Source organism: Pseudorasbora parva, chromosome 1 (genome assembly GCF_024679245.1).
Source record: "Pseudorasbora parva isolate DD20220531a chromosome 1, ASM2467924v1, whole genome shotgun sequence".
NCBI classification, from domain to species: domain Eukaryota; kingdom Metazoa; phylum Chordata; class Actinopteri; order Cypriniformes; family Gobionidae; genus Pseudorasbora; species Pseudorasbora parva.
In genome coordinates this window covers 53,191,325-53,469,309 of record NC_090172.1, presented here as the reverse complement: position 1 = coordinate 53,469,309, position 277,985 = coordinate 53,191,325, and the positions used below count along the sequence as shown (strand labels likewise).

At 37.4% G+C, this 277,985-nt stretch overlaps 9 protein-coding genes and 2 long non-coding RNA genes across 21 annotated transcripts in view; 3 read left to right on the top strand and 8 right to left on the bottom strand.

Annotated features, from left to right (window-relative positions):
* mef2ab (myocyte enhancer factor 2ab) overlaps positions 1 to 31,540 on the bottom strand; it is a 41,423-nt gene extending 9,883 nt beyond the window's left edge. For 2 of the 4 annotated variants that reach the window (XM_067445193.1, XM_067445196.1), the window contains exons 1-6: positions 31,411 to 31,540; positions 19,676 to 19,863; positions 12,029 to 12,232; positions 4,400 to 4,534; positions 948 to 1,125; positions 658 to 717 (exon numbers count right to left, since the gene is read on the bottom strand). In XM_067445193.1, the coding sequence (XP_067301294.1) occupies positions 658 to 717; positions 948 to 1,125; positions 4,400 to 4,534; positions 12,029 to 12,232; positions 19,676 to 19,729 (631 nt within the window). In that variant the 5' untranslated portion in view covers positions 19,730 to 19,863; positions 31,411 to 31,540. Of the gene's footprint in view, positions 1 to 657; positions 718 to 947; positions 1,126 to 4,399; positions 4,535 to 12,028; positions 12,233 to 19,675; positions 19,864 to 20,307; positions 20,513 to 31,410 lie in introns of those variants that run through there. The other 2 variants (XM_067445195.1, XM_067445194.1) reach the window with 2 other exon arrangements.
* A 2,914-nt stretch (positions 31,541 to 34,454) lies between these two features.
* On the bottom strand, positions 34,455 to 46,907 carry lrrc28 (leucine rich repeat containing 28). Of its 2 annotated transcripts, XM_067445197.1 has the most exons (10): positions 46,794 to 46,907; positions 46,100 to 46,330; positions 45,949 to 45,989; positions 45,359 to 45,396; positions 45,136 to 45,273; positions 43,291 to 43,497; positions 42,743 to 42,845; positions 40,841 to 41,010; positions 40,130 to 40,289; positions 34,455 to 35,154 (listed from the first exon to the last, which is right to left on the bottom strand). In XM_067445197.1, the coding sequence occupies exons 2-10, from the start codon at positions 46,265 to 46,267 to the stop codon at positions 35,085 to 35,087; spliced, it is 1,095 nt and encodes a 364-aa protein (XP_067301298.1). In that variant the 5' UTR covers positions 46,268 to 46,330; positions 46,794 to 46,907; the 3' UTR covers positions 34,455 to 35,084. The 2 variants fall into 2 exon arrangements, with proteins under 2 accessions (XP_067301298.1, XP_067301299.1); XM_067445198.1 differs by lacking the exons at positions 34,455 to 35,154; positions 40,130 to 40,289 and adding an exon at positions 40,296 to 40,545.
* Positions 46,908 to 48,095: 1,188 nt separating this feature from the next.
* Positions 48,096 to 157,057, bottom strand: igf1rb (insulin-like growth factor 1b receptor). Of its 3 annotated transcripts, none has more exons than XM_067445190.1 (22): positions 156,215 to 157,057; positions 156,030 to 156,113; positions 149,916 to 150,479; positions 83,380 to 83,683; positions 82,039 to 82,175; positions 81,803 to 81,947; positions 77,396 to 77,604; positions 77,165 to 77,291; positions 76,785 to 77,044; positions 75,883 to 76,050; positions 75,283 to 75,487; positions 68,859 to 69,139; positions 68,633 to 68,766; positions 67,501 to 67,666; positions 67,295 to 67,394; positions 67,044 to 67,114; positions 66,713 to 66,942; positions 66,502 to 66,609; positions 65,125 to 65,284; positions 64,157 to 64,286; positions 58,675 to 58,809; positions 48,096 to 52,028 (listed from the first exon to the last, which is right to left on the bottom strand). In XM_067445190.1, the coding sequence occupies exons 2-22, from the start codon at positions 156,109 to 156,111 to the stop codon at positions 51,560 to 51,562; spliced, it is 4,185 nt and encodes a 1,394-aa protein (XP_067301291.1). In that variant the 5' UTR covers positions 156,112 to 156,113; positions 156,215 to 157,057; the 3' UTR covers positions 48,096 to 51,559. The 3 variants fall into 3 exon arrangements, with proteins under 3 accessions (XP_067301291.1, XP_067301293.1, XP_067301292.1); XM_067445192.1 differs by having other exon boundaries at positions 67,044 to 67,108; XM_067445191.1 differs by having other exon boundaries at positions 156,030 to 157,057.
* Positions 157,058 to 175,830: 18,773 nt separating this feature from the next.
* anpepa (alanyl (membrane) aminopeptidase a) lies at positions 175,831 to 209,104 on the top strand. 2 transcript variants are annotated; one of them, XM_067451962.1, is made up of 22 exons: positions 175,846 to 175,914; positions 180,052 to 180,122; positions 189,843 to 190,566; positions 191,889 to 192,031; positions 194,662 to 194,801; positions 194,890 to 195,016; positions 195,095 to 195,249; positions 195,327 to 195,440; positions 196,607 to 196,750; positions 198,308 to 198,373; positions 198,484 to 198,549; positions 198,647 to 198,822; positions 198,902 to 198,978; positions 199,912 to 200,045; positions 200,128 to 200,183; positions 203,903 to 204,050; positions 204,125 to 204,216; positions 204,298 to 204,408; positions 205,134 to 205,301; positions 208,382 to 208,522; positions 208,609 to 208,690; positions 208,795 to 209,104. In XM_067451962.1, exons 3-22 carry the CDS (start codon positions 189,977 to 189,979, stop codon positions 208,945 to 208,947), a joined length of 2,883 nt encoding a protein of 960 aa, XP_067308063.1. In that variant the 5' UTR covers positions 175,846 to 175,914; positions 180,052 to 180,122; positions 189,843 to 189,976; the 3' UTR covers positions 208,948 to 209,104. The 2 variants fall into 2 exon arrangements, with proteins under 2 accessions (XP_067308061.1, XP_067308063.1); XM_067451960.1 differs by lacking the exon at positions 180,052 to 180,122 and having other exon boundaries at positions 175,831 to 175,914.
* LOC137085707 (uncharacterized) lies at positions 183,328 to 186,948 on the bottom strand. Its single transcript, XR_010907271.1, has 4 exons — positions 186,849 to 186,948; positions 186,040 to 186,361; positions 185,808 to 185,884; positions 183,328 to 185,512 (listed from the first exon to the last, which is right to left on the bottom strand). It is a non-coding gene; the product is annotated as an uncharacterized lncRNA (long non-coding RNA).
* A 4,285-nt stretch (positions 209,105 to 213,389) lies between the features above and the next one.
* Positions 213,390 to 233,191, top strand: anpepla (alanyl (membrane) aminopeptidase-like a). The gene is made up of 19 exons (XM_067445188.1): positions 213,390 to 214,113; positions 215,903 to 216,045; positions 217,671 to 217,810; positions 217,949 to 218,075; positions 218,193 to 218,347; positions 218,429 to 218,542; positions 222,173 to 222,316; positions 222,420 to 222,485; positions 222,580 to 222,645; positions 222,738 to 222,919; positions 223,013 to 223,220; positions 223,295 to 223,350; positions 223,446 to 223,593; positions 223,739 to 223,830; positions 228,511 to 228,621; positions 229,044 to 229,211; positions 230,410 to 230,550; positions 231,129 to 231,207; positions 232,134 to 233,191. Exons 1-19 carry the CDS (start codon positions 213,512 to 213,514, stop codon positions 232,284 to 232,286), a joined length of 2,895 nt encoding a protein of 964 aa, XP_067301289.1. The 5' UTR covers positions 213,390 to 213,511; the 3' UTR covers positions 232,287 to 233,191.
* Positions 213,842 to 240,886, bottom strand: LOC137076764 (uncharacterized). Of its 2 annotated transcripts, none has more exons than XR_010905266.1 (3): positions 240,822 to 240,886; positions 238,158 to 238,250; positions 213,842 to 213,961 (listed from the first exon to the last, which is right to left on the bottom strand). It is a non-coding gene; the product is annotated as an uncharacterized lncRNA (long non-coding RNA). The 2 variants fall into 2 exon arrangements; XR_010905267.1 differs by having other exon boundaries at positions 213,895 to 213,957.
* Positions 235,145 to 237,247, bottom strand: mespaa (mesoderm posterior aa). The gene is made up of 2 exons (XM_067451959.1): positions 236,420 to 237,247; positions 235,145 to 235,375 (listed from the first exon to the last, which is right to left on the bottom strand). Exons 1-2 carry the CDS (start codon positions 237,029 to 237,031, stop codon positions 235,283 to 235,285), a joined length of 705 nt encoding a protein of 234 aa, XP_067308060.1. The 5' UTR covers positions 237,032 to 237,247; the 3' UTR covers positions 235,145 to 235,282.
* A 3,177-nt stretch (positions 240,887 to 244,063) lies between the features above and the next one.
* Positions 244,064 to 245,929, bottom strand: mespba (mesoderm posterior ba). Its single transcript, XM_067432456.1, has 2 exons — positions 245,252 to 245,929; positions 244,064 to 244,117 (listed from the first exon to the last, which is right to left on the bottom strand). Exons 1-2 carry the CDS (start codon positions 245,927 to 245,929, stop codon positions 244,064 to 244,066), a joined length of 732 nt encoding a protein of 243 aa, XP_067288557.1.
* A 7,872-nt stretch (positions 245,930 to 253,801) lies between these two features.
* On the bottom strand, positions 253,802 to 274,520 carry sv2ba (synaptic vesicle glycoprotein 2Ba). Of its 3 annotated transcripts, XM_067451957.1 has the most exons (15): positions 274,297 to 274,384; positions 273,468 to 273,551; positions 272,241 to 272,472; positions 267,492 to 268,160; positions 264,376 to 264,556; positions 262,854 to 263,005; positions 261,179 to 261,312; positions 260,686 to 260,775; positions 259,798 to 259,911; positions 259,286 to 259,374; positions 258,262 to 258,426; positions 257,541 to 257,674; positions 257,246 to 257,449; positions 256,264 to 256,423; positions 253,802 to 254,232 (listed from the first exon to the last, which is right to left on the bottom strand). In XM_067451957.1, the coding sequence occupies exons 4-15, from the start codon at positions 267,952 to 267,954 to the stop codon at positions 254,049 to 254,051; spliced, it is 2,070 nt and encodes a 689-aa protein (XP_067308058.1). In that variant the 5' UTR covers positions 267,955 to 268,160; positions 272,241 to 272,472; positions 273,468 to 273,551; positions 274,297 to 274,384; the 3' UTR covers positions 253,802 to 254,048. The 3 variants fall into 3 exon arrangements, with proteins under 3 accessions (XP_067308058.1, XP_067308059.1, XP_067308057.1); XM_067451958.1 differs by lacking the exons at positions 273,468 to 273,551; positions 274,297 to 274,384 and adding an exon at positions 274,422 to 274,520; XM_067451956.1 differs by lacking the exon at positions 273,468 to 273,551 and having other exon boundaries at positions 274,297 to 274,425.
* A 2,821-nt stretch (positions 274,521 to 277,341) lies between these two features.
* Positions 277,342 to 277,985, top strand: part of si:dkey-172h23.2 (uncharacterized protein LOC393772 homolog) — a 43,334-nt gene continuing 42,690 nt past the window's right edge. The window contains exon 1 of the mRNA XM_067445186.1: positions 277,342 to 277,614. The gene's annotated coding sequence lies outside the window, so the exon portion shown is untranslated. The remainder of the gene's footprint in view (positions 277,615 to 277,985) is intronic.

The following is a 277,985-nucleotide window of genomic DNA, read 5'->3' as shown; positions in this document are numbered from 1 at the left end:
TATTATGCTCACCAAGCCAGCATTTATTTGAGCATAAATACAGTAAACAATGTAACATGTATGTGAAAGGGATTACATAATACATATTATATTTTAATATATTTTAAAATGTAATCTATTCCTGTGATGCAAAGCTGAATTTTCCGCATCATTCCTCCAGTCTTCAGTGTCACATGATCCTTCAGAAATTATTCTAATATGATGATTTACTGCTTCATTTGATTACAAGAAAATTTAAAAGAACAGCATTTATTTGAAATACAAATCTTTTGTAACATTATAAAGATCTTTACTTTGATGCATCATTGCTTCCATGAGGTCGTGACCTCACATCCTGCCCACACCAGTCAACATCAGGTAATAACACACAGCTGATTCAAAAAAACATAAAAACATTCGGGTACTTTCATAGAATGCTATGAGCATGTACAGTACAGTATACAGTAGTGAAAATACAGTAAATCTGTCTAAAGATACAAATCCTGCTCTTTAAGAAACATTCATCTGATTTGTGGATGGGTAGAATAAATATAATTTTACAGCAAGCATAGAAACAAATCAACATTTTAATGCATGTTCCTTAAACAGAATGTTACTTAGTGGAACTTTATCATCACGGTCAGACACATTGTATAAACTAACCAAAAAAACACCTACCCACATGACTGGGGTGCACACCATTTGGAAGTGTGACGTCTGAGGAACCTGGCATACCATCTGAACATATGAAAACATATGACATATGAACATTTGACAGGATTAGACATAAATTAATGTTTCATTTCCAAATGTATGAGACCGATTCCTTTCAGCATAGTTTGAAAAGACATAAACATGATCAATGGCATTCCAAATGACCTCAAAACATCACTGGAATTAGCATTGAACACCAAAGCATTAAGATGGTGTTGCATGCAAAAATGTATGGTAGTGATGTAGATCCTAACCCATGACAGCAGTGCTGTTGGTGCTCGGGAGGCCGTTGGAGGACAGAGACAGTATGTTCGCCCCGCTGAGGGACACTGGGGTGTCTAGTGAGCTGTCTGTACTGTAGGAAAGGATGGCAGGGTTGGTGACGGGCAAAGTCGATGGCATTGAGAAACTCTGGTGACCCAAAGCAGCCGGCTGATGGAGACAGATAAGAGAGATGTTAAGAGAGATGTCCAGGGATGAAGTTAGATTAAAGGCACAGTTAACAGTATGTACGTTTCAACACTAGAGGTCGCTTATTCAAAACAATAACAAAGGCGTAGTTCGTTGACGCTGTGAATGAGGAATGTCTAACGCCGCCTTCACATGCTATCGAAATATTGTAAATACTAGTTTCAGAGTTAAAAAATGAGACATGAACACCCTCTTAAGTCAACGTTTGAATAGAATGAGCTGGTAATCACGACTTCCGAAGTGGAAAGTAGGACATTTCTGATAGCACGTGAATGCAGCATTATTCACCCCCACAGCCGATGGAAACATCTGACGGGACTCGGATCAGGCAGAAATCATGTTCATGATGGGTGAGCTAATGTATTCAAGTTATTAATGTTACGGAAGCAGGGTGGAGTCGAGACTCTAGGGCATTTAACCTTGCTGTTTTTATTATGCTTATATGACAGTCTATTTTATGTCTATTGTCTATTTTATGATTAAAGTTACGTTTAATGTCCGTCACCTACCCTAAACGTGAACTTTGTTAGTTATGTATGATCACTTAAATTATTTACTTTGTTTTTTTACACTTAGAGCTACACTATGTAACTTTTCCTTTAACTAGAGGGTGACTATTCAAAACAAAAGCGTCGTTTGATGAAGCCAAGTTTGAGCGCAGAATCTTGGAACATGTAGTTTTCACCTCAAAGCCGATGGAAAAGAATTGAGATATGACTCAGGCAGAAATCATGTTGATGGATGCGGGTATTAACGCTACTGTAGTATGAAGCAGAGCAGGACCGAGTGTTGTGGAGCTGAGCAAGGCTGCTGGAGCGATTGTTATGCAAACACACACCTTGCGAGCAGCAGGACTTTTATTATGACACAGTCGCAGACGGCATTTCCGCTTTTCTGGTCATGAGTATGAGGTAGTAGTGGGAAGTTTGGATCATTTTACTGACTCGGATCTTTGAGTCTCGTTCAAAAAATGAACGAATCTTTTTTCGAGTCATTTCGAGTCATTTCGAGTCATTTCGTTCATTTCACCAAAATGACATGTTAAATAGCCCAACACATCTAGTGCTTATGAAAATGTTGATTACATTTTAAAACTACATACAAATAAACTATAGGGTACAGCAACCAAAGCCAAATTATAAGAAACTGAAATGTTTAATTAATTGATTAGTTGTTGGGTCAGGCTTGCAGTTTCTCTGTTAGTTCACCTCACCTCCTGATCCAAAACTTCTTTCTCTTGCAACTTCATATTTATCACGTTTGTTTTCCGCCTCTCGTGTCTTCGAGCTCCTCGAGACGTTAGCTGTCGACTCGTCTGTATCTGACTCTGATCAGATCTGGGGGCTGGGCCGCCCGGACCGTGCGTGACACAGGTCCGCAAACAAAAATGATTAGTTCTTACGACTCTTTCGGGTTTGAGTCTTTCGTTCTTCCTGTTAGTCCCATAGAGTCCATGCTGTCAATAACGGAAACAGAAAAGATTAGTTCTTTTGATCGAGTCTCGGGTTTGAGTCGTTCGTTCTTTTGTCACGTGACTTGTCACCGTATAGAACACAAGTTTACAACCTTTTTAGTAAAAAGCACGTAGTTATTTATTTTATTTTTTATATTATTCTCAGTTAATATCAGACATATACAAATATGGGAAATATATTGACTATTCAAGTCTAACATCACAAATTCAATTAGACTAATTTTGAATCAACTGTGTGTGTGTGTGTATATATATATATATATATATATATATATATATACATACATATATATATATATATATATATATATATATATATACATATATATATATATATATATATATAAAAATATATATACACATATATATATATATATACACATATATATATATATATATATATATACACATATATATATATATATATATATATATATATATATATATATATATACACATATATATATATATATATATATATATATATATATATATATATATACACACACACACACACACACACACACACACACACACACACACAGCATGTGACTGACAGCAAGAACGAAAGACTCAAACTCGAGACTCAAAAGAACTAATCTTTTCTGTTTCCGTTACTGACAGCATAGACTCTATGGGACTAACAGGAAGAACGAAAGACTCAAACCCGAGACTCAAAAGAACTAATCATTCGGAGATTCAGAGCTGATTCAGAGGCCATATGTTGCGTAATGCGCATGCGCGGTCAACACAAAATGAACGAATCACTATCCGAGACAACTCGGTAGTCCCGAGTCATAATAAAGATTCGTTTAAAATGAACGAATCGTTCATGAACGACACATCACTAGTATGAGGAAACGCAGCTCTGTTTATCATATTAGATACATTTAAGTGTGTTTAAAATTATGTTATGATGTTACTCTGTGTGTTCGCTCAGCGGCTGCTGTGACACTTGTTGCTCACTGCTAAGAGTGTCTCTGCAGAAAAAAAACAGAAACCGAGAGTAACGCAGATATGACGCAATTGACAGGCGACTTCCTCAGACGTCCCGGTTCATTGGTTAAAATAGCAATTTTTTCACAATTTACAAATAGTTGGAGACATTTGGGATATTATACGAACTCAACTGAACATAATATATAACACTGGCCTAGTGTTTTTTTTTATATTTTACTGCAAAAATCCTACATAGTGCACCTTTAATGAAACAAGATTCAAACAAGTGTCCAAACAGTTGCTTACCTCACTAATAAACTGCATAATATATTAAATTGTTTAATATATATATAAAAAAAAAGTTAAATTGTTTTAATTGTCTCTATGGAAGTAAAACCGGAAATCAGTGATGCCATTGACAGGCGACGCAATGAAATGGGACGTTACGATGGTTAAAATAGCTGGTTTCTCTAAATTGAAACATTGTTGGAAACATTTGGAATAATATAAGTACACAAGTCAACAAAATATATAACATTGTTTGATTTTTGGAAATGTTAATCCAAAAATTCTACATATTGTGCCTTTAAACAATAAAACATTTCAAATGATTCCTAAATTAGAAACATGATAATAATAATAATAAAAACATTTAATGAAGTTGATATGGCTTTCTGGATGCAGGGGTCATGATTTTGAAGGGGGACAGATTTTTAGTGTGTAGACTTCAATAAAAGTTGAAATAACATTTTTACTACCCAGGCCCAAACTTAGACAAAAAGGTAGTGTACATAACAGATGTCATGATCACACTTTGCTTACAAGTTTGTGATTTCTCATCATATTGTCAAACTCTTCGTTAATCTTCTGATATTTCTCCTCGGCGTGAGGCGTGAGGACATATGAAGATTCTGGATCTGGGCTGTCACAACCTCTGTGTTCCTTCTTGTTCAGCACCTGTAGGGAGCAGCAAAGAACAACAGTACTATGGCATTAAAAATCTACATCAAATTGGAAATGAAGGTGAGAAACTGAGTGCAGGTATTCAGGATAATTTTATACCTGTTACAGAATATCAGAGTGCTTAAGCAAAAGTGTAACTGCAGGACAGTAGATCGAGGACCCTCTTGCAGCAGTTTAAGAGCCCTTCTGAGAGTGAATGGAAATCAGAAGCTTATCTCATCCTCAGGCGTCTGTAATACTGTAACTCTGTGCTTTAATGTTATAACTGGGCCTTATATTACACTTATGACTCAGACAGAGGTTGAGGACTGCAACTAAGAGGTTTTGACTCTATATTAATCTGGAAAACAAATGTATGCTTTAATAAAATAAATAAATCAAAAGCACAAAATATATATATATATATATATATATATATATATATATATATATATATATAGTGGAAATTTTAACTGATTTGACAGGATCTGCTAGCCTAGAAATCTAGACGCAACTCTGAAAGTCTTTGACCGCGACTCTGGAAGACTTGGAGTTAAGCTTTTCTCTGAGAAAAGAACAAAGAACGGCACTGAAGTCATTCTTAAAAAGGGAAGATGTGTTCAGAGTTTTGCCGACCGGATATGGCGAATGTTCCTTCTATCAACAAGCTCTGTTTCACCTTCGTTGCTCTGGTTGGTGTAGCGCTATCCTATCGCGTGCAGAGGGAGATTGAAAGACAACCGTTTATCCCGCCCCTCGGCTTGAGCCCTGTCAATGGTGAGTTTCCAGACCAAATATCTTGATGTGGGTCTGGCTTGTCAGGCTAAGGATCTGCCCCAATCAAATCATCATCACCAACTCCAGGCCGTTCAGGTTTGATGGCAATAGGATGTTGGAGAAGTAAATGGATTTTATGACCACTTTCATAGGCATAGCCATTGAGTAATTGTAATGGAGGCCAGCTAGTAGAAGTTGCTGTGTGAGTAAACCTCACTCCTCTGACCTCAAGAGACGCTCTAGCGACTGAAGCTAGGGGTTGCAGCCTTTAGCCTCCTTAGAGCGTCCGACTCTCATGCCGGCGGACCTGGGTTCGAGTCCTGGTCTGAACAGAAGGGGTTACATAATCAATGTCAAAGAGTCTTCCAATGGTAGACCTCCAATAAAAGTTGATAAATATAAAAATTGCACAATAATCACTGACTAATCCCAATGAAAAATCTTCTGATATACCATAGAGGAAAAACATATGAGAAGCAGGAGACAAAAGCAAGATTCTCCATTTGTATCTTGCATTTTTAATTTTTCAGATTAATTACTTTTCTGTCTGAACAGCTTCAAGATGCGCCTTCTTGACAATCTTTATAGGAATTCCTATTTGGAGACATATTATAATATCAAGTTGAAGTGGCAATTGAGCTACAGTGTATATTGCTGAAAAACAGGATTAGGGTATGCTAATGTGAGACCATGCAGCACACATAACTTTGATTCAGAAATGCCTTACTGGTACACGTAAGTGATTTGTGATTAATAGAGGCTAATGAGCGCAGAGCACGCCAAAAGTGCCACGTCCTTGACTGATAGTATCTCAGGTTTCCTTGGTATGAATGTTGGATAAGACTGGATCTTTATTTTTAGCTACAACCAATTAGCACCACTTGCAGAAAGTCTGTTCAACATGACTTCAGCACCAGCATTTAGCTACAGATTGCTAGACTCTGAACATTCACCATTTACTTTAAACCTTGTCTCCTAACAGAAACTAGTCTCAAAATAACAACAAATATTGCATATACAAAAAATGTAGTTGATCTGGCAAACAAAAAATTACACACTACCAGTCCAAAGATTGGAATAATTATATTTTTTGTTTAAAGATATCTCTTATAAAAAGACAAAAGTGACATTAAAGACATTTATAATGTCTTTATATTTCAAATAAATTCTGTTCATTCAGTTTTTAAATCATTAAAGAATCCTGAAAAATTGTATCACATTGACCAAAAAACATTGCACAACAACATTTTTAACATTGATAATAAGGGCATTATTTTAAAGGGTTCATCCAAAAATGAACATTTGATGTTTATCTGCTTACCCCCAGGGCATCCAAGATGTAGGTGTGTTTGTTTCTTCAGTAGAACACGAATGAAGATTTTAACTCAAATCATTGCTCATTTAATGCATGTCATGAGAATAAAAAACACATTGACATACAAATCCATATTAAACCCTGCGGCTTGTGACGATACATTGATGTCTTAAGACACAAAACGTTCAGTTTGTGTGAGAAATGTTTTCCTCAAATACAACACTATGTACAAATGCCGTGTATGCGCCATCACTTCCTGCAAGTAAGGTCAAATGTAAAAGAGAAGGCGTATCTCAATGGGATACAAGCAGCGGAAGTGGTCGGAAGTGTTCATTCGTCCTTCGGATGAGACGATAAACCGAGGTCCCGACTCTCTGTGGTCGTTAAAAATCCCAGGATGTCCTTCGATAAAAAGTATGGGTGTAACCCTGGCATCCTGGCAAAATTTGCCCATTGGCCTCTGTCCATCATGGCCTCCTAATAATCCCCATATAATGATTGGCTTCATCACTCGGTCTCCTCTCCACCAATCAGCTGGTGTGTGGTGGGCGTTCTGGTACAATATGGCTGCCGTCGCATCATACGGGTGGGTGCTGCACATTGGTGGTGGTTGAGGAGATTCCCACTTCTATGTATAGCGCTTTGAGTTTCTAGAAAAGCGCTATATAAATGTAACAAATTATTATTATTATTATTAACTCTTGTGCGTATTTCTACACCATATCGTGCAATTTGACCTCACTTACAGGCAGTGATAGCGCGCGGGGGCAGCTAATGCACATGGTGTTGTATTTGAGGTAAAAAAAATTATAAATACTGTTTGGTTTCTCACACAAACTAATCATTTCATGTCTTAAGACATCAGTGTGTTGTCACGAGCCGCAGGGTTTAATATGGATTTGAATGTCTGTGTGTTTTTTATTCTCATAGTGACCCTCGTAGAAAAACACCCCATTGACATGCATTGTACGAGCAATGGTTGGAGTAAAAAATCTTAATTTGTGTTCTACTGAAGAAACAAACACACCTACATCATGGATCTCCTGGGGGTAAGCAGGTAAACATCAAATTTTCATTTTTGGGTGAACTATCACTTTAACGATCTAAGCGCATGGCCTAAAGATCATGGGGCGCAAGTGGACTTAGGGCGTGTCCGGATCTGCCTTGTGTAAGCAAAAGTGTATGTACGTTGCTAATAAACCCTTTAAATAACAAAAAAATAAGTAAAATACTTCGCTATTGACTTTAGTCCGGATTTTTGTTGGTTAATGGCAGTCGATTTCAGTTGCCTCAAAACAGCAGCACACCAACAACAATGAATCTGAACACGCTTGTTTTCAGACCAGCACGCTTGAAAATGTAAAAATGCAGAATGTTTCCTGTGATGGGTAGGTTTAGGGGCAGGGTCACTCTGTGTGTGTGTGTGTGTGTGTGTGTGTGTGTGTGTGTGTGTGTGTGTGTGTGTGTGTGTGTGTCCATGGCAAACAGATGGGTGCAAGGGCATTTGCTATTTAAACAACATGGAGCTGGACGTGAAAATGATAACTGCGTCGGGCTGAAGCGAGCATTTACATTTACATTTATGCATTTTGCAGACGCTTTTATCCAAAGCGACTTACATTGCATTCAAGGTACACATTTTACATTTTTGTCAGTTCTTGCTTTCCCTGGGAATCGAACCCATGACCTTGGCGTTGCTAGCGCCGGGCTCAAAATGTAAAAATCTTTGGAAGATATCACTTAACATTTATTTTACCATAGCAAAAGTAAACTTCTTTTGGGGCTGAAATTTGCGTCGGGTTGAAATTTTTCTAGCACCATGCTCTACAGTTTGAGCTACAGGAAAGCATAAAAAAATGAAGTGAAGCACTCAGCCCCGACCCGGAAGGCCCGTGGGCGGCCCGGAGTGTTGACTGAGTGCTCACGAGAGAGGCAGTGTGTGGGTGAGAAGGCCCGGGGGCGTCCTCGAGGCCCACACAACTGCCCCCTGGCGACGGGAGGGTAGGAAAGGAGTGACATGGCCCGTGGGCGTCGCACACTGCCAACCTGACCCTCTTGGGGCCCAGAGAGAGAGGAAATTGCTCTTTTGGTGAAAATGTGGGTACCGCTGGACTCCGGAGAGCCAGCGGCAGAGATGCAATGACCAGTGATGCCCCCCCGGTCCTCCTCCGGACATCATCTCCCTCAGAGCAGCTCCTCTTCTCCCTGGGCTGCCCGTCTCAGGGCCGCTTCCCCTTGCGCTTGCCGGCCGGCTTCGCGGGACCCTGGACGGGTTGGGCGGCCCCCTTGCGTCCGGCACCCTGCTTTGCGGGTGGAGGCTGCTGCTTGGGCTTGGCAGGGGCGGAGGCGGACGCCGGGGGACGCCCTCGGCGACGAGCAGACTGGGGGGCTGCCCCGGGCGGCTGGGTGGAGGCAGCAGCGGGCCGCCGGGGCAGGATGTTCTTGATGGCCTCCGTCTGCTTCTTGGCCACCGAGAACTGCTGGGCAAAGTCCTCGATGGCGTCGCCGAAGAGGCCGGCCTGACAGACAGGGGCGTTCAAAAACCGAACCTTGTCCGAATCCCGCATGTCTGTCAGGTTCAGCCACAGGTGGCATTCCTGGACCACCAGAGTGGACATCGCCCGATCCAGGGAGCGTGCCGTGACTTTCGTCGCCCGTAGGGCGAGGTCCGTCGCGGCACGCAGTTCCTGCATAACTGCCTGGTCGGAACTACCCTCGTGCAGTTCCATGAGCGCTTTGGCCTGGTGGACCTGCAGGAGCGCCATGGCATGCAAAGCTGATGCAGCTTCTCCGCAGGCTGAGTAAGCCTTGCCCGTCAAGCCGGACGAGAACTTACACGCCCGGGAGGGGAGACGCGGGGCGTGCCTCCAGTCCGCAGCGGTCTTAGGACACAGGTGCATCGCAACCGACCACTCGACTGGGGGGATCCCCTCGTAGCCCTTAGCCGCACCACCATCGAGAGTAGTGAGGATGGAGGAGTCAGTCGATCGTTGGCGAGCGCTATACGGCGCCACCCACGACTTCGTGAGCTCCTGATGCACTTCCGGAAAGAAAGGCACCGGCTCCGTCCCGAGAAACCAATCGTCCAGCCGCGAAGGTTTGGGACGTGGTGGAGGGTTCCACTCAAGCCCGACACTTGCGGCGGCCCGGGCAAGCATAGCCGTAAGTTCCGGGTCAGACTCGGGCAACGCTGTCACACCCGAGGGGGGCAACGCAGCCGAGTCTTCATCCTCGGAACCCATTAGCTCATCCCCCGATGCAGCGACCGACATCTGATCCTCCGCCGGAGCCCCAAAAGAGACGACTGGCGCTCCACGTGGGAGGTCAGCGCGCCCTTCCGGAAGCTCCACCGGCACAGTGGAGGGGGGAGGGGCCCGAGGAGCCATGAGACCCGTCGGGTTTGCCCTGACCGTCACTCTCAGGTCCCCACCAAGGTCATCAGCCAAAGTAGCAACCCTCTGCTTTGCAGCTGGAGGACCGCTAGATCGGGGAATGCACGATGGCGCTCCACCTCTTCTGAGGTACTGGAGACGGGACCGCAACACTGCGATGGACATATTCCCGCAATGGGAACATGACTCATCCACGAACGCAGCCTCAGCGTGCTGTGCGCCCAGACACGAGAGACAACGAACGTGCCCGTCAAGCGGAGACAGAAATCGACCGCACCCAGAAACACACGGTTTGAATGACATCTTGAAAAAGACGCAGGGTCAAACCGTGTTGCTCTTTTGTGAATGGAAAGCTGCTCTTTTAGTGTGCTGAAGCACTCAGGGAGATGACCGCGGCTCCACACAGTTCGTTCTGCAAGCCTGTGTGAGCTCTCAGTGATGTTTGTGTATGTGTGTATGTGTATACGCCCAGCGAACCAACTCTTTCTCAAGGAAACGCTCAGCGAACCAACAAAGCTCTTTTATCACTGATAGACGGCCTCTCACTGACGCGCCGTATCACCCGCACTGGCAGACTCTCGTTCACAGGAATTGACTCGTAGTCAGAAAGCTCTTCGTAGAAACAGCAAATGAAACTGTTCGGCTCCGAAGTAGAAAGCGCTGATCTATCATTCCACTTCCTGTTTTATACCCGCGCTGCGGGGCGGAGCGTGGAATGCGTGATCGCATGCCAAATTTCATTGGCTCGTTGTTAGATGTTCGAAGTAGGATTGGTCTCTAAAGTAAGATCCCATTCGTCGGTTCAGTTCTGACGTACGTCGAACGTGACCGACTGAAAGGGAACTCATCTCTTCCATGAGCACTTAATCTTACATTAAAAAAAAACTCCTCTATTTCTCTTTTCTTCTTGCCTTTTCTGTTTTTTTGCTATTCCGAGCAGTATACAAATCGGTATTTGGGGCACTTTTTGTGTTTCTTCGTCTCTTCTTGACGGATCGCTTCCTGTACTCCTGAGTTGTAAGTCACTTTGGTTAAAAGCGTCTGCTAAATGCATAAATGTAAATGTAAAAAGAAAAGCACAGAACAGCCTTGGCTAGCTTCTTGCTACATGTTAATTGTAAATGAAGCAAATGCATGTGACAATGAAGATGTAATTTGAGCACATGCTTCACAGAAGACAGTGATCTATAATTACTTCAGCCTGCATGCCCGAAATGCAGCCCAACTGTTTGTTAACTGCATTACAACAACGGTAAATGCAGCAGCCCGCATCTCCAGATGCTACTGCTACAAGGTGCATATGTGTTCTCTGTTTGAGGCCGTTCTGTGAGAGCTATATTCAATCAGATATGGGTCATAAGATTATGAAAAATACACTACAAAAGGAGTGACAGGTTTTTTAAAGCTCTTTTCTTCCATTATTGTGATACACGTGAGTGTAATGGATTATGAAAAAAGAAATTGGATTTTAAAATGTGGGTGTTACACTAAAAAAAGCAGACAGATGAACTTGAGCACGGTTTAAGAGGGGTAAATGATTAAACAAAAAGGACAATGGACAAATACAAGTCACCCAACATGTTTCTTGTTTGAGAACCTTTTTTACTCGGATATATGTCACAATTGGAAAGAAAAGATTGCAACTTCCATTTCATGCGGACTTTAAAATCTTTAATCTTTTATAATCAATTTTAAACTGGCAAATAAATCATAAAATCATTTCATTTGGGGCGGCAGTGGCTCAGTGGTTCATGTAGATTGTCTACAAACCAGAAGGTTGGTGGTTCGATCCCCGGTTCCATCTGACCAAGTGTCGAGGTGTCCTTGAGCAAGACACCTAACCCCAGCTGCTCCCGACGAGCTGGATGGTGCCTTACATGGCAGACACCACCGTCGGTGTATGAATGGGTGAATGTGAGGCGATATGTAAAAGCGCTTTGGATGGCCATAGGGTCTGTTGAAAGCGCTATATAAAATGCAAACCATTTCATCATTTATTCTGCGTGTTAATGTGTAGAAACTTACTTCCACAATGTCAGAGTTGGTTCTGCTCTCGTGTGGTTCATTGTATTCCGTGTATTTCAGCAAGACTTTGTCCATATCCGTGCTGGCGTACTGGAAGAGCTTATTGGAGCTGTTGAAGATAATCAGGGCTATTTCACAGTCACAAAGAACACTGAGCTCATATGCCTTCTTCATCAGACCAAACTTTCTCTTCGTGAACGTCACCTATGAAAATGATAGGAGAAATAACAGAAATCAGAGCAACATACTTAAAGGTGTGTATTATAGGTGTCATCGATATCAAATAAAGAGTAACTTGAAGTGATTGGTTCACTGTTGCACAAATATACTGTCAGGATGCTCTGTTCAGTGTGTTTTAGTTCGGTTTACCTATGACCTAGTTTCCCAGTCTGTTTTAGTTTTATTCTGTTGACCTGGTGTTTGTTAATTATCTCAGTTCCCTTGTTTAGTCTGATATATAGGGGAGCACGGGGCACAACACGGGGTTAGTTGTAACACGCATGGTTTAACACTTTCCACACATGCCAGGATGAAGAAACTGTGTATTTACTAGTTTCCAACACTATATAGAGAAAAAATAGCGGCAAAATTTAAACATCTTTGGAAGATATCACTGAACGTTTATTTTACCATAGCAAAAGTAAATTTCTTACTTAAGTGTATTTTTCATCTCAGTTTATTGTGTTTATTTAAAATAAGACAAAAATAATAATATTTGAATCTTATATCTGTTATTTAACAGTTGAGATCGGTCTTTAATGCTGATCTAACAGCAGAAGACACGAGCCACAATTTAAATCCCAGTCGTGCAGATGGAGCATGTTGTAACACTGCGTTACAATGAGTCCATATTAGAACTATATTATAATCTATACTTTAATTAATTCTTTTGAGAAACCATGAGAAAAGGGTAAATAAGGACTGAGAGTCAATGTTCAGAAATGATTCATTATTATTCTGTTTTAAAGTATGCTGTATAGCTGTATCAGCGATTTGTTTGTCAAATAAAAAAAATTGTTTATTTTTACTAATAAAAATGCCATTATTTTATTTCAAAAAGTGAGTAATATAATTGTATTTTATTGACAAAATATTTTAGTTTGTTTTGGATTTTTGTAAATTATATCAGATAACATTATAAGCTGTCATTTACTCATTTTACAATAACCTATGGGGCATGTTGTCACATTTCACTTCCATTCTTTCAGGGTAAATCAAGAAAAAAGTATACACTCTATTAAAGCTACACTATTTCATTTGTTTGTCAATTAGAGGATGACTATTTAAAACAAAGGCGTAGTTTGATGAAGCCAAGTTTGAGCTCAGAATCTTGGGACATGTGGTCTTCACCTCACAGCCGGTGGAAAATTGGCGTGGGCCGAAATCATGTTGATGGATGCGGTTATTAACGTTACTGTAGTATGAAGCAGAGCAGGACTGAATGTTGTGGAGCTAAGCCAGCCTGGATCAATTGTTATACAAACACATTTCTGCTTTTCCTGTCATGAGTATGAGGTAACGCAGCTCTGTTTATCATATTAGATACATTTAAGTGTGTTTAAAATGATATTATGACGTTCCTCTATGCGTTAGCTCGGCACAGCTGTGACACTTGTTCACACTGCTAAGAGTAAAGCGTTTCTGAAAAATAAAACCGGTAACGCAGATATGATGCAGTAGACAGGCGACTCCCTCAGATGCTATGCTCAGACGTCCCAGCTCCTTGGTTAAAATAGAAATTTTCTCACAATTTACAAAAAGTTGGAAACATTTGGGATATTGTAAACTCAACTGAACAAACTATATAACACTGGCCTAGTGTTTTATGGATATTTTACTGCAAAAATACTACATAGTGCACCTTTAATGAAACAAAACGACATAATTGAACTAGAATAGTGTGATATTATTGTGGGAAAAAATAAATACTCTAAACCCCAAGTGGATTTACACAAGCTGAGACAGTCAAAAAGCGTTCGGTTGTGCCCCGCTCTCCCCTACCTGTTTTGTTCAGTTCTTTGTCCTGTCTCATCAGGATTTACGTGTCTGTTATTCTGTTTCCTGAGCTTCCCTTGCTTGTTGGATTTATTGGATTAAAGACTGTTTTTGCTGATCTCCTTTGTCTTTGTGCACTTTGTACAGCCACTGTGACAGAAGACAGAACCAATACAGTGTTTATGGCACCTTCTTTTCTTTTCTTTTCTTTTCTTTTCTTTTCCTATAGACCTTACTGCTGTTTAGCTATTGTGCATGGAGCAGAATAACCGCTCCCTGGAGTCACAAACCAGGGACATATCGGAGTTCAGGGTCCACCTGAGGATTTTGCCACATATATAGTGGGTACTGGTGAATAACAACTCTGCATTCACCATCGGCCTGGAGGATGACACCAGTCCCACTCCAGACCTAGAACCTAGTCAGCCTTCACCCCACCCGATGGAGCAGAACTCCACCACAAACACAGAGCCAGCACCTGCTGCAGAGAATGTGCCATGCCAGATACCACCCTGGCGTCTGTGTCCATCGACACGTCTGACCAGGTGTGCGAGACTGCAACAATGCCCGTCCCCAAGGGAGTACCTCCCTGTTGTTGTGAAAGTTTGGACTTGGATTTATTTGAGTAATACCCTTGAGTCTCCCGTTACTGCTGGTCCTACCCAGTTCTGAGTTTCTCATGTCTCCAGAGTTTCCTGTGTTTCCAGAGTGTGCGTTCAGCCTCCCTCTTCCATCTCCTCTAACCTTAGCCTGTTCATCATCCCTTCCACCACTGGTCCTTGTTAGTCCCTCAACTTATCCGCATTTGGCACCCTGCAGCGTGGCAGAATCCCCTCGAGGCTTCCAGTTCCCAGCTCAGCCTTAGCATGAGGATCCCCGTCTGTGCCTCCAGCCAGTGAGCTGCTCTTTCAGCTCCACTGTGGCCTGTTATCCCACCACTTTGTCAGACGTCACCCTGGCTCCACCGCAGGATTCCTGGCTTCCGGATGCACCTCTGCCCTCCATCCGTTTGGCTCCACCAGGTTCTGCCTTCCTACCGGCTTCACAATTGTTCTCGGTCGCACTGGATCAACTGCAGTCTTCCAGCTCCCCGCCTAAAACATAATATCCGCGGTCCCATGAGCCGTCTTGACCCTCCGAACCTGCAGGAGAGATCACACCCCTGGTTCACCACAATGGCTCCGCTGGGTCATTATCTGGCCCCTTCTGCTCCTGGCTCCTCCCTCCCTCCAATCCCCCATGGACTGTTGTGTTTTCCCCTGAGTGTTTGTTTTTGCGCTCCTCCACGACCTCCTCCAGAGCCCCTGCCCTCTCTCTCACAAGGACACGGCTTTCCAATTTATTTATTTTTTACATGTGTTATGTCAGGAGTTATGTTTTCCTCTTATGTCTATGTCAATTTCATTCTGTTCACCTAGTGTTTGGTAATTATCTCCATGTCCCTCATTTAGTCACTTTGTACAGCCACCTGTGACAGATATATCTGAACAAAAGCTACATCTAAAAACACTCGGCAGAACAAAACATACATTCCTGAGCAGCAAATCAGCATATTAGAATGATTTCTGAAGGATCATGTGACCCTGAAGTGATAATTTCAGTGCATATGTTCATTAATAGTATCAGAAGTCATTCTTCACGACTGTCTGATGGGACCCAGATGTCAGGGTTGCCAGATCTTCTCATGTTTCCTGCCAATTATCACCCTCCCTGAGGAATTTCAAGCTTGCTACCACTTCACAGCTGAGGGCCAAATTCTTACAACAGCACATGAAACACTGAGAACAAACTCCTTCAATGTTTGTTGTCAATGTCAAAGTGTATAATCACATCTGAAAAGCTTAAAGATAGTTCCAGAGACTCTCACAGAGGAGAATGAGGAATGATTAGTGCTTTTGGAAGATAAAAGAATACCAATGCATTCAACAAGTCAAGTTATTTACAATGTGGAGAATGAAAACACTGAAAACTAAAGTAACAACACTAAAAATTCAGCTTTGCCATCACAGGAATAAATTACATTTTAAAACATTTCAAAATAGAAAACAGTTATTTTAACTATAAAGATATTTAACAATACTGTTCTTACTATACTTTTGATCAAATAAATGCTGCCTTACTGAGCAAAAGGGAATTTCAAAAACATTATAAACCTCTTACCGACCCCAAACCTTTTCAGTGCTTGTTGACAGTGCCTGTACACAACCTTCCTATAATGATAAAAATCCATCCAGTGTTTTTTTTATCTCCTTATATGTTTTCCCCTGTCTCAAATCAAGCCGTTCGACTGTGGGACGTCACCCGGTCGGACACCCCTCCCACGATTGTTGATTGACAGCAGCGTTTCAACACAGACTCGCCCTGAGCGAGCTCAACATAGTCCTCCATTGTTGATACACTGGAGCAGAATGGCGTCTAAGCGTGGTGTTCTGTTCTTGGGTGTAATAAGTTTTGTTTTTGTAGGGAATATTACCAAGATCAACTTAATGCTTTGATGTTTGCACAAAACATTTCTCACCAGACTGCTTTATAAATGATGGTCAGTATAAGCAGGCTTTGCTAAGAAACTGCTCTTAAAAAAATATCAGTACCAACTATTCGTGTTCCTACTGCATCTCCAGAAGAAGTGAGTGTAGTTTGAAACGCTTGCACACTTAATGATGAATGCGGCTAAAGTTTACAGAGTAAGTTACATTACGGCATGCTTTCTATGTATGATTGTCACGTTCATAATATAATTCATAATCCCCCGTTTATAATGAACAAAGCGTTATGGTTATTGTGTTATTACAAACTGTGTACGACGGTGATAAAGTTAACATGGCAACACTACACTAAGCTTACTTTTGTTACTGTCAAAAAAAGAAAAAAATGTGTTGTAACAGTTATTACACTGCATAGATAACGTTAAGCATCACTGACAAGCCTACATTTACACCTACAACATTTTTTTGTGTTGTAACTGTTATTACACTGCATAGATAACATTAAGCATCCCTGACAAGCCTACATTTACCGTAAAACAATTTTTTTTATTGGAATTAGCTGTAACATCAATCTTTCAATGAACTAACACATCAGTAAACACATAGCATTCGTATCTTACTACGCTGACGTTACACTGCCAGTACACAAAGATAGATCAAAGTGGCATTTCGTTAACAGACCATTCAGAAACGTCCTGTTCGAGCCTTAATTGTCGAATTTCATTGGGGCTGTCTTCTTGTTCCGGGTCCGACTCCGGTTCAAATTGATACGGTTGCACAGATGTGTCCTCAGAGACTCCCGTTGACGTTTGTTCTCCAAAAAATATACCCTCAACTGTTGTCAAGGCAACACTCCACATGTATGTCAAACCAACCCACAGAGCAAAGCTCATTATCATTTAAAGTCGCATGGCTTGCTGAAAACAACTGTTTTCTTACAATACTAATGAGAATTTTTTAATTAAAGTATATTACAAAGTTTTAATTTAGACACTAAAGAATCATATTAACTTGAACAAAAATAGCATTATATGACCCTTTTAAGACTTCATACATCAGACTAAAATAAACAAAGCATTAAATAAACTTGCTGATTATGACTTTCTAATAAAACTGTATAAAACGAACGCCAAAATCACAGCATATAGTACAGAGGAATTATTCATTTACACAGCAATATATTTCTACCTATGTACTGTATGTCACTGTCTAAAAACCTTAAATGTAAACCAGTGATAAAAAAAGCACTGTGTGTAGCAGAAATAATCTATGAAACAAGAGTGCCCAGACAAGATAGGGTTTGTGATGCTGGTTAGTATTTTTAATGTAGATACCAGTGCAGACTGGGTAAATTTAGTCCTGTCTCTGTGGTTTTGCTGTGAGTGATGGCCATCAGGGCTAGAGAGAGTGAGAGAGAGAGAGAGACTGTACAAGCCCTCAGACTGACCAGTCTTCTAATGAGAGATGTGGATCCCTGAACTGCTCTAATTACTGCGACCACACCACAGGGGCTGCAGTCCACTGAGGAACCCAGACAAGAGCTCCTGTGTGCAGAAGCATGGAGGTGGATCAACCTAGTCCCACCGCTACAGACCCAGAGTCGGACCTGTACATTCATTAAACACGCCATTGAGACATGGGGCACTCCTGAGCAATCATTTAAACTGCAATAAATCATGTATGTTAGGACTGAAGGTGTGGGACATTCCTGGTGCTCCAACCGTCTACAAAGATGAAGAGGTTTTTAAGAAATCTTAAAAAATAAAATAAACAGATTGGGCTGATGATGATACATTTGGCTGCATCTGATGCTGTTCATTAAAGATGAGATTTGTTAGGATTTTAATTTCTTAATGATTCCATTAATTCTTTTAGCTCAACTAATTGTGGTTTAGTGAAGAAACGTTCTGATTCAGTGTCACGGAATTGCTTCAAACTGATAAGTATAAGTTTGTGTCTGTTTTTTTTTTTTTGTTGGACCATTCCTTTAAAAAAGTTGTTCTTATACTGTAGTTATCTGCTCAGTTTTGTGGTATATTTGATTTTGTGTGCAACCAACAAGGAAATAAAAAAATAAAAATGATCTGGCTATTGATTCCAAGTCTTACAGTTGATATCTAGCAACAACAATAATATTGTTACAATTAAAAAAAAACTGTTTTTTTTTTTCTTCATTTTAATTTATTAAAAAAAACTCAAGACGGCTTTTATTATCCCCCCTGGAATCGCATGGATTACTTTTTATAATAAATGGATGCGCCTTTTTTTGGACTTCAAAATCAGGAATGCCATCCACTGCCATTATAAAGCTTGGAAGAGCAAAGATATTTATTTAATGTAACTCTAATTGTATTCGTCTGAAAGAAGAATGACAAATACACTAGGATGGTTCGAGGGTGAGGAAATCATGGGATCATTTTCATTTTTGGGTGAATTAAGGTGTATGTCCAAAAAACTGGAAATGTCACATTTTTTCTAGTAAAAGTATTGTGTACTTAGCATAATAATCTGTTTGGTTATAAACTGTAGTTACACCTGTCAAACCGTTAACAGACAGCATACGCAGATGTTCATCTAATAAAGCTTTTCATCGCTGGCAAAACAATAGGATGCATTGGCAGATTTGCTTTGAATTGACTGTAGGTCCACGGCTACTTCATCCATCCTCAAGATGTGTTTTAAATGTCCTTTTATGACTCTGAGTGAGAAAACCGCTTCAGTGCGTACATGAAACTGAACAAATAATTCAAACAGATTCGCAAACCAATATAGACAGTTTTGCCAACTTGTTTGATCAAGTCTTTGAACAGAATTGACTCAAATGAGTGATTCAGTTGTGAAAAAACAGACAGTGTGCTTGGAATAGACTTTGCATTTCTTAACATGCATTGCATTAACAATAAAGTAAAGAGAGGAATGTCGCCCAGCGTAACAAAGTAAAAGCAAGGTTTGTTTCATTCGAAATATACTCGAGTTAAAGTAAAAGTAACCACATTCAAATTTTCAAAAAATTAAGCAAATGTAGTTTTTGCTACCCACCTCTGATTATAGCAACTCAAAGCTTTCTTATATCTACTTACAGATATAGATATGCTTGGAAAACACCGGAGAGATTTTTGAGTACAGATTTCAGTTTGGATTTGTGAAGCAGACGTTCTCATCTCACCTGTCGGTTTCTCTCATCCATTATGCGGGTGATCTGGATCTTCTTTCGCCCCATTGTGACTTCCCTTAGTTCCTTTTTCAAAATCAAAATCTTCTTTCCCCTCCAGTGATTATGGTAGATTATGTTTTGGTTTTACTGCATTGTAAGGAAACGCCTCCTCTCTGCATTCTTCACCACAGCAGAACCTGCTAGAGATGCAAGGAGATATTAGGCAAGACATACAGCTTATATGGAAATTTACAGAATTTACATGAAGCACGAATGAACAAATAAGAGACACTGTTGACATAAAATAATTTTTTGGAGATCTCTCATGTAATCTGATTTGCTGGTTGGTGTAAACAACAACAGTATCCTAAACACATTGGATTATGGGAGCAGGAGAAGTTAACAGCTGTATCATTAACACGAAATTCAAGCCATCTTATTTCCCATTAAAAACACATCACACAGCTACTAGTGCACATAATCTAGCACAATCCCTCATAAATATAAAATGACACCATGTAATCTGGCGAATCCCGAAAGAAAACCATCCATCATCGCTTTAATTTACAAAGCATTTCCCTCCAAAGCTGTACAATATACATCTAAGCCCAAGAGAGAAATAAAAAAATCCATAAAGGTCTTACTTTTGCTTGTATTTATTCCTCACTCCGAATGCTTCCCAAGAAACATAAGAAAAGATCAAAAATTTGTGTCACTCCAACTATTTATGGAGCTCATAAGATCTAAAAAGTGGCCACAAGGACTTCTTAAAGCAGATCCTCAGAAGCCTGTTTTTAGACAACTCCCGCCTTATGTTCCCAGTGAAGGAGCAGGTCTTGAGATCTGATGGAAGACAAAGGAACAACACCCGTATTCCTGCACTTTCACACCTTCCCGCTCAGCTCTGCCGTTACCAGGGCAACCAACGAGATGCCTTACATATGATCTATCAACTCTAAGTGAAAAGAGAAGCCTGTTTAAAAAAGGGAGCCAACGCAATACAATAACGCTGTATATTTTAGCAATGTTTAAAAGGACTGTACGTTTGGATTTAATGTTAATAAAAATATGGTGATAAACTAATTACCATATCTTACTTCCCAAGACAAAACTTACAGCATGTGGGAATGATATGCTATTCAAATGCTAAGAGATACATCATGCAAATCCATGAATATGAGATGAGTAAATTTCACAGTAACGGTGAGATACACATTGTTACTCTTCTGCCGTCCAGGTTTTGCATTAATGTAGTTCGCATAATGCAGTTTTAATGTAGTTGCATTATTATTGCAGTATAAATGTAGTTGCATTAATGTAGTTTGCATGAACTGACTCTTCCTCCACTACCTTTTCTTTTTCCTTCCCTTCTGTTTTTTGCTACTCTGAGTAGTATACAAATCTTTGTATTTAGGGCACTTTTTGCATTTCTTAGCCTCTAGGGTTGTGCCGATGACCGACATCCCAATGAAGAAACACCATCGTGATGCCATGCCCCCGCCCCGCTGCAAGTCTTGCGAGTCGTGGGAAATAAAATAAATAAATAAAGTAAGATAACGACTAATTACTATATAATAACGAATAATAACGAACAATATCATCGTCCATCACCGTTTTACTGTACACATCGTCAGCTGACTATTTAGGTGACATCGCCCAACCCTATTTGCCTCTTCTTGACGGATCGCTTCCTGTACTCCTGAGTTGTAATTCGCTTTGGATAAAAGCGTCTGCTAAATGCATGAATGTAAATGTAAATGCATAGTGGTACTTTCACTTTTTTAAGACGGTTTGCATCTGTGGTTAATGAAACATTCACTATTCCTGAAATGCTAACAACCAGCATCTTCAGCTCCTTCTCTTTCTATATACTATAATAATAATAATAATAATAATTTGTTACATTTATATAGTTTCTGGGTCCTCAAAGCATTGTCTGGGTCCTTTACATATAGAAGGGGTAAAGTTCCTCAATCACCACCAATGTGCAGCATCCACCTGAATGATGCGACGGCAGCCATTGTGCCAGAACGCCCACCACACACCAGCTTATGGTGGAGAGGAGAATGAGTGATAAAGCCAATCAGGGTATGGGGATGATTAGGAGGCCATGATGGACACATTTTGCCAGGATGCCAGGGTTATACCCCTACTCTTTATTGAAGGACATGCTGGGATTTTTAATGACCATAGAGAGTCGGGACCTCGGTTTAACGTCTCATCTTAATGACGGTGCTTGTTACAGTATAGTGTCCCCATCACTACACTGGGGTGTTAAGACCAAGCGGCAACCTCCCACGATCTCTCTTGAAGCCAATACGGAAGTAACGCAAACTGCAATTCCTCAACTGGCCACATATGCTCCAGAAGGGAGCAGAATCTCATTAAGCCCCATGTTAAAATTCCCAACTTTACAGCAGAAAAAAACATGTTTACAGCCTGGTACAAATTGTGGTTTTGGCCTTTATGGCTAATTTTGCCCTTCATGACATCTGTGAGGGGGGTGAATTTTTTTATAACTAATTCGTTTACATTATATAGCCTTAAATTCTGCATAATTAAGGGCGTAGTTACTTTTGAGTGACAGGTGGATAGCCATTTATCTGCTGTCTATAGACACTGCGTCACCTAAGCTCAGCCTCTTTGCACATTTTCTGTTATCCGGGCGTGACTCGCAAAATGGCGATGCCCAGCTGATCTCTATTTTATGCTTCAGAATGGCTTATCGAAATTCTATGGGTGACGTCACGGACACTACATCCATATTTTTTTTTTTACAGTCTATGGTTAGGACCCACACAGACCTCGGGGTGAGCGCCCCCTGCTGGCCTCACTAACACCTCTTGCAGCTACCTGGTATTCCCAAATGGTCTCCCATCCAGGTACTGACCAGGCTCAGCCCTACTTAGTTTCAGTGGGAAACCAGTCTTGGGCTACAGGGTGATATGGCTGCTGGCTATTTCTATACATTAAAAATTAATAATAAATATTAAGATTGATAATAAACTTATCCTATTATTATAATTTCTGAAGGATGTGATAATGAAGACTAGAGTGTGCTGAAAATTCAGCTGTGCATCACAAATATACTTTAATAAAGTATATTAAAATAGAAAACCATTTTTAAGTTGTTATAATAATATCACAATATCACTGTACATAATTACCCCCATTGTGAACCAATTTGACTGAGTCACTAGAAATAACCGACTCAAATGAGGCAAATCAGACGTTACTACTTTGAGACCCATTCTCATCAAGTCTGTTTGATCCGTCTACATTCTCATAAAAGAAACTGAAAGATTCAATGCTCCACTTATAGATAAAAAAAACATCATTTACAATGAGTGACTCAGATGGATGAATGTTTCCAGCAGACCAATACGATCCAGTCAGAAACACCGCCGGCATTGTCACACAGCACACAGACATGACATAATCTTACTTATAGCCACGTTCTGGAGCTGAGTACATGTCTGGCCTCCTTACGTAAATCCTTTTTACTATAATTCATTACACAAAACATGAACATAGCATTATACCCCGTGGTCTTATATGAGGACGACTGCATCTAACCTACGAGGCCTTGTCTGGTAATTAAGGGTTTCCATAATAAACGCAGGCTGACGTTCTGCAAAACATCTGGCTTCAGGGGTCTCGTGTCTTATTTCTTTATTGCTGAACATTTTATTACTGTATATCCATGTTTTTTCTATTCAAAGAGATCTGCATATGTAATTATTTCTATTATAATGTAATTTAACTAGATTGTTTTATTGCTTGAATGTTTGTTGAAGTATTCAGACGGACAACCTTACAAAACAATATACTGAGTTCTTGGGTTTTTGGAAATGTAATTAAGGTTTAATTGTACACATTCTGGACAAGGTTTTTTTTAACCCACAATGGCCTAAAGAACTTTTGTAACTGCATAGTCAAAAACAATGACATTTTATTGCAAATTTCAATTAGCTCATTAGTATTCATAGATACACAAGGATTCAAACATTTGGGGTCGGTTTTTGAGCATAAGTCTCTTATGCACACAAATGCTGCATTTATTTGATTAAAAAATTTAGTAATAAAATACAGTAAAAAGTGTATTTTTGTGAAAACCGTGATACTTTTTTTTAGGATACTTTGATGAATAGAAAAAAACAAACAAACAAACAAACAAAAAAAACATTATTTGCTCTTGAAATATTTTGTAACATTATAAATGTCTCCTTTGATTGATTGACTTTTGTAGTGCACCCTTGCTGAATAAAGTATTCTTTTAATATTATTTGGGGGAAAAAACTTTTCTGAAAGTCTAGTGTTACATCATAATTGTAAAATATGAATTACCTTTGAGAGATGTAAAATCACAATTATGTCGAACAATTAGTTGCAGAGAAATAACATTTTAATAAATAGCATTAATTGTGAGATAAAAAGTTTCCATCACAGAATAAAAAAAGCTAACTATGACTTTTTTTCTCTGAGTTGCGTTATACAAAGACGCAATTTGCGAGTTATAGTGTCACAATTCATCAGTGTGAGTGCCCATGATCACCACCAGAGGGCACTCCACCACGGACTGTCACTCCATCACAAACTACATTACCCATAATCCTTTCCCCGGACTCATTAGCACTTACTGTTTACACCTGTGTCTCATCACCTCATTACCTCTGCCTATATATGCCTGGTTATCTCTGTCATTCATTGCGAAGTCTTGTTTAGTGTCACAACTGCATTTCTGAGCGTTTCCCTGTTTTCATGCATCTTGGTCTTTGATTTCTTGCGTTCTCTGTGGATTACCCTTTTGCCTGTTCCTTCTGTTTTGTTTGCCTTTTCGGACTGCTTGCCTGTGTATGACATTTGCGTGTTTTATGGACTACGACTTTGGATTACCCTTCAATAAATACTGCGTTTGGATCTCCAACCTTCTGTCTCAGAGGAGTTCGTAACATATAGTCAGAATTGTGTGATATTAATTTCACAAAATTTTGACTTTATATCTCACAAATTCGGACTTTATAATACACTTCTGAATTTATAACGCAATTCTTACTTTATATCTCACAATTCTGTAGCCTGGCTCTGCCCTCATATGTTCTTCCACTCAGTTTTCTTTCAGTACTCGGTCTGGGATTGTGGTATATTCTCTGTTTTTCTCCGATCAAATTTTAACCGGTCCAATCATCGAACAGAGGGAGAAGCTGAGAACGATGACGTTAATGTTGTGCGGTAGTTTAAAGGTCCCGTTCTTCGCGATTCCATCTTTCAAACTTTAGTTAGTGTGTAATGTTGCTGTTAGAGCATAAATAATACCTGTAAAATTATAAAGCTCAAAGTTCAATGCCAAGCGAGATATTTTATTTAACAGAAGTTCCCTTTCAAAGCCTACAGCGAACGGCCGGTTTGGACTACAGCAGGAAGTGCAGGGATGTAATGACGTCACTAGAACCGTTTGTTGACTAACCCTCCGCCCACAAGAACACGCAAAAAAGGGGGCGTGGTCTTGTTGCTCTCCCACGTGGAGAAGAGCGTGCATTCAGCGCTTGCATCTCCCCGTTATGGTAAGAGGCGGGACCTTTCCGGGCAAAGTGTGCTAAGCTGCTGTCCAATCACAACACGGGAAGCGCTGGCCCAATCAGAGCTTGTTACGTGTTTCTGAAGGAGGGACTTCATAGAACAAGGAAATTATCAGGCCGTTTTTAGGACAGAGGAAACAGCGGTATACAGATAAGTAAATTGTGTGAAAAATACTGTGTTTTTTTACACGCGAAACATGAACGCATGTTATATTGCACACTGTAAACATAATCAAAGCTTCGAAAACACGCGAAGAATGGGACCTTTAAGATGACATATGTCTCAAACAAACGTCAGCGATTGGTTATGGCAGATCCAGAGCTTCTCTGGGCAGATCCAATAGTTTTAAACGTCAACCGAGTTCCCACCTTCAAGGAAGTTAACGCTTGTCAATGAAGAGTGGCCAGACTCTCAAATTAAATGTACGAGAGTCTGGTAGAACCAGGCTAACAATTCTGACTTTATATCTCGCAATTCTGAGGGGAAAAAAAAGTCCGAATTGAGAGATGAAAACTCACAAATGTGAGATAAAAAGTCACAATTATCTTTTAATATGTTTTATTCTGTGGCAGAAACAAGCTTACATACAATAATGAGTCAAAACATAGTCATAATTTGGAGATATGAAGTTGCAATTGTGTGACAAATTTACAATTGTGAGATGTGCACTCCTTTTTTATGTACAAATACCAATGAAAATGAAAGAGATCATCCAGCAGAAAAAACCCCCAATTCATTTAGTCATCAAAAAAAGCCCAATCAACTTCATCTTGCACACAGAGGAGCTCAATCGCTAACATTGACTGGTCTGTTCAAAACATTTAATAAGATCTGCCAAATATCCTCAAAAGCCTTTTCCTTACAAGAATATAGGCTACTCCTCAGATTTGTTTTACTCTTTCATTAATATTCTGCCCTTTTAGCAAATAGAACGCTTCCTATTTATGTTACAACTTAAGCGCACACACAACCAAAGAATCCCTGCTGAGTCCCAGACGTAAGAGCTACTGACAGACTCTATCCTGCTGTGCTTGTTCATGATATTATAAAGCTCACACTGAGAACTAATGTACGTTAATCTTGTGTTGTTTCTGAATTAGGGATGGCTCGACCTGAAACCATTTCTTTATTTAGGCTTATCTGCTCAAAAAGAGCATATGCATGGATGCATGCAATGTGAACAGGGGCATAATTGACCAGATTCCATCTCTTTCCACACTGACAGTGGCTCTCTTGAGGTGTTGAGGAAAAAAATCAAGTTTTAGTCTTTGCAATATACTGATGTAGATATACCAAATATTGATTAGATTGCTTGAAAAACAGGCCTGCCATCTTTGGAGTTCATCTTGAAATGAGGATTTGAATGAATTAATTTGGATTTGGCTATATGGTAGATGTTAATTTTTCTCACGAATAAATCGTTCTTAACTAGTGTTGTAAAGTACTGTATATGGGGAACCCTGTGAGTTTATTAAATGTTAAAATTAACTGATTTGTATACAATTGCATATGAGGACTTTTTTATATTTTAACAAAAAAAAATTAAACTTTTAAATGGCATTAGAGTAAAAATATAATGAATATGTAAAATAGTGCAGTTTTTTTGTTTTTGGAAGCACTGTAAAAAATACTTTCAGGAAATCTTTGGTCAAATCAGCTTATGTTCACAAATGTTGTTCAAATAATGTAATATTTTGAGTTTCAGTTGAATAAACTAATCTCTTTCTTTGTTTCAACTGAACTCAAAAATTAAAGGGTATACCAGATTAGGCTACTTTAAGTTAAACCAACAAATATTTTTTTTTACAGTGTGATTGTGTTACATATAAATACTGCACACCGGTGGGTAACGGCTACTTCAGCCACTGCATATTGCAACAAACCTTCAACCCCCTGAAGAAGCAGCTACTACGAGAGCAATTCATTCTATAAAATATAAAAATCCTGGCACAAAATCCAATTTATTTTACAGAGACAACCTAATCTCCATTAACCTGCAGAAATCTACTTTCAGGCCCATAATATGTGAACCGCTGTGCAATTCTACCATTACAGAGTCAAAGGTGACACCAAAGATCCTTAACAGATCCAGAGAGGATTGCTTTGCGTGGAATCGGATTAAAAGAATACGTAGTCAACTCCAATTAGATCAGGAAACCTCATGTCATCCTCTGTACTGACAAGGTCAAAAGAATGAACAGAAAGTAAAAAGACACAACATGTTAAGACAGGTGAAAGTATGAATGGAACTGCACTTAAGTCAATCAGATTTTAATCAGGTTCAAAATCTGATTTGAACCAGATCTGATTGTAAATCTCAGTCAGTTGGTCATTATCACCTTTAATGACCAGCTGACAGACTTATCTTGCTTATTAGATGGTTATTTATCAAATAACTATGTAAGCAAAATACTGTTTTGAATGTCTTCCAAACATATGCACACAAATTATTTTAATGGGTGTGATTATGATAGTGGTGATGATAGAATGATAGTGCTGTAACTATAATAATATATCATATAAGATATCCTGTATCATTCTGCTTATTTTTAAGCATATCTTTTGAGAACGTCATTTGTGTTAATCCCTCTTAAATCAATGAGTTGGAGTTGGATAAAAATATAGAATATACAGAATGTCCTGTATATATAGAACATATAGAATATATATATAATGTCCTGTATAGAGAATATAGGATATACAGAATGTCCTGAAGAGAACATATAGAATATACAGAATGTCCTGTATATAGGACATATAGAATATACAGAAGGTCTTGTATGGAGAACATATATAATATACAGAATGTCCTGTATATAGAACATATTTAATATAAAGACTGTCCAGTATATATAACATATAGAATATACAGAATGTCCTTTATATAGGACATATAGAATATACAGAATGTCCTTTATATAGAACATATTTAATACAAAGACTGTCCTGTATATATAACATATATAATATACAGAATGTCCTGTAGAGAACATATAGTATATACAGAATGTCCTGTAGAGAACATATAGAATATACAGAATGTCCTGTAGAGAACATATAGAATATACAGAATGTCCTGTAGAGAACATATAGAATATACAGAATGTCCTTTATATAGGACATATAGAATATACAGAATGTCCTTTATATAGAACATATTTAATATAAAGACTGATCTGTATATATAACATATAGAATATACAGAATGTCCTGTAGAGAGCATATAGAATATACAGAATGTCCTGTAGAGAACATAGAGAATATACAGAATGTCCTTTATATAGAACATATATAATATACAGAATGTCCTTTATATAGAACATATTTAATATAAAGACTGTCCTGTATAAATAACATATAGAATATACAGAATGTCCTGTAGAGAACATATAGAATATACATAATGTCCTGTAGAGAACATACAGAATATACAGAATGTCCTGTAGAGAACATATAGAATATACAGAATGTCCTGTAGAGAACATATAGAATATACAGAATGTCCTTTATATAGGACATATATAATATACAGAATGTCCTTTATATAGAACATATTTAATATAAAGACTGTCCTGTATAAATAACATATAGAATATACAGAATGTCCTGTAGAGAACATATAGAATATACAGAATATCCTGTATAAATAACATATAGAATATACAGAATGTCCTGTAGAGAACATATAGAATATACAGAATGTCCTGTAGAGAACATATAGAATATACAGAATGTCCTGTAGAGAACATATAGAATATACAGAATGTCCTGTAGAGAACATATAGAATATACAGAATGTCCTGTAGAGAACATATAGAATATACAGAATGTCCTGTAGAGAACATATAGAATATACAGAATGTCCTGTAGAGAACATATAGAATATACAGAATGTCCTTTATATAGAACATATATAATATACAGAATGTCCTTTATATAGGACATATATAATATACAGAATGTCCTTTATATAGAACATATTTAATATAAAGACTGTCCTGTATAAATAACATATAGAATATACAGAATGTCCTGTAGAGAACATATAGAATATACAGAATGTCCTGTAGAGAACATATAGAATATACAGAATGTCCTGTAGAGAACATATAGAATATGCCGAATTTCCTGGACATTTTGTATATTGGATAAGGATTCAGTATTTAATGACCGGATCTTATGTACAACTTTTCTTTTCTTTTCTTTTCTTTTCTTTTCTTTTCTTTTCTTTTCTTTTCTTTTCTTTTCTTTTCTTTTCTTTTCTTTTCTTTTCTTTTCCTTACTTTTCTTTTCTTTTCTTGTTGCTAGTGTTTTTGCATTTCTTTCTTTCTTTCTTTCTTTCTTTCTTTCTTTCTTTCTTTCTTTCTTTCTTTCTTTCTTTCCAGTATAAAAAAAAAAAAAAAAAAAAACATCTAAAATGAATAGGCTTTATGCAGAAATAAGTTAACTCTTATAAAGGACTTAACTCTTTAAAAAAATCCCAAGAATAACATTTTATTCTTTAAAAATCCTCCTAAAAACTTGTCATCCTATTCTCAGAAACTAACCTTGGGGAATTGTTTCTTACACCATTTTATTGGAAGATACAACAGAACTGTATTCTATATTATACAGTATCTTACGCATTGGCAGACTGTTTATGTGTAATAAAGCCTGTAATAGTTGGCAGTCCAATCCCAGAAGCACAGCGCCAACCCTCAAGCCCTCAGGTTTGGCCGCGATCACTAAATCTTAACAGTCTGTCTAATAAAGCGCGCTCATGCTCCTTCCTCAAATCTAATGTACAGTTTGAATTGGCAAAGCGCAGACGTTTCTATTTACACTTCACAAAAGAAAGCTTCATGGGTCTGCAGGAAGCCAGACTGGGGAGCTAATATTTAGAGACAATTATATTTGATTTCTGTATTTATCGAGTATAATTTCTAAAGGATGGTAAATCTCTTTAGTTTCAAACATGTGGAGCAGCGGTCAGGCAGAAGGCAGCCAGAGGTCTATGGCTCTGTAGTTGGAACAGACCCCACATGAGAATGTGGTGAATTTTTCAGAAGTACAGACAGCTAAAAAAACACATATAGTCCATATGAAATGAATATTATATATTAAAAATATGCATATGTTAGGTTAGATATGTTGTTAACAAAATTTAATAAATTAAATATAAAAAATTACACATAGAAAAACTACTAAAATTAGTTTGAAAGGGAAACATAAGTGTAAATATCGAAGTAGCCTAATGCTTTGGCTCGAGGTGCATTACTGAAGTGGTCAAATGCATGATGAACTAGAAAGAGAATTATTGCCATGACATTGGTACTTGTCTCTTAAAACAAATGACTTGATGCATTGACATAACATTAGAACACAGCATTGTAGTCACAGCAAAGTAATATTTGAAGCTAATTCTCCTGTGATACAATGCCAATAAACAGTGAAACTCATGAAGTTAAGTAGAGCTTTCCTTTTGAACCATTTTGCAATTAATTAAGCATTATTGCATCGACTGATGCCAATTTGGTTTTGTTCACATTATTGCCATTAACTATAGACATGTTCTATTAATATTTAATATTTAGAAAGCATCACACTACATTTTGACCAGTAATAATAGTCTAAATAAATAAATGTCACTTGATATTTTCATACTGTGGCATTATGGCTCTTTAATTATTTTTAGTGGCTAATACCAAAAAGGCATCATATGATGTAAAGTGACATTAAAACACACAAACACTCTGTATTGACATTTTCTTTGTGATTGTACAGCTGAATTTTGGATTAGTTAACTTGTAGCCTATCAAGGCGTTTACTCTGAAAAGAAAATTAAAAAATACTCTTAAAAAAAGCTATTTCCAAGAATTTATCACAAATAGACTACGACAACAATGCAATTTAATGAACTCAATTTACAATTGAAAGTGGCAGCAACTAGTAGGCTACTTTCTATCTTCACTTCCATCAAGCCCAACATCACTGACAGACTCGTTCAACAACAAAAACACGACGATTGTTGACGTCACACAGTTGCGCGTAACTTAAGTACGGCTATCAATGAGAATAAATTATCGAGTTAAATCAATGTGAAATCACCTTAGCCTACTTAATGTGACTTATTCACCAGCAGGCGTTTAAATCCACATCGCTACATCAGAGGGCAGTTAAGTTCTTACCTTCATTCGGGCGCGTTCGAGTTGGAGAAAGACAAAAGGAGCGTAAACCGAGCGAATGGATTCAAACATCAGGACTCATGTACACTGTATTATCCCGAGTCATTCTTGGACTCGTGCACGCGCTGCTGGAAGATCCAGAGCTCGCAGCTCCTCCCTCTTACACCAGTGTCCTTCAGAGACCTTCCAGCCCACCTCACACACACACACACTGATTGATTCGGGCTCCTGTGTCACCAGATAACATGGCACATTACACAAGACGGCTGCAGTACAGTGTATTAGCAATTATAATATTCAAATCACAAAAGTTGTTCTTGTTTATGTATCTCAAAAAAATGCTTGCTTGTTTCAATGTAATCTATAAGCAGAAAACACGTATGTGCATTAAAAATTGTGCGAGTAGTCATGCGAAATAAATAACATTTGTGCATAAATTATATATATATATATATATATATATATATATATATATATATATATATATATATATATATATATATATATATATATATATATATATATATATAATGGTGAGAAGATGAACAGCAGGCAGGAGAGACATCTGTTGGCCTGTCACAGGGAATATATGTTGTCAGAGACAGGAAAATATATTACAATACACGGTTCACTCACAGTGATTTATGAGCTGTCTTAGTACAGAGGCCTGAATGTTAACAATCTCTGTGAAGTCTGTGCTAATGGAGAATGGGAGCTTTTTCAGGCTGAAGGAAAATAGAATTAAATAAATAAAATCACCAAATCATACATTTTACAATTACTTAGTAAAATAACAGACTCTTAAGTATTTGCATATTATGTAAAATATATATGTAATATTTTGTTAGTTTGCTTCCAGTCTGCATGGCCAATTTGCACAGAGTAAGATCTCCTGAAATCTATCCATGCTTTGTTATAAAATAATAATTTTCTGCTATCAGCTGATTGTTTTTTTTTAATTTTCATTTGCACAAGCATGATTATATTTGCATACATTTATATATCATTAGAGTGACTATTGACGACTCCCAAGTAAAACGCATATAGACCCAAACTGTTAATCATCAAGCAGGCATAACATTATGACAGGTGAAGTAAATAACACTGATTATCTCTTCATCACGGCACATGTTAGTAGGTGGGATATATTAGGCAGCAAGTGAACATCTTGTCCTCAAAGTTGATGTGTTAAAAGCAGGAAAAATGGGCAAGCGTAAGGATTTGAGCGAGTTTGACAAGGGCCAAATTGAGATGACTAGACGACAGAGCATCTCCAAAACTGCAGCTCTTGTGGGCCTGCCTTGGGGCCTGCCATTCATGAGGATGCTTTGAGGTACCACCTACCTAAGAATTGTTGTTTTCAGCAGGATAATCCACCATGGCACAAAGCAAAAATGGTTCAGGAATGGTTTGAAGAGCACAACGAGTTTATGGTGTTGACATGGCCTCTAAATTCTCCAGATCTCAATCCAATTGAGTATCTGTGGGATGTACTGAACAAACAAGTCTGATTCATGGAGTACCCACCTGGCAACTTAAAGGACTTAAAAGATCTGCTGTTAACATATTGGTGCCAGAAACCACAGCCCACCTTCAGGGGTCTAGTGAAGTCCATGCTTTGATAGGTCAGGGCTGTTTTGCCAGCAAAAGGGGGGCAAACACAATATTAGGACATAATGTTAGGCCTGCTCAAGATATATAGCACATATACAAGCAAGGACTCATTTAAAAAAAAACACAAAAAAAACAGTACTGTGGGATGTTGGTTGGCAGTGGCTCAGTGGTTCATGTAGATTGTCTACAAACCGTAAAGTTGGTTGCAGCTTTTACCCAGCTGCTCCCAGCGAGTACATGGCTGACATCGCCATCGGTGTATGAATAAGAGATAAATGGAATGTGAATGCGATGCAACATGTAAAGCGCTTTGGATGGCCATGGGTCTGTTAAAAACGCTATATAAATGCAGTCCATTTACTGGAAGCAAATGTCTGAGCAGTTGTGATCCTGGAAGATATTGTAAAGATATTGATATTGTAAATAATACCCTTAAAGATCACATTTCAATTCTCAGATCCACAGAGCATTTTATTCACACATTTCATTCAACTCTCTGTTTTCTGAGCATTTCCAGATGATTGAAATAACACAAGCAAAATTGCTTCTAAGTGTATAAAAGCAGAGTTCAAGTGCCTCTAAATTCTGTTTAAAGATGCAGTGCCATGCAGTAAAAGCCATACTACAATATGCAAGCCCTGACCCGTCTCACCCAGTTTCAGAAGTGGCTCTGATGCTGCTTAAGTCAGTACTCAGGAAGAATCAACATTAAAACACAAAACAATGTCATGTCTCAGTGTATTTATTGCTGTACACTGTAAATACACACTCCAGATGCAGCTTCAGAGCTGCCATAATGTAGAAACGTTTACATTCACAGTCAAAATGGTGCTCAATATGAATGAAAATCAATTTAAACACACATTTGACATTAGAAAACAAAATGTTGCCAAACAACAGCAAAATTATCCAGTTATAAGTGCCAAATTCAACAGCAACACCACTGTAAAAAAATAAGATGAACAAACTCTTAAGAGAAAAAAGACAACAGGTCCAGTCGGTTTTATTTGGGAAAACTGTAACAGTAACATCTACACACTGGCTTAGTAAGAAAGTAATGCTCGTGTCTAATTAAAGGTAGAGAGAAATCTGAAAGCTGAACAGTGTTGATGTTTTGCTGCAGTATATGGCAATGGCACACTGACTGACAGCTGTAGTGTACTATTAGCAAATCTCACAATTCGTGTCTCAGTCTTTTGAAAATATTCTCTTACACAAAAATAGTCCTATTCGAGAACAATCCCTTGAAGCTGCCTTCAATGAGAACAGTCAATTCATGTTTTCATTAAAGTCAATTGGCACTTTATAAGAGTCTACATTCAAAGCTTCACAAAAGACTCGTAACATAAATCAACACACGTGATTATCTTTTAAAAGAGCAAACGAATCCTGGTCACTTTCAGCGCTTGCGCACGCACGCACGCACGCACGCACGCACGCACGCACACACACACACACACACACACACACACACACACACACACACTGGACTATGAGCCTCAGATTGAAATGAAACACTCAAATGTATAAATGCCAAAACTGGGTCATCATGGTTTAAAACAATAGTGAGATATGATTTTGTAACTCGTAAACAGTCATGAATGATTTTCCTTTCAAATGAAAACAAAACTATCCATATCGCACTTAAAACTCCTCAGTTTTAAATGTATAAATGTTGGTAATCTTTAAAACAGAATACGTTACATTTTTCAAGAAACCTTCTTCTGATTACAGCCTTTTTACAGTAAACCGTACTAATCCCAACACAAACACCACTTTATTGATTGATTGCTCCAGTTCTTCTCATTCTACATTCATTTGTGAAATGTAATCAGGTTTAACCAACTGCTGGTTTTATTAAAAGATGCTACACTCGGGAGGACATACTTTACCGTCTGTCTCACGAAGATCTTCGGGATGTTGGGCTGTCAAATGTTTCTGAAGTGGGGCTTGAAGCTCAGAAAGGTATCAGTTCTACAGAAAGTCTCTTGCGATATCCTTCAAGTCCTTCGTGAAGATGAAAGCACCGTGAGCAGTGATGTGAGGTTATCGTGTGAAAGACATCAACCCTGCAGGTCAAACGTCCTCAGACACTGGCTAGAGCAGCAGTACGCTACAAAACTCACTGTGGTTCTGTGTAAGAAAACAGAAAATATTTGCACATAATTTAAACCCCCGTTTTAACAGACAAGGCTTAAGCCTAGTCCAAAAATAAAGAGCCGTTTTAGCTGAAAGTAACCTGCACGGATGCATCTTAAAATATGTCATTGCCATTGTTTTGTCTCAAGATGAACACATTTTCTTTTTTATAAGGCATGTTCATAAAAGCTACTTTACTTTCCTAATTAAATGAATGCTGGATTAATCCTGGCTTAACTTTTCTAATTTTGAGCTTGTCCTTAATAAAAGCTAAATGAAAATGCTCAGTATGCACATAAACTTTCACATTTTTGCATAAAAGAGAATGCAATAATTTGATATATATATATATATATATATATATATATTATTTTAAGCTTTAGGTACGTCAGAATAAAAGGTGATGTAAATGATATAGTTGTTTTTTTTTTATAGGCCAATGACGATATCTTACACACTCACTGGCCACTTAATTAGGTACACCTTGCTAGTACTGGGTTGGACCCCCTTTTTCCTTCAGAAGTGCCAGAATTCTTCATGGTATAGATTTAACAATGTGCTGGAAACATTCCTCAGAGATTTAGGTCCATATTGACATAATAGCATGACGCAGTTGCTGCAAATTTGTCGACTGCACATCCATGATGTGAATCTCCCGTTCCACCATATCCCAAAGGTGCTTTATTGGATTGAGATCTGGTGACTTTGGAGGATTTTTTTGAGTTTAGTGAACTCATTGTCATGTTCAAGAAACCAGTTTGAGATGATTTGAGCTTTGTGACATGGCATGTTATCCTGTTGGAAGTAGCCATCAGAAGATACTGTGCTCATAAAGTGACAGACATGGGCAGCAACAATACTCAGGTAGACTCAGTGTTGTTCGAACAATGCTCAATTGGTACTATGGGGCCCACAGTGTGACAATAAAATATCCTCCACACCATTACACCAGCACCAGCAGCCTGAACCATTGATTCAAAGACAGATGGATCTATGCTTTCATGTTGTTTACGCCAAATTCTGACCCTACCATCTGACCCTACCAGCAGCAGAAATTGAGACTCATCAGACCAGGCAACATTTTTTCCATCTTCTATTGTCTGGTTTTGGTGAGCCCGTGAAAATTGTAGCCTGTTTCCTGTTCTTAGCTGACAGAAGCTGTCTTCTACTGCTGTAGTCTATCTGCTTCAAGGTTTGATGTGTTGTGTGCTCAGAGATGCTTTTCAGCAGACCACGGATTGTAACAAGAGGTTATTTGAGTTACTGTTGCCTTTCTATCAGCTCACACAAGTCTGGCCATTCTCCTCTGACCTTTGGCATCAACAAGGCATTTTCGCCCATGGAACTGCCGCTCACTGGATATTTTCTTTTCCGGACCATTCTCTGTAAACCCTAGAGAAGGTTGTGCGTGATAATCCCAGTAGATCAGCAGTTTCTGAAATACTCAGACAAGCCCATCCAGCACCAACATCCATGCCACGTTCAAAGTCACTTAAATCAGCTTTCTTCCTCATTCTGATGTTCAATTTGAACTTCAGCAGAACATCTTGACGATGTCTACATGCATCGAGTTGCTGCCATGTGACTGACTGATTAGATATTTGCGTAAATTAGAAGCTGAACAGGTGTACCTAATATAGTGGGCGGTGTTGGGGGATGTTTGTGTGTGTAACTTGACAGGAAATACATCTGAAATAAACAGATTTAGATAGCAACTTTTTGATTCTATACTCATTGATATTCTAGTATTTTTCACAAATAAAGAAATTGTTACAAACATGAATAAAAAGGAAATAAAAGATAATTGCAGATAATTTAAAAAAAAAAGTTATTTTATTATCTGCCAGGTGAAAATCGTAAGCCTGATCACTTCCAAAAGTATCAAAAACACAAAAGCAACATTTTGTACATTTTGGTGGTATGGTTCTATGGTATCTCACAGGGAAAGAGATGATGTTTTGAAATAATTTTTATGAGCTTTTATTTCTGAACTCTCAAAATATGCAGACTAATGTGTGCACTGCAAATATAAGGGAGGTTTTTACTCCCACAACATGCTTTCATAAGCATGTCGATGAAGTGACATTGAAACAGCTCACTGGTATATCTTCACAAAATGCACACACTACACACTAACCTGATGACCTGCGATTGAAAACAGAGAGTATAAAAGGTGAAGCTGAAGCAAATGGAAAAGAATTGCCTTAAACAAATAGCTTTCCTCTCTTCCTCTCAGTCGCACATGTGCACGACCACTGCTCGTCTGCAAAAGACAGCCGAACACTCAGGGTAAGAGGTAATTGGCGAGTGGATTAGATCTCTTAATGCACGTGAAGTAGCTGAGAGCAGCATTTGAGCAGGCTGATTGGGTTACGCTACTGGATGTTGATACCTAAACCACAGCGTTGCATTACAGATGAAACATGATGGGTTGCGGAGCAAGCACAGATCATTTCAACCAATCAAAAAAGCAGGAAGATGAGGAGATAGAGGAAGGGACAGGGGTCAGAGAGTGAGAGAGAGAGAATGAGAAGAGAGTTTTCTGAATGCAAGAAATCTGAGATGTATTAAAACGAGTATGTTTTTGGTAAATTAATATGCACATTCTGGGCTTGACCTCCAAGATCAAGGGATTACTCTCAACAAATGCATAAAAACATGATGAAAACCACAGCAAAAACTATAACATTGTGAAATATTATTACAATTTAATAGATCTATTGTTATAATATAATAACAATATTAAGTTATAGAATAATCTTCTATTGTTTTTTTGTTTTTTCATTTAATGTATGTTATAAACCAAACTTTTGTGATATTGCAGATCTTACTTAAATACTTTAGCCGCAAATTTTCTCAGAGCAAAGAGGAGCAGTGTTTCTGATATAGTGAGTGAGGAGTGGAGCAGGGAGAACACCTGGTGGTCTGGAAACACCATTGACAGCTCAATCCGAGGGGCGGGATAAACGGTTGTCTTTCAAACTCCGTCTGCACGGCATGCACGCAATTGGATAGCGCTACAACCAACCAGAGCAATGAAGGTGAAGCAGAGCTTGTTGATAGATTAAACATTCGCCGTATCCGGTCGGCTAAACTCCGAACACATCTTCCCTTCTTAAGAATGACTTCAGTGCCATTCTTTGTTCTTTTCTCAGAGAAAAGCTTAACTACAAGTCTTCCAGAGTCACGGTCAAAGCTGATTCGAAAGACCGCCGTTCACTCGCAAGCGCCACTATGCCGCTGTAATTATGTTAAGCCCTGCCAACCGACTCTATACACAATGGCCCTCATTTATCAATCTTGCGTAGAAACGGGTGTATATGTTGGCGTAAGATTATGCTTACACTCCTCTCACCGCCTGATTTATGAAACTGTGCGCACCTCTGCAATTCAGGTGTACGCAATACTTGCCCTTGATAAATCCCGCGGCTGAAAACGATCGTCATTAGAATAACACGCCCCTATATATTCAAGTCTCCGCCTCCCGCACGCCCTCATTTTATGCCATGGACACACGGAAGACAGCAAAGAAGCGAAACTTCTCCGACGTGGAGATCGGGCGCGCTCAATTATCTCTTTAGTCCACTTAGTCAGGGCACTGATTAGGACATAAGTCAACGGGCTGACTCCCTGATCAGTGCTCTGACTACTGAACTATTGAGATGATTGAGATGCGCCCATCGAGACCATCACCAGGGAAGTGGAAAAAACCCGAAATTGTTTTATTTGGGAGTTTAAAGAGTGGGATTAAAGGCGCTCACAAAAACAAAATATGGACCCAAATTACGAGTAGCTACTGTTAGTGTGGGGGTTGAGAAGCGCACTCCAGCAGTTTAAATAGCTGTTTGAATGATACATTACCATCACAATGCATTATTTTACAGCACGTTTTGAAACAATTAGCATTTAATTTCGTGTCACGGCACATGTATTGGGGTGTACAATAGTGATGATGATGTGATGTGGAGTAAGATTCATTCGCATTAATAAACATGACAATTTGTAAGATTCTTCTTCTTATTATTATGATTATTATTCTTAATGACGCTTGTTATTTAGAAGAAAATGCCATTTTTATTGATTTTATTATTATTTAAAAGAAGGAGGCCATTTTTATTATTTTGTCAGTCTGAATTATTTTAGTCCCAGTCCGTGCTGGGCCAGGCGCGGGCCTGAAACGTCAGATAAAGCGCACAGGCTCGCGACTGGAGGAATACATATGCCTACAGATCAAACACTTTGGTAAAGTCACAAAAATTAAACATTGACGTTCATGTTACACAAAAATAAACACTGAATGTTGTTGTTGTGGTTTTTAACAGTGGGTCATATAGCATATCTTGTCAGTGCGTTTTGTGGTGTTAGGAATTGTTTTTCTGCGCATTTTCACACACACTAACGTGCGTACACCACCTCCTGAGCTGGCGTAGGATTTGAGCGTGCCGTACGCCAACGTCCATATTGATAAATCTCAAAGTCACCGTGGGTTTGGGTGTACGCAAGGTGTACGCTGGAAATTTGGTGTACGCACTTTTGATAAATGAGGGCCAATGTGATTGGCCTGACCAGAGTTTGGCGTTTACAGCTCAGAAGTGTATTGAGAGTTGCTAGACGACACTCGCGGTAGATTCGATTTGCTGCCGCTAGGGTGCGTCTAGATTTCTAGGGTAGAGCTGGAGCGGAGTGATTATTGAATGCTAAGAGCACGGAGGGGAAATTTCTGCCGCTCCACTGTTCACATACTCTGGTACTGTTACACCCCTAGTACTTATCAATTTCTTTACGAATGCACACACACTCTTCAAATTGGCTGTGCTTTTGATTGTTTCTGTTGCATCTCGTCGTCGTGCCTTGTCTAGTACAAATTGCTCGTCACTGGAATCGTATCGGATTGCGTCTGCCTGCTGAAGGCACAGTGTAAAGTGGAATTCCAAAACACACACTTGTGATAGGATGTTTGCATGAGTACCTCTTGTGCACTCCTGCGAGTGCAGTCTCTCTGAGCGGGAACAGTTTGGTGTAGACGATGGTGAACATGGGCTGACTGCAGCAGTGACAGTGACCCAGAGGCCACTGGACTACATCCAGCAGACTCTTGGGCAACAGGAATGGAGTCAAGAACTTCACATCTGCACACAAGACGGGAGAACACAAGAACAAAAAAAACTTTGTTTACACTTTCAGTCCAAATCTGAATATTTGTGAATCCGATTGGAATCTGATCTAAATTATGTACTGTCCATTCTGTGTATCGCAACTGTTCAGATCTGATTTGTTGGTCCCGTGGCACTCTTTCCTTTTTGGCAGTGAAGCTGTGTTGGTATGCCTACTTCAAAAGACAACAGCAGCAGCAACATGGAGGTGTCGGAGGTTTCAGCATGTTTCCTACAACAAGGTCTGATATGTTTGTTTTGTGTGGCATAAGAAAAGCCACGTAAAGAGGACAAACTGAAACGGATGAAAAGTGATTGAAATTTTGAATGTAGATTTTTTGCTGTTCACACTTGCTAAATATGAGCAGATGCCAATTGGATATGCACAAAAATCATATGTGGACTGACAGTCTGAACAAAGCTTGAGAAGTCAGACAAAACATGTTTTAGTGGTCAAAAAATTGGTTGGTAAATGTGAAGAAACCCAATGCAATTGTCATAGTTTTGTTTGTGACTCTTACACTTACCGGTCCAGTCGTGGGCCGCATGTAGGACTCTGCATGCCAGCTCTTCCAGAGGCAACACATTGTCAGTCTCTGAGCCCACTGCCTTCACTTCAGAGGGCAGGGGAACAGTACCATCTCCCAGCATCAAGCAGACCTGCTTCACATCTGAGATCTGTGCAGCTAGACCACATCTGTGCGGGCATACAGATAAATGACCTTGTATAAACATTGACATATTAGACCAGGTGAGCATCTGAAACAGCCAGGGATCAATCAACCCAAATATCATGAGGAGCAATATATAGCCATATCAGCAACAGTGATACATTCCATAATTTACTTAAAATATCAGGAAACTCTTGCATTTTGCCACCCAGACATTATTTTATTATTGTGCCAGAGTCGGTGCTCGGCTGGAACATCTGAGAATCTCTCTCGGGAAAATGTGCAGTGAGAGAAGAAGAGTGTGTTAAAAGTGTTAAAAGACAGATTCAAGTTTATAGTTTATAGAAGAACTTTTTGTGAGATTTATTACACCAAAGTGAATCTTGAGTTTTGATGTTTGTGTGAGGCAAGTAAACTCTTACATGTGTGAAAAAAATCAATGTTGTTTACTTTTAGATGGATGGAAAATCTGACCAAAGACTCTACACACACTTTCCACTAGTTTCTGCTGCACCGTTTGTCCAGTAGTGCCACAATCTCAATGAGCTCCACTTTGTTGAATGTCGATCTATAATTATGTCAAACCATCTAGTTCACATTTAACCAGCCGTAAATGTCAGATAAATACATTTAAAACTTTATTTTTGGGAGAGCTTATGTCTTTTAGCTATTAAATCTATTTGTATTTTCCCATTTTTAAATTATCTTAACTGTAGCACTTTGAGATTTGTTCCAAATGTAAAGTGCAATACAAATAAAATTTATTATTATAATTATTATTAAAAACGAAAACAAAAAAAACATTTGCTGAATCTAATTGTTTCTTTATGTCTTTATAGTTGGTAGTCTGGTAAAATTTGGAAATTTGAAAAACTTTAACTCTCATATAGTTTTGAGTGTAAAACATCACCAGATATACAATATAAATGCACAACTAAACCTGACATTTATTATAATGGATTTTTGCAAAAGGTTAACTTAATTTAATGTTTCTATATACAAATTGTTTATATATTTTCTATATGCTTATATTCAGCTATGGACAAAATTAAGAAACCACTAACAATAATTTCTCAATGTTTTCCGAAGCTGTATAAATATGACAGAATATATATATATATATATATATATATATATATATATATATATATATATATATATATATATATATATATATATATATATATATATATGATGGATGCAATAATCATGATTAATCGATTTGACAGCACTAATATATTGAAGTTATTATGATCACAACGTGCATGATCTTTAATAAGCTTGTTTCTGACTAAATGAATACATGATGTTGTCTAACTGCATGACTTTTATTATATATAAGAACTGTACATCCTGTCATATGTACATTATTTGGTCAAAGTCACCTCTAAATTGTAGATAATCCTCTAGATTATTCTAAATTGTACTGTAGAAACATTTATTTCCCGTAAAGCTGCTTTGAAACTATATGAATTGTGAAAAGCGCAATACAAATAAATGTGAACTGAACTGAATGTTCCGTAATTTTTAAATGATCAATTAAAACAGATGATTATTTGATAATTCCTTCATATTGTTTCCTCATTCATTTGTAGATTCAATGTAAAAATATATCTATGATTATAGATTTCAAATGTAAGGTGTGATTAATCATGAATAAATACAGAAATTGTCAATCGACAGCCCTACTTTATAGACATTTTTGAAACATAAAGTTGGGATTTTGATAGCATATTACAATGACAGAAAATAACTCACCCACTGCATCCGATGACTTTGTTATAAAGATAGGATGGGAGAGCCTTCAGATGAGTGTTGTTGTCCACAAAGACAAACTGCAGCTCCATGGATCGCCCCAGATCTGACAAAAATATAAAGCATCAGTATATCGGTATATAACAACTTAAAAAAATTCAACTGGTTCTCGTGAAATATAAAGTCCTCTGAAGTCATAAAATAGCAGTGTATGAATAACAGAAAACTTTCTACTTAACTGTTGCTCTCAAATATGCTAAAATATTATTTTAAAATAGATAGCTCCAGGCCTTTATAATGATTGGTTGAGCCATGTTCAAAGCCATTATAAATTACTCTACAAACACCGCAAAAAGGTTTTCAATTAATATATTTTCACTTTTTCGATTCATTTCTAAATAAATGTACAAACTGACCCCAAAGTGAAAGAAAGAGCAGACCCCAAAGAGCAGAAAACTTGAAAGGATAAAATCTTTGGCCATAAATGCATAAACGTAAATGTGTTGTAAATGTTGCTGTCCTGAAGTGGCGACATTATCATATCTGCTTACCCAGGGGCAGTGATGTCAGGCAGTTGGCGGCCATGGAGAGCTCGTTGAGGTCAGGCAGCAGACAGATCTGGCGAGGAAGGTAGTGCAGCAGGTTGCGGTCTGCTGTCAAACACTGCAGAGACACACACTGATGCAGACGCTCTGGTAGAGTCCTCAAGAGGTTCATGGACACGTCCAGAGTCTCCAGCTCTCTGAGATCTCCCAGCTCTGATAATACAGATGAATATACATTTCTGTAAAAATTGGCATGGCACTGAAGTTGCGATCGCACGGGACTTGTTTTTGTCCATGGGTAATTGATTGGATTGTTGGATGGTTGTGGTTTACTATTGGTCGATCTCATGTGAGTGTCCCGCCATCGCGCCAGTAAACACGTCATCAGAGATGCAGTTGCAAGAGGAATGGGAAGATTACAAAGAAACATGAATAAAAAAAAAAAGTATGATGTGCATCATGCACGGATAAATCATATAATAAATCAATATTCCATAAAAAAAATCAGGGACCAACTTTATAGTAGGTGGCCTTAACTACTATGTACTAACATTTAAATTAATAATTTGATACAATGCACTTATTGTGCACATACAGGTTTTTAAATTGTACTTACATTTTAAAAGTGACCTGCATGTATTTACATCTGTAATTAATTTCTGTAGTTATTACATTTATAATTACACAGTTGAACGCAGATTAAAAACAAACCCGGAAGAGAAGACAATGCCGAATAAAGTTTTTCGGACCAAAATGTATTTTAGATGCTTCAAGAGATACTAACTAACCGACTGAAGTCACATATGGACTAATTTGATGATGTTTTTATTAACTTTCTGGAAAAGGACAGTATACCTTACATATATTTTTTTTAATGGAGGGACAGAAAACTCTCGGACTAAATATAAATATCTTAAACTGTGTTCTGAAGATGAACGGAGGTCTTGTGGGTGTGAAACGACATTAGGGTAAGTCATTAATGACATCAATTTCATTTTTGGGTGAACTAACCCTTTAATCAAAGCCCTGTTTTTGAAATTATAACAATATAAAAATATATTAAAAACTTTGATATTAGGTGCGATTCATCGTGATTAATTACAGATATCTATGCATTTTTTAATCAACTGACAGCAATAATTATAATGCTTTTATGCCTTCTGCTTAAAAATAAATAAAAATGTGTTAAATAATATCAATATGTGATATTGAAAAGGAATCACAATTGTGTTAGTGCATATTGCACTTCTTTCCAACATGTGTGCAATGCATGCCACTATATAAAATATGCTAGAAACTGTTGTAACAATGCACTGTAAAACACTTCATTTAGAGCAATTCACATATGATAAATTAAAGCCATGAGCAGTCTCGGCTTCAGATGAAACATTACCTAATTAAAATGGAGAAGAGCAATAAAAAGACTGATATAAAACAACTGCGTGTTTTGAAGCAAAGCGTTTAAAGAGAGCGTCAAAGAGCTTAGTCATTTCCCCACAATCTCTTCATGAAGTTTTACTCCTCAGAACCATTTAAGTGTCATGTTGAATAAACATCTCTTCATTAAATGAAGTTTAATAACTGCAATATGTATGTTTCTGGTGATTCAGTTTCTTCATACTCAGCTGGTGAGCGAAGAAATTATTTGATTCAGTCAAAGCTGCGAAATTACACAAGAAAAATATTGTTAATTAGGAAGTTGCAGCACAGCTGACATCTCTCTTTTACATTCTTTAGAATTATTCTAGATCTTTCTATGCATAGAAGAATTGGTCATCACGATAATCAGAAGCAGCAGCTCAATCATTCTCTGTTTTTTTAGACAAATGCTGATAAATGAGCATCACTCGCCTTGTGGGAGAAATTTCAGTTGATTGTTGGCCAATCGCAGATGTCGTAATGAGCGCAGTTGACCAATCTCTGGGCAGATGATTTGAAGAGCATTGTCACTCAGGTCCAGTGACTGCAGCTTCACAAGGTCACCAATTGCTGGAACAACAACATAATGTATCATGCAATGCATAATGCATCTGCTATCAATATATTGATATATATAAATATAAAATTAAACTACCTTGAGGAATTATTGCAATATTGTTTGAGTGCAAGTATCTTGAGAGAGAGAGAGAGAGAGAGAGAGAGAGAGAGAGAGAGAGAGAGAGAGAGAGAGAGAGAGAGAGAGAGAGAGAGAGAGAGAGAGAGAGAGAGAGAGAGAGAGAGAGAAGGTTGTAGGATTACATTTCATAATCTTATTTGGTTGCACTTTGTTTTACAGTACGTGCACTTACAGTGTAGTTTGCCTAAGAATGTACTAAACTTACTAGGGTTTGTACTTAGTTTTTACCCAGTTATTGTAAAAACTATAATAAGCAGCCTACAAATTGTGTACATGGGGAACAGGACTGTAAAATAAAATGCTTATTTTTTTTCTTATTTTTTATTAGATGTAGTAAAAATGTAACTCAAATATTAGAATTTGACCAGTCTCCGACTTTGTCCATCCAGTCATCTAGTTATTATTTATGTGTGTAAGAAAGCATCACAATGACTCAGGGACCTCTACTGGACAACAGTAATATTACAATCGTACAACACTAACTTTCCATTGTTATAATTACAAAATAAACAAAAAATCTGAAGATTATAGCAAAGATAAATACTCACAATTCAATCAGGTTGGGAAGCTTCTGAGCCAGATTCTCTGGCTGACAGGAGGAAAACAGTATTAGATAATATAGGCAAAATATATTTACAATATTTCAATACAGGGCTGAATCAAAAGTGAAGACTAACAGCACCGAGACTGAGAACATACAAGTGTTGTGAGAGAGTTTCTCTTCATGAAGAGACGCTCCAGGAACTGCATCCCTTCATCTTTGAGGAGCTCGACAGGGAAGTTGTTGAGGTTTCTGTAGTTCAGGAAAAGATTCTTGTGTCGCTCTTGTTTGGCCATAAAAATTGCAGCATGTAGTTCAGAGGCCATGGCTGTGAGAACCGTCTTTGCTTGAGAGAGTTGGACGTCTCTTTCAATTTATACTTCTACATTCTGAAACAAAAAAAAACAAAAAAAAAACAACAACCTTTTTTTAATAAGCAAGTAAATAAATCAACAAAAACATGGCTGGGTCATTTTCAGCCCAAAATCAAATGACAGATATAATGACTTATTATATAAAATTATAAGAAATGGTGATCACTATAAGAAAATACTGGATCACTCACTATTCTTTATACTGATTTTAATGGACCAAATTATTTGCAAAAGAGAGAAAAAAAATGCTTGTAGAAAAAACCTCACAGGCAGTATCGTAAGAAGTTACTCATGAAGTGATCTTTATACTGGTAGTATAAAATCATTATGTAATGTTAAATACCAAATATCACTAACAGTATGAACCAAGACGAGCTCTGATAATGATGTTGTGCTGTCAGTCATACACACGAGCGTAAGACTGCGTGAAAAATAAAACGGACAGAGCATTGATTATAATTAATGAATTGCAACTTACATCACATCCCTGTTGTTTATGACATGAAATGGTCCCTTTTTAAAACCCCTGTAGTTGTTGTTTGTGTACAGCGCTTGCCTTCCGTCTGAGAGCAAACGCGTCACTGGATACTGGCAGAGAGCATCATGGGTGTTGTAGTTTTTGTTTAAAATGTAGGTCTGACGTTAGTTCTCTTCTATTTGCCCCAAGAAATGTTAATTATAAATTATCTCTAAACGATGTTATATGTTCTTTCACACACACAGAGATACAAAATGATTAAATAGCCTATGTGATGATAAACGTCTTTTGCATGGCGCTATTAGCCAACCCCATAAACAAACAATTTCCTAAATCCATCCAAGTCCTTGAAAAAGTCTTAAAGTTAATTAGTCACAAAAATGTATTTTGATAAACTTTATGGACAGATTTTAATAATGTAATGCCCCCACTGTGCTAACACAAATTCAGTGAATCTTGAATGCGTCCATAGGAAAAAAGGAAGAAATTTTCGCTATTTATTTATTTATTCTTTACAACTGAAATTGTTTACGGCTATGTGATATATATCCTTTGAAGCATTCTTTATTACTGTATGCTGAAACCATATGACTCATTTGGTTCATTAATAATAATGTTAATATAGTTTTACTTTTCTTAAGAGAAATGTCAAAACGGCTAGGCCTATTTAAATGCAATTTGTTTTAATTATTCACCTAAATTCATATCAGCAAAACCAGAAATTATTAAGCTACTTAATAATAATACCATACAATACTACTACTAGGCCTACTACTACTACTAGCCTACTAATAATAATATATTGTAAAGTATGGTTTAAATATCTTATGACAACTGTGACGCTTTTTTGAATGAACTATTACAACAAAAAATAGCTCATCATTGACAACACATTATGAATAGGCTCAATACAATTGAGCAATCTAATATCAATCTAATCTAAAGGCAGCAATCTAATGACAATCTAATATCAATACAATAATTTATAATAAGGCTTGATTTTATTATTCATCCTGACATGCAATTGATAGCAAATGCAAGTGAAAACATTATTTCAAATATTTATTAATATGCTGTATGTCGTACGCATTATGACAAAATTGAGTTTACAGTTCTTGTAGGCATAATCATTCATTCAATCCTTAAAATGCAAAAACACATCACAAATCGATTCATCTGGATTTATTATATATTTTTGAGCAATGCGCCACCATAAATACAATATGTTAATCTTCTCCACTTATATTCCTCTATCCATATTTTCTATTTTCTTCAAATGTATACAAATGAAACCAACACAAATAAAGTTAATAAGTGCCTTTTTTAATCAGAACAGCCAGGTTTGAACAGACTTGGACCACAAAACTTTTTCCATTCTCCCCTCCCCCATTCTGGATCTGTAACCCCTTTATATAACCAACACGTACATATCGAACACATCTCAACATTTCACTGAACAACCAAACATTTTGCCCCACCAGCATCAAGCAGTGAAATTAAATAACATGCAGCACAACGCAACCCTTCTTCACGTTCTAGATGGCGCCATCAGATCACGAACACCTCCAATGCTCTCCTCTCAACCCTCACGGATCAAACACCGCACATCTGGACTTCAGTGAGATGATGGAGAGCAGCAGTTTTCAGCAGCAGGGTAGAGCGAGCGCAAAGAGCAGGTCACTTCCTGTCCTTTTGACGCCCACTCAGAACCTTCAGCCCTGAGAATATCTAGCCCATAGTCAACAGATCTGTACTGAGAAACGAACCATTGGTTGGGTGTTACAAGTCCGAGATGGACAGAGAAGAGCATTAGGATGGTGATCTTGGACAATCTTTGATCAACAAATCTGAATTATGAAAAATGCTGAAACAAAAAATATGTCGGGAGGAGGGCGTGATGTGGTTATTGCTATATGATTGATGGATTTTGAAGGTTTTTTTTAATTAAATCTGGCGAATTTCGCCAATTTAAACATTTCCCTTATATAAAAATGCTTAGTGAAAATTTACAAGAATATCTTGAATCTGGATTTACAAAATTCGGATTTAATCAGCCGAATATCTGCATGAGTAATATTTCGCTATGAAATACGACATGGGGAAAAAGCGATTGGCTCATGAACCAGTAATGTCAGCTAACACTTCTCCAACCATTTACCTTTATATTGCATCTGCTCAATTTGTTTTTAAATTACGCTAAAATGTTCTCGTGTTGATCTTCCGTCTGGGCTTTTAAACCATTTGTTTTCCAAAGCCAGCACAAAACTCGTGTACATTTGATGCACCTGACAAACAGCAAAAACGTACAGAACATTTGGTTTCTGACACAAGTACGGTATTCCAATGACTGTATAATGAAAAACATAAAATGCCAACAGTGGGATTCAGAGACATGACAGGGAGGGGAGATCAGAACCTTTATATCCTCAAAAATAAATCCATTCGAATTATTCCATCTATTGACTTTTGCCCTTAAGCTAAAAGATGGATAAATGAAACATCAACAACATTCCAGCACATTTGGAGTCAACCGTCAGACCTGTTCTTGTTTTAATAAATAATAAACAAATTTAAGCGAGATCCGATAGGAAAGAAAGCAGCTAGTCATACAAAATGTCCATAACTCGGTAATTTCTCCACTCCGAGATTGTGGTTTGTAGCGTTTATGAGGTTTTACCCAGATACAGAGAGCAGTAATATTGTCCTTTTCATGAAAAAGGTCAGATGTACTTTATATACATGTACATAAAAAAAGAGTGAGGTAGATAAATGTCTGAAGGAAAAAAAAAAAGTCCCAATGTCATGAAAAAAACCATATAAAAATATCTAAAACGTTACACTTAATCAAGGGGGGTTTACAGTGATTATAAACGCATCACAAAAACAAGAGAGAGAGGGGGAAAAGAAACTAAATAAATAAAAAGGTCAGGATGTGAGGGAAATCAAAAAAACGTGAGTTTTTCCTTTGAAAATTCCTTCCAAATCAAAAAGTCCCAAAAACTGGCGCTCGTAGTCAAACCTGTATCTTAAATGTATATAAGTGATCTATGTTACAAACACAGCTTCTGCATAGAGATATGCTGAATCATATCTGTATATGTATCGTTGTTTATCAGGCTCTGCTTGGAAGAAAGGAAATGCAGAGTTTATAACTTTTACAAAGGGCGGCAGGATCAGTCACAAATAAGGCTGAGCAATTAATCGAAAGTATCTTCAAGCGATGAAATGAATTCAAACGTTGCCAATTTTTTTTGTCATATCTTGTCAGTAACAGAGGAATGAATATTGAGATGACAAAACATTGGAGTCGGAGACCGAAACTTGGAGGAGTTTGACCTGAGAGTATTTGTTGCGCATTAATGTGACAGAGACACAGTGTTCAGCTGTTATAGAGTCATGTCGAACGAGGTGCCGCCATTAATGGCATGAAGACAAGAACTGTGTTCGAGTCGGAAGTGTGAACAATTCCCGGGTTTGCTTTTAAAAGAGACAGAGTCCATTAAAAAAGAAGGCATTAAACAACTTTACACTGGAAAACTCAACTGTTAGATTGAACCTAGTTTTTTTTTTCTTTCTCATTTTGCTGAACTATAAGCATCATAAAATGGACTGTAGTGGAAAGGCAAAGGATTACACCTGAAGAATCTCTTTACAATTTTACAACCACAAAAGAAAAACAAGAATAAAATAGCAGCTTTTTTCAGCACAGACATATAAATGATCAATCTGAACTGTAAAAAAGGTACAAAAGTGACCGACAAACGATGCACACGCTCTGTGGTCCGAAGTACGTCTGAACGACCAAGCGAGAGAATTGTTGTGAAAATTTCAAATGCCGCAATTTTAAATCTTTTGAGCTTTTTTTAAATTATCCAATTCCCTTTTAAAACGTTTCTTCGCAATGTAATATCTGCATTTGTACTGCAACTTTTGCATTATTTCATCCGAAATGCAACTAACCCAAAGCAAGAACACAGAAAAGTGAGAATCAGGGAAATGCCGCTCTATTGATTGTGTTTTAAAGTAAAAGATGCTTTGGATGACCGGTGTAAAAAACACACGTGGACATTTTTAGCATATTTTGGGGAACATTAACGCGCAGGGAATTAGACAACAGTATACAATTTGGCAACATCATAAAGAGATTTGGCAGATTCGTGAATTTCATCACTATGTTGCACAGCCGGATGATTCGGAGAGAGTGGAAGCCAAAGATCTCCGTATCTAGGTTGGAGTTGGGTCTTACTTCAGAGATGGGCGGAAGAGAAACTCTCACACCTTTCTGTAATCTAGACGCACGTCTTTGGAAACAAAGACAAGAGAAAGTGCTTAGATGTTTAATTCGCTTCGAGATATGCAGAGCGTTTCGTAATAATGCCACAGTACCACTACTGGCTCTGATAGACCTTCAAACCAGTTTTGGAAGTTTAGAAAAGTAACAAAACGTAACAAAAACAGTCGGCCTATCGAGTGCGAGTGTGAAGGTCATGGTTTTTCAGTCAGTGATCCAGTCTGCGGAAATAACAAATGAGTTCATGTCAATCAATTCAACGATTCAATCGAAATACACAAAAAACAAAGGAATTCAAACTTTGTCCGTTGAGGTATGATTGAAAAAATTGATTGCCTGGACTCTCAGTTTATACAATTTTTTTTCTTTCCTTGTCTCTTTATTTTAACATTTCTTCTCAGGAGACCACACAGTGGCTTGACAGACAGAGACATGTCCATGTGTCCGGAAACATCAGGCTGTGTCAGGCCGTTGATCAGCAAGCCGACGACTGGGGCAGAGGCAAGGCACGCTCGTTCTTACGGCCCCCGTTCATGTGAGCATAAGGCTGGGACTCGTCAAACGGGCTCCGGAGAACCATGGAAGGCCCGTTTGCCGCCGACGCAGGGAGCGGGTGCATGTCCGTGGAGCTGGGGGAGGAAGGCGGAGAGGATGGGCCGGCCGGAGCGGCGGAACCCTGGGGCGCAGGGGCGCACTGTTGGGGGGAGGCCAAAGAGGGCGCGAGGGGCTGCAGGCTGGAGGACGGCTCCAGAGGAACGTTCTCCATGGTTCCCACGTTCTCCATGTCCAGCTCTTCCGTGTCGGGAGGTTTGTTGTCCTCGCTGTAGAAGAAGCTCATCTCCTTGAAGCCCTCCTCTAGGTCGTCCTTGATGCTGCTGATTATCTCCAGGAAGGACGGCCGCATTTTAGGGTTGTACTGCCAGCACATGCGCATCAGCTCAAACCTGGAAGATCAAACACAGAGAAGATGAGCAACATGATCTTCAAGAAAACATCTGAAATAGTTGTGTTCAGCCCAAATAACCTACTGATATTTGGCCATTTTGTGATTATCAGCTTCATGTGACAGCAGTGTGTATTGTACGTGTCTAATAAATAGAAGAGTTGAAGTCAGGAAAAAAAGAAAATACATAATTAATAATAATAATAATAATAATATATGCATTTTTAGGAATTTATAATTCTCTCTCTCTCTCTCTCTCTCTCTCTCTCTCTCTCTCTATATATATATATATATATATATATAAAAAGTCTGTCTATATGTTTTATTTATATAGATGCCCCCTTTAAAAATAAACTTGTGTAAATATTACAGTAAATGTACTGTATAATTATTATTAATAGGAGTTTGCAATATTTTATTATACATTTTTACGTGATAAAAAAAAAGTGTCATATCGCGATAATATAAATACGAAGAGCAGCATTTCAACCTCCGATGACGATTTAGCACCTAAAAAGGGAGCTACTTGGTTACAAGAGGTCAGCCCTCTTAACAAATGACATAATATTGAAAACTTAAAGCTGCTATTGATGTTTGCAGCGCAATATTTGACCGGAAGGGTAACATTGAAGGTTATTTTCATCAGTTACGGCTCGTTAGATCCAGCATTCTGCCTCCTTTGAATTAGACACAGAGATAAAGTAGCATATAAAGTAATATGTTTATTTGAATGAATGGATTATAGCATTTATTTGAATTAATTATATATATAGAGAGAGACAGACAGACAGAGAGAGATTGATTAACAATGAAGATGTGCATTTATTACTTAAAATAGCGATATAACCCCATCATTGCTGAGAAATATAATGTAGTGATCCAGTGGTGAAGCTATTTTATTGCTAAAAGTCGCAGGGTGGTGTTAATAATACGTTTCTGTGCTCCTGAACGATGATTCATCTGACTTGGAACTACCTGTGCATTAAACGATTTTATTGCACACCTTCCAGCCAATAGGAATCGAACATTCAGACAGACCATGGCATAAATTACTTTTGTTACTGTTAAACTAAAATGTTATGTTATATTTTAATTAAGATTACCAGTTAAAACACTAATAACTTGTACCAAGGCTACTTTGCTTTCATTTGACTCTGTGCTGTGTGTAACTATAAAGCTGCTTCTGCCACCTTATGACAATAGATTTATTAATTAAATATTCTGTCATCAATGACAGTAGCTCATTGGAAAAGGATGGACAATGCCCTTCATTTTGTTTGCAATAATAAATGCTGCTGCCTACCAGATGCAATAACCAATAAAACTTTGTTCCATATATTTTTTTTATATCGTCATAAATATCATTATTGCAAATATTCTTGAAATATTGTGATATAATTTTGAGGCTTAATTGCCACCCCTAATTATTTATGTAACAAAAAATATAATTATATACGTGTGTTATATGCATGTGTGTACATACACAAATACACAATTGCAATAAAAAACATTAATTAACCTTTAATTAAACTATTAATAAATAACTATTAATTATTCACTTGTATTCATTTTTAAAATGATAATCAAATACACCACACACAGAAAATGTTGGCCGTTTGTCATTTGGACAGACCGCACTGAGGGTGATCTCATGTAATTTTAGATTATGACTTTTTACGACCCTAGCTGTCTGTCAAAATGATGGACAATGTGAAATTGCATGGATACAATGCAACTATATATGCTATATACATATGTATATACAAATAGCATCACTGAATATTGTAATATTTAACATGATTGTCATAAAATCACTCATAAGATCTTGTTTCTACTGCCCACACCTACTTGGCAAAGCTCTGAACAACAGGTGGCAGTGTGACAAATCAGTAATATAAACATGCATGCTATCAGCGGTTACGTCCTAAACACAGCTGCAGTGAGCTCATGGTGAATGCTGTGACCTCTTTACTACACAGCAAACACAGAACTGTGATGAAATCACACTGCAAAGCTGGAGAGAGCTGTAAAGGAGGCCCGAGAGCACATCGGCGAAGGGGAACTGCTACAGTTATGGAGAGAAAAAATAAATAAATAAATAAGACTACGATCTCGCTGACACTCGAGCATTCCAGTTCACCATTTTAATTATACACAAACAGGCTAAGAATACCAGAGGAGTCTGCTGAAATAAATACTCGGATCCCTGTGCCAGCTCACACACTAGTGGAGTAACACACACCATTAGTCTTACAAACACCAGCGTCGGCTACACACCCACACACAGCTAGCGCAAACATCAGCTGACAGTTACAAATACCCGTGCACCACATACACAAACATTCACACCAGCAAATCCAAGTGCGGTATTTTCACCGTCTCTCTCTCTCTCTCTCTCTCTCTCTCTCATATACACACACACACACACGCACACACGCGTGCACACAAACACACACACTTTTGGCTCTCCAGCTGTGAGACAGAGGGATTGGACTCACTGCCCTCAGTCTCCAGCTTGTTTTCCTGCATTGCACTAAATGAAGTTTCCATTGATGGGGACGTTCAGTCTGATTTTAGCACCTCCAGTGTTAAAACTGCTTTAGGAACTAGACTGAAGCTTGCAGTAATCTTAGAAAGTCTGAATGTTTAAGGGCCAACAACAGAAAAATGATTTTTCAGACATATGAAGAAAAATCAAGGATAAAATGCAAATGAGAATATCTTAAAATTGCACTGGATGCATTCCTGTTGGTTTCACAAATTTTGGAAATATATACAATAATATATAATCATTAAAATATTCCATCTATCTGTGTGTGTGCGTGTGTGTGGGCATGTGTATGTAAATTGTTAAACTGTACGTTGTTAAAATGCAAAGTTGAGTATCCATAAAGCAAAAAGTAGTACTACTTTATCTTTATTTTCAAAATGTTTTAAGGAATATAATATGAATTTTTGAATCATGAAAACAATTTTAAGCTACACTGTGTGATATTTTCCCCCATCTAGCGGGGTAAAGGTATATGAAAATCCAGTGAATATTAGTTTCTGTTCCTCTCAATTCCGCTTTCGTTTTAACTCCTATGGTGGCCGAATTAGTCCAAGATTAACATGACATCCCCCTCTTCACATTCAACACGGTGCCATCGAGTGTTAAAACATGAAAAGCGAAGCTTGAATTTACGGGTATGTCCCTCTTTGGCTAATGTACTTTAAAGATGGAGGGGCAACATGGCGACTGGCTGTCACAAATCAGGCATCTGGGGCTCCCTCTGATCGCCACCTCAATATTTATCCCATTTATCCCTTCCGCTCCATGGGCCTGGCCCCTCATCCCACCCCCAGGCCTGCCCCTGCTCCACTGCCCACATTGACAATTATAGGAGTGTCTGGAAGCCACTCCTTAGGAGGGGGGCTCTGTCACAAATCAGGCCTCTGGGGCTCCCTCTGATCGCCACAAGAGGGCTCCCTCACCTCAATATTTATCCCTACTCTGGACTTCGTTACCCATAATCCTTTGCCCTGACTCATCAGCCATCATTGTTTACACCTGTGTGCCATTAGCCTCATCACTTCAGTCTATAGCTGTGTTTCATTTCAGAAGGCTGCGTCCTCCGGAGGTCGCATTTGAAGGGTGCATACGTCATAAGGCCATCTCATTTCAAAAAAGTGAGTAGGACACTTCAAATACGACCTTTGAATGCGTCCTTCTTTCACAGGATTTCGGAGTGTGCATGAGGTGTAGCCTTCGCGACTGGAGATAACCCATAATTCTTTGCGTGGTCCTTTAACAACCGTCATAAATATTTTTTCTATATTATATGAAAAAACGGCACCACTGCCAGATATACAAGCGAGCGTAGGTGTGGTGTTTAAAATGTAAGTTCAAGCTTGTTTTTATTTTTAAGCTCTATTACCTCAAACAGATAGTTGTGGTTAACAGGATTACAACACTTTAGTGCTTTTTAAACGTTTAGAACAGTACATTGCTGTCAAGACAAGAAACATTTCATAGTAATTTTCAAGTTATAAATAATTTTCATTCATATAAACTGGCGTGAGAGCGCAACGAGGCTGAATGTGTTGGCATAGCAACGTGATACTTCCTGCCTGTGTGTCCTACAAAGGACGTCTCGTTTAATTCTGATTGAGGACACTCCGTATACTGCATCCTACACAGGACGTGTCCTCCGGAGGACGCAGCCTTCGAAATTTAACGAAATGAGACACAGCTTATACTGTATAAACCTTGTTCACTCTTCCATTCACTGTGAAGTCTTGTAAAGTGTAACCACTACAATTCTGAGCGTTCTATCATGTATTCATGTCTCTTGGTTTTGGATCACCTGCCTGTTTCTGGACTGCTCTCTTGCCTACGTTCCCTGCCTTGTTGTGTTTGATTGTTTGGACTGCCTACATGCATTTTGACCTTGCCTGTACTCCAGACTTCGATTGTGGACTGTTGTCTTAATAAAATTGCATTTGGATCCCACTCTGTTGACTCATCGTTACACCGGCATTCGAACCCCTCACCCGTATGTATTTTCAATGGCATATTATAAACTTACGAGAATACTTTATTACTTGAAAAAAGTAAATATACATTAATGAGCACATATATTTTTGAAAGAACTAAGTGTTTTTAGCTAAGAATAAACTAAAAAAGTTACACAGTGTAGCTTTAATTTTTTTAAGGTTATGTGATTTGACCTGACTCACCTCAGCTTTTAATATTTATATATACCGGTATTTTAATTGCTAACCTTGATACTGCAGTGGTCCTTATAATTTATTATATAATTAATAATATTTTATTTTATATAATTATACTTAAAATATCCAGAAAGCTGCATTCCATCTTTTACTTTTCTCAGACCCCCAATTTTTTAAAAATGAATTCAACTTATTTAATTCAACAAAAAATTTAAAATTAGGAATAGGAATTTAAAGGTGCACTTTGTACATTTTTTCAGTAAAATATCCAAAACCCAGGCCAGTGTTATATATTTTGTTCAGTTGAGTTCTTACAATATCTCAAATGTTTCCAACTATTTGTATATTTGGAGGAAATTGCTATTTTAACCAAAGAACCGGGACGTGTCAGCATAGTGTCTGAGGAAGTCGCCTGTCATTAGCGTCATATCTTTGTTACTCTCGGTTTCCGGATTTATTCTGCGGAAGTGCTTTACTCTTAGCAGTGTGAACAAGTGTCATAGCAATCGCTGAGCGAACACACAGATTAACGTCATCACATCATTTTAAACACACTTAAATGTATCTAATATGATAAACAGACGAATGGAAAAGTTACATAGTGCACATTTGTAATAGCATTACTATTAGAAAACATCACTCAAGTGATCCTACTCTAGTTTATTTTTTTTAAATTGCTTTACAATCATTAGATGTTTACTTTGTTTGGCCGTTTTCACTGCTAGTAGCATGTACCAGCCTGAAACTCTCCCACATGCCCTCCTCCACTCCTGTTCTGGCAGCTTTAAAGACCACTTCATCCTTCCCGACACTTCTCTGAAAAAGTGTTAAAAGGTGCCAAATGTCGGCCAACCACAACAAAGACCCTAAACCAGAGTGCCTTGAGATGAAAATGAGGCACAGGCCAATGCAAACTATTGTGCACTTCCCATCAATGGACAGTGGACTGAGAAAATGCTGTTGCTCTTGAAACAAAACATCGTTGTTCATTTGTTTCACCAATAAGCATGGCTTTTATATATATATATATATATATATATGCACACACACACACCTTTTTAAAATTAATTAATATGTAGAAATGTATCACCCTAATTTAACAGATTAATTTGTAATTTATAAGATAAGAAACTCAAGCTGTGGCTGACAAAAAAATTATGTTGTTAAATGGCCAAATGGGATTGTAAATCACCACTGACCTCCAAAATTAGCTTTTCATTCTTTGTAACACTTTCTTCCCAAGACACACACACCTATCTACAAACCCTCATGCAAATGTTATATTATTAAAAATGTGGCATCCCTGTCGTGCTCTGAGTGCTCGTATTTCACTGCCAGCTAAACAACTTATACTTAAATTTAGCGCACAGCACACACAGGAAGAGCCTTAGACTCGGTAGTTTTAAAATCAAAAACAAATAATAGCCAAAGTCAAAAACTGTTTGTTAAATACCATTAATTCTCAAGCTAATCTTAATGTTTATGTCAATTCTTGTTTTCAGCTTTGTGACATTACCACCTGAATCATACAGTAGATGGCAGGCTTTCTACTTTTAAAATGATAATTCAACCAAAAATGAAAATGCATCATTATTTATTCACCATCCTTCCAAATCTATATGAATACTTATAATCAAGCAATTTCAAAATTGCCACATCAAAATCTTACACCAGGTTTGACATCTAAGATAGAAAGACAAAGTGATATTGAATTTTGGTTTGTTTCTCTCATAAAACTATCATATAGAGTCAAAAGACTTATATACAGTGCACAAATTACATGGATCACTTTAATGTTTTTTTTGCATGTCCCTTTTTGAGCTTGGCATCCTGCAAGCTTTTCAAAATATTGTGTTCCATTGACACAAGTCAAATAAATGCATAAAGTGAGTGAAAGATGTCAGCGATCGACCGAGGTGAATGAAGTGACTTACAGCATATCGGGGCAGTTGTCTGGTTTGTCTAGCAGTCCTCCCTCCATGACAAACCGCAGTACCTGCTCATTGGACATGCCCTGATAGGGTTGCTCAGCCAGGGTGGCTATTTCCCACAACACCACCCCGAAGGACCTGCAAGAAGAAAACAGAAGAGAACAGTTGATTTCTCAATGTTAAGTGGTCTCTAAATTTTTGATAAAGACCCGTTCATTTCCACACCAAATGGAGCATCTAAATCTCCTTCCCTGTGTGCTTCAAGCTTCAGCTCACACAATGTCTCCGTCAAGTAAGATACTATACTCCTAATATATGTTTGCTTACTCTTTTCTTGGTCTATATAACCCTTATCCGGTCATAATTGTAATATGTCGTTCGCTGGACTGTCGTGCTTGTGTACTATCAAGTGTTTCATGAGAACAGTTTGTGTTTTGTGATCGCTATAACTATAATCTTGTCATAATTGTAATATGTCGTTAGCTGGACTGTCGGGTTGTGTACTATCAAGTTGTTCATGAGAACGGTTTGTGTTTTTGTGATTACTGTAACTCTAATCTTGCATTAATTGTAATGTCGTTAGCTGGACTGTCGGGTTGTGTACTATCGAGTTGCTCATGAGAACGGTTTGTGTGTGTTTTTGTGATCGCTGTAACTCTAATCTGGTCATAATTGTAATATGTCGTTCGCTGGACTGTCGTGCTTGTGTACTATCAAGTGTTTCATGAGAACAGTTTGTGTTTTGTGATCGCTATAACTATAATCTTGTCATAATTGTAATATGTCGTTAGCTGGACTGTCGGGTTGTGTACTATCAAGTTGTTCATGAGAACGGTTTGTGTTTTTGTGATTACTGTAACTCTAATCTTGCATTAATTGTAATGTCGTTAGCTGGACTGTCGGGTTGTGTACTATCGAGTTGCTCATGAGAACGGTTTGTGTGTGTTTTTGTGATCGCTGTAACTCTAATCTGGTCATAATTGTAATATGTCGTTAGCTGGACTGTCGGGTTGTGTACTATCGTGTTGTTCATGAGAACGGTTTGCGTTTTTATGATGATTTTATGACTTTTTCACTGAATATTCGACCTGGATTAGATACGCACAGATTCTGCCGTAGTCGTTGCCTGGGTTACGTATGTGTGGGGCGGAGCTATCACAATAGGGCTGAGACCCTTTTTGGGGGTAGGGGCGTGTTTGTTTTGGTGATTTGAAATATCAACAACGGTTACCAGATAGCACTTACCCCACCTTTAAACTCTTAAATCTGAATCACGTTACTTAACAACCAATTGCTTAAAGCTGCTGTCCGTTACTTTTTTTAAATTAGCAAAATTTGCAAAAATTATATATTGAGAATGTACAACATGAATCCATTTTGCAAACTGTGTTTTTGTCTTACCCTGAATCATTATGGTACACTTATAATAAGTGTTGAAATTGGGACTATTTCAGAACGGTCTGGTAGGAACTCGCCATAGACATAAACAGAGAGAAGAAGCTCCGGCTGCAATGTTTTTCCACAAGACGCATGCAGATCTGTTTATTAACCGCTAGAGTGCAAAAAGTTACGGACTGCAGCTTTAACCAACACAAAATAGGTGCCATTTTAAAGCTAAGAAGCTTGGCTTTATAGTGAATATGACCATCATTTAACAAGTGCTTTTAAATTTGCTGACAAAATAGAAGTGCTCTATATCCATAGCGTGAAAAAAATAACTGCTTTACTTGTGATCTGTAATAACATTGTACATTAACAGATAGACTTGTATCATATTATTGACTAGCAGAACATAACAAGCATGTGTTTCACGTAGGCCCTGTTTTACTTAATCTGGTATTAAGATGTGTTTTGTGTGCTTGTATTGTGCTGTTTACACATGTAAAGTAGTTATAACTGAAGACTTGAAAGAAGAATGAAAGCTGTATCATACAATCTATTAGGAAACATATGAGCAATATCAATATATGGAAATGGCTCTATATCTATAGAGGGGCTGCAGTGGTAATTTTGCGTGAGAAAATTGTATGCGTTTTATCCCAAAAAATTATTTAAACAAAATTACGGCTGTTTTCAAGGTTTTTCCAGGACTTAAATGACAAAAAGGCAATTTAAAGTACTTCAAGCACCTTGAACAAACCTTGTAATTTGTCTGCAGCACGTTTTGCGCATTGGACACAAATGCCACATGCGTTGGTTAGTCACCCATTGATAAGTTTTATCGATTCAATTATCAACCAGTAATCGATCGTCGATTAATCGCTATCATGCCTAATAGCGACCAAAGTGTCACTTTAAGAGCCTTCAAGTTACTGATTTTCTGTTTCATTTCGGAGTAAGTTGAGTTGAAAGCTGTTCCCTGAAGATGTTTCTTCAAGAAATATCAATATTTTGAGAGTGGTATAGAGTGATGTGTGCTCTAATTACTGAAAACTTTCAAATGGGAGCAAGTTGTCATTATAATGAGTCAGCCACTCTGACAAATGATATAATGTGGTCTTTTGATAATAAAGCTATTAAGCACATAACAAAAATCATTCTTTCAGTCATGATTCACTCAAATCCTTTTTCTTTTGGTTCTCATTCTTATTTTTCTCCAGATAAGTGTAGTACATCTAAATTAGATACAAAAGTGCTTCAAAGCTGGCAAAAAATATTCATAGGCTCTGTTATAAAAAACTAATGGACTGCTTTTGTGGCCTCCAACTGTCAAATATACGAAATGTTTTACATTAGGCAACTCATAAAAAAGTATATATTTTAACTGCACTGAACTATTTGCATTAATACTTCACAGCACAGAATAAAATGCTCTCATGTAATCGACATTTCTCTTGCGCTGTTCACCATATTAGATTCACATTTTCGCCAAGCTCATGTATGCATTCTGGTGTTGCCTTTTACACAAAGCACAGATGTGACATGCTACATGCTAATAGCATTTTTCACCAGACTTGATTAAGGTTGACAGCTGATTGCGATATAGCTGACATAAAAAAATACAAAGCACATTTAAATATTGAGCGAGATTACATAGAAATATTTGTTTTATTTCACACTTAAGTAGTGTCTCATGCTGAAGCAGGGAAACGAACACAGCAAAAAAATAAATAAAACCATGGGCTAAATGCATAAATGTAAAAAAGAAAAAGCTAAAAAAATATTGTGCTAAATAAAAAAAAATATATATATATATATATATATAATACAATTTGTATTGTGCTCATTGAGTCCACGACACTGGATCACAATTCGGCACAAAAAAAAAAAAAGAGTATATTGGAAGAATCAGAACAGAGTCTGAATACTACAGCTTTTTGTAGAGGGTATGCACGTGACGTCATGGCCAGCCGGAGTGACTGCGGTTCACCCACTGAGTGCCAAAAAGACTGAAAGGCAGCACTGGTTTTCAACGTAAATGCCAAAAACAACACAACAAACATCTAAAACGGGAAGGAGCTTTGAGATCAACTACAAGATTTGATAAGAAATCTGAGGTATATTTTTACAGACTGCCGAAAGCTCAAGAAAAGAGCAGCAAATGGATCGCTGCAATTCACAGAAACAACTGGAAACAACAAGCAGAACAAGCAAAAAATCATTGTGTGTCAATATGTTGAAAATTGGGGTAAAGTCATACCCTATATGTTGTATTGTTATATACTGTCTTGACGACTCATCAATTAAATATTTATCATCTTATATTCTGCATAATTGGTAGTTTATTAACAACGGCTAGAGGGTAAGGCGATATACTGTATATAACATTGATATAAGTGATCACCCATATTCAGACCTACCTATATTCTATTTATATAAAGCATTTACACGCAAATATGCTTTATGTATTTCCCTGGCGTCAAAATCTGGCACATATAAATGTAAAAAAATCTGGCACATATAAATGTCAGGAAACACGATTCTTGGCTACATTTCAATATCCATGGATCACTGGATCTTTGGTAAGTTGTAAGAAAACTTATATTGAGTCCAACCTTTAGTTTTAACTGAATATAGTTTATTTTACTCATGCTTTTGCAGTTTCCCCTATTAACTCCAGCCATGCAGCAGCTCTTCTGCCAAGCAGAAGAGTCTGGCTGAGGGGGCGTTCCGGCGGGAAAGTGACGTCAATGCATAGCCTTTATTCCAACCTAATGCACCGAGGAAACTATAAGTATGTGATTTTTAGGTTAAATGCTCACCGACTGGCACTGTGTGACAGAAGAATGTCCAGGAAATCTGTCTGAAATAATTCATTATTTAAAAATGAGTCATTATTTTGCACTTCCATTTGGTGGCGCAAAAACTGGTGCTTTTCACATTTCTGGGTTTTTCTGAAGTGGAAGTCATCATAGTTGGGTAGCGGTGAATGGGAGACGTCAACAAGTATAATTTTTGTTAAAAGAATCTGCAATAGCGTTTCCACGACCAAAAGAGGGAAAAAATATTACAATTTATTCTACAGCAGTCAGAAGAAAATGAAGCCAAATTTGCCATCCCTCCCTAAGCTATAGTATTAGAAACACCCTCGTAGCAGTGTTAAATAGTTTGTCATTCACTGTCAAGGTAATATAACACAAAGTATAGCATAAATGAAGATATTTAAAACTTTACTAAATTTGTAATATTTATAGTGTGGAAAAAGGTTCATTGGCACATACAACATTTAAAATACAGTCATTATCTTCTAATTCTGATATTAACCACTGTCGCAGATTTTTTTTTTCACACTGTACATTTTTAATTACTGGCGAAACACTACTCCTCTATGTCTGATCCTTGTGTAAAGTTTACCAGACAGACATTCATTATTATCAAGGCCTGACGGTGACCCTGGACAGACATGAAAGGTGAACTGTTAGGGCAGACTCTCCAAACACCTGGAAGGAAACTTGAGAACATTGTAATTAAGTTTAATCCTCTTCCTAAACAGGGAGTGCTTGATTCTGATCCTTAACAAAAGATTTGTGTGAACCTCCCAGCGAGTCCAAAGAGCTACTCATCACGACACGGGAGGACGAATTGACTAAAGATTCCTTGAGGCTCTGGAATGCCGCTCATATCAGCCGCAGCTGTTGCAGTTTCCGGAAAAGCGCGGTCTAGACTCCCCGAGGTTTTCTTTGAAAGTTTGTCAAATGAGACTAGCATATGAGGGAAATGTTTCTAGCTCATATGAGGGCTGATGAGGCTTGATTTCCAGCTTCATTTGAAATATATGGAAAGATGTTTCTCCTCATTGCCTACCGCATTAACGTATGCACTATGTAATGGAAAACGTGGTTTTCATTTCTCGTTTAGCTAGCAGAGGAACTGTAATGGTCACTGGGAAGGTCTTTTTTTTTTCAAATAAAGATGTCGTTCTACAAACTGGACTGATGCACCCTGCTATACTGTGCACTATAGGTCTCAGTTGACTTCTCAATGTATTTTTAATATCATATAAAATGAACACACTGACTCTCTGTAGAATCCATGAAAAGCTCACCAGACATCAGACATTGTGGTAAATACTCCATCTTTGAGGGACTCGGGAGACATCCAGCGCACAGGCAGTAGTCCCTTGCCTCCTTTTCTGTAGTAATCCGTCTCATAAATGTCCCGCGTCATGCCAAAATCTACAGATTGAGGATAAATGAAGTGAAATTACTACGGTTATATAGTTTTAGTTGAGATTTAGCCAATTTCAAGCCATTTCATGCATTTTCAGCAACTCATTATTTATTCATTATGGAATTTAAAAAATCTTGAGATTTACAGATGCTACAACTAGAAGCTAAAATAACTATTTTGCAAGGTACAAGTGAAAATATAGGCTTAATAAATGCAATATAACCATGTAACTAATTAAACTGAAATGTTTGCCATTATTTATTATTAATAGCTTTTTAATTTAGTGTTGCAGTACATGATAGTTAGGTAACACAAATCTTATAGTCGCTATGTATTGGAAGTAGCAACAGATGGGGTGGAGTTAAAGCTGACGAAATTAGAGAAGTCTATTATTTCAGCAGAAGATTGATAAAAAAAAGGTTAAAACTGGAACATGCATGGATGAATCATTTACAGTCAGATCAATAACTTGCATTTACAGTAGAAACGACTAAACAATTAAATATCTATTATTAAATATCTGTATGATTTTGTATTTAATTTAGTTATGAAACAATGAGCAATAGTGCAAAATGTCAAAAGGTGTTAATTTGTCAATGCAATATTTTTTCAGTTTAAAAAGATAAATTAAAGCTTAAGATAAACTAAATATGATAAAACCCTCTCAGAGAAGCAGCGTCTTATAATTAATTCTCCTGCTAAAACATTATAAAGCTAAGGGGAAAAAAATAGATAAAATAAAAGTTGGCCGACTAGTCCCCTATTTAAAGCGTCTTTAATAGTAATTCATATTGCGCATAGTTGAGAAAAGCAAATACATTTTCCCCTCATTTCATCACATACCACCAATTTTGACGGCAAAATCCTCGGCCACCATGCAATTCCTTGCTGCCAAGTCTCTGTGAACAAACTTATTGGCGTTGAGGTAAGCCATGCCATCCGCTATTTCTCCTGCCATCTGAATCATCTTCTTCAATGGCGGCAAAGGCAAGTTGGAGGTGTTCTGAGGAAGGGCGAGGAAGAGGAGTCATGCATTTCATCCTGAAACTTTGCATCATGTAAATTAGCCTCAGCCTCAGATATCACACCCATGAACCATTGGCTGAACATCCCATAAACAACCCAAAATGGGAAACACTTCGGGAGTTTTGAAGTCGTCATCTGATTGGTTGAATTCTACAGGATGTCGGCGAGATGCGAGTGTTGCGTACTTTAACGCTCCGCCTGGAAACAAATGCCGTGACGCCAAATTCCCTTGTGAAAAAAGAACACCATCGTGATTACAACTGTGACAATGAGCCCTATTCGGACGATAATTGTTTCTCGTGGGGTCGTAAGGTATTTCCATAATTTACAGGGGCTAGTCTGGGATTTTATTGCCATCCGAATCCAGAATGTCAACGTTTTTCTCCCAGCATCTGCGTAAAAATCCCCGGCCGAATTACCTACCGTTTTCAGACAAACACCAAGGTCGTGTGGTGATTTAATTACCGTCCTAATCCACATCTCTAAGTTTTCAAGAAGAGATCACTTCAAAATTAACTGTTCATATCTTTTTTACCGTACCGTTGCGCTTCGCTATAATTCCGATGCATTTTAAAGATCTATAGCCTACACTTTTATTACTGAAAAGCAGAAAATATTTACAAGAATAACCATTCATCACCGCTCAAAAGAGAAAGAGAAGAAAAACATGTAAACATTTTAAATGAGCTGTTATTACGGCAGTCCTTGGCTACATGAGAACACATGCAAACGGTAAACATGGTTGAAACAAATTTTGAGTTGAGATTTCCCGCAGAATTGCTGCCTGCTAAGAACACATTTATAATCAGTCACTCTCAAGGTTGCATTTTTAACTTAGGATGCAGCCTAAGAAAGTAGCAGCCTATGTAGTTAATACACATCAAGGCAGCTCACTAGGTTTTGGAACAGAGTTCAAGCAACTGAATTGAAGGAGCTTATAGACCAGGAGCTGCGTCCCAGGAGCACCCTGCAGTGAGCGGCCCATTTAGGCAAAGAAATTAGCAGTGAATGGATGTGCAGAAGATTAATTCTGATTAATGGAAATTGCTAAATTATGCATCATGATTCCACTACACTTCCAGGTGGTGGTTTTTAACTTGCTGGAATTTAGAATAATGGTTCATAAAAAAAATCTGTTTGATTAGCCAAATATTTGATGAACGTTGTGAAGACGTCTCGTGTGCCTATATTCACCTCAGCGGATCGAAGCGAGCGTAGGTAACTCTTCAGATCTCCTCGCGTCATCAGCTCCATGATCACCAGGGTGGGCTGACCCTGCGAGACCACACCCAGCAGACGCACCTAAACCAATCAAAGAGACCCACCAGTTAAAAGTCAACCTTATTAAGCAGTTTTAAGGCAAAATACTTGGAGCATAAGATATGTCGTGAGTTCTTTGACTAACCACATGGTGACAATTGAACTCCTTCATCACAGAGGCTTCATTAAGGAACTCAATGCGTTCGTGCAAGCTAGCCGATTCGTTGACTGTTTTGATGGCCACCCTGGTTTCTGGCTCATCTTTGACAACACCTTTGGCGATGCCCTCATACACCATACCAAAAGATCCTTGTCCAAGCTCTCGGCACATAGTGATTTTCTCTCGCTCTACTTCCCATTCATCCGGCACATACACTGCAAGTACAAATTACAATACAAGTTAGTCATAAATATACTACATATTTACAAAAACAATGCTTAAGTGGAGTCGATCCTGCCCTTGACTGAACACTCACTCTCTGCTGCGCTGAAGTACTCTGGGTTAACGGATGCGTAAAGAACTCCATTTCCAAGCCTGTCACTGTTTCTGGCGATTACAGAAAGCACTTATTTAGCAAAAACAGCATTACAACACATTCAATATAATTACTTTTTTATATATATTACAGCATCTGGAATTCTCATTGTTACATTTTATCCAGAGGGGCCTATGCTGTTAAAAGGAATTATGTGAATATGGCGAGTACAGAGGTGTTAAAACTGGTACCGTTTCTTGTTCACCAAGATGAAAACCACTACAGCAAAGGCGACGAGAATCAGGATGATCGGGATGATCATGAAGTACAGGAAGTGCTCATAACCTGGTTCTTCCGTGTGCAAAAAAAAACAATTCAAAACTCAGTAGTGTGTCAACAAATTTAGAAATTCTCATACTTTTGGAATCGTAAGTAATAGAAATCGTGGTAAACCTACGTTCAACCTGAAGCACATAGAAAGCTATGGGTTCAGTCCACGACCCGTTTCCGGCGAGAGATGTGGCCCGCACACGGGCAGAATAGTTTCCAGGTCCCAAATTGGAGAGTTTCATCCCTTTGTGCTCCTTGTAGTGTTGACGGGATACACACTCATGTTTCTCAGGCTGTAAAAGGAGAAAATAACAAAATGAAAAAATTAATAAATCAATATTTGATAAACTAGTTATTTATTATTGCAAAAATGCAAGGGAAAAAAAAAACCTAGTTGGGTCAGTGCTATGGTTTTTATTTTCTGTATCCAGGTCTAATAATTTATTTAAAATATATTTAATTTAATATAAATATACATTGTTATACATAGTATTTTATTAAACATTATTAAATGACACAATCATCTCTTTTTGCTTCTCTTGATGAGCACAAATGTTTGATCAGTAAGCGTGCCTGTCTTAATAATGAAGACAAGCAGGTGTAAGTGCGAATCTAAATACTAGTGATACTGATGTTGATCAATCTTTGCATAAAAATATGGATACTCATTTCATCCCCAGAATTTCCACACACAAAAAGCCACTTAAATGAAGACACCAGAAGCAGCATTGGTGATTCTCGTCTTCATGACATTATTTAAAAAGAATGCCAAGTATGTACATGATTTTGAGACAAAAAATGATTACAATATCAAAATACATTATACATTTTAATATTAGGTGTGATTAATCGTGATTATTTAAAAAAAAAAGTCAGATTAGTTAATTATTTTGTAATTGATTTGACATATTTGTATGTATATGTATTATTTGTATTTTATTTTTGGGGCATTAAATAAGTAATTTCAACAATTTGGTATAACATAACTCATTATAAAGCTGAATAAAAAAATATTAAATATACATTTTAAATAGAATAATAATTATAATGCGCCAAACTACTTTGTGTACATTTTTAATCAAGTAATTTTCATTCTTAAAAAAAAAAGTACTAACAGTTTGTTTCAAAATATTTATCAACGTTTTTGAAAGTCTTGCCAGAGCACTTGCCATTTTTGGGTCAATCAAAATTGAGTTTTATTTTATAAAACCTTGCATAAACATTTGACCCAGATTGGGTGATTAAAATGCAACAATCACCTCTGTCCCAAGGCGAAACTGAATCTCATACAGCAGGATCAAGCCGTTGGGTTTATGCGGTTCAGGCCACTTCAGGAACACAGAATCCTCCAGACCGTCCCAGGTCACTGGGCCAGGAATGTCATCGGCTCTTTCTACAAGAAAATGAAGAAACCAAAAGGCCTGCCATTGATATTTTTGAATATTGTGCTTCACTGCCGATTCCACATTCATGTCCTCATCTTACCTGCCGGTTTGGTGCGGGAAAAGACAAAGGCGGCCGCACTGCAGTGCCGAACCTCTTCGTTGCAGGCGTGCACGTCGATGCGGTAAACGGTAAAGGGCTGCAGGCCACTGATGTCAGCAGTTCGCTCCTTCACCTTCCTCTCCAGAAAGGAAAATTCCCGTCTAGGCGGCTCATCATCTGAGAAGTTTCCCTCCGACAGGTTCAAGTTTCCCAGCAGCAGAGTGTGGAAGGAAGTTGCATTGGCCACGCCAAACAGATCTCGCCGCCGCCTGTCGGGAGGCCTGGAACGAGAAAGATGAGATTATGGGAGGAAACATTGAACAACTTCAAGTGCAACTTCTGGTGGTGCAGAAACTGAAACCGATTTATTCACAACTTTCACAGGAATGTTCATTTACTTAAAAAGTATCTGGACAAGTAACCCCCTGCTATTTACAAAATTTTAGCAATTAAGTTGTTCAAAATCATAGTTTAGGCAGAAGAACTTCTAGTAACATACCCACACATTAAAAGCTTTGTGGTTATACTTGATGACTTTCACAATAAACTTCCATTGTAAGCGCATTTACTGTATATGTATCTATATGTATATGTTTGTTATTTGTTTTGAAAATGGACAAAGTCGTATAAACCTAAAATTGTAACACAAATATACTATACAGAGCAGAGGAAGAAAAACACCCACAATAAAAAGCACTTGGTGTAAAATCCATTTCCATTTATACATAATAACCAATCAGAATACATTTTCAGGATCTCTCCTTACATTATAAATTCCTTTAGTCAACATATGATTTTAACTAAATTGGGAAACGGTTAATGAACCTACAATAAAACAATGGGTGAATTAGTTGATTGGTAGATTACTAGTAGTACATTTAGTAAGTTTACATTTTCTTAGCTTCTCGACACTTTAAACTAAGCTTTTTGTTCTCAATATTGTGGAGACCATTTTTAAGCCCATTTGTGAACGTGTGGGGTAACAACCACATGGCTGTTCTACCATTAGAACAAGTTAATCTTGTCCATGCCAAAGCAATCACGTTTTCTGTCCTCAGATGATCTGGCAACGACTCCATCCCCCCTGAATCCTCACACACACACATACACACACACACAACACCACAGCTGGTCTCCATTCCTCGGCCTGCTAACACTCACACACTGGAGCAGTTTGTCACTCAACTCCCGACAAGTTGCAAGTCCTTCCTCTGCCTGCTAGAAACACACATCCTACCACCACAGATGGGCTGAATTTGACAGAGCATGTGGCCAGAGAGAGACGCATGGCCGCATGGCCGCATGAAGCTATACATCTCTGTCTGTATCTGATGCGCACAGGATATTCTGGCTCAAGCAGTCTTGACTAAACACTGGCTATGTTCAGGACGAATTACAAACCTATTGCATAATGCAATGTCAGTAAGGTCTTTTTGAAAGAAATTAAAGGGGTAGTAAAACACAATTTCACTTTTCTTACTTTAGTTAGTGTGTAATGTTGCTGTTTGAGCACAAACAAAATATGCAAAGTTACAACGTTCAAATTTTAAAGCAAAGGGAGATATTTGTTTTTTTAAGAAATCAAATTCTAAGGACTACAGCAAACGGCCAGTAGGGACTACAGACATTCCTCCAGGGTTGTTGACATCAGCCGAACCCAATATTTACAGAAACCCCTCCTCCGAAAATATTACATGAGGGGGAGAGGCCATTCTATATTGCTATGGAGAAGAGGTGTTGTGGTATAGTTATTTGGCTGGAGTGTTGTTGTCGCAATGTCAACGAAACGCTGTTATTTTCATCCAGATTTCAGGTCCAGCCTTCCTAGGGACGGGGAGTTAGGGATCAACGGTTAAAATGTATTTTTAACTCGTCCCTCATAATTATTACCCAAATTATTATTATTCTCTCAGTGCTGCACATTTTACGGAGGAAAGCTTCCACAATCGTCACAAGTTCAATGCAGGATTCGCACAAGGGCTTGTCCTGAAAGATGAAGCAGTTCCAACTTTAAAAACAGAAGCGCTTTATGGGCCACAACCTGTAAGTATGATTTATTTTTCATTGTGTTTTCCTGTAATAGTGCGTATTGTTAATTGTACTTTGTAGCAAGGAAGCAAACAAATGATAACGCTGTTTGGCTCTGCAAACCAGTTTGTTAAATGCTCATTCATACTTAATGTTATCCGACAAACAGCTAATGTTACAAACTTTTTTTAAATCTCAACCGCGAATTTGGAATTAGTTTAAATTATACTTTGATTATAGTAGATGTATTGTTTATCTACAGGCAGGCTAAACATGGTTCTGTGTTTGATTTGGCTACTATAGTAAAGCCAATGTTTAGTGTTCGTTTTGGGTTAATAGTTCTTGCGACAGATATCTGGCTATAATCCCTCTATGAATACAAATGGTGCCATTCAGTAGCGATCACTAAAGATCCACAGTCTTTACACACTACCAGTAAAGGTAAGGGGTTTCCAAGAATTGTGGACTAGGGCGGTTATCGAATCCCAACACACTGGGCCAGCTAACCAATCTGAGCCCATTGCGTATTTTTGAGGGAGCGGCTTCATAGAACCCGGAAACCATCAGACTGTTTTTACAAGGAGATACAGAGCAGTGTAGAATAAAGGTAAAATATATGAAAAATAATTATTTAAAAAAACAAACAAAGCTTGTTACAGTCCACCCCACAAACACAATCAAGCCTTCAAAATAATGTGTTTTACCACCCCTTTAATACTTCTATTCAGCATGGACACATTCCATTGATCATTAATGACACTAAATACATTTATAATATCACAAAAGATTTGTTCTTTTAAACTTTCTACTCATCAAAGAATCCTGAAAAAAATATATCACAAAAATATTAAACCGCTTTTTTCAACATTGGTAATAAGAAATCATCAAACATCATATTATGATTTCTGAAGGATCATGTGACCCTGAAGACTGGAGTAATGATGCTGAAAATTCAGCTTTGACATCACAAGCAGAATTATATATTTTTTAAATATATTCAAATAAAAACGGTTACTTTAAATTGTAATATTTCACAATGTTACACAATGCTTCTACTGTATTTTTACGTATCTTCTGTTATGTGAGCATAACAGATTTCTCTTAAAAACATTTTTAATGACCAATCCTGACCTTTTGAACAGTTCTGTACATACGTGTATTAGCATATAAGTTGCATACACTGTATGCTATTTTTAAACTGCATTTTTCCCCGAGGTTCACTTATAAGGTTAGTCAAGGTTTCTGCATCAAAAGCAACAATAATTTAGTTTTTACAAAGTCAACATTCTCTTTCCTAAAGCATGCATTATATTGTACAGTACATTCTCCTAGTCCATCTATGCTGAAATGTGCTACTTAAAATGTTTTTGGTTACAGTATGTGATCATGCATATAAAAATAGTCTGTAAAAACACTAAAGTAGTCTAAATAAAGGTTTCATAGAATTCTAATTAATTCCATTGTTTAATTAACAACACATTTCAATTATATATATATATATATATATATATATATATATATATATATATATATATATATATATATATATATATATATATATAAATAATGTTTTTGACAGAAGTCTCTTATGCTCACCAAGGCTGGATTTATCTGATCAAATAAACAATAAAACAGTAATATTGTGAAATATTACTACAATTTAAAGTAACTGTTTTCTACTTGAATACATTTTAAAATATAATATATTCCTGTGGTGCAAAGCTGAATTTTCAGCATCATTACTCCAGTCTTTATTCACGTGATATTTCAGAAATCATTCTAATATGCTGATTTGTGCAAGAAAATTCAAAAGCATTTAGATTTTTATAATTTTACAAAAAAATATTTTTTACTTCTCATCAATTGAATGCATCCTTGATGAATACAATTATGGATTTCTTTTTTTTCTTTTTTTTATAAATGTAAACAGTAATTACTTTAATGATGAAATGGATATTATGAAAAAAGTGGTTAAGAATCTGCCAAAAAAATAAAATAAATTATCAACACTTTTTTTTTTCATCTCAGCTAAAAAACAAAACAAAAAGCATAAGCAAATCCCAAAAAATTCAAAATCCACATGATTTTAGGTATCATAAATAAAACCCCTATCCCTTAATATGAATACACACCTCTACCACTGAAAACGGTACAAGTATTATATTAGTTATGCCGTTCTGAACGTTCCCCATCCCTAAACCAGTGACTTTCCCAGTTAATCTCTGTCTCTTCTGTTCCCACGTGCCCCTGAAACAGCTTTTTGATTCTCTCTCAATCTTCTTTCTGTAGCTCCCTCCATGCAGAGCGGCATTCATTGATCTGTGTGCTCTCCGGCTGGAGGGGAACTTCCCTTTATTTCATTGGTATTCCAGATGGAATTACTGTGCATTTCCTGGCAGCAGAGCCGTTTGAGGGGGGAATGGCAAGTGAATGGATATGATTTCCTCTCCTTCTCGTTCCCCCTTCCTCTCGCTCTCTCCAAATCCTGAACTTCGAGGGAACTCGAGGCACTTCCCTCAATATCTCGGTTTTCAATAAAAACAGGTTGTGCTGGCCCGGGTACAGACATACTTCTCAGCTGCCTGACATAGTTCTGGCACCGTTGCTTTTGTCGACAGCCAAGCAATGACAAACACGCGGAGGAAAAAAGCGGCTCAGACAGAGCAGGATAATCCAGCCCCAAATCACGCAGGCCAGGGTGGAGAATCAATGGCATTTTAATGTCCTGCATCGCCTGAAAACTTAAATACATTGATTTCAATATGAGTCTGCTCAGGTATACAGCGATTTTGGCCCGCTCGGACACATGCGCCGCCCTGCCCGATGATGGATGATAATAGGATACAGATGTCGGTCCTCATTTTAGCACAGAACACTTAATGTGTTACACCTTTGAGATCAGAGAGAAAAACGAGGCTTACGTAGCCATTTACATTTGCTTCGCATGGTCTCCCGTGTTATTTGGATCCAGACCCAAGAGCCCAAACCACACAATTACCAACACCAGGGCCGGAGGGAAACAATTACTGAGGGAACGCTGAAAATGTTCCAAAACAACGTCTCAGACGAGAAACAAAGAGCCATTACAAATGCTAACATCCAGAGACATCAACGGTCCCTTTCAATCTTCATCTTTGAGATCACAAAAGGTTAACATGGATATATTTACTAATTTGAAGTTTAATGGATGTTTTGTACTGCCTGATGCATCAAAACTTGAATGAGGATGAGGTCACATGTTCTTTGAGGCTTAAACTTTGACATTAACTTTAAAGTTCTTGCCAATTTATGTATTAGTAAATGCTTATGTCATTACAAATTAGTAGCATGAGAAACACAAAAAGGAAACACTTTTTAGTCCTTTTCTGTTCAAATACAGTTTATTGCTAAATAAAAGCACCATAAAAGTGGTTATAAAAAAGATTTTTTTGAATTAATGCTTTTATCCTGCAAGGCCTCGTTAAATTGACCAAAAGCGACATTTACAATTGAGGTAAACTACACACACACAAAATATATTTTTGTAATCCATACAATGAAAGTCAAAGTTGGAAAATCTGGTAACAAGAAAACTCAAATGAAAAGTATTACAAAAGGAATAATAACAATTAAAAAATATTAAAATATATTATATAAATCTCTCTTTTTTGTACACCAATTGTATGTTTAATAATAATATAAAAAATGTGTAATGTTGTAATCCCCTGATAACAGTTGGTAAAATCTGATAGCACAATATCATCCGGTTAACTGAAGTCAGCGATATACGTTTGCTAGGAGCAGTTTTTCTTCAGGGAAGTTTTGCATTGGGTGAGCTGATAAAATCTTAAAACTCAAATCAATATATTGTGTACAATTATTTGATTCTGTCATCTGGGTATCACAGACTCCATCTCTTGTTTCACACAAACGGAGCTCCTGCCATTTTGAAACGATTGTTTTGTACACTAATGAATTATAAGATAACAAACGGGTACGATTTCATCAGGATCAATATCTCTTATCCCCATAATTATTTATATGGCGAAATGCTGTGTAATCTAATAGGTGGTATAACTGTACCGCATCCCTTAAATGTCCCCTTTAAGGGATCCTCCCTCTCTTTGCAGAATATTTGCATTTAAAGAGCTAATAAGAGCTACAAGTCAGTATTTGGTTTCTAATTATTTACTTTTGTGGCAAGTAGCCGATGCAAGTCCTGAACAACCGGTGAATTTACATTATCCCTGACAGTTTTTACTGTATTTTGGATCACATAAATGCAGCCTTGGTGAGCATAAGAGACTTCTTCCAAAACATTTGTAGTGCTTTTTTTTTTTTTTTAGAGAGAAAGTCATAATAATAATCATCGTACAATCACACAACAATCATATTTGTGATCAATCATTGTTTTTACCTGGGGGTGAATATGGCATTATGAAGGAAATTCTCAAAGGCCTTGCGGTAGTAGATATCGTCCTCGATTTGCTTTAGATCCTTCTCTGTTTTAGGGCATTGACAACAGGGGGCTTTGTCCCGCCCCCCTGTTTCAGGATTCGTGGGTTTGATGTCTTCAGTTTCTGTCAAACCCGTGGCGGAAATCCTGATGGGGATCTTCATATCTGTCAGAAAACAACATAAACATGGTCACATTTGTCCTGTAGTGATCTGGTATTATTTCAATGTGCTCAAAATTTTAAATACCGAAAGCGCCACAGAAAAGGAAGAAAGAAAACAAATTAAATTAGAGTATGAGTAATAGTAGGCCTAGAGAGCAGCACTAATAATATACAGGCAGAGCTGAATGGTTTGAATATGCTGCGCATTATTTTATTATGGCAAAGCTTCATGCATTTTGAAGAGTTTTCAAATAGAATTTGATCTAGTTCCCCTAGATGCGCCGACACTGGACGCTTCAGATGTTCTCAATAATGGGTTTATCTGTTTCATGGTAAAAAAAAATCAGTTGATGTTAGGAAAAATGGTGCTCAGTTTGAGGGTGTAATTTAGACCAGACCTTTGGCGCAGTAGTTGTGCTGGTAGAGCTCATGGTCCTCGCCCTGCTGCTTCCAGCGGAGCAGGTAGTAGGTGTTGTTTCCATTGGGGGCCACAGGTGGAGACCACCGCACCACCAGCTTTGATGAAGAATTAGAGTACGCACGAATGTCTACAGGCATTGAGGGTGCTGGAAAAGAAAAACAAAAAATTATTTTGCAAACAAATGTTACCTTCAGAGTAAATCCCCTTAATGTAACCTATGGAAAGTCATGAATAATTGAGCCTACAACCATTGAGGTTAGTCTAGTATGGAAGATTTTGGGTAGCAATTTGCAATGCAATATGCAAAATGGCAATGCATTTCAGTATTTAAATGTACTTTTTACATACCATGTGTGCAACATTTGGAGCAAAATGATAATTCAAATTGAATAATATAATGTACATTTGCTATTTCCTACATTAGTGTTAACATACAATTTAAACATATATTTTAACGCTTTATAAGTAGCAAAATTTAAAATGTATTCCAGAAATGATTAGATGTGTTTAACATGTTCAACCTAATATCTTAGCAAAATGACCATTTAAATATTATTTTTCCTAATTGCATTTACTTTCGCTTTTATTCTTGTCCACTGACTTATTCAGTAAACTGAGCAGCCAATCAGAGCGAGCGCTCTCAATGACGGTAATTCAACATACTGAAACTGCCAAAAATATGAGCCCGACAAGAGCTGACGTGTCACTGTCACAGCCATAAAAGTAATTGGTCGTGCAAAATCATCTTATGGATTCTTTAAATCTCTTATGCAACATAAAAGATGCTTTGACATTCGAACAGAAAACAGGATACGGGTACTGACTTCTGTGGAAAAAATGACTTTAATTATATTCACGAGTGACCTGAATCTTCATTACCTGATGGTTTAGTCCAAACATACACCACTTCACTCTTCGCCCCAAGATGCTGTCGGTCCTTGTCCCGGTCCCTGTCCCTGTCCTCCACAATTAATGTTACAGCTTTAACAAAGATGGCGTACTGAGTCCATGGCTTCAGCATGGACAGTTTAACACCCGGATTTTGGGTTTGGTCCTCCGGTAAGTCCACATCAACCATGTTCCAGCTGTCTGTTCCGCAACCGTCCTGACCATCAAACTCTGTAAGGTTCTGGAAAGGCCTAAGAGAAAACATAACCGCTATTTACAATGCTGCATATAATAATGCATGCAATAGTATTTCAATAGTATTTTGCTCACAATATCGGAATAAATGATCCACAATAAAAAGCAACACGTACGCTTCTTTGTAGTATACAATAAAACTGACGAGGCCTCTGGAATCAGATGGTCGATAAAGTTCCCATGTCAACTCGATTCTATTACTCCTCGTGCTATTGGATAAGAACTTGAGGATTTTACTCCCACCTAAGAAAACAAAAACAAATTTACACAATTTTTTTTTGATGTAATACGAATATAGAATTTAAATGCATTTGAAATTCTATCAATTGAGAACAAAAAATATTTACAGCTTGCACGGTCTCCATTGTTACGGAAATCTCCTTCCAAATACGTCTCATTAATTCCTGTTTTCTCCCACATTTTGTGGATCTCAGACATGCAGAGTTTGGGGTTCTGGCGGAAGTACAATTTTCCAGTAGTTATTGTGAGATTGTGCTGGGACCAGTCCCACAGAATTTGGAGATGCTGGTTATCCAAAGCAGCAAAGGCATACGTGCTGAAGACAACATAACAATAGCAATGAAAAACTGAAGAAAAAAAAACATCAAAACATTCAAATATGCTTCATCTGGAGACTATGGAATATATACAGTAGGCTACCTACACACTGCAGCATTTTGGGAGTGTGGGACATTTAAAGGAAAATGATAGTTTTGTCATCATTTCCTCACCCTCAAGTTTTGGGAACCAGAAAGTTGACGATAGCCATTTATTTTCATGATATTCTTTTCCTACTACCGTATGTAAGTCAATGGATACATCAACGGTTTGATTACTAACATTATTTAATCTATATTTTTTGTGTGTTTAACCGAAGAAAGAAACTCATTCAGGTTTGGAACAACTTGAGGGTGAGTAAGTGAACAATCCCTTTAAATCTAGGACTAATGTATATGTTCAAAACTCATTTAATATAGTGACAATCATAACTACATTTTTTTTCACATCATGCACTAATAAGAAAAATGGCGGCAGTCTAACTAATTTGATTTTAGATATTTTTCAACTAAACATTAGTGATTGGAGGTGTATTATCATCTGACAACAGAGATGCTAAATTAAGACGGCTCTTTCAGGATTACCACATCTTTTTTTTTACTAATGCATTTCTATGAATTTCCAAGACATTCGAAATGATCGCACAGTTCTAAAATGTTTCATAGGGTAGAAATTTCTATATTTCTATATATATACACACACAAAAATTCTCATTGGGATAGTTCATTTAACTCAAGTTTCAGATAGATTTATATTATGGGGTAAACTATCCCTTTAAGAATAAAAATAAATAAAAATAAGATTGTACTTGCACAAAACAATTTCCAGCCTATTAAATATTTTAGAGCTGCGCATTAGAAATGGATTAAATTGTATAGAACTAGATTTTTTTTTCTTATTTTTTAATTTTTTATTTATCGGGCTATTTCTAAATTTGTTTTAGTTTTTTTTAAAATTCCTTGATATTTCCAGTTTTCCATTATCATTAGAAATTAAAAACATGTGCACAAAATTATTTTGACTGTGTACTTACACAAAGCTATTTCTAGCATATACAATATTTTAGAGCTGATTACTAGAAAAAGATCAAAATCAGAAAATGTGTATTTTTCTAAGTTTTTTAGATAATTTAATGGCTTTTCCAGGTCTAGAAATCACAATTTCCAAATTCCCTGATATGTCCAGCTTTTTCATTATTGTGGAAACACTGTCATTTTGTGTTCTCTAAACAGTTTACCCATTGACCACAAGGCTGGTGCAAGAAACTACAATGATGAGACAAAATGGTGTCAAAATGGTGAATTATTAGCCAATACACATACCTCCATCTTTTCATTAACAACTACTCTGGTTTAGCACACCCTATGTAGATTTAAAGAAAATCTTCTTTCATCAGCTGAAACTTTGAGGAGTGAATTCAGATGTACAGAGCGATTGTCCCATAAATACCCAAACTCTGTGTGTATGGAGCTGCAGGACATTTTGGCCATTACTTCACAGGACATGTAAGCTGATGATTCACCAGAATTGACGTAAATGCTCATAAAAGATAAACAGCTTCACTAAAAGCTGCGTTTGGAATGTAAGCACTTCATGTGCATTAAAAGCAAGTGTTTCTTTTGACCCTACAGCACACTTGAAAGCTTTAGTCTGACGCATGTCTTGCCACTTTTAATAGTTTAAAGACACTGTCAAGTCGATATAATACAAATGCTCTATTTGCTGCATTTATCAAAAGGGTAACAGTTCTGATGTTCGTTTGACGATGCACGTTTAAGGGAATTATAACGAAACAGGTTTATAAATGTTAGATATGTGGATGGAGGGCTTGTTTGTTTATGCGTCTCGTTAAAAGCGTTCCCAGAGCTCAATTTAGTCTTTCATAACATGGCACAGAGAGGGATGTTTTGATCTGTCTTGAAAATGGGATAATAACAGTAAACAAACAGGGATTGAATTAAATTACACATTTCTTCTATGACGCACGGGACCCATTCAGTTTAATTCCGTATGGTATTTTGTAGATTCATAAACCCTTATAACCAACAACAACTGCTTTCATTGTTAAATGTCAAATGTTTAATAACATAAACTGTAAAATATAGTACAAAAATTAAACTATAAACAGCTTTATTATTTTAAAAATGATGTGGTGTTGCATTGAGTAGCCCCACCCACCTTAAAATCTCATTGGTTCACTATCATACATTCCTAAATGGGGTTTTAATAAAACTTGGTTGCCTATGCAATAAGAAGGTGAAACGAAAATTTTAATCGGTGCTACCTGACTAGAGAAAACAGAGAAAAAAGGCTGTTGTCTTTCCTTTTGCCAAATAGGTAGGAAAACTTCAACACCCACAATGTATTGGGCACTCATATCAGTCCGCTATTGATACGCGGAGTCAAACACTGCCTTCCTTTAGTAGCAAATACTTAGCAAACTTCTAGTCATGATGTCGACTTGTTTCGTTCCTGGGTGCAAGAATTCAAAAGGGATTTTCACATTTGAAATAGTTAGCCCTAGGTCATTCTAAACCCCGGGTAAACAGAATCCTGGGTTATCTTGCTTCATGTTTCACACTGCATAATGTACCTGGAGCTAACAATTAATCCTGGGTATTCATAAGATGACGTTTCACACTGTACATTCTTAAACCCGGGGTTAAAATCCTTATTTTCATATTAAATGGTAAATGGACTGCATTTATTTAGCGCTTTCAACAGACCCTATGGCCATCCAAAGCACTTTACATATTGCCTCGCATTCACCTATTCATACACCGACGGCGGTGTCTGCCATGCAAGGCGCCATCCAACTCGTCGGGAGCAGCTGGGGTTAGGTGTCTTGCTCATGGTCAGGTGGAAGCGAGGATTGAACCACCAACCTTCCGGTTTGTAGACAACCTACATGAACCACTGAACCACTGCCGCCCAGCATATTAGCTGTGCTAGTGTCACTGACTGGACCAACTCATCACGTGACCTGTTTACATAAGGCTCTAGCATTGCACATCCTCACATTACATTGCTGACTGTAATATCAAGTTTTTTCTAAACTCTGGTCGGGCCAATCACATTGTGTATAGAGTCGGTGGGCGGGGTTTAACATAATGACGACCGAGTTGCGCTTGCCTTGCATGCTTCTAGTAAACACAGAAGCTGGCGACAGCGGTCTTTCGAATCAGCTTTGACTGTGACTCTGGAAGACTTGGAGTTGAGCTTTTCTCTGAGAAAAGAACGGCACTGAAGTCATTCTTAAGAAGGGAAGATGTGTTCTGAGCTTTGCCGACCGGATACGGCGAAAGTTTAATCTTTCAACGAGCTCTGCTTCACCTTCGTTGCTCTGGTTGGTTGTAGCGCTATCCAATTGCGTGCACGCCGTGCAGAGGGAGATTGAAAGACAACCGTTTATCCCGCCCCTCGGATTGAGCCCTGTCTATGGTGAGTTTCCAGACCAAACATCTTGATGTGGGTCTGGCTTGTCAGGCTATTACAAACCCTGCCCCGGGGTTAAAAGCGGAGTGGGTGTTTATAACGATGGAACGACGGTGGGAGTGAGTTGCTTTCAGTTTCCAGTGAAGGATCCAGTGTGTAGTAGGCAGTGGCTAAAGGCAGCAAAGAATCGTAAATACGGAGGGAACGCCCCAAAAGAAAATCTGAAAAACCTCTGTGTTTGTAGTCAACACTGTGTTTGACCACGAACACAGTGCTTTAGGCCAAACGGAGGGGAAAACTAAAAGAAACTGCTGTTCTGTCAGTTCTGCCCAACCCCTTGAAGCAAAACGCTGGTACAGGTAAGAAAGCTGTTGCTCCATTTCTAACCATAATGATGTTTAAAGAGTAAACATAGTAAGAAAGTCAATTTTCAGTTATAAACCTACCCTTACAATAACGGTTAATAACCCTCTGTCGATCCAACTGTCCATAGGCAGGGATACAAAACCGCAGAAGTATAATCTGTAGTTTTCACAAAGGCCCTGCAAGCTGTCAGAAGTCTGCTAGAAGATGCAAAACGTGGACATTTGCCGACAAACGTGAATTTCTCGGCTCGAGTAACACGGAGAATGAGTAAATTTTGTTCATTTACATGTACTACCAACATACAGCGAGGGTTGAAAATCAGCGAAGTTACACTTTAAGTGTGGCGAGACAAACCCTCTAAAGACATGGTGCAAAGTGTCAAATTCGCATCTTACTCGTCCCAGAGTTCCTCTCCATTGATGTATCTCAGGCTCTTGAGGAAGGAGAGGGAGCTCAAGGTGTGTGATGAGCGTATCTTAATGTATCCCGTCACTGTCTTGATGAGTCCCAGGAAGTTCTCCAACTCCGAGGCTATGTTAGCTAGAGAAATGGAAAAGAGTGTCAGCGAGCAGTGTGGTGGAAACCAATCGCTTCAGCGTCTAACAGGAGCTGCTGTGCCGCAGATACTCACTGCCACGGCGGATGTTGATATGCAGGTTGCCTTTGATAATGGTGCAGCCCTTGAGGGACTGAGCCGCGTCCACTGAGTCAATGACCTTTTCATCACAGATCTTGTCACATAGGCCGTCACAGGCAATGCAGAACATGCTGCCAGACACACAGAGAAAAAATGATGATCAAAATGTGTCTCCGCAAAAACCAACATGGATAACCAAATATCTCACTTCCACGTTATCATGTGACCTTCGGTTTAGCTAATGTTTGAGACCTTTTTCCACTCTTTCTGACAAAAGAGTTAATCAAAACTGTGATTTATGAGTTTAACTAGGAAACATTTTCAGCTTGGCTTTGTCGGATTTGTATGTGTACAGGATCTGCACACTTGTCAAGATTTTCTGCACCAATTGTGGGGGAAAATCTGCTGAATTCTGTATAATGGATTTAACACTACAGTCTTACTTGTAGATGAAAGTATTATTAAATTAGTTAGGGCCATTATAGGTCAATTAATCTAGTTCACTGAAATAAAGTAGATTTATTTTGTCAAGTATTCAGAGAGCTGAATAATAGGTTCATGAAATATTTAAACTCAAAAGGCAGAGGACGTGTAGAACTTTGTGAATGGCGGACATTAAAATTCTAAGGAAATCTATTTTTTTTCCTCAAAAAAAAAAAAAAAAAAGAAGTGGTGTGTACATAAAACAAAGCATACTTAAGCCACAAAACTTATATGGTCTAAAAACAATAAAAAATAAAAATTATAATTCAATATTTCAAACATAACTAAATAAAACAATACAAATAATATAAATATTACTGGGGAAAAGAAACCTTTGCTAACAAAGATCACAGATTGTTCATTTATTTAATCCACTCATTTTCTACCAAATTATTACATTCATAATGTAAACAAACATATACATAAAAATGTAATATTTTCTCAAAATAAATAAAATACATTCTGCTGAGTTCTACAATCACATTCAAACAAAGTCTTTTATGCTCACCAAGGCTGATACATTTTTTTCAGGATTCTCTAATGACTAGAAAGCTTGAAAGAAAAGCATTTATTTGAAAAATAAATATTTGGTAACATCCTAAACCTAAATGTTTTACAGTCACTTTGGATAAATTTAATACATTCTTGCTGAATAAAAGTATTGATTATATTATATTATATTTAGATTATATTTTATAGAATTATATAATAAAATTAAAATAATAAAAACTGATCAAATAATGACAACAATTGTTAACAAAAATTCACACAACCACAGATTGATTATTCATGCTTTGATTTACAAATTTTATAAAATGCACACTTTCAACATAAAAAAGAAAGTCTTCATACCTCTGGTTCTCATGACGCGTGAAGCCGGGTGGGCAGTCAGACATACACTCTCCTCCGTGGATCACAAAGCGGTCGTAATCAGGCAGGTGGACCTTTGAGCAGAAGTCCATTGTGATGCAACGCCAGCCCTCAAACTTGAACGTGCCCCGCGGGCAGTCCTCCACGCAGCGGCCCTCATAATAGTAGTGCTGGCAGGCGGCACAGGCCCTGTCGTTGTCGGGCGCGGTGCAGCTGCCCAGACACTGGGGATGGCAGCACGTGCCCAAATCTGTACACGCCCGCTGTCCACACGACTTCGGACAATCTGGGTAGAAATACAGGAAGGAAAAAATTGCTTTAAATATTTTCTGGGTTTGCATCAAAAGAGCTACATATTCAACTAAAAACTTAATGTAAATACAGTGGGTACGGAAAGTATTCAGATCCCCTTTCATTTTCACTCTTTGTTATATTGCAACCATTTGCTAAAATCATTTAAGTTCATTTGTTTTGTTCTCATTAATTTACACACAGCACCCCATATTGACAGAAAAACACAGAATTGTTGACATTTTAACAGATTTATTAAAAAAGAAAAACTTTCTTGGGGAGAAAACCAGGCACTGCTCATCACCTGTCCAATACAGTCCCAACAGTGAAGCATGGTGGTGGCAGCATCATGCTGTGGGGGTGTTTTTCTGCTGTAGGAACAGGACGACTAGTTGTAATCAAGGGAAAGATGAATGTGTCCAAGTACAGGGATATCCTGGACAAAAACCTTCTCCAGAGTGCTCAAGACCTCAGACTGGGCTAAAGGTTCACTTCCAACAAGACATTGAACCTAAGCACACAGCTAAAATAATAAAGGAGTGGCTTCACAACAACTCTGTGACTGTTCTTGAATGGCCCAGCCAGAGCCCTGACTTAAACCCAATTGAGCATCTCTGGAGAAACCTGAAAATGGCTGTCCACCATCGTTTACCATCCAAACTGACAGAACAAGAGAGGCTCTGCAAGGAATGGAAGAGGATCCCTAAATCCAGGTGTAAAAAACTTGCTGCATCCTTCTCAAAAAGACTCATGGCTGTATTAGATCAAAAGGGTGCTTGCTTGAAAAGGGTCTGAATACTTAGGACCATGTGATATTTCAGTTTTTCTTTTTTCAATAAATCTTTCAGTACCCACTAGAGACAAAACTGTTTCATAGTCTCTTCCATAGTAATATCAGAAGGTGTCTCGTTTACTTTTGTTAGATATTATTGCTTATGACTCATTCTCACAAATAAATGACATTTTGACCAGAAAATATGTAATTGTTTAAATGATCTCATTCTCATAGAGAAGTTATTTTATTCTCATATAAATATTCTCATTTGAGTAATGACTTTAAAATTAAAGAATGTAAATTAATCATACAGAACAATAAATACTACTATGATGTAAAAATAATTATATAATATATAACTTTACATAGGATTACCTAGACTTTAAATGGAAAATTATTTGTATAAATAGTTTTACTTTGCACTGAAGCTACACGTTTGTTTTTTTTCAGAGATTTTTTAAATAAAAAATAAGAACAGAGATACATAGAGAATAACGGGTAAAATTAGATCTATCTTCTTTGCATAATGCTTTCAGATCCTCACCTTATTTGACTTAGTTTACAACATTCAGGAAATCGAGTCATGCAAGGTCAATTTCATAACCCGGCTGAGAGGTTAAAAGCCTGGCTTAAGCCCAAGCGGTTTGCTGCTCTGGGTGAGGGTCATGTGATCGCACGTCCTCTCTCCGTTACTGTCTATTTCCTCGCGACCTCCGTAGTGTCTTTCAAGCTTGACTGATAAAGGTTACTGCAAACAGCCTCAAGGATACAAAGCTGTACAGTTCACAAACAAGTACAGGCACATACTTCATCACAGTCAAAGTATTCCTTTATGTATACATTCCCTTTGCCAAAAAACTACTTGAACTATCAAAACAAATTACCTACATCACCATTAAACGGATTGGCATGTTGAGAAAGACATTATTATCCAAAGTTAACTTGAGGCAAAACTACCAAAGCAACTACCAGTTACATTAAATTAAAAAAAAGTAGTACTGGGCAAACGATTATTCCCATTAATACATTTCATCCAAAATAAAAGTGTGTGTTACATAATTATATGTATAGGTGTATATGTGTGTACATTTTATATTATATTATATTATATTATATATATATATATATATATATATATATATATATATATATATATATATATATATATATATATATATATATATATACACACATATATATATATAAACATATACACACACACACACACACACACACACACACACACACGCCTACATACATACACACACACACACACACACATAAACAATACTTCTACAGCATTAATTAATCTTAATTTTAATTTTAACATGTGCTAAAACATGATTAAACTCAAATGTTGTATTACTATTTAGTTAATGCACTGAACTAGCATGAACAAAACATCAACAACTATATTTTTATTAACTAACATTAATGAAGATGATTAATAAAAACAAATGTATTACTCATTGTTAGGTCATTTCAGTTATTGCATTAAACAATGTTAACAAATGAGATCTTACTATAAATTGTCACCACTAAATCAAAAAAAATTTAATAAATGCCCCAGAAATTATTATTTTAGGATGGAAAATTGCCACTTAATGAAAAAAAAAGTAAATTTGTGATCTTGCAAAATATAGTCATACATAAACAGTTGGTTATCTCTCTTTCCCCCTATTCTCATATGGCATATGCAGGCCATACTTTAGCTGTCAGTTCCAGGGCCACTTTACAAACAAATCCAGTCCGCATATTCCATCCGACCGAGACTATGTATAATTCGACCAGAGTCCTCTGCTATCATTCTAAATAAGAGCGCATTGTAACAGGGGAGAGGAAAAACTGATTCAGGTCAGAGCACTAGCAAGGAAAACACCAGTTTTAGTACAAGAATGGCCTACATTTAGAACATAGAAACTCAGCCTCCCCGATCTTTCCTTTCAAGCTCATACTATAGCCTGGAAGGCAGGAAACTCGCTTTCCAAATGACTATGGGTAGGCATCTCACATATCTCAGAAAAGACACAGAAAGACTATTTAGTTTCATTTTTAAGTGTTGGCATCTACAACAGCAAAGGTTGGTTTTTAGGGAGGGTCTCTCTCTGTGAGTTTATGATTTCAGATAACCTTAGAGAGAGAATGGGGGGAGAAGAACAGGGATACAAGCTGGATGCAAAAACATATTCAAGCTGCAGTTTACATGCAACAGTTGGAGGATACTAGTAAATAAGAGTTGAATGATAACACATGTAATACACACTAGAGTGAGGTTTAATGTGTATCTGATATAATATGTATCTGTTATTCATCATCACGAGCAGTGTTCAAAGAGCAAATTCATGACAAGTGAGTCAGCCATTCAGTTTAGGACACTTAAATTCGACTGAGGACTAAATATATCTGTTTCGCTTACAGTTACTGCAAAGCACCATTTCAGCTATCATCAGGTCAGAATGAAGACAACCCAGCTAATTTTGGCTGACTGAGATATCCCGTCTTCAGTTAAGGACACTTACGGTGAAGTATTCACAAGGCCACCATGCTGGAATCTCAGTTAGTCTAAACACGGAAAAAACAAACCAGAACCAGACACCCTTGACTGAGCGCCTTTGTCAGGGAGTCTAGAGAGGACGTTTCTACGAGTTTAGGCTCAGAAATCATATTTAGATAGAATAGTTAACACTATTTTGATGAACATTATTATAGATAATCTACACTTTATTTAAAATAGAAAATGTTTTTTTTTCTCATGGGTACAGTGTGATAATTCATGGATTGGCTCTGTATTTTTTTTAAGGCTCAAACCTACAGCTAGACTAACAAGCCAGACACACATCAAGATGTTTGGTCTGGAAACTCACCATAGACAGGGCTCAATCCGAGGGGCGGGATAAACGGTTGTCTTTCAAACTCCCTCTGCACGGCGTGCATGCAATTGGATAGCGCTACAACCAACCAGAGCAACGAAGGTGAAGCAGAGCTCGTTGAAAGATTAAATATTCGCAGTATCCGGTCGGCAAAACTCAGAACACATCTTCCCTTTTTAAGAATGACTTCAGTGCCGTTCTTTGTTCTTTTCTCAGAGAAAAGCTTAACTTCAAGTCTTCCAGGGTTGCGGTCAAAGCTGATTTGAAAGACCGCCGTTCGCCAGCTTCTGTGTGTAAGAAGCACGCAAGCGCAACTCGGCCGTCATTATGTTAAGCCCCGCCCACTGACTCTAGACACGATGTGATTGGCCCGACCAGAGTTTGGCTTTTACAGCGCAGAAGGGTATTGAGAGTTGCTAGACGACACTCGCGGCAGATTAGATTTGGCTGCCGCTAGGGTGCGTCTGGATTTCTAGGCTAACCTACAGCCTTCGGTGCTAAGTTAGTTCTTTACTAGTAAACCACACCATTGTACATAAAAACAGTGTGAAATGACATTACTTCCTATTGTAATAGAAAGATAGCATAATATAAAAACTAAAGGCTTGGCCTTTTTTTTACTTAAATATACAACATTCAAATGTTTTTGTTCATGTTTTTGAAAGAAATCTCGGTCACTTTCAAATCTCACTATTAACTATGATTTTTGCCTCAAAGAATTTCTAAATTACTCCTTATTAATAGTTATTATTACAATTAAAAACTTCGAAGTCTTCAGTGTCAATTGACGCTTCAGAAATCTTTCTAATAAGCTGATCTGCTGCTCAGGAAACATTTCTTATTATCATTATCAATGTTGAAAACAGTTGTGCTGCTAAATATTTTACAGATTTTTTTTTTCTGGATTCTTTGATGCATAGAAAGTTACAAAGAACAGCATTTTTTTTTAAAATAACTGTTTGTATAAACATCTTTACTGTCTAATCAATTTAATGCATTCATGATGGAAAAAAAAGTATTAATTATTTTTTTATTTTTTTAAATTTTACTGAGCCAAAACGTCTGAAAAGTAATGTAGAGTCAATAGCCCATTTTAAAACAACATTATAGAGGAAAGCAGTGAAGACTCTGGAATAGAATACATTTTTTTTCCATGTCACTTTCTTGCAACCAATTTAGTCTAATGCATTTGTGACCATCAAAACTCTTAGAGCATGCATTTTCTGCATACCCCCTCGTGTGCTACAGGTGAATGATAATGAACACCTGGATAAGGAAATCTTGCATGTTCTTTCTCTTTCTGGGAGCTGATGAACTACCAGATTACGTTATGTTTTAATACACGTTAACAGATCCAATATGAACACCTGGGCCCGCAGGAAACAAGCTGTAAGACTGAAAAAACTAGTATATGCCGAAATGTCTGAATGAGGAACAAGGACTCTCTGAGAAAATAAAGGAAATAAACATCTGAACTGTCCCTCACACACCACTGGAGACGCAAGTCTCACCTCAGTATCAGCTAATCTACATCTTTCCCTATATACCCCCTCTCCACCAATTCCTTCCCTGTCTCATGCTGAGATCACCTGAAAATACACACAAAATCTCTATATTACAATGTCAATCCACACGATACAGTATTATATGTGTTTGATATCATTTGAAATGTCTCAGTGCGACTGGTACAAATATCTCAACTCCACAGAAGTTAACTAGAACATCATACATGTTTTAAGAGTTTAAAGATATCTTTCCTTGGTGTATCGTGGGTGTGGCTTTCAGCCATTTGGCCTTTACATCAATACAAGTCTTGATCAATGCAAATTCCCATTGTGAACTGTTTACATTTGAAAGAGTTTGTACATTTGTTTCTGGGTATTTAAGGAAATGTTACAAAGAGCTCAGGGCTTGGCACTTTAAACCGGTCAGCCCGTAATGTTGGATGTCTCAAGATAGCCAGCATTATGTAGTTTTCAGAAGTCAGGTATACATTTCATTCTTTACTTCAGAGTATTTGATGTTTTATATGGATTACCTTTGAATTGACTATGTAATAGGCTTTATACATTTACCTGACTGTTAAATAAATTGTTACACTTTGATTGATTCTGACTTGCTCTGGAATTATTCAGGTTGGGTATAATTTCAACAAAGGGTTAAACGGAATAATTAAATGTGTAGCCTACTTAAACTATTAAAAATGAATGACCAAATAACCAATTGGCATTCTAACCCAAATTCTAAATTATCATTAAATGGAGTCAGATAACGAGGAATTGAAATAAAATCCTTTATGCCCCGCTGAAAAGACCGAACGCGCAGCGAACTTCACCCGCCGATCGTTAGCCTTCATTGGGACGATTTGGGCGGCCTTACAAAGCTATACTCTAACAAATGCTGGGTTGTTTTAACCCAATGTTGGGTCAAATATGGACCCAGCAATTGGGTTGTTTTAACCCAGCAAATGGGTTGTTTTAACCCTGCGGTTGGGTTAAATAGTTGCTTAAGACAACCCAATCGCTGGGTTAAAACAACCCAATTGCTGGGTTAGTTCATATTTGACCCAACAATGGGTTTTTTTTTACCCAGAATTTTTTAGAGTGTAGAATCATATTGTTTCTCTCTCTTTTCATGATTATTAATAGCTGGAGGAATGTTAATTGAAGTAATGAGAAGTATTTATTTATACATTTATAATGTCGTTTTTAGACCACAAAATCAACAATGTCACTAACGAAGTGTGTTTTGGTTTTAACTTGTGAGGGAAAGATAACCTTGTAACGCTTCCCAAATGACCCAGTGTTAAGGAAACAGTGGATGCAGTTTTTTTTCTTTCTTTTTTTCGGAGCAACCACGGAGTTCTGAAAGTTTGTGCATGTGTAGTGAATCAAAAGTTATCCAGAAGTAATGACAATATGTGTGTGTGTGTGTGTGTGTGTGTGTGTGTGTGTGTGTGTGTGCGCGCGCGCACACGTTTTTGTGACATATGAGGACACAAATGTGTATAATGACATGGGTATAACATAGGTTTTGCAAGGAGAGGGTGAAATATGAGGACATTGGCCATGTCCCTACTTTTTAAAATGCTTATAAATCATAGGATGAGGTTTTTTTAGAAACTAAAAATGCAGAATGTTTCCTGTGATGGGTAGGTTTAGGGGCAGGGGCAATGTAAGGGGATAGAAAATACTGTGTGTACAGTAAAACCATTATGCCTATGGAATGTCCCCATATGTTACAAAACAAAAATCTGTGTGTGTTTGTATGTGTGTGTGTGTGTGTGTGTGCACGCGCACATGCTCGTGATTCTTTAGAAAAAAACAACTTTCATAATACGTGTTTAATTTAGGTCTGAATTTGGCTCAGTCTGAATCTGTTCATTTGCATTGCTAGTTTCTTTGCATCCAGCTGCAGTTATGTTTAGCAAGCAGAAGTGTTTCCTACCATACTAGTCAACAAAGTTGATTTGCAGTTGTGGGACCAGCCAGCTGTGCAGTTTTCCATGTCAACAACACATGGCTTTTTGTATATATTCACAGGAAAATTGGAATATATGACTAAACAGATCCCAAATGTTTTTGGAGCATTTCAAAACAAATCAGAGTGTAAAAGAGCCAAGTGTAAAAAAAATTAAATGATAATAATAAAAACTACACCCACACAGTCCTAAATGCTTGCGCTTTGTATTGAAATTGTAATGTAATTTCCACAAGAACAAATAGTAATGCTGACATTACAACCGTTCAAAGATTCACAGTTTTTTATTGCAACAACAGTATTGTAATTAAAACTTTTTTGGGCTATCCCTGCTAAAGCCATCCACACTGCGTTCACCACAGAAGCGCAGACATCCGTCTAACCCGGTCCAGCCAAACCATAATCTACATTGTTTAGCTACATTATGCAGAAGATGAACAAGCTGTATTTTTTTCACAAATCTTTTGTTTCATAAAGCATAACATTTGTTTTACTTGCTCATTCCTATTAGTACTCTAGTGACATTATATAGAGAGAAACAAATGAAAATGTTGTAAATTTACTCCAAATATAACTAAACAATAATTCCAATAATTCTGATACATACAGGGCTCAAAACAAAAAATAAATAAATAACAAAAATGTTGGTTGCAGTTCTGTTCTGATTTGTATAGTAAAAACCTGCTTGCATCGAATCAAACTTATATGAATTTCCTTAATCAGTGGCACACAAACAACATTTAGCAGACACTAAAAATCACCATTAAAGTTGTACATACAACTTTTGCACTTTATTCTGAGTCTGAAGCCTGAGATAGCTTTGTTTAATGAAAACAAAATCTGAGTTTTAGAGGTTTTTTTGGGTTATTTACTGATTTTAAGCAACTCATTTAATTGCAGGGTAGGTGATTTGTTCCAGAATTTGTTATGCTGGTTAAAAGTCTCTTCACATCCTGATCGCAATCCAATTAAGCGGTCTAAATGTATTTCTATGTATATATATTGCCTACGGAAGGAGAAGGAACAAACTGTTCGTCCAATCATTGAATTCGGTGTGAATGCAATGATAGCATGTCTTAGCCTCGATGCCAGCCAAACTTAGCCCCATTGTGGACCAACTATGCTTAAACCAGAGCTATTTAAACCAATCAAAATGTCTGGGCGGGCTTTAGACGATGATGGACAGGAACGGTTTGTGACTTGAATTTTTGCGTTTCAATGGTAATACTATCAACGCCAAAATGAATCTGCAGCAGTCAGGTGGTACCGCTCTACCTTTAACCTAATATTTGAATGCGTCTCACCCAAAAGAAGTATTTGTAACGAAAATAGGTATTGACAACTTTGGCTGAACTATTTCTTATTATGAATTACTCCATATTAGCCAGCTCTCACAGAAGACCTCTCAGTGAGTCGGTCTTCCTGGCCCTTCCCTGCATTCACCATCATGACGCTGACAGTCAATGCCATAAAGAATGCCTCAGGCTTTTTTATTTTTAGTCAACATCATCACCTCAGCCCCTCTTCCTTATTAATTCAGGAAACTCTCCAAGTTCATCTGAGGTCTTTTCATCACTGCTGATCTTGGCTGCCACAAACCCGCATGTCTGAGAAAAACAGGTTGCATGCGCTGGCACAGCGTGTTCCCTCTCGTTCTCCATCACAGTGAGCGTGTGCGAGAGGACACCAACAGAAAACGTGCAAAGAACAAGGTGTAACATCCACCCTGAAATATTCTTTTTGTCCCCCAGTGGGGCAGAGAACACTAGAAATGTATGGCTCCCAGTTCAATAATATTTCTCAATTATTAATTCTCAAAGACATCTAATCTAATACCTCATGGTCACATCCAGTCTTATGTGCGGTAGTGATGAAAATTTGTGGAGGATGAAATGATGTTCCTTACTCGAGAACATCACGGACGTGTGTATGTGCAGTTATACTGCATAAGACTGAATTTAATTTGTGGGATTGGGCATAAACCCAAATTTTAATCAAACAAAACTATCGAGATACATCTCCGAGGCATGTGACAGGCATGTGAATGCAAAGCACAGCCAGTGCTTTGTGTGCACCCTTCGTTGAACTTGTGCGTTCGCGTTTCACTGTGGCAGTAACCAACCGTGGTCCTCGAGGAGGCGACAGAGTTCCCTTAAAACAAGTACCATTAAACCATGTTTACATTTGAAATCACATGCATATCGTAGATGAAACAGAATACACACTCATAAAACAGAAGGTAAAAAATACCTGGATGATCTACTACTTCTGGCGAGATTCTGAAGAGTGCATACGACGGACACTTTACTATCTCGTGAGGCAACAGAAGAAGATTTGTGAAAAGAGGTGAAGCAATGCAGCTGATGCTGGTATGTCACATGATTCGGATTAAAAACGGCCAAAAAATGCTATAAAATGCTAAACAAAGTGGTGTGACATGACACAACCTGACATCTGTGCTTGTAATTGAGTCTGCAGACATAAGGGTGGGACCTTGATACCGTGACTTCACCCAAAATCCCTTTACGGCAAGGCATTTCACACGGCGGCCATCTTTGAAACGCCTCTCGGGCAGCTCTTATTTCTTTCTTCTTTCTCAAATAAAGATTCAAACGGTTATGAAACAGCGGATTGATTCATGATTTGGATCGCGTGTCAAACTGCTGAAATCACGTGACATTGGCGATCATAATCATGAATCATCAAATTTCGATGCTTCAAGAGATTCTAACTAACTAACTGATGTCACATATGGACTACTGTGATGATGTTTTTATTCCCTTTCTGGACATGGACAGTATAGTGTGCACTTAGATACGCTGTCGGACTAAATATAAAATATCTTAAACTGTGTTCCGAAGATGAACGGAGGTCTTAAGGGCGTGGATCGACATTAGGGTAAGTCATTAATGACATTAATTTCATTTTTGGGTGAACAAACCCTTTAACATTTGTTTTGTTGTGAATAGTGTTCGATTTAGATGATTTGTTGTTGACTGGGACAAAGAAAATACATGTTTATAGTGTTTGTGTATAATTTATGTGCATATATATGAATAAATATTCATAATTCTGGTTAGAAAAACTCATTCAATACAAAAACAAACAACAACACACATTGCAGAAAATGATACCACAACATCATCTGTTATGTTTATCACGAAGGATGAATGTGGTTACCGATTTGTTAAGCAAGAAATTGTGACACTTCTCATGTTTCTCCAATAGTAGAAACAAATCCAGATCATAATGTTCATCAACCACTATATGCAGAGCTGTAAAACGGCTCCAGCTGGACAGTGCATCACTGCTCACAAGCTGTGACACCTGCTACAGAGTGACACCTTATAGAGTTTCACTATCATATAAGATGGCAAACATTACTTGCAATACTTACAATACGCTTGGGCATGATAAAAACAAGATTCAGTCCGTTTCCTCAGTCAGTATCGCACTGTAGAATCAGCACACATTCACCAAGGTCAGTTTCACTGTGTTGCTCTAAAATGCTATGAAAAGTGAAACTTGTACACTGTAAGTGAAAAGTCTCCAAATAAATCAATAGCTGTATTCAGCAAGGCTGAATTAAATGTACTAAAAGTATGTTAATTATGTTATATAGATTCATATTTAAAGTAAATGCTGTTATTTTGTACTTTCTTTTCATCAAAGAATCCAGAAAAAAGTAGCACAACCATATTCAACAATGATAATAATAAGAAATTGAGTAGCAAACCATCATATTAAAATGATTTCTAAAGGATCATTTGACACTGAAGACTGGATTAATGATGCTGAAAATTCATCATAGGAATAAAACGCATTTTAAAATATAATCAGAAAACAATAAATATTTCACAATATCTCTGTTTTTACTGTATTTTTGAACAAATGAATGCAGCCTTGGTGAGCATTAGTGACTTCCTTCAAAAATACTTTTTTATAAATCTTGTCGACCTCAAGAGAAAAATAATTAATTCACCCCCAAAAATTATTTTACTCATGTCATGTCTGTGCAACACAAAAGCAGAAAAAAATATACAACATTCCACACAATGAAACTCAGTGGGGTTCAGTGTTGTTTGGACCAAAATGACTTTAAAAAATATTTTGTGTTCTGCAGAAGAAAAGGGGGTTACACTTTATTTTGATGGTCCACTTTAGGCATTCTACTAACTAGATGTAACTTTGCAACGACATCTCTCTCAACTACCACCCATTAGTGTTTTAGTAGGCTGTAGTGTAGTAAACTGTTAGGTTAGGGTTCGAGTTAGTAGAATATGTTGACATGTACTCGCAAAGTTACTTAAAGTCAGTAGGATGTCTGAGGGGGAACATCAAAATAAAGTGTTTGCAGATATTAAGCAGTCTACTAATCATCTTATGAAAGTTAGTTGACATGTAGTTCTACATCGAAATAAAGTGTTAAAAAAGTCATAGAGGCTTGGAACATGAAGGTAAGTAAATTAACTATCCCTTTACTCAAAAACTACAAGATCAACAGTCATGAACGGTTTTTACTAAAAGTGACATGACGTCATGTTCCACCCTTGTGGAAGAACAACGGCATCATGTTTTTAACTGTGACAATGAACGCTTACCAGGATCAACTGAACGCTGGATTTTCAAAAGTATGTAAAGTTCGCAGCTCTATGGTTCTAGTAAATTTGCACATTGTTCTTAAATGAATCATTTATAGATGCATGCTGGTCTGTTATAGCAGGACATCAACTTTACATTTTCACATCTCTAAACGTTATGCGGAAACAAATCAAACTGTGATTGGTTGCGTTACATGTCAGTCAAATATACTCATGGGCGGTCCTCAACCAATAAAATATGCGAAAGAGTCCAGACTTCTGCCGTCGGTCTGAAGGTTTGGCTACGTGAGACTAATCAGTGACTGAGTTGTGGACTCTCGCCAAAACTCCCGTTATAATTAATGAAGCTGTCTATATTCTTATTTACATTATGTTTGAACTGTTAGATATGATGAAAACAATCATGAAAGAGCAGAAATCACAATGCAATGATGAGATCACTGCATTCTTGTGCTCAACGTGTGCTCATTGCTGCAACATTTTTATTCCATGGGACTGGGAGTAGATCTTAATATGCTATAATCAACACTTTTCCCAATTAGTTAATCTCAACAGCTTTAATACTAAGAACATAGTACAAGCTTTTGAGAGAGTTTCACATGTAAAGCCGTGTTTCCATCGAGGGAACTTTCCCCAGGAACTAGGGACTTTGGGGTGGTACTTGGTGCGTTTCGACCACAGGAACCAGGGTCAAAATAAAGTTCCAGGTAACGATTTCCCCCTCAAAATAGCCCTGCTCGTGAGGTAGTACTTTTTCAAAGTTCGGGAACTTTCGGGGGTGGAACTTAGGCAATGAACATGCTGATTAGTCAAGTCAACTTTATTTATATAGTGTTTTTACAATGACTTGTTTCAAAGCTGCTTTGGAAAAAAAAATCAAAAAATTGGTTACGCTCACCCAGCATTGTATCTCAACCTAAAAGTTTCGGTGCATGCACTAAGTGGCTACACACTGGCTGCATTGCGTTCTATGATATATATATATATATATATATATATATATATATATACACACACACACACACATAAATGATACAGCAAAGACATCATCTGCAGTATTGAGAGCAAAATATGGTACAGAATATTTCGTTTTGTACTGACAGGTGCAATATTTCAAAATCGCTAATTATTTATTGAATCATTTATTTATATGTATTTTTGTCAAAATGACAAACATATTTTCCAATATTATATTTTGCCTGGAAACACTTCCAACACACTTGCGTGTCGCGTGAAAAATAGGCGTTGGTTCATGTGTTTTCAGCGCGGCTTGAGCAGGCAGTGTGCAATCTCTAACCTGTTAAGGAGCCGAAATAAAAATGGACACGCCACGCAGCCAGTTTGTAGCCAGCCAAAGAGTCGTTCGGTATTCAAATCAACAATAGAGTTTAAAAAATACAACTGATGGACCGACGACGAGGTTCAGGTTTTATTAAGTTTATTTGCGGAGGACAAAATCCAGTTGGAACTGTAAAGTCGACGTGCGCAGTCGTACCTCACCGGACTAATCTTCACAGTACTCGAGAATGCGGTTGGAAATGGAGAAATGCATGGCATAATACTTCTTATTTTATTATTTCACATGCAAGACGTTAGCCAATCATAGCAGTGGGCGTTTACATTAAAGTCGCACAGCGGACATGTCCCTTCTAACAGAACGTTCAAATCAGAGGGCTAAAATCAGAGTAGAAAATTAACTTTTATTTCTAAATTATGATTTTATTTTATTTAAAAATTATACAAAAATTATAAGTACACGTCAGAAAAAATGCAGTTCTTGACCCTTACTCATTCACGTTATTAGAAGTGAGTAGAGAACACATAAACACGGAGCAGGGGTTAGCCATTTTCAGTGGCACCCAGGGAGCGATTGGGGGTAAGGTGCCTTGTTCAAGGGCACCTCAGTAGTAGGTATTGAGGGTGCAAGAGAATGGTGTTCAACCACTCCCCAATCTACATTTCCCTGCCAGTATTGAGAATTGAAACCTGCAACCTTTTGGGTTACAAAAAACATCAATATGACGGGAACGCAGTGAGCAGATGACATTATAACAGAACAACAATAAAGAGGGACGGCTGAAGCTGCCAATGACTAGACTATGTCTTCGCTGGATAAACAAATAAACACACAAATGAGTTCGAACAAAAATCCATTAGACTTTAATAGAAAACACCGTCCAATGTTCTCGCCTGTCGGTGACTAACACTGACATTTTCTCTAAGGTCCTTATTAGTCTCCCACTCAAATCTGTTGAAACTAGTAAAAGCCATTTTACCTGACAATATGAAAGGGCCTCATACCTGTCTGGTCTCACATAATAGGACCTGCGCCCCGTAAAACCGCTTTAATAAGCCCAAAATCTTTACATATACTCAATCCTAGCTTGCAGATGGAGGGCTGAACAGTTATTACACATCAGACAGTTGGCTAGGTAACAGTCTACCATAACATTGCCTAACAATTTCCAGATTTTTAGACCTAAATACACGAAGTGTTCAGGGGCCATTTTCCCCATGTGCCTTGCAAAAGAGTGGCTGTTTTTGACTTGCTCTGAGGGCCTTTTCATGAATAGTATTTAGCCTGTTCTCTTCACTAAGATTGACTCACAAAGAGCGACTAGCGCTAATAAGAGTCCTCACTCAGACAGCCTGAGGGACTAATGCCGATGGTTCAACGCCTGTGATCCAACACAAAAAAGAGGTACATGGGGGGAAAAACAACGTAAACATTGTGAACTTTTAGAATCCTTTAAAGAAAGTGCTACACGCGTAATAAAACAGCCCTCAAAGCGGAGCCGCAGCCCAACGGCAATGTAGACATAAATTAATGACAGCATCTGAATGACAGGAATAAGTAACTCTTTTGAAAGCGTATTCCCGTCACAGGTCTGCGGTTAGAATCTGGAAAGGCTGGTGGGTGTCTTTTTGCCTCGTTATACAGGGCTCACTGCAACCGTGGGCGTTTGAGGTCTTGCGATGTTTCGGATGGCATGGTGCAGGATATGCCCGGCTAGCTGGCACAAGAGACCCAGCTTGGCTTGTACGGTCACCTCTGCTTTGCTTCCTCCTGTCTTCATGCTCTACTGAGGCCAAAGGTGCTGGCACTACAGGCTATTCTGCAGTGGCAGGTTTTTTTTTTTACTTACAAAGCCTAAGATTCAAGCACTGTTATTTGGTAAAGTGTCTTTGCTGCCTCTTCTAGTTACAATCTGCATTTTAAATAGAAAACATTAAATATCTGTTATACATAAGCCATTCATACAACAAAATGATTGTCTTATGCAAGATACTTTTTATATAATATTTATAAATAATATAATTAATATAGAGCAAATATAGAAAAAGGCCTAAGACTGCTCTGCCATAAGGCTCGTTTTCTCAATAAAAAAGTCAGTTGTTGGTGGGCCCTTCGGAAGGGGAACAACACCAAAACATGAAATCTCATCTTGTGGTGTCGTCAGTGAAAGGTGAGAGAGCAGGCCACTGCTCCAGATGGTGGGGGACGGGTGAGTGTCAAGCCCCTGGAGCAGGGCTCCAGACTAACATTTGAGAGTGGGCAGTTCTACAGATGATAGCGCACACATCTGATTTGGCAGCGCTGGAGGGATTTTTTAATCAAAAGATTAATTAAAATCTATTGTTTTGCAGTTAGTTACTAACATGTAATATTAAATGTTTGTTTATAAGAAATTTGACAGTAAAGCACTGAGCTTGATTTGAGATGCTGATGCTGAACTTTTAATAACAATAATGTGCAAAAAGTCAAACCTGATTTTTAAAAGGAAAATTTAAATTTTCTGAACTATGGAAGTCTGTTTCCGCCATGGAATAAAACAATTTAAAAGATAATTGCGACTTATCTCAGTTTTATAAAGTCAGAAATGCAAGATATAAACTCACAATTCTGACAATATGTTTTTACTTTTTTTCGGCAATTTCATATCCCTCAATTCTGTGGCATGGATACCAGCCGACCTTAGCCCCGCCCTCAAAATGTTTAGGTCGGGCAGCTCGGTCTGGCCTTGCTCCATAGAGGAGTAATTATCCCCGAACAGAAACTGTTCGGACAAATGAAATCTTCAGGGCGGGCTTTAGACGATGACGGACAGATGATAAACAGTAACGTAATCATCACGTCATCAAAGGGGCTTGGATTATAATTCTTCAAATCCTAAACGGACAGCTTGTTCGTATCTGCATTCACCTTCACAATTCCTCTCAGAAATGATGATCATGTTGGGTAAGTACTCTGTGTATCATTAAATTATTTTATTTTTTTACAACACCGGCAAAGATCGTGTATTCCAGCCTGATTTCAGCGCGCGTGCAGACAGGGTTGCCAAGTTTTTACAACAAAACCCGCCAACTACAAGCCCTAAACAATAGCTTCTCGGGGGGGAAAATGGCGTCACGTCATTCATGCTTTGAATGTCACTAAATCTGGCAGAGATGTTATTAATAATGTGGCGATTTTAAATGCTTTCTCACTGGATCTCCCAGCACTGTGTTAAGTTTTTACATGATCAAGATCAGCTCGTGAGTAAATCTGTTCTGAGCTTGAGCTGCGCAGACTATAGCATGGTTTGTTTCACTTCCGTTTGCCGTTTGATGTTTGTTTCTCATTTGGAACATAAAACACAGCTCTTATCAGTCGCACCGGCAGGAAAAAAGTTCACAAAATGGGACCATTTGGCAGAGGTGGACAGAAACTAAGTACATTTACTTGAGTACTGTACTTAAGTACACTTTTTGAGTATCTGTACTTTACTGGAGTATTATTTTTTCTGGAAACTTATGACTTTTACTTCACTACATTTGAAAGACAAATATCGTACTTTTTACTCCACTACATTTCTATCTAGGTCAAAAGTCGTTTCTGTTGCAGCTCTGAAAGTCGGTGGACGATTTTTTACTTCTTTAAAAGGTTTTTTGTTGTTGTTGTTGCAGACAGTCTATCATGAATCACTCTTATAGTCATAAACATTTCCACAACTTTTTTTGAACACTGATCATAGCAAAATGGAAGAAGACGGTTCTTAGGCACAGTGTGTGCACCCATACCCATACTTTGAAAGTATGTTTCAGTTTTTTTTTTTTAAATCAAGATAAGTTTAGTTGGCATACACTTGGTGCATGTCTTATAAAATATTACAAATATAAACGTCTGGGAGAAAGAATGGTAAAGTTGGGAGAATATCAGATGTGTATCCGTGTATTGGATCCGTGCATTCGGCCTTAAAGTGACAGCAGCTTTGTAAAGAGCTTTGTAACTTATATACAAGTATTTAAATTAGTTTAAGTTAGTTGTATGGTAGTATGTCAGATGGAGCATCACTGAATGGCTTAAACCATGATGACAGTGTGCATTTATACAACAATAATAAAATAATGCATTGGCATAAAAAAGGACATTTACTTTGATACTTAAGTACTTTTGAAAACAAATACTTCTGTCCTTTTACTTGAGTAAAAATCTGTTTTTACAACTTTCACTTGTAACGGAGTAATATTTGACCAGTAGTACTTTTCCTTTTACTCAAGTAATAGAGTTGTGTACTTTGTCCACCGCTGCCATTTGGTCACAGTCTGGAGCCCCGTCCTTCAGGAACAAACCAAAAGAGAACTATGCCCTAATATCAGGGACACTCCCCTAAAAGTTCATACTGTAACTGCATTGAGAGGTATATCAATCAATTTCTGCTTCACATAGAATATAACTAATTTAAACAATTAAACTAGGCTTATTTAAGCTTATGGAGTTTAACCTCCTTGTGCTAATATTTCTCTAGCAACTATTTTAAGTAATGCCAAATAAAAACCGTGAACGTGTTTGACAGAAAGGTTGGATCGGATGATGTGGAAAAGACTCAGAGGCACTCCAATCCACAGGGATTACTCTCTAAATAAACTTCAACTATATCCATCTTATATTGAGCTGGTCATTCCCTGAAACACTAACAGATGTGGATGTAACTTTCAGTAACTGACACCATTTCAGGCAAGTGCATTCTTATTATAGCCTAAACCATGGGCACATTTCACCATGACAGCCTACCAATAAGACACTGATGGTGTAGCATTTGTAAATGGAGATTGTCAAACTAATTGGTTCAGTGCCGTTTTGTTTTGATCCATTTACACACATTTTGTCTAAATTAAAATACATTAACCAATTCATAAATTTAAAAAAGTACAAATGTTTATGTTTTTTAAATAAAAAACATAACAAAACACGCTTAATTTAAAAAACTTGCTGATTAAAGTGAAAAATATACTAAGTAGATATAATAAAGTATTTTTAATAATAATTAATAACAACAACAAATAATAATAAAACAACTTGTTTACCCAAGAAACATCACATTTTGTAGACGAGCATTATTTTTAGAAACTTCTAAATGTAGATCTTACATTTCTATATACACTTTTTAAAGCTTTCAGCTTGATTGCAGTATAAAACCATACATAATAATATAATAATGTATATTATAATATTAATTGTATTTTAATAAATACAATTGTTTTTAAATAATAATTATAAACTAATAAAGGGAAAATGAACACATAAGCAATCTAAAACATTACTTTAAAAAATACAAATAAAAAATTAAGCATTTATTGTTTTGCCTAAATTATGTTTTATTAACGCAGTTTGGGAGGAACATGTCAAATAAGCTACTCAAGTGTCACAAGCTGTCTATAATCAGTAATCAACAAATACTCTAGTATCACCAGCTGTCTACAATCATTAATCAACATATCTACCCAATCAGCACGAAGGGAAGCCATATATAAATTACAGTCAAACTCACCGAAGGATTCTCTAGTCTTCAGAATCACTCCACCACCCCGTCTCCTCTCACTCACCAGGTTACTTCCTATTGCTGGGGGGAGATACACTGCGTTCGGGCCAATTACCAAACTCAGAGCCCTCTCCCCGGACAGCACGGCAAACAATTTTACCAATTGAAATTATCCGAATTATTTGTAAGTGTGAATTTGCGAAATAGTATGTAAAGGTGTCATGAACTGGCTGAAAAAAATTATACTGTTGCCTGAGGTCAACTTATGATGTTTGTGTGGTTTTTACATTCAAAAACATCATAACTTATAATTAATAGGCTATTTTCTACACTGGTTTTGAGGCTCTCTCCAAAACACTGGGTTCTGATGAGCGTGCAGAACTGTAAAGTAAACTTTGAACACTTTGAAGAAGTAAACGCCCACGGCTAGGATTGGATAAGATTTGTCAGTATTTGATTGGATTAAATTTCCCCTGTCAGTTCAGTGACATGAGGGAGATGAGAGAATGAGGGAGAACCGACAACCAGAATGATTATCTCGATCACAGGGCTCGTAAACTTCGTCTTTCGTCTTTATCAAACAAACACAATGTTTTATTTCTCATCAACACACGATTGATGGGACTATTATTTTTATATTACACATAGCCCGCAAGATCGGACGATATAAGCACGAGCCGTGCGCACACACACATACACGTTTGCCGCACACGCGTGCCACCCTTCAGATGTCAACTTGAGAGAGAGAGAGAGAGAGAATAGCAGAACAAGAACAGAATATAATAAGATTCATCGGCCTGCCGGGCTTTGCGAGCCGTGGCCCATATGTGTCTGAGTTCAGCGCGCTAAAGGTATGTTCTGTTAGACACGTACACATGCAAAACGATCTAAAACAATGCAGTACTGTTACATATAAAAACACGTTTTACTCACATAAGTGTGTTGCACCATTCCTGTCGGATCCAAATCCAGCATCGACCGGAGATTTGTTTACAAACGATCCCGCAGTGAACTGAAGTGAACACACGTATAATGTCTTCTCAACGTGAGCTCCAACTTCATTAAAAATAAAGTTCAACCACTCATTCCTAATATTAGGATCAGAAGGAAGCTTATGCAGTGACTGTGTTCTTCCACAACCAGGAATATCTTAATCTTCCTCGGCACAACATTGTTGTTGACCAGCTAGCACGTGCCCTCCATGAGTCGGTGGGCGAGGCTGCTGAACTACACCTGCTCATTATTCTGCAGAGGCGGTGTTTCGTCGCGCACTGACGTCAGTATAAAGCACAGGACCGTTTGCTGAGGCTAGTGTCTATAAAAGCTTTTCTTTGACTAACGAGGAAGTTTTCAGCTCTGAAACTTACAGAATAATCTTATATTACCATGACCTTTTATATCAAAAGCTCAAGGGAAAGTTGATTGCTCAATTCATCACCCCTTTAATATTAGCATTCTGTCATAGACCATAAAACATGAAAATATTTAACAGCTTATCAGCATCAGCAAGATTTGCATACTACTTGGTACATCTGTGCATACCTACTTGGTTCATTTCAATTTGTAAGCACTGATGGATTTTGAACCCATTCATGTAAAAAAAAAAAAAAAAGCATAATTCATAATACAGGTCTAGCCGGTGCCGAACAGAAGGGCTGCCCCTGAGGCTCAAAGGGGAGTGAGGTATCTGGTATAAATAGTCCACTGCAATGATAAATCTGGATACTGATTCATGACCTAATGACCAACCTAATGAACAACACCAGTAGGCTAAACCTATCAAACTAAATCCTAGTCTTTCCACTTGGTCAGATGAAGCACCGTTGGAATCAGATGTACTAGATAAGAGTCTTATTCTGTATTTCCACCTGATCAGAATCAGGTAGTGACCCACTTCACTAGCTTGCTTGCTCAGCACCAGCTATGGGAGTTTAGTAGGTGCCACACGTGCCACGGCCGTGTGGAGAACGGGAATAACAATGAGGGATGTAGAGGCAGCCGGTAAACAGTGGCAGGCTTAGGCAGGTCTGAATCATAAGGATTGATCCATGTACCAGACAGGTGTCCTGTTCCTGCCCTCACAGGGTGTACGCTCACTGAGTCAGGCAGTCTGCTCCGGGCCAGGAGGATTAGCTTGGCCGGGTAGATTATGAGGGAGTGAAATGCTGTCCGCGGTGGGAGGGGTGGTCGACAGGGGTCGACTGCGGTAGACAAGACAATGCTTTACTCTATTCCACCAAGTTTTGAGAGCAACGGTGTGACACTAGGCCTACATTAAGCGATAGCCAACGGACAAAGGCGTGCAGAACAGGGGCTTACTGTACTCAGCCAGACAGCAAGACACGGGATAGAACGCATTCAAGCAGAAAACAGCACGCTCATGAGTGTGTAATGCTGTAAGCAAACGAGAAGAATGAAATCGTCCCAGCTTTACAGCAAAAACTGGTCTAAATGGATCAGTAGTAACTGTTGAATGTTCTTCAACAGTTCAAAACATAGGGAAAGACATAAACAATTCAAAGATATGGGCCATCAAAATTCTAAATAAAATCTAAATTATTCGCATAAACTACTCGATGATATGGACCACAAATAATCAACAGTATATAGAGAAAGATTTAAATAAATTAATGTCATAATACAAAATAAACACAATAATATTGGTTTTAAAGCTGTGTACCTTAAAATACTGTTAAGAAAACGTCTTTTAATTGGCCTTGCTCGCAATACATGTATACAGTACAGCAAGGAAGTTTAATTCATGAACAAATTTCTCTTTTAAACTGATTCACAAACAACAAATGATTATTTATAGTGGGCCTGCACCCTAATAGTAGACTTAACGTTAGGCGACCAGAAGAAGTTTAGTCTACTTAAATTGTATTCGTTGGTTAGTCGCAAAAAAAAAAAAAAAAAAAAAAAAAAAAATCCACAGGAAGTGAAGTCGCAAAGTCTGTGAGGGACAGATCATTAACATCAGATACTTGTGGTAATTACATTATGTCGGGCAGGAACTCCAAACCTTCGCCTATTATCCATTGACCAATATGGCCTATCATTTGAAATAGCTGCAACTTTTATCTGGCCACTTGCTCTAACATTAACCTACATAAAAGTGCAGTGCTATTACATTGTAAAAAATAATAATTAAAAAATAAGTTACCTGGTTGCCGTAAAATTTTGAGTTCATTGAAAAAGTGTGTATAGAGTCGGTGGGCGGGCTTAACATAATGACGGCAGAGCTGTGACGGTTCAGCATGCTACTTGTAAATATCTTTCGAATCGGCTTTGGGCGCAACTCTGGATCACTTGGAGTTAAGCTTTTCTCTGAGAAAAGAACAAAGAACGGCACTGAAGTCATTCTTAAAAAGGGAAGATGTGTTCGGAGCTATAGCTCCGCTTCACGTTGCTCTGGTTGGTTGTAGCGCTATCCTATCGCGTGCAGATGGAGTTTGAAAGACAACCGTTTATCCCGTCCCTCAGATTGAATGCTGTCAATGGTGAGTTTACAAACCAAACATCTTGATGTGGGTCTGGCTTGTCAGGCTAGAAGTATGCAAGATCACTTGCATTTTTCCTAATAACTTAAAATACATTCTGCACATTCACAATAACAACAAAATATTGTGCTTTTTGTAAAAGAAAGAAGAAAACAGTATGCGCTTTCTGCCGTCTCCATCTCCCTGAACAGCAGCACATCACATAAATGAATCATAACTCAGTGTATACTTGCCTCACAGAGATGAGAAATATATCTATAGAGATCATATTGAAATGTCTACTTTTATATGAACCAATTCATATCGGAAAAAAATATTTAAATGTACCTTGTGACTAATGTTTGGGCCCATCCATTTACTGGTGTTTGTGCCATTATTTGGCCGCCCAAAAAAAGCATGTTTTAAACCAGAGACTAACTGGTCGATTGAGTTGGTCATTATGGAAAGGATACGGCTGAATTTGTGTTCTAAATTTGCGTGTCGCAATTTTTTTATCGAGTTGTTTATAAAATCCATTGTTAAATGTTATTAGCTGAGAGACATTTATTCTATATATAAGAAAAACGCCCACTATACTTGAAATAGTATTTATTTAGAAATGTTATTTATATAACAATAACTGCCCAAACACAATAGATTTGAACAAAACCAAAAGCTTGTAAATGAGAGTCCAACTCTATTTTTTAAATGTTTTATTCTGCATCGATACTCAACCTATAGACAACTCTTAGAAGTACCTCCTTAACACTTGACTAGGCAGCAGTGCACACTCTCAAGATGTGTCAGGGAGAAATACCCTGATGTCTGAGGTTTGATACTTAACACACTCAGCAGGTGTGAACATGGCGCTTTAATTTCCCAGAGGATTGATTTGTTTTCATCCTCAGCATGTCTCCGGCCGTTCATGGGGGATTGGTTGTTTGCGAGGCTTCTGCGGCCTCGCCAAAGCAGGCTCATGCTGACGTTCCACAACTGGAATCTATACCTCTCTCTGTTCAAAGTTTCTGCTCTCACCCTTATGTTAAAACACATGCTGGCAAAGCAAAATTTGACAGCGTGCACATTTCCTAGAACAGCCATCCCCACCTACAGTCAGTCGCAGACAAAGAAAAGCGCATACTAGCGTCAGCATTCCTAATGACAGCAAAGCTTATCTAATCAACAAATAAGCTCTTCACGTTGACTTCCAAGAAAGGAAATAACCAAAAAATCAGCGACTACTTATTGAGACACGACTATAAAGGATCGACGGACTTCTGGGACCACAAATCCGCCGTCGTTTCATTCATGTTTCGGAGTGAATAAATCCAGGAGCTCCTAAGGGCCCACCGGCAACACATTCAAATGCATACCTAGCCTTTATAACATCATGCCTTTGTTGATTCTGTTGAAAGACATGCTTGAGGGAAAACAGAACACCTTACACTGCCAGAAAAAAAAGAGAAGGCGTTCCGCTCTTAGATTGACTAACCTTTCCGAGACAAAAGGGGAATAGAAGGAGTTCTCTATCAGTTTTGGACGTTCTCCCGGAGGTGAACAGTATAATATAAAGAACAGAAGAAATCTAAGGTGTCCGACTATATTTCACCTACCCACATTACAGACACCATCCTTGACTATCTGATACCTTCATCTCTCTTAACTGTGGGAACTCACCTGTGCAAGCACTTTCTACTTGCTGCATTATACTAATGGTCCTGATTTCCGACAGGCTCTGCACGCTCCTGCGGCAAAACGTGCACTAATAAATGTGTTCGGGGATCAGTTTGGTCAATAATAACCTTAGTCTTGGGAACATTTTAAAGGAATTACCGGTTTCAATACAGACCATATCTTTCGACTCCTCTCTCTCATTTTCGTTATAATGTACAAAGGCAAAATATGGGTTACTGTGAGGCACTCACAATGTGAATTTGTAAACATCAATATAGTAGTTTGAATAGAAGCCACAAGATAAACAATATCTTTTAGTTGCAAGGACAACATAACAGCCATAAAAAAGAACAATTTTGCAGCTTAAATTATTTCACACACTTTAACAGGTTTTAACAGACTTTAACATTTTTAAATCCTCCAAAAATGACCATACAAGTAATGAGAATAATTGTATAGCTCAAATAATACAAGTTAACAGAAGAGTCCATGTAAGCGCTTTTATAAAAATGAAAATATTCACATTTCTTCAAAGAAATGGCTGCAAAAAATAATGAGAAAGCTCAAATAAAACACCCTTTAAAAAAGAGTCACATTTACCACATCCTTGTTTGTTTTTAGGCAATCAATAAAGCATCAAAAATCCTATCGAATGAACAAACTTGTATTGAACCTAGAATATTCCTTTAATGATTAATACACATTACCTGAGCTAAACATGCATGGCTGGAAAACAAAACACTCAGAGTTAAGCTATCACAAAGCAAACGGGTGCGAGAAAAGCTCACGCTCATCTAGGTGCAGGAAAGGGTCAATTCTCTACATTTTCACAGAGCTGTGTTTATGTTTAAACTCACATAATAGGATAATCAGGTTAAGGAGGAAAACAGCAGTCTTTTACTTTCAAAGTTTCTGAAAGTCTGGCAGCGAACACAATGTTTCAGTGACATCTGTGTCTATCTCCTGTGTCTGCAACGATCCCAGCAAATAAAAAGATTGCCAGACATGACAGCAGGTGGCTCCACTAGGGCATTGCTGCAGAAATAATAAAGCAGGACTTTCTTTCACACGACTCGATTTCTTTATCTCTAAAGGGAATTGGCAGAATAGACATGACACAGTAATGTGAGAGTGAGTAGATAAGAACTTGAGTAAGAACTGAAGGTCAGCGCAATACTTCAGTGACCACAACTTCTCACAAGTGCTTAGTCAAAACCCACATTGAACTACTGCTTAGGACAACAAACGGCACAATGATTCTTCATATATCCCTGTTAGGGTTGTCCTTTCAAAGTCAGACAAATTTGACTAATGCAAGTTGCAAGACAAATTAACAGCCAGGGGGTATCAGTAATATGGGTTGTACCCATAAAATAGTTAACTGAAATAAAAAAAAAATAATAATCTAAAATATTTTTAGTTTGATGCAAAGTATTCATAATGCAGTATTATAAGAAATTAACCATGGAAATGGCACTAAATATAGCAATAACATTACAACCGATTGAATAAATAAAATACTTTTGAACTTTCTATTAATCAAAAAACTGTACAACTGTTTTAAACATTGATAATAATGTCTCTTGAGTAGCAAATCATCATATAATAATTATTTCTGAAGGATCATATTACACTGAAGACTCAAAAATTCAGCTTTGCCTCACATGAATAAATTACATTACAAAATATATTTAAATAGAAAACTTATTTTAAAATGTAATAATATTTTACAATATCCCTGTTTACTGTATTTTGGATTAAATAAATAAAGCCTTGTGAGCATAATAGACTTCTTTTAAAAACATTTAAAAAACCACTGTGGTGGGAAATCCAGCCCATTACCAGGGCAAAAACTGAATTACATATTGTAGAATTATCATTTAAACATAAAAATATATTTGGAACTTATTCTTTAATTTAAGACATTTAAGACAAAAAAGGAGTTATTTCCTCTGATACGTGTATACGTTCAACATGTAGCTATGCAGTTTGAACATTCTCTGAAAAGTCACTTCGCATTAGCTTTAGCAGCATTCAAATTAACAGTTGATTGCTGGCCTCAATCAGAGACGTAATGGACCACGAGTACAGCAACAACAGCTGGAAAATTAAAAAAATGACTGAGTTATAAACTAAAAAGAAAATATTTTCATCATGAATAACATGGAAATTGTGAGCAATAACCGGCCTATCTGGGAACGCTCGAGAGCTCTGAAACTACAGTAGAAGCACATGCTGTCACTGCAGGGACAGATGCAACAGGGTGAGCAGACGGAGCACTTCCTGTTACACTAAATGATACGCTAATGCCAGCCAAATATGGGGCCAATACAGATCATTTCATTTAATCTGAGTTTAATTTAAGTTTACTCTCTGAATACATTTGCTAAAATGTGGAGTTATATAAAAATATACATAAACTAGGGGAGAGCGATATACCGGTAGACACGATAAACAGGTGGAAAATTGTGGACTAACTTTTAGGGCGATTAATTGTAATTGATTTCCGGTTCAGATTTTGGCTTCGAATGATTATGAAAACAAGATAATTGAGGTAGAATGATTTTGCCGCTGCCACATTGCGGTGCACTTTTATTTAGGGATGCACCGAATGTTCGGCAACCGAATAAGTAAAAAGGCCGAATAATTTTTGCCGAACAATGACGTTTTTAATGATCAAATGGTAACCCACGTAGAGTGAGAGGCGGGCGCTTTATGCAGCAAACATGTCAGCAGTGTGGAAGCACTGTTTAGTGCTGCATCTCATGTCATCGATGAGAAGAGGAGCCGACTTTCATGTGAGAAAGCAGAGAAGCTACTTTTCATAAAGAAGAACCTGACACTTTTCCTGAAGAAGTAGGCTAAGTAGGCTTATGTCTAGGACAGTTATTTATTTGTTGTGGGTTCATCCACCTTTTTTGCACTATTCAATGCACATTTGATGTTGTAGACATACAGAGTGTATTTTTGTTATGTGATTTATTTCTCTGAAAAGCAACACAAAATAGTAAAAAGCAAATTTTTACTATTTAATTATTGTAATGGTAAAAAAATGGCCAAATAAATGGAAAAAATGCGAAACACCGCGTTCGGTATTCGGCCTTCGGCCAAGCATTTCATTATTATTCGGTTTCGGCTTCGGCCAAGAATTTCATTTCGGTGCATCCCTACTTTTATTCCTCCCTAAGCCAAACATTACATCCAAATCAGCCAAAAAGACTAAGTACGTTTAAAATACAGTCTTCTCTTGTTAAACTGCCTGATATTTAACAGTTATTAAAAGTCGCGAAAGAGACACTGTTCAACAGGCGGCTTTCTGTGCACGTGCTCTGAAACGGGACGGAAGGCGCATTGAAAAAAAAAGTTTAGTGTGGGCTTCAGATTCGCGCCAAAGTGGTCAAATACGTGCCCACTTGTTGGTGCTTTTCGGCAGTGGACAGGGGTCAGCATGGGCACCCTGACTGGTCTGCGGCTATGCAGCCCCATACGCAACAAACTGTGATGCACTGTGTATTCTGACACCTTTCTATCAGAACCAGCATTAACTTTTTAATAACTTTTTACAGCAGCTCGTCTGTTTGATCGGACCACACCGGCCAGCATTCACTCCCCACGTGCATCAATGAGCCTTGGCCGCCCATGACCCTGTCGCCGGTTCACCACTGTTCCTTTCTTGGGCCGCAATCCAACCGTCTCAATGGAGAAGGCTGGATTGTTTCCCCTCGGTGTGGGCGTGACCTATGTCTCTATTGCTGATTGTTTACTTGTCTTCTGTAACTGTTTTGAAGCCACTGCTCAGGTCGTACGAGTACTGAAGTGAGTACTGAATTCTTTTTGTAGCTTTATTGAGCATGAATGGTCAAATAATGTTTTATCAATCTTTTATTGTCCAGGTTTAGTGAGCCCATGTTAATTGTAGCCTCAGTTCAAGGTTTTAAGTGTGTTCAGAGATGCTAGGGAGGTATATCGATTTTGTACAATATATTGATATTTTTTTAGAAACGATATGGAATGGGGCAATACTGTTTATATGGACATACAGTAGATTGATACGAACGCATCTGAAAAATAGCGGAGTATGCAGAATGAGCTGATGCAGGTAAAGTGCATGATATAATTTGTCCTAAACATGACAACTGCTTTATACTAAGGACATATTTTTTTGAAATGTAGTGCTTTCCTCAGTCCATAACGTACATTTCACAGGAATATTCTCCATCTGTAAATGTTAGAAAGTCATGCAAATATGTCCATTTTGCTGTCAGGAGAGGATGAGCCTTCTATAAGTGAATCTCCACTAAAATTCATGCTTTCGTGAATGAGCGCCGCCACGTGTATTCGCGCCAAACAGACGGAGCACAATAGAATAGGAAAGTAATAATTCTGACTAAAATATGCACATTTCTAAAAAAATTGTTTTTGGACAATAAATATGCCACATGTTGAATTTTAAACCTTAAGTAAGTATATTTTTATGAAAATGATCATTATAATGGGGTAATCAAAAATATTCTTTTGTTTTTATTTCCATTTTTAGTTCAATGAATTTAACAAAATTATTATTCACTGTATTTATTTATAGCCTTCAAAATCAACAATGTTTTGGGACATCATTGGGCAGGATGTGAAATAATATACAGATTTTTTTTTTTTTTATCCAAATAGAAAAGAAAAAAAATACCAGTATATATACAGTGTATTGCCAAAAAAAAAACAGATATATCATTTTTTTTTTACCATTTGCCCAGTCCTAACAAGAGGTTATTTGAGTTACTGTTGCCTTTCTATCAGAGGAACCAGTCTGGCCATTCTCCTTTGACCTCTGCCATCATCAAGGCATTTTTGCCGACAGAACTGCCGCTCACTGGATATTTTCTCTTTTCCGTAGCATTCTCTGTCAACAACAGTCTAGACCACATCCACTAGCCTCTGCGGCATAGATCTGACACACTGCATTGTTTGTTTGTATGCCACAGTCTCTAACACACATTTAACACCACAGACTATTGACTTCTGTGGCTTTTATTAACATCATTGATCAAAATCGGAAGCATTTCTCTTCCGCTTGGCAGGAGCTCAAATTTCCCAGTCAGAAAAAAAAACCCTGATATCTTCATCAGGAAGCAAAACACTTTGGATAATGTAAACATGTTTTGAGTTCATTTCCACCAAAAAACGTTGATGAATAGACACTGAACAAGTATGTGTTTGCCCTCAACTGGCGCCATGATATGATAAAGGGTGTAAAGTCATAACAGGCTGACTGTGTGTGCTGGAGAACGGCAACACGGATATAAGCTACACACTAAATGCAGACTAAACGGCCATAGCGAAAACAAATACAAAAGGTCACCAATCTAGACTCAGCCCCTATGCAGAGAAATCACATGCAGTGACGAGCTGTAACTTTACATCTTCAGTGGCCCAGGTTTAAATACGTAAAAGGATTTTCACTGTAAATTCATCATTTTATACATGCATTCATCCTTTTCAATTCCTAATTTAAATATACAAATGTATGCGTGAAAAACATATGACAAAATAACAATTAAAACAGTTTTTTAAAATAAATAAACATTTATATAAAAATAGTATTTATATTTCACACTAGGGGTATAATGGTTCAAATTGCTCAGTTCATTTTGTATCATGGTTTTAGGTTCACTGTTTCGGTTTTGTATGTGCTATGTTCAGGGAAAAAAGGACCGCTGTCAAATAAAAATAAAGGAAAGAATGAACAAATAATCAAACTGCACACATAAATAAAACAGAGCAAAGATACTAATAAAATAAACTGCTTTTCAGGTTTTTTACAGGTAGGTCAAACAGTAGCTTTCAGGTACAGAAAGGAACAATGTAAAACAAATGTAAAATAACATTGCATATTTGACTGTATAAACTAAAGATGAATCCTTATTAAAGTTACAAAAGCTATTCAAATCAAGATCAGTGAGTGATTCCTTGCCTTTTGTCTGAATTACATTAAAAACACAGACAGCAGTAATATTATGCTGCTGTCATTTTAAGATATAATGCACAGATCCAGTAGCCTGACGTGGTCATACTCAATTCTAGTCAGAATATGAGTCTGAAACTGCTCCATTGGGCTGTGATTATGGGGCGTGTTTCAACCGAACCAGGAAAGACCTCAACTGGATAGACCCACAACCAATCAGAGCAACGAAGCGACGCATAACATTAGTTGTCAAATGTCAACAGAACTCAACTGCACTGTGTTGTCAAATCTGCCAAACCTCAATTTGTGTGATATATAGACCCAGGAATGCGAATTTTAAAAGGCAACCTTGCCAAAATAACACACATTTAACCGTTGTTGTAAAAAAAAAAACAAGAATTTATCATTTCTGAGAGAAACAGTAAAGAGGAATGCATATACAAAGAAGATCTCCGTTTAGGGTTAGAAAAAAATTCAACCCAAGCGCCTTTTAATGACGTTGCGTTACTGTTTATCATCTTTCCATCATTGTCTAAAGGCCGCCCTGAAAATTTCAATTGGTCCGAACTGTTTCTGTTAGGGCATTATTACTCCTCTATGGATCGAGTCCAGACCAAACCGCCCGAGCTGAAATGTTGTGGGCGGGGCTGAGATCAGCTGGCATCCAGGCTACAGTACACAGATACAAATGCGTTGTCTTTCTAGACTGTATAAATTCACTTAAGGCATTACCCGAAAGTCTTACGGGTTTGGAACGACATGAGGGTGAGTAATTAATGACAGAACTTTCATTTTTGGGTGAACTAACCCTTTAATACAATAGCCGAACAGTGTCAATGATGCAACATTTGTTAATTATGTAAGTCAATTGAGCAAAAGCAGCTCTAGAGAAGCAAGTGTCATTCCCCTCCTTTTCATACATCTTCCCCTCATTCATAAAATGGCTGTTATGCTACAGTTATGGACAAAGTAGAGGGGGAGCCAACGCAGCATGTTTCCGCAGTTGTTCAGGGCATGTTCTTTTCTGGGAACACGGAGTTATAAAACCCTAGAGTGCCTAAATCTCATATCCTTTTAAAACTCTTTTCAGGCCTCTTCACCTTATTCAGCAATGATGCTTTGATAACAGCATGGGCCTTATGTTACACCTCTCATTTCAGGGAAGACAAAACGTGTAAAAAGGTACCAAAGAGGCCAGTTTGACATTTTATAAGGCCTAAAGGAACAGATGTGCCAGTGGGATATGAAAACAAGAAAGCCTATTTAGATCTAGGAGAGAAAATAACATAACTAGGAAAGTAGACAACTGGATGCACATCATTTTTGCACCAATAGGGGGTAGTTGATAGGATGTTGCCATGCAGTTGCTTAGGTGTTATGACTTCAGTAGTATGAGAGGAAAATTACTATGGAAGTCAATGGCTACCGTAAACTGTCTGGTTACCAATAATCTTCAGAATATACTCTTTTGTGTTTAACAGAAGAAAGAAATTCATACAGGTTTAGAGCAACTTGAGGGTAAGATTTTCATTTTTGTGTTCATTTTCAGTTCATTTTTGAACTATCCCTTTACACAAATTAGTTTTTTTATATTTAAATATTACATTTAATTTTAAATATTAAATGTATTTTTTAATTTTACATTTTAATTTCCAAATTCTAATTTTAAACATATAATTTAAATATGCATGATATGCAAATGTGTGTAAACATGTTTATTAATACGAAATATATAAAATCATATTTAAAATATATAAAAAAAATAAAAAAAAATAATTTATTAAAACATTAACTTTCATAAATAATTTATTTTTCTCACATTTTTTGTATTCAATGTTTTTTACATGTATATTTAATTATACATTTAAAAAAGGAGAAATGTAATACAATAAATTGTAAATAACACCTTTTTTCCCCATTCTGGTCCAAAACAAAAGAGAGCATCCCTAAATCTCCAATGTAAGTGAACCAGATTCTTTTTTTTTTTTTTTTTTTTAAAGATTTTAAAATCATAGTTTTATATTTACATTCATAATTTCCAATTTCTGATTTTATAATTTTTAATGTGATTATATATGTGTGTGTGTGTGTGTGTGTGTGTGTGTGTGTGTGTGTGTGTGTGTGTGTGTGTGTGTGTGTGTGTGTGTGTGTGTGTGTGTGTGTGTGTGTGTGTGTGTGTAAAAATAAATATAACAATTTATAACAAATATTTTTTATGAGAAATTTGATACAATATCTCTAAGAAGAATATTTGCAATACTAGCTAGGAATTACAGTAATTATAATTAAAAAAACTCCCAAGAAAGTTGTAAATTCATAAAGACGCTTTATAGAGAAATTATGGTATACATGACAAGACATAACTGCTTGATTTGCAATGGTACTACTACTATCATCAAGAAAGCTCAAGTGAATTCTACAAGTTCATTACCTAAGGTTAGGGTTTACAAAAATGTCACTGTAATTTCCATGTCCTGCCCGTGTCTTTTAGTTGTGTTTGAGCCTGCTCGAGGTGTTATGAGTGTTTCGCTATGTGCACAGAGCATACTCACAAATTCACACACATGGAAGCTTTCATGCAGCAGTATAAATATTTTAGCTGCTAATTATGGTGAGGGGGCACAGACATCGGGCAACATAGAGCTTGTACGTGTGTGTGTGTGTGTGTGTGTGTGTGTGTGTGTGTGTGTGTGTGTGTGTGTGTGTGTGTGTGTGTGTGTGTGTGTGTGTCTTGATGGCGAAGCAAGGCTACTGAGAAGACCGGCAGAACAGGACCGACACAAAAAGCTTTTCAAAAGGCCGGAAAATGAGTCGAGTTCCAGGGTCTTTGTGGGAACTCCATGCTGAAACTGGACAGGTCGGCCTGTGTGCTGAGAAACTAGGCCACAGTGTTTGTCACTGCAGCAAGGTGAGGGGCTTATGGGTAGAGGAATGGAAGGGAGACAGCAAAGCACCCAAATAACCTCTTCTCTCCCTCCACCCACTATCTGGCAAAGCCACAGCTACACACTCCTAGCAAATTCCACAGACTGACTACAAACAGCTCATACCTGTATGAGGCCACTGAGTGAATGCAGACACACCGTAAAAGAAAGACTGTATTAGAAGCATCCAAAAAACAGAGTGGGAGAGGAAGGTCGTAAGGCGTCAGGAATGTGATTTGGGGATCTTCATAAGGACAAAAAGGCCATGCCAAGACAATGCAGATTCCTCTGTCTGTCCTTTTTTTGGTTGGCTTTTTTTCACATTCAAATAAAGAAATTGATGAGGGTGAGATGTACTGACATTGCAATTTAAACCATGTATCACGTTGCAAGAAAGTTTGTTTTATTTACTTGCGAAGGCTAGACTGGGTAAACCCAGCCTGATCTGCCGGCGATTTGATTTCGCCCTCCAACTCAGTCTAGAAAATGTACATTAATTTCTATACTATAAAAAATTATATGATCAATAAGATATGAGAACATATGTTTTTACATTGTTTTAACTCAACAAAATAAGTTATACAAGTTATATTTTTTTAGTTACACAAGATGTAACTCATTTTTTAAAGTCAGTTTAACATAATTTAAGTTGAAATAACAAACATCCAAGTCGATTGTACTGCAAAAGTTCACAATTTTCCTTTTTTTTTTTTTTTTACAGTGTACTGCTTCTGTTACACTTTTGCAGCAACCAATCAGAGACTGGCTTATCTACCTGGCGCGCTATTGGCGGGTTTAACATGAGGTGTTATGTTGGTGTTATGAACAATGGGTCGTTGCCCGTTGATCACGCCTCTTGTGGTCTGATTGGTTGAAGGACTATCCAATTGCATACAGACTCATTCAAATAATGCCTGTTGATCACACCCAGTGTTGCCAGATTGGGCAACTTGGGCCATTTTATTGTGCGGGTAAAAATGGGTTTGGGCGGGTGGACAAAATTTGGGCTGGTTTGGGGTCAGTTTGGTGGTTTTCAAACATCTAAATTTTATAGTCTAATGGGTTAATAACAAACTCAAATGTGCATGTACTCCATAAAATCAGTCATCATGAGACACACATGGCCAGCTGGCAGAGTCAGCTGGCAGGTGTTGACGTCGCCAGAGCACGTCATTTCAGCCAATCAGCAATCAGCAGGGAGACGCGCTCATTCATGAAAGGTTTTTAGCGCGAAATTGTAGCTGGATATTCAAGTGATCGCTATGCAAAAGTGACATAAATATACAGTAATGAGTGGGAGTGTGAACCAACTCTCAAAACATGGATTACACCTGTGATTTGGAGATTCTTTAACCAACTCTAAGAGCACAGATGAATGACTCAAATATACTGTATCCTGTCCATCATGTGCACAATGGCCTGAAATGCACCTTTTAAACCTGACTGCGTTCTACTCATCACGACAGCTGCTGAAAGAGGTTTGAATCAACGATTAATCAATTTGTTCTGCGTTATGTTTATAAATATGTACTTCACGAAATACGTTACTGTAGTTCTGTCTGTAGAAGCACAACACAAAGATAAACACGTTCTTGTTCATTTTTGGTTGTAGGATTATCATACAGTATGTATCAGTGAATGACAAATTTTGGCTGTGGTGTGTGTGCATTAATGTGCGTGTAATGCCTGCTAATTACGTTGTTTATTTCAATCACTTTTATTGAGCACTTTTTGCACTTAAAGGCCCACTGAAGTGCCTTGAAACGCGCCGCATTATTCAATGTGTTGACGTAATTTCCCCTGAAACAGCTCCAGCTGATAGCAGCTCCTCCCCTTTTTTGAAACAGCCAATAGCGTTTCGTTAATATACAGTTTGACTAGAGCGCAAGAGCGGACTTTCTCTCTCTGTTTGGTAAAGCCAGTTTCCTTTAACACTGTTTACCATCATAATCTCCTCCATATCGCTTTAAAATGCAGCATTCTGTGCAGAATTCAAATGGGTCGATATGTTTGTTGTCTGCGCCGACTCGCGCATATGATCCGCGCTGTGCTCTCGTGCCTGTAGTCTAAATTTAGACCAGAGCCGTTGGGGTGTGTGGTCTGCTACGATAGGTGAAACCTACGTGAAAACACTTTATTCGCCTCAAATGAAAACATATTTACACTGAATAGTTTCCTATCACATATATAGTGTGCTATGTGCCTTTCACCATGTAGAAATTAGTAAATGTGTGTTAACAACTGACCGAGTTTAGCTGCAGCTTCAGCAGTGTAGGGGGCGGGCTTTAGATTCTAGAGAGCATTTTGATTGGACAGAAGATTTGACGAGAAAGTGAAGTCTGCGATGATGTCACCAAAATCTGAGATTCGTTTTAACAGAAGTTGGAGACTGTAAATTTTGAATGATTACATCTCCTAAATGCAAATTTTGTCATAGTTTTGGAACATACCAGCTTATTCATAACTTTAAGGCTAACACAGTTATACTAAAAGCTAAAAAACTTAAATTTTGATTTCAGTGGACCTTTAAATTAGTTTACTTACTGTTGACATTTGGAAATGATAGCCTACATATGTCATCATTGGTTAATTTCAAGATATTTACAGTTTCCAATTTTAGTCATACATGTATTTGTCCTGTTTTGATCCGTTTTCCTGGGAAATTGTTAATTTATTTATTTTTGTCATCATTATTTTGTTTTAAGGAAATAAAATGGTGCTAATCAATCTTGACTGACATGGCAATGCAATTATTTTACATTATTTTATTAGTTAAAAGTTTGGGCGGTTTTTTCTTGGATTGGGCGGGTTTTAGTGAACTTTTGGGCTGGAAATCATCAACCCAATCTGGCAACACTGATCACACCTCTTGTGCAGTAAAAAATACAGAGCAGACTCCCCAGACCAATGTTCAATTTTAAATTGAGCTTGGTCTGGTGATAGCCAGACATTGCCATGGCTAATTTCTACTCCTATTTGGAGCTTGACGAGGTGTCCTTTTGGAAGCTTTTATATGCTTCTGTGGTTGCATCTTTATCAATTATCATTTACAGCAGCCAGCCATTGCAATAAAATCTTATTAGGGCCTGTGCCCCGATGGTGTGAGGATCCTATTGGAATTGCTCTGTTTTATTATTTTAATTATCATTTTTAATTATCGTTTTTAATTATTATAATTATTTAATGAAGGACTGAATCATATTTAATTAAATTTAATTAATTTAATTTAAAAAATATTAAAACACAATAACAGTAAAATAAATAGTAAGCAAATGATTAGACATGTTAAAATATCAATAAATATTCTTTCAATTAGAAATAAGTAGTTATATTGAAAGGGATTTATGGATAGTGAATACTGGCAATATTTTCCAATAAATAAACAATTTAATAAAAATTAGGAATGTCCCAATCAGGTTTTTTAGTGCCCCCAATCCAGGTCATTAAATATTGAGTATCTGCCAATACGGAGTCCTGATCCGATACTTTTTTCTTAGTGTTTGATACACAAGGAGATCGTTTTGAACAGCGTTAAAATAACTAAATATAAAAAAAAAAAAAAAAAAAAAAAAAAAAATTTAATAATAGATGTAAGATTAAATTGATATGGGCTAAATGTTTAAGATTCAACACCAACACACTGCACTTTGATGTGTTGATTGTATAAAAGCCTGAGGACTCACAGTATGAACCCAGATGATAGCAGTAAGTCACAGGTGTAAGTAGAAAGCAGAAAATAAGTCCAGTTCTCCTAAAGTACTTCAAAGGGATCTTCACTTAAACCTAAGTGTTTCCCTGAGGCTTCCTGAGCCTGAGACAGGGGTTTTAATAAAGAGCATGAGAGCTTCATGATGGTAATTACAGAATGGGCAAGAGCTATAAATCCCACTTAAAGGGCTGTGCAAGGTATTATCCAGGAGGAGAACAGGAAGAAACTATCAGTGCAGGATATGAGGCAAGAAGGGTTCATCTTAACTACCTTCAAAATTGGAACAAACATACATCATTGGATCCAAGAGTAGGTGCTCTTCACTTCTGAACAGCTTAACAAAAGTGATCAAAACATGCAAGATGGCTGGACAGGAAAGAAATACGAGGCTCTAAAAATTGAGAGAATGTAGCGCTTTTTAATGGCCATTATTCTCATGGGAAAGCAGCCCAGAGCAGGGTACAGTGGTCAGGTACTTCCTGTGGGAGTTAGGTATAGCATCCACTAAAGGGAAAACATGAGGCACAGTATGAGATTCTGGGATTATAACAGAAGGCTAAAAGGCTCATATAGCCATGACAACACTGTAAAAAATGACTATCTTTGCAACATCGCTGAAAACAAGAGATAGTGAAAAAGGTGACATTTTTTCATCTTTTTACATCTAAATGAAGAATTATGGTTTACTCTGACAAGAAGAGGGTATATACCAATCGGGTATAACATTATGACCACTTCACATTGCTCTGGTTGGTTGTAGCGCTATCCAATTGCGTTCAGAGGAAGTTTGAAAGACAACCGTTTATCCCGCCCCTCGGATTGAGCCCTGTCAATGATGAGTTTCCAGACCAAACATCTTGATGTGGGTCTGGCTTGTCAGGCTAACCTTCTTCCATTGCTCCATGGTCCAGTTCTGATGCTCACGTGCCCACTTTTGGCACTTTTCGGCAGTGGACAGGGGTCAGCATGGGCTCCCTGACTGGTCTTCAGATATGCAGCCCCAACAAACTGCGATGCACTGTGTATTCTGACACCTTTCTATCAGAACCAGCATTAACTCTGAGCAATTTGAGCTACGGTAGCTTGTAGTCTGTTTGATTGGACCACACAGACCAGCCTTTGCTCCCCACGTGCATCAATCATCGTCTTGGCCGCCCATGTCGCCGGTTCACCACTGTTTCTTCCTTGGACCACTTTTGAAAGATACTGACCACTGCAGACCGGGAACACCCCACAAGAGCTGCAGTTTTGGAGATGCTTTGACACTACAATGTCATCTAGCCATTACAATAATATACACTAATATATATATATATATATATATATATATATATATATATATATATATATATATATATATATATATATATATATATATATATATATATATATATATATATTTTTTTTTTTACATTTATTTATTTATTTATTTATTAAGTACAAAGTTTATAATGGCTCTGATCTAAAAATTATAAATCATATTATTGTTCAATAAATGATAATTAGTTTAAAAGCATTACACTGTTGGCAGCAAACTTACTTCAGAATTGTAGTAGCATAATAAAAGTCCGCCCCCCTCCCTTTACAGGACATACAACATGGGTCTGTCACACACCTGATGGATCCAATTACTCAAACACACGCAAATTCTAGAAATTCTTCAACTGAGGTCCCAGTGGGGAACACTGCGTTCAGAACGCACACAAAACAGACATTTGTATTGTCATAAACAAAACAAATGTAGTTTACACAGAATTTGGACTTTTGTTGAGAATCTATGTTTTGAGATATGACACACAGGAATATTATTCATAATAAACTTGATCCAAAACCTCTCCTAAGACTGAGGGCATGGCTGCTCCTTAGTAAAAGTATGTTGATGGAAACGCTGTAAACTTAAACTTTTACATCTGAAACTACCCACTGTGTTATACAGTGACTCAAAATATGTTAATAAATACCACAAAAAAAAAACAAATATTTTTTAAAAAGTAAAATATTATAGTTACATAATATCTATAACATATATTAAAAAGTACTGCAAAAATACATAATTTATGTGTGTATAGTACATACATGAAAGTGTGTAACTAAAATATTTAAATAAATTGTATGAGTCATGCCCCACTGTTCTCATTAAAAACAATAAGGATAACCATATTATTTATTATATTACCTTTTTTTTTTTTTAGATCCAATGATGCACGTCCTCTCAAAAGGGAGGATATGGGAAAAACTAAAGACATCAACTATGCATGCTGGATTCCTGAAGTCCTGAGATCATTCTGACCTCTTACATTCACTGTAAATGATAGATGTGAGAGCCCAGCACTCCCTAAACCAGTTCACTCGAACACGTGAAAGCAAAGCCAGATATGAAAGCAAGAATAAGGAGATATGGGTGACCAAGGAGAAGGCATATAGGCCATACAATGAGCATTCCTCTGTTAATGGCCAATCAGAAAATTCAATATGGCGAAAGCTTTCAGAATCCACAGCAATTTCCACACAAAAACAGATTAAACAGCCCTTTATATGAAGTCTGACACGGTAAAGTGGAGAGCCAAAGATCAAAGTCCTACACCTGTCACACATTACACATAAACTAGTGGGTCATTTTGAATGTGCTAGGCATGATAACATCAGTAATTGCTTTTATTAAAGAGAAATGAAAAGCAGGGAGGCCAAAAACAAATCAGATGGTCACATAGAAGCACTAAATTGCCATTGATAATCAAAATCCATCCATCCATCCAACATGCTCCATCCATCAACTCCATTCATTATCCATCCATCCATCCAACATCCAATCATCCATAATTCATCCTTCCATCCATCCATCCTTCTTTGCATTTGCAATTTATTTTTCTTGTTTGCTACCTCGATTCAAATAAAACAATTAAGATTTAAAAAATGTATGTTTTTGACATTCATTTTTTGTCTAATTAAAAATGAGATCTCAATTAAATTCTGAAGGACACATTCCAGGTGCTAACGCTGCTCAACATGAACTCCGCTGCTTATAAAACAAGCCCATATGAAGTGATCTTTTAAAGACAAAGTCAGGGGTCTGATGCGTAATAAAGTTTCAGATATTCTGAAATTGTGAAATTACTTGGATGTACTAAAAACCCACTGATACCACACCAGAATCTCTGGCGATTCCCAGGAATGTGTTCATAAAACAGAACCTCCACTTTCCCCAGTGCTTTAGCCATTGGAAAGAATTTTACCATCTTTAATGGCTTTTCTTCATGCAAGATCATGACAATGGCAGCCATCTCCATCTCTCTGCTCTCGCTCTGTGTTGTTTGCAATACTCATAACTTGTTTTTTTCCCTTCAGCCACAGCTGCAAACTCAAATAAGTTTACTGGAAGAGGACATCTACATGTGAATTTCACCGGTCATCTGTCCAGAGTGGGCACAGCGTTACAACCCCCTTAAAGTTCCAGAGTTTGTTTACTTTTGCGGTGAGCAGCCCAGTAAAACATTGTGTTCGGTTTCGTCACTCAACGGCCAAGTGCTAATCATGCCGTCCTGGCTGTTTCGCATACCACCTCCTCACCATCTGAAAGAGGAGACTTCCAGCTCCCCAAACAGATTTAACCCTCAGATTTACAATCTACCACTTAAGATGTTCCCAAACATTTCACTTATATAATATCATGTTTTTCCCAAGTGATATTTAACAGGACATTTATCAAGAAAAAAGGCAACGGGCTAAAAAATAAGAGGTTTGGTGATGTCTACTAAAATGAAAATCAGTTTAGAGGCAGAATAAGTTGTTACATTTTGATCAAAACAATGCAACAAGAAAAGGAAGACGTAATCAGAATCAGGGTCTCTTTGTATATTCACAAACTTACCAATCCATGCACCTAGTGGCCGTCTCAAGTGTCTATAAAAGAACACCAGGTGCCAAGCAATAAACAACAGGCATTAGATTGTTTGGCCAGACATGAATAATCAGACGTCGGTTGCGGTGTTCAATAAGCAAATGTAAATGCAAACGCCTTACGCAAACAAATCCAGTCTCTCGCAAGGTCAAGACAATGGACAACAGGAACAATGGCAAGCCCTGATTTATTGCAGCACACAGTATGCGCCTATGCGGTGCTGTGCCGAGCCTCCGTGATATCTTGCCATGTCAGAGCGAACAGAAATTCTCCATTCCAGAGCGGCCTGGGAACTTTAGCACCTGCATCACCTGCTCAGAAACAGCTGTGAGAGCTGGAGAGGAAGAAGACAGAGGAGGAGAGAGCACAGAGGGCCGTATGGGCTGTGTATACTCAGCTACAGCTGCACGTGGCCCGTGAACAAGCATTTAACCATTTAAAATGAACAACAATTTATGTTCAGTGTAAACAGTGGCCTATATGGATGAATATACTGTTCTAATATCACAACAAAAGGCAAAGCATTTTATTGTGAGCTAGTAAAAGCTAAAGATAGTGGTCTGCATGTTCACTCCCTGCAAGAAGCGAGACTTGATTGCGCTCTTGAGGAAAGCACTCTAGGTTAGTCTGGGACTATTTTGTACGGAGTCCCTAAAGGGACATAGTGGTGGGGGGGGAGAAAGAATAGAAGAAAAAAATGAGAGGACATATTATTTGTCAATGCTTCTGCGTTCTCTCGCAAAAGTTTTGAGTTCCCACAGGTCACTGTGCATTTTTAGCAACTCATAATGTAATAACTGCACATAAATGTAAAAACCACACATAATGTAAGAAGTATTGCACCATTATTGTAATAAAATGTTCATATTGTAATCATTTTTTCAAAACATAATAAAATCTTAAGCTCATAATGTTATATTTTTTTTATTATGAGAAAACTATTACATTATGAATACATAATTTTCATCATTGTAAAAGATTTTAAAGCATAAAAAATATTAGTATTCCCTCAAAGTACATTCTTAAAAACCTAAATCCACCTTAATCCATCTGAAGTAGATAACATTTATCTCACACACACACACACACACACACACACACACACACACACACACACACACAGTCTGGTTTACTATCTTTGTGGGGACTCTCCATACACTGTAAAAAAAAATGTTGGTTTTTGTTGGTTTAACTTAAAAAAAGTAAGTAACCAGTTTGCCTTAAAATTTTGAGTTTATTGAAATTAAAAATTTGAGTTGATACAATGAAGGAAATTTGTTTAATAAATAGAAACTCAAAATATTTTTGTATCCGAACCACATAAAAAAATTGATAAATCATGAAAATAGCACTATTTGGCATGTTTCACTGCCTCATCAGAAATAAAACACACACAATTACCCAATATGCTTACAAAATCTTTTAATAATATTTTAATAAAGGTTGTCGAATCTCAAAAAATTGTCATTGTATTAACTCAAAATTTTAATTTCAATGAACTCAATTTTAAGGCAACCAGGTAACTTTTTTTCTAAATACTTTTTTACAGTGTAGGTGTAAAGGTTTTTATACTGTACAAACTGTATATTCTATCCCCTTATACTAACCCTACCCCTAAACCTACCCATCACATACAACTTTCTGCATTTTTACATTTTCAAAAGAACTCATTCTGGATGATTTCTAAGCTTGTTTCCTCATGGGATGCTCAATTTAGGTCCCCATGGTGACAAGGTCCCATAAATCAGTGTGCATTCAGGTTGAAGTCCCCACACAGCTTGTATTTAACACTGTCATTTAAGTATGGCTTGGTATGCAAGTAGTAATAGTAGTAATAGTCATAGTAGTAGTTTAATAAACAAAATCATAATAATAATACCAGGATGAATATTTAAATGTTGCATTTCACAGGTAGTTTAAGACTGGATTTAGAGTTTAAAAGGGATTTTTTTGTGCGTTTTAAAACCTTTTACAGCAATAATAATACAGCAATGTTTTCGGTGAGTTTATAATGTAATGTGCAAATGATTACATTATGAGCTCTATTTAATTTAATTTTGAGAACATTACATTTTGAACATTATTACAATCATAATTTAATACGTATACATTATGTGCAATTACATTATGAGTTGCTACAGTGTTCCCTCACAAAACCTCTGTGAGGGAACGCAAAAAATTGGCATTCGCTCTCAAAGAGCTCAACAGATTTTGAAGTGAATTCAAAGTTTCTTGGGGGAACTCAAAACATTTGCGAGAGAACACAAAAGCATTGACTTATTTTTTCCTACAATCTCATATTTTTCTGTCACCACCATGTCCCTTTTGGGGCTCCGTAATTTTGTCCCTGTAGTATGACCATTAGTGGTAGTGCCATTTTATGATGACAAGTCATCATTATTGTCTTCTGTCTGGGCCTCTGACATGAACACAAAAACAAGAATAAACTTTAATAAAGTTGCTATTTTGATTTTTTTTTCTTTGTGCACAAAAAACTATTTTCGTCACTTCATAAAATTATTATAGAGCCACTGTAGTGAGAAGGACTTTTAACGACGTCTTTAGTGCCTTTTATGGGTCTTGAGAGAGGAAATGTGTCTATTACAAAGGCCTTTCTGAGCCATCGGATTTCGACAAAGATATCTTGTTCCGAAGATGAACGGACACGGAGGTCTTGCGGGTGTCAAACGACATGAGGGTAAGTAATAAATGGCAGAATTTTCATTTTTGAGTGAACTAACCCTTTCAATGGCACATGATTCTTCAAAAATCTTCAATAATATGCTGATGTGCTGCTCCAGAAACATTTCCTATTATTATTCGTATTGAAAACAGTTGTGCGGCTTAATATTTTTTGTGGAAACCGTGATAGGCCAAATATTTGATGCATTCCTGAATAGACAGTTCAACGGAACAGCATTTATTTGAAATGGAAATCTTTTGTAACATTAAAAGTCATTTCAGACACAACACTTAACTTGAATCGACTGCAGTAACACCAGAAACGTGTTCAGTTTTGACTTCAAGAATGGCATAAACATTACCTTCTTGTCTTCATTGGTTTAACTGATACCCGTAGGGCAAGAGGTTAAAAGACCAGCCTTTCAAACGGGTTGCAGAGATGAAAGGCCAACTAGCACACAACACTGAACTCTGTAACTTTCCATCAACTGTGTCCACAACTCGAGTGAGCACATTAGCAGGGGTGAGCTATTAAACACGGACACGTGTAAACACACTCTAAGCTGGATATACACCAACACCGAGCAGGGGGTCAACGAGGGTGCTGCTCATCTCCACGGGTGCAAAAGATGCGTTCTTCCACATTTCCTGTTACTTTCGAGTGTTGTAGGATGTGACATTCAATGTCTGACATATGTTTAGGCCTCTCTGGAAATCCCTGCCCTGTCTGGCCTCCAGCCCTGAAATGACATCAAGTTGAACTAAATATAGAGCTAGACTTTAAGGTTGATGTTCAGGTTAGTATGTAGTAAAAGAACGCAAGGAGCACATTAAAAGATATCGTTCTCGATTCAGACACCCTCACAATCTTGTTCCTGACAACGGTTCGCTTATATGACAACGGTTCGCTTATTGACAAAATCGCACCGGGACATTTAAATCTGTGTTCGTGCTGTCGCTAACCCAGAGAGAGCAGTTTTTCATGTTCAAGTAAGAAGCGGCTTCAATTCATAAAATATAGCAATATTTTTTGTTGTTTTTCTGTGTTGCAAATATTAAATGATTAAAGTACTGGGATAAAAGTTTATAGTTTGGATATAAACACTAATGACTGTAGTAGCAATCATAATAGAGCAAATCAAAATGTAAAAATAACTTGGCGCTTCAAATAACGGCTAACGGTTAAATTATTACGCCACTAGGAGGCGACAAGTAACTTAAAAAACAAATGTGTCACTGAATCATTCAGTCAAGAGATTTTTTCAAAAAGGCTGAACCCAACAAATTGTCGCCAAATCGAGAGTGAAAAAAAATGCGCAAAAACGCGCAAGTCTGAAGCTCAAATTCCATCCGAATGATGTGACAACACTCGCTCTGTCTCTCTCGTGAACACCATTATTGATGCAGCCATACACATTTTACTTTCACTTTCAAATTAGCGATTTAAAAGCTCCATAAATCCCTGCCCCATCCCCAACAGTGGGTTACCAGACCATGAGCTGCTCGCATTCAAAGTGCAGAGCTTCACAAGTAATCAGTGCTGTTTGCCCTTGCCAGTTCATTTCAAAAGGAACAGTCTTTAATAGGCATTAAGGTACACTGTGTGTTCTACACAGCTATATATAACCTGTACTAAGTCCACATTATCTGATGATGAAACCGTAAAACACTTCATACTTATCCTCTATTAATCTCTGACATTACTGGAGCAAGACAGCAGCCCTATCTGCTCACACATCCGTCTTAGTGGCGCGGGTGCTCGCTTTCACCTGTGGACTATCACGGCTCAGACATTAGGCCACTTACCTGGCTGAGAACAGCACCTCCACCCTCTCACCTACTTCCAGAGTAAGTTTCTTAATAACATAATGCCTAAATTGCCAGGTTGCGCTTCCATGTGCATAACAGAGATTCTCATCAAGCAGTAAGGAAGCGACGATGGAATAGCAATGATATTTGCCACTTCATTATGCATCACTGATAGTTCCAGTCTGGATGAACCACCTTTGAGACATTATGTGAAAGCCTGTGACTAAACATCAAGTGAATGCTATACTTAGCATTATCAACAATATCATATTCATTCTAATAAACTATATTATTTGGTGGAAGAATAGTTTATTAGGTTTTTTTTTATTGCTCATATTTGGGGTTACAGGTTAAAATCCCAAACCGACAGGTAAAGAGCAACATTCTGCATGAACAATTGACTCTGAAGTTATGAGACGGTTCTTTTTAATGAATCAAAAACATAATCCAATTCTCCCACAAACGACACCTTATGAAAAGCTTCATAAATTAAACAAATGAATAAAAAAAAAACAGCTCAATAGGCATAATACAAATCCAAACCAAATGACTAATGGGTTGAATCAAAAACATACACCACAACCAATGTAGTCCAATTGCCAAATGATTCCTTATGTGGTTTATAAGGGAATAAATAAGCAAAATAAACAAAATTTACCAAATAAAAAAAGCATTACTACCATAGTAATTACATTTCTAAACAAATGACTCTTATTTTAGCTGGTTCCTTGTGAATCAATACACGACTAGTATAGCCTGATTCCTAAACAAATGACTCCTTATGAGAAGCTTCACAGGTGTAGGTGTGCGCTGAGGCTCCGCCTTCTTTCACGTGAAAATCTCTTCTGCTTCATTCTGATCAGTGCGTCTAGGTCAGGGGTCCGCGAGTGAAAACATGAACACACTACAGAGACCCTTTTTAGTTTTACTTCTGACACTGTTTTTCATGTTTAATTTGGTAAAGCTGCTTTTTGTTTTCAGCAATCTACTGTAAAAAACACTATAAAAATAAAGGTGATGGGACTTTACTAGAGTGCTGAATTGCAGAGCTATGCAAAGATATCCACGTAGCTATCAGATGTATTTCTTCTGTTTTATAATTTTTGTGTATATGCTTACTTTTTTCTCAATTGTGTTGTGTTTTTGTTATTGAGAGGAAAGCATGCAGCACATATATAGTACATATTCATTTAAAGGGGGGGTGAAATGCTGTTTCATGCATACTGAGCTTTTTACACAGTTAAAGACTTGGATTCCCATCCTAAACATAGACAAAGTTTCAAAAACTAATGTTGGATGTTTGATGGAGTATTTCTGTGTTAAAAATACTCCTTACGGTTTCTCACAAGTTTCGGAGTTTTTTTCGAGTATGGGTCGGCTTGACGTCGATAGAGCAGAAGGTCCTTATGGGCCGTACGGGCTCTTCTCCCGGAAGGGTGCGTGCGCGTGTGACTAGAGCGAGAGAGGAAATGCACGGCGCCCATAAACACTCTCTCAGCTGCAGATCCAGTCGTCGTTATAGTCCGCGCCGCGCTCCACTTTATTCCTATGGGTGACATCAAGCGACTTCAACGCTTCAGCACAGCATTCCGGGAAGGCAGCGCTGCATTTGAACCGATTTGAACGCAGAAATGACGGGAAGCTTCACAACATCATGCTTTAATCGTGTCGCAAAAGTGGATCTCCACGGTCACTGCTGTCACAGGACTTCACGAAATCAACAGTTACCAAAGAAGTGTGTTTTTGATTGAGCGGTGACGATAAACGTTCGGTCCTGCTTTGGAAGCAGGCGGTGAGTAAAACTGCTTCAAATGTCTGTTGTTGGCTATTGTCGCGTGAGTAAACATCAGTAAACAACAGGATCGTGTATAATGTTAGTTAATTTATCAATGGAGCATGCAATCTATGGTGTGTGTTTAAATACATTTGTTTAGCTGACTACTATAGGTGTCAGTTTGTTTATTGGAAAACCACCCAAACATAAACCTAGCGTTCTCACAAAGCGTGCTTCGTCATTCAAATGCGCTAACGGTTACTCCCTTGTTGTTCTATTTATAACGTTACACTAGTCTGACGTGCAAAACCGTTTTGCTTGCTACTGCTAATGTTTAGTCGCATTCAATAGTCCATAAACCGAATCATGTCCTCATAAACTGCGAGTAAACACACACAAATGTTGACAGGCCACTAAATACAGTACATACCACAGAGACGGACGTCCTGCTGTTGTTGCTTCCCCTGTTCAATTTATGTCAGCCTCCGGATCTGATTCTGGATCATATCTGTATTAGTTGAATCTGATCGATAGCTGTTTTCTTCTCCACACTTGAGGACGTCACCGCTTTGTTCGCGATCGTCATTCTTTAGCTCCGCCCACACGATACGCCTCCAGCCGCTCGTTTTTTTTCGGATAGACTCGGTACAGCCCATATTTCTTTTATAAATATAATAAAACTAAAGACTTTTCAGAGATATGAAGGATGCAATACTACTCTATATGTACTCAAGATTGACATGAGATTGACTGAAACTGAGTGTTTCACCCCCCCTTTAAAAACGTTGCTTTTTCAGGGTTGCGTCCGTCATTACACAGTACGAGAACCCTGAAAAGGGTCTGCTGGCATTATCATGAGCAGCATCTAGAAGACTGACAGATGTGAAGAAATTGTTGAATTAAGTTTTTTTTTCTTGGCGCACAAAAAGTACTCTTGTCGCTTTAAAACATTAAGTTTGAACCTCTGTACTGACATGGACTATTTTAACAATGTTTTTCCTTCCTTTCTGTGCCTTGAAAGTGGTAATTAAACAACTGTCTATCAGATTCTATTACTGAATAGCAAGCCATTAATTAGGAAACCAAATCTGTAGGATTCCCACCCCTACTGATGTTGCAGCCGTCCTTTAAAAACACTCCAACTTGTTATGCTTAAGAAAACCCCAAAGCTATGGTAAAATTACTGTTTGTCAAATCATTATTGCTTTATTTTAAGATGGTCTAATGAATCTCTATTAGAGATGGTCAAAAACAAGTTATTCAGCGGCTTACAAACAATTACAGCACAGAAATATCTGGTGAACTTTAATGAATGACACGCTGTAAATCATTTGTTATAGCTAACGGACAAGTAAGGCTGGGTGTTCCAGAAGAGACAGACAGGAAGACAGCTCGACAGGGCGCTCCCAGGTACCTGTGGCCATTAGGGACAGGGCTGACAACCGTAATGAGGCCCTGGATTAAATCTAACTGTCCGCTCCAGGACGGGAAGGGAAACACAGCAGCGTCACAAGCAAAGATGAAGCCCTTAAAGACGAGAATAAAACCTACGTTAAACCAAGTTGACAGAAGACAAATATTTTGACATGTGTCAACATCAGCGGCAACATCACTCCATCAAAAATTACCCAATGAAAGGAGGATTCAAGGTCATTTTTGAGAAAATCATTATTGAATCTTATTAACTAAGAAAAAAATGTCGCAAAATGAGAGAAAAACTAAATGTCACCATTACGACATCACACTCTGACAGCGGGTAATCTACAACCGAGCCAGCGTATGAAACAGGAAGTGGCATCACGCTAGCGTGTCTATGAATGAGACACTGAGTGTGTGGGATGAATCACAGCTCCCCTGTAAATCTGCAGGAAATTCTCTCCACGCAAGTCCTAATTTCCCCTTCATATGCTTCAGCCGCACAAGAGGAAGAAAGAGACGGAGGCAAATGATCTCCGTTTACTCCTCTTCCTGCACTTGTTCATGCTGTGGAGGAGATTCACTGGATTGGTCCTACCATCAAGCCAAAAGAAAGGGACTGAAAACAAACTACAAAAGATAGCGAGGAGGATGTGCTGATTTAATCCAAAGAAATTCTCTTAAAGTGGGTCATTCATTCTAGACCAGTTCAAAAGTCAGAAGGTTGCATCTTTTCATAAGCATTAAAGCCTTGTAACAGTAAACGTAACTTTAAAGTAAACACAGAAGTTATTTTTTTGCAGGAAAAACTCAACAGGAAAATGTTAGTTTTTCTTGTCATTATTATACACTACTATTTAAAAGTTTGCTGTAAGAGTACTTTTTTTCAAAAATAAATTGTTTGTTTGTTTTGTCAGTTTCCAAAAAAATATTAAGCAGCACCACTGTTTTCAACACTGATAATAATAAATGTTTCTTGAGCAGCAAATCAGCATATTACAATGATTTCTGAAGGATCATGTGACACTGAAGACTAGAGGAATGATAATGAAACATTGCATTACAGGAATATAATTTTTTTTTATTTCAAAATAGAATAAAATAGAAAATATTTAATTTTAATTGTTATAATATTTGATCAAATATACAGCGTTAGTAAACATAAGAAACTTTTTTCATTTTCAAATAGGGCTGGGCGATATGGAGCAAAAAATATATCTCGATATATTTTGCTATATCTCGATATCTTTACAGGAAAAATAACCCCCTAAAAACTACAGCAAAAACAAAAATGCCAAATACCACAAATTCTTTTTTTTTTTTTATTAAAGTGCAAAGAGGTAGTCAGTTCATGTAGGAACAAAGTGCTTTTGCTTTGTGCTTTTTTACATTTAAAGTAAACAATAAGCATTTTCCAGAAAGATAGGGGCATGACTGAGATATTAATAAACTGATTTTGTCATAACACCATTTCCTATTAAATTTGTATCAAAATTCAAACAGTGATGTTTGTCATGAGTTTGACAAAATTCAAACTCATCATGCGGATCATGTAGGCTACACATGAGCTGAATTTCTCTTTTCCAGTTACAGAATGAAATATGAATGTCAGAAGGTAGGCTATATGATAATATGATACAGTACAACTTATAGAAGAGCACCGCGTGTCTCAGGACACCCGGGATGTCGCGATTTTCCCTCTTGGTTAAAACATGAATAGACCTATTCATCATAATCCCGTGATAAAGCTGACAAAATAATAATGGTAATGATATTGCAATACTTTTTAAATGTTTTCAAATGATATGAAATAATTTTGACATTTTAACCGAAAACCATGCGATCAGTTCAACTTATAGAAGAACTGACGGACAAGTAAGTAAGACACAAATCATAAACTGACATGATTGCGACCGCGTCTCGCAACAATAGTGTCAATCACCTGACTGTGGGTAAAACTTGCGATTTGAACTATGATGAACATTAATATTTCTTTATGAATTTTTGCAAGCAGTTGTGTTAGAAGGAAAACATGGTCTCTACACTGAGTCCTGAACAACGCGCGCGCTTGTCAACATGATAACTAATCCTCACCTGGTTGCGGAAGCAGCCGTGTTCAATGAGACAACACGCGAGGGGAGGGGGAACAAAAGCAAGAGACGGGAGGCGCGCGGTGCGCGAGCACAGCACACCACAGGGAAGGCAAACAAGCAAAGTGGCGGAATCAGAATTAAATATAAACATATCGATACGATATGTCCAAATCCATATCGAGTTGAAAAAATATCTCGATATATTTTAAATATCGAGATATCGCCCACCCCTATTTTCAAACACATTTTTAAACATTTTCACATTTGTTTCATCTCATCAAATTCAATTCAGATGCCAAAACTTGCTGTTTGGTTGCTAAGTAGTTCTGGATGGTTTCTTCTTACTGGCTGAAGACAAAAAGTCCACATCCAAGCCTCTACGATATTTGGGTCTCTAGACATGGATCTCTTCGATAAGCAGCATGATTTTAATCAGCATCATTCATGTCTGTAGCACAAATGGCATTGAATGAGGTAACACCAAATTTTAATTGATTGGGTTCTCATAGTTTAGGGGTTTTACCAAATCCCAATAGAAAAAAAAGGTAACACTTTATTTTATGGTTTAATTCTCGCTATTAACTAGTTGCTTAATAGCATGCATATTACTATGATATTGGATGTTTATTAGTACTTATAAAGCACATATGAATGCCTCATTCTGCATGACCTTATTATAAGCAGTAAATTAAGAGTTTTTTTAGGCAAAAGTCATAATTAGTATATGACGTGTGTTCCCTGTACTAAAGAGTTACCGAAAAAAATGCTTAATATTCTGTTTAACTTGGAATTCTGCTGCATTTCGGTAAGTGTGATTCATGTCATCTTTAAAAGCATTTCAAAAGCGCAAAAGTTGTGCAATGGGCTTTTATTAAGCACTTCCAGCCGCTATCCTAAACAAAAGGCTAGCGACAGACAAAAGGAAAGATAAGCCTTCCTTGAAGTCATCACCTATGCCCAAAGGTTAGATCATTCCTAACGTGTTTGGGCAAAAGCCTGGAATCCTACTGGTTGAACAAGCGGTGCCAAAATCACACAACCCCAGACTGCCCTTGCAAAGCAACCCCTGCTATCACCACAGCAACCCCACCCCTGCCCCCACGATTTTCACACACATTCTTGCAGAATGATAGAGCGAGCCAGTGGTCCCTGCAACGGCTGAGAGCGATGGTTTTCCCCTTTATCCTCCCCGTACAGCGGTGACTAAGCCAGCTGGAATTCCTGCCTAATTATATGCCCACTTAAAGGGACAGATTCCTCTCTTCCCGTTTGCTCCGACGCCGCCACACACAGACAGTCTGATAACGGATGTTTTGGCACGCCTGAGCAAACGCTGCATGGATCCGACTAAGAGAGCTGGCCTATATGAAGTGTGCACTTAAGTGACTCCATATATTAGCCTGTGTCTCAAGAGACATGTGGCCAAGTATGGTGACCCATACTTGGAATTTGTGCTCTGCATTTAACCCATCCAAGTCAACACACACAGTAGTGGACAACCATGAAACCATGAACAGTGGGCAGCCATTTTGCTGCGGCGCCCGGGGAGCAGTTGGGGATTCGGTGCCTTGCTCAAGGGTCTCACCTCAGTCGTGGTATTGAGAGTGGAGGAGAGCACTGGTTATTCACTCCCACCACCGAAAATTACTGCCAGACCAGAGACTTGAACCTGCAACCTTACAAATCTGACACTCTAACCATTAGGTCACTACTGCCTAGGGTTGGGAACCGAGAACCGGTTCTTATGCAGAACCGATACTGATTTTTGAAAAATACCGGAACCGCGCGAAATTCCTGAGTGTCGGTTCCGAAAACGGTTCTGGTGCAATGTGTGTGCGAAGCGCTGGGAGTATAGCCGCGAGCCGCGCTCCCGCGCTCCCGCTCTCTCTCTCTCTCTCTCACACACACACACACACACACACACACACACATACTCACACTCACACTGTCCTAGCGCTGCCGCCTCCTTTCCCCTCACGTCACTTTTTTAAAATCCCCCACAGCGCGAGTCCCGCAAACGCGGCGCCGAGGAGCTTGTTTGTAATCCAAGGACAATGGCTCATTAGTTTCGAAATGGTTTGGGTACAAGGTGATCGTGCTGAAAATAAAGGCATTTGTCCAGCGTTATGAGCTCATTTGAAACATTGCCGCGGCTCATTTAAGAAAATGACAGCTCTGAAGAGACGCCGCTTTGGTTCGAGGTAAGTTAGTGCTAACAATAATAAAGAAAGACGATCAACACCTTATGTGTTACCACTGAAATGTGTGTATATATATATATTTCCAAATGTAAGCCCATCTTATGCGGAATGCACGCTTCATACTGTCGTCTGCTCTGGCTCTAACTGTTTACTTTTTGCAAACCTTGTGAGCGCGCAAACGCTGCGACCTCGCACCAAATGTTTTTATTGGTTTATTAAGTACAAACAGTAGAGTTATGAAAAATTGAGCGCGAGGGATATGTTCACTTCACACAAAAATATTTTGGAATGAGACGGCTAACTGTAGTAGCGTTTAGTCCACTGTCTATAATAGACTAATTTAGAGATCACTTTTTTTTTTTTTTAACAGACAACTTTGATCGGTTAACGTTGACGGTCAACCATCGGTCAAACAGTCATCGGTTAACATCCCTAAAACAGAGAGAGAAAATGTAATAAGACAATTTCAGAGGTGTAAATTTGAACATGTTTATTTTAATTTCCATAAATTCCATATGGCTCGATTAATCCTGTAATATATGTATAGTACAGGACTTTTTTTTGACATTGCCAACCTGTAAATTCTTTTGAGAGCAAGTAATAAACACAAAAAAGTATTGTTTAAAGTTGCGTATTGTGCCTTTTTCCTTTACCACTATTTGTTTAATAATTTTAATGGAACCGGAATCGGAACCGGAATCGTTAGGCGGAATCGGAACCGGAACCGGAACCGAAAAATTTCTCACGATTCCCAACCCTACTACTGCCCCTGTATAATGCTACATGAGTGGGCCTAGGTAGGTCATATTTTCACCCCCAAATCAAAAGGAACAAATAAAAACAAAAATGTAATTAATCAAATAAATTAAAAGATAATAATTAAGATCATTATTTACTTATTAGGTCTCCTTAACACATAATAAAATAAACTAGCATTTCAAAAGCAATGGCTATTCCATGCAAGTTATGTTTGTATTCTAAAGGGTTAGTTCACCCTCATGTTGTTTCCAACCTGTATGAATATCTGCTGAACACAAAATATTTTTTGGAAATATAAGAATATGGGTAACCAAACAGTTAATGGACACCATAGTATAGGGGAAAAAATACTATGAAGTCAATGGGGTCCATCAGATGTTTGGTTACAGACATTCTTCCTCATATCTTCTTTTGTGTTTAACAGAACAAAGAAATTCAGAGGTTTGGAACAACTTGAGGGCAAGTAAATCATGAATTTCATGTTGGACATGATTACTCCCAAAATCTTCATATAATAATGAACAAATCAGACAATATTTATTAAAATAAAAAAAATTAAAGGCATCACAACATGTACTATAATAGTGTATTAATTTGCTTTTTTGCATTATAGTAATGAGAATTGTTGTTGTTTTTTTGCAGTAACATAATGAGAAAGGATAGGCTTGGGAGTATTTATTTAACTGGAATGAAAACTTTGTCACATATACATTTTATATGAATGTTTATCTAAAATATTATAAATTATTTATTTCATTTTGGGGAAGAAAAAGATGTTCCAGGTGGGTGTCCATAAATTAGCTACACCAGCATGCAGCTATTCCACTGAACCCTGCCGTCACTCAACTGGCACAGGAAATTCTTATCTAGAACAAACTGTTGTTAATCGCACAACAAAGTTTGACAAACATGTAACCTTGATGATGGCCAAGACATTCAGCATGATACTGTCAAGGGCAGACTGTGTGACTCCGGCATTGAGCCGCTCTAGCGAAGACACAATACTCTGGTGAAAGAGTTATACTGTCCGCTGAGGTTAATGAAGTATGTGGGAGAGGCAGAACACAAAGAGGAAGTCACACTATTGTGCTGCCTGGCCAGGCAGAAACCCAGCCTTTACATGTGGGCAAGATAAACGGACGGTAATTAAAACAAGGCCCCCATTCTCCGGTCGGCCGTTTTGAGAGAGTCCCCCAAGCGTTTGTCGGGAGCTGAATGTTTCCGGCCGTGGTGCAGAGCGGATGAGATCACTCAGAGGCAGCTCATTAAGTGATGAGTGCTTTCCCTCCCGCGGGGCGCCGCGGCTCGTTCTTCAGCTAGATAACAGAGACTGTGCTCGTAACTTAGTCAGCCACAGTGGTAGTAGTTAAACGTCTGCATTTGAAATCAAAACAAACGTTTTTGCCTTTGGTTCTTTTACACTGGCCATTTGTCAAAAAGCAATGACAAACGTGTAAGTTTTTAAGTGGTGTTTGCCTAGACAAGCGTCACCATTACTAATGCTACTAATACTTAATGTTAGAGATTACTACAAAACTCCACAAAACCTACTAAAGAACTCCACAACACACCAAACCCCACTGCAAAACTCTACAAAACCCTGAACCCAAATACAAAAAAAAAAAATACAAAAAAAAAATAAAAGTACATAACTACAAACCCGCCTACAAAACTACAAACCCAACTACAAAACTACAAACCCTACTACAAAACTCCAAACCCAACTACAAAAGCACAACACCCTACTACAAAACTCCAAACCCAACTACAAAAGCACAACACCCTACTACAAAACTCCAAACCCTACTACAAAGCACAAAACCCTACTACAAAATTCCACAAAACACCAAACCCTAATACAAAGCACAAACCCTACTACAAAACTCCAAACCCTACTACAAAGTAGAAAACCCTACTACAAAGCACAAAACCCTACTATAAAACTCCACAAAACATCAAACCCTACTACAAAACCCCAAACCCTACTACAAAACTACAAACCCTACTATAAAATAGAAAACCCAAAAAGCACAAACCCTACTACAAAACTCCACAAAACTCCAAACCCTACTACAAAACTCCAAACCCCACTACAAAACTCCCAAAAAACCAAACCCTACTACAAAACAGCGCGAAAGAGAACTCGTTTCTGGTGCGCAATCTGAAGATCCGAGAATACTTATGCAACTGCATAGCAACACCCTAGCAACCACCCTAACTTTGTGGCAGTGAGTACTTCAGTACTTTTTTAAAAGTAAAAATGACAAAGAAAACAACATAATGGGCCAATTTAATAAGCAAACCTTTTTTGCTTATTGGTGTTTTCCTATCAGTGCTTTATGGATTGGAATCTATTAGCACACACCTTCTGACTTAGCGTTTGCATGAAAAAGAAAAAGGGAAAACCAACAACACAGCAAATTAGAAACTGCCTAATACCTTGTGGTATTCAGAGCAAAGAAGAAATCTCCTATTCTGAGTCATAAGACATTGTAATCTATTCGGCTAAAGCGCTTGACATTTCAGTGACATTTTCGCTTGGTCTCCACCCAACGGTGGTCAGCAGAGAGATGAAAGAAAGCATTCACCTGTCACCTGTGAAAGACCACTCCAAAATCTCACTACTTCATCAAATCTCACGGCAGACATCCAACTCGCATCTACTGCCGTCCTAAAGAACATCACCGCAAACCAGACAGCCAAAATTCCTTATTTGCATCTTCAAAAGACACATTCCTGAGCTGCCGTTCTGGTCTGGACATTTTATTTTCCGCCAACAGACAACAGCAAAGCTCTTCACAAACACTGACAATGGCATGTACTAACAAACAACACCAACTTCAGTATCATTTAGATTTCAACCTAACATCCATACTTTTGCTTAATTTTGTATGTTTTTGCCTGATGCAAATGTTGTGCTGCAAAGGAAAATACCCCTATAAGGCATCATATTGCACTGACGCATCTGTTACTGCGATAAACATCCGATGCGTGTAACATTTACAGCTTCAAGGTCAGTGTTATGATCAAACTGTAGCCAGCAAGGTATTGAAAAGGTCATATTTGGGTTTGCTAGTTCCTGTTATGCAATCCCCTCACATTGCCGTCTTTTACTCAATCTCTTTCTGATGAGTCTCATACTTTTTCTGAAGAAAAATATTTATGTAAAAATTGCAAAGTAAAATGTTCATTTTTAAAGCAAAAAAAAAAAAAAAAAAAAAATTATATTAACATTTATGTCGTCCAAAACCTGTAAGACTTTTGTTTTCAGTGGAGCACAAAAAAAAATTCTGAAGGCTGTCACAATCTCTTTTATATGCGGTTACAAGGAACAAAGACTGAAGTTTTTAAGCTTAAAAAAAACACAAAACAGCATAATGGATCTCAGGACTCGCACAGTATTCCAAGTCATTTGTGTGAGAAAGACTACAATTTTATTTGATATTCGAACAAAACAAATCATTGAGTCAGTGAAAATGACCCAGTTCTTGAAGAAATCATTCAGATTCTAAACTACACAAAAAAAAATCTGACTTCAACAAACAATTATTTGGGGAATCAGACATCACTACTTCTCTAACCATGGGCTAATGTCAAGATCTCCCATGAATACTTGCATTTCTGACTATTCCTCACAAAAAGCTATCAAAAGTTTTGAAATATACCACAAGTCATATGGTGCTTGATGGTCCTCAGTCATTCTTGTTTCCTTTCAGTTATTTTCTAGATCTGAGGTAAATTATGTCGCTTTTATGTTATGTTAATTGTCGCTTTCAGTATGGATTTAAAAAGCATGCAAAATAATATTCAAATTAGACAATTTCAACATTAAAGGAGTACTTCAGCGCTGAGAAGATGAATCTATATTTAAACTGGGTTATCAATGTAGTAGAAATTAGGGCTGAACGATATTATGTTTTAACATCGACATCACGATGTGCGCGTGCGATAACATCGTCGGAACATGCGATGTGAAGGGTAGTAGTATTTTTTTACGGTCTATGGTAGTAGTAAGGAAGCACACAGTAAACACGAGTTTGTTGCTGGAGTGACATGCACGTTCCTCATGCCTGAACAGTGATTGGTTCGCTGTGCCGCTGCTTACCGCTCACGGCCAAACATTCGAAGAGGGAAAAAAAAGGTTCGTAGCAGAAATCATCTTATAGGGACTATTTTGGCTACATAAAGGAGGATGTTGAACAAAAAGAGGTACTTTGCATGGAGTGTCTTGTGGCCACAAAACAAGAAAACACCACCAATTTGTCTGATCACTTAAAACGGCACCACAAAGCAATTTACGACGAATACAAAGCAGGGCTCGACATTAACGCTTGTACGGGACATGTGGGTGTTTTGAAGGGACAAGTGAAAGAGAATTTTACTTGCCTGACGGACAAGAGCCGGATTAAAACAAAACATAACTAGCGAATCACCAAAATTCAAGAATGTTTGTGCATTTATTTAGTGTAAGTGGCGATCGATTGTGGATAATATATAATGAACTGATGATAAGGTCGCGCTGTTGACGCTCGTGCAGCCTCTCGAGGAGAAATCACAACACTAGATTTCATATGACAGGTTCATAAACAACTTATTAACATTCACTTAGTCACTTACATTTCAGATGCAATATTTAGTGTTTTTGTTCTATTTCAGCAGTGAAAATCGTTCATAGCAGACCCGTAACACGTCTCACTCATAGCAACAAGTGTGAACGATTCAGTGTTCGAATGAATCGTTTGAATGAACGACTCAGTGACTCACTCATTAAGACGGTCACCTGCTGCCACCTACTGGAGGTTTAGTTTCATGTTTACACATATTTTCCAACATTTCTTTTTGTTACTTGTAATGAAGCTTGCTTATTAGTGAAATTATTAATATCACGGAATGGTAATTATTGACTTTAGCCTGGATTGATGGCTCTCAATATCGCAATATATATCGTTGGGGGGAAAAATATCGCAATGTAATTTTTTTCCAATATCGTGCAGGCCTAGTAGAAATGTGAAATTATTTTTTTTATTTGGTGCTTTCTAGACTGAGAAAAGACAGAACATTTATTTTTGTCTCATGGGGATGAAAGACAACAATTCCCAGAATGCTTCGCTGCTCTACGAGGCCACTCGCAAAGCCACGGCTACTAGATTACTGAATCACTGATCACTTTCCCACCGTGACCGCGTTCATTTTCATAAAATCAGTTCAGTTAGAGAACAGACACTACAATTAAAAACTGAACGTGTCTGTTCAATATGTGATTTAGCCGCTGAGGGAGTCTCACAGCCCAAAACGCTGCAGGAGTCACATTGACAGTCATGGATGAACTCGTGATGAGAGCTGAAGTAAATACGTCCGCGGCATAGATTTACAGCGCATGTTCAGTCTGGCGCGTTTTCAGTTCATGCCTTTGAAAGCTTAAATTTCATAGGAATTAGTTTGAGAAGTTAAAAGACTTACTTTGCTCTGCTGGCCGCACCATTTAAACATGAATGCCTGAGGCTGCATGCATGAATGAACATAAAAAAATCATGGAAAGTATTTCCACATGATTAACTTGCTTTATTTCAGCATTATGCAATTCTGTTATTCCAATTTAATGTACTTACGTTGGGTCAACTTAATTTATTAAGGTTGACTCAACTTATTTACTATGGTTGGGCACAGCTTAATTTAATAGTGTCAGCTCAACTACACAAATTTGTTGTAATCTTGTTGTATTAACTTACATTTTTTTAGTAGTTTTGACTAAATTATTTTATGTCAATCCATTTAGATAAAGTAGGATAGAGAGGGATAGAACTGATGCCCATTTGTATTCTATGGGAGCTGCGTCACATGAATTAGTTTTCTTTATTTCTATAAAAACTATTAGTCAACAACACTTGATCAATTGCTAATTGTAACATGCAAGTATATAATCAAGTAAAGCATCTCTCATCACTGGCATTAGCACAGTTTCAGAACATCATAGCTTAACCACAAGATCTACACTTCACGATAATGGTAACCTCAAAAAAATTAACACAACATAACTTTTAAATGTCAAATATAACTGTCAAATATAACTGTCAAATATAACATAAAACATTAACATGTCTTTCCCTTCACTAAAAAACACATTAAACAGCACTTCATTTCAACATTTACTCTCCTGAGCCATCCCTATGCAAAGCATGCTGGGAAATAGAAATACACTGCCCAGTTCAGTCAGCGCAACATAAATGATTCATGTAGTCTCAACACAAATGGTTTAGGTTAACTTAACATTTAACAAATTTTATTTCATTTAACCTAATAAAATCAAGTAATATGACAAGTAAAAACTAAAGATTTGTGTTGTTTCAGCTTATTTTATTTAATTAAACTCAGCAAACAGCTAGAATCATTTTTTTGAGTGCAGCCCTGCGACTGCGAGCTGAGTGCTGTGAGTGTGATCTCCCATCCCTCTTGCGCGAGATGAAAACATGCGTAAATGGCTCCCTCTGCTGGCTGTAGTCTTTAGCCTCTGGCCAACAATTCCTCCGATGGCGCAAATTGATGATATTTGCGTCATGGGATGAATTTTTCCGGAAATAAACTGCATAAATCTCAGGGGGATATGAGGGGAGGGGGGGGGAGCACAATCATTTGAATATACTCCAGGGTTTCTACTGATACAAAGCCATATGCTAATCGCTGAAGTAACCCTTTAAAAATAGCACAAAATCAGTACCTGAGAATTTCATTATCATACTTTTTATGTTGTTATTCCATCTGAAGTACAGTCACGAAATCAAAAGCCCGCCCACACTCTCGCAGATGTAGAACAATTAATTATGTTGGTGTGAAATAAACAGTTATGGAAATGTAGAAATTAAAGCTAAAGCCCAAAAATTCAGAAAAAAGTCAGTTAGTGCCTAGGCTTGGGCGGTATCCAAATTTTGATACCGTCAAACCTCCTCCCTATTTTACCTCGGTATACGGTATTACCGTGAATAATTAAAACATTATGATGTAAGGCTCAGACAGCGTCAACAAACTGTTGGCTTGGCATATATATATATATATATATATATATATATATATATATATATATATATATATATATATATATATATATATATATATATATTCAGTTTAAGATAAACTCTCTGCACGTTTTATGCTTACCGTTATGAGACAATTGTCAGACAATTGACTTTTTTTTTTGTGAGTCCCATGTCCACTTGATTTTTGTGGAGTTCATACTTATTGCTTACATTGCCAGCTGTGTGACAAAAGGCTTCGGCAATATTACAGCATAGTCCGAGGGTGCGCTCGGTTTTTCATCCACGCAGCAGTGAGTGGATGGTGGTTTCGGATATGCGCCCTTAGGTTCAAGGTATTTCCATCTCTCGCGGTCATCTTTTTGTTGCACAATTTGCAAATTGCCTCGTCTGTATTTACCGTCAAAACCCAAAATACTTCCAAACTGCAGAAGTTGTGTTCTTTTTCGATAATAACTCAGTGCCCGACTCGCCGTCTTTTCCCCTCTCTCTCTCTCTCTTTCTCATCCACGCTGTCACAACAACGCATACACATATTTAGGCATTTAATAAATAAATAGTATTTAATATGTAAATAGTTTAATTAGTTCAACTTATTAAATATTTAATAATTAATTGTTGATCAGCATTATGTAAGTTGATCTGTTTTTTTTTTTTTTTTTTGACGGTTTGACGGTATTGAAACTGATACCGTTGCTATTTTTAGATCCCGCGGTATACCATTTTACCGTATTACCGCCCAAGCCTATTAGTGCCTCAGTGACAACTTCACTCAGAGAAGACGTTGATCTCAGCTAACAATCATGACGTCACACCCCCCGTTTTCATAGCATCAAATAACTAACTAAAACTAAACTTATTTTAAAAACGAACACTTGAAATGAAATCATCGGTATGATAACTGCCTTCAATGACATAACTAAACTTGGGGGAAAAAATATTTGAAGTGTCATTTTATTGTTTAGTTTGCCTCGTGTCCATTAGAAAAGACAGAGGGGCGGCTCACTGGGACCGGTCACCGGGGGGCGATCGAGGCGCGAAAGCTTCAGTATCTGAGAGGGATACTGCAAGCTTGGTTAGGACACTTAAACAACTCTATGTTAAACAACTTGTTAGCAACAATTTAGCAATGCACTGAAAACCACTCCAAAAATCGTACATATTGAGCCTTTAAGTTGTTCCAAACCTGTATACATTTCTTTGTTCTGCTGAACACAAAGGAAGATATTTAGACTTCCATAGTATGGAAAAAAACTATGGAAGTCCAGGTTGCCCCACAACAGTTTGGTTACAAAATATCAAACTTCAAAACATCAACAAAGAAATGTATATAGGTTTGGAACAACTTGAGGGCGAGTAAATGGGTGAACTATCCCTTTAACATCTGCACAACACCCCAGCATCTTGGCGAAAAGGATAACTGTACCAGAATATTGAGCATCTCATCTCAACTCAACTTGAACTGTTAAGTAGTCTATCTGATGTGGGCTCTTTCCTGTGTGCATGTGTGCAGGCATTTGCAGTAAGCTCTGTCTACTCTAAATGTAGCTGAAATGCAAAGTACAAGGCTGGTGAACAACAAGTCCTGACTGGGTAATTAAAGAGCTGGGAAGAAAAAAGGCAAGGCAGACTGACTGGAAACCACTACCAGCCCTTGAAGAAACATCTGTGTTAAAGGAAAACAAGGTAATTATATGGAAAGTGGGAGGAACTGCTAAAGTATTTTGCCTTCAGAGAGAGGCGCTTTGTCTGCCACTGCAGCATCCTTCTGTCCAAAAAGACCACAATAGTGGAAGACTACAACCAGACCTCTCCATGCATGAGTTCTGCATGAATTTCCCGTTTATAGTGGATCTTTCTTTCACTTGTTTTTCTCATTTTGATGAAAAAAAGTTCGATCTCTCTAATGAATTTGCTTGTTTTTATCCGGTTCACTAGCACTGTGAGGAATCCGATCTTTCAAGGACGCTTCCGGACACAAACTTTTCTGTAGACGAGGCCATTATCTTCAAAGTCTAGCATATGAAACCCCCTGCAATGACTAGACTCCATTTTTCAGTGTGAAAGGAAGTCAAAAGAAAAACCAAACATACTTAAATTTGCCCTGTAGCAAATTTGCACTTTCTTCTTCACTGTAATACATAAACCAGCCAAGACATGACGCCTATAGGTAGGGAATGAATGCTGGATGACCCTGATCCACTTTACTGATAATAACCGAGGAAAGCTTTGTGTTGACAGATGATGTTAGGATGTGACTGACAGACAGAAATTTAACAAAACATACTCTACATAAACACTAGCTACAGGGCTTGACATTAACACCCACCAACACGGCAAATACGGTGGATTTCAGCAGTAGTGTGCTAGGTTGAATTTTTTTTACATTTTTCAATATAGCATCTGAAGTAATACACTAAGTGCAGTATAGTGTCGACAAAAATGCCAATACACCGATACTGAAATATCTGAAACGCTTCCAATACAAATTTTCCGCAGAATAGATACACAATACCAGCTGCACTGTCTCACTGTCTCATCTCTATGAGAGCGAGTTGACACTCAAACCCGCCTCCACTCACTCACTCATTTGCTCTGGATGGCTATTGTTGGTGTTACAATGCTTGAATTTCGGTGTGGGACTGCATGTATTGCACCATCATTTTACTTATTCCCACAGATTGTGCGCTCACACCCAAAGTGCACGCACAAAGCCGAAATCTCAGTGCTCTTTTTACTGCTTATTGTGCTTAAACAGTCAAACGCACACAAAATAATGCCGGTCTTGGTGAGAATTCATGTAAACAGTCAACTTTACATGAACCTAAACAGTTGAGAAAAAAACATATGTAACAGTATAATGGATCCATGTGTCAGATCCTTAAAGGGGTACTTCAGCGCTGGGAAGATGAATCTATATTTAAACTGGGTCATCATAGTAGAAATGTGAAATTATTTTTGAATTTGGTGCCTTCTAGACTGAGAAAAGACAGAAAATGTATTTTTGTCTCATGGGGATGAAAGACTACAATTCCCAGAATGCTTCACTGCCCTGTGAAGCCATTCCCAAAGCCCCCAACTTGATTACTGTGACTGAGTTGGAGAAGACACTACAATTAAAAACTGAACGTGTCTGTTCAGTATAATGAGGGAGTCACCGCACAAGTGTCACAGCACTGAGCACTAACTGCAGGAGTGAGATAAATGAGCTGATGAGCTCGTGATGAGAGCTGAGGTAATCACGACTACACTCGCGGCATACATTCACAACGCGAGTTCAGTCTGGCGCGTTTCAGTTCATGCCTTTGCAAGCTTAACTTTCATAGAAATTAATTTGAGTAGTTAAAAGACTTACATTGCTCACCATAGCTCCGTTTAAATGAGTGCCTGCAGCTGCGAGCTGAGCTCTGAGTGAGATCTCCATCCCCCATGCGCGGGTTCAAAACATGCGGAAATGGCTCCCTCTGCTGGCTGTAGTCTTTAGCCTTTGGCCAAACATTCCTCCTATGATGCAAATATCGTCAATTTGCATCATAGGAGAAATTTTTCCAGAAATAAAATGCATAAATCTCTCGTCTCAGGGGGATATGGGGGGAAGCACAATCATTTGAATATACTTTAGGGTTTCTACTGATACAATGCCATATGCTAATTGCTGAAGTAACCCTTTAACAGACATCAGCCTAATACGCTGAAAAATTATGAAATATTACAATTTTTTGTTCAAAATTTTTCCTCATGGTATGGATGTCAAACTTGTGGCCAGTAAAAATATTGAATGGCTAGTAAGTTTGGAAAACCCCTAGCCACAGTAGCTGGTGAGCAAGTTAATGCCAAGCCCTGACTAACCATGATTGAGATGCTGCAATTTATAACTCAATGCAAGTTGCATTCTCACTATTACAAGAGGCACTATAGAATCCATCAGCACAAAATGCACATTTAAAATTCTCTTTCAGAGGTGCGTTTGCCAAAAGCATCATTAGCCAACTACTATGACCTCAAGTTCCGTTGTTACCAACATAGTTCATTGCCGAAACAATTAATTAGCCTTAATTAAAAACCTGAGTGATTAACAGTTCTATACAGTTAAATCATGGCCGTCGGAACCATTGTACAGGGTGGGACAAGACCCACCAATTTTTTAAAGACCAATGGGACCCATTCTCTTTTACTGTCTCTAATTCAGTGCATATGTCCATTCACCTACCCATAACCGATAAATACTTTATTATTAAACAAGTTAGGCGCGTTATTTCCACTTTTCAAATATTTTCTTAATTTTTTATTGAAAATAAATGATTTGCTGATATGATATCTGATGGGAAAAGGAGTAGCGCGAGTTCGGCAAAAGGCAGATTGGAACCTCAGGTTGATTTGCGACAAAAATTGTGCCTATCCCTACACTATCGCCACTGTAAAGAATTCAGTGTCTTCCATACATTTTTCTAGACCAACCAGATGTTTAGTAAACAATGCAGCCTATTTGTACTAGTGTTGTCACGATACCAAAATTATGACTTCGATACGATATCAGACTAAAATATCGATATATCGATACTAAATCGATACCACAGTAAGTAAATAAATAAGATAAGATAAGATGCTTAATATGACAACAGAACTTGTTATTATTCATTGTTATTTTTTACTAAAAATTCATGTGGCCAGCATGTTCCTTAGGGTTGGGCCTCGTTTTGATTTGAACAATTATTGATCAATTGATCAATTATTATTAAAATTATCTCACAAATTTTTGCTATCTCAATGTATTTTTTACAACGGGGTAATTGTGTTGCAATAGCTTACACACAGCACAAGAAAGCTTGATTTCGAATGGTATATTGAATTTAAAAAGACAAGTAAACAGTAATAAAATAAGAACAAATAAACAGATTACAAACAATAGCACAAATAAATGCAATAGAATAGAAGATACAAATTAAATAGACTGCTTTATTTTTTCAGGTAGGTCTAACATTCAGATAAGGAACTGAATTAAAAAAATGCATAGTAATTACATTTAAAACAACATTGGATAATGTTCTTTGTAAAAAATTCAATAGCGTACAGATGAAACTATTAAAGTTACACAAGTTGATCAGTCAAGAGCAGTGTGATCGTTTGTCTTTTTGTAGTTTGAATAGCAAATGACTGCGGTCCCTTTAAGACTAACAGACGCATGGATCCTGCACACTGTTCCTGTTACTCGTTCTTCCTGAACTGTTTGCGACTATGTTTACGTTAATACTCTTCCAGATGTGCACTGATAATTCTTTGAGTGTATTTGGCCAATAATAAGCTGGAAAAGGAAGCAAATGTTTGCACTTGTATCATGTCAGAGGCGGCTTTATTACGGTAGGCTATGTGTGTGTGCGCTTCAGATGTGAGCACGAAATCTGCGGGGATTAGTAGAATTAATTTATGTGCAATCCCGCGCGAAATTCAGACCGATCACACACTAACACTAACACACTGTCATGAGGAAAAAGTCCAGCAGAACGCGCGTTCGCCGTGCTCAGAGGTTAACCGGGCTGAGTGAGAATATGCCGGTGTGTGTCAACTCGCTGACGGTCAGAGAGGAGAGCGCACCTGATATCGATACTGTAAAAACTGAGAATCGTATCGTTTCAGATATTCCAGTATCGATATATATCGAAATATCGATATTTTTGACAACACTAATTTGTACATAGTGTAAATGGCACCAACTCCTGTAAAACATTTCTGAGGGAGGACCCACACACATTTTTTTAGCCTCCGACACCCAGGAGTTAAACCAATGTGGTTTGAAAGATAGTTCTGGGAAGCAGTTGTGTCTAGCTACTAGTTCATTTCTCCATTGACACACCAATGGTTAAGCAGCAAGATACGCCAATGTAAGGGAAACACAACCCAGGTCGTCTACTATCATGGTGAAGTAAAATTTCGCAATAGTTTTTAGAATATTTTTATTTAGACATTAAGCAAAGGTTTTGCACAAATATGTAATTGGAAACCTGCCTGATGACACATATTTGGTTTAAAATCATTATTTAATAAAATAAATAATTAAATTATGAAAAAAAAAAAAAAAAGATAAATTATCCAAAATATAGTTGGGACAATCTGAATTCATCTGAATTCACAATTTTTTGCTAACTTTTTCTCCATAATCGCAAACTACTACGTCATCACTATCCCATCCAATGTCAACACATCAGATATTGAATACACTGTCTAAAGAAGTGGATCAGATCTCAACAATTGCAAAAACGTCCTACAAAATAGGTAATAAAAAAAAAACAGTAACTCACCTTTCTGGCAATGGTTAGAGGTCCAGCATCTGTAATTGTCATTGTTGTTGAAGTTCGTTTTGATACACTGAGGGTTGTCCTCCATGATTCCTGGGCAAACATCTCCACACTCTTTGGACTGTTTATTTCCATTAATGTAGTTGTTCAATTCGGCATTCATAATGAGAGACCAGTCCACAGAATCCAAGTAGCAGAGCTCGGGATTCTTCTCGATTCGTATCGCACCCCTTGTGATGTTCCGCAGGTTGTAGAGGCCGATGTCCTTTAGGCTGGTCAGCTCAAATATGACCAGGGCATAGTTGTAGAACAAGTTACGGCCCCGGATCACGGCGAGATTAGGAAAGAGGGTGCTGAGGCTGTCCAGCCCGGATACACGGAAGAGGAGAAGGTAATCTGTAATCATGGTGAGTTTGGGGAAACTGAGGGTGCGGAAGAACTCCTGGTTGTTATTGTTGTTTTTGCTTCCGATGAGGAGGATCTGCAGGTATCCCTCAACCACTGTACAGTTCTCCAGTCGCTTGAAATTACTGATGTCATTGCCAATGTCAATGCTTGGACCACAGACTGAAAGGAGATAAAAAGAAATATTCAGATAATCAATTCAATTCAACAGTCACAGGTAGCAATGCTTTAGAGATTCATCCAACAAATCCTTCCCTCGTGGGTTAAAATGACCCAAAAAGCCCCAAAATTATTTATTTTTTTGTCCAGAAAGCTTATATCATTTAATTTCTATACTATGATTTTCAATTTTTTTAATCATTTTTCATTAATCTTTATTTTATTTATCTTTAAATTACTAAATGTAGAAATACATGTCAAAATAACTCTCTAATACATGCTTAACCAACTCAAATCAGCTCAAAATATCTCACATTGGGTCAATTTGGGTGTCTCTGCCAACTTCTTGAAAAAAATATAGTAACATTTAATGAATCTCACCACTAGATAGCCTTATAGCTCTATATGCAAATGCTCTCTTTTACTGGGTCCTAACCATAGACCCTAAAAAAATATGGATGTGTCCTTGACGTCACCATAGGATTCTGAAGAGCAGTTTTGAAGCGCAAAGTAGGGTCGAGCTGGCCGTTGCCATCTTGGCCGTGTGTCACTCACGGATAACAGAAAATGGGCAAAGAGGCGGGACGTGGGCGGAGCTGCGGTGACGTGATATCTAGCAGAGAGCAGACAAACGACAATCCACCTGTCCCTCAAAGTGACCACGCCCTTAATTATGCAGAACTTTAAGGCTTTATATAATGTAAACGAATGAGTTATAAAACAAATTCACCCCCTCACAGTTTTCATGAAGGGCAAAATATTCCATATAGACCAAAACAACAATTTGTACCACCAGGCTGTAAACATGTTTTTTTTCTGCTGTAAAGTTGGGCATTTTACATGGGACTCAATGATATCCCTGTGCCTAACGGCCACCAGTCGATAAATTGCAGTTTAAGTCACTTAACATTGGCTTGAAGAGAAACTGGGGGAGGATGCCGCTTTGTCCTAACATCAATTCTTGAGTTTATCTCTTCAATATGCATTCAGATACACTTGTAGACATTATAAAATAGATTTTGAAGGTTTTTCTATGTATTCTGAAGCATTCCTCGCATTCAACTCATTTCTTAAGGGGTCAAACTGACCCGTGAAGGAAGGATTTTTTACCATTTTTAATATGACAAACTCCTCGATTGCAGTTCACTTTGTTGTGTGCGCCAGTTCAAGTGTGACTAAAGTCCTAAGTTCTTGGACCACTCCAATGAACACTCAATGTTGTAAAAATTAGTTTCAGGTCAAAATGACCCAAGGGAAGGATGAGAGTTTGGTGCTAAAAACTCACCTTGAATATTTAATGAATGGTCTGATTCATGGAAATGTTATACAAGTTGCAGTGCAATTGTTAATTTGCTTAGCAATGTATCATTCCAAACATGCGTGACTTTCTTACTTCAGTGAAACGCAAGAAGATATTTTAAAAGATATCTTAGTGTTTTTGTCCTTACATTGAAATACAATGGGCTGAGCTTTAAGGAACCCAGTTGTTCCTTAAAATATCTGTTTTATGTTCCAATGAAGAACAAAAATTGGTTTAAGAGCTAGTAAATTACAACAAAATGCAGGTACCAAGGTACACAACAGCTTTTACCAAAGGCTAAAATAAAACTAAAACTGAATGATTTAGGCTAATAAAACAAACACGCATTTACTGACTGTCAAGCCAAAGAGACGTGTGAGAAGTTTCAACCAACTGCAGTTTTTCTTCTGCTACTGACACACCACCACGAGCCATGAGGGAGCCTTTATAAGACAGATTTTTGTGGTTTTATGACAGGTATCCTGAGACAGACATCTCTCTTTCACTACCACCCATTATACTGTTTATTTTCCACAGTGTGATTTGCCCACAGGCTAAACACAAAGAAAGATGCTAAAACATTTACGCCAAGCTAAAAAATGAATCCTGGAAAATGCAATAAGATAATTATAGAGCTCCTGAATTATAGAGTTTAAATTAAACTTTAAAAGATAACATTACCTAAAAGTTTATAACCCTTCAAATCTTAAATAACAATCTCAGAGTGAAAAGGCCCACTCCTTCCTCCTGAAGGTCTTTTCTTTTATAGTCGTCCTAAAATTCAGATTCTAACAAGTATGCGACGCGTTATATCCATTATGCTAGCAAACAGAATTAAACTACGGCAAAAACAAGCTTCTTTTACCACCCTGGAAGACAGACAGCACCCAGCCTGTCTGTGGACTCAAACATTTTCACACTGCTGAGTAAACAGTGCTATCTTTATTGCTTTGATGGCTCTCCAAATCTCATGTTTACATTTGATAACCCAATTCCAGCCCATCATTGCGGACTCTCATAGGTAGCAGAATGGAGACATTTGGAAATTAGGTCAAAAGCTGATGTCACTGTTTAGAAATGTAGTGGGGGGTGTGGGGGCTTTTAACCCAAGCTAGTAAATCCTAACACTTCTGATTCTACAACAGAACAGATTGCAACAGAATGTGTTTGTATGGCCAATGGACACAAAATCAAATAGAGGGACTCACATTTTTCCTCTGCTCATAATTTCAAAATATATTTCTACAGTCGTTTACATTTGTATGTCCCCATCAAATGTGTCTTAATAAACTGGGGGTGGGGGATTTAACTTAAAAATAGCCACCATATTAGTTAAATAAAAAAAATCTAAATCAAAAAAAAAACATGGGGTGAATTTTAAATATTCATTACAAAATGGCTTTAAAATTAACATTACATGTTTTTCTTTCTCTAAACTATGCATATTGGGGATATCATTTTAAACTTGGAATAAATTACGTTTTTTACTCGACGTCACTTTCTAGGCTTTTGTATAATAAAATTATTTTATGACATCATCCTCCAAGAAGAAGTGACATCATTTTGGAACCAAAACACAGCACAAACATTAGTATCAGCAATTCATTTGATGAATTCTGTGAAACTCCATCCTGTTATTGCCATCATAATGTTTAACTATCAAACTGACAAGCGGATGCACAAGAATCGCTCTATGAATATAAAGAGACACAAAAACTGCTTTAAACCAACCAAAAAGGCAGATCAACTAATAAGCCGATGTTTTTTGATGTCGAGATAAGTCAACCAGTTAACCGGAACCACATTTATGCCCCACTGGGAATCTTTATCCGTCCTGTGCCAAGAGAGACAGGTTATACTTAGGATTTCCACTGAGAACCTCCTCTGCCTCACTACCTCGCTGGCCTGCAACCGCTGGGGTTAACAGTAAAACCCAATTACACAGACTTCACAAACTCCTCACTCTTCCAATCAACAGAACCAGGTCTGTTTTGCTAGAGCGGGTGTTTTTACATGTTCTATTTTAAAAACAGATTTTTTCCTCTCTCTCGATGAATCGGATGAATCAGGGGGTCTTATTTGGAGTTTACTTGGAAACATGGAAATTTTGTGGTGGTCAAACATTAAGGGGAAGCAAAAATTGCTAGAACTTTCTGGGTTATTGATTTTAAAGAGACAGAAATCTCTTGCATGTTTTTCATGGGCCAGTTTTAGTATCACTTAAGAACACAAGACAGTTTTGCATAGAAATACAAGGCAAATTTGCATTGCCTATGTGGGTTTAAGTAATAATAAAAATGACTCATTTCTTTCAATGTGTTTTCATCTAATGGTTCATATATCCAAACCCAACAGAGCATCAACAACATCAGACTTACAGTAAAAGGTAAACCTACACACCCCGTAAAGAGCATGTTATGGTATTTTCTCTTCTAAAATCACTTTCATTTACTGGCAACCACATCACAGCGTCACAACGTATCCTACTAACCTAACAAAGACAAGCCCTTCCCTGATAGCAATCTCATTAACTGTAACCAACCATGCTTATATCAATACTATCTGTGGATGCACAATATTGTCCTGCCACCATATCGGTATCAGCCTGATAAGCAAATTTGGCCATTATATTATAGGCGCTAAATAATGGGCTATTTCCTTCAGCTGAAACACTTGACGCATTGTTCGCAATGATGGTTTTGAATTGATTGGAATCACTTTTTTTTTTTTTAAAGGAAAATACAGTTAAGTGCAACATGCACATTAAATTTGAACATGGCTTTTAATGTTGACACTTTTGTTTTTGTAAATAGGCTCTCAAAAATTATATTAAAATGTGGATTTAGATCAATCTGCCAATATGACGGTTATCAGCTTTCAAATATAAAGATTTATCAGTATCAAAATGTTTACATTGGTGTCTTCTGTTAGGTTAATCAAGGAAAACGAATGATATTTTGTTGACAATCTTCCCAGCCCTCGGTGTCATAGTGAAACAGAAAATAGGTAGTGATATCTGTGTGATTTATCAAACTCCACATTAAACAGTTATGAGACTACTCAAGTTATACATAAAGCAAATTAAAACTGTAAGGAAGATAAAATACTTGCAGAGACAATGAGAATGTCAAAACATTCATAAAGCATTACAAACCAGAACTAAAGTGCCTAAATTATGCATTGAGTTTTAGAGTCTGATTTCCAGACAGCGCCTTATATGAAATAAAAATAAGTATTGTTTTAAGGACTGGCAGACAGGTTTAAACAGGGTTGGGAGGGTTCTCACAGCAAACATTCTTTCTGTAATGTTAATTTTTGTTCAAGTTGTCCGGTCTTTAATTGCCTTATCAATACATTAGCACAACATTTTTTATTCATGCCTGGAGCGTTCCGTTTTTGTGAAACATTTTAGTTGGACGTACAGTTTACTATAGCCTGCTACTTAGATGGTTCAGAAATCATTCAAAAGTGACGTTTTGCAAAATGAGAAATGGAGAAAGCATTACTGTTTTCTCTAACGTTCACAACCAAAAACATTTCACTCATTCCCTCATACCCAAAGACAAAATGGTATGTCTTGAACATTCAGAAATAACGTTTTCATAACTTAATGGAAACGTTAGCAACACTTGGAACATTTTTGTTAGCTGGTAAATAATGCTAATGCATTTCATTTCTTGTCTATTAAAGAACCTGTTGGTTTGATGACTTAAACCAGATACCGTCACCAGAATCTACCAAGCTGATAACATGGTCATGACAACTCAAGTCTGACTTTCATACTTCTACTAAAAGTACATTTATGCCTACAGGTGCACATGATGGCACTTGTAAAACACAATTATACCACATTAGATTCCAGAATAATTAACAGAAACATAACTAAAATAAAAAAAAACTATGAAATGACTATTTAAAAAGGCAGTGGTAGCATGAGCAAAGTTGACTTTGTTGTGTTCTTTGACTTAGCATTGCCAAAACACTCTGTTACACTTCATTCTGTTCTGTGTTCCCATGTATTTTCTATTATGAAACATGCCATTCAAGGAAAAGAGGTAGAAACATGGAATTAAGTGAAAAGTAACTGGTTGGTCTGGAATTTGGAACAGTTTTCTTGCCATAGATCACAAATAAAAGCTTAAAATGTCATGACACGTGTAAAAATCACTTTGAAAGCAAATTGAAAGTAGATGTTTTCTTGGACTAGCAGCAATATGTTGATCTAATCCATATGCATTCACTATATAACTTACTTTCTCCATGACAGAGTGTGGAGAGGACCAGCACCAGACCACAAAACATGGTCCAATATCGCCTCTGTCTGCTAGACCTCATTCCTGTACAAAAACAAGGCAAACACTTGTTTAAAAAAAAAAATGTTTTAAAATATTACAAAATAGGGGAGGCAGCTCAACCCTTAAAAGTGATGATGCTTAACTCTTGAAGTCTTCTCAGCACAAGAATATGAACAAAGTTGGTTTATCCAGCTTAGTGCTTTCTTTTGTAGGGGGTGAAAACAAAAATATTGACACACAAGAGCTTGGAATAATCAAACAAAACCAGTTGTTTCCATCTTCATGGTGTTTTGCTGGGATAAATGACCCTCCAGACACCCCAGCGAGATTATCCAGCAGACTCAGCCCGCTCTGCCCTCACCATGAGGTGGATTCAACCGCACTGATTCTCGGGCTCCTTAAACGTGTTTAATATTATTTTTTACAGATTCTCCTAGTCGATATATGTGAAAATAACCAAGAAAAACACATAACGGCTTGATAATCCGCAATTCCATGCTCCATGTCGTGGGGGGGGGAGGAATGGGGAAAACACGTTGTAGGTCTCCTCGCAGGCTGGTTTTCGCTGTAGTTCAGTGAAACACGCTTAGGTCCGCTGGCTAAAACAGTCTGGACGAGCGTGTGATGTGTGTGTGATCTTCATCAGCTGCAAGATGCCTTGTACTTCTCACCTAGCGTTTTTAAAGGCCTAAAATCGGTGGAGAAACTCAGAAAGATGCCAAATAATATCCGTCCAGGCTTTAAAATGGTCTCTCTCTGCCTCCCACCATCTTCAGTCTGAGATTTCAGAGCTTGATATTTCCCTTCAAGAAGCGGAGTATGGAGGACACATATGATTTCTGAAGGATCGGATCTGTGTTCGTTTAGGAGATGTGAAGGATGTGGAGTTGATCCTGTAGTCTCTCTCCGTTGAATTGACGCTGTAAACAAGGCTCGAGCTCTCTCTCTCTTTCACACACACTCACACATACACACACACACTTCATGCACTCACACGCATAGTAGGCTAACGTTACGTTGGATAAAGGTATGAGGGAAAACCCGGACTGGATCACACTCAAAAAGGGGATTTGGATCTGATATTGGAGTGCCAGGACTGGAGAAAAACACTGCTACTGGCTGTGTCTCAATAGCCTACCTTTAGCTGCCTACATATAGACCACATAGCACTTCATAAGAGTGCACATGCTGCTCTCTGGCAAGTAAACTATTTATTTAGGCTACTTATTACAATAACAGTCGCAGGATATGTATGCAATTAATATAAATATATTTTATTTATTTAGCCTGCATTTCAAGAAATAAAAATAAAGATGCAACACTTGTAATTAAGTCTCACTGTAATTTTGTCTCATAAAGCACTCTGTGTTCTGCTGGTAGGAAAACACTTGTAACATGATGTCATAATATGACATCAATGGTTTCATCCATAATTAGTGTAAATGGACGCAACCAGATTTTGCATATTACCTCTTTTTGCAGCAAGTTCATACCAAACATTTCATGTTAAAATATGATTTATTGGATTATCACAGAAATTAATGGCTGACACAACTTGACTGAAATCAATGCAGAGCATCAAAAATATAATTATATTTATACATATTTTAGATGAATATATAAGCCACACAAAAGATTAGGCTATAAAACAAGTTCTATTGATACACTTCCAATAGGTATAAATGTTACATTGTTTATATAAACTAGTTTGCATAGCTTACATGGTCATTATGTCCTTTAAAGCGATTCTGGTATGATTTTCGGGATCAGTCTATTCCTCGCCATTGAGTCATTGCTCGAATAACAACCAGTTTGGGTTACTGAAAGCAATATTAACTCAAAACCAAGAGCAATTGCTTTGGGCTGCTCAACAAATTATATACATTTAACACTGACACATGAGTTGAAACATCCAAATGAATAGCTCCATTAAGCTGTTTTCTTTGAGACACTGCAAAATTGGAGCCTCTAAAAACGTATGACACATCATCTACTCATACATGTCTAGACAAGGATGTTCATAGACGGTTCTGGGCTGCATGGTATTTTGTAATTATTTATGGTTATGGTAATTCGGTTATCCGATTTTGGGCTTTGAAAAGGTAATCAAATGAAATTGACTTCAAATATGAGATCCAAACTGGCTACTTCTTTAAGTATTTAATGAGCCAAATTCATCAACTGCTCCATAGTGTTCAACACTTACCAGATTTTCTGGACAATGACTTGTGGGGTGATTAATACCAGTCAAGAAAACTCCTGTCCTGTGCAAATCTGTTCTGATGACGGACATACAAGCAAGCCTATGCATAGATCCTGCAGATCTGATCACAGACATTAGAATATGTTAAAGATTAAAAAACAAGGAAAACCAAAAGCACTTACGCATTCAAATACAAATGTTCAGTGTAGGCAAATTAGCAACCGTACCAGATCATAAAATGTGTGTGAGAAAAGTTTATTACCCCATAAAATTCTCAAGAGGAAAGGTGCATCTTATCTTTAAGTGTGTGTGTGTGTGTGTGTGTGTGTGTGTGTGTGTGTGTGTGTGTGTGTGTGTGTGTGTGTGTGTGTGTGTGTGTGTGTGTGTGTGTGTGTGTGTGTGTGTGTGTGTGTGTGTGTGTGTGTGTGTGTGTGTGTGTGTGTGTGTGTGTGTGTGTGTGTGTGTGTGTGTGTGTGTGTGTGTGTGTGTGTGTGTGTGTGTGTGTGTGTGTGTGAAGTAACGTGTGTAACTTGTGTGAAGTAACGTGTGTTTTTGTGACATTTGAGGACACAAATGTGTATAATGACATAGGCATAACAGGTATTACAAGGAAAGGGTGAAATATGAGGACATTGGCCATGTCCTCACTTTTCAAAATGCTTATAAATCATACAGGATGAATTTTTTTTAGAAAGTAAAAATGCAGAATGTTTCCTGTGATGGGTAGGTTTAGGGGCAGGGGCAGTCTAAGGGGATAGAAAATACGGTTTGTACGGTATAAAAACTATTACGCCTATGGAGAGTCCCCATATGTCACAAAAACAAACGTGAAGCTCAAATGTGTTTGAAAATGTATTTAGGCTACAGAAAGAAAAAAAGAGATATTTATTATGTAATATTTACATATTACATATTTATATTTATATAACATTCACATAGAGCATATACAGTTAAAAACTATAATATAAAATAAATAATAAAAATAATAAAACATGACTAGTATTTATTATAATAATAATTTATAAACATAAAGTAAAAGAAAATAAAACAAAACAAAAAATAATAAATATTTATAAAATATAACTGGCATTACTGTGAATATTTTCAGCTTTCCACATTACATTATCTATGATGATGATGATGATGATGATGATGATGATGATGATGATGATGATAAAAAAACCAAATAAATATAAAAATATATATAAAAATATATAAAATCATTAATATTTCCAGTTGTCCACATGATAATAATAATATAATTTATAATAATAATAATAATAATAATAATAATAATAATAATAATAATAATAATAATAATAATAATAATAATAATAATGTCAAAGATAATAATAATAATAATTTAAAAAAAATGTCTAAAATTAAAACAAAATAAAAATAAAGATGGCATTTGTGTGAATATTTACCAGCCTCCACAATACACTGCATGTCCATGATCACATGTATCACTATTTGTTTTAAGATAGTCAAATCGAGTTCCCACATTTCAGACATAGCCTATCGTAGAGATTAGAATCTATAAAGAACTGTAATAAACTCCCTTGCAATGCTGAATGCCATAATTTAGCGCTGTGGCCGAGACGATCCGTTTTCAAACAAACAGGAGATATAGACAGTGCAACAAGCTCAGGGTTTGTTTGAATGTTGGTGGTCCTTTCTTTAATGAAACAAGAAAGGCTTTTTGCTGAAGTATAATCTGTGACAGTCTTGATTATCAGCATAATTACAGAGCTCTTTTGGCCCAAAGAGGAGAGTACAAAAGAACTGTGTTAACGCGGCACAAATAACTCGATCCTGGCACACACATTTAAGCTTCTGTCACATTTAGAAAATTATAGGGAGAGAGCACACATACACCCATTAAACAATGGACTGTACATCTATGGCCACCCAAGACTTCATCTACTGCACACCAGCCTCGAATGAGCACAAACTGTACCAACGTGCCCTTCCGATCTCCCCCACCCCTTTCTACCCGCTGAATGTTTTGCCTGTCCTCTTGCATTTGTTAAATCCTCATAAACCGTCCCCATAAAGACGGCGTACAGCCCACCTACCTCGAGCGCCTCTTGTTGGTTTAATTCTCTCTCTGCACTCAAGTGGAAATAAGTGTTTACCACCAGTGGGTCACACATGCTAATGAGCGACTGTTTGCTTTTGAGGAGGAATGGAATTTAGGATGAGATGGGAAAAGGAGTTAAAAATTATAAAAGTGCCTAACTCCAAATATATCCTTACACTTTTAAACTTAAAGGGTAAGTTCACAAAAAAATAATTATTGTGTCATTACTCACCCTCATGTTGTTCCAAACTTACATTCATATTCGGAACACAAACAAAACAAAAATCTTATTAATGAAATCTGAAAGGTTTCTGTCCCTCCATTGACAGCTACGCAACTGACAATTTGGCTCTTCAAAAAGTTCATAAAGAGAGCATAAAAACGAATCCAGATGAATGAAGTGGTTTACTCCAAATATTCTACAGGGATTCACTTTATATGGTGAACATATCATATAAAGCCAAACCTGCTTGTGTGAGAACAATCCTCATTGGTTCTTGCTGAAGCTCAAATGTGCTGCATAACGTGAGAATGAACCTCATTGGTCCTTGCTGAAGCTCAAATGTGCTGTTTAACACGAGAATGAACCTCATTGGTTCTTGCTGAAGCTCAAATGTGCTGCGTAACGTGAGAATGAACCTCATTGGTTCTTGCTGAAGCTCAAATGTGCTGTTTAACACGAGAATAAACCTCATTGGTTCTTGCTGAAGCTCAAATGTGCTGCGTAACACGAGAATGAACCTCATTGGTTCTTGCTGAAGCTCAAATGTGCTGCGTAACGTGAGAATGAACCTCATTGGTTCTTGCTGAAGCTCAAATGTGCTGCGTAACACGAGAATGAACCTCATTGGTTCTTGCTGAAGCTCAAATGTGCTGCGTAACATGAGAATGAACCTCATTGGTTCTTGCTGAAGCTCAAATGTTCTGCGTAATGTGAGAATGAACCTCATTGGTCCTTGCTGAAGCTCAAATGTGCTGCATAACACGAGAATGAACCTCATTGGTTCTTGCAGAAGCTCAAATGTTCTGCGTAATGTGAGAATGAACCTCATTGGTCCTTGCTGAAGCTCAAATATTCTGCGTAACACAAGAATGAACCTCATTGGTTCTTGCTGAAGCTCAAATGTGCTGTTTAACACGAGAATGAACCTCATTGGTGCTTGCAGAAGCTCAAATGTGATGCGTAACACAAGAATGAACCTCATTGGTTCTTGCTGAAGCTCAAATGTAATGCGTAACACGAGAATGAACCTCATTGGTTCTTGCTGAAGCTCAAATGTGCTGCGCAACACGAGAATGAACCTCATTGGTTCTTGCTGAAGCTCAAATGTTCTGGTAACACGAGAATGAACCTCATTGGTTCTTGCTGAAGCTCAAATGTGCTGCGTAACGTGAGAATGAACCTCATTGGTTCTTGCTGAAGCTCAAATGTGCTGCGTAACGTGAGAATGAACCTCATTGGTTCTTGCTGAAGCTCAAATGTGCTGCGTAACGTGAGAATGAACCTCATTGGTTCTTGCTGAAGCTCAAATGTGCTGCGTAACACTAGAATGAACCTCATTGGTTCTTGCAGAAGCTCAAATGTTCTGCGTAACACGAGAATGAACCTCATTGGTTCTTGCAGAAGCTCAAATGTGCTGCATAACGTGAGAATGAACCTCATTGGTTCTTGCGGAAGCTCAAATGTGCTGCTTCATGTGAGAATGAACCTCATTGGTTCTTGCTGAAGCTCAAATGTGCTGCTTCATGTGAGAATGAACCTCATTGGTTCTTGCACTTCAAGCAAACCTGTCATCTGATATGTGAGTTGATGAATGTTTATATGTTAATAAAAGACTACATTTAATATGTTCATCATACAAAGCGTGTCCTGTCATACAATTCACATACATTAGTTTTACAATTACTTTGATTGAACGAAAGACTTACAGGTTTGGAACGACATGAGGGTGAGTAATTCATGATTAAAGCTAACCCTTTAAATGTCCTTTATTGGCATCTATTGGCATATAATGTTAACGTATAAAAAGTAGACCATCTGGGCATCTTTGGAAATTCTCATTTTCACATCACACACAGACACACACACAAACATCCTGGATTTGTGGAAAGGTTTAGATATGTGCTTAATAAGAATCTTTTTGAGAAGGATTCCAGGAATCAGGTGAGTCGGACCTTGGGTGACTAAGGCAAAATTAGTAATCCTGCCATATCTGAAGAATAGATAACCAGACTGACTGAATGTTGCTATTTTAATTATTGTGCAAGTCATCTGAAAATTGAGTGGATCATCTGGATATCATAGGCTTGTAATCAAGGCTTCCCTTCATAAAAACAGTTATGACACTCCATGTTACTTTTAGGAAGATGGACTGTCCAATATTTGGGCCAGCATGTATTATGTTGAATGGATGCATAATATTACACTTTACACAAATGCAGTTTACTCTGTCTGCATTCATAATAATGGCATGGAATAAAGCACTGGAATAAAGTCCTTTCCAAACAAACATTTTTTAATAAAAATCATTCTGGATCTAACTGAATATTGTCTTAGGGTCTAATGTAATTACAAATGTATCCAACATATTTGTGTAGACTAGAGACTTGAACAGTAGTCTTTAGTTTGACCAGCAGAGGGCACCACAAAACAAATTTACATCTTTCAGCACTGGACCAATACAACTGAAGTGGGCTGCGTTTATCAAAAATAAGAGTTTAAGATGATCGAAGAGACCATTGATGGCTTAAGATGCTTTAAGGAAACACAGCCCTGGATGCAAATTTGAGATGACGTCTGCTCTGCCTTAAAATAATGATGTCACAATGTTTAATGAAATTTCATTAGTTCACACTTACATCAAATTAAATAGAGTAAAGATTATGCGTATCTGGCGTGGTGTCCGGGGGAGGGCTGAAAATGGTCAACGAAAGAAGGTAAATCTGCTGTATATATACACATCTCTTATCGTTGATTAGCTTGATGTGCTCCAATTGTGTTTAATTAGGTTTAATTATCTGCACGTGCTTCTCCCGAAATTTTGTTAATAAAAACTTCACAAAATAAATAAGAAACTTGTGGATTTTGTTAAACAAATAAAGTTTTATTGGACGTTAATTTAAATATAATGATCAAGTACCTTTCCCCCCAGTTTAAAAATAAAATATGACGACTACTTATTTTATGACAGTTGGCTATTCATAATTTATATCATTTTTTAAATAATCTCATTTAAAGTAAATCATTATATAATCCATGTTTAACATTAACTTTATTTGCTTTATATATATATATATATATATATATATATATATATATATACACACACACACACACACACACACACACACACACACACACACACACACACACACACACACACACACACACACACAGTATAACACACAAACACACACACAATGCTATGCAAAAACTTCTAAGTCCATCTGACATTTTTCTTTTTAAATTAGCATTTTTGTCAGGCTCCTAGGTTCCTACCTAAATGGACTGAGGGATAGATTTTGTGGGTTTGAAGTGAAAGTATTTCGAATTTATACTATACATGGAGAGCATTTACTCAGTATACTTATCTAATTTTTGACCGATATGTATATGCAATAGGTAAGCAGCTTGGTGTGAAGAAATCAACTGTGCAAGCAATTATTAGAAAATGGAAGACATACAAGACCACTGATAATCTTCCTCGATCTGGAGCTAGCTCCACGCAAGATCTCAACCCGTGGAGTCAAAATGACCACAAGAACGGTGAGCAAAAATCCCAGAACCACATGGGGGGACCTAGTGAATGACCTGCAGAGAGCTGGGACCAAAGTAACAAAGGCTGGGGTGGAAACATCATGCTTTGGGGCTGTTTTTCTGCAAAGGGACCACGACTGATCTGTGTAATGGAAAGAATGAATGGGGCCATTTATTGTGAGATTTTGAGTAAAAACCTCCTTCCATCAGCAAGGGCATTGAAGATGAAACGTGGCTGGGTCTTTCAGCATGATCCAAAACACACTGTCTGAGCAACGAAGGAGTGGCTTCGTAAGAATGCATTTCAAGGTCCTGGAGTGGCCTAGCCAGTCTTCAGATCTCAAACCCCTGTGTTGCCCCAAAACATCCCTGCACTAAAAAATTCTTAAAAAATCAGACAGTGATTTCTCATTCTGTCTCTCATAGTTAAAGGGTTAGTTCACCCAAAAATGAAATTGATGTCATTAATGACTCACCCTAATGTCGTTCCACACCCATAAGACCTCCGTTCATCTTCTGAACACAGATATTTCATATTTTAGTCCCAGAGCATATGCAGTCTATGCACACTTTCCTGTCCATGTCCAGAAAGGGAATAAAAACATCATCAAAGTAGTAGTAGTAGTGCCATCAGTTGGTTGATTAGAATCTTTTGAAGCATCGAAAATACATTTTGGTCCAAAAATATAAAAAACCGATGACTTTATTCAGCATTGTCTTCTCTTCCGTGTTCCTCAAAAAAAGATTAAAACGGCCATGAATCAATTAATCTATCAATGATTCTGACCACCAATGTCACAGTTTGACACCCTTTTTATAAAATTTATATTATATATAAATATTTTATATATAACAATTTGTTCTTGTGAGGGAAAGATGGAAGAAATACTTTGAGGAACTGATGAATGCGGAAAATGACAGGGAGAGAAGAGTTGTAGAGGCAAATATTGTTGAGCAGGAAGTAGAAAGTATTAGTAAGGGTGAAGTTAGGAGAGCTTTGAAGAGGATGAAGAGAGGAAAGGCAGTTGGTCCTGATGACGTACCAGTGGAGGTATGGTAGTGTCTAGGAGAGATGGCAGTAGAGTTTTTGTTCAACAAGGTTTTAGAGAGTGAGATGATGGAGGAGAAGTGTTTTGGCCTCTGTAGTTTCCACAACTCTGCACATCTCCCTTGTTCTTAAAAATCGGCACCTATTAAGCTGATGAGCCATACACTGAAGTTGTGGGAAAGACTAGTGGAAGCAAGGCTAAGGGGAGAAGTGGACATTTGTGAGCAGCAGTATGGTTTCATGCCAAGAAAGAGCACTACAGATGCATTATTTGCTTTGAGAATGTTAATGGGTCAGAGAGGGTCAGAAAGAGCTGCATTGTGTCTTTGTAAATTTAGAGAAAGCATATAACAGAGTGCAAAGAGAAGAGCTGTGGTATTGTATGAGGAGGTCTGGAGTGGCAGAAAAGTATGTTAGTAGGACAGTGGTAAGGTGTGCCGTAGGTGAGACGGAGGACTTCACGGTGAAGGTGGGACTGCATCAAGGATCCTTCTTGTTTGCGGTGGTGATGGACAGGCTGACAGATGAGGTCAGACAGGAATCTCCATGGACTATGATGTTTGCGGATGACATTGTGATCTGTAGTGAGAGCAGGGGAGTGGAGGAAAGTCTAGAGAGGTGGAGGTTTGCTCTGGAGAGGAGAGGAATGAAGGTTAGTCGCAGCAAGACAGAATACATGTGTGTGAATGAGAGAGAACCAAGTGGAACCGTGAGGGTGAGGGAGAAGAGGTAAAGTAGGTGCAGGATTTTAAGTACTTAGGGTCAACAGTCCAGAGCAATGGGGAGTGTAGAAAAGAGGTGAAGAAGCGTGTGCAGGCAGGTTGGAATGTGTGGAGAAAAGTGTCAGGTCTGTTGTGTGATTAAAGAGTACCAGCAAGAATGAAAGGAAATGTGTACAGGACAGTAGTGAGACCAGCGATGTTGTATGGTTTGGAGACAGTTGCACTGAGGAAAAGACAGGAGGAAGAGCTAGAGGTAGCAGAGCTGAAGATGTTGAGGTTCTCTTTGGGAGTGACGAGGATGGATAGGATCAGGAATGAGTACATCAGAGGGACAGCACATGTGAGATGTTTTGGAGACAAAGTTAGAGAGGCCAGGTTGAGATGGTTTGGACATGTTCAGAGGAGGGAGAATGAATATATCGGTAAAAGGATGCTGATGTTAGAGCTGTCAGGCAGGAGGTCAAGAGGAAGACCAAAGAGGAGGTGTATGGATGTAGTGAAGGAAGACATGAAGGTAGTCGGTCTGAGAGAAGAGGATTCAGAGGATAGAAATAGATGGAGGCAGATGATTCGCTGTGGCGACCCCTGAAGGGAAAAGCCGAAAGAAGAATATATATATATATATGTATATATATATATATATATATATATATATATATATATATATATATATATATATATATATATATATATATATATATATATATATACATAAAATTATACACATTATGTACACGTTACTTTGACATGTACCACATACCTAAGCATTGTTGCAGCTGACCATGTAGACCCTTTCATGGAAACGGTATTCGCTGGTGGCTGTGGCCTCTTTTTGGGTAGAAAAATGCACCCTGCCACAAAGCAAAAATTGTTCAAGAATGGTTTGAGGAGCATTAGGTCATACTGTTAAGAAAATTAGGTCATACTGTTATGCCTTGTGTGTGCGTGTTTGTTTGTTTGTTATTATATATAATATTATATATATATATATATATATATATATATATATATATATATATATATATATATATATATACTCACCTAAATGATTATTAGGAATACCTGTTCAATTTCTCATTAATGCAATTATCTAATCAACCAATCACAGGGCCGTTGCTTCAATGCATTTAGGGTTGCGGTTCTGGTCAAGACAATCTCCTGAACTCCAAACTGAATGTCAGAATGGGAAAGAAAGGTGATTTAAGCCATTTTGAGCGTGGCATGGTTATTGGTGCCAGATGGGCCGGTCTGAGTATTTCACAATCTGCTCAGTTACTGATTTTCACGCACAACCATTTCTAGGGTTTACAAAGAATGGTGTGAAAAGGGAAAAACATCCAGTATGCGGCAATCCTGTGGGTGAAAATGCCTTGTTGATGCTAGAAGTCAGAGGAGAATGGGCCGACTGATTCAAGCTGATAGAAGAGCAACTTTGACTGAAATAACCACTTGTTACAGCAAAGCATTTGTGAAGCCACAACATGCACAACCGTGAAGTGGATGGGCTAAAACAGCAGAATACCCCACCGGGTACCACTCATCTCCACTACAAATAGGAAAAAGAGGTTACTCTGCAATGAAATGATGCTCATGTTAACATTGACAATCCTACAAGCTCTATTGCCAATAAGCTCATAAATAGTCATTGTAATGCATTACTTGTATTCTAGCCATGCAAATAATATTGATGGTGTTATGAATTAAAAAAAGGCTTCCCCCACAGCAATAAGTTCAACCAAATGTCAGAATTTTGGACACAAATGTAACAGCACATGAGATAATGATAATAATGAATTCAGCATGAGCAAGGGATGTGAAAAGCGTAAGGGGAATTTTCAGACTCTCTGGACAGGAAGTCTGGATTTCAGCTTTGTCACTAGAAGGGAAAGTTATATAGGTCAGAAATGAAAAAGAAAACATAAAGGAAAAATGAAAAAAAAAAAAAAAACCCTATGCACACACTGCACTATGCTCCTGATGATTCATTTTTTTTATCCTGAGCATTATTTCTATTAGCTATACCTTACAAATGATATAAACAATGTATAAAACTACATAAAAACCAAACAAACTTACTTATAGGTTTCAAATGTAGCATTAGTAAGCTGTTGATCAAATGTTGTTTTATATACTGCACGGCCAAAGTCGCTTTTTGGATTTAAATGCTAAAGGCAAATGCTTAAAGGTGCAGTGTGTAGTATTTATGAGGATCTATTGACATAAATGCAATATAATAATTATAATAAGTTTGAGAAAGCCCTTGCCATTTTTGTGAACATTATGCATCAGTCCATGGGTGTGACGTATGAGGCTGAACCTCTATTTGACAGCACTTTATCTAAACTCTATCTGTAATGTATCAAAGGTCACCTGAGGTTGAGTGAACCGCCTCATATCCAATGAAAAGCATAACAACCATGGATTCAGTGTGACAAGGTACTTGATCTGAGAACAGCAGCAGGTCGTTCAGGCCACCCACCACTGCTGAGCTGTGTGTGAGCTCTACAGGAGGCTGGTGTCCCTGCCACAGTTGGTCCTTGAACTTCACAGCTGTGATGCAATGCCATCAGCCTGTGACTCAAGCTCTAGTTTGGAAATATTTGCTGAATCTGTTGGAGACATGGGGCCCATATTTTAACGATCTGAAACGCAAGTGTCAAAGCGCGGAGCGCAAGTAACTTTGTGGGTGGGTCTCGGGGCTGTTGCTATTTTCCCGGCGGGATAAATGGCTCTTGCGCCCGGCGCAAATCTAAAATAGGTTGGTCTGAAGTAGCTTCATTATTCATAGGTGTGGTTTGGGCATAACGTGAATAAACCAATCAGAGCGGCATCCAACATTCCCTTTAAAAGCAGGTGCGCAAGTTCCATTATGGATTGATATTATTATGGCGTATCTACCAGGCGCACGCCAGGAGCGGTTCACAGCCGAGGAGACTGATGTTCTTGTAAGAGCAGCCCTTACGAAATAAAAATATATTGCAGTATATTGGAAAATTTCATGCAATACATTAGGAAATATATTAACATATATGGGAATTAATATTTATATCTTTCAATATATTGCAATATATTGAAAGCGGCAATCATTTGTATATTTTGCAATATATTACATGAATATATAATATATTTTATAATACCATAATTATATTGTTCCATATATTTACAATATATTAAAATATATTTCAAGTAATATATTGGTAAATATATTTTCCTTTCGTAAGGGAGTGAAAGACAGAGAAGTTGTGTTGTATGGGGATGGGAGAAACCCACCCAAAATAGCGTCGGTTAAACAGTTTTTTATTTTTTCAGTCGATTTTTTTTCCTGGTTCTTGACGGACAAACCAATTTGTCAGATGTCCTTATATATATATATATATATATATATATATATATATATATATATATATATATATATATATGTCTTGCCACTATTGGGCAAACAGGTCTGATCCTTAATTACTACAATAAGCCTGAATAATTTGTAAGCTAGATTTATGCCTATTTTTTCACATCTTCGTGGCACACCACAATGTGTTAATATTTTTTTTAGTGTAACAATTTATGATTTGCAAAAATAACTGTTGCATCTGTGTAGATTTCATGAGCAAAGTGTATTTTGTGTTGTGCACGCTATACATTTTGGTCATGCATGCGCCCTTAAAATAGCATAATGAACAACGCGCAACGCGCCACTGACTTTAGACTAGGTTTTTTCTGGTCAGTGGCGCAACTGTTTAATGGAACAGCAAAATAGCACCAGTGATTGTTTGCGCCGGTACACGCCTCCTTTTTTGCGCTGAACCGCCCAGGGAGCGCAAGTTCATTCACTAGTTTAGCGACGTGCTTCTGTGGAGGGAAAATCGCGCTTTGCGCGGGTGCAAAATAGGAATGACACATGCGTCGGTGTACAAAGTCAATTGCGCTGGGTGCAAGATAGGGCCCATGGACTTTTCCTTGAGCTTTTTATATATAAAAGTCATGGTAATATAAGAATATCTTGTAAGTTTCACAGCTGAAAACTTCATTGTTAGTATAACAAAAGCTTTTATAGACACCAGGCCCAGAAAACGATCATGTGCGCATCTTTACGTCATCGCGCAACGAAACACACCTCTACAGCACGTCTAATCCAGTAGCCCCACCCACCGACTCATGGTGCTGATCGGCTCGCGTGAGCCAACAACAATAAACATGCCGAAAAAGATAGCAAGATATTGCGCTTTTCCTTGTTGTGGAAGAACACAGTCGCTGCATAAGCTTCAGTCGGATCCTAAGAATGTGTTATACTTTATTTATTTTTAATGAAGTTCCAACTCACATAGGTAAGACATTCGTGTGTTCGCTGCATTTTCACTGCGGAATCGTGAAAAAAGTGCCAGATGCAGGATTTGCAGACATTGAGATTAAAACAACGCTGTGCCTTCTATATTGGATCAGACACACTGTAAAAAAAAATATTGTTGGTTTAACTTACGAAATTAAGTAACCTGGCTGCCTTAAAATTTTGATACAATGAAGGAAACTGGTTTAATAAATAGAAACTCAAAATAGTATTGTATCTGAACCACATAAAATGTGATAAATCAAGAAAATAGCACAATTTGGCATGTTTCACTGATATTACTTATACTAATATTTAAATAAAGGTTGTCGATTCTCAAAAATATTCATTGTATTAACTAAAAAATTTAATTTCAATGAACTCAACATTTTAATGCAACCATGCAGGTAACATATTTATTTTTTTAAATTACAGTGCAGGAATGGTGCAACACACTTATGTGAGTAAAACATGTTTTTATATGTGATAGTATTACATTGTTATAAATCGTTTTGAATATGTGTAACTGACGTGTCTAATGCCTGGTTCAGACTACACGATATTAGCCCGAATTTGGCACGATCTGTTTGACTTAAGGTGTCGTAGGGATTCGTAAATGATAATGGATGTCGGGACGCAAGATTTGATCGTTTCATCTCGTATAGTGTGTCATAGTATACGACAACCAAATCCGCGTCTGCAATAGTTCAAGACGTCATGACAGAAAGACTAGCATGTTAATTTTTTTTGCGGTCCTTCACGACGGGTTCTGTCACATGTAACGCTGACCAACCGGAGCACTGACAGTTTTCGTACACAGTTTTTAAACACGGTGAAACACATGAGAGATGATGGAGCGGCTAACTTTATGTGAATTATAAAACGGAGGAAAGGTCCGTTGAGTTGTGGCAACAGTATTCCTGGCTGTACGGTGTGTCATCGACGGACTACCACAAACAAATAAGAAAAATGCTGGCGAACTATAGCGGAAGCGCTTCAGGAACCCGGTGAGTAACGTTACTGGAATGTAAGCTTAAAAGATGTTTTACAAATACGTTGTGGTGGCAAGCTTTTACTACTGGCTAATAACTAAATATTTAATATAAAAAGAACAATATTTTACCTCAAGTTCTCTTTGGAGGATTGACAGCCCATAATGTCCTCTTCCAGCAAGCCAGGAACATGTTCTTTGTTGGGTTTAATTTTTATTTTTGCGCTTTTCTAAACATAAAACAGCCAAAACACACTGCTTCAGACATCGTTTGTTTACGCTCTTGTTTCTGAAAGTCGATGACATCATGCACGTCGTGACAACAAGCGATGATTGGTCGAGTAGCAATGTGTAGTCTGACATGTTTCTAGTCCAGGACACGACAAGATTTTAGGAGTAAAAATCGCATAATCTGACACAGTAACTATCATAACAAACAAAAATATCTTGTAGTCTGGGCTATGTGTTTTCCAGATGGGGTACCAAAACGTAAGCCAGTCAGCAGGCCGATTAATTTCAAATAGTGAAATAATATTAATTTCTTAATCTGCGTTATCCACTATCTTGACGTGACATTTGAGGGCGTGTGTGCACATGTGTGTGCACGCGGTTCGCGTTCATATCGACCACTCGGGCGGGCCTTGTAATACAAAAATAATTGTCCAATTAATCGCGGGTGGCTGAGACATAAATCATTGTGTTTGTTTGATAAAGACGTTTACGAGTCCTGTGATCGAGAGAATCATTCCGGTTGCCGCTTTCAAAACAATTCCTCATGTGAACTGACAGCGGAGATGAAGCTCATTAAATATGCAAATCTTCTCCAATCCTAGCTGTGTACGTTTACTTTCAAGTCTCCAGTGCGCCACGCCCATCAAAACCCAGCGTTTTGGAGAGAGCCTCAAGACCAGTGTGGAAAATAGCCTATTACTTATTAGTTATGATGTTTTTGAATATAAAAACCATTTGAACGTTATTAGTTGACCTCAGACAACAGTATACAAAGTAAAAAAGCCAGTTCATGAAACCTTTAATAATGCACATTTAATTTAATTTTCAGTTTTTTTATTATCTTAAATTAAAAACTGTGCAAAATAAGTGTATTCGCACACACAAATATTTGAAACCCTTCATTATTTTTTACATTTTGTTATGTTGTTGCTTTATGTTAAAGGGATAGTTCACCCAAAAAGGAAAATGCTGTCATTTACTCAGCCTCAAATTGTTCCAAACCTGTATGAGTTTCTTTCTCCTGTTGAACACAAAAGAAGACTTTTGGAAGAATGTTGGCAGTTGAGCTCAGACCTCTCAATAAAATAATAACAGGTGAGAATGCATATCAGAGCAAAGACCAGGCCACGAGTTCAAAGCAACTGCCTGTATAGCTCAGAGACAGGATTGTGTCAAGATACAGATCTGAGGAAGGCTACAAGAAACATTTTGCTGCACTGAAGGTTCACAAAAGTATTACTTCCACAATCCTTAATGGAAGAAGTTTAGAACAACCAGGACCCTTCATAGAGCTGGCATCCGTGGCCAAACTGAGCAATCAATGAAGTAGAACCTCGGTTACAATGGTGACTGAATTTTACTCTAGTTGAGCTCCATGATCATATATGGAGATGGAAGATACTTCCAGAAGGACTAACATCACTGCATCACCCACTTGGAATATGCAAAAAAGCACCTAATTGACTCTCTAAAACTGTGAGAAACAATATTCTCTGGTCTGATGAGCCTCAGCTCCAAGCATTGTGTATGGAGGGAGCCAGGCACCGCTCATCACCTTTACAAGGCCATCCCAAAGTGGTCAGACTGGGCAGAAGGTTCTCCTTCCAACAGGACAATGACCCTAAGCACACAATTAAAGACGAAATTACTCAGATCAATTTGTCCCAGGCATTTTCCCCCCAGAGCGGTTGCTATCTGTGTTTGCATCGCAGTTTAAGTACCGTGACGATTAGTCAAATTAGTCCGCCGACGTATGACTGTGCACGACTTCCCAATTCCCGCTGGCTTTCGTTGTCCGCATATAAGCTTAATAAAGCCTGAACCTCGTTGTAGGTCCATTGGTAGTATTTTTTAACCATTGTTGATTCGAATAGTAAATGACTCTTACTGTGGGTACATCAACAGACTTTTGAAAATGATGCTTTAATAAAATGCTGCATTGAGTCAGCCAATTAAAATGCTGCAAACTCAACCAATCACGTTCAGCGCCTGACATTTTCTAGCTGAACTTTAAATAAGTACTACCTCATGAGCAGGGACTTTCTGAGGGGGAAAATTTTACCCAGAACTTCATTTAGTCCCTGGTTCTTAGTCCCTTGAAACACACAGAGGACCACCCCAAAGTCCCTAGTTCCTGGGGGAAGTTCCTGTGGTTGATACGTGGCTTAAGACAATGCAAGAAGGGCTTATAGACTCTGTGAATGTCCTCGAGTGACTCAGCCAGAGCCCAAACTTGAACCCAATCAAACCTCTCTGGAGAAACCTGAAAATGGCTGCAAACCGATGATCCATAACCAACCTGAAAGAGCTTGAGAGGATCTGAAGAGAAGAATGGCAGAAAATCACCAAATGCAGGTGTGCAAAGCTTACCTAAAAAAGACTTGAGACTGTAAAGGTGCTTCAACTAAGTACTAAGTTAAGGTTACACATACTTATGCAGGTTTCACTTTTTTAATAAATTTGCAAAGTTGTCACACACCTGTTTTTTTATTTTATTTCTTATTATGGTGTACGGCATGCAGATATGAAAATAAAGTTTAAATTAGTTTAAAAGACAGCAACTTAAAACGTAAGAAAAAATTAAGGGGTACAAATAGTTTCACAAGGTACTGTGTATACACTGTGTTCCAAATTATGCAAGTGACATATCAGTAGGATTTCAGTAGCCTGACGTGGTCATACTCAATTCTTGTCAGAATATGAGTCTGATACTGCTCCATTGGGCTGTGATTATGGGGCGTGTTTCAACCGAACCAAGAAAGACATCAATTGGATAGACCTACAACCAATCAGAGCAACGAAGCGACGCAATGTCAAATGTCAACAGAGTTCAACTGCACTGTGATGCCAAGTCCGCTATGCAGTCCGCTGAATGCAGATACGAACAAGCTCTCCGTTTAGGATTTGAAAAAATATAATCCAAGCCCCTTTGATGACGTGATGATTACGTTACTGTTTATCATCTGTCCGTCATCGTCTAAAGCCCACCCTGAAGATTTCATTGGGATAATTACTCCTCTATGGAGCAAGGCCAAACCGAACTGCCCGACCTAAAACATTTGTGGCCGGGGCTAAGTTCGGCTGGCATCCAGGCTAGGATTTTGGTACAGAAAACATTCAAATTATAGTTTTTTTAAAGAAAGAGTTTGATTTATATCTCCATGTCTTTTTAGATAACTGATATCAATCTCAGACAGGTTTGTTAAATAGTTTGCCAGGTCTACTTTTGGAAACCCTACTTAAAGAGGTTGATACACATTATTGCAAAAATATATGCCTTTGCTTGATGATTCACAAGTTTTGTCCAGCACATGGGAATCGATTTGTGCCAAATCTACTGGACATTAATAATGAAAAACAGGACAGAAATGTTTATAAATGCAAAGTTCTGCACTTATTCATTATATCAATCCAGAAGAAAGAACGCCACAACAAACAACGGAACTTGAAAGAAGAGACAATGAGCACCAGCTGTTCATGCCCTCATTTATACCATCAGTAATATTTGCCAAACTTCTCACAACTGCCCAGATGCTGGAAGCTATAACTCTCTGAGACAAAATCCCTGGGCTAAAGTCACTTGGTGTAAGAGGTTACATAATACACAATAACAGACACATTGCCAATCGTCAATAACTTCAGATAGAGAAAGAGGTTAACAGAGTCAAGCGAGGAAGGGTCCAAATGACCATCTTGCATTCATTTTCACACAGGAAATGAGATTCATGTGTTTTGAGGCCAAGGTATTTGAACTTAACCACCATGAACCACAGAGGCAAAAATGTTCTACATTTTCCTGACAGTGGTGAAATTATTTTGTGGAACTTGAATACTCACCAGTTGAACCATACTCTGTTCTCCCACTTTCAGCGCATTTCTTTTCTACAGTCATTACAGTTTGATTTTATAAAGTAAAGGTTCTTTATTTGGCATCTTTGGTTCCATGAAGAACCTTTATTTTTCGATTATTAAAATGTTAGGGGGATAATTAACAATTAGGGGGGTAATGGTTATTTTAAGAATGGTTCAGATTATTTGGAGAATGTTTTTTGTATGGCATCACTGTTTTGGAACCTTTATTTTTGATAAAAACCTAAGACATAACCTTCTGCAGAACACAAAAGGAGCATGTGTATGTGTCTGGGTGGGTGGGTGGGTTTGGGGTGTGTTATGTGTGAGATTAGTTTTGCCCCTCCTCCCAACTGGGAAGGAGTGTGTGTAAGAGAGTGTGTGTGTGTGTGAGAGAGAGAGAGAGAGAGAGAGAGAGAGAGAGAGAGAGAGAGAGAGAGAGAGAGAGAGAGAGAGAGACACAGAGAGAGAGAGAGAGAGAGAGAGAGAGAGAGAGAGAGAGAGAGAGAGAGAGAGAGAGAGAGAGAGAGAGAGAGAGAGAGAGAGAGAGAGAGAGAGAGTGAGAGTGTTTGTTTTTCCCATCAGCCTCATCATATACACAACTCTCCCATTTATGTGAATTTCCCTATGGATACCTGGTATGTGTACTTTTACTCTCTTTACTCTTAGTCGAACATGCGCGTGTCTTTATTTGATTTGACTTTTATCTCACACAAGAACTAAGAAGTCGTAATTTCAAAAGAAAGAAAACTGCTTTAAGATTTCTGTGCTCCTGCGCTGTTGCATGGCTTTTCAGACAGAGTGATTTAGCATATGGTCAACGGATGAGATTATTTTTTTGCAATGTGGGTGTTTAATATTTTAGTGTATAGCAGAGAAATGTATATTTACTTTCTTCAAATAACTTCCAGGTGGAGATGATTGTACACAGAATGAAATGCTTAAAGCTGACAAACCGTATAAGACATAAGCGTTTAGTATAAGGAAGATGATTTTACATGATCAGTCATCGTATGAATTTGTATATGCAAAACTATAGGCAATAAGAACTTTGGCATACCTGTTAAGATCAGTTAAGATCAGTGTGAATTTCCATACTTGTTTATACTGACTTGTGCTGCCTGATCCAGTTGAAGGATTTGCTTAGTCATTATGTTTCAAAATGCTATATTAAAATGGGAAATATTAGATGAATTCAGTTATTTTCACCAAACTTATTGGTGTAATGATGATTATATTTTCATTGCCCCCTTATGAGACCACTGCAGTTTTTTCCCCAATGCAGAAAACATCTGCAAGTTGAACTTTCACATACATCTCCCACTTACAAGCTCAAAATTATTATTCTTTATTCAACTATTCTTCAGCTCATGTCATCCATTGGTTTATTCAACAATGAATCATCGGGATAGGGAGAGCATCCCATGTCCCATCCCATTCTATCATGCCGCCCGTTGCATAGACACATACATGTTCCCCGAGAGGGAATGAGACATTGCGTCATCGAGATGACAGTTTGGGGAACGCCCCCAGCATGACGTGCCTGAAGCGTGAATGAAAAAAATCCAATCCTGATTGGTGTTGTGTCATGACGTAGTGTGTGGCAGCATACCCGGAAAGTACAAAGGGACGCCGGCACATAGCGCAGTTAGCTTGCTGCGGTGAAGCGAGCGATACAGGTGGCGACGAGATTCCGCAGTGTCTTGTTCCCTCTCAGGGAACATGTGTTATAGTCATAACCCGAGACGTTCCCTTCTCGAGGGAACTAGCACTGTGTCGCAGCCCGGCGTCACAGATGGCGGACCACAGCATCGTCTTCCAGAAAACTCCATGGAGGACGTGTGGACGCAAATGTTTCATGAAACGAGGAGAAAAAAACGATCGGATACGAAAAGCTCTGGCTTCGTGACGACTAAGAAGCTGCCTCAGCATTCCCAAGACCCACTGATAAGTTCATTTGCAAGCCCACTGATCTACGCCACTGCGCTGCCTCAAAAGACGCGGGACAGAAATACGGGGCTCACGAGCCTGCCAGCTTCCCAAAATACTCATTTGGACAAACAACACCAAATAGACAAACAATTGAAACACAGAGCACTTCGCTGAAGAGCAGAAAGCGAACTGCGCTATGTGCCGGCGTCCCTTTGTACCTTCGGGGTATGCCGTCACACACTACGTCATGACGCAACACCAATCAGGATTGGACTTTTTTCATTCACGCTTCAGGCGCATCATGCTGGGTGCGTTCCCCAAACTGTAATCTCGATGACGCAGTGCAAGTTCCCTCGAGAAGGGAACTAATGACTGAGATCGCATAAAATAAGTCTGGACTTAAAATTGGTTTTAACTTACAGGCCTGATCACTTTTGTGCATATTTCTCCCCATATTTCTTTTTACCTAACACACAAGCAGCCGTTAGGTGTTAAAACATGTGCATGTGTTTGTTGATTGAACACGATAACAAGAAGCTGGTAAATGACACGAGCCATCAAGAGGAAGCACCTGTGAGAATGAGCACAAAATTAAATTCCAGATGTGCATTATGTGACTTTTTATATAAAGACTAAGGTTAGCAGAGTTAGATGGTTTCATTCTCATATGAATGAGTTAATTTGAGTTCATATTTTATTAATAATGTTACTTTAGTTTGTCCTAGCAGCTCTTTTCCATACAATGAAAGTGAATTGAGATTCTGGCTTTTGAACATTGATTAGATGTGTGAGAGTATAATAATAAAGTCTCGATAGTCTTGGCTGATACATAGAGACACTAAGGTCCTGTTCACACTGCAGGCAAAAGTGGCCCAAATCTGATTTTTTTGTGCTAAAGTGACCAGGTCAGACTTCTTCAGAGGTAGTGTGAACACTCAAATCTAGCCCAGATCTGATTTTTTCAAATCAGATTTAGACCACATAAATATGTGGTCCTGAATCAGAACCAGATCAGGTTTTCTTTCCAATGCGGCCGCAGTGTGAACAACCAAGGCGGATTTGATGTGACTTTTACATCAATCTATTTCGACATTTGTTACAATTATGCGCCGGTGAGATAGCCCTAGACACTGACACAGACACCGACAGTAATTTTAAAAACTTGACTAGATATGGAGAACAGCGATGGGGCAAGACAGTGGAGGGAGAGTGAGGTGTTAGACCTAATTAGTATATGGGAAGATACTTCAATTAAAGCTACGCTAGAAGGATCCTACTGTAACCACTCCGTTTTTGAAAAAATAAAATAAAAAAATAGCACACGAAATGGAAGAACAGAAAAATGTGGCTTTAATGCCAAAGGAAGGTGACAGAAGGCCAAAATAACAAATTTTGCTCTCTTTCTTTTTGTTAGTCTCCTCTTCAGCACATGCTCATTAATGTTATGTCTTCCATTACACAAACATTTTTAAACACAAGCGAAAATAACCTTCCGTGCTGCGTCTAATGTCATTAATATTGTACTTCTGCACATACGGGTTAGTTTGAAACCTCAAACAGTTCACACTGGAATCATATATAGGCCATATTTTAAAAGGTAATGTGAACAGCCAAACAAAAAACATCAGATGTGAGCAAAAAATCAGAATTGAGCATTAAGACTTGCGGTGTGAACGGGGCCTAATACTAGCGTAGATGCCATTCTTTTTATGATGTGACAAGTACATCAGGTGTTATGGGAAGTGTTCCCGGTTCTGGTAGTCCTAGTTAAAGTTCCCATTGCATGGATTTTTTTAAAATTATTTTATAATGTTTCCTGAGGTGTACTTATATTGTTAGTATGGTTTTTACATCAAAAAACGTTATAATTTAGAGATAAAAGGCATTTGTTTCTATACTAATATTAGCCCTCTGGCTTGAATGCTCTGTTCAAAGGGGTGTGTCTGCTGTGAGACTTCAGTGAAAATACCTACTGTTGTGATTGGCTGACATTTTTGCATTTGAAATGAGTATTAGATTATGTGGAGGGGGCGTGGTTTAGTGAGACGCAAGCACTGCCCGTCCAGAGAGAGACGGAGAGCTGGGGAAAGATTGCTGACAAAGTGTTATTGTACCGAGTAGTTGAGAGCGATGTGAGTGCGAGTTTATTTTATTGGTATCTGAGAACTCTGAATAAACACGAGTCCCAGTCACGCTGACCCTTATTCTACGTTTGTGTGAACTTGAATGATTAGCTACATATCAGAAATCACTGATCCCAGATCAGGCATTAATGAACACTGTTACTCACTGTTTGTGGCGGTGCTGTCGAATCCATATGGTAAACCCTGGGCTTACATCGCGACTGATAAACTGACTCCATTCTCTACTAATTCTCTGGGCGGGCAAAGCAGAGGAAGAGGAGGAAATATTTCCTAGTATGACGTCATAACAGGAGAATTCAAGATCAGCTCGTCTGGGCTCTCATTTTCTCAAAGGCAGAGAAAGATGGCCAGAATTTGCTTTACATCGATCAAAATTTAGGCTAGGGGAATTCATATTAATGTTGAAAACAATCTAACAATCGTTTAACTGATTTTAATAATAGATATGTTTTTAGTCTAGATTTAAACTAACAGAGTGTCTCCTTCCCGAACAATGCTAGGTAGACTAGGTAGAAACAGGTAGTTTGGCCAACTCCTTAACAAACTGCTCCAGCTGTCTCAGATTTGATGAGTGCCTTCTCCAGACTGTAAGTTTCAGCTCTTTCCATAGATGTTCGATAGGATTCAGAACAGGACTAATACAAGGCCACTTCAGAATAGTCCAATGTTTTGTTCTTATCCATTCTTATGTTATTTTAGCTGTGTGTTTTAGGACAGTATCCTGTTGGAGGACCCATGGCCTGCGACTGAGAGAGATTCTTCTGACACTGGTCAGTACGTTTCGCTCCAGAATGCCCTGATAGTCTTGATGAATCATTGTGCCCTGCAAAACATAACCGGGCCTCTTTCATGTGGTGTTCTTTTCTTTGAAAGTTTGAATTTATTCATCTGCCATCAGAGCTGATGTGACTTGCTAAAAAGCTTGAGTTTGCAAAGAACATTCTCCCAGAAGGATTGTGTCTTGACAATATGCATTTTAGCAAATTCCAATCTGGCTTCCATGGAGCCCACTATTGCTCAAAAAACAACGGATGGTGCGATCAGAAACTGACATACCTTCACCTTGGAGTTCAGCGTGTATCTTTTTAGCAGTTATTCTTGGTTCTTTTTATACCATTTGCTATCCTTCTGTTCAATCTGGGGTCGATTTTCCCCATGCCTATGGAGGTTGGCTACAGTTCCATGGACCTTAAACTTTTTAATAATATTTGCAACTGCTGTTACAGGAACATCAGGCTGCTTGGAGATGGTCTTGTAGCCTTTACCTATACCGTGCTGGCGTGCTTGTCTATTATTTTCTGTCTGAGCTCTTCAGACAACTCTCTCCTGCTTTATCTGGCCCTTGTGGAGCACAATGATACCAAACAGCACAGTGACTACTGTTTTAAATTTAAATAGGCTTATTACAAGATTGGAGAAGTGTGATACCAATTAGTTGTAAATACCACTATAATCCAATTATGTTTTATCTTTTCTAAGGAGTACCAAAAAATGTGTCCAGGCCATTTTAGAATATTTTGTAGAATAAGCAATAATTAATCTATTTTCACAGCTTCTTTGGTTTATTCTATTACATACAAATGCATGCAAGTATACATTGTTAGGGGTTAACAGTTTATGACACAAAGTAGTGAAAAATGAAGACCAAGAGTCAGGAGTATAATTCATTAAAGAAAAAAATACTGAAGAATAGTTTGCAGTTTCATTAGCAGAAGCCAGCTTCAAGTCTCACAAGGAGTTTGGAGGCCACGCTCTCTCTCTAACTGTCTATTCGTACCATACATAAAATTGCTCCAACTATTCTCAAGGTATATCCACATCATTACTGCAAGGTGGTTGCTTAGAGAAAATGAACAGTCATGGAAAATTTCCACATATTGTCAATTAATCAGGTTCACGTACCCATAGAGTACTTGTTGATGCTTTTACCCTGAAATTAGGCACATAGTGACCTTCAAGGTCTTAAGTAGGCGCCAGCTTGCCCAGAACAACAAGTCCACCCATCTCTGGGGAATGCCCGTTATCCATCTCAAAAACTGATCTGGAACATAATTTTGCGCACACACACAGATACACAGTCTCTCCAAGGTTGGAGTTGATCAAGCTCCAGTTCTAACCCAAAACATACTGATAACATGTGCTTTCTCTCAGTAAGAGGTACAGACAGTAGTACAGACTGTATTCATCTTGATTCTTCAGTGTTTCAGAAAAAGGAAATGTGAAATGAATAAAATATAATAAAAATGAAATACAAATCCATATTTCATCTCTGGAGGCCAGGCTAAATGAGCAAACACTCTTACTGCATTCCTGGCATGTTGGGGGTGTGTGATACCTCCAAAATCCAAAACACACAACAACATGTTGTTATCAAGTGTTTAGTGACACTTCATCTCTAGGCCAGACCCTCAGTCACTCCTCAGAGACCAAACACAAACTTTAGAAAACAAGAAGCAATCAGTGGTTCTCTTGGTTAAATAATATCATAACTGGAAATAATCATTAAAAATCATCATAATAATAAAGGAGGATAAATATTGATTAAGGTTATGATTATGAATTAGGATATATACAGGTATATTGAAGCAGCAGTGGGTTTCAGAATCCCCCCTTCAACATGATAAAACAGCTTTTAATTTCATCATTTCTTCAGGAGGAATGAAGCATTATTTAAATGAGCTGTAAGGGTGCCAACAAATTTGAGCACATCTGTATACTAAAACAGTATATGAATATACTAGTAACATAACGTTTTAGTCCAAGAAGACAAGGTAACCCTTGTGAAAAAAAAGTGCACTTTAGTGTACTTTTATAAAGTGTACTTATTACACAGATAATATACTTATACTAAATACACTTAATTGTGCAATTAAATGCAATGTTTTCGGTGTACTTAACACACATTATATGTAATTGATTTCAAATTTATCACATATTAAGTTGAAATAAAATACAATAAGTTGCAATTAAGAGTGATTTTTTGGAACAACTTAAGTGGTACTTAAATACAACTTTATATGTACTTTCATAACAACTTCTAGTGTATTAAAATTGTAATTAAAGTGCACTGCTCAATGTACTGACAAGCAATTAATGTGAACTAAAACATACTTTAATGTCAGCTAAATATACACTTAAGTGTGAATTAAATGCAATGTTTTCGGTGTACTTAACACACATTATATGTAATTGATTTCAAATTTATCACATATTAAGTTGAAATAAAATACAATAAGTTGCAATTAAGAGTGATTTTTTGGAACAACTTAAGTGGTACTTAAATACAACTTTATATGTACTTTCATAACAACTTCTAGTGTATTAAAATTGTAATTAAAGTGCACTGCTCAATGTACTGACAAGCAATTAATGTGAACTAAAACATACATTAATGTCAGCTAAATATACACTTAAGTGTGAATTAAATGCAATGTTTTCGGTGTACTTAACACACATTATATGTAATTGATTTCAAATTTATCACATATTAAGTTGAAATAAAATACAATAAGTTGCAATTAAGAGTGATTTTTTGGAACAACTTAAGTGGTACTTAAATACAACTTTATATGTACTTTCATAATCACTTCTAGTGTATTAAAATTGTAATTAAAGTGCACTGCTCAATGTACTGACAAGCAATTAATGTGAACTAAAACATACATTAATGTCAGCTAAATATACACTTAAGTGTGAATTAAATGCAATGTTTTCGGTGTACTTAACACACATTGTATGTAATTGATTTCAAATTTATCACATATTAAGTTGAAATAAAATACAATAAGTTGCAATTAAGAGTGATTTTTTGGAACAACTTAAGTGGTACTTAAATACAACTTTATATGTACTTTCATAATCGCTTCTAGTGTATTAAAATTGTAATTAAAGTGCACTGCTCAATGTACTGACATCCATTCAATTAATATGAACTAAAATATACCTTAACGTAATTTACATGTACACTCTAATATAATGAAATACATTCATAATTACATTTTTCAAATAATACAGCTGCAATTTCGTATAATAAACACATCCAAATTTAAATCCTCTACATTTATTGACAAAACGATCTGTAAAACAAATATACAAAAAAAACTTTTTTTTTGAAGCCCAAGAAAAACCCAAAAAACTATTTACACAAACACAAATTCATTTAGAAAGAGTCTGGAGGACAATGAGGATTATATGCAATTATATGTAATTATATGCATTATTATATATCTCCCTCATTCAAAGGTACCTAAATCTACCCATCACAGAAAAGTACCTCACACAACAGATGAATAAATACAAACAAATGGAAAGAAAAGAATCGTTTCATGTACAACACTAAGATTCAAAACTTTGGGTAACGTTTAATTAGTTAACTACTTAATTTAACATGAACCTAGAATGAATAATAATATAAACATTTATTTATCTTAGTTAATGTTAATTTTAACATTTACTAATTAGGGGTGTAACGGCACATGTATTCATACCGAACCGGTTCGGTAAAGGACTTCCGGTACAGTGCACGTGTGTACCGAGCGGTACGACTGCAATCTTTACCAGTTAACAGACGGCTTGTTTAATGAGTGGAACACACTTCAATACAAGTTTTCATAAGAACATATGTATTCTGTCAATTTTATCATTAAATTCAAGTGATGCCATTTTGATGCTCTTTAATGTGACATGACAGATCACTGTAAAGACACATCAGTTCAAGCAGCAACGCGGCACGAGTGAATGTGATCACCTTGTCATAGTCAAATAATAAATTAACATCAGAAGGTATGGATTAAGGATACATTACAACTTACTAAAATGTATCACATTGTGTAATCGTTCAGTGTTTCAACAGCAGAAAGACGTCGATAAAACACGAGAGAGATGAACTCTTTCACTAAATGTATGCATTATATTAGCCTATATATTCATCATATTCTACGTAACCTGAAAACCTGAAAAAATCTAACCTATAATTAGATTTATAAGTTAATGCAAAAACGGTCTTATGAGAAGTTTACACGTTTGCATACAATGCGAGTGCAAGTAAGGCCTCCCTATATAGTCTACACTATACAGCATTCTTTGTCATTTGATTAATCAGAAACAACAAGGCAATTATATATTACATTCTGAATCAAATTATAATCTTTGTGTGCCCTTTGTTAGAGTTAAGCTTGGTGAAACATCCTTCAGATATGTCGCAGCCTCAGATTGGAATTTGCTCCAGACTGAGTTGAAGCTAAAAGATCTGGTGACATTTAGTCATTTTAAAATTTTACTTCATCATTTTGAGAGTAAATTAATGATGTGTAATTGTTTTTGACTGGTTGTATGTTTTATGTTTTTTATGTGACTTTTTATGTATAACTGTACATGCAAACACAGCTGCCTATCTTGGCCAGGACAGGACATTTTAATCTCAGTGAGTTTTTCTCCTGGTTAAATAAAGGTAATAATAATAATAATAATAATAATTAGTAGAGATATTTTTTATATTACATTTTTAATTCTTTAAGAAACCTTTAGATTAGGACAATTACAATTTGTTCAGTAAACCAATAAAAAAAAAGAAGCATTTTTATATTTAGTGTTCCTCCCCGAACTGTCAGCTTTGTGTACTGTTACACCCCTATTATTAATGCAATCTTAAATGTTAATTATTTAATGCATTGTTAACTTGCATGAACAATGACTATAAATTTAATTAACTAGCTTTGAACTATAATTTATTAAGCAAGGTCAACAACTATTAATAAACACTGTAAAAAATTAAATAAAAGAAATAAATAAAAAGAAATCACTGTTAGATCATGTTGGTCAATACATTAAATAACGTTAACAAATTAGATCTTATTGTAAAGTGTTACTGAACTTATAAGCTCTTAAACCTTTACTAGCACCAAAATTAGGACCAAAAGGTTTATTCTAAAATCTTATTCCAGCATTAGTGAATGAAAAAAAAAAAAAAAAAAAAAAAACCTTAAGAACTCCAAAGGCACACAAAATTGTTTGTCACCAACTCTTTTCAAGTTGTTTGGAAAGTGCTGTTTATGTCAATGTCCCAGAAGCTCTCCATCAGTAGGAAACTGGCGCACCATCTCTCCACAGTAGATGTGAATGGACATATTCCAAAGAGGCAGGAAAGCAAAAAAATATATACCTTGAGGAAAGAAAAAGAAAACGCAAAGAAAAAACTTGTTTATAAAACAGATCTATCCATTATTATAATTGGCTCAATTAAATTAAAACGATAGATGTACAGTTTATATTCAATAGTTTATATTCAGCAGTATCTGTATGAAAAAAAGAAGAAAAAAAAGAAATAGCCATAAGAGGGATCATAAAAATGAGCATGTTGTCTCTTTTTAATCTAGTACTGCCCTGATGAAGCCGTTTATTCTGCATGGTGTGTGTAAGCTTTTGACCACAACTGCATCCCCTATGTGATGAATTACCTCAGTCGTCAGGGTAGAATGATTGGAGAGGTTCCTTCACGTATCCCACTGAGCACATCATCTTCACTGACACTGGACTTTAAAAATAGAGAACATTTTAATAATGGTTTTTATTCCTACTTTATAGGGAATTAAACATAACTTAAATATAGATAAATAACCCAAGACCAATGTAAATTGAGAAAAGTATTCTTGCATTTTTCCTCATCTTGCCTTGCAAGTTTCAGCTTACCTCGCCCATCTCCATGAAGGATGTTCCTGTATTTACCACGCCTGGCACAGCAATGCTGCGGCTCCTTTCCTTTGGGTGTGTGGCCTGTAAAATATATAATGATTAGGGGATCTGTAAATGCACAAGTGGGAATGTATTACTTACAAATGGACAAGATGCAAAGCATTTAAAAGCTAAAGACTTGATAGTTATGTTTTAGCTTGTGTGATCAGTGTCATGGCTGGGCATAAATTCATAATTAACATTAACTTGACCTCATCAAGATGGCTCTGTGATTCCACACAGCTTGCACTGGATCTCCAATAACACATCTGTATTGATCCTACAAAATAAAAAATAAAATAAGCACAAAATATTAAAAACACAAATAGTACTTTAACATCTTACTCTCCAAATGCAAAAAGAAAAGAACATATTAAAATCATTATTTCATTACTGGTTGTTGTTATACGTTAAGTTAATATATGGAATAAATGTATATAACGTTAATGTCTCCTGTCCATTTAAAAAGTAACTTAGGAGATCGATTAAAATATTGTATTTACAACAGGCAAATTCAATTGAACATGCCCACACCGGCGATCACATTCCGATTTAAGAAATTATTATAATGCAATCTTAGATACATGAATATGAATAATACAATCTTAGATACATAGGAAACATGATTAATGTTAATTCACCTCCCGAGTCCATATTGCGTCTATCCTATCTGCGATTAAACTAAATAACTACTACACTGTAATAGAGAGCTACCATGTTACGGTGAAAATGTAAAATCAAGAGAGCTTATATCAAGATATACTTACTTGACTCGTTATTTGTAGCATATAATGTCTCATCTGTAATGATCCAAACGGTTCACTCCTCTGTTGTCTTCAGCTTCATTTTCCTCACGCATCGAGATGACGCAATCATGGCTGACCGCGCATTTTTCAAAATCATGACGTAGTATTTTTGGCGCATGCGCATTGAAATATTAAGTATAAATATGAAATAAGATATTTCGTGCATTAAATGTTGATTATAAATCACTTATTAATTATCCATTTCTGTTCAGGTTGTTCTAACACACTGTGTAGTTGGACTGTATTTCAGAGAACTTGACTCATTCACCTAACTAAAAGTCAATCATGTTTAGAGTCTGATTAAAATTAAATGTAGCCTATTTTAACTGAATTTTAATGCAAATTAATTTGGTTTAGATTTGTTCAAATTTTTCTTGGAATTAATGCAATTAAATGTGTGTTTAATCGCCATACAACAACATAATATTGAAAGTAGGTTATTCTACACAGATGTAAAGTAGTACATTAGGCAACTCCTCTCATAAAGATTGACAATGTCAAATTATGTAGAAAACCAACACTTGTAGTTGAGTTCATGTGAGCTAGTTATAACATTTCAACAGTATGTTGTACTGGAGTGTAAGCGAGTGAAATTTTGAAGAAAAATACATTAACCAATGTAAATTTGGACAACTAATTTTTAAAAAAAAATCATTTATTTTCCATGTGCTTTGTCATTAGTAAAATAAGTGCACTTTATGAAACAAACTCATAATTAAAATGGTTTAAGTAAATTTAGGTGTAGACATTATTACAAGGTGCATTTTTAAAAAGCGCACTTAAGTGTGTTTATAAATATTGTCATACAAGTGTACTTTCTTTAAGTGAAAATTAATTATATATTATTACAAAGCGCACTTATTAAAAGTGCACTTAAGTGTGTTTATAAATATTGTCATGAAAGTGTACTTTTTTTAAAGTACAAATTAATTATAAATTATTACAAAGCGCACTTATTAAAAGTGCACTAAAGTGTGTTTATAAATATTGTCATAAAAGTGTACTTTTTTTAAAGTACAAATTAATTATAAATTATTACAAAGAGCACTTATTATAAGTGTACTAAAGTGTGTTTATAAATATTGTCATGAAAGTGTACTTTGTTAAAGTACAAATTAATTAGATATTATTATAAAGTGCACTAATTAAAAGTGTACTAAAGTGTGTTTATAAATATCGTCATGAAAGTGTACTTTTTTAAAGTACAAATTAATTAGATATTATTATAAAGTGCACTTATTAAAAGTGCACTAAAGTGTGTTTATAAATATTGTCATGAAAGTGTACTTTTTTAAAGTACAAATTAATTAGATATTATTATAAAGTGCACTTATTAAAAGTGCACTAAAGTGTGTTTATAAATATCGTCATGAAAGTGTACTTTTTTAAAGTACAAATGAATTAGATATTATTACAAAGTACACTTATTATAAGTGTACTAAAGTGTGTTTATAAATATTGTCATGAAAGTGTACTTTTTAAAAATACAAATTAATTAGATATTATTACAAAGTGAATTTTAAAAAAGTGTACTTAAGTGTGTTTAGAAATATTGTCATTAAAGTGTATTCTCTTTAAGTACACTTAAGTGGCACTTAATTTTAATTATATCATATTATCTACAAGTGCAGTTTTTAAAAAATATACTTTAAATATATTAAGTGCACAAAAAATACACTTTCAATACAATTAAGCACACTTCTTTTTCACAAGGGAAGCCAGGATCTAAACAGCTAGTCCTTTAATAAAAAATAAATAAAATAAAAAAACAGTCCTCAAAAAGAGAATGAACATAACAGTGTGCACAAAAATCCACCAGACAATGAGCAAACTGAACTGAGGGCAATTTACACAGAGCTATACAGCATTCTATGACAATGATGTGCTAAAAACAAAATAGTTTTTCATTTGCTGTTTTCGCTTACAGGCGATAACGTAGTAGAAAAACATCTTTACACAGATTAGCAAAAAGGACTAAAATGCTGTATTATAAAGGTTAGGCAAGTTGATGTCACTTTGCAGAAAAACACTTATACGTGCCAATAGACTGAACATGTAATGCGCATAATTTCACAAATTCACATTTTTGTTGTTTACATGGAGAAGATAATGGTATTGTTCAAAAACGTGCATTTTAAAAAAACGTTTTCAAAAGATTGTTTTCCAACCCCCCAAACTCTGTTGAAGTGTAAATGAATGACCAAAACACATAAAAAGTTTTAAGATTCATGTAAAGGGCCCCTAAATAAGGAACAGGTATAAGAAATCAAACAACCAATGAATAACCATGACATCCAAGGACAAGCAGGAACTTAGAAACAAAGGAAACAATGAGAATCAAACTAAACAACATGACCCCATGACTTTGTTTAAACATTTATGGCACTTTCTTAAGCCAAGTGGCGTGTTATTTGTATGCATTTTGAGCTATCCGCGTGTGTGTCTACGCCGTGTGATTCCGCGTGAATATCTACGCCGAAACGAACCATTGTGTGTGTGTGGGTGTCCACAATGTAAATGGATTTATAAACATGCTGCATTAGATTTTTTTGAAAATGTTTCTTGTGATGAGTAGGTTTAGGGGCAGTGTGTGTGTGCGTGTGTGTGTGTGTGATGGGTAGGGGCAGTGTAGGGGATAAAACGGCGTTGATAAACACACTAAAAAGCAATTATGCGTCTTGATAGCATGCCAAAATGGCATACGAATGGCGTATCATACGCCATTTCATGAGAGCAATCTGAACTAAAAGTACTTGAAAATGAAACAGAACCAATAATAGAACAGTGACAGTATGGAGCCTAATACACTTTTATTGTTTGGGAATAAAATAGCGTGAATATTCCGCCTACATCTTTTACGTTCTACAGAAAGAACGTTGTTCAGTTGAAAAGAAAATATTTGGATGTACTCTTCCTTTATTACAATCATTTAACTTGAAACTTTGCTTCTTCTAGGTATTTATATCACCGAAGATGGAAACCATCTATTTGTTTTTGTTAAAAGTATGCTAGCATCATCTCAACAACACAACATAGAAAAACGCACATAGGTGACACCACTATTTTCTCATCTCAAACCGCAGTGAACAATGGGGAAAGGATATTACATCAGCAAGCAGATGGCCACGGCAGCCATGGTACTGGCCGCAATAGCCCTGATGACCATCATTGCATTATCAGTCGTTTATAATCGAGAAAAGTCCAGAAATGCAACTCAATTCACTAATGCAACTACATCACCAGTACCTCCCACCCCGAAGACTTCCAACGAACCCTGGGACAAATACAGACTGCCCGAAACTCTGGCTCCGCAGTACTACAATGTGACTCTTTGGCCTCGTTTGGTGATGAACGCCAATGGGATGTATATTTTCACTGGGAACTCGGGAGTGATGTTTACTTGTGTGAAGAAGACAGACCTGATACTAATTCACTCCAACAAACTGAACTTGACTCTGTTCAAGGGGAACCATGCAAAACTCATGGGTCTGAGCAGCGTAACGGCTCCAGCCATAAAGACCACATGGTTTCAGACGGAAACGCAATACTTGGTGATTCAACTGGAGGAAACACTGAAGCCTGGCAGTTCCTACTGGCTCTACACAGAGTTCAGAGGAGAGCTCGCTGATGATCTGGAAGGTCTCTACAGGAGTGAATACATGGAAGATGGTGAAAAAAAGTGAGACGTTGTACATCTTTGTGCGAACACATTTTCACCAAAAAGTATACAGACACTAATCCAGCTAAAAATGTCAGAATGTTATTGCATTACACACAGTCTTTCAAACCAAGTGGCACCTGTAAAACATATGATTCAGCAGATTTCTCAGAACTATAATTTTACATTTCTAAAACATTTTTGCAATTACTTCCTCTAGCAGACTAGCCACATGTGTACTTCCCTTTATGCTAAGCATTCATAACATTTCATAATACTTTATATGTGGGTTTATTTTAAACATTACACATCACTGTTGAAAAGTTTGGATCAGTATTTTTTTTTTTTTAAATGCTTTAAGTAAATTGACCAAAAGTGACAGCAAAGACATTTATAATGTTACAAAAGATTTATATTTCAAATAAATGCTGTTCTTTTTTTAACTTACTCTTCATTAAATTATCCTGAGCAAAGTGCATCACGGTTTCCACTAAAATATTAAGCAACCCCAGTGTTTAACAAATCAGCAAATCATCATATCAGAATGATTTCTGAACGATCATGTGACACTGAAGACTGAAGTAATGATGCGGAAAATTCAGCTTTGATCACAGGAATAGATTACATTTTAAAATACTATATTAAAATAAATAAGAAAACTAATATAATATAAAATAAATAGAAAACTGTTATTTTAAAATGTAATAATATCATTTAAACAAATAAGTGCAGCCTTTTAAAAATCTATTGTTTTCCATTTTTTTTAAATCGAAAATCAAATGGTGTGTTTTACATGAAGTGTAATTTTTTTGTGCTATATTTTAAAATAAATGCCACTTGATAGATTGGTTTGATAGTTTTGTATGAAAGCCCGTTTCCGCCACAAAATAAAAAAATAAAGAGTAATTGCAACTTTTTATCACAGAATATCTCTCACAACTGTGTGATATAGTCACATTTCTGACTGAGAGAAAAAGTCAGTATTGTGACTTTATATCACGTAATTGCGAGTTTATATCTCAGAATTCTGATTTTACAACTCGCAGTTGTGAGAAAAGTTGCAATTACTCTTTATTTTTTAATTTAGTGTCAGAAACGGGCTTCCATAGTTTTGTATGTAATGCAAATTAAAACATTTTTACCTGTGACTTAAATTACTGAAAGCATTTTCTTTTATGTTGTTAATTATAGGCATTATAGATCAATTAAATATATCATCTTACTGACAAACAAAAAGTAATCAAATCTATTGATAGGAAAAGCACTACTCGAACCATTGCCATTTGTTCAAATTCAGTTGACTTTATAGTGTTGTGATCAAACACTTCTCTCATGTTTTCCAGAATTATTGCCATCACTCAGATGCAAGCCACTTACGCTAGAAAAGCTTTCCCATGTTTCGATGAACCTGGCATGAAAGCTGTGTTTCATATCACTCTTATCCATGACCTGGGAACAACAGCACTGTCAAACAGCCAGGAAATTAGTAAGACAATCAATCCATTGCAAACAACACCTTAACTCATTTTATTTGTGCTCACTAAAACACAGAGGACCCAATTTTAATGATCCAAGCTCATAGTCTGAAGCACATGTTGTAAATGAATCCACTTTTGCTAGATTAACAAAAGCATGGTACCTTGTCTCTTAATGAGTCATCATGGGTGTGTTTTTGGACATAATTTAACAAAAATAAAACAACCAGAATCTCATCTCCCATTCCCTTTCAAAGCCAGTAGTGCTTGTACCTTGGCGGATTCACTATTTACATGGTGGAATTGCGACTGGAAAGACTGAATGGTTCTCCAGAGAGGAATCCTTTTAATATTTTGAAATGTTTGTGTGCTGCTGCGTGTCCCTGTGTGTGTAATAAGCAGAGTATACGCATGTTGTGCACCCACCTATAGGCGCATATTACTAACACACCCTTTAAATAACACAAAAATACTGTTTTTTTTTTACTACTGTCGTTTTTCAGTTGCCTCAAACACACCAAGACCAGGTGCGCACAAATGGGTTTGAGTGCATTTGCTATTTAAACAACGTGGCACTGGACGTGAAAATGATAACTGCGTCTGGCTGAAACTAGTAAAAAACACTTGCATCACGCCTGGCGTTGCATTGGACCAGGTGTGTGATAGGAACCTGAATGTTTTTATCTGGTTTATTTTGAGGACAGTTCAATTATTCTGTCACCTGCCAATTCTACTTTAAAGGGGTTGAAAAATTAATTCAACCCTACAACTAACGCGTGTTCAAGCAACAGCGTCAAAGCGCGTGTGTCTGTATAACAAGTGTTCAATTATTATTTTTTGTGCAAACAAAGCACTTGCGTCATGAGGGTGAGTAATTAATGACAGATTTTTGGGATAGCTAAGTGTTTAAAAAGAAATCACCATGAATCATGAAAGAAAGACAGTCATAGGTTTAGAAAAACATAAGGGAAATTACTAATTCCACAAAAACCACAACACAACATGCAAACTTTGCACTTTTTGAGTCATTGTAGTCTGCTGTGCATGTCATTCGGCAGCATCTGTCCTGCTGATGTTGGCATTCATTTTACCTCCATTTGTTTTCCTTTCAATTATTCCCTCAACTGCCATCAGCTTCAAACCTAATCTTGACTATCTGAACATGAGCAAAACCAGTCAAACTTTTGCTTCAAATCATGTTTTGCTTGCAGGGCCAATTTCACATCAAAACAACGTTTCTGTATCCAATTAGTTAAACCCTGTCAGGATTTCCTAATATAACCCTGTTAAAAATGTTTTTCAAATGCAAAATGGATTGGTGCAGTCACGTATCTTAAAAGATATGGAAATAAAACGAACAATTATATATTTTAAAACCACTTTAACATCTATGCATTCAATGATTTCGCCTAACACAATAAATACAATGTCTTTTAATTATCTTGAATGTTTTTTTTTGTTTGTGTGGTAATTTTGTTATATGTAATTGAAATGTATATGGTTAATAATTGGTATTTGATTAACTAATTGGCATAATTAAAGGTATTTGTATAGCTAAACTGTACAGCTTGGCCATAGTTATGCTAAAGTCACAGGTTTGATTCACAGGGAATGAATGAACTGATAAAATATATACCTTAAAAGATAGTTTTGAAAATGAAAATGAAAATTCTGTCTTTTTTTACTTGCCCTCATGTTGTATCAAACCTGTATGTATTTCTTTCTTTTGCGTAACACACACACACACACAAATAGATATTTTGAAGAATGTTCCTAACCAAACTGTATTGTATCCCATTATATTTTTGTCCATATAACTTAAGTCAATGGGAATCGAAACTGGTACCAACATTCTTTTAAGGTCCCGTTCTTCGCGTGTTTTTGAAGCTTTGATTATGTTTACAGTGTGCAATATAACATGAGTTCATGTTTCGCGTGTAAAAAACACAGTATTTTTCACACAATTTACTTATCTGTACAGCGCTGTTTCCTCTGTCCTAAAAACGGATTTCCTTGTTCTATGAAGTCCCTCCTTCAGAAACACGTAACGAGCTCTGATTGGGCCGGCGCTTCCCGTGTTGTGATTGGACAGCATCTTAGCGCACTTTGCCCGGAAAGGTCCCGCCTCTTACCATAACGGGGAGATGCAAGCGCTGAATGCACGCTCTTCTCCACGTGGGAGAGTACCAAGGCCACGCCCCCTTTTTTGCGTGTTCTTGTGGGCGGAGGGTTAGTCAACAAACGGTTCTAGTGACGTCATTACATCCCTGCACTTCCTGCTGTAGTCCAAACCGGCCGTTTGTAAAAATAATTTTACAGGTATTATTTATGCTCTAACAGCAACATTACACACCAACTAAAGTTTGAAAGATGGAATCGCGAAGAACGGGACCTTTAAAATATCTTCTTTTATGTTTCACAAAACAAAGAATGTCAAACAGGTTTGGAACGATATGATGATGAAGAAAGAATACATTTTATTGGTTGGACTTTAAAAGCAAAGTAAGTTGTTTTGAACAAAAGCGTCCGCCAAATTCATAAAGTATATACATGGTAAATAATACATTTTTCTCAAAATACTAGCCCTACATTTTTCATAAATAAACAGCTCTGACTGTGGTTTCTTATTTTTTCATCCTAGAGACAGAAAATGTCAACATTGATGGAGTGGATGTTACCAGGACGATTTTTGAACCTACAAAGAGGATGTCAACATATCTTGTCGCATTTATTATCAGTGATTTTAATTACATCACTTCTGGAGACAGCAAGGGTGTTTTGGTAGTGACAATTTATGAATCTACTCTGGGAAAGGGCATTTTTTATATAGACATAAAGTAAAATTATTTGTTTGGTTGGAATGTCACAGGTAAGAATATGGGCACGGAAAAAAGCCATTGATGATGGGCAAGGAGATTATGCGCTCAGTATCACTCAGCCAATACTGGAGTTCTTTGAGAAATATTACAACACTAGCTATCCGCTGTCTAAGTCAGGTATGACCAAATTTATTTAAAAAAACATTTAACCTCAAATGTACAGCAGAATGCAAATTTATCCTGTTCTTTTCTTAGATCAGATTGCGCTGCCTGACTTCAATTCGGGAGCCATGGAAAATTGGGGTCTTGTCACTTACAGAGAGACTGCCCTTCTATACGACCTGCAGACGTCTGCCAACGGCAACAAGCAGAGGATTGTGACTGTGGTTTCTCACGAGCTGGCTCACATGGTACGTTTAGGCCCAGCAATGGGAATTCTGAGTACTTTTGGCTTCACATAGTTTGCCATGTGATTTATGTCTTCCAGTGGTTTGGAAACCTTGTGACGCTGAAATGGTGGAATGATCTCTGGCTGAACGAGGGGTTCGCTTCATACGTGGAGTATCTGGGTGCTGATCATGCTGAGCCGACCTGGAACATTGTAAGAACATCATTCAAAGGATTTGTGAAATAGTTCCTTTCTTTGAGATACTTTTAAGACAACAAGTTAATCTTATCCTCATACTATTACATAATCATCAAGGCACTTACATAATGCAGACAAATGTGTCTGCATTTGAAGGTGAAGTGTGTACATAATGTCTCACTATCCCAATTTAAAGGAATAAATGAACAGACTATAAGGAATTTATAGGCTGATTGCCTCTGGAGCAAAGACAGTGGCTTTGTGGTGCTTTCAAAATATTGGTGTCTGTTTGTTTAAGCAAAGGGGTCAAGGTTTAGCTGGTTAGCATGGTTCAGTTAGCCCCTGCTGGTGGATGCAGTAACTACAACATCCCTCCCCGAATAGCATCTTTCTCCTTTTACAATCATTCAAATGTAGACATATATTCTGACAAGATAGAATTTTCTTTGCAGGCAAGATATAAAAAAAGCGTTTATTCATTTCTTTTGTTTCAGAGGGCTAAGAAATCTTTGTAAACCTGAAAACAGCTTTTTTAATGTACTTATTTATTTGGCCAGCCTTGGATGGATGGATGGATGGATGGATGGATGGATGGATGGATGGATGGAAAGATGAATGAAAAGATGGATGAAAAGATGGATTATAAATGGATGAAAAGATGGATTATAAATGGATGGAAGATCTGATGGATGGATGGATGGATGGATGGATGGATGGATGGATGGATGGAGGGATGGATGGACGGATGGATGGATGGATGGATAAATGGATGAATTATGGATGGATTATAGACATGTGATAGAGGGATGGAAGGATGGATGGATGGATAGATGGATGAATGGATGGATGAATAGATGGATGGATGGATGGATGGATGGACCCACCCATTCATCCATAGTCCAAATCGCTTGTCCTATCGCAGGGATGCTAGTCTAAAATAAAGACAAATATTTTTAAAATTCTTATTGGTAAGAAAGAAAATAAATTCTTATTCCTCTTGAGTTCTTGGTAAACCTGGAAATCTTGATTATTTTTGCAGTTTCATATATAGCCATTAGTACTGTAGAAATGACACACTTCACCTTTCAAAGAGCATGATGGAGAGTTGCATGTTGCATTGCAGCTAAATATTTAGAAGAGCTTGTAACACTTAATTGAAGATCAACTCTGTCCCTCCCCAGAAAGACCAGATCATTCTGTACGACCTGCAACGAGCGTTTGCTGTGGATAGCTTGACTTCTTCTCACCCACTCAGCCGAAAGGAGGAAGAGGTCAACACGCCCTCAGAAATTAGTGAAATGTTCAACACAATATCCTACAGCAAGGTACAAAAATCTTCTGCAATATCATACAACTTAGAAACGCCTAGAAACCAGTAGATCACCCTAGCAACTGGAGAGAAAAATGCTGAAATTCAGAATACCAACCACCCACAACCACCTAGCAACCAGACAGCGACACAAAGAACATCTTAGCAACCCCATAACAATGCCCTGACAACCATAATGAAAATGCCAGTAACAGGATAGCAATGCACATTAAACAAAACAACCATTCAGATTATCCCAGCACCAGACAGCTCTAGCAACCACAAAGTGGTAAGTACCACATCTTTACAAGCATATAGCAACACCCTAGCAACCATCCACCCTTGTGATCCGCAAGAACTAGAAACTGGATAGCAAATATGATAAAGACCTCTCAGAACACCATAGAAACAGGATAGCATTGTGCTAACAATAACTCAGAACACCTTAATAATCACCTAGCAATACCCTGGAAATAACCCACAACACCCTAGCAACCTAGCAACTGGATATCATTGAATTAACAACCATTCAAAACCACCCATCCACAAACCCAGAAACTGTATAGCAAACAGAATAAAGACCACTCAAAACACCCTAGAAACAGGATATCATTGTTCTAATAATTATTCAGAACACCTTAACGACAACCAAGCAACACCCTAGAAACCACCCGCAACATTGTGGCAGTTTTACAACCAGTACTGATTGCAACTTTAAAAGCATTATCATGAGATCTAGAAATTTTGTGACCCTTAGTAAACACCAAGAACTGAAAAACACTAAGAACACTCAGATTACCATAGAAACCACCCACAACATCATAGCAACCATCAGAAACACCCTAGCAACAGGATATCAATGGATTAACAACCATTCATGACCATACACCCACAAACATAGAAACTGTATAGCAAACAGAACAATGACCACTCAGAAGAACACCCTAGAAACAGGATATCGATGTTCTAATAATAATTCAGAACACTTTAATGACAACCTAGCAACACCCTGGATATCACCTGCAACATTATGTCAGTTTTACATCCAGTATTGATTACAACTTTTAAAACAGCATTATCATGAGATCTAGAAATTTACAGACATCCTAGCAACCACCAAGAGCTGAAAAACACTAAGAAAACTCAGAATACCATAGCAACCACTCACAACACCCTAGCAACCATAAGAAACACCATAGCAACTGGATATCATTGAATTAACAACCATTCAGATCCATCCATCCACAAACCCAGAAACTGGACAGCAAACAACTCAGAACACCCTAGAAACAGGATATCGATGAGCTAATAATTATTCAGAACACCTTAACAACAACCTAGCAACAGCCTGGCAACCACCTATCACATAAGTATTGATTACAACACTAAAACACCGTTTGGATCTTATACTGGATGATCCATGTTGGGTTTCAGCTTCAGCATAGATAGTGTAGAATTTCGAAAGACCACCAAAACCACTATCCCTTGAGGAGCTGCAAATCCAGTCATAAAGCAGTCAGGGTAGTTTTAGTCCTGTCCATGATAAAAGCAATACATATGTTTGTCATTACAGGGAGCTGCGGTGCTTAAAATGCTTTCAAAATTCCTGACAGAGCCTGTGTTTGCCAAGGGACTCAGTGTAAGTCTTACTGTAGTCTGTAAGTTTTTGAACAAGTTGAAGAGTTCATGTAACTTTTACTCCAAACTTTACGACCAGAGAAAAGACTGCGTGTTGTTCCTCTCCCACAGAACTATCTGAACCAGTTTGCTTTTGGAAGCTCAGTCTATTCAGATCTCTGGGATCATCTTCAAAAGGTGGGATGTTTTACTGTTTGAGATTTATATGTGGTGTAAAAAACATACTTAGACATGCTGTAATTCAACGTTTTGCTCATTTTCACATCTCAACCAGGCAGTAGATCAAACTCCAGGGGTAAAACTGCCATATAGTGTTCACGAGATCATGAACCGCTGGATACTACAGATGGGTTTTCCAGTAGTCACCATTGACACTCGAACAGGGAACGTCAGCCAAAAGCACTTTCTCCTGGAAAAAGATGCAGTGGTGGATAGGAAATCTGAATTCAAGTATGTTGTCAAGCATCTTTATTGCAATATAATATTTGTAGATCACTTGAATAAGTCTAACTGCTGTGTTAAACCTCAGTTATGAATGGTTTGTGCCCATCAATTGGATGAAAAGAGGCCAGGTACAGAATCAGCTGTGGCTTCTACAGAAATCAGGTAAATTAAATCTTCTAAAAAACATTTTATACATACCATCAACCTCAAGATCTTGCAACAGGTCTTTAGACACTCTCAATACAATTGCAGGTCACTAGGTCCTTGTTATGGGACTCTGTACTCCACCGCAAGGGTCAATCTGTAGTAGGCAAAGAGTTATTCTACAGGGGGCTGGACATGCATGAAATCTTGGATATTTTGGAAATTAGATATGTTTTTGGAAGACAAGGGAGTGAAGCTTACAAAACTATTTTGGCTCGAAAGACAGCCAAAGTGCATGCATCAGTTTAGTAGTGTTTTTTAAAAAACTTTTTCTAAGCATTCCCAGTGAAATGCCAGGAAGATTTGGGTGGTTGCCAGGGTGTTGCTATGTTACTCGATGTTGCTCTTGCCAGAATGTTCTGGGTTGTCAGACTTTCACCTGATTGCTTATAAAAGTAATAGTTGTTCTATTTCAAATTTAGTTTAGTTATAGGGTTTGTTCAGATATTTGCATAATGCACTATTTACATTAATTTGTGCATCAGCTTTAATTTATTCAAGTTTAGAATGATGAAATATTGTTTGGCTCATTTTAATTTGAAAATACACTGTACAAAATATATTTTTAAAGATGTATGTTTTTGAAAGAAGTCTCTTCTACTCACTTAAGGCTGCATTCATTTGATCAAAAATGCATTAAAAACAGCAATTTTGTGAAATATAATAAGAATTTAATTAACTTGTTTTATTTTAATAATGTTTCAAATGTATTTTTTTCATGTAACGCAAAGTTGAAGAAACATTTATGCTGGTTAATATTTTGAGGAAACAGTGATATGTTTTTTCAGGATACTTTGATAAGTTTAAAATAACAGAATTTATTTAAAAATAGAAAACGTTTAAAGAGAAAAGATACCACATGATATATGATCTTATTTTATCTGCTTTAAGCTATTTACAAAACCATGAAAGTCAGCAAAGGCGAATGGGTGCTGGCCAACCTCCATGTGTCGGGATACTTCAGAGTGAACTACGACCTTGGCAACTGGGAGCGACTTCTCAGCGAACTGGAGTCAAATCACCAGGTCCTGCATGAAAATCATGAGAACAGTCATAAAAGTGCAAAAAAGACATAAAAACAACCATCTGTATATTTTCTTTACATAGGTGATACCTGTGGTGAACAGAGCTCAGATTCTGGATGACGCATTTAATCTGGCAAGGTGAGAGTTATTAAGATGCATGTAAACTCAGTCATACTGTTCAAAAGTTTGGGGCCAGTAGTTTTCTTTTTCTTTCAGAAATTAATACATTTATTCTGCAAGGATCAAAAGTGAGATTAAAGACATTTATAACATTACAAAAAAATTCAGTTCTTTTGAACTTTCTATTCATCAAAAAAATTATTACATTTTTCACAAAATATTGAGCAGCAGAATTGGTTTCAACATTGATAAGAAGAAATGTTTTTTGGGCAGTTATTTGAAATTGTAACAGTATTTCACAATATTACAATTGTTACTGTTACTTTTGAATATATAATAAATCTAAAATAAATAAATGCAGCGTGGCGTGAGCGTGGCGTTTCTGTTGCGTGTCAGCCGCAGGCGTTTTCTCTGTCTTTGCACACCAGAAGCGTGTCTGACGCGGCGCTGCTGCTGCTATTAATGTACAGGGACTTCATGTTAAATATAAATATATTGCCTACTGATACCGCAAAGACAAAGTCGGCAGTAGCCTATTGACCATACATATCTATGGTATTGATGCAAAATAGTAGCCTGACAAGCCAGACCCACATCAAGATGTTTGGTCTGGAAACTCACCATTGACAGGGCTCAATCCGAGGGGCGGGATAAACGGTTGTCTTTCAAACTCCCTCTGCACGCGATAGGATAGCGCTACACCAACCAGAGCAATGAAGGTGAAACAGAGCTTGTTGATAGATTAAACATTTGCCGTATCTGGTCGGCTAAACTCCGAACACATCTTCCCATTTTAAGAATGACTTCAGTGCCGTTCTTTGTTCTTTTCTCAGAGAAAAGCTTAACTCCAAGTCTTCCAGAATCGCAGTCAAAGCTGATTCGAAAGACCGCCGCCGTTTGCCAGTTTCTGTGTTTACTAGAAGCACGTAAACGCAACTCGGCCGTCGTCGTTATGGCCCCGCCCGCCGACTCTATACACGATGTGATTGGCCCGTCCAGAGTGAGGGGAATACAGCTCGGAAGGTTATTGAGAGTTCCTAGATGACACTTGCGGGCAAATTAAATTTGCTGCCGCTAGGGTGCGTCTAGATTTCTAGGCTAGCAAAATAGGCTACAGAATATTTTGTGTATTGACAGGTTGTTTTTTATTAGGCCTATATCTGCATTTATGTTAGACTTTCAAATATGAAAATGTCATTTATTAATATGTATTCGTGTCAAAATGACATATAAACATCTTTTCCTATTCTATTTTGCCTGGAAACGCTTCCAACGCGCTAGGTGTCAATAGCAATAGGCGTCAATAACAATAGGCGTCTCTTTTATTTCAAACATGCCGTTTTAACTGCTTAAAGGTGCACTATGCAACTGTACTGGCAGAAAATTACTTTTTCTGTTTGTTTTTAAAGTAGGGTTTTTAAATAACTGCAAATATTAAACGAACAGTATCTGATATGATATGAATATTGCCTGTATGTGTAAAACATTGCAATATTTTTTTAATACTCCAATGTGCTCATAGACAATCATGGCAACTTGGACAAAAACACTCTAATGCCAATTTTCTAGTCAATCAGACTACCGGTTGGGTGGTTATAGCCATTTTCATGGTTTCTCCTGTAATAGCACCACAAAGTGCCCGATCCCTGTGATTTTTTTCATGTGAACAAAGAATAAGCCTATACATGCGTGAACTGAGTTTGGGAAAAAAAAAATCTAATTTCGTTCAAGAGTTTTAGTGAAAGTGTCATGTCGGGGAATGGTAGATGAGAGAGGACTCAAATGCAGGAAGATGTGATGATATATTAATAATAAAATAAAACAAAAACAAACACCCACGAGGGGGAAAACCAAACTTGACTTTGACAACAAACAAGGATCAGTAACATGAAGCAGACTGGAAGCATGTGACAGGAACAGGGAACAGAAGACAACATTGATCATCTGTGGGAACGTGAGACGTGATCAGGAAATCCCGTTCTCTGTAGGAATGAAGCCTGGCAATCCACACCAGATGATTCTCCATGAAGACAGGCAGAGCGATCCACAATCCAACTGGGAATACACAAGGGCTCAGGAAACGACCGGAATACAGACATGAACACAGAAAAGGAAGAAAACGATCCAGCACGGGACAGCAAACACAAGGACACTAAATAGGGAACAAACATAGGGGATGTTAAGAGGGGCATGGTAACAAGATAACAAGAGGGGCGTGGTCAGGACAAAAGACAAGAGAGCACATGGCACAAGGACACATGACAAGCCATGTGCTCACACTAAACATGACAAACACAAGCACATGGCCAGAAATGACAAATACCAGCCATGTGCTCACACAAAGACAAGACAGACATGTAACAGAAAGTGGCCACACCCAGTGCGAACATTTCACACCCTTAGCGAACGTAAATTGGAATTTTGACTTTTTTTCAATAGTTATTGATATTAAGACTTGCAAACAGTTAAGGAGTTATGAGTGATTTTGTGTTTTTGATCGCTGTACTAGTGCCCCCTATTTAAAAGTTATGAATCGCTCAAAAATATTTAATAATAATAATAATAATAATAGATTTTATTTATAATGCACTTTTCATTCCGAAGAATCTCAAAGTGCAACAAAGGGGGGGGGGGGGGGGGGATAACAACAAAAAATGAATAACAAGTAAAAATATAGAATACTACAAACAATCAACCAACACAGAAAACAGAACAGAAACAGAGCTGATGGTGAACAGAAACAGAGCTGATGGTGAACAGAAACAGAGCTGATGGTGGACGGAAAACAGCTGATGGTGGAAGTCTCTGTTAGCTCCGCAGCACACTGTTAGCTCCGCAGCACACTGTGGTCCACTCCATGTTTCAGATTTCTCCCAGCGGCAGTGTCCCGATGACATCGCCGAGGCACGACAGCTGAAGACCAGATGATGGGTCTTCTTCATGATGATTCAAACGATGGGGATCGCTGCAGCACCATGCAGGAGGCAGAACATTCCTCCGGGCACTTCTGTGGACACACCGGGGCCGGCGCAGATGTCCAAGCCGCTCCACGGTCGCAATGCAGGACGGAACAGCGCCGCAGCCGAGAAGCAGAACATCCCAACATCATGCCGGACACCGACGACGAGAGCCCGGATGACGCTAGCCCGGTGCAAACTTCAGCCACCATGCAGCCCAAGCCCAAGGGAGACCACCAGTGAGCAGTCGCGGCGAGAAACATCAAATGTCCTCAAAACCAGAAACCAACCGCAGCAATTCAAACGTAAACATTAGAGAAGCGGTTGAAAACGGCGAAACGACGAACAACGACCTCTCAACGACCTCTCAGTGGCTGCCAGCAATCAGCAACAGTCCCAATTGTAGCTCTGACTGTTAGACTAGTCACAAACATAAGGACATAAAATAAAATGTAAATCTAATAGTACATTAACATGATTTGTTGTGGGTGGAGAAGCGGCGAACAGACAACGCCAGCGTCCTCTCCCCCACGTTGCCTAGCAACCCAATGGCCTACACCTACAACATATTTCAAAACTGCATTCTGATTCATGAGTGAATAGATCTTTTCTTTGTTATTTCTTTGTTACGAGTCAGTCATTTTACTCTAAATGATTCATTAGTAAATCATTTTTTTAAATCTGTATCTATCCAGTAATCACAAACAATTGTAAATTCACGCCTCAAAAACTGTGAGTGTATGTATTCCTTGTAAAACCTTGTTTTCTTTATTTTTCCAGAGCATCCATCATAAACATAACACTCGCTTTAAGAACAACAAAATATCTCATTCATGAGCGGGAATACATTCCATGGGAGGCAGCGCTTCGAAATCTGAACTATTTTTTCCAGTTGTTTGGTCGCAGTGAAGTTTACGGTGCCTTGCAGGTTGGTTGAATCTCATCTTTATAATCAAAGTAAAACAGACAGATTACAGGAACGGCTGTATGTATTTCTTTCAGGCTTATCTCAAGAAACAAGTCAAACCTCTGTTTGAACATTTTGGTATTATAAGCTCAAACTGGACAACAGTTCCCTCTGGCCACACTGATCAGTAAGAACAAACATTTTATGTTCTTCCTAGACTCTATTTGATTGATATTAAGTTCAATAATATGCCATTTTGTATCCTTAGGTTTACACAGATCATTGCACTCTCGCTAGCCTGCAGTACTGGCATAGAGGGATGCAGAGCACTAACCAAGAACTGGTTCAAAAGATGGATGCAGAATCCTCATATCAATGAGTGAGTGGAAACCGCAGAGGAAGTTAAGCAACTGGAAGAGTTTCTATATTGCTCCACATAGGAAGTTAAGAAACTGTGAAGCAATACAGAAGCAATATAGAGCAATATAGAAACTCTTCCAGTTCTTCAGAATGCTGTATTGTGATTAATTTGGTTTCTAAGGCTTGTTTGATCACCCCATCATCCTTTTATCAGATTTATTTGATACAGGTATGTGATGGGCTGAAAAATGGACCCCATATAGGATTGACCGCAGGTTTCATAATGGCCCCATGTTAAATGCCCAGATGGATTTCCCATAGGATGGTGGGCCCCAACTGGGCAACATGTACGAAACCCATCTCGGTCCCAGAATTCGTAACCTCAGCGGAAAAGGAATGTAATTTTAGAGTTAAAGCAAAGTATTACATCTTCATAAAAGTTAGAGATTTTTAAATAGATAATACAATAATTTGAAATAAAATATTAACTCTTTCCACACCAGCGTTTAAAAAAAAGAAGAAATTGCCAGCCATCACCAGCTGTTTTGATCATTTTACACACACACACACACACACACACACACACACACACACACACACACACACACACACACACACACACACACACACACACACACACACACACACACACACACACACACACACACACACACACACACAACTCCTTACAATTCTCACCCTGGAATTGGTCCAGATGATTGTTCTTTTTCTCATCCCTTTCAGGATTCACCCTAACCTGAGGTCCACGGTGTACTGTGACGCCATCGCTGCGGGCGGTGCAGAAGAATGGAACTTTGGCTGGCAGATGTTACAGAAGGTCACAGTTGCAGCTGAAGCTGCCAAACTAAGATCGGCTCTGGCCTGCACCAAAGTGCCCTGGTTACTAAACAGGTAGCTATAGGAGTGCACAAGGCTCAAAGACGAATAAGGATGTCTGAAATTATGAAAAATCAAAATGCTTGACACTGAACACTTAAAAATGTGAAAATGAACACTAAACACTTAAAAATGTGAAAAAATGTGAAGGATTTACATAGACACCGAGTGAAAAATGAACGCTGAAAAGGCGTGGACACGGTTATTTTTTCAGCTGAACTTATTGCATTGGCTATGCATTTGTAGGAGTTTCCTTTTCAGACACAACATTTATGGGAGGAGTGTATTTAAATGAATAACGCAAGGTGATTTCCTAAGGTTTGCCCTTTGTCATATTACTGATGTTTGTGCCATTACTTAACGACCCTAAAAAGTACATCTTAAACCAGACGCTAGATTCCATTGGTCATTATGTAAATGATCCCGGCTGTGTTCTTGGTATCACTTTACAATAAGATTTCATTAGTTAATGAATTAACTAACATGAACTAACCATAAGCAATACATTTGCCATAAAAATACATTCATGTTAGTTCACAGTGCATTAACTGATGTTAACAAGATTTTAATAACATATTAGAAAATGTTGAAATGAACATTAACAAAGATTTAAAAAAAAATGCTTTATAAGTCCAGATCATTGTTAGTTCATGTTAACTAATGAAACTTGTTGTAAATTGTTACCATGTTCTTTAATTAGTACGTTGTCAGTAGATCGCTGTTTGTAAATCTAACCCCTTGTTGGGGTAAAAAAAAAAGGTTAAGGGCACTGTGACAAGCTGTTGCATAGGTACAACTTTTTCCTCTGTGTATTTGGATATCACTGTACATCATTTCCAGTTATATAGTTTTCTTGCAAGATGCCAACAAAATGCGTCTACACAATAATGAGTTTGATTAAGCAATCAAACATTTTTCCCATATTAATATTGCTTAAAGGGGGGGTGAAACACTCAGTTTCAGTCAATCTCATGTCAATCTTGAGTACCTATAGAGGAGTATTGCATCCTTCATATCTCCGAAAAGTCTTTAGTTTTATCATATTTATAAAAGAAATATGGGCTGTACCGAGTCTTTCCGGAAAAAACCGAGCGCCTGGAGGCGTATCGTGCGGGCGGAGCTAAAGAATGACGAATGTGCACAAAGCGGTGATGTCCTCAAGCGTGGAGAAACCCATCTCAGCTATCTCAGCTAATACCATAGGCTAATACAGATAATGACCCACAATCAAATCTGAGGCTGAAATAAATTGAACAGGAGAAACGGCAACATCAGGATGTCCGTCTCTGTGGTATGTACTGTATTTAGGGGCCTTTGTGTCTCTTTACGCGCAGTTTATGAGGACATGATTCAGTTTATGGACTATTGTATGTGACTAGACCTTAGAGGTAGCAAGCAAAACGGTTTTGCACGTCAGAGTCAGACTAGTGTTATACAGAACAACAATGGAGTAACCGTTAGCGCATTTGAATGACGAAGCACGCGATCGTATCGTTTACTGATGTTTACTCATGCGACGGTAGCCAATAGCAGAGACATTTGAAGTTGATTTACTCACCGGCTGCTTCCAAAGCAGGACCGAATCTTTATCGCTGGGACCGCTCCGTCAAAAACACACTTCTTTGGTATGATTTGGTGAAGTCCTGTGACAGCAGTGACCGTGGAAATCCACTTTGCGACGCGACTGAAGCGATGCCTTGAAGCTTCCCGTCATTTCTGCGTTCAAATCGTTTCAAATGCAGCGCTGCCTTCCCGGAATGCTGAGCTGAAGCGTTGAAGTCGCTCGACGTCACCCATAGGAATAAAGTGGAGCGCGGCGCTTCATAAGTGTTCACGGACGACTGGATCTGCACCTGAGAGACTGTTTACGGCGTGCATTTCCTCTCTCTCCCTCTAGTTACGCGCGCGCACCCTTCCGGGAGAAGAGGACCTTCCGATCTATTTAACGTCAAGTAGACCCATACTCGAAAAAAACTCGCCGAAACGTGTGAGAAACCGTAAGGAGTATTTTTAACACAGAAATAATCCATCAAACGTCCAACATTAGTTTTTGAAACTTTGCCTATGTTTAGGATGGGAATCCAAGTCTTTAACAGTGTAAAAAGCTCAGTATGCATGAAACAGCATTTCACCCCCCCTTTAATATTCATATGCTTATTATGCAGTAGGTGTTACAAAAAAGATTATCAAACAAGTTCTAGATTTTTCATCTTTAACTCCTTGGTGCTCTTTTTTCAATAAGATGAATGTCTATATTTTAGTTCAATGTTTTGTATTTAATACATTGTAGTTTTAGGAGATTTTATGGTACTAAATTATATTCATGCAGTAGCTATAATCCATTTATACATTTTTTGAGCATTATATAAATTTAGTCACTTTTTAAAGACGACACTTGCAGATTACTGCTGAAGAGAAAAAAGAAAACTTATAGATGTTACAGAATTTTACCTTGATTGTTATGAAAAATGCACAAAAATACTATTTTATATGAGATACACGTTTTACTCTAAAAATGTGAGAAAAGTTTTACATTTGAGCTTGATATCTTTATAAAAAGAGCTTTCAGTAAGATTTTGTTAGGGCGCCCTACCAAAAGATTGAAACGCGCAGCATTATTCAATGTGTTGAGGTCATTTCCACTGAAACAGGAAGATAGGGCGGGACATGTCAAACAGCTCCTCCTCTTTTAAAAAATAGCCAACAGCATTTTGTTTATAAAGCTGCCGTTTTCTCCTAATCTCTAACTGTTTCATATCGCTCTAAAATGTAGCATTCTGTGCAGAATTCAAATTGGTCTGATATGTTTTCGGGTCTGCGCCGACACACTTGTATACTCCTCTCTTCTATCCTGTCTCTAGACCGGAGCAGACTGTGTGCACGCTGCGGCAATTCGCGACACTAACGTAAACCAGACTTCATGCGCCCCAATGGAAAGCATATTTTCACTTGAATAATCCCAGAAATTCCTTGCAGAAAGTTCCTGTATGAATTGAATATTTTATATATTTTTGAACAAGGATTTTTTGTACATACATGGTGATACTATTGGAAATGCAAAGTATAATGTGTAAATTGCTTCATGTTTTATTGAGGTACCTGGAATATACTATGAATCCAGAAAAGATACGCAAGCAGGATGCCACTTCCATCGTTGGGTACATTGCCAGTAATATCATTGGCCAACCTTTGGCATGGGACTTTGTCCGGGCAAACTGGGCCTATTTCTTCAAAGTGTAAGCATGGCAAATACCATAACACTCAAACTCATCGAGCAAAAGAAAAAATATGTGAAAGCATACATGTTGGTTTTACTCAACAGGTATGGCACTGGATCATTCACTTTCTCCAGATTAATTGGTGACATTACTAATAGATTCTGCACACCTTTTGAACTCAGTCAGGTACATGACCTTTGAACCACATGCCTATTGCATGCACTGTGAGCGGATTACAAGATTAAAAACTAACCTGATTTAAGTGTTCAATCCTTGCTGTGTTTGTTCAGTTGAAACGGTTCCAAAAGGACAACGCTGAGACCGGATTCGGCTCGGGAACTCAAGCGCTGCAGCAGGCCATTGAGAAGACAACAGCCAAGATTAAGTGGCTGGCAGAAAACAAGGACCCGGTGCTGCAGTGGTTCACCTCAGAATCAGAGTAAACGCAGAGTCAGTTCAAGTATCACTTGAGTTATTTCAACTGGATGCACTAAAATTCAGTAATTATTATTTTGTCATCATGTACTCACCCTCTTGTTGTCCAAATCTGTATGGCTTTTTTTAATCGGTAAAACATAAAAGGGGCATTTTTTAATATAATGAGTGTTCCTTTCTGTATAATAAAGGTGAATGGGAACAATCGCTGCAGTCAAGCTCCAAATTGTCAATTAAAAGCACCAATAAAATGCTATAAAAGTCTCCTGAATCCATAAAGTAGCTTGCTGTGAGCAACAGCTGATTTAAAATTACCATACACTATACCTTTCAAAAATGTGGGGCTGGTAAGATTTTTGTGTGTGTGTGTGTCAAGGTTTTGCTTTATTGAGGTCCCCATGCGGAAACAAGCTTATAAATCATTCAGATTTTTTTGTTGTGAAAATGTAAAAATGGAGAAGGTTTTGTGTGACGGGCAGGTTTAGGGGTAGGGTTAGTGTAAGGGGATAGAATACACAGTTAGTATAAATTATAAACACCCTTACATCTATGGAGAGTCTCCACATAGATAGTAAAACAGAAGTATGTGTGTGCCCTTGTTTATATTACATTGTGGGGACCAAATGTCCCCATAAGGATAGTAAAACCTGAGATCAGATATACAGATATACTCGTGGAGCTCTGCTGCAGTGGAAAATGGGCTGGCCTTGGAATTTCGAGCCAACAAACGGTCCTCGAGCAGTTGTCTTGTGGGGTCTGCCTGACCTGGGCTTGTCAAAAACGTCTCCAGTCTCTTCAAATCTTTTTTTTATCCTCTGTACTTGACGCTGAGACACATTGAAGGTGTCTGCCACATCAGCAGTGGATCTGGTCTTCAGCCTCTTGATAATCAAAACTTTAGTCTCAGGGTGAATCTTAGGCATGTTTGCAGAGGTCTAGTTGCAGTTGATGTGAAGGTCTAGTGTACTGGGGTTCTTTTTATACACACTTGAGACCTAATTGATCCATTATTAGTCACAGGTGAAGCTCATATGACAAGGTGACAACACTTATGTCTTTGCAAGAATTGACTCAATGGGCTTTACCAAGCTGTGAATATTAGAATACTTTTTGAAAGTTTAGGTTTTCACTGAAACATTATCACAAAAGCTGGTGGGATTAAAATGAGCCATTTCTTGTAAAAAAATCTTGATTAGAAATATATTTCAGCGGCACTTTAGGTCAATTTGTACACAAGCGACAAGACTTTTGTCAGGGACTGTACTGTGGGGACCAGCCAGCGGTCCCCACTTTTCAAAAGGCTTATAAATCATTCGTTTTTTAAAAAAAGTAAAAATGCAGAATGTTTCCTGTGATGGGTTTAGGGGCAGAGGCAGTGTAAGGGGATAGAAAATACGGTTTGTACGGTATAAAAACCATTACGTCTATGGAGAGTCCCCACAAAGATAGTGAACCAGACATTTGTGTGTGTTTCAGAACCGGCTCCAACCTACCTCAAATAAATTTATCAACCTGAATGAATGAAAATGAATGGATGCTAACAGCATTTTGGCACAAGAACACAGCTCATGGAGCGCTACCCTTTGGGGTTTAGCTACCAGCTCAGATATTTAACTACTAGATCACATCACTGATGCAAATGAGAACACATTTACATTTGAAACTATACAAATTATTCTGACAATTTCAGAATAAGTGTATAATTAGTGCAATATAGTGGTGTATTTAATGCCTTGACTCATCCTGCATTATATCTGCTATGATCATAAATGATATCTCAAGGTTGTTCAGGAGAAGTGTTTAGACTTGCATATAGTCAAGCACACAACACCAATTGTGACTGGGCAACTGACACTCATGTTTTGGTTATTAAAATGTAAAAAAAAAAAAAAAAAGTTTTTATTGTTAACCTGCTATTACTGAGTATATTTTCCATTTGATAATATGCTACCATGAAACAACAGACATATACTGTCACTATGATTTTTTTTGCAGGGGGGATTAACACTTTAATTCAGCAAGAACACATTAAAATTAATTAAAAAGACAATAACAACATTTATATTGTTAAAAATGATTTCTATTTCAAATAAGTGCTGTTCATTTGATTTTTCTGTTCATTAAAGTATCCTCAAGGGAAAAAAAATATTAAAGGGTTACTTCAGCGATTAGCATATGGCTTTGTATTCAATTATATTCAAATAAATGTGCTTTCCCCCTCATATCCCCCTGAGACAAGAGATTTATGCATTTAATTCCTGGAAAAATTCCTCCTATAATGCAAATTGACGATATTTGCATCATCTGAGGAATGTTTGGCCAAAGGCTAAAGACTACAGCCAGCAGAGGGAGCCATTTCCGCATGTTTTGAACCCGCGCATGGGGGATGGAGATCACACTCAGAGCTCAGCTCGCAGCTACAGGCACTCATTTAAACGGAGCTATGGTGAGCAATGTAAGTCTTTTAACTTATCAAATTAATTTCTATGAAAGTTAAGCTTGCAAAGGCATGAACTGAAACGCGCCAGACTGAACTCGCGTTGTGAATGTATACCGCGAGTGTGGTCGCGATTACCTCAGCTCTCATCAGCTCATTTATCTGATCCTGCAGTTAGTGCTCAGTGCTGTGACACTCGCGCGGTGACTCACTCATTATATTGAACAGACACGTTCAGTTTTTAATTGTAGTGTCTTCTCCAACTCAGTCACAGTAATCAAGTTGGGGGCTTTGGGAATGGCTTCACAGGGCAGTGAAGCATTCTGGGAATTGTAGTCTTTCATCCCCATGAGACAAAAATACATTTTCTGTCTTTTCTCAGTCTAGAAGGCACCAAATTCAAAAATAATTTCACATTTCTACTACATTGATGACCCAGTTTAAATACAGATTCATCTTCCCAGCACTTAAGTACTAGCCTGACATGCCAGACCCACATCAAGATGTTTGGTCTGGAAACTCACCATTGACAGGGCTCAATCCGAGGGGTGGGATAAATGGTTGTTTTTCAAACTCCCTCTGCACGCGATAGGATAGCGCTACAACCAACCAGAGCAACGAAGGTGAAACAGCTCGTTGATAGATTAAACATTCGCCGTATCCGGTCGGCAAAACTCCGAACACATCTTCCCTTTTTAAGAATGACTTCAGTGCCGTTCTTTGTTCTTTTCTCAGAGAAAAGCTTAACTCCAAGTCTTCCAGAATCGCAGTCAAAGCTGATTCGAAAGACCGCCGTTCGCCAGTTTCTGTGTTTACTAGAAGCACGCAAACGCAACTCGCCATCATCATTGTAGCCCCGCCCACCGACTCTATACACGATGTGATTGGCCCAGCAAGAGTTTGGCGATTACAGCTCAGAAGGGTATTGAGAGTTGCTAAACGACACTCGCAGGCAGATTAGATTTGCTGCCGCTAGGGTGCGTCTAGATTTCTAGGCTACTGAAGTACCCGTTTAAGTAGCACAGCCGTTTCAATGTTGATAATAATAAGAAATGTTCATTGGGCATCAAATTAGCGTATACGAATGATTTCTGAAGGATCATGTGACACTGAAGACTGGAGTAATGATGCTGGAATTTCAGCTTTGCATTACAGGAATACATTACATTTTCACAGTATTTCTGACAAAATAAATACAATCTTGTTAGGCAAATGAGACTTTGGTCAAGCTCGAGGTGTCTTTAGTACTCAAAGGTAAATTTATTGTGCAGACAGGAGATTCAGCAATCCACTGAAACAAACAATAAACATTAAATATTACAAAAATGTTCTCCGCCTAGGGGACACACACTGCTGAAACTCAGCGTGTAATGAGTGGGAACAATCTCAACCATCTCAACTGCAACAATGGTTGTACGTCTAAGGCATTTTTTCTTATATTACATCTGTTTTTTTTTCTTCTCTTGAATAAATAATCAAGGAAACTTCTTGAGATCATCATCATTATTCGAGCTGGATGACTGGGTCTGTATTGTGTGTGTGTGTGTGTGTGTGTGTGTGTGTGTGTGTGTGTGTGTGTGTGTGTGTGTGTGTGTGTGTGTGTGTGTGCATTCCTCTTTACTTTATGAACATACAATGACACATCAACATGTAACCTTAAAATAAAGCATGTTTTTTGACCTCAGTTGGATTATTTTCATGTCATCCACAATTATAACCACATGTAAAATAAAAGCCACGAGGCTGCTCATAATATTTGAAATATTAACTTGGAACAGGCTCAAAGCCATTTCAACAGTAATGCAATAACCCTGAAGCGAGCACTAAAAAGCCTTGCAACCCAGTTTAACTTGGCAAAAACAAAAGTCACATGCAAAGTCAAGTCAAATGCAAACAACAAAAATATATTTGCCATTGTTTTCTTGTGTGTTTTTTTTAAAGGAGAACTATGCTAACATCAGAGCTTGAGTAACTATTTTCCACAGAACTGGTAAAGCGACCGCAGCGTGATTCATCACAGTCAGCACTATTTAATCACACACACTTCAAGACTGTCCAGATAGACTTGATCCTGTCCTTGACTCCTGTATCTCTCCTCACAACATCTCCTGAGACTTCATTCTAACTCTGCAGTCATGGGAAAAGGCTTTTATATCAGTAAGCCCATAGGGTATGTACTACTTGGGCTGAGCATCGGGGCCGTGCTCACCATCCTCGCTTTATCAGTGGTCTACAGTCAAGAGAAAAGGAAAAACGAGCTAAATGGCACAGACGGGACTCATGTGGTGACGACCACAGTACCCAGCACCTCAGCACCATCAAACGACCCCTGGGACAAGTACAGACTGCCTGACACCCTTCGTCCTGAGTACTACAATATGACGCTTTGGCCCCGGTTGGTGCCGGATGAGCAGGGCATGTACATTTTCACTGGGGAATCTGGAGTGGCATTCAAGTGCATGAAGGAGACCAACCTGATCATTATTCATTCCAATGAACTGAACTTCACCTTGACGTCCGAGATGCACCATGCGAAACTTACGGGTTTGGGAGGGACAAACGCTCCGGCCATACAGAAAACCTGGCTTGAAACAAAAACCCAGTATATGGTGATTCAACTGAATGGAAATCTACAAGTTGGAAAATCCTATTGGCTCTTCACAAAATTTCGTGGAGAGCTATCAGATGACCTGGGCGGATTTTACAGAAGTGAATACGAAGAAAATGCCGTGAAAAAGTAAGACGTGTAATTACTATTGAATTTAGTTTGGTAAGAAGAGATTGAAATGTCAGCATTTTCACTTTCACATCAACACTTTCGTAATCAGCATCAATGTATTATACTAATTAATTGATTACGTAATAAAAAATATATATAATATAATAAGAATTTCATAAATGATATAATTAAAATAAACTATATTTAATTTTAATATAATCCCAGTATTTTAGAAGGTATTTGACAATTATTTATTTCATTAAAGGGGTCAGCGCTAGGAAGATGAATCTGTATTTAAACTGGGTCATCAATGGTGACCAGCATAGTAGAAATGTGAAATTATTTTTGGATTTGGTGCCTTCTAGACTGAGAAAAGACAGAAAATGTGTTTTTGTCTCATGGGGATGAAAGGCTACAATTCCCAGAATGCTTCACTGCCCTGTAAGGCCACTTCCAAAGCCACTGCTACTGGATTACTGTGGCCCTGTCCCAAATGGCACCCTAAACCCTCACGGTCTTCCTCTGAGTCCTCACTTTCACGACGTAATGCCGCTTTGACTGCCGGGTAGAAGTTCTCTGCGTAGATCGCAAACATGCGGGCTCAGCTAAAATGTGCATCGAGAGCGCATAGCAGCCACAAAGGGGGCGTTCACGAGCACACTTCTTTAAGCTTAAATGACGAATGGGACACCCTACGGTCTTGTGGACTTAACGGACACGCGCACGCAATGGCCATTGTAAGTCTACAAGACCGAAAGTGCACATGAAGTGTGCCATTTGAGACAGGGCCTGTGACTGAGTTGGAGAACAGACATGTATCTTTAAAAATATTTTTTGAATTTAAAAACATTAGGGAAATAAATATTTAAGTTTAACCCTCTATATGCATTATGTTCTAAACACTAAATATTTTTTCAAATAAGTTTTTATTACATGAAATAGCTTCAATCATACAAAATTGCAGTTTTTTTTTTAAAAAAATCTATTTAAATGCACATTTATTTTGAAATTTGAATTTAAAAAATGTATATACTTGGGACTCATGGAACCCAAAATCCCTCATTTAACCTTCAAAATGGCTAACTCATCTTCAAAACTCATCCTCACTCTCATCACAAAGAGATAACTCTGCATTCTTCCTATTGCCCTTTCCGTGAAATATTGCTGTACTCGTTTTCTGAAAATAAGAAATAATTTTGTTAATTATACATAAACACAATAAACACTTTAAATTAACAAATAACTGCAATTATATTGTTGATCCTACATCTATATTTTAAAAAATCCTAGGGAAATACACTACTGCAAATCCACTGCAGTGCAGCATTGACATACACATTTGATTAGTGAATTTAAATATCTAATTTACGTGTCAAAGAAAAATATAAACAAACAAAAAACATTGAGAAGAGAGGTTTAGAAATTAGAAAGAGGTTAATAGAGCAATTTCTGGAGCACTTCAACAGATTGTCTTCCAATTGAGGTGAGGGTGACAGTGAGGGAAAGTCATTTGACTTTAAAACAGCACATCATTGGCTAGCTTAAGTCCTGCCCATAGTGCAATTTATTGTATTGTTTTCTGAACAAGGAAATGAGTAGAAATGCATTGTTACCACAAAGGGTTAAAATAGCTCTAGATCTCATGAACCGCAAGTCACTGCTGTATATTTTCATAGTTTTTGAATAACAAGACGTTTCCCTATGAATTACCTTGAATTACAATACTGAACAAGACATTTGTGAAGACTATTTAAATCACACTGCTAGTTCTTACACACTTAACTAAGTTAACTTTTCCTTTTGGCAGAGTTGTTGCCACTACTCAAATGCAGCCCACTGAAGCCCGGAACACTTTCCCCTGCTTTGATGAGCCGTCAATGAAGGCCGTGTTCCATTTGACTCTCCTACATCCTCCAGGAACTGTGGCCCTTGCTAATGGCATGGATCTGGGTTAGTGCGCACATCAATGACAAATGTAATAGCTTCCGTAATGAGGACATGATAGTATTTTCTATTAATAATCCTAGAAAATATTTGACAATATAGCTTGACATTATCCATAGACCATTTGCAAATGCTTCTATACTGAGGGTTTGATTGTGTTTGAGACACATTAAACAATTTGCACAATTAAAATACCTTTCTGAAATAAATATTTAATAAATTATGAAAATCATGTCAATTATGACATTAAGCATATGCTTCTAGATTCAATTGGATGCATATCTTATAAAAAAATACATTAATTTAATAAAAAATAGTAGGCTTAAACCACAGGATCTGCATCATGGACTTTACAGTAAGACACAGTATATCAATCAGAGATTCTGAGCTCAAGTCTTTTGAAGTCGAAGGCATATTGCCAATCTGAAAGACTTTTTAAAATAGTTTAGACCTTACCAATTAAGTTAGCTTGACTGAAGTTTTTCCAAAGTTGTATAATCGTAGCCTTGATTGTTCAGTGTGATTATAACCTGCTCTTTAATCACTTACTGACACTTTACTATATTTTTCCCAGCAACAGTGTTATATAAGCACTGACGAGAAACTATTATTGTCAATAATTTTTTTACTATAGCTTCTTGGGGTCAGTAAGATTTAATAAAATATACAGCACGATAAATCATTCATTTGGATCAATAATGATGCATTAAATTGATCAAAAGTGACAGTAAATACATTTTTTAATATGATCAATTCTGTTCTTTTGAACTTTCTATTCATCAAAGAAACCTAACAACAATATATAAAGGTTCCCACAAACATATTAATAGCGGTTTTAAAGGTAGGGTGGGATCTTATGCTTTCAAAGCTAGCTATAGACCTTATTTAGAGCAGTGTCATGACAATGAACTGCCATGAACTGTGGAAAATTGTAAGTAATCTCTGAGCTTTATACAGCGGATGCCATATAAGTCTATCCCTCACAGCGCTGCTATTAAAGGGATAAGGTCTGAAAGCATAAGATCCCACCCTCTCTTCAGAGCGTCTCCAAAGCCTCCTCCAAAACATGAGCACAGCAGGGAACAAAGCTTCATGAGAGACGCCCTTAAACTACCTCATGTCACAAAGCACATAACATTACAATAATAATGAACATAAACGACTTAAAGAGCACTGACCTGTGCCACCTGACTGCTGCACATTCATTACGGCATTGATTGTTGCCATTGAAACGCATACATCTGAATCACAAACCACTCTTGAGTATAATGTCATGGGATTCCATCTCTTCCAAATTACATTAGTTATAGCATGAAGCAGCATAAGCTCATTGTTTTGGCTCCGGAGGAACTGTAAAGGGTGTTGTTTCGGTTACATCTGTCTAACTCTCCATAGCAAGAAACGTGCTGATAAGTAACTGTTTTCAACATTGATAATAATAAGAAATTTCACATTTTAAGTTGTAATATTATTTCATAATTGTACACTTTTTATTGTATTTTTGATCAAAAAAATGCAGACTGATAGGTGAGCAAAAGAGACTTCTTAAAAAAAAAACAAATCTTATAGACCCCAAACCTTATTGCATGGATTTATCTGTAGACATTTGAATTCTTCACTCATGTTTCTAGGCACTAAAAGCCTCACCATAGATAATCAAGAGGTTTTACAGACCACATTTGAGCCAACTCCAATAATGTCGACATATCTGTTGGCCTTCGTCGTCAGTGAATTTATCAACATACAATCCCCACGAGAGGCCAATGTTTTGGTAGATATTCTCACTCCATTTCTTTCCTTTCCTTTTATACAAGTCTTTCAAATGCAGACAACTAAATAAAAATGTGTATTCAATTTATTACGTCATGTATTTTTCCAACAAATGCATTAAAAAAAACATGTTTTTTAGGTCAGAATCTGGGGACGTAGAGAAGCCATTGAGGATGGACAGGGAGATTACGCCCTTAATGTGACATTCCCTATTTTGAACTATTTCGAAAACTATTTCAACATCAAATACCCCCTATCCAAATCAGGTGAGAGTTTAAACAAGCAAGTTCTTTCCAAACTTTGTGTCTCAATCTGTAACATTCATAAACACTGGGGGGCCATTTGGGGGGAAGCCAGTCAGACTATTACTTTTCTATCCCTAGACCAAATCGCACTGCCTGATTTCTCTGCTGGAGCAATGGAAAACTGGGGCCTGATCACATACCGAGAAACATCTCTTTTCTACAATCCTGAAGTATCCTCTAATGAAGATAAAGAGTGGGTGGCCACTGTTATCACACATGAACTTGCGCACATGGTATGTGGACTATGTGGTATGTTTAAACAGTGGACTTTATAATTATCTAATTCATTTAACCGTTGACAATAATGAATTTAGTGGTTTGGGAACCTTGTGACCATGAGATGGTGGAACGACCTGTGGCTCAACGAGGGCTTTGCGAGTTATATGTCATATCTTGGAGCTGATTATGCTGAGCCCACCTGGAATATGGTAAGTATGTTTTCACAATTCACCAAGTTTATAAGGATCATTTTTATGCTCACGAAATAGCAGCACAATACCAATACAGTAGGAATCAAAAGACTCGATTTGACTTTACTACAAACTCCCTAATGCATCTAAGATCGGTCCTTTACGCAGATGACGTTTCAGACTGCCATTGGTTGTTTTCTGTTGCTTTCCATACGGGTCAGGTGGCCAGTAAATGCAAATGGTACATTTATACAAAAACAATGTACAAAAATCGGAAAAGTCTTTCCTCTGTATTTTTGGCGTACAGACAACAACGTTGTCAAAACGAGCCCCTTCACACGGATCCACGAAAACGTCTAAAAACCTATGGATGTCAGCAAAGTAATTGGCAAAGTCTCTATGCGTAGTCTCGCGTAGCCGTACCTTCAGACTGACAGCAGACGTCTGAACTCTTTTACAGCTTTCATTGGACACCATGTAACACAACTAATCAAGTTTGATTTGTTCCGTGTCATGTTTAGATCCCGTGGAAATTTACTGCAAGAATCGAGCCGCAAACTTCACATAGCCTACTTTTGTAAATACAGCAATTAGATGATCATGGCAAACGCTCATTGTCACAGTTGTAAACACAACAGCGTTCTTCTTCCACAAGGGAGTTTGGCATCATGGGATTTGTTAACAGGCGGACCGTTAAAGAACGTAGCACACACGTCGTTACCGTGAAGTGTTTCCGTAAAAGTAGCCCATATGCATCAGACTTTCAGCTAATGGAGACGACTTTGCGCCTTCAGACTGAACATTTAATATGCACGTGCATGACGGTGCTGTTTTCACAAATTCGCTTTTTTGTAGCTTAATATGGTTTACATGGAAACGATTAGGGTTGGGTACAGAAACAGTATGTACTGGACCAAATCAGAACGCAGATTTCGGTGCCATCAAATGTGCTTCGGCGCTTTGGCTGGCGCTGAGCCAGAGACAGGCGCTCTCAACGCTCGTCACATATCACAACGATTCAGTGTTTTCAACTACATCATGTTTATTTTAGGTTTCAGACATTTAAATGCACATAAGTAGCAGCGAAAACACTCTGATGTCTATGGAAGTGGCAATAACAATCCTTTCTTTATAATTTGACTGTGTTTTATTCATATAAGAATTTATAAGTTACTATATAGTTTACTTTATTCTTCTCCGAGTTCACCTGTCACTTATTTTCATGTTTTTCCTGAGACGGGGATGAATTTACGTGATTAAAATCAGGGGTGTGCACAAATATTCGAATAGTCGAATATTCGATCTGTAATTAATATTCGAACACTATAAACACTATTCGAATTTTACTGAGTTGATTTGCTGGCTATAAATGCACTGAATCCATGATAAATCCCTCTAAATCTCGCAGTTATAACTAAATCCACTGGGTGGCGCTGTGGAGCGGGTTAATAAGTTAAGTGTATTTGATCACGATGTCGTCGTCTGCCTTGCAATGTTTAGAATTACTTAGATGAAAATTGAAAATGATCTTACAAAAAGATGTCACTTTTGATGAAGTTACTTTTGATGAAATCAATTACTGAAACCGAGTCATTATAATATCACCACCACAAACAAGAATCACATGACATCCAAACACCAGTGGAATGAGGAAAGACAGCGATCACTGCATTCACGAGTGTAGGAAAGCACATCTGTACCCCGAGTGAGAGCGAGATAACTTATGACAACAAAATGATCTCGACATTCTTGAGACAAATGCTTCCTTTAAAGTTCATCGAGGGTTTATGAACAGAAAACAAGTACTTTTTACAAGTACTTCACTTAAACTTCACTTAACCGTTATCTTTGTCTCCACAACGTCTGTCAGTGGCGCATTTTCTCACCCGAGAAGAATGTAGGCTATGTACAGGTCCTACTCAAAAAATTAGCATATTGTGATAAAGTTCATTATTTTCCATAATGTAATGATAAAAATTAAACTTTCATATATTTTAGATTCATTGCACACCAACTGAAATATTTCAGGTCTTTTATTGTTTTAATACTGATGATTTTGGCATAAAGCTCATGAAAACCCAAAATTCCTATCTCAAAAAATTAGCATATCATGACAAGGTTCTCTAAACGAGCTATTAACCTAATCATCTGAATCAACTAATTAACTCTAAACACCTGCAAAAGATTCCTGAGGCTTTTAAAAACTCCCAGCATGGTTCATTACTCAAAATGGCAATCATGGGTAAGACTGCCGACCTGACTGCTGTTTAAAAGGCCATCATTGACACCCTCAAGCGAGAGGGTAAGACACAGAAAGACATTTCTGAACGAATAGGCTGTTCCCAGAGTGATGTATCAAGGCACCTCAGTGGGAAGTCTGTGGGAAGGAATAGTGTGGCAAAAAACGCTGCACAACGAGAAGAGGTGAGCGGACCCTGAGGAAGATTGTGGAGAAGGACCGATTCCAGACCTTGGGGGACCTGCGGAAGCAGTGGACTGAGTCTGGAGTAGAAACATCCAGAGCCACCGTGCACAGGCGTGTGCAGGAAATGGGCAACAAGGGCCGCATTCCCGAGGCCAAGCCACTTTTGGGCTGCAGAGAAGCATCACTGGACTGTTGCTCAGTAGTCTAAAGTACTTTTTTCAGATGAAAGCAAATTTTGCATCATTCGAAAATCAAGGTGCCAGAGTCTGGAGGAAGACTGGGGAGAAGGAAATACCAAAATGCCTGAAGTCCAGTGTCAAGTACCCACAGTCAGTGATGGTCTGGGGTGCCATGTCAGCTGCTGGTGTTGGTCCACTGTGTTTTATCAAAGGCAGGGTCAATGCAGCTAGCTATCAGGAGATTTTGGAGCACTTCATGCTTCCATCTGCTGAAAAGCTTTATGGAGATGAAGATTTTGTTTTTTAGCACGACCTGGCACCTGCTCATAGTGCCAAAACCACTGGTAAATGGTTTACTGACCATGGTATTACTGTGCTCAATTGGCCTGCAAACTCTCCTGACCTGAACCTCATAGAGAATCTGTGGGATATTGGGAAGAGAAAGTTGAGAGACGCAAGACCCAACACTCTGGATGAGCTTAAGGCCGCTATCGAAGCATCCTGGGCCTCCATAACACCTCAGCAGTGCCACAGGCTGATCGCCTCCATGCCACGCCGCATTGAAGCAATCATTTCTGCAAAAGGATACCAAGTATTGAGTGCATAACTGAACATAATTATTTGAAGGTTGACTTTTTTGTATTAAAAACACTTTTCTTTTATTGGTCGGATGAAATATGCAAATTTTTTGAGATTTTGACCTGAAATATTTCAGTTGGTGTGCAATGAATCTAAAATATACTAAAATATATGAAATTTGAATTTTTATCATTACATTATGAAAAATAATGAACTTTATCACAATATGCTAATTTTTTTTAGAAGGACCTGTATGTTCTGCACGATAACTGACGTGCTCTGCTTTATTAGTATTTCTTTCCGCTCGCGCTGCTTGAGCTTATAATGCTTTAGGTTCTTTAGGTATATATATATATATATATATATATTATTATTATTATTTTTTTTTACACACATTATATATAAAATTATATATTGTATAACAAATGTATAGCAAGTTAGCGTTCTTTTTTCTCTTCCTCTCAGAAAGATCTCATGGTGCTGCAGCAGGTTCAGAGGGCATTTGCAGCCGATGCTCTTGTTTACTCACACCCGCTGACCTCGCGAGAGGATGAAATTTTCACACCATGGCACATCCATGGGCTATTTGATGTCATCACTTATAGCAAGGTTTCCATCATGTGCTAAATACAATTTGAAATGACACTAGTATTAAGTGGTGTTATATTGCGTAAATTTTTTTACGAGTAATGATAAATCTTTGTCGCTGCAGGGGGCTGCAGTACTGAGAATGCTGTCTGAGTTTCTGTCAGAGCCTGTCTTTATTAAAGGAATTCATGTATGTATATTAAATGTTTTGATGTTTTAAAGCTTGAGCTTTTATGATGCATTAGTTTGACCGTATGACTTTTTCTTTTACATCATTTTCACAGAACTACTTGAATGAGTATGCATACAACAACACTGTGTACACAGATCTTTGGAAAAAACTGCAGGAAGTAAGTTACAAAATTGATGGAATGGATTACTTAAATATTAGGTGTGTTTGATTATCAGCCATAACTTGATTTGTGTCAAATATTTTTTTTAGGTTGTAGACGCAGATTCAAACATCCAGCTACCAGACACAATAGATCAAATAATGAATCGCTGGATTCTTCAGATGGGTTTCCCTGTAGTAACTATTGACACTCAAACAGGACGAATTTCTCAGCAGCACTTCCTGATAGACCCAGAGGCAGCAGTAGACAGCATCGTGCCATCGGTCTACAAGTATGTTTACCCTGAAAACATTAGTTCAGAGCCATGTCCTGTTTCATAATTTGTTTTAATGTACACTGTGTGCATCTTCAAAAATAATTGCAGTTACGAATGGTTTGTGCCAATCACATGGATGAAGAGTGGCCGTAACATGGGTCAGCTCTGGCTGCTTAATAAAACTGATTTATATGAACCCATGAAGACAGATACTGACTGGGTTTTGGCCAACCTGAATGTCGTAGGATACTACAGGGTTAATTATGATTCCCAAAACTGGGAACGTCTTCTTACACAACTGACTTCAGATCATAAAGTGAGTATATCCTTATTATATTTAATTAAGTATCTCATTACATTTACTATACATATTACTCTCTTTACACATAGGTTATTTCAGTTCTTAATAGGGGCCAGCTCATCGATGATGCATTTAATTTGGTGAAGTAAGCTCTCTGCTCCAAAAACATTTAATCGATGGTCATAATTAATTTGCTCAAAATAATTAAATAATTCATCATCTGAATGTGATCATTCATAGGGCCGAGATAATCAGCATAATTCTGGCTCTGAGAACAACTAAGTATCTCTCTGAGGAGAAGGAGTACATACCATGGGAAGCTGCCATAAGAAATATGAACTACTTTTTCCTCATGTTTGACCGATCAGAAGTTTATGGACCTTTGCAGGTAAATTTTATATATATTTATATAAATGCATTCTAAATTTTGAATCATTTTCAATACCCAGAGTCAGAGAATGTTCATTCAGAAATGTAAATAACAAGATGTGCTTGTGTATGTATCCATTTCTTTTCTTTTTTGAACACTCCAGACTTATCTGCGTACAAAAGTGCAACCTCTTTTTGATCACTTCCGAGTCATCACATCAAACTGGACTCAGAAACCCCCAGGATATATGGACCAGTAAATACAATATTCCCTCTTTTCACAGTCTATTCTAAATATTATTTTAGTTACACACCACAGTTATAACTTTAACTATTAACACAGAAGAATCTTAAAGGGGTCGCATCATAAGAAATCAAATTGTTCAAACAACAGGATGTAAAAATCTTAAAGAGATAAGTGTTAAACCAGGGGTGTCCAGTTGTGCTCCTGAGGGGCCACTGTCCTGTATAGTTCTGCTCCAACCCCAATTAAACACACGTTAACCAGCTATTCAAATGCTGTCGCAATTAGCATACTATCTTTCCTAAATAGTATTCGAAATTAGAATTGGTTTGTTCAAAATCATAGTACGTTGAAATGAGTATTCCAAAGATACTCGGATCAGATGCTCAACTATTTCCGAGTAGAATTTGAAGTGCAGATCCCCTCTGGTCCTACTCAACCCGCTCCTAGTTGGATTTGAACCGCTTTCTCCAGAATGGAAGATAAAACATTTTCAAGGACGTTCAGGATGTGCACCAAATGATCTGACATCGGTCTGTCAGTAATCCTCCTTACTATTGTCATGTGACAAGTGAAATCTGGTGTATTGTAATGTTACAGACTACCACAGCAAGCTTAGGCATTTTCGTTTTGGGGCATGCCTTTCCGAATTTGGAATTAGGCTTCAGGCTGGTACATCCCTACATACTAGAAGCTTCTAGGCAGGAGTGTTAATGGGATAGTTCACCCAAAACTGAAAATTTTGTCATCACTCAAATAGTTTCTTTCTTCTGTTAAAAACCGAAGAAGATATTTTAAATAATGTTGGTAACAGACTAGCCTAGAAATCTAGACGCACCCTAGCGGCAGCAAATTTAATCTGCCCGCGAGTGTCGTCTAGCAACTCTCAATAACCTTCTGAGCTGTATTCGCCTCCCTCTGGACGGGCCAATCACATCGTGTATAGAGTCAATGGGCGGGACCATAATGACGATGGCCGAGTTGCGTTTGCGTGCTTCTAGTAAACACAGAAACTGGCGAACGGCGGTCTTTCGAATCAGCTTTGACTGCGATTCTGGAAGACTTGGAGTTAAGATTTTCTCTGAGAAAAGAACAAAGAACGGCACTGAAGTCATTCTTAAAAAGGGAAGATGTGTTCGGAGTTTTGCCGACCGGATACGGCGAATGTTTAATCTATCAACAAGCTCTGTTTGACCTTCGTTGCTCTGGTTGGTGTAGCACTATCCTATCGCGTGCAGAGGGAGTTTGAAAGACAACCGTTTATCCCGCCCCTCGGATTGAGCCCTGTCTATGGTGAGTTTCCAGACCAAACATCTTGATGTGGGTCTGGCTTGTCAGGCTAGTAACAGACAGTTGACGGTAGCCATTAACCATAGTATTTTTTCTCCTACTATGGAAGATTAATGGCTACCATCAACTTATTGATTGCCAAATTTTGTTTTTTATATATATCTTCTTTGGTTTTTAACAGAAGAAAGAAATTAAAGACATGTTTGGAGCTAAACTCTGCCAGACAGCATCCCTCCAGGACCGAGATTGAACACCCCGAATTAAACGTACTATGAAAACTTCCTCCAAAAAAGGTGAAACTGAAACTAAACTGAAACTAAGCAACTCATTCTGTATTGACGTCAGATTGACCACAAAAAGACATGACCACCCATTTTTAGACATTAACATGACCACATTGAGGTTATGAGGAAATATATACTATTACAAAAACAGTATGGTAAATATGAGTAAAAAGTAACGAAATCTGTCAACGTTTGTGCAAACCCACTAGTAATTTTGCATGCAGAGGATGTTTACATAAAATCATATACTGTAGGCATAACCGCAAAACAACTGTTTGTTTAAATCTAAGGGTTGGAGTGGAATGTGGTCATAAACAGAATAATTGCTGTTGCACTGTATATGCACTATATGTGGACCTCAGTGCAAGAAAAAAAAAGTTAAATATGAAATGACCCCTTTAAAGTCAGAGAGGTTTCATAACATATGAGAGTTTAATGGTGTGTCCCAATTCACAGACTGTATCTTTTGAAGGCTGCTTGCATCGTGCTGTTCCAAATTGAAGTCTCCTTTAAATGCGGCCTCGAAATGTGTCCTTCATTTACCGAGCAATAAAGGATACAACAGATGGGTCCTTCGCGGCTTTGCCTACCCAGGAAATCATTGTGTGCCAGTGACAAACGTTTTTTAAATGGTCAGATGACACTTATGTACTGGGTTTCAACTAAATATCTAATGACATAAATACTGTACACCGATCAGGCATAATATTATGATTCCTAATATTGTGTTGGTCCCCTTTCTGCTGTCAAAACAGCACTGACCTGTTGAAGCATGTTGACCCCTAAAGGTGTTCTGTGGACTGTGGTATCTGGCACCAAGATATTAGCAGCAAATAATTTACGTCCTGTTAGTTGGGAGGTCGGCCTTCATGGATCGGACTCGTTTGTTCAGCATATCCCACAGATGCTCGATTGGATTGAGATCTGTGCAATTTGAAGGCAAAATCAACACCTCAAACACGTTGTTGTGCTCCTCAAACCATTCCTGAACCATTTTTGCTTTGTGGCAGGGCGCATTATCCTGCTGAAAGAGGCCACAGCCACCAGGGAATACCGTTTCCATGAAAGGGTGTATGGTCTGCTACAGTGCTTAGGTAGGTGATATGTGTCAAAGTAACATCCAGGATGGCAGGACCCAAGTTTTCCCAGCAGAACATTGCCCAAAGTATCACACTGCCTCTGCCGGCTTTCCTTCTTCCCATAGTGCATCCTGGTGCCATGTGTTCCCCAGATAAGCAACGTACACACACCTGTCCATCTACGTGTGTTCAGGCTAATCTTGTTCTCTTCCTTTTCAATTTGTTTAGCCCTTTGAGGTAAGCGGTGGAGTCTCTCCCGATACACACGTTACTAAGCACGCACAGAGATGTATTCATAACAATAAAGGGTCGCGGTTTATTGATTACGTTCTCCGGTTTACTTTCCAGCAAAACAAACTTTAAACTTTCAAAGACAATAAACGTTCATCTGTATCAACATGCGATTGAAGAAACTGTTGCTCTCCACACTCTCACCTGTCTACTCAATGACTCTCAGTTTCTATTAAGACCTGCACTTTCGCACCGTAATGACGCATGCGTCAAGGAGGAGGAGCAAGTCCAATCACGTGGACAGGTTAGGCCAGTTATTAAACAGAAAATATAAAATTAAATAAATTAAACAAATCTCTTTTTTTATCTGGATTTTCTAAATATGGCTCCTACAACGTGATGTAAAAGAAAATGTGATTCATCAGACTAGGCCACCTTCCATTGCTCCGTGGTCCAGTTCTGATGCTCACGTGCCCACTGTTGGCATTTTATAGCAGTGGACAGGGGTCAGCGTGGGCACCCTGACTGGTCTGCGGCTATGCAGCCCCACACGCAACAAACTGCAATGCACTGTGTATTCTGACACCTTTCGATCAGAACCAGCATTAACTTATTGAGAAATTTGAGTTACAGTAGCTCGTCTGTTTGATTGGAACACACAGGCCAGCCTTCGCTCCCCACGTGCATCAATGAGCCTTGGCCGCCCATAACCCTGTCATTGGCTCACCACTGTTTCTTCCTTGGACCACTTTTGATAGATACTGACCACTGCAGACCAGGAACACCCCACAAGAGCTGCAGTTTTGCAGATTCTCTGACCCAGTCGTCCAGCCATTACAATTTGGCAACTCACTCAAATCCACACCCTTGCCCATTTTCCTGCTTCTAACACATCAACTTTGACACACATAATCAATGTTGTTTACTTCACCTGTTCACCTGTTATGCCTGATCGGAGTATATACTGTATAAATAAAGCAGTTTTAAATGTTGACATATCTTATTAAGATTTTTTGGAGTTTATACTTTTTATTATGCACAGAAATGGACAATGGTGAACATATTTAGACAGTATGTGAACCCTATAACTAAAAAAAACAAGCGTCTCCACTGATCGTCAACAGCAGCTGTTAAGCCCCATTCACACTACAAGTGATAAGTAGCAAAAATGGACACAATCCCATTCATTTCAATGGAGAGCAGTCAATTTCCTTCGATGGGGCATGTCCAGCAATGCAACAAAGTTGGCAGTCAGCAACTGTGCCAAAATCTATGTCTCCGTGTGGTACTCGCCGTGCTGATTCCTAGCCTAAATGGTTTTGTGAGACCAGGAAGACCGACATTTGCCTTTTTACTGCAGATAAATAGCCACAATGGCAAAAGGCATTTTTTATATTCTTTAATATCTTTTAATATTAGGCATTATGTACTGATTCCATTTATATTTAGATGTTTTCTTCTAAAATGTTTGTTTGTAGTGGCAAGAAAACGTTGTCTACAACATGGATCAACATCCGTGAATGCCATTCACAAGCATTAGTAGGCAACCAGTAGTGGGAACGCCCTTTAACTAGTTTGAATCCAGCTTTACAGTTGGTAGGTGAAAAGAACAGTCCTATGCAGGCTAGACCATCCCATTTAACAACGCTCTGTCTTAACTTAGCAGCCTTCGAATGCATTTGAAGTCCATGTCCTTTAAAGGATGCAGCCTCTGAACTGGGACAGCTTGTATCACTTCTGATTCTGCACAAATATTAGGGATGGAGGTTACTGAAATATTGTTTGATTTGTGTGAATTCTGTTTGTAGACACAACCAACTGAATGCTATTTCAATGGCCTGCAAAACTGGAGTGAAAGGATGTTCAGAGCTCACTAGGATGTGGTACAGTCAATGGATGAAGAAGCCTGACAGAAACCCGTATGACAACCATTTCTCTCAGCCCGAAATCTGAATTTGGTTCCTTCCAGTTCAGTTCTGCTCTGTCTGATTTTGCTAATTTACTTGAAGCTCAGTTCAGAGATTCATTTCAGTTCAGTTACATTCAGAATTCAGTTAAAGCCAGTTCACTAATTAGTTATTTTCATTCTGTTCATTGGAGTTAATTCAATTCAGTTCTACACTGAACTCTGTAGCTATAGTTCGGCTCTTTCTAGGTCTATTCACTCCAGTGATTTTAGTTAATCAGTTTTTCATTCAATTAAATTAAATTCAAGTCAGTTCAGTTCAGATCTTTCTAGTTCTGTTCAATCAATTGTTGATCACTTCAATTCAAGTCACTTTAACACTTTAACTGGTTCGGTTCTGTTCAGTTAATGTCAATTTTATTTTATTCACTCAAGAATTCCCCCAAATCTGAAGAAAACTGTGTACTGTAATGCCATCGCTGCTGGCGGTGTTGAGGAGTGGGATTTTGGATGGAAGATGTTCAAGAACAGTACTATTGCTGCAGAGACAAATAAACTGCTATTTGGTCTATCCTGCACTAAAGAGCCCTGGCTGTTAAAAAGGTGAGCCCTATATATACTGCATACAAGAACATATACACTATTGTCATTTGGGGTCAGTAAGATTTTTTTTTTTTATTGAAAAATAAAGTACTTTTATACAGCAAAGTTGCATTGGTCAAAAGTGACTAAGTATATTAATAATGTGTCAATCTATGGAATGTTTTTTGAGCAGCAAATCATCAGATTAGAAGGATTTCTGAAGGCTCATGTGACTAATGATGTTGAAAATTCAGCTTTGTACTACAGGAATAAATTACATTTAAAAATATTTTAAAACAGAAAACAGGTATTTTAAATGGTTAATAATATTTCACAATAATACTGTTTTACTGTCATTTTAATCAAACAAATGCAGTCTTGATGAGCATAAGACTTTAAAAATCACACTTTTGAACAACATAGTTTATATTAAATGTGCACTATGTAGTATTTTTGCAGTAAAATATCCAAAAACCACTAGGCCAGTGTTATATATTTTGTTCAGTTGAGTACCAATATCCCAGATGTTTCCAACTATTTGTAAATTGTGAGAAAATTGCTATTTTAACTAAGGACCGGGACGTTTCAGCATAGCGTTTGAGCGAGTCGCCTGTCAATCGTGTCATATCTGCGTTACCCTTGGTTTTATTCTGCAGAAGTGCTTTTCTCTTAACAGTGTGAACACAGCAGCGCCGAGCGAACGCACAGAGTAACGTCATAACATCATTTTAAACACATTTAAATAAATGTATCTAATATGATAAACAGAGCTGCTGGCTTTACCTTATACTCATGACCGGAAAAAGCGGAAGTGCGCGCCCCGGCGACTGTGTCCCGTTCCGTCATAATAAAAGTCCCGGAACTCGCGAGCCGTGTGTTTGTATAACAATCACTCCAGCAGCCGTGCTCAGCTCCACATCACTCTGTCCTGCTCTGTTTTACACTACAGTAACGTTAATAACCGCATCCATGAACATGATTTCTGCCTGAGTCCTATTTTCCACCGGCTGTGAGGTGAAGACCACATTTCCCAAGATACTGCGCTCACACTTGGCGTCATCAAAATACGCCTTTGTTTTGAATAGCTGCCCTCCAGTGGACGGAAAGTTGCATAGTGCACCTTTAATGAATTTGTTTTAAATGTTTATCTAGTCAACTTATATATGTAATAAGATATATGTAATGTACTAATTTAATTGCCTTTTGTTTTTATATAAAGGTACCTGGAATACACAATGAATCCCAACCTGATCAGGAAGCAGGACATTGTCTACGTCATTGTGTATGTTGCGGGCAATGTAATAGGGCAGCCGTTGGCTTGGGACTTTGTCAGAGCCAACTGGGAAAATATATTTAAAGAGTAAGTAGCGCATCTACTTCTTTCAGCAAAACACATATTATTTCTAGGGGTGTAACAATACCCTCATGTCACGATTCGATACATATCACGATACTGACCTCACGATACAATATTAGCATTTGTCTTGGAGTATCAACATGCTGTACTCCAAGACATATGCTAACAGGTTAACAAAAAACTGCTAAAATGCTACATTTGGTATTGTAGGGGATGGAAATGAATAGGCTTTGACCTGGTGTTGGTAGCCTAAAGCACAGGACAATGTTGACACAAAAAAATGTTTTAAAAATATGAAAATATAGATTTTTTTAGACAAATATGCTTGCACACTGACTAGATATATTTAAAATTATTTGTGCCACTTTTTAGACACTAAAACTCTTGATTTTTTTCAGAATCATAAAAAATTCTCACACGGTAATTTTTATATTGGGTGAACTGTACACAATACAGATTGTCACTATCTCTGATACATATTGTCGCGTTTTTGTATTGCGATATATTGTGACACTATATATTGTTACACCCCTAATTATTTATACTCTCTACTGACTTTTTCTGTTATGTGATCTCTATAGTTACGATTCAAGCTCCTTATTCGAAAGTATGATTCGGGGCATCACAACAAAGTTTTCTACAAAATTTGAACTGCAACAGGTTTGTGCAATTTGAATACGGGGTTGCTTTGGGATGGGTCAAATACAAAACAAATATTAATACACTGCCGTTCAAACGTTTATGGTTGGAATGAATATTTAATGTTTTTGAAAGAAGCTTGCTAATTTATTTGATCAAAAACATGCAATATTAACATTTAAAATATGAAATTTCTTTTGTAATATATTTTTTAAATGTATTTTATATTTATATTATCGAATTAAAGGGTTAGTGGACCCAGACATTTAAATTAGCCAAAGATTTACACACCCTCAAGTCATCATAGGTGTATGTGACATTCTTCTTTCAGATGAATAAAAGGAGTTATATTAAATATATTAAATATGTCAGTTTCTGTTTTGAAGTCCATAAAAGTGCATCTATCCATCATAAAACTGCCCCACATGGCTCTAGGGGGTAAATATGAATATTTTTCTCATACAAACGCATCGCTTCGCTTCAGAAGTCCTTTATTAACCCTCCAGAGCCGTGTGTAGTACTTATATGATGGATAGATGCACTTTTATGGACTTCAAAACAGAAACTGACATTATTAAGCTGGGAAGAGCCAGGGCATTTTTAATATAACTCGGATTTTATTAGTGTGAAAGAAGAATGCCATATAAACCTATGAGGACATGAGGGTGAGTAAATCATGGGCGATTTTTTTTTTTTTTTTTTTTTTTTTTTTTTTCATTTTTGGATGAAATATTCTTTCGTAATATCTAATTATTTCTAATCTTAATTTTTTAAAAAAAGACCTCAAACTTTTGAACAGAAGTGTCTAATATTTTAATATATATTTAAAATGAACGTTTTGTTGTTTTGTTATATTCTATTTTTCTTTTTTGAGATATGTAGTAGCCCTAACAGTTGACTTGCTGGAAGTATTTATCTCTTTTCCCCCCGTTTCTTTGGCAAATTAGTTACAACGATTCAAAGAGGACATAGAAGCGAGTGGTTTTCATTTGAACGCAGAGCCAATACAACAGGCCATTGAGAAGACTAAAGCCAACATTAAATGGATATCTGAAAACAAAGCACTAGTGATGAATTGGCTGATTGAACACTCAGTCTAAATGCAGTCACATTATAAATATTCTATATATTTGAATACAATATTTTCATATTTTACTCTTTTACAATATATATTTATATTGTGAAAATTAGAGACAATGAAGTCTGATTATCCGCTGGTCTGTACCTTTGAATAAATTAGATGATATTTTGTGGTATTTTTATAATTCTGAAGTCAGTATTCTTTCACTCAAATAATGAAGGCCTATATATTTGTATGCATTTAAATATTTTGCAATAAACATCAACTATATCTGTGATCAAAATCTAGTATTATATTGTACTATGAATTTCAACTTCAAATCTAAAAGTTAGTAATTTGTTGTGTGTGTGTGTGTGTGTGTGTGTGTGTGTGTGTGTGTGTGTGTGTGTGTGTGTGTGTGTGTGTGTGTGTGTGTGTGTGTGTGTGTGTGTGTGTGTGTGTGTGTGTGTGTGTGTGTGTGTGTGTGTGTGTGTGTGTGAGCCTGTTTATGTGGTTTATGAGGACACAAATTTGTATAACTACATGGGTATTACACTGGTATTACACTATAAATGTGGTTTATGAGGACATATCAAATGTCCTCATAATTCAAATGGCCTTAAAAACATACTAAATGATGTTTTTTTGAGAAAGTAAAAATGCAGAATGTTTCCTGTGATGGGTAGGTTTAGGGGCAGGGGCAGTGTAAGGGGATAGAAAATACGGTTTGTACAGTATAAAAAACATTACGCCTATGGAGAGTCCCTGTAAACCACATAGACCAACATGTGTGTGTGTGTGTGTGTGTGTGTGTGTGTGTGTGTGTGTGTGTGTGTGTGTGTGTGTGTGTGTTGTGTGCTTGTTTTTGTGACATATTCAGGACACAAATGTGTATAATGACATTGGTATAACATAGTTATTACAAGGAGAGGGTGAAATATGAGGACATTATCCATGTCCCCACTTTTCAAAAGGCTTATAATTCATACAAGATAAGTTTTTTTGAGAAAGTCAAAAATTCAGAATGTTTCCTGTGATGGGTTTAGGGGCAGTGGCAGTTTAGGGGAAAGAAGATACGGTTTGAAAGGTATAAAAACCATTACGCCTATGGAATGTCACCACAATTCACAAAACAAATGTGTGTGTGTGTGTGTGTGTGTGTGTGTGTGTGTGTGTGTGTGTGTGTGTGTGTGTGTGTGTGTGTGTGTGTGTGTGTGTGTGTGTGTGTGTGTGTGTGTGTGTGTGTGTGATATGTAATTTTACCACAAAGATGTCAATATGCAAAGTGCTAATCCTTGTGGGGACATTTTTTTTGGTCCTCTTATAAATTAAATGATTTTTTTTTTTTTTTTTTTGCAGAAGGTTTTCTATGAAGGTTGTTTTTATGGTTAGGGGGATAGAATGTACAGTTCGTACACTATCAAAATCATGGAAAGTCCCCATAGAACATAAAAACCCAACGTGTGTGTGCTTGGTATGGGGACCAAATGTCCCCACAAGTATGATAAAACACCAGTCCTTTTTTCCTTTCTTTTTTTGACATTGTGGGAAATTTTTGGTCCACATGAGGAAAACCACTTATAAATGTAAAAAAAAAAAATGTTTTGTTGTTGAAAATTTAAAACTGCAGAAGGTTTTCTTTGAGGGTTGTGTTTAGGGTTAGGGGATATATAATATACTGTTTGTACAGTATAAAAATGTTTATGGAAAGTTCTAATAAAACATGAAAACCCAGCATATTTTATTAGGACTTGTGTGCTCTGTTGCGGGAATCAATGCATAGGTTTAGGTATAGAGGATTGAATATAAAGTTTGTACAATTATGAGTGTCCTCATTATGATAGGAATATCAGCGTGGGTGTGTTTATGTTTGCTTTAAAATCTATTGAGAAAATTATTGGGAAAAAATACTTATGTTGCACATACTACTTAAAAAGGTAGTGGAATGGACCACCAATAACGTGAGACAAGATGTAAGGGCACATCAAAACAATACAGGACTTGTTGATTCTCTAAGTAGATGAACGTAGTTAATTCTTCTGTGCCATTAGGGACTCAAGAGAGGAAGTAGACAAGACTGCACAAATGGGAGGAAGTGAGGGTGAGGAAGTGATTCATTATTATGGGGTCTTAAAGCAGCTGCAGACTTGTCACCTCTTACGACATAAATGGACATTGCTAAACAGCTGTCACTCACAGCACTAATGGTCCTAATGATATTTTTTAACAAAGCAAGCAAGGCTTTTTTGCTGTGCATACTGATATGGATGTTGCATCATGAGACACTCAACACACCACCTTGATGCTGCATGGGTACTTTAAGTCAGCTATGATTTAATGATGAAGTTATGATTATCTAGAATAATTAATTTGATTGGATGCTTGTGGTTTTATAATGGTCAGTCTCATGTGAGTGTCCTGTCCTCACGCCACACACACACACACACACACAAAAGAATTGTTCAATTGATTTCATGGTGACTATATAAGAGGTTTATGTTGCATTAAGACACGCATAACGTGACCGTTTAAAGGGAAATGCAGATTTCCTTGAAAGAGGTATCAGACTCTTGCATTTCAGAGGAAGAGCCCCACAGAGCTTTGTTTACAATCTGAGGGGTATAAAAAGATCTCACCTGTGAGAGTTAGTTTACTATCCTGCCCACATTAATGCTCGCTCTGCAGGAGTGTTTCCTTAAACATGTGAATTACAACGTGGAATGACCATGACCCAGCTGTCTCTCGTTAGGATGCTGCTTTAATGTTTGTGTTGTTGTATAAAGGGCACACTATTGAAGTCATTCGAAAATAAAGTTAAAAACTACTCACACAATTGATGTAAGATTTTCCAAGGCTTTATTTGCCGGAATAAACAACAACATAAATATTAATTTATTTTTAAACATACAAAAATATAAATAGCTGTAGAAACATATTTACAAATAAAAATAAAATCTTTAATTTTCATTATCTTACAAACATAGTACAAATTAATATTTGCATTCCGATTTTAGATTTCAGTCTGTTTGAATCAGATCAGCACTGTCCATGGAAGAAATTGTTTTGCTGGGGAAACCAAAAATCCTGAGCTGGGAATGAAAGGAAATCGCCTCCGACTGGATTCTGAGTCTGGAAAAATAAAATGCAGATAAAATTAATTAAATATATTTGTATTATTATTAAAATATGGTCAATTATGTTTTTTACACAGTACTACAACCAGGATTATTATAGTAAACTAAAGCTAAAACCAAAAATAAAACCATAAAAAGGAATTTTTGTTAGTTGAAATAAAATACATTTTTAAATCAAATTTGCCAATGAAACGTTTCTCATTTTAATTATTTTAAATTGATGTAGTAAAATAACTAAAATAAAAATGTATAGTATATAAATAGTATTTAAAGGGTTAGTTCACCCAAAAGTGAAATTTATGTTATTAATGACTCTCCCTAATGTCGTTCCTCACCCGTAAGACCTCCGTTCATCTTCAGAACACAGTTTAAGATATTTTATATTTAGTCCGAGAGCGTATGCAAGTGTATGCACACTTTACTGTCCATGTCCAGAAAGGGAATAAAAACATCATCAAAGTAGTCCATATGTGACATCAGTTAATTAATTAGAATCTCTTGAAGCATCGAAAAATACATTTTGGTCTAAAAATAACAAAAACTACAACTTTATTCAGCATTGTCTTCTCTTCCTTGATTGTGTTCAATCCTCAAATAAAGATGCAAACGGTTATGAAACAGCGGATTGATTTATGATTTGGATTGCATGTCAAAATGCTGAAATCACGTGACACTGGCGATCCGAATCATAAATCAATACGCTGATTCATGACCGTTTGAATCTTTATTTGAGGATTGAAAACAAACAAGGCTGAATAAAGTCGTAGTTTTTGCTATTTTTTGGCCAAAATGTATTTTCGATGCTTCAAGAGATTCTAATGAACTAACTGATGTCACATATGGACTACTTTGATGATGTTTTTATTCCCTTTCTGGACATGGACAGTACAGTGTGCATACACTTGCATACGCTCTCTGACTAGATATAAAATATCTTTAACTGTGTTCTGAAGATGAACGGAGGTCTTACGGGTGAGGAACATCAATTTCATTTTTGGGTGAACTAACCCTTTAAGTAACATGCTTGTATTGTACATACCTGATCATACGAGGTCATAGATGGAAACTGCTGAGCTGGTAAACTTGGAGGAACTGAAGGGGTTGCGCTGAAGTTGTCAAACATGGTTGACGGGCTGATGACCTCATCATTTCCTCGGTTTGCCTCATTTTCACTGAGTTCAAGCTGAGCAGACAGACAGGAGATGTACTGAATAGTGAGCCGTAGCGTTTCAATCTTGGTCAGGGTTTTTCCCGCAGGAGCCACCGATGGAGGCAGGTACGCCCTGAGGTGATGAAGAGCTTTGGTCAGATCCCTCATCCTCAGCTTCTCCCGTTCACTTGCGGTTTCCCGCTTCACGCCAGGGAATTTTGACCTTGGCCGCCCGGTTCTCTTGGGTGGCTGGACCTTGTTCTTCTCCTGGGCGGTGATGCTGTCGAGTGGGAAGACCGGAAGTGTGTTTTGTCCTGCTCCGCAAGCGTATGCTGGAGGGGAGAAGCCACAGGAATCTATGGAAGAGGTCGGAGACAGGCTGCTGCCGGCGCTGTAGTAGCCCGCATCTGATACGCCGTTGCTCGGATCCAGAATGTTCTCGCAGTCTAAAAGGAAAGCGCTGCTGTTTTGGAGCTGAAGAGCAGAGCTGGAGATATCCATGGCTGTAGAGTTGAGGAGGTATCTGCTGAATGAGATTGGGGTTGCTCTGGTGGACCATGTTCCTCCTGTATATATCCTCCGTGAGGTGCGAGTTGGCACCTCTGAGGATTCCAGTCAGTACTTGAGAGGAGAAGTGACACCAGAAGTAGGGGGTCTGTGGGAAAAAGCAGCTTCTCCAGCCTCAGATCTGAGGTGTGAGTTCCAGAAACAACCCAAGCACAGATAGATAGATAGATAGATAGATAGATAGATAGATAGATAGATAGATAGATAGATAGATAGATAGATAGATAGATAGATAGATAGATGGACGGACGGACGGACGGACGGACGGACGGATAGATAGATCAAAATGGATGGATGGATGGATGGATGGATGGACGGACGGACGGATGGACGGATGGACGGACGGATGGACGGACGGATGGACGGACGGATGGATGGACGGCTTAAAGTCACCTTGAAATCAATATTGATAATTCTTATTTTTTATGGATTTTTTTTTTAATTATCAAAGCACTTCCCCTTCCTCTTGTAAATTCAACTGTCACATCGAAGGATTCTAAAAAAAAAAACTAAAACGTGGTCAAAAACACTGAAAAACATATACGCAATACTGACCACATCACTTTCCCTTCATTCATTGTCACCCTTCTGTCTTGAAAGACAATGGAATACAATCCCTTATAGATAAACATTTGAACCTACATCTTAATGCCCATATTAATTGCAAACTACCCAGTACAAAGGCAGAGTTTAAAATGCAGATCAGTTTTTTTAGTCGCATCTATACAGCATATGGAGAAGTTTTGCTTTAGTGCTGCCAGCCATAATGAAGACCTTTTATACATCTTCTATCTCATGAACAGTTCAAAGTCAGTGCTGATAACATGTTTGATTCAGTGCAGAGATGTTTGCATCTCAGATTACAAATTCTCCACTGACTGACAAACACAGTAGCTCTACCAACAATAGAGTTAAAATATAGTTTATCAGCAAATCTGGCTTTCTATCTGTGGAGAGGACCATGAGAAAAACAACCACATCACACCCATTCCTTCAAGTTAATATGATTAACACCACTTTGATTACATTCTTTGCTAGACATGAAGTCTGAATATGACACCTTCTTAGTGCTCCTGTAGTGATAAAGCAGGTGATGGTGGTGGACGAGATCAGTGACCACAGTTCCCACAAACAGAAGTGTCACATTTGACTCCTGCAACAACAGAGACACACATATACATAGACATAAAAACAAATGATATGCATTTTAATGTTATCTGAAAGGTTTCAGCGATGTACTCAATAAATGTGATTACAACTGACGTGTGTTTTTATTTTAAATGTCAATTTTAACCAAGAAGATTGTGTAGTTTCCCAATCAGGTTTGAGTTTACACCTCAGAAATGTTTACAGGTGTTAGTTCAGAAGGTTCTCATGGATTTCAACATTATGCCTGACAGACATTCTGGTTTTTACTGCTATTTGAAGTCACATATGATTGTACACTTTTAGGGGCTGTTTAAACAACACTGTTTTCAACTAAAAACGGAACATTTGAATGTGTTTTGTCAATTCGTTTATGCGACAACAGAGTTTTGGGGGCCTGAAACCTCAGGCTTTTGAAAATGGGTTTTAAAGTGCAAGTTTTTTTAAAACTATACTGTTATTATATCTGTGTAAACTACAAATACACCAAATTTATCAATTTATCCCCAAATTTACCAAATCATGCGTATACATATTGTGTTCCATCTAATATGTGCGTAGGGTTTCTTTACTGGGTTGGAATGAATAATAGCCTAAAGTGCTTTTAGTTGTTTTCAACTAACTGGGATCATTTGGACAACAGTGTCATCTGTACACAAAAAGGAACAACGTTTCTGTTTTAAGTATATCATTATCATGTAAATGTACCCTTTGAAGAAAAAGTCCTATATAGAACCATAAATGGTTCTGTCTGCTTCATATAAAGAACATTTCAGGGGTTCCCATCTTGGGACCATTTAATGAATTAGTTCTATATAGAACCCCATTAAATCTTTTTTTTTAAAAGTTAAGATTGCAGATATGACATTAAAATGTAATAAATGTGATAAACCTGACTAACCTACCAGAATGAGCGGGTGTCATCTAACCTAATTTGGGGGATTTCCTCTTAAACTTAGTTTAACACCCTTGTGATTATGAGCCGATTAACACGTGATTGTTACACATTCACACATTTTAATTGTGTATTTGCCTTCCAAGATGAAAGAGCTGAATGTGTGTATTTGACATTGGGATTTACACATCAAATATCCCTTATTAGCTGCCAAAATAAACTTTGTGGGCTAATCCCACAACACACTGTAATTCACATACAACTGTTCTATGCATTTAAAATGCAGCTCACTCACATTAGGTAATGTGAGAGGGGTCTCAAAAGCTAGATTTGTGGCTAGACTTAGTGGCGTGAACTGCTTTTCACATGCAGTTGAACTTCATTATCAACAATAAGCTTCAATTGTCACCATCTGAATACACATAACATCTGAAGGATCATTGTGTTTAGTAATATACTTCAACACACAAAATAACTAATATTTGTGATCATCAAGAGGTCAAAGCAATTTCTTGCTTATTATGATGTAGCCTTGTGCCAGATTCAACAGCTTTACAGTTACATGGAATACAATTACAGGATTCCTACGTATTTTAAACAGATGTAAAGACATCTAATGAGGGTGAAATATTGTCCAAAAAGTTGTACAGACCCATTATGAATAGTTTTGCCCAAATACTTAGTTTTAATCTATTGTTTTCTGAGGGAGCCTGAATGTTGGGGAATGTATTAGTGCTTAGAATAAACAACTTTGTCAGTCATAGGGTAATAGTTTGATATATATTCTGAATGATTACCATAGTATTTACAGAGTGCTCCAAGATGCATGGAAATAAAAATAAAAACATTGAAGAATATCAACGGGCGTACAAGTCCAGAAAACCATTGCCATGATATACACTACTGTATGCTATGTTTTGGGGTTGGTACGATCTTTTGTTTCTGAAATACACTAATTTAGTATATATATAGTGCCAGTTTTTTGCTTTAAAATATTTTAAAATGTTATTTATTCCTGTGATCAAAGTTCAGAGCTGAGTTTTAACATCATTGCTCCAGTCTTCAGTCAGTGCCATGATCCTTCAGAAATCATTCTAATGCTGAATGATTTCTTAAATCAACATTGAAAACAGTTTTGCTGCTTTTTTTAAGATTCTTTCTTCAAAAGAAAAGCATTTTTTTCCATAAAATGTTGTTTTGTTTTGTTTATCAGCGTAAAGGTCTTTACTGTCACTTTCAATCATTTTAATGCATATTTTCTAAAGAATAAAAATATCTTACTGTAGTAGCGTATGTACAAAAAAACAACAACAACATGGAATTACCATAGTAATGGTATGGTAAAAAACAACAACCATAATCTTACAACAAAATTGTTGTCACTGGATATTGATATGCTCGTATTATAGTGTGAGTTTATTATATACGTTGTACAATGAGGATGTTGTCATGTTTCCTTTGTCAGGAATATATTTCATAATTTCAGTTATGTATTGTTGCATTGCATCTACATAGCACATCTTATTTCACTGTATTATCACCTTCCTCTTGAGAATAGAGTTACCTACCATTTACATATCTACTTCAGTGGTCCAGACTCATTACTGTTGTTTTATTACAAACCGATGATACAGAAGATTCTACATTCTATACTCTATGACTGAATACTGCTCACATACTCACATAACTGCAGCCACTGCCAATGTTCTGTACTTCCAAGTCTGACTCCAGCAAACACTGTGTATGACAATTAAAAAGTGACTTAAATTAAAAATGTACTTGTCTTTCATGTTTTATATCCATTTCATACCTAATTCCAAACTTTTTATATCTAGTCTTGAGTTCATTGCTTAATAAAGTAGGCTAAATAATAATAAAGTAGGTACACATTCCAAAAATAATAGGCCCATTAAATTACATTTCTACACCCCTAATCATTTCAAAATTAAAAAATATAAAATTCAAGTTTTAGGGGTAAGGATGCCATAAACCAACCTCATATTACAATTAGCAATATAACTACGTTTATTTTTTTATTTTTTATTTTAGCTAACAGTCGTCACATTCACGTTGTAAACATTAAAGACAAACTTAACTCGAGGATGAACGCGGTCAGTCATCAATCTACAATTGTAAAATTCAATCTTACAATCTACAAATGTAAAAGTAAAATTCACGTGTGAAAGAAACAACGCGAATGAAAATGTTTACTTTTTGCTTTTATGTAATTACTGCTAGGTTATTTTACACATGCAGATGCAGACGTTACTGACATCTGGTGGCAAGATTTGGATTAACAGTTAATCCGGAAGCAGTTAAGGAGCACGTGAGACATATGCTGCCTTCAATTGCACATGAACGCCCTCTGATGTCGTGTTTACCACTGGGAAGTTCGGAAATAATTTTGATACCCAAGTTCCCGAGATGGGCGTGGCATAACCGGCAGATTGGAGATGAATTTCTGCTGTGGCAAGTGTTTTATTAGGTTTTTTTTCACAACAATTTAATTGTCTTGTCTTGTCGTTAAAGCAGTACATATTTACATAAATTAATAATCATTTGAAGCATATTGTGTATTTTAAACACATCGAAAATCGCAGAGTTGACCCTCATAGAATAATGAGCAAGCATCTAGATAGTGTGTTAAGTAGCCATACAATAGGATCATGTATAGCTGAAAACTATTGCCATTTTAGTCTTTAAGCAGCCCTTTTGTCTACATTATGCCTTTATTGTGAATGTGATTATAAACAATATGCTTTCGTGTTGTGCTGCTATGTTTGCCAGTGATTCTATGAATTTCTGGGACCGGGAAATGACTGAAATGGTTATAGTGTTAAAATAACATTTTCCAAAGACGCACAAAAGTATGGCGTCCTCCATTCTTTCCGACAACAAAGCACCTGAACACAACAAGCTCGTAATCACGACTTCTGAAGTGGGAAGTAGGAACCATCCGATAGCACTTGAAGGCATAAGGCAACAATATATTCATTTTATGATGATGTGCATGTTTGCTGTATGCCAAATATGTGCCACAGTAGGCCTACTCCACTCTCTGTTCGACATTTGAGTGGTAGAAAGTTGGCAATGCAACCCAAACCACAAAATAATTACAGTGACAAAATATTATTTGTGTCATAGGCTATTATAGTTGATTGATTGGCTTTATAGGCCTAAATATATAATTGACCATAGTGTACATTTTTTGCTACGTACAAGGGCCAGTTTATGATAAGCTGATATTTCAGTTTGCAGCCATGGACAAAAGTATTGTCAGTCTGAAAAAATGTAGTTTTGCAAAGTGTGCTAGCTATTGATTATTGTTTCACATGTCTGCTATATTGGAAAACAATACGCATTTCATACATTTTAAAGGCTTTTATTGGTCAAGTTTTACCATCGACCCATCTTCATAACCTCTGAAATATGCTGTAGCGTGCTAGATATCAACTTCAAGTCCTGAATCTATCTTCATTAGTCCCTGGGGTTGATCGCTGACTTCTGCTTGTCCACTTGCCTTTTGAGGATTGACCACAGGTTCTCTTTTGTATTAAGATCTGGGGAGTTGTCTGTGGCCACAGGTCCAACATTTCATTGATTTCAGAGCCACTTTATTAACTAGCCTTGACTTGTGATGCTGCTCCATCATGCTGGAAAATGATCCAGAAAATGTTTTTTTCAAGTGCAGTATTCTTTGCATGCGAGGCCATTTTGATGCAAAGTGATGACGGCTGCATGTCTTTCTTTGGAGGTAACCATTGTAGACACAAGAACACAATGACTGAAAGTATTTCTTCCCTTCTTTTATAGCAATTCTACTGCTGTTATAATCAAATGATAGTGATTTCACCTGACCAGAACGCGTTCATTCACATGGTGATATATTAGTGAAATTATGTTAGCTCATTATTATGTGGCAGGGCCCAAAAAAATAAAAAAATAATAATAATAATAATTCAGGTTATACAGAACCATTTCAGGTTATTTATAAGTTTTCCAGAATACTCTGTCATCGCTGTTAGTGAATGTTGTCAGATGTCCAATAGAGGGCGCTATTTTTATTTTGCCGCATGCAAGCCTTCCTTGCAGTAATTCCCATTTTGAAATCTATTTTATAAATGTTCATATTTATAAAAATAGATATTAATGTTCATATTGATAAAATATTTACACACACACACACACACACACACACACACACACACACACACACACACACACACACACACACACACACACACACACACACACGCACACGCACACGCACACGTTTGTTTTTGTGACATATGGGGACATTCCATAGGCGTAATGGTTTTTATACCGTTTTAAACCGTATGCCCCTACCCCCACAGGAAACATTCTGCATTTTTACTTTCTAAAGAAAACTCATCCTCTATGATTTATAAGCGTTTTGAAAAGTGGGGACATGGCCAATGTCCTCATAGTTCACCCTCTCATTGTAATACCTATCATACCTACGTCACACACACACACACACACACACACACACACACACACACACACACACACACACACACACACACACACACACACACACACACACACACACACACACACACACACGCACACACACACAATGAAAATATTAATAAACAAAATATATAACATTGTAATCCACAGGTCTGAAACACCAGTGTAGGATCGGTAGGCCTACATATTAAAAAAGGTCAAAAACAAAACATATTTTGTAATAATACATGTTTTATTATAAATACATATAAAATATACTTTTGTATTTACAGAGGACAGACAAGGATAATACATATAACATAAATTATGAGAATATCAGGAATTACTTGGATTCATATGTATTACTTTCACAAGATAGGATGCCAAGCATCCACATCAATTTAGTTGCAGGTATCAATCTTGCTTTGGAAGTAATGGAGAAGATTCTGCTGTCAGCTCCAGTAAGCTTGAGGAACAAGATGATAGCCAAAGTTCCTTCCATAAACCTGAAATAGATGAAAGAGAATTGGTTAGAACACATCTAAAATATTTGCTTGCTTTATTTGTTCATTTGCTGTGGTTAGTTTTGTCACTGTTGGTGGAATTACTACGCAAAGTTTAAACCTTGCAGTCATTGTTTTCTCAAACAAAAATTAGAACGATACAGTTTTAAGCTTATCTAAATTCAGATAGTTGGCCTACATATATAGAAATTAGCTTTTCAAATACTATTTGTTAAATATTTAGTATGTAGGTACGCCTAGTTGACATGAAAAATAAAAGAAGCAACTAAATGGAATATTTCTACTTGTATTGTTTTAGACACACTAAAAGGCTAATTAATTGCATTATGAATAAGCCAAAAGTTGATTTAGAATTAAAATAATGATCAGTTACAGTAGCTTAAAAATGCAATTTCACGAGGCATTCACCCTGTCTTCACTTCACCCTGGTGTCTTGCGACACCTAGGCGGTCCGTGGCGGTACTGCAAGGAGTCTACTAATATTTTTATTTTATTTTAAACAAATTTATTAAACTTAAACTGAACTTGAACTAAGTAAACTTAAGCTAAATATTTTGTCGACCCTCCCACATTAAAATGAATCAAGCAATATTAAAATTAAATGTACAAATAAATGGCTCTGTACATTCAAGTACTATAAATTAGTTTTGCACATACATTACTATGGTACTAATATGTTATTATAGGCCAGGTAAATATATAATTTAAAGATAAATGAGCAGAATGATTTCTGAAGGATATTTCAGAAAATGTAGCTTTGCATCAGCAATACATTACATTTTAAAATAAATTCAAATAAGAATTCTCGCAATATTACTGTTTTTATAGTAGAGTAAAAAAAAAAATTACTGTCTCCAATTGAAGATTTTCTACTGACTGATCACATCTAAATTTTTAAGTTGGCTGAATTAAATATCTGTGAATTAAATTGCATAAATTCACAGAAATTCAATTTGGCCAACTGAAAAATTTAGATGTAGACAATTTTCAATTGGAGACTGTTTTTTTTTTTTTTTTTTTTTTTAACAGTGTAGGTACATATTGACCTAATTTAGCCTATATTATACTATAATACACCTATAACTTTAAAACATTAACTAAAAAAAGAAAACATACCTGGTATGTCTGTGTTGTTTGAGCACACTGTTGTGACTGAAGGAAGCCGTCTATATTGGCAGTGACGTTTTGCTCTGTTGAATGTTGCTGTGGGTAACCGCCATAGTGATTCACACATTGCACTGTATGATCAGAGTTGCCCTCATACTGTCCATCACAGTGACCGTAGCACTGTCCTTGCCCGACACAATCTCCAGCCATGGATCTGCACTGAAAATAGCCCACGATCTCTGGAGAAAACGAGGAGCCGCTGGAGTCCATGTTCTTCCTGTGGGTCAGTTCTTCTTCACTCAGACCCAGTTGAGCTGACAGAGACGAGATGTAGCGTATGGTGAGCCGTAGCGTCTCAATCTTGGTCAGGGTTTGGCCCACGGGAGCTACGGACGGAGGCAGGTACGTCCTGAGGTGGTGGAGAGCTTTGGTCAGATCCCTCATCCTCAACTTCTCCTTCTCGCTGGCGTTCTGCCGTTGCTCGCTCGGTTTCTTCAGCCTTAACCTGTGTTTTCTCTTGATGACACCTGCTGTTTTGACTGGTTTGGAGCATGCAGGCTGGTCCTGGCGGGACGGGGATGAGCCCTGGTCCGGCGAGACGGTGTCTGGAGAGGAGACGCTGTAGAACTCTGACTCCGAGCTTGAATAGATCCACTGGTTCTGCTGGATGTGGCTTGAGCTTTCCATATTGTGACTCTGAGGGTGAATGAAGGCTGGACTGAGGGCTGGAGGTTTATATGTTGGACTCAGAGGTGCGAGGTGACACCTCTGCAGGCTTACGGTAGCCATCGCTGTCTCTCAGACCCCAGGACTTGGCCTGGATCTGTCTGGGAAAGGCTCGGAGAGGCCACAGGAGCAGAGGTGTGAATTTTGACTCCTCTTCAAAACAACAAACCACTGCCTGCAGCTATTCTTCCAGCGAACTGATCCTGTACAACTGACCAAACAACGTGTGGTTTCTGTTTAATCTATTTTAATGCACCTATAAAATCCATCTCTGATAAAGCATGAGTGAAAAAAAGTATTAAATTCTGTGTGTAAAAAAAAAAAAAAAACTCAGACACAAATCTCACATAAAGCAAAATAAATAAAGCAATCTCACTCAATGACCATCTAACTTTTGGGTTAATATAAAAAATGTATACTTTATTCATCAAGCATTCAATAATTCAAAAGTTAAAGTAAAGACATTTAGAATGTTACAAAAGATTTATATTTTTGAATGAATGCTGTTCTTTTAAACTTTCTATTCGTTAAAGAATGCAAAAATAATGCCGCATGGTTTCCACAAAATATTAAGAAGCAACACTGTTTTCAACGCTGATAAAAATTAGAAATGTTTCTCAGCCAATCCTCATATTAGAATGATTTCTGAAGGATCATGTGACACTGAAGACTGGAGAAATGATGCTGAAAATTTCAATTTCAAATCCAGCTTTGCATCACAGGAATAAATTACATTTTAAAATATATTCATATAGAACATAGTTATTTTAAATTGAAATAATATCTCACAATATTACTGTTTTTACTGTATTTTTTATCAAATAATGCAGCCTTGGTGAACATAAGGATGTCTTTCAAAAACTAAAAATCTTACAGACCCTAAACTTTTAATGGAAGTGTATATCAAATAACAGTGTTTCATTTGTAATTTAATTTGTTTAGTTTTAGGTTAAACTAGAAAGGTAAAACAGTTGAGCTCAATCATTTGATAAATTCCACTAAAGCAGCCTATTATACATTATATTTAAAGTCCTAATGCTAAGCCAGATAATTAAAAAATGTTGCTAATTGTCTGTATGGTTGTATTTCAAAGAGCTAAGCAGAATAACTGACCTTAATGATGTTTAATGATGCTTAATAAACTCCATTAGCAGATTGCACTTAAGGTGTGACATTCACACAAACTGGCGACCAGGTTTGCAGTTTCATGGTTGACATTGTCATTCGCTCAGTGAAGTGGGTCTCATTTACAGATTCAAAGTGATAATGACTTCATCATTTAAAATAAATAAAAGTATGATTGATTTATCATTGTAGAGTAAGAAATACAACCTTTTTAAATAATGCTATGTAAAAGCTATGCTATGTTAATGCTATAACAAGCTCATGCTATGTTATAGCATTAATTTATGCAGATCGCATTCAAAACATTTATTTGACAGTTTTTCAGATAAGCTCATGCTCACCAAGGCTGCATATTTGATTAAAAATACAGCAAAAACGGTAATATTGTGAAATATTGCAATTTACAACTGTTTATATTCTTCAGAAATCAGATGCTGCTGGTTTAGAGCTCAAAAACAGTTCATAGTCAAACCCTGATAACTTAAGTTACATGTTTTTCAGGTTTCTTTGATGAACAGACCGTTCAAAATAACAGCATTTATTGAAAATAGAAATCTTGTGTAGATTTATTTATGTATTTATTATCACATGTGGTCAATTGAATGCATCGTTGCTAATTTCTTTAATGATACACAGAATACACGAACACTCGGTCTCAGTTTAGATGTAGACTAGCTTGAATTGTGGCATGTGAGTTAGCCTATTGCCATGTGTTTGCTAGGATTTTCTGGGTGATTGCTGAGGTAAATGTTAGGTGTTTACTCACACTGGATTTTGATTCCGGAAAAATGTGTGAAACTACTGAGAGCCTTGAACGAAAGTCGGAGCAGGAAGGCCTGACAATTCAACGCGCATGAGCCTGGTAGAATACGAGAGCTCTCACAGTGATGGCGCAGTGGTCGCACGCTGAACGACGATGAAAATAAAGTGTGTATAGCATATAGCCGATAAAGGTGTTTTTTTTTTTTTTTTTTGAGGAGCCTTATTTAGAATTTTGTCTTTAGACTTCCGTTTTTGTAGTTGTTCTGTAGGCTATACAGGTGCTGGTCATATAATTAGATTATCATCAAAAAGTTGATTTATTTTACTAATTCCATTTAAAAAATGAAACTTGCATGTGAAATTGTTTATTACACACAGACTGATGTTTATTTTGTTTATTTTGATGATTATAACTGACAACTAAGGAAAATCCCAAATTCAGTATCTCAGAAAATCTGAATATTACTTAAGACAATATATTGTGAAATCTTGGCATGGAGTCGGTCAGTCTGTGGCACTGCTCAGGTGTTATGAGAGTCCAGGTTGCTCTGATAGTGGCCTTCAGCTCTTCTGCATTGTTGGGTCCAGCATATCGCATCTTTCTCTTCACAATACCCCATAGTTTTTCTATAGGTTAACGTCAGGTGAGTTTGCTGGCCAATTAAGAACAGGGATACCATGATCCTTAAGACAGGTACTGGTTGCTTTGGCACTGTGTGCAGGTGCGAAGTCCTGTTGGAAAATTAAATCTGCATCTCCATAAAGTTGGTCAGCAGTAGAAGGCATGAAGTGCTCTAAAACTTCCATGGTATACGGCTGCGTTGACCTTGGACCACAGAAACCACATTGGACCAACACCAGCAGATGACATGGCACTCCCAACCATCACTGACTGTGGAAACTTTACACTGTTTACAACAACTTTACAACAAGCAACGTGGATTGTGTGCTTCTCTTCTCTTTCTCCAGACTCTGATTTCCAAAGAAATGTAAAATTTACTTTCATCAGAGAAAATAACTTTGGACCACTCAGCAGTCCTTTTTTTTCTTTAGCCCAGGCAACACGCTTCTGAAACTGTCTGTTGCTTGAGTGGCTTAACACAAGGAATGCGACAGCTGAAACCCATGTCGTGCGTAGTGGAACTCATTATCCCTATTGCTTGTACACTTTTTTCTACCACATCTTTTCCTTCCCTTCACCTCTGTGAATGTGCTTGGACACAGAGCTCTGTGAACAGCCAGCCTCTTTTGCAATGACCTTTTGTGTCTTGCCCTCCTTGTGCAAGGTGTCAATGATCGTCTTTTCGACAACTGTCAAGTCAGCAGCCTTCCCCATGATTGTGTAGCCTACAGAACTAGACTGAGGTCCCATCCTCACGGAGATGCAATTAGCTGTATACGTATACATTTTGTACCGTATCAGTGTTTCGTCCACACGGATCCGGCGTTTTGGAAGCATGAATCCGATATTTTCTAAAACCGGGTCCCAGAGTGGATAAATCTGAAAACGACAAACGTACATTTTCGTGTTTACAGCAAATCTGTATATTTTGCGATACAGTGATGTCATCACACTACGTCCAGCACTAGATATGCACACATCAATATTGCCATTTAATTACCGCATTTGCATTTACCCAATTCGCCTACTTTTTATTACTTTGGGACATACTATCACGTCATACAATTGTGTCTTTGCTTTCTGTCGCATCCTGACACGCATCCTGTCTCCGTAAACTGCCGTGTCAATCATCTTGTCAGATTTAAAATCCTCCATATTTTCATCGTCAGCAATCTGCGGTGACGTCACAGTCGTGTTGCGTTATGGTGCCTAAATGGAGCTGTACCTACATATGAAGTAGACCTGCTCCCTTGGTCAAAATCGAGGGGTCGAACCATCGAGGGTCTGTCCATAAACTTAAACAGTGCAGATTGTTTCAAAGCAGCTTTACATTGGAAGCAGAAAAATAATGCAACAAATTTGGATTCGGCTGGACAGCCGCCCTGGAGAAAACAGTGATGTCATCGTCCAGCTCAAAGTGTCAAGTGGGAAGTGATATAGTTGAATATTTAGTGTCCCTAACTAAGCATGAATTGTTTTGAATCAGTCCCACCAAACAGCTTATTCATATCTAATAACCATAATAACAGAATTTCCAAACATGTTATCATGCCAATCACCCTGTGGTTTTTAAATGATACAAAAATGAGCATTTGACTCATACTAATTTTAGGAACCATTTCTTGAGAACTGATTCTCTGATGACCTCTGTAACCAGCGCTGTGACCTCCAGGTCACCCTCTCTGTCTTTCTGCAGTGTGAGATTGAATGAGGAGCGTGCTAGATTTGGCACCTCCTTACTGCAGAAGAATGAGTGAAGCTGGCACCTGTGTCTGTCTTTCCACTTTCTGCACATCAAACTCCCACAGAAACTCAACTAGAATATCTGTTCCTTGTGGTTTCTTGTTATTTTTTTATAGGGGCTGCATATATGAGAATGCATTTGCACATTTGTCAATTTGCATGTTATACCATGCTTTGATTTTTACTGTGCCCTGGTGTAGCAAAGTGAGGCCTTTCATGGTATGAAATGTGAAGAGCAACTTAATCACAGGGTTGGTATAAACCTATTAGAAATACATAAAACTCGTTGCACATACAAATTCCCTGCATTTCATCACTGAAAATAATACAGATGATGGTTGCCTAAATGAATAAATGGAGCTGTGGCAAGAGGTAAACATTATGCAGCCAAAAAACGTTTTATTTAGGAAATTAAAAAGAAACCCAAATAAAAAAGTGCAGTGTCAGAAAATGCAAAGCAATATGTAATCTAGTAAATCTGGTGGAAGAATCATCTGGATTTTTGTTTCACACCTTAGAATAAATAAATGGCTATCCCAAGAGGTGTGACGGATTCACACGTTTGCCCTGGCCTTGTTTTCACAAGTGCCTTTCCATGCGCACATACTCTTAGAAAAGCATGGGAACTCTATCCAAGACCAAAACACAGTGGTTTTCCCATTTTAATATAGTGTGGTGAGAAAGAACATGAAGCGCTGAAGACCAAAATTACAATGTTTTATATTTTATTTTTATACCATTGAAAACCAGAACAAACAAAACAAAAAGGTAAACTTAAAGGTAAAGATTTTTTTTCTTTTCTTATTTGAATTTATTCTTATTTGAACATGAAATATAAAAAGAATGTATTTCAGACTTCTCTTGACATAAAGTTGTTGTAGCATTTAATCAGAGCTGACCTATATGAGATATATTTGAAAAGCCTTTTCCGTGGTCACAAGTGAAGAAAAAAAAAGTAGAAATAATCATTTGTGAGTCATAGTATTCACACATTTTTAAAACAGACAAATAAAATCAAAATCACATAATCTACATAATTTATCACAACAAATGAGCGTTATACATACTTCACATGCAAGTCCATTTAAAATGTCTATTTTCATACAAACAATGTCATTGTGGTGAAGTGTGATCATCTTCAGGCATGACAAACAATAGCTGATGGGAATCCAAGAACAATAGCGTCAAAATACAGTGGAAATGTAATTATCTAATGTGAAATAAACATACCACAGTTAACAAATACAACACAACAAAAACTAGCTGATGACCAAAAGTTAGATGAAGTTGGAGATTTTTACAAATTAAATCAAAGTCAAATGTAGATCTCATTAAAAGATTTAACTTAAAGTCAAAGTTATTATTTGTTCCAACATAAAAAAGGGAATTTGATATCAATGCTGACCTCTAAATCATTCTGTACCACACTGATAAAAACAACTTGTAAGATTTACTTGATAAAATCTTTGTAACAATTTGCACTCAGTTTTTCTAAGTAAAATTTACTGCTGCGATATCAAGTACAACTTACTTGCCAATATCAAGTAAAATGTACTTAACTATAAATGTAACATTTGCAAAGACATTAAGTAAATGTTACTTAATTATATTTAACTTAGCATGTTGTATTTATTAAAGGTAATCAAGTAAATTTTATAAATCTGTATTATTTACTCTTATGAAGTAATTAAGTAGATTTTATAATGTTTGTCCATTTGACATTTTGAATTACTTAGTTGAATTAATTTATATTACTCACTATTATTATGTAAATGTTGCTATTTTAAACCAAATAAATGTAATAATTTTCTCTGCATCAAATACATTTATCACAAATCACACATAAATACAATAAAGTTGAACAGTTTATTATGTCAAAATTTACAATAACCATTAAATCAGTAATGTTCACATCAACTGATTAAGTAGTTAAGGTACATTCATTATAATTTACAATAACTGTAGAATTAACCATGTATGGTTCAACTAAACATCAGCAGCCAACAGTGGCATAACTAACATTAAAGGGTTAGTTCAGCCAAATATGAAATGTATCACATTTGAGTCCAGAAATAACAAAAACTACGACTTTATTCAGCATTGTCTTCTCTTCCGTGTTTGTGTTCAATCCTCAAATAAAGATTCAAACGGTGAAGAGAAGCCAATGCTGAATAAAGTCGTAGTTTTTGTCATTTTTTGGACCCAAATGTATTTTGGATGCTTCAAGAGACTCTAATTAACCCACTGATGTCTCATATGGACTACTGTGATGATGTTTTATTCCCTTTCTGGACATGGACAGTATAGTGTGCATACGCTCTCGGACTAAATATTAAATATCTTAAACTGTGTGTGAAGATGAACGGAGGTCTTACGGGTGTGGAGCGACATTAGGGAGAGGAGTTAATGACAGACATTTCATTTTAGACTGAACTGAACTAACTTAACCCTTTAATGACGAGCACATGCATAGTCCAGCTGAACAGAATGGTCACTTTTCCTTAATGCTCATTCATCGACTGGATCCTCTCGATCAGCTCCATGGACGACCATCTTAAGGATATGTTCAGCCAACACTGCGACTGTCCTCCTGCATACAGTTTGTAAGAAAGAAAGAACACAATTCCATTTAAGAAATAGAATACATTTATAACATTACATTTTATTTTCATTAAAAAGGTGACCGGACCTTCATGCCGTTAGCTCACTAAAATAGAATTGCTGACATTCATGCACTTGTTGCTAACGTTATATATCAATGCTTATTTGGTATCAGAGTTCACCTGCCATCCAAACTTTCCTTCTTTAGTGCAGAGTGCAGACTAACTTATGCTTTGATATAATAATTGCTGTGAAATTTTCAGTGGATATAAAAACAACTAACTTAGACACTTTAAAAAAATGCTAACATTAGCTAGAAGAGGACACACACACAGGCAGCCAGCACTTAATCACGGCCAGCTAACATTAAATTATTTTGAAGTTAACCAGACAGGGTGACTTTTTCCACAAGAACGTGGCTAACTACATTTAATCCCCTCTATCTTTGACTAAACACCAGTCTCAACTTTATAGAAGTGGATAATGCTTTAGCTTTAGCTACCGTTATTGTGATTAAAACTCACTTTTAGTCAATTTTAAACCGTAACGTCTATGCAATAATCAAACCATCAAAACGAAGTACATCGTTATCACAAATCAAAAATAGAAAGGTCAGAACTTACCCAGAATAAGTCAGCCATGTAAAAGCAACATCCCAAACCGACCGTCTCTGCCACTGAACCGGAATCTTTTTGAGCAACAACAAAAACGGGGCGGGCAGATTCACTTTGCTTTTCAGATTAAAATTTACTTAGTATTTTTAGGTGAATGTGCTGTGACTATAAAACATTAAATACTATTTGTAAATATATGGTAAAATGTACTCTTTCTTCTCAGTTAATTTATTACATTAATAAATTGTGTAAATTTTACATGAGATATATAGTTCCAACTTAATCTTGATTTTACAATGTATAAATTACATGAATTAATGTAATAGATTTTACAATACCACAAAGTCATTTTTTTCAGTGCATTGAAGCAAAGATATTGCCCCATTTTGGATTTCTTACTCAAAATACAGCCACTGTGAACAACATATACATATGCTCTACGTCTATAAAAGTAATACTATGAAAGTAATACTACAGTACAGTGGTTCTAACATAACACCGTTTCAGCTTTACATGATTCAGCCCTTTTCCTGTCAGTGTTCATCAGTCTAAGCATGCGGTCATCCAGTGTCCAGCTGGACCAAACGCTGAGGCCTTGAGGAGTTTGGCGTTTTCATTGGAGAATGACCTCCCGAGTCTCAGGTAACTTAAATGCGAGCAGTCCTCCGCACACTAGCGCTGAGAAGGACAGGATGATCGGGATAATCTTGGTGATGCCGATAAACTTGCCAAAGGTGAAAGTGCTGATGATAGCTGCCAGTTTACATGTGCCATTCAGCACACCAAAAGCGGTGGCTCTGAGGAAATACGACATGGATTAATGAGCAGACTATGGGAGAATATGTACATACTTAACACACTTTTTTGGTTCCCCAAAGAACCTTTCTATGGAAGTTTGTTTCCACCACAGAATAAAATATTTTAAAGGGGATGAATTGACAAATCAACTTTCCCTTGAGCTTTTGATAAATAAAAGTTAATTGTGATATAAGAATCTCCTGTAAGTTTAGGAGCTGAAAACTTCCTTATTATTCAAAGAAAAGCTTGTATTGACACCAGGCCCAGAAAATGAGAGCTCTCAAATATATACTGATCAATGGCGTAATAGAACGGGGAAACGCCACCTCAACAGATAAATATGTACGCCTGCTTCTGTAGTCCTGCGAACCGGCTAAACCGAGCTAAACGGGTAGAAGTTCTCCCAGCAATAAACATGTCAAAGATAGCAAGATATTCGCTGTGCCTTGTTCACTTCATTTCACTGCGGAATCTTTTGTAAACGAGTCTTAGGTCGATGCTGGATTTGCAGACATATTGAGATTAAAACACAATGCTGTGCCTTCTATATTGGATCCGACAGGAATGGTGCAACATACTTGTGTGAGTAAAACATTTTTTTTTATATTTATGTAATACATAAAATCATGAAACATACCTAAGCACGCTGTCACAGGCTGGAAAATACTTTATTTGTTTGTTCATTTTGATGTTTTTGAATGTAAAAAACACACAAACCTCATTAGCTTACCTCAGACAAAAGGATAAAAAATGTAAAAAGCCAGTTAATGACACCTTTAAAAGATAATTGCGACTTTTTCATCTTACATTTGTGAGTTTACATCAATTCTGGCTATTTTTTAGAAAATTGCAAGATATAAACCCACAATTTTGACTTTATAACTCGCAATTCTGACTTTACAACTCGCAATTCTGCCTTTATGTCTTGCAATTGCGACTTTATAAAACACAATTCTGAGATTTTTTTTATTTTATTTTTTTTAAATGCAATTACCTTTTTGATTTAGATTTTTCTTGGGTGGAAACAAGCTTCAATACCTTTTCAGTGATTAGTTCTTAAAATAACACTCAATTTGTACTACATTTTAATACTCTAAAGCACCCTTTTTCATGATGAAGAACCTTTTGTAGAATGGAAATATTATAATATAACTATGGGTGTTAAAGCTTTATGAAATTATTAGTGCCAATAAAGTATGGACTTCCAAAACTGACAAAATAACAAATAAATAAAACCATAAACAAATCTATGACTATGACTTTTATTTCCTTATATATGTTTAGTTTTATATACATTTATATGTGCACATTTATTTATTTTCACATGTATTTATTTCTACATTTCTTTGTCCGTAATGAGGGGGTCGTGTTTTAGCTCAGACATACCAATCAAGCTCAGGGTGGCAATGCCAAAGCTTTGAGGCCACCGTAAAACCTTGTGGTGTGAGAAAACAAAAGACTTTGCAAGTCACACAGGGAATGAATGACTCAGAAATGGGCAATATGGCCAAAATCCTATATCACGTTTGAAGTCATTTAATAACACCCTAACTGTATGCATATTGGGTGACCATACGTTCACTTTATCCTGGACATTACATAAAACATCGTCCTGTCAAGATTTCTAAAATGTTTTGATATTTTTGTCAGATTTGGAATTCCTTAATAAAGAAACTTTATTTGTGTGTATCATATTAAATTCGAGATGAATGAGGTATTGAGGCACAGAAGTGTAGGCTGTTTAATATGTTGTTTTTACAAACTTCCAGACAATTTTTTTGCAACAACCTTAAGACAGAAGAACATATTTTATCTCTTACAGCTTCAGTTTCATTTGAATCAAATACATATTGTGCCTACTCTAAAATAAGCTAAAAGTAAAATATTGCTTTAAATGTTGACCACAGTAGCTAAATCTAATAGATTTGAATGATCTAAATAATTAAAAAAAGTATTTACACTATACCATTCAAAAGTTTAAAAAAAGTTAAAAAAACAGAGATGTCTTTTACAGATGGCTCTTTTTGTACCTTTTCGAGGCTGGATAGAGCTCCACCGTGATGACCTCGATGCCGTTCCAAGCTGCCGCGCTGGCTGCGAAGAAGAGGCACTGGAACAGGACGACAGCCCACTGACTGAAGCACAGGAGCAGGAAGAACGTGCAGACGGCGGAGCCTAACATGGATGCCCCTGCAAACAAACACACAAGGAGAATTCATTTACATACTATAAACACTTTAAAAAGTTGTTGATAAAGCCGTAACTGTTACAGCGCCCCTGTTGTGCAATTATAAAGGTTCCTAATTTAGTTTTGGAGGACTCCTACAATAGGTTTACATGCATCCACAGTCAAAGTCACTTAAAATTGCTCATAATATACATTGCAGCATCACCTCTATTCTCACAGCCGGATATAGGATTCAGAGTCTCTCTAAACTCCTTTTTTCTGAGTCTACTCTGCTGTGACAGGTCAGATGGCCCAATCTGTTTTGTTGTGATTGGTCAGCTGGCTCAGTCTGTTGTGATTTGGCCTACTTGGCTCTGAATGGTCAGATGGCCAAGTCCGTTGTGATTGGCCCACTTTGCTCTGTTTGGTCAAATGGCCCACTCTGTTGTGATTGCCCTACTCTGATCTGATTGGTCAGACAGCCAGAAAACAGCGTCTTCTTGACATGTCGACAGCACAAACCAAACTCTTCCAGTCTCAGCTACCATTACAATGTTTTAGGGCGGGTCAAAGTAGACGTTGTTTGTGGGCAGTCAATTAATTATGCAAAACATTATGTAAAGGTTTTACAAACCTACGTAGATATGTTAGGGAAATTAGACTGGAACTGCTGATGATTCGTTTCAGGCAGTTCAGAATTGATTCTTTCATGTAGGAGACAATAACTTGATCTTTAAATCTTTGCTAACCTTTTACATTCACAAAAAACTATATTAAACACTTCATTAAAGGTAAAATCCGAAAAAGCATAACATTAATATAAGGTGTTGCGTGTAACCACTTACCTATGATTTTAAGTCGTCCTATTTTATCCATTAATAGACCTGCTACGATGTTGCCAGGTATCACAGACAAACTGCCCAGGAAGCAGACTAGATAGATGAGGATGTCATTTTCCTCTTGGAAATTTAGATGGCAGCCTTTTTTGGGGTGCAAAAATGTTGTGTTTTCCAGCTTACAGTTAATAAACTTGGAATCTTCCCACAGGTCTGTAAGGAACATGACAATTAATGAAAAGAAAAACCCAAATAAACATTCAAACATGTTATAGTATTAAAATGCTTTGTATGAATTGCATACCAGTATTGTAGAAGACTGTGTTTTTAAGGGTGCAGTTCTCAAAGAAGGTCTCTGTTGATCTGACGTCCTCAAAATAACAGTTCTCAAACAGGGATTCCTCAAACTTCACATTTCTTATTTCTATGTTGATAAACCTGCGCATAAAGTAAATAAAACTGACTGCTCAACCATTATACAACCGTTCAAAAGTTTGGGGTCAGTGTTTTTTTAAATGAATGCTTAAATCAGCAAAGATGCATTAAATTAATCACAAGTGACCATAACATATACTGTTACAAAATATATATATTTCAAATAAATACTGTTAATTTGAAAATTCTATTAATCAAAGAATCCTAAAAATAAAATGATACATGGTTTCCACAAAAATATTAAGCAGCATAGCTTTTTTCAATATTGATAATAATAAGAAATGTTTCTTGAGCAGCAAATCCTCATATTAGAATGATTTCTGAAGGATCATGTGACCCTAAAGACTGGAGTAATGATGCTGAAAATTCAGCTTTGACATCACAAGAGTATCAAATAAATGCAGCTTTGGTGAGCATAAGAGACATTTCTCTTCTCATCACTTTCACATTATTTCAACATTAAAAAAATCTTACCAACCCCAAATCTTTGAACAGTACTTGCATTAGTCAAAACATCATGCTGTATACACAGAGGGACAGTTAAGCTGATAATCCGACTGTAAATGAATAATGAAGTACTGTAAATGTACCTGTCGTGGATATACTCCCCCTCTTTGTGGACCTGATTTTGCAGGGTGAAGTTAAAATGAAAGCGTTCAACTTTCTCACGATGGAAGATCTTGACGTTGGACTCATACTCCTCAAACTGGAGGTACTTGATCTGGTCAGGAAACCACGCTCCCAGGCCATAATAGCTGTGTGGTGGAAGAATGATTCATATTGTTTACTGTTAAATGAGCTGTTGTACTCTGTTCCAGAACCTACTGAATTGCCTTGAGAAATATCATTATATACATGCTCCAGACATGATGGTGACTTTGTATACAGTCTCCTAAAATGCCTCATTAGGCAGCATGAAATGTCATTTTCATTTCAATCACAGAATGTATATGTAGTCCAAAAATAAATAAATAATACTGCTACTGAGATGAGGGCACCTCCTGAGGGCAGGGAAGTGAGGTTTATCTGCACAGAAAACACTCATCCCCTAAACCATACTCCCATCCAGGTCACAGAACCAATGTAACCCCACTGGTTTAACTTGCACTGCTCCAAGCGCTATTCGAACAGGCATCACTGGCATGGGAGGCCGGTACTATAACCAGGACGCTAAAGACTGCAGATTCTAGCATCAGTCACTAGGGCACCTTTTGAGGGCAGGGGAGTGAGGTCTACTAGCATAGCTCTTTACTAGCTGGTGGGCATTACACTCACCCTCTAAACCTCACTTCCATATGGGTCATGGCACCAATGTAACCCCATTGGTTTTACTTGCACCACTCTAAATGGGATTCAAAATGGCGTAACTGGTTTGGCATGTCATCACGCTAAAGGCCGCAGACTCTAGCGTCAATTGCTAGTGCACCTATTGAGGCCAGGGAAGTGAGGTTTACCCGCACTGCTCTTTAGTAGCTGGTCTCCGTTACAAGAGTATTCCAAATCCATCACTTATGAGATTATATGACCGTTAGGACAGGGAATGAGAGTATGCTGCAAGAAGCTCACTTTACTAGCTATGCTGTATACGAAGCTGCTCTATCAAGAGTTGCTCACCTGAAGGACATCGTAAACCAGACAATGGCAATGAACAAACCATTGAGCCTGAGTTCAGGTGCAGCCAGTGACATCATGTTCTTCATGACCTTTTGGAGAACAATGGAAACAATCACTTCATTTGCATTAACAAAACAAGAATCTTAAGATCCGATCTGCACTTGCAAAAATGAAACATTTTCCAGGAACATTTAGTTGCCATTTTTTGTAGTTGCCAGGAGTTTGCTATGCAGCTGCAAATGTGTTCTGAGTTTTTTTAAGGCATGTAATGCAAACCTATGAGATTTTTATTGCAATCTTTTAATCTTTTATCTTCTGTCAGACAAAAACTGTAATTCCAATTGCTTAGAGAGCTAACATCACAGCTCTCCTCAACAAGTCTCAAACTTTTAACTATCATTCAGGTCTGAAGCTCAAATGGTGCAGGACGAGAAAGAAGATGGTGGCAGATACTTATTGTACTATGAACTGGAAAAAGGATAAACCTCTGGAGTTGGTTTTTGATAGCATACCTGTTTAACCAGGGTCATGTGTCTGACCATGAATCGCTGAAAGGCAGTTCCAGTATCACTCTGAATCTCTATGAACTCGTCATCTTGTGTTTGAGGTATTTTGAGTTGCGAAACCTTAAAGAGAGGGATATATTTTTATAGTTAAGACTGTAAACTGAGCCATTTATCAAGTGCTGCCAGTTCAGTTCCTAATAAAATCAAGACTTTATTCAGTCAACTCCTTACAGATGCAGATCTAGGGTTAATTCTGCTGCTTTTCTGTTATTTTAGCCCCTTTCACACTGCACGTCGGACCCGCAATATTCCCGGAACATTGCCGGGTCGCCTTCTGTGTGAAAGCAACCACGTCCCGGGATTGTTTACCAAATTCTACCCGGGTCGGGGACCTAGTAATATTGCGGTATTCGACTCGGGACGAGCGCTGTGTGAACAAAAGCCGAAACTAATGCCGCAACGTGTACGTAGTTATCGTGCGACTCCTAGAGCTTGTTATTTCAATAATACAACCCTGCAGTGCCAGAAGAGCTTGTCTGTGTTTTAAACGCAGAGAGTGTTCGTATACAAAATAAACTAAAATTAAACAAGCAGAAATGTGCGCAAACTGGACAAGTCGAGACCACGGTGCTCCTTACTATCCGCGCTGAAGCTGAGATCGCTCGCCATTATACGTCACATTAGGATGTCACGTGTCAACTCGACCCGGAACCGTTAAGCGTTGTGTGTGAAAGCGCACATATTAGCGCTGGCAGTGTGAATGGACCAAATCTAGCGGCCCGGGAACAAATGCCGGGTCGCATTATCCGTGTATTTGCCGGAATCGCAGTGTAAAAGGGGCTTTAGTGGTATATTTGTTTAAAATGTTTAAAATGGTTTAAAATGCAACTTTACTTCAAACACTCTTTCTGGCTCTCCTTTTGCTCTCCAGTTGGTGTCATGGACCTGCCGCAAGACCATCCAGGCCTCATCGCGTCTTGCAGTCTGAAATTCACAGAAGAGACAGTGTTATTCTAGTTTTATTAATATTTCGAATTAGCCTTCATTTTTATATTTTAGCTTTGATGATACTTTTAGTTTAATTTTTAGTAATTTTACTTAAATATAAAGAAATTAAGGAATGGATGGATGGATGGATGTGTGTGTGCGTGTGTGTTTGTGTGTGTGTGTGTGTGTGTGTGTGTGTGTGTGTGTGTGTGTGTGTGTGTGTGTGTGTGTGTGTGTGTGTGTGTGCGTGTGTGTGAGAGAGAGAGAGAGAGAGAGAGAGAGAGAGAGAGAGAGAGAGAGAGAGAGAGAGAGAGAGAGAGAGAGAGAGAGAGAGAGAGAGAGAGAGAGTCAGAGAGAGAGTCAGAGTGCTCTACTAGTGAACTATCATACACTATATTACCTCCAGGAGGAAACGGGGACTTTCTGGCATGAACACCAGACCAGCGAGAGCAGCCACAGAGGGAAGGAAACAAACCAGCACAAACACCCTCCAACTGTGGAACTGGAACTCTGTCCCCATACTGAAACCCCAGCCTGCAAAAACAACAAAAAACCAAATCCTCAGAAACCTGGATCTTGACATGTGGTTTTATGTCCAACATCTTCCAGACAGCTTCTAATATTTTTATAGAAATTCACTTATTTTGTTCTAAAAGGTTCTGCATTGAGACTTAACATTTATAAAAAGCACATTTAAATGATTTTTTAAAAAAATATGATTTATTTTGTCAGTTCTTTGCTCAATGCAAATCTTTTGTTATTACCCCATGGTTTATCATCTATCCAACAGTGTCATGTTAGTATTGTTTATATACTATTATAGTATATAATTTTATCCTATATTTTAATTTAACTTTTATTTTTATAGTTACGTTATCGAACAGCTAATGATGTGTTGCTGATGTTACACAAACATGTTCCCGTTCACCATCTCAGTCTGCCTTCTAAAAATCAGCATCCTTAGAAACGCTTTGAACATCATATAATGTCAGCGGAGAACGGCATATTGTTTAATCATAACATCGTAATATATATCATATACATAATTCATCCGCAATATTGCTAATGTACACGATTTTCCATATCAACAGAAAAGTATATCCTCTGCTTTGCACATAGTTAATTATATGCAAAAGCCTGCCCACACGTTGATGTAATTGGATAAAAGGTATTTGGTAAGGTTTGTGACGTAAGAAACACCAGCGATTTCAAATCACATTTATGAGACTGTCTTTGGTTCACTGGAATTTTAAGGAGAAAATACTCAGCAATGGTGTTGACTTATAAACTTGCATATGGTTATGCTTGTCATAAAGCATATTAAAAACACCACATAGACTTATTAAAAACTTGATTTTTAAAGGTCCCGTTCTTCGCGTGTTTTCGAAGCTTTGATTATGTTTACAGTGTGCAATATAACATGAGTTCATGTTTCGCGTGTAAAAAAACACAGTATTTTTCACACAATTTACTTATCTGTACAGCGCTGTTTCCTCTGTCCTAAAAACGGATTTCCTTGTTCTATGAAGTCCCTCCTTCAGAAACACGTAACGAGTTCTGATTGGGCCAGCGCTTCCCGTGTTGTGATTGGACAGCAACTTAGCGCACTTTGCCCGGAAAGGTCCCGCCTCTTACCATAACGGGAGATGCAAGCGCTGAATGCGCGCTCTTCTCCACGTGGGAAAGCAACAAGACCACGCCCCCTTTTTTGTGTGTTCTTGTGGGCGGAGGGTTAGTCAACAAACGGTTCTAGTGACGTCATTACATCCCTGCACTTCCTGCTGTAGTCCAACCGGCCGTTCGCTGTAGGCTTTGAAAGGGAACTTCTGTTAAATAAAATATCTCGCTTGGCATTGAACTTTGAGCTTTATAATTTTACAGGTATTATTTATGCTCTAACAGCAACATTACACACTAACTAAAGTTTGAAAGATGGAATCGCGAAGAACGGGACCTTTAACTATAATAAACCTGCAGCCACATCTATGCTATCCAAAGACATGCTTTCTTTAAGCTTGCTCTTACACCTGTAATTGACATTATTAGAAACATTGTAAGGATTTACGATTAATTACCATAATGTGGGATGATTCCCCAGGCGGTGAATGAAGCGTACAGTCCTCCGAGCATCCAGAACAAGCACAGCCAGCTGAGATGCTCTCCTCTCTTATCTATCTGCAGGAACTCAGCGAAGTACGTGTACACAACTGGGATTGATCCTCCGATCCTGCAGGAGACCATCAGAGACTGTTTCTTGATATCATTTATTGGACAGATAAAATACAATTTTACCATAAAGCTGATAAGAGATTCCACCATTTCACTGCAAATATACAACTTGGGTAATTAGACTCAGGTAAATGTAAAAAATGTGACAATATTTCCATTTGTGAAATATGAAATCATATAAACTATGTGCTACACTACTGTTGAAACATTTGGAGACAGTAAGATGCTTTAAGAAATAAAATCTTTTTTTTTTGGTAACTGTGTTAAATTGAGTAGCAGTTAGGACATTTATGATGTTCAAAAAAGATTTATAAGATTTATATTTCAAATAAATGCTGTTCTTTTGCACTTGAAAGATGTATAAAAATGAAGGCAGCATAACTGTTTTCCATATTGATATATTAATAACTGTTTCTTGAGCAGCAAATCCTCATATTAGAATGATCATGTGACACTGAAGACTGGGGTAATGATGCTGTCACCAGCAGCAATAAGTTGCTTTAAAGGAACTGTATGTAATAAATGTATTTCAGTTAATCATAAAATGGCCCTGCTATGTCATTAGACATTAAGAAATCATGTTCATTTCCAATACTTATATCACTGACAACAGTAGTCCGGCCAGGATATTGTCATTTAAAAGTTGTTGTTGCAGCCCTCAACTGATGCTGATGTTGTCATGTTGTGTTTGGGCCTGAAGCTCCACCCTCCACCTATCGACCAATCATGAAGTCAGTAGTGTTTCGGCATCCGGGTTGCCAGATCCCATATGGGGCGGCAGTGGCTCAGTGGTTCATGTAAATTGTCTACAAACCGGAAGGTTGGTGGTTCAATCCCCGGTTCCACCTGACCAAGTGTCGAAGTGTCCATGAGCAAGACACCTAACCCCAGCTGCTCCCGACGAGCTGGATGGCGCCTTACATGGTTGACACCGCCGTCGGTGTATGAATGGGTGAATGTGAGGCAAAATGTAAAACGCTTTGGATAAAAGCGCTATATAAATGCAGTCCATTTACCATTTACAGATCTGCTCTAGTTACCACATCTGCGGCTACAAACGTTCCTGCTGATCCTGCAGCCTATCCGGCAACCTCGAGTCAGGGGGAGGGGGAGAAGGGAAACACCACTATACAGTCATTTGAAAGTGATTGCAGTACCATTTTTGGCCACAATTTTACATACACTTCCTTTAAATTGTAATAATATTTCACGCTATTACAGTTTTTACTGTATTTTTTAATTAATCAAATGCAGCCCCGGTGAACACGAGACGTCTTTCAAAAACATGAATAAATCATACTGACTCCGGACTTTTGAGCGATAGTGTAGATACATTAATAAATTACTGCTGCTTTCTGTGATTCTCACCCAATTCCGGAGCAGAGTCTGAAGAAGATAAAGAAGCCGTAGCTCTGTGCGAAACAAGAGAGGAAGGAGAAGATGCAGTTGATGGCCAGTGCGTAGAGTAAACACTGTCGTCTGCCCAGTTTATCAGCCAGACCCCCCCACACCACAGCGCCGATCATCATGCCCACGTACACTATTAAACCTGAACACAGAGACAGACAGTTACTGAAGAACAACAACACAGTACATCATAGTTAAACTATCAGGTACTTCAACGATATTTAAAGACAAATATTGCAAGTTTTCAGCAAAATGATGCAGTAAGTCATTTACAAACAATGTTCAATCAAATCATTAAATTCATGTTAAAAAGACCCAGTCTCACTCCAGGATATTCTTCAGAAATGATTTGTGTGTGTGTGGGTGGGGGGTTTGTGGGGTGGGGGGTGGAACATATGAGGACATAAAAATGTGTATAATGACATGGGTATGACACAGGTATTACAAGGAGAGGGTGAAATAAGAGGACATTACCCATGTCCCAACTTTTCAGTTTTTTTTAGAAAGTAAAAATGCAGAATGTTTCCTGTGGGGGCAGGGGCAGTGTAAGGGGATAGAAAATACAGTGTGTATGTGTGTGTTTGTGTGTGTGTGTGTGTGTGTGTGTGTGTGTGTGTGTGTCCTGATAAACCCTACATTATGGGGACAAAATGTCCCTGCAAGAATGGCAAAATATCTAAAATCCTTGTCCTTGTGTGGAAATGTTGTGATCACTATGAGATAAACAGCTTTTAAATCACACTAAGTGATGTTTTTTGAAAATGTAAAATAGTAGGTTTAGGGTAAGGGAATTGAGTACCAATATATTGAATATATTATTAGTTTGTACAGAATAAAAAATCATTACGTCTATGGAATGTGTGTGTGTGAAAGAGAGAGAGAGAGAGAGAGAGAGAGAGAGAGAGAGAGAGAGAGAGAGAGAGAGAGAGAGAGAGAGAGAGAGAGAGAGAGAGAGAAGAGAGAGAGAGAGAGAGAGAGAGAGAGAGAGAGAGAGAGAGAGAGAGAGAGAGAGAGAGTAGTATAGCATTGATGAAGGCAAGAGAGACAGAGACAGGATGGTGTGTGATATTCTGAGGCTTCTGTTAAATATTATCCACTTGATTGTGATAAAGATCATGCCATAAAGTGGAAATTGTGATAATCCTTTGTTCCCTGTTGTACCGTATATCTAAGGGAATCAGCTTCTTGAACAAGGAAAAAGTGTAGAGTGGGACTTTAATTTGCCATTGGAGAAATGGTTGTTGTGGTTTGCTATTGGTTATAGGTTGTCCCGCCCTCACGTCATCAGAGAAGAGATATGTTGTTTTTATTCTTTTATCATATTTTGATTAAAGATTACAAGGGCACATGAATTTAAAAAACGATGTTTACAGAAAAATTATTTTTATTATCTTTATTTAAGTACTGCAATATTCCATTAAAAAATTGCATTTTGATTTCTAGGTGACGAAAAGGATATTTCACCTAAAATTAAAATTCTGTCAGAATTCAAATCATTTATTCAACGTCATATCATTCCAAACCCATATGACTTTCTTTCTTCTGTGACACACACACACACACACACACACACACACACACACACACACACACACACACACACACACACACACACTCACACACACACACACACACACACACACACACACACACACACACACACACACACACACACACACACACACACACACACACACACACACACACACTCACAGCTAATTAGAGAATGGGATAAGTGATTATCAGGCACGTGGCAGGGATTGTGAACCTCACCGTGGATTACACACCGCACTACACAGCGGCAACTTTCATCCCTGACTGAAACTTTTCCTGCTTCTGCCCCTCTATTGCACGCAATCTAGGAAATATTCTCATTCTACCTGTGCTCTCATTCTGTCCCTAACACAGCTATTAAAAAAATCTGAGATTTTACAGGTATACTTTGAGGTGTGAATGTGTTCTGGCTTGAGTATGAAGAAAATATTAAAATAGCAATATTTGTTCAGAATCATTAAATATATACAAGTTTTTAAAACGTAAGGGTCGGTAAGGTTTTTAGATGTTTTTGTCTAATTTTTGTGTCTCACTAAATCGCTCACATTCAAGTCTCTTATGCTCAAGACTGCATGTATTCAATAAAAAACACAGTAAAACAGTAATATTCTAAAAAGTATCACAATTTAATAGGAATGTTTTCTATTTAAATTGATTTCAAAATGTAATTTATTCCTGTGATGCAAAGCTGAATTTTCAGCATCATTACTCCAGTCTTTAGGGTCACATGATCCTTCAGAAATCATTCTAATATGCTGATTTTGCTGCTCAAGAAACATTTATTATTATTATCAATGTTGAAAACAGTTCAACAGTTTTTCAGGACTATTTGATGATGTTATAAGAACATAATTTATTTGAATATTATTAATGTCTTTACTGTCACTTTTAATTAATTTAATAAATAAAAGTTATGATTGAAATAAATTAATTTCTAATAACAAATACTGACCCCAAACTTTCAAATGGAATAGTAATGCTTATTATAGTAATAATAATAGAAATACTCCTTGCAAAACATAATCATAACAACACACATAATAATACATTAAATTAATAAGAAATAACAGGAATTATAATAGATAATAATAGTTAATAATTATTAAATCATATATTTTTAATATAATAATAATAATAATAATAATAATAATAATAATAATAATAATATTGTATAGTATATAGTATATAATATAGTATTTAATATTTAATACGTTTTTAATTAATTTAATTAAATGGGGGGAAAAAATAAGAAAACAATTTGTGGAAAAACATTTTACTTTTTAAATAAAGAAATGTTGATATGACAAACATAAAACTCTCTGGGACATCTAGGAGCACCACAGTGTACATTTGAATTCTTCAAAAGCATGTGAAGATAATGTATATGTGCTATTATTTTCCCAGCACAAATATAAATAGAACAGGTAACTTCACATTTAGTTTTTAGTTCTGAAAACTTTACATTGAACTACATTAAACATATTTGAAATGCAGCTGATTCTGATCCCCACTCCTTCACTCACCCAGCATTCCCTTGTCCGCATTCGACAGGCACATGTCCTTCTCAGCACTGGGCAGGGCGAAACTCACTACGAAGCACTCCACGCCATCAGCCATCAGGGCCAGTCCCAGCACCGTGAAGAGGGTCCACTGGAAGCGTCCGTGACCGCAGTCTTCCATGATGCTCTCGTATTGCTCAGGCAACGTTTCCTCTACGACCTCAGCTGCCATCCTGGCCTTCATACGGGCTTCCCTTCGCGCGGCTCTCCGTGCCTCCTTGATCTCGTCCGGATGAGGGATGCCTTGGTACTCTCCCTCATACATCTGCTCATCTTCATCATGCCCCTCGGTGGCATCACTAGCAGCGTCATCCTCCTCCCGAGGAGGGAAGTCTGTCTGATAAGGGTACGTGTATTGTCCTCCTTCTCCATACGTGGGATACGTTTCTCCCTGCTGGTTTATATTGTTTTGGTAAGGATCATCCATTTTGGCTTGAATTTGTTATTTTCTTGAAGACAAAAATTGCTAAATGAACATAATCCCCAGAATTCTCTGAGTCTTTCGTGACTGTTCCAAATCCAAAAATGTCTTAAAAATATAAACTGCACCTCAGTTTAGTTAAGGCCTCGATATTTATGACAGCAATGAGTTATTTCCCTTTGGTTGGTTTTACACAAGGCCACATGCTGCACCTGAAATATAAAGAACATTAGTTAGAAAAAGTTGATAAGTTAGGGGAAAAAAATTCAACCTAATTCATGGTTTAATTGTACATGAATGAAAACGCAGCTAAATGCACATGCGAGAACTGTAAATGGAACAGAACGTTTTCGATGCAGGTACACTTTTTCTCGGTTCACAATCGATTGAACAATCTGCTCATCGATCCCATACAGCCTCGTTTCCATTCATGAAAATGTCTACTCCCTGACTAAGCTCAATATACAGAACAGTAGGCTATAGTAACCTATTGTCAATGAAGCATTGAAATACACATAAAATACATGTGAGACACTTAAACAATTGTGTTTTATTTAAACGTTATCAGAAACAGTGTTCATAATGACTTTGACTGTTTAACATTGTCTTGAGTGTCCAAATAGGCTACTTTTTGGTGCCACTTTAGCAAACATATATGCATTGACAACGTGTATGTGCTATAAAAGTTTGGTTTTCACCCATTTCCTAATACACTCTACAAATCTGTACAAATAGGGCACAATATACTTTATGAATTTGATGGAATTTTCAGTGTACATTTTTTTAGAGGTACTTTACCTGTATTTTGAACTTTATTGTGTCGACTCTCTGATTATTTTGTCTCTCTCTCAATACTTTTACTACACGACCTTAGCTCCGCCTTTCATAGTGTCTGCCATGATTTACTTATTTCACGCCTCTTGGATGTGGGTATTTCTTGTGTTTCTCTTTCTTAGTTTTCCTCCTCTCTCTCTGATTGACAATTTTACATTTCAATGCAGGGTTTTAGACCACTGACTGTCCCCCTGAAGCAAGGTGTCCCCCAGGGATCCGTTCTTGGTCCATGGCAATTCATCTTTTACATACTACTCTGGGTCAGATCTTACGTCGACATAGCCGTTTATGATAACATAAACTACGCTGACAACATCCAAATCTTAAATTGATAAAACCTTCACTTGTGTGACTGTGAATGAAATAAAAGGATGCCTCAACTCAAATTTTCTGAAACTAAACATGGACAAGACCTTATTCCTAATGACTTTGCCTGTGATATTGCTGGTACTCTCAAAGCATTCAGAAGTGTTAAAAGTCTTGGTGTTATTTTCTGAAATGGTTATCCATGCTTTTGTTTCATCCCGTCTTGACTACTGTAATGCCCTTTTTATTGGTTTACCTGCTAGCTTGAAACCTATTCAAAACTCTACTGTAAGAATACTAACCCACACTAATCGTTCTGTTCAAATCACACATATTCAGTTTGACCTCCACTGGCTAACAGTGGCCTATAGTATCAAGTACAAATACTACTTTCACACTTTCAAATCATTGCATGGCTTTCTCTTTTTGTCGCCTCTCTCTTCTATGTATATAATTTAGCGTAATTGCATCCAAACTCTGGAATTCCCTCCCCCTGTCACTCTGCTGTCCTATTACATTGCAAGAAATGCTTTTCTTACTTAGTATTTTTGTCTTGTTTCTAGTCAAAATATCTAAAAATTCTTACATTAAGAAGCATTTACTAGACGAGTACAAATTATTGTCTTGTTTTGGGAAAAAATTACTCAAAATTAAGAGAGTTTTTGCTTAAAATAAGATAAATAATCTTCCAATGGGGTGAGAAAAATTTCTGAAAAAGAAAAAGTTTTCTGTTTTAATTAAGATTATTTTTCTTACCTCATTGGCAGATTATTTGGCTTATTTTAAGCAAAAACTCTCTTAATTTGGAGTTATTTCCCCCCCAAAACAAGACAATAATTTTTACTTGTCTAGTAATACTTGTCTAAAAATATTTTGATATTTTGACTAGAAACAAGACAAAAATACTAAGTAAGAAAAGCATTTCTTGTAATATTTCTGAATGCAAACCCCTACTCAAAACCCATTTGTTACCATTCTTAAATTGTGTTCTGTATTTCTCTGTACATGATTATATGCTGCTGTGTGCTACCTCTACGTAATGCCATTTTATATCCTTGAACTATCCTTTTTAATCTTCCATTTTGTAATATTCTTCTTCTCCACGTACTATTGTCTATCATTATTACCTGATGTCTGTTGTTATTACCTACATATTGCTGTTATCTATTTTGTAAAGCAATGGAAAGGCGCTATATAAATAAAGCGTATTAAAACGTTATTAAAAAGTGAGATTTTTACAAGCAATGAACTTCCTTTTGTCTCGTGCTGCCATTAGAGTGTCTACAAGACGATAATCACTGGTCAAGACCGGACCTCATTATAAGTCCTTACTTATCCAGAACAAGCCATTTGATCTGACCACACCACGCAAGACACCCTGCGCACTGATGCGTGCTGCAAACCAAAGTATTTTATATCGAACAGTCATGTATTCGAGCATCTGTCATACATTCATATTATGTATATGAAAATGAGGTAGCATTAATGACCATGCACAAATATCAAAATGTGTAACTTTAAAGGCTGTTTTTCTTGTGCCCTGGACATGTGCCATATTTTCTCCCGCTTTCCAAGTGAGAGCTATGTTTTAATCCAGCTTAAAACCAGATGAATTTTATTCATTCCCAGAAGACCAGATTAAATTTGGAGGGTGATGAACATGTCTCTTGATGAAATAATACAATTTTAGGAGTATAATATAAAAAGAGAAACAGATTCATAGATTGTACCGATCTGCAAAGAAAATATGCTTTTTCAATAAATGACAATTGTCCCATGTCCAAACATTAAAAGCAGTTGAAAAGAGATTACTGAGTGAATACATCTCCATTCACTGAGTATCCTGTCTCGACGTGGTCATCGTGATCTGATGGTCCCAGATGGGCATTATGTAACTTTTGACTTGTACGGGGAAATAAGCTAAAATAAACGTTCTAGCAAAATGCAACTGTAGGGACTGTTATGGGAACAGATTATGATATTCATCCGTATACAGTGTTACACGTAGGCCTATTTTCTATTATTTCAATGTGAATATAGCACATACATGTCCTGGCACATTATTAAAATGATTTTGAGTAGATGACATGCAAGTAAGCAGTGACAGCAGTTTCCACAGCATGACATGCTATCTTTTTTACATGCTAATTTATACAAAAACTTCGAATTAAATTTAAAATATGAACCAACAACATTAAAGTATATTTTGCTCTGATGTCTGAAATCTCAACTGAAAGCAATAATTAGGTGTTTATAGAGAATTGTCACACTTATTTTAATTTGTGACATCCTCTCCGTCAGGCGATATACCCATATATGGCAAAAGTGCACATGGTGTGGGCGGGTCTTTAGTGATGTCACCGGGAGGAGACACTAGGTAATAGAGGGCAAGTCTGAAGGGCACGTTTGCTTAAGCATGTCACCTGTAAAATTACAGAAAAGCCTCTGGACAATGGCAAGCATACACCTTTATTCCTGTATTAAAATACTTTCTTTATAATTATTCGGATATGTTTGGTCATTTTAATTGTTGTTGGTTATTTGCCATTGATGCTGACATTTGTTGAGAAAAAGCTTGGTGAATATTATTTTTAATTTAAGTTTAATGATTTTTCTTTATTTTCTATACGAAAATTCACTCTAAACTTTTACATTTGGATCATATTTTTTCAACAACAACAAAACAAGATAATGGTATAACATAGTGTGCTTTCTTTTAATGCAAAATGTAAGGGGAAAATACATGTTTATTCAGTATTGTTTTCATTTTAGAGCTGTTGTCATTTCATTGGAGGACACATAGGACCCAAAATGTCAATGGCTAAAAGTCAATAAACAATCTGTTTTACATAATGAAAGGCAACATGTCATGATGTAGGGTGGAGCTTTTCCATCAGCTTTATAGATCTGCAAAATACTAGTATGCAACTGTTACTTTCAAAGAGTAAATCTAATCTCTGCTTATGGTTATCATTTCACAGTTCAAAATGGGTAAAGTCAAATATTGTGATCTGTTGTTTTGTAGGACTGCAGACATTTAAAGTTGAATCTAAAGCATTCACCAAAGGCAATCCCCAATCAGGCATAATTCTAAAGCAATGGCACTGAAAGCAGTTTTAAAATACCTTTAAATTCAAATTAAATTGACTTACCAGAATTACTATTCCTTTATGTATTATGGCGTTCGATTAATAAAAAATCCAAAGGAAAATCCTGGCAGAGTTTCAGAAGGCAACCCCTACATGTCACCTTAACAGGAGTCTGATGGGCAGACTAAGGGATTATGGGTCAACCTCATGATCAGCGCCTCATCCAGATGGAATCTCCCTACGCTTGATGCCGCCAGACCAAATGGTAGAGTCCACATCCAGTTAAATGAACATGCTGCAACAATAGACCAAACAGAATGTTACGTGTTGGTAGGGGAATATTGTTGCAATACATAAGGATTTTACATACACGTGCCATTGCATGCAAAAGAATCACTGACAAGTTATTGAAGACCCTCTTGAATATATTTAGATTTATTCATTTAGACAAAGCACAGATTATTGCAATTAAATGGTCAATGGTAGCCTTTATGGCCTGAAATGTTTGCTTGACCCAAAGTGCAATATCTTTCAAAACTCTTACTAAAATCGGCATGAAACAGAAGCTGCGATAGTCTTTTCTTCCATATTATGACGTATATCAGAGTGAAATAACTTCTCCAACAAGAAAAACTGTAGGGTGGGACTTGATTTTGATTTTTGGAATTGATTGGATGGTTGTGGTTTGCTATTGGTCGATCTCATGTGAGTGACAGGTTGCCCCGCCCCTGGCGCCAATAAACACATCATCAGAGAAGAAATGTTGCAAATGGTTGGGAAAATTATTTTGATTAAAGATAATGAACGCACATGATTTATAAAATAAAATAAAAATGTGTGTGTGTGTGTGTGTGTGCACAGATTTATAATAAATACTGCAATATTCCATAAAAAATGTAAAATAAACTTGGTCAATTTTGATTTTAGGGTGATTTTAGCATGTTCTTTCAGGACAGCAGGATGCTGACATAATTTCCTTCTCAAACTTACATTAACGACACATTACATCTTAACTAGCTGAAGTAAAACGCTCATTTCCGGCTACACTCAGCGTTAGTTTGTACGGCCTGCCATGGGACGTTTATTACAGAGGGTAGATGTCTTGCACACAGCAAAGCTGCCTAATCCCACAGTCAGTAATTCTGCTGCAAAGAGGATTAGCTCCACCCCAACAGAACCATTGGCTATATTTAGATCACATATTCCCTGTGTTTTCTCCACACGCTCCGCCTCCACCCACACTTTCCCCTCCCACAAATTCATCTAAACTTCTCAAGTGGACAGTCGTACCCTGATCTACGGTAAAACCAGCTTCACCTCCACAAATCCTTGGTTTATCACTGTTGTTCTCAAACCTTGTCAGGGGAAGGACCACTGAAACAAAAATTGTAGACAACGTAGCTAATACACCACATTTAATATCCTGTTTTGACTAATACATTTATAACTTTCCTAAAATGCTGATTTTTATGTCATTGTACACAAGATTGCCCTTTTTAGTTAATAGAACTGCATGAGTTCTGTTTGCTATATACATTAGCCAAAACACACACACACACACACACATAACTTTGTAAATTAAAGAAAGGGTATTTGTCCCAGAAACTTTTTTTGTTATGCTGGTTGAAAGTCTCCCCACATCCTGATAGAAATCACTAGGTTAAATGTATATATTGTCTGCGAAAGGCATAGGACCATAAAATGTTTGTCCATTGCATTCGGTCTGGATCAGCAGACACCTTTTACAGTTTCGCCTGAACCAAAACAACAAGTTTATGCTGTGTTCACGCCATATAGCATAACTACGGACATTTTGGATTTGGAGACACTCTGAAGGGAGGGTAAGATCTCATGCTTTTAAAACTAGCTCACTATAGCTAGCTTCTCTGAAAATTGCCAACCCTACCTTTATCTTATGAATCGCAGTTATATATATATATATATATATATATATATATATATATATATATATATATATATATATATATATATATGTGTGTGTGTGTGTGTGTGTGTGTGTGTGTACTGTATACTTTAAAACTAAATGTATATAAATTACGTCAAAAATCTTCCAATGAATGACAGAACATTTGAATATTTGTGTTGGTGTCAGATATACTCAGTCAGATCTTGTTCTGTCGATCTTGTTCTCCAGAAGACAGGTCTGCAAGTGTAATCCCAAAGTATTAAGAAAAAGGAGGAGGAGGAAAGGAAAGACGGTAAAGCACACACAACCAAACTGACCCTATCAAAACCTTCAAAGCTGATTGGAGCGTGAGCACAATTCCAATCACCTGACTGACAGACATGAAATCCTCTCAGTACGTATAGGCCTAATATGGTAGGCCTACCTGATAAACCCAAGTATTTGATTTCTTAAAATAAAATGCTTGCATAATGATAAACAATGGCAGTTATGATGTATTTAAAGGCCACTGCGACAATTCTTATTTTGTATCTGTTCATCAGAGCAATAAAGCTTTGTGAAATGGACTTTATTGTCATATATCTCTTCAAAGTGAAAGATAAAGTCGCCATCTAGTGTTTCTTTGTGAAAGAACAATAGCAACTAACATAAAACCTGAAAAAAACATCACAGTTGCAACAAGCATATATAAGTTAATTTCACAATAGAGCTGTTTTTACTGTAATAAATACATTATTTGGTGAGTATACAATATAGACCCCAATAAAATAAATATATAAATGAATTAATAAATGCTCATATTATGTCAAAAAGACCAAAACATCATTTCACAAAATATAAATATTGAGCAGAGAGACTAAATTACGCTCATTTTAAAATGTATTTTGTATTAAATAGTTAAATCTATCAAATATTAATATTATGTAATATTAAGTTAGTCTCAGGCTTAAAATGCATGACTGAGCTGTTTTAACTGAAAGCAACTTGACATATCTTAAATATGTCAGTGCCAATGTTTCTCATGATGCACACCAATTATTATCCTCCTCTTTTTTTCACATTAATGAAAACTACTTAAATGCCAATGAACTGCGGCTTGTCCTAATTCAATCTAAACTAGAGTGACCATATTTTAATTAAACTGATAACCAGGACACTCGGCCCGCCAATGAGATATAAAGAGGCTACTCTTTATAAAAAACAGCCATGAAGGCCATGTCCTAATTTAAACCCTTAAACAAGGCTTTTATCTATAACCATGAATTTCTTTTAAAATCTTCAAAACAGGAAAACACAACAACTTCCTTGACCACCATTAAACTTCAGCTTGGCATGAATTAACTTTGACATAGCTGGCCAGAGTCTGACAGCCCAGCCTGTCACCGTTACTTCCTCCTCCAGCAAGTCATTCAACCTACAAAACAGCTTTTGTGACGGGACAAAACTGGCAGTGTACTTCATTGTGTCAAGCTTGTTTCCCATCTCTCTTCATTGGTGGCAAACTGGGAACGACGGATTGCAGACAGCATATTGAAATTCACTTCACGCTTTCCCCATGGCTGTCACGAATGCGTTCCGTGCAGCTCAGCGTGACATCGAGAGAAGAGTCTTTTCTTTCACTGTTTCCTTATTTATCTAACACCAGAACTCATGGGGAGAGAGAATGGTGGCCTGGGGCTTTCTGAAGACACTGCAGACAGTTCATTGAGGATCATGAAGCTCATTATTCAGAGACCCTTGAACTTCCATTCACAACACACACAAGCAGTGCATCACAATGCATATGCAAATAATGTGTTTTGGAAATATTATTTGTTTTCAAAGGGTTAATAGGGTCAGATGTAGGCTATCTACTGTATCACATTAAACTTTTTCATCTCGACTGGCTTGTTAGACTGTCATTGTCCCGGTGCGAAGAGCTGATGGATATTTTGGATGATTTGATCAACTTTTTGATGCTAAAGACCCCCAATACAAGCCTGTTGACAAATATAAAGGCAGATTTATATTTTGATATGTAAAAATCCATACAGGAAAATATTACATATTAAAATAAATATTTGGATATTGCATTGTCAAGTAACCAAATTATGAGAATAAAAAAATATTCAATAATAGCATTGATGTCTTGATTTCTGTCCTTAGAAAGGAGCATGAAATAATTGCATTTGGTGAAAAAATATTTTCTAAAATATATTTTATTAATATGAACATTTTGGTGGCCCTTTAATGCATTTTTTGTAATAAATAAATAAATAAATTAAATTGAATCCCCCATATTTCATTACAAATATCCAAATATATAGGCTAGTTTGAAATCCCTGGTTTAGAAAAAGGCAACATTATGAACGTTGACATAATGCTTATATAATACCATATTCGTAATTGTACTGTTTGTTTCGTCAATATATGATCGACTATTTCTCACATATGGCTTAAAGGGATAGTTCACACAAAAATTATTTTGTCATAATTTTCTGACCCTCACGAATTTCTTTTTTCTGTTGACCACAAACGATTATTTTGAAGAATATGGGTAACCAGATAGTACATCCGCGCATTGTAGAAACTCATGTATGTTTGGAACAAGATATTGGGTGAGTAAATTACAGAATACATTTTTTTGATTGAAATATCCCTTTAAAATGAAATATTCTTGCGTGTTTGAAATGCAATTTACTTACCAATAGGGGGCGGCACAAACTAAACACCTGACAACTTTTTGAAAAAAATATTATTTTTTAACATGAATCTAGATTGTTAGTACATGAGACAATGATGTATATATCAGTAATAGTCTTAATTTAACCTGCATTAAACTCCTGAAATATCTCTAGTACAGACGCACATCTGATAGTTGGTTTTATTCACGGAGAGATTAAAAGGGCGTGGTTAAGACGGCTCGGAGTTTTTTTTAATTATTTAAGGTGCGATGGGTCGAAATAATATTAGTTATATTTAATCTCTTTACCATGTATTTTCAATTCAATGTGTATAAATGTTTTCCAGTCTCATTACTCGTGCGTAAATTGTTATCAGGACCGTTGCTGACGTGTGTTGTCACCTGATACCCGATCATTTCTTCAGCGCTGGTCAAGATGGACCAATCATATTCGTTCGTGATTACACAAAAGTGTGTATTTTTGTGACAATTATATAAAGATTACGGAAGCGGGTTTATGTTTATTTGCCAGGTGATATTCCTTATAAACAGCAGATTTAAACGATTAAACGTTTAGTGTACCAACGTTTATAGTAAAGAAAAAAACAACCCTCAAAATTCAATGCGTCCCAATGGTGGATTCGGATTTCTGGGCCACCACTTGGAAGAAGTAAAAAAAAACTGATAGGAAAGTATTTTACTCATCAACATTTACCTCCCACTGACTGGTTAAAGATAAACTTGTTTCCTCAACGAGTGTCATGAAACATGGATTTTATCTGACCTGTTTCCAGTTTATTCGTAACCTCATGCGTCCATAAGGGAAGCTACGACGTGTTTAATTGGAGGTAAGTGGTTTATTTCATACGTTCTTGGTGAAATATAGAGGTGTGTGAATGTGCTTGACAACTTTTGTTTAGTTATTAGCAATATCTAAAACTTACATTTGAAGGAAGTTAGTTGTTAGCTTGTTTTCATTATTATTAAATGACTATCCACTCTATTATGATTTACTTCAGAATTTAGGGTGTTGTGCAAGTTCAACATTTTATCAGTTTTTCAAATTTATTTTTATCTTTAGCATCAAACTGATACAATGTTGAACTTGCACAACGCCCTAAATTCTGAAGTAAATCATAATACAATATAAGTTTTAAACAAATGCTCTCAGTGTAACAAAAACATCTAGCGAGAAGCCTATCTATATTTATTCATTAAT

Coding starts and splice junctions, on each gene's coding strand:
- lrrc28 (XM_067445197.1), bottom strand. CDS start 46,267: ATGGCCTCTGAACTACATGCTGCAATTTTTATGGCCAAACAAGAGCGA. Junction 45,990..46,099: donor GAAACTCTCTCACAACACTT/GTATGTTCTCAG, acceptor TCCTCCTGTCAG/CCAGAGAATCTGGCTCAGAA. Junction 42,846..43,290: donor CCTGACATCACTGCCCCTGG/GTAAGCAGATAT, acceptor TATTTTTGTCAG/ATCTGGGGCGATCCATGGAG.
- igf1rb (XM_067445191.1), bottom strand. CDS start 156,111: ATGAGGTCTAGCAGACAGAGGCGATATTGGACCATGTTTTGTGGTCTG. Junction 82,176..83,379: donor ACGCGTCATGAGAACCAGAG/GTATGAAGACTT, acceptor TGTGTCTGGCAG/CATGTTCTGCATTGCCTGTG. Junction 64,287..65,124: donor TTTTGCCGTCAAAATTGGTG/GTATGTGATGAA, acceptor CTCAATCTGTAG/ATTTTGGCATGACGCGGGAC.
- anpepa (XM_067451960.1), top strand. CDS start 189,977: ATGGGGAAAGGATATTACATCAGCAAGCAGATGGCCACGGCAGCCATG. Junction 192,032..194,661: donor GTCAAACAGCCAGGAAATTA/GTAAGACAATCA, acceptor TTTTCATCCTAG/AGACAGAAAATGTCAACATT. Junction 195,250..195,326: donor CTCACGAGCTGGCTCACATG/GTACGTTTAGGC, acceptor TATGTCTTCCAG/TGGTTTGGAAACCTTGTGAC.
- anpepla (XM_067445188.1), top strand. CDS start 213,512: ATGGGAAAAGGCTTTTATATCAGTAAGCCCATAGGGTATGTACTACTT. Junction 214,114..215,902: donor GAAGAAAATGCCGTGAAAAA/GTAAGACGTGTA, acceptor TCCTTTTGGCAG/AGTTGTTGCCACTACTCAAA. Junction 230,551..231,128: donor TGGGAAAATATATTTAAAGA/GTAAGTAGCGCA, acceptor TGATCTCTATAG/TTACGATTCAAGCTCCTTAT.
- mespaa (XM_067451959.1), bottom strand. CDS start 237,031: ATGGATATCTCCAGCTCTGCTCTTCAGCTCCAAAACAGCAGCGCTTTC. Junction 235,376..236,419: donor CTATGACCTCGTATGATCAG/GTATGTACAATA, acceptor TTATTTTTCCAG/ACTCAGAATCCAGTCGGAGG.
- mespba (XM_067432456.1), bottom strand. CDS start 245,929: ATGGAAAGCTCAAGCCACATCCAGCAGAACCAGTGGATCTATTCAAGC. Junction 244,118..245,251: donor AAACAACACAGACATACCAG/GTATGTTTTCTT, acceptor CATCTATTTCAG/GTTTATGGAAGGAACTTTGG.
- sv2ba (XM_067451958.1), bottom strand. CDS start 267,954: ATGGATGATCCTTACCAAAACAATATAAACCAGCAGGGAGAAACGTAT. Junction 260,776..261,178: donor GTCCCCGTTTCCTCCTGGAG/GTAATATAGTGT, acceptor TGTGAATTTCAG/ACTGCAAGACGCGATGAGGC. Junction 259,912..260,685: donor AGCCAGAAAGAGTGTTTGAA/GTAAAGTTGCAT, acceptor CCTCTCTTTAAG/GTTTCGCAACTCAAAATACC.